Raw genomic sequence first — 264,003 nt, 5'->3', positions numbered from 1 at the left:
AGAGATGGACTTGCACATCTGCCAAGTGGAGTCGGAGCGAGAGATAACAGCCAGCGACAACAATAGTCTTCCTCAGTCCGTCGGCCAAAAAAACTTTTGGCAAAGTGGCTGAGAATAACTTATCGTCAGTGCCCTGAAAGCTCTGAAGTTCTGGAAGCACAGAGTGGTCGTTTGCCAGACAGAGATAACGGGCAGGATGCGACAGCGAGCCAGACGCGTCCTGGAAGTCAGGGCTACACCTGGCAGACGCTGAAAAGGAAAAAGGGATGAAGCAGCCAATTAGCACGTGGTTTCCTGGTTGCCCAGTCCTGGCTGTCAACACAAGCGAATGTTCTTGAGTTAGCCAAAAGGAGTGAGTTTATTCCTGGATCGTGTCAAGAATGCTTAATGGTTTATGCTGCAGGGAAGAATTTCCATAGGTGTGATTTTTTTTTTTTTTAAAATTAATGCCAGCAACTTATCTTGAAGAGAGAATCTGCTCATTTTCAGTGGCTCTTGTTAAAAAGCACACGGTCGTGTGATGAGCTGAGGGTTTGATTGTCTTATAAATCATCCTCTCAATGGTTGACACATCTTTCCTTCTCAAAGGGTGGCTTTGACAACCTGGAGAGGCAGGGGAAGATGTCTCAGAGATTGGACCTGCTTGTTCTGAGCTGCCTAGGGAGCATCTGAAACTAGTATTAACTGTTCTGCTCCCTAGACTTTTCCACTCTAGTCGGTAGATGCACCAGGTGGCATCACCCTTGATAGTTTCTGTCGTAAATTTGCGATGAAAATTTTCTTCATTGTCTCATAGAACTTTCTAGAGTAGTAACTAAAACAGCAATAAAGGAATGATTGTTTTAGTCATAAATTGAATACTGTACCATAAATCACTTAAACTACACGAGTCCTTTCCAACATGTTAGTGCTAATAACCATTATTAATTTGAGGGCAGTAGAGAGCAAGGAATCTGAGTTCTATTTCATCAGTTTTCAAAGTCACAGAACTTGTTCTTCAGCAGTGACTCAAAGCAGATGTCATGGCCTGCTGAGCTACTGGAGTTTTGATACATAATTGATATTTATGTAGTGATTTGAGATTCCAGCATGAAAGTTCCCACGTCAGTGCTGAGTAATTTAATTACACTGTGTGTAAGTACAGCATATTCTTTCTCCTTACCTAACACCTGCTTCAGTTATAACAGTTGTTATAAACTACTCAGCATCATCTCCAGACGTATCTATCAAGTGCTAGGTCACTTAAAAAAAATCCCTCCAGATTTTATTGCACTTCTTTTTCTTACTATGTGGGTAGGTCTGTTTTTATATGTTGGTCATTTAAACCCCCTGAGGGGAAGGATCTCATCAGAGTGTGAGTCTTATCTCAGTAGAAGCCATGTTTACTGGCTGTCATACTCAGTATTTTCAGTAAGATTTTGGCAAGTGAAGGTGAGGCTTAGCTGTGGCTTGCTTAGACTTGGGTAAGGACCACACACTTCGGTTGAAGCCTCTTTATCATTAGTCTCTTGCTCTATTTAAGATTGTGATTATCGATCTGATCTCAATAATAGCCAATTTCTTACGCTGGGCGGTTCACTAATTTAATATACAGAACTCAAAGAAGTTTCAAGGTGAGAGAGGTGTAAAATTGACTGACTTGTTATGAGGGCATTTTAATGCACAGAGCTCTAAAGATAGAATTCTGAATGTTGTGGATCTGCCCCCCTTGGGCTGGCCATCCGGAGAGCAGGTGGGAAAGGATATAGGGATCCAGAAGCCCAAGGGTTGTCTCCTGAGTCATCTTCTCCATATAGAAGGACAGGACCTCATGGAGGAATAATGCCTGCTCACTCCACAGACGGCCTGCAGTCTATATGTACATATGAAACAAAGCTGGGTGCTTATTATGGAATGAAATAGGCCCTTGTCTCATCTCAGCCACTTAACCCCCAATCTACACATTTTCTTATAAACAGTTATGCTTTGAGACAATAATATTTTAGAATACAAAATTGACTAAGGTAAAAGTGATTACATTGAACACATTTAGGGCAAATCACCTGAAAGTTAAGGAGAAGCAAAAATAATCTTAATTACTACTAGATTACTATATTTTCTCAAATCTAAAATGCACTTTACTATTATTGTTTATTTATTTTCTTTGCTGAGGAAGATTTCCCTGAGCTAACATCTATTGCTAACCTTCCTCTTTTTGTATGTGAGCTGCCGCCACAACATGGCCCCTGACAGACCAGTGAAGGAGATCTGTGCCTGGGAACTGAACCTGGGCCGCCAAAGCAGAGCTTGTGGAAATTAACCAGTAGACCACCAGGGCTGGCCCTATTGTTTTTTTTACATGTTACCATTTCTGAAATGGATAGTGTCTTACAATGGATATCTCTATGCAATGTGGTGGTGTTCCTTTCTTTTCTCACCTCCCCCCAAAAGCCTGTTATTAACTTGTCATCTCAAAAAGCAGTGACTTCTTAAAACTAAGGAAATAAAGAGGCCAAGAATTAAGCAGAGAACAATTTTTCTACATTTCCTCAGAGCCTGTAATTTTACATATTAAAGTTTAAAGATTAAGTTTTTCCCTCTTTGATTAAGTGGTTGTCCTTAAAGCAGTGTCCCATATGAGGATGACCATCCTACTCTGTGTTGCTTGGATAAAATGTAAGCAAAATCATTATCCATTTTGATATTTAGAATTTCTTCATTATTGTCAGTTAATGACTCAGAATGGTGAGAAATGAAATAAAATATAAAATCCAGTAATGTTCCCATTTGGAGCTAGGCCTCTAAAAATTCCTGTATACCTTACCAAGTCTTGTGTAATACGTGTGTGCACACTACAAGCAATGTGTAAATGCTCCGTCTCTGCCCCGGGTGGGTGTCCTGCAACACGATTCTGACACCAGCTGCCTGGCGTTAGCATCACACGCCACAGGTTTAAGGGCTCAGTCTCACAAGGCTGCCCTCACTCCAGACACCAGCCAAAAGTCTCAGGGCCACCCACACTCCTGACAGAATAAATTCAGGCATTCCCGTGACTCCCTTAGGTTCGATAACTCAGTAGAATAACACAGAACTCAGGAAAGTGCTGTATTTACGATTACAGTTTTATTATAATGGATACAAATCGTGACCAGCCACATGGAAGAGACGTCCAGGGCAAGGTCTGGAGAGTCCTGGACACAGCTTCCCTGCCTCTCTTTTGGAATCTGTGTGTGCCACCATCCTGGCACATCTGTGTGTTCACCAACCAGGAAGCTCCACTGAGCCTCAGGGTCCGGATTTTCCTGGGGTTTCATTGAGTAGGCGTGATTGATTAAGCCAATGGCCACATGATTGAACCCCGTCTCCAGTCCGCCTTCCTGGAGGTTGGGCTGGTCAGAATTCCAGCTCTCTAATCGCGTGGTTGGCTCCTGGTGACCAGCCGCCATGCTGAAGCTGTCTAGAGGCCCACCTTGAGTCATCTCATTAGCATAACAAGGGTGCTCCTGTCATTCTGGAAAGTCTAAGGGTTTTTGAAGCTCTGTATTGGGACCTGATGACAAAGACCAGATCTGTATTCTCCATTATACCACAGTGTATAATCCAGATTTTGTATAAGATTCTCCTTTGTGTCTGAAGCTCTTACCTTTCTGCTGCCCAGCTCACAGGCTGCTGCAGTCTCTGTAGGATGTCTTGCTGCCGTCTGAAGTGCAGCAAATTCAAAATTACCCTTAGTTTCATCCCCCTAATTAGCTTGTCCTAAATTCTCCGTAATGGTTAATAGAAGCTACTGTTCTCCTGGACGTGAAAGCTTCAAATTTCAGATTTGCCCTTGACTCACTCCTGTTATTAAGATTTCCCGTAAATCTTGTCCTATCACATTATTCAGGTTACTTTCCAGCCTTTTTGAACGTGGGACCCCAGATAATAAGTGTTAAAAGTCCAAAATCCAGCAAAGCAGTTAGAATCTAGATGGTGTTAAACTCCATACCCTTCTTCACTTTGTCCTTCCTGCCAGAGATTCCAGCACGTCCCCTCCGTCGAGGGCTCCTGGGCTGTGTTATAGTTGAATCATAAATATGGCTTCAGTCATCCTCAGCCCTCTGAATCAAAACTCATCAGTGATATTTCAAGGGAACCTGCTCCCCGTGCCCTCAAGCTCGCCGCTGCCGGCTGTCTCGATGAGGAGCAGGTTAGGAATTTAAGCCTGGGGTGGGGCTGGGTGGCTTGAGAGGGGCCGGGTGGGCTGGCAGACAGGAGGTGATGGCAGGCTGCAAACGAGCTAATCGCTTTCCTTTTCTTTCCTTTTCCTTGATAGTCTATTCTATACGTTCCACAAATCAAAATTCCCTGAGCCACTTCTTCAGTGCGCTCATTCACCCATCTGATGCTTCTCTTACTCACTCATCCAAGACCTCTTTCTTTTCAGCGGCAGTTTGTATTTATGCCTCCTTTCTCAAAGATGCTGTGTACAGTGCAGTTTTTTGTTTTTGGTTTTTTTAGATTGGCCCTGAGCTAACATCTGTTGCCTATCTTCCTCTTTTTTTTTTCCTCCTCAAAGCCCCAGTGCATAGTTGTGTATCCTAGTTGTAAGTCCTTCTAGTTCTTCTGTGTGGGACGCCGCCACAGCATGGCTTGATGAGCAGTGCCATGTTGGCTTCCAGGATCCGAACCAGAAAACCCTGGGCCACCAAAGCGGATAGCACAAACTTAGCCACTACGCCCACAGGCTGGCCCCCATCCAAGAACTCTTGAGCACCTCTTCTAGGCCAGCCAGTATTCTAGCATCAGGAGAGAGCAGTGTTTAACAGAACACAGCCCCCACCCTGTGGGAGAGCCCAGTCTAGGGGCAGGGACAACAGGTAAGAAAATGGATGCACAAGGTCACGAGATTGTGCTTAGTACTGTGAAAACAAGATTAAAATAGGCCAGGATGACAGACAGTGATGAGGATGGTATGTAGCTCAGGTTGGGTCTTCAGAGAAGGCCTTTCTGAGGAGGCAGCATTTGAGCCAAAACCTGAATGATCTGGGTCTTGTCTCTCCTCCCCTGTTTCTCAGAGGCAGCCAGAGGTGTCTCCTCCATCCCCAGGTAAAAGGGAGGGGAAGAGAGAATCCAGGATCACACTGCGTGGAAGCCGGGGCTGTGCGGTAGCCTAGACCATGGGATTTGGAGACATTAGACCTGCCTTAGGACCACAAAGGACTATTTGATTTTCACTCTGAAATTAGAGAAGTTGGACCAGAATTTGTTCAGCTCCAGTTGGCTCTTGTTGCCATCAGGGAAACTCCCTTCTGACACAGCCCAGCCTTCCCTGCTGGCAGTTCAGTGTGATAAGACCACATGGCAGCGCTGCTGTGTCCTCCTGCTCTGCTGCCCTTGTGTCCCCAGAAGGGCCTCCAGGGGTCCGTATTGGTTTCCCGCTAAAGTGAGAGCTGGAGAAGGAACCGCTCAGCTTCTGCTCTTTGAGATTCCGTGGCCGACTTGCTCCCTCTCCCCGCTCCTCTCTCCATAAATAAACCTTCCTTCTGTTTATTGAGGGTGGTGAGTGAGTCTCTATTTTCACGGCACAAGGTCACAGTCAGCCTACGGGCCTCCTCGAGGTAGTCTGCATTCGGGAATCTTGGTGGGAAGCACACCTCCAGGGATTAATAGGCACAGGCTTGGCGGTGACAGTGAAATGTGGAGAATGCTTGGGGGTGGGGAGTGCCGTGGGGGCACGTGGTGCTTTTTCATGGGCAGGCAGCCCCTGGATGGCTGAATGCCTTGTTATTAAGTCATGAAGGGGGAAAAAATCACTTTTGGCCTGAAACCAAATACGGGAAATTTCAACACCAAAGGCAGCTTTCTCAGAATATTTTATAAGGAGCTCTGCTTTAAGGTTCAAGTCAATATAATATCCGGCTTAAAGATACACTTTTGTTCTAGTTCTTAATTGTAACTCATTTGAAATACAGGTACACCCATTTCCAGTCATCTGCTTTCGTTCATCAGGACAAAGCTATGTTTAATCCAAATTAATGCAATAGATTATAAAATATTTTTTGTACATATTTGCATCTATAAGGTCTGGAAATTCATTCTGGCTTCCTGTTCTTTTCCCTCTATCCAGCTCATGCTCACTGTGCTCCCACACCACACCGGGACATCACTCTGTATGGCCTGGTGAGAGTACCTGTCCCTTTTCCCTATCTCGTTCTGTTCTCTGAGAAACAGAAGTGGAAGGAAAGAAATTAAAAGAACTTTCTCACTGGTGTTTCCCAGGCATAAGCTAGGGCTTTTTTCAGGTGTTTCTCCTTCTGGCTCCTGCTAGACTGATGGCTATACCCAGTGTGCATCCACAGAGAAGAGAGGAAGTCAACAGAGGAATTGACTCCAAACCAGAACACTGCCCTAGCTATGCTACAGCCGATTTCGTAGACTTCATTAAATATCAGGACTAGCCTGTTCATGGATAATTAAATAGAAGTTGCCCATAGCATATTACACCCAAGCAAATGAGTAGTGTCAGTGCTAGAAGTAGAAACCAACAAGCCAGCCATTCCCACCACCTCTCTATCAACAGTGCCCCAAGCCTCTGAGAACGCAGAGCCCTCTGGGATTCCGCTCCTGAGGTTCTGTTCCCATCTCGGACGGCTCTGACTGTGAGACAGCTCTTTCTTTTACTGAGGTGAAATTTCTCTCTTCTCACTGGAAATAGCTCTGTGTCTGGTGGGGGGCATACAGAAGAGGCTCAATTTTTCTTTTGGTTGAAAACACCATCCTGTCCTATCTCTAGTTTAAACACATTGATTTAAGTGAATAATTTCCATATGAAGTTTTTTCAAGTCTCCTCAGCACCTTGCTTTTTCTCTTTCTGAATTCCTTCCAACTTGTCTCTGTCGCTCCCATACTGTTGTTCTAAACCTCGTCTTTCAGTGCCCTCTCATTTCTTGCTCTCAATCTCCCTCTTCCCTTCCATCATGAATCCTTTTGGCTCCTTTCCATCTGATGAAACACTGGGATGATGGCCATCTGATGCTACCCCCACCTTTTAAATTTGGTTTTATGGCTCTACTGCTTTATAAAAACGACCACTTATAGTCCTAAAAACATTGTGATGTGTGTGTGAATTTGAATATATATTTTTGGTGCGATTGGTAATTCACATGTGATTCTCTCTGTTTGTGTACCTGGCAAAGGCCAACTATAGGAGAGTCTGTCTTTCCAGACAGAACTCATCCAAAAGTCCTATAATACTAAAAATAGCATCATATATGTACACTGAGTGCTTTTTGATAACAGCCACTGTTCTGAAAGCTTTACATGGATATTCTCAGGTAATCTAACCCTCACCAATGTACAAGGCAGATGAAGCCAAGGCTTAGAAGGGTTACAGAGCTCGCCCAAGGCTCCACAGTGAGCACAGTGGAGCCAGGATTGGAACCCACCTTCACAACCACTGCAGGATCCTGCAGCCACCCCTGTGGTCTTTGTCATGTTGTCTAATATAAATACTTGTTGATTTGCTAATAAGCTTGTTAGTCAAAACCTAACCTGTCTTCCAGTTTTGCCCATTTTGAATGTTCATCTGCGTAGTTTTAAGCAAACGCTCGAAGTGTTTTTGAAGTCAGTTCCCTGGATAAAGATGTGGGGATCTGGCTATATTAGGACATGTGCTTGGTTCTTCATGTTTGTTCTCCTAATGAGGTTGGCGTTGTAATGATCACAAATATATCGAAATTGTGTAAATGCCTTTTCTACTAAATGAACTGTAACAGAGTGACTGCTTTATGTGTTTTTTAAAAATGAACTTTATTGAGGTATAATTTACATACAATAAAATTTGTACACTTAACAGTTTGATGCATATTGATAAATATATAAATCCTTTTGACACCACCCGATCAAGGTACAACGTATTTCCATCAATCCAGAAGGTTACATCGTGCTCCTTTTTGCAACTGGTCTCCTCTTGCCCCACCCAAACAAAGTGTTGATTTGATACATTTATAAATTGCAAAATGATGGCCACCATAGTATTCGCCAACACCTCCATCGTGTCGCATAGTAGCCATTTCTTTTTTGTGATGAGAACATTTAAGATCTACTCTCTTAGCAACATTCAGGTATATGATACAGTGTTATCGGCTATAATCACTATGCTCTCCATTAGATCCCCAAATTTGCTAATCTTCTAACTGGAAGTTTGTACCCTTTGACCAGTATCTTCCCATCCCCACCCCCCAACTCCTGGTAACCACCATTCTACTCTCTGTTTTTTTGAGTTTGTCTTTTTAAAATTCAGCATATAAGTGATATCACACAATATTTGTCTTTCTCTGACATTTCACTTAGATAATCTCTTCACGGTCCATCCAAATTGTCGCACATGGCAGGATTTCATTCTTTCTCATGGCTGAGTAATATTCTATTGTGCACATATATATATACATGTATATATATATACACACACTACATCTTCTTTATCCACTCATCCATTGATAGGCACGTAAGTTGTTTCCATATCTTGGCTATTGTGAGTAATGCTGCAGTGAACGTTGGAGTGCAGATGTCTCTACAAGATCCTGATTTCAACTCCTTTGGATATGTACCCAGAAGTGGGATTCCTGGATCATATGGTAGTTCTGTTTTTAATTTTTTTTTTTTTTTTAAGATTAGCACCTGAGCTAACATCTGTTGTCAATCTTCTTTTTTTCTTCTTCTTCTCCCCAAAGTCCCCCAGTACATAGTTGTATATTCTAGTTATAGGTCCTTCTGGCTCTGCTATGTGGGATGCCGCCTCAGCATGGCTTTATGAGCGGTGCTAGGTCTGCGCCTGGGATCTGAACCAGCAAAACCCTGGGCCGCTGAAGTGGAGTGTGCAAACTTAACCACTCTGCCATGGGGCCAGCCCCCTGTTTTTTATTTTTTAAGGAACCTCCATACTGTTTTCTACAGTGGCTGTACCAATTTGCATTCCCACCAACAGTGCATTAGGATTCCTTTTTTCTATATCCTTGCCAACACTTATCTGTTTTTTGGTGATAGCAATTCTAATAAACGTGAATTGACATCTCATTGTGATTTTGATTTGCATTTCTCTGATGATTAGTGATGTTGAGCACCTTTTTATGTACCTGTTGTTCATTTCTATCTTTTCTTTGAAATCTCTATTCAGTTCCTCTGCCCATTTTTCAATTGAATTGTTAGGCTTTTTTTTTGCTGTTTTTGTTGTATGAGTTCTTTTTATATTTTAGATATTAACCCCTTATCAGATATATGATTTGCAAATATTTTTTCCCATTCCATAGGTTGCCTTTTCATTTTCTTGACTGTTTCTTTGGCCGTGCGGAAGATTTTTGGTGTGGTGTAGTCCCACTTACTTATCTTTGTTGCTTGTGTTTTTGCTGTCATAGCCAGGAAGTTGCTGTCAAGACCAATGTCAAGGGGCTTTTTCCCTATGTTTTCTTCTAGATCCACTTTGTGTATCTATTTCTGGACTCTCTGTTTTTTCCACTGATCTATTGGTCTGTTGTTATAGCAATACTACAGTGTCTTAATTATTGTAGCTTTATAGAAAGTCTTGAATTCAGACAGTGTAAGGTCTTCAACTTTTTCAAAATTATTTTAGCTCTACTTTGTTCTTCCATTTCTGTATAAATTTTAGAATTAGCTCATCAATTTCTGTAAAAAAAAGTCTGCTGGAATTTTGTTTAGGATTGCATTGACTCTATAGATCAATTTGGGGAGGATTGACATCTTAACAATGTTCTATGAGCATAGTACATCGCTTTTATATAAACCTTCTCATTTATTTAAACCTTTTATTTCTCCAAATAGTGTTTTGTGGATTTCAGTGCAGAGGTCTTACATATCTTTTGTTAAACTTATTCCTAGCTATTTTTATAGTTCGTGATCCTATTTTAAATTGTGTTGTTAAAACTTCATTTCTAGCTGTTGCTAGTGTATGGAAAGATAATTCATTTTTGTATATTGACTTTGTATCCTATGACCATGCTAAATTTACTTATTAATCCTAATAATTTTTTTTCAGATTTTTTAGGATTTTAAAAATTTCATCATCTGCAAATACAGATAATTTTACTTCTTCCTTTCCCATCTGTATGCTTTTTATTTCTTTCTTTTTTTTTTTTTTTTTTTGCATTATCCCACTGGTGAGGACTTCCTATACAATACTGAAAAGAAGTGGTGAAAGTGGGCATCCTGGCTTAGTTCCTGCTCTTTGGAGAAAAATATTCAATATTTCATCATTAAATAAGATGTTTGCTATAGATTTTTATCAATGCCCTTTATAAAAATGAGGAATTTTCTTAAAATCCTCATTTGCTTGGAGTTTGTGTGTGTTGTTGTAATTATTAATGGATGTTGATTTTTGTAAATGCTTGTTTGCATACTTTGAGATCATATGATTCTTCCCCTTTATTCCGTAATGTGTTTAATTGCAGTGATTGATTTTTGAATGTAAAATCTTGTATCCCTGGGAAAACCTTCACTTACTCAGGAAGCATTACCTTTTTTTACGTATTTCTGGATTTGATTTGGTAACGTTTTGTTAAGAATTTTTGCTTCTATGTTTGTGAGAGCTATCGTGTTCTATAACCCTTTTGTTTTGGATTCTCTTTGTATCAGTTAGGAAACTTCCTTCCTCTTATATTTTCTGAAAGAGTTTGTTCAAGAGTATTATTATTTCTCCCTTAAATGTTTGCCAGGATCCACCAGTGAAACACCTAGGCCTGGAGTTGTCTTTATGGGCAGGTGATGATGATAATGAAATTTCTTTAATTGATAAAGGACTATTTAGAAGTTCTATTTCTCCTTGAGTCAGTTGAGTCCTTGGTAAGCTGTGTTGTTCACTCATATGACAGCTCTTCTCTTGGTGAGTCTTGTGTAGCATGACCCTGTACACCTGTAGCCCAGCCCTTGGCAGAGGATCTGCAGGGAACTCACACACAGATTTTTGCCCCCATACCTCCCCTCACCCTGGAGCAACTCCTCTTCTCTTGTGCCCTTCCCCCATAGATTCCAGCAACTTTAACAGGTCTCAACTCTGACCTCCACCTCCTCAGCTCAGGGGCATTGCCATGCACTGTTTGGGCTGCAGCTGCCTGCACCACAATCAGGAAATTGTCCCTGGAAAACAGCCAGAGCAATCAAAGGACACACCCCATGAATTTCCCTTCCTTCAGGGATCACAGTCTTGTACTACCTTGTGTCCGGTGCCAGAAAACCTTTGCTTCATATATACTGTCCAGTTTTACTATTGTTCACAGTGGGAAGGCGAGTCTGATACCAGGTACTCTGTTATGGCCACAAGTAGAAATCACTTTTTGTGTTTATAAGACAAAAATTATTAGTGAAGATGTCCAAACTTCTATACAAAGAGTAGTGGCCCGTCATGACCCAGGTCTGTCTACCCCGTCTCCCCCTCCACTCTTATCTGTTGCCACTCGGCCAAGCGCTTTATGTTTCAGACAAACTACACTGCTTAGTGTTACTCTCTTTGCCGCACACACCCATAAATGAGGCTGGTTTGCCTGCTCCTCTTGGGTTCTTGGGTGTTTGGTAAATGTTGTCTTTTTGCCTCAAATGTTCCCTTTCTCTCCTAGCTAACTCCTGTTTTTCTTTCAGAATTTATCCTGAGTCCGATGGCTGCTCATATGGCCTTCTTTTTTTCCTTCTCTTTGCTTACTCCTGTCATAGCACTCAGCATAGCAAATTAGACTTGTCCCTTCATTCTTTTTCTGCCTCTTACACTCATGGACAGCAACTATTTCTTATTTGTCTCTAAATGAATAAACACCTAGAAGGTCCATAGTAAATATTTGCAGAATGATTAATGTAATACCATTAATGGGTACTTTCACTTAAGGCACATTATTTAGTGTTTCACTGTTAAAAAGAATTAGCTTTATTAATCTTAGTGTACCAGACTATAGAAATAAACTGCAGTGCTTCAATTCCAGCTGCTGCCCTTCAACCTCAGTGGCGCAGCATCTTTAGGGAGCAGGGGAGCGGAGGTAATGGTGTCATCCCATAAGCCGGACTCTATAGCAGCCTGGAGTGAGACAGTTCACGACTTTTATGTTCTTGGTCCATTTGGTATCTTGGGGCTGGTTTCTCTGTGCTCTGACAGGCCACCTGAGAATCTGGCCACAGTGATACCTCTGCAGGACTCCTGCTGCCCCAGCTTCCAAGGCAGCCCCACACTGCATCCTCCATTGCTCTAAGCATTCTGCAATGGCTGGTTTCCCTTGCTAGAGAAGAGACATCTGACATCTGAACATTAGATTTTCACTTTATGGGGACTCCTTCTGTTTGCATTCCATTTTGGTGTGCCCTAACTTTTCCTTGCTCTTCCATCTGAAAGGAGATGATTTCTTTCTTGGGTGAATTGCTTTCTTGTTTACATGAGCATTCTATAAAGGATTGGAATATCCTATGTCTTAGAATTGCTCTAAATGTGACATTCTGAAATATAGACTCTGATACTGAGACTAAAACTTTCTTGAGATTGGGACTTCTCCCTAGGAAGAATGACTTATTGGTCAAAGCTATTGCTTACTGAGAGATTTTTAAGTCTGTAGAGCCCCAAAGTTGGGTCTTTCCTACTTTTAGCAACTTTAACTGGCTGCTGCCCTTCTTCTAAGGATCGCGATGCCTTCTGTTGTAGCTTAAAACCGCCAGCATTTGTATGGGTGAACACAACCATCTGGGAAAGAACCCACGACTTAAACTAATGCTCAGGACTAAACATCATGGAAATTGAAGTTAATTCCATTAGCAATAGACAGATCAGTCTGTTTCTTTCCTACCTATTTTTCAATAATAATAATAATTTTGCATTTGCTTTATAGCCATGAATAAATACTTTTCTATCTTCTATATTCAGGAGCACTTTCTATACTATAGAATTTTTTAAAAATGAGTTGGATGAAACTCACCAGTAGAACTTTCTGAGCCCATTGAGAGGATTCTTTGACGACTTTCTACATTTCTCTCTTGATATTTAGTCTATTCAAAATTTCATCGATTTTGATCACCTTTTTTCCCAGAAATGTTTCCTACTTCAACATGTTTATTGAACATGTAAGCGTGCAGTTATATAGAGACTTCTCTTATAACTTTAGTGAATTTTCTCATTATCGAGGAAAGATCACAGGGTTGATTTTTATGATTTTTTAATATGTTATTTGGCCAGGAAACCCAGAAATCTCCAAGTCTGGCCATGGCCCAGCCAGTCCCCTTTTCTGAAGGGACTCCAAGGGAAATATGAGAACAGAGAACAATAGCAAAGTAAAACAAAGGAAAGCGCAGTTTAGTGTCAGCTGGGACTCACCTGGCACCGCAGGGTTGAGTGGCAGGAGCTGAGCTGAGCTGGATCACACAGCTGGCTTCTGGGTAATTGAGAATGGGTAGGACCAGAGCAAGTATCTCGTCATCCCAGTCTGATGATCCAGAGGAAAAGGAGGTAGAAGGCAGAGGGCATTTGCCCCAGTGACTAGTAGCGAGCTGGCCTAGGTCGTCTGCCCCAGGACATTTCCACAGGCCAGCGGTTTCCTGCCCAAATGCCACGTTGGAGAAAAGATAGAAGAGAAAAGAAAGAGATGACTAGTGCCTCCTGACACAGCCACAGCAAGTAGGGACCTGTGTACAGGGGTGGGGCAGCGGTGTATATCTGAACAGGTAATAAATTGGGGAAAATAAGAGTCCCTGAATTGTATATTTTATTTTAGTGTTTTCAGTTAGTACACTTTATTGTTATACATTTTAGTGCTGACGAGTTTTAATGTCGACATTATAGTGGAAGCGCAATCGCTTCTCAGCCCCGGCAGCTGCTGGTTTGCTCCTGAGTCACTGCAATGCGTATTTGCCGTACGGAAGGGATGCTCACTTTCAAAGGCGACCAGGGAAGGGACAGAGACTTGGGGTACGTCATGTTGCTCTAACGCTTTTTTCTTCATTTCTTATATTCTTTATTATGTCTGGTTCAAATATGACTTATCACGGATGTTATTGTACATGATGTAGGTGTCTTTCCTCCTTGTGCAGTTCTGAGGTGGCAAAGGGGACATTCTGCTTTTAATCATCTTCACAAGATGTGAAGAATTGCCAAATAAGATTTTATCTTGATTGCGGCCTAAATGGAATTTAAAATGAATAAATAAATAAACAAATATATATATTTTTTAAATATTATAAATGCTAGTACAAGAAACAATTCTACAAAAAATAGGCTTATGATCTAATCTCCATTGTTCTGCCTTTATATTCTTACTGAAAATTTTATAAAATGGATTGGCTAAAAAAGAATTAATGTTTTTCCCAAAGTTATCTAACTGATATACTCTCTGACACAATTGTTTCAATTGTGGGTCTCGTTCTCTATGTATTTAACTATTTGAGACTTCTTTTCTCCTCGTACCTAAATTAATAGTTTTCACAGACATCATAATTACAGCATTTTACTCTTGCAGGACAAATATACATTTATATTTTAACTGACTGATAGAATTTCAACCTATAAAGTAATAGAATTGCATCTAAGTCTCATTAAGTGAGTATTCAGGTGCAGTCTTGAGCTGCATAATGACATTTGGGTCAAAGATGTATCACATTTATGACGGTGGGCCCCTTGGATTGGTCCCATACAGCCTGGGTGTGCAGTAGGCTATACCAGCTAGGTTTGTGTAAGTGCGCTTTAAGATGTTTGCACAACAGCAAAATCACCTAACAATGCATTTCTTAGGACATATCCCCGTTGTGGAGCAAAGCATGACTGTATTAATAGTAAATTGGACTGGCATAGCTTTCTGTAAATCAGTGTCATGCTAATTAGAAATTTTGGTCACATGCCCATTGGTCATTCTCAAGCTAAGGGAGACTAAAAATGAAACAGAATTCAGTTATTTGGGCTTTTATATGCCCAAGGCCAAAGCTGAGGCAGAATAGCAGACTTCTGCCACATTGAAAGGTGCAGCTGAAAATTGGTGCATCTTAATATTTACTTACATTTTCTAAATAATTATAATTATGGTGTTATATTCCGTTTTGACCATTTATTGTTTGGGAGAATGTCTTCTGGAATTTCTAAATAGTTCTTTTTTAACTAAAATTTTCTTATTACTTTTTATTATATTATGATCAAATAATGTATACTTTTAAATATATGATTCATTTTTATATTTTATGTATTTCTCACATACTTGATCTGTTTTTCTTTTATAAATTGAGCTGTCAAGGCTAATAGAGGTATGTTAAAATGTCTTACGATGATTGGTTTTGTCAAATTTTTTGTATATTTTTTAAAGCCAGCTTTCTTATGTGTATTTTGGTCCTGTGTTATTCATGTAGAGAAAGTTCATTCCACTGTTTCTGTCTGTGACTGCAGCAAGGTGCGTGAATTCTCTCAACTTCAGTTCCCTCTACTTTTCTGTACTATGTATTGGAGGAGTAAATGAAGTAATTTGTGTAAAGGGGAGAGTGCCCCTTTAATAATAGTTGTCATATCGTCTTTGTGTATTATACATTTCATCAATGGCATTTTTTGTTCTGTTTGATGCATTTTGAATTCTGCCTTGGTGTCAAATTACTATTGTTGTCCCTACTTTCTTTTGGTTTTAGTATGCCTGAAACATCATTCCCCATTGTTTTATTTTTTTGTTGTGGCAAGATATACATAATATGAAATTTGCTATTTTAACCATTGTTAAATGTGCAAGTCATTGGTATTGAGTACATTCACGTTGGACGTGATGGTGTTGTACAACCATCACCACCATCCATCTCCAGAACGTTTTTGTCTTCCCAAACAGAAACTCTGTACCCGTTAATCACTAACTCCCCATTCTCCTCTCCCCGCAGTCCCTGGCATCCTCTACTCGATTTTATGTCTCTATGAATTTGCCTTTTCTAGTTCTAGACCTCATATAAGTGGAAGTGTACAGTATTTGTCCTTTTGTGTCTATCTCACTTAGCATAAGGGCTTCAGGGGTTATCCTTGACGTAGTGTACATCAAAATTCCATTTCTTTTTATGGATGACTAATAGTCCATTGTATGTATTTTTATATTTTGTTTTTCCATTCATCTGTCAATGGACACGTGGGTTGTTCCCACCTTTTGACTATAGTAAATAATACTGCTATGAACATGGGTGTACAGGTGTCTGTTTGAGTCCTGCTTTCAATTTGGGGGGTATATACCTAGAAGTGGAATTGCTGGATCATGTGAAACATATAGAGTTCTATGCTTAACTTTTCGAGGAACTGCCAAACTGTTTTCCACAGCGACTGCTCCATCCTTTTATTTTTAGTGATTCTGTGTGGATCTGTTTTAGTTCTATCTCTTGTAAGCAGTGCATAGTTGGCTTTTTCTCCTTGACCAAAACTTTCTTCGATTTTAACTATACCAGTAGTTTGGCAGGTATATACTCTTTTTATTTTATTAGGGCTTGCCTTTAAATGTTTTTCAAAAAATACTCCAATCTCTATTTTTTGACACTAAAGTTAAAAAATTAAAAAGATGCTTTTTGACCTACCCTTCTGCCTCCAACTCTTATATAAGATCTGAAATTTAAATTATTTTTGCGTCTTTGTTATTACCCTATGTACTTTCACCTCAAATCTTGACTTTCTTTAATATAATCAGACGTTTGAAATTGAGGTTGATGTTATTATTTTATATTTTTATAGGTATTGCATGTTAATTTTCAAGTGTTATTTTTCACATTTCCCTTGAGTCTAGCAACCACATTTCCAGCAGTGTTTCCTTCACCTCTACCTGTAAGTGCCTTTAGTGCTCACAGCTAATGCTTTGAGTCTCTACTTTTTAAGCTTTTTTAGTTTGTTTCATCTTTTAGTCAATTAAATAGACAATACTTTCAAGTGACCTTTTCAAGAGGGAGTGAATGCAGTGTGTGTTCAGATTCGAGGTGGCTTTGCCAGGTTGCTCATGAAGTTTAAGCTTCGGGTCCTCTCCCTTGTAGTGTCCCTGTCAATGCCCCATCCTAAAATTGCATTCATAATGCTGCATATTTTTAAAGAAGTTCTCCAAATTTTGTTAGTTTTAGAATCTACAAAGCCTGGATCTGCGCCTGCTTCTTATTTGTTATTCTCTGAGTATATGCATCTGTGGCTTTCATGTGGGAAAGACTTCCAGAGCTAAAATCAAAAACCAATCAGATTCTTTAGTCTTTCTAGGAAATATATTTTTCATATCTGGAGTTCCTGTGAGGTATTTTTTTATTCTTGTGATTCAGAAATTTGCTAGATGATGTCACCCCCACTCTCCGTCGATTCCTGTCCTGGCTTTATGCTTCCAGTTCTCATTGTCTCTGAATGATTGCAGAAAGTGCTGTGGGGTGAGGATGGGGGACCCTATTCTGGCTATCTGAAGGAGAGTAACCGAAGAGCAGATGGACAGTTTTGAGAGTCCAGGTTTCTATCCCAGGTTTCAGATGGTGGAGTGGGGATGACATTTGGCCTATCTTCTTCCAAATATGGTAGAGCTGCCATAATTTCAAAGACGCATGGTTATTTTTCTCAGTCCAGATCCACTAGCCTTATAATTTGTGGCAAGATCAGCCAGGCTATTTTTTTAAGTAACAGTTTTATTCACATATAATTTACATACCATATGACTTACCCTTTTTAAGTGTACAACTCAATTGTTTTTGGTATGTTCAGAGATATTTGCCACCATCACCACAATCAATTTTGAAACATTTCATCCCCTCAAAAAGAAAACCCATACCCCTTGGCTATCACCCTTTTCATTCATTCATCCACCATCCCTAAGCAAGTACTAATCTACTTTCTGTATCTATAGATTTGCCTGTTTCCGACATTTTACGTAAGTGGTGTCATATTCAACCTTTTGTGACTGACCTCTTTCCTTTAGCATAATGGTTTCAAACGTTATCCATGTTGTAGCTTATATCAGTACTTCATCCTTTTTTTAGCCAAATAACCTTGCATTGCATGGATATTAGCACATTTTGTTTATCCACTCGTCAGTTGATAGACATTGGGGTTGTTTCCACCTTTTGGCTATTGTGACTAGTGCTGGTATATGCATTTGTAAAAGTTTCTGTGGATATAGGTTTTCATCTCTCTTGGATAGCTACCTGGGAGTGGGGACTTCTGAGTTATAGGATAGCTCTATGTTTAACCATTTGAGGAATTACTGTGCTGCTTTCCAAAGTAGCTGCATCATTTGACGTTTGCACCAGCAGTTTAGGTTTTTGATTTCTCCACATCCTCTTCAACACTTGTTGTTATCTGACTTTTTGTTTATGGCAATTCATGTAGATGTGAAGTGCTATCTCATTGTGGTTTTGATTTGCATTTCCCTGATGACTAATGACGTTCAGCATCGTTTCATGTGTTTATTGGCCATTTATATGTCTTCCATGGAGAGATGTCTATTCAGATACTTCGCCCATTTGTAAACTGGATTATTTGTCTTTTTGTTATTGAGTTGTAAGAGCTCTTTATATATTCTTGATACTAGTCCCTTATTAAATATGTAATTTGCAAATATTTTCTCCCATTCTTTGCATCAGCTGTTCACCTTCTTGATATTATCCTCTGGAGTTCTTTATTTTGATAAAGCCCTACTTACCCATTTTTTCTTTGGTTGCTTGTGATCTTGATGTCATATCTAAGAACCTTTGCCCAATTCAAGGCCTCATTTTTTTGCATGTGGAAATCCAGCTATGCCAGTCCCATTTGTTGAAAAAAAATTATTCTTTTCCTGAATTGTCTTGGAACCCTTGCCAAAAATCAATTGACCTTAAATGTAAGAGTCAACTCTGGACTCTCTGTTCTGTTCCATTGATCTATATGTCTGACCTTATGGTAGTACCACACAGTATTGATTTCTGTAGCTTTGTAATAAGTTTTGAAATCAGGCAGTGTTAGTCTTCCAACTTTATTCTATTTTTTCAAGATTGTTCTGGCTATTTGAGGTCCCTTGTGATTCCATATGAATTTTAGGACCAGCTTGTTTATTTCTGGAGAAAAGCCAGCTGCAATTTTAATAGGGATTGCATTCAATCTGTAGATAATTTGAGGACTATCACCATTTTGCTGATATTAAGTTTTCCAATCCATGAACCCAGATGTCTTTCCATGCATTTACCTCTTTTTAAATTTCTTTCAGCAATGTTTTGTAGTTTTCAGTGTACGTTTTTTGTTAAATTTATTCTTAAGTGTTTTATTCTTTTTTATGCTATTGTAAATGTAATCATTTTAAATTTTATTTTCACTGCTAGTGTTTATAAATACAATTGATTTTTGTACATTGATCATGTATTCTGCAACCTTGCTGAATTCGTTTATTAGTTCTAATAGTTTTGTAAAGCTTTTTAAGGACTTTTTGTATGCAAGATCATATCATCTGCAAATAGAGTTAGCTTTACTTCTTCCTTTCTATCTGGATGCTTATTATTTCTTTTTTTTGCCTAACTGCCCTGGATAGAACCTCCAGTTCAATATTGAATACAAGTGGTGAAAGCAGACATCTTTGCCTTGTTCCTGATCTTAGGGGGAAGTTTTCAGTATTTCACCATTGAGAATGATGTTTGCTGTGGGGTTTTCACAGATGCCCCTTATTGGATCTCAGAAGTTCCCGTCTATTCTTTGTTGAGGGTTGTTATCATGAATAGGTGTTGGAATTTGTCAAATGCTTTTTCTGGATCAATTGAGATGCACATGTGGTTTTGTTCTTTATTCTATTGTTATGGTATACTACATTGATTGATTTTCATATGGCAAATCAATCCTTCATCCTGGGATAAATCCCTCTTTGTCATGGTGTATGATCTGATTTATATGTTGCTGGATTTGGTGTGCTGCATTTTCTTGAGTATTTTTGCATACATATTCCTAAGAGATATTGGTCTGTAGTTTTCTTTTCTTGTGATATGTTTTCCTGATTTTACTATCAGGGTAATCTGATCTCATAGAGTGAATTGAGGAGTGTTCTCTCATCTTCTGTTTTTTGGAAATGTTTGTGAAAGATTGGTGTTCATTCTTTTTTAAACATTTGGCAGAATTCACCTGTGAAGACTTCTCATACTGAGTGTTTCTTTGTGGGTAGTTTTTGATTACTAATTCAATATCTTTACCTGTTATAAGTCTATTCAGATTTTCTTTTTCTTCTTGAGTCAGTTTGAGTAGTTTGTGTCTTTCTAGCAGTCTGTGAAGTTCATCTAGGCGAACAAATGTTTTTAGTATTCCCTTATAATCCTTTTTTATTTCTGTAAGTTCTGCAGTAATGTCTGTTCTTTCACTTCTGATTTAATAATTTGAATCTTCTCACTTTTTTTTCTTGGTCAGACTTTCTAAAGGTTTCTTGATTTTATCGATCTTTTCAAAGAACCAGCTTTTGGTTTTAAAAGTTTTCTCAGGGTCCTAGTGGTTAAGTTTGGCACGGTCTGCTTCAGCAGCCCAGGTTCGGTTCCAAGGCACAGACCTACACCACTTGTCAGTGGCCATGCTGTGGCGGCAACCCACATACGAAATAGAGGAAGACTGAAACAAATGTTAGCGCAGGGCAAATCTTCCTCAAGCTAAAACAGGAAGATTAGCAATGGATGTTAGCTCGGGGTGAATCTTCCTCACCCAAAAGAAAAAAAAGTTGTCTCTGTTGTTTTTCTATTCTCTATTTCATTAATTTCTTCTCTCATTTTTATTATTTCCTTCCTTCTACTTGCCTTAGATTTTAGTTTGCTCTTCTTTTTCCGGTAGCTTAAGGTGGAAGCTTAGGTTATTGATTTGAGATATTTCTTCTTTCTTAATACAGGCATTTACAGCTGTCAGTTTTTCCCTCTAAGCATGGGGTTAGCTGTATCCCATAAATTTTGATATCTCTTTATTTTCATTTATATCAAAGTATTTCCTAGTTTCTTTTGCAATTTCTTCTTTGACCTACTGGTTATTTAGTAGTGTGGTGTTTAATTTTCAGATATTTTTGAGTTTCCCAAATTTTCTCCTGTTATTGATTTCTAATTTTATTTTATTATGATCAGAGAACATACTTTGATTTCAGTCCTTTAAAATTTATTGAGACGTGTTTTATGACCTAATATATTATTTATCCTGCATAATATCCCATGTGCCCTTGAGAAGAATATGTATTCTGCTGTTATTAGGTGGAGTGTTCCATAGATATCTCTTAGGTCTAGTTGGTTTATAATGTTATTCAAGTCTTTTATTTCTCTGCTGATATTTTATCTTATTGTTTTATTTATTATTTAAAGTGGGGTATTGAAGTCTCCAACTATTAATTCTTAGAATATCTATTTCTTTCTTCTATTCTGTCAGTTTTTGCTTCATGTATTTTGGGTCTCTGTTACTAGGTACATACATGTTTATAATTATTGTATCTTCTTGGTACCTGGAGCCTTTTATCTTTATTAAATGTTCTTCTTTGTCTCTGGTGTTAACATCTATTTTGTGTGATAGTGGGATAGCCACTCCAGTTGTTTTGTGTTTACTATTTGCATAACATATCTTTTTCCACCCTTTTGCTTTCAACTTATTTGTATCTTTGAATATAAAGGGTGTCTCTTGTAGACAGAATATAGTTGAGTCATTTTTTAAAAGAATTTCTTATCTGTTCTGTCAGCCTCTGCATTTCGATTGACCTGTTCAATCTATTTACATTTAATGTATTTACCAATAAAGTAAAATGTAGGTATGACATTTTCCATTTGTTTTCTGTATGTCTTATGTCTTTTTTGTTCCTCTGTTCCTGCATTACTGCCTCCTTTTGTGTTTAATAGATATTTTCTGATGTACCATTTCACCTTTCTTTCTTGTCTTTTACCATATATATTTTAGTCATTTCCTTAGTGGTTGCTCTGGTAATTACAATTAACATCTTGACTTGTAACAATCTTGTTCAAATTAATACCAACTGAATTTCAATAGTGTACAAAACTTTGCTCCTCTATAACTCTATTCCCTCCCCCTCCCTTGTGCAATTATTTTCATATAAATTACATCTTATACATTGTATACCTATCCACACAGATATATACTTATTGTTTTATTCAGTTGTCTTTTAAATCAGATAGGAGAAAAAAAGAGTTACAAAAAGTAGATTTATTTTTCTTTTGAGCAGGGGGCGGGGGGAGATTAGCCCTGAGCTAAAATCTGCTGCCAATCCTCTTTTTGCTGAGGAAGACTGGCCCTGAGCTAGCACCTGTGCCCATCTTCCTCTACTTTATATGTGGGACGCCTGCCACAGCATGGCTTGCCAAGGGGTGCCATGTCCACACCTGGGATCTGAACCGGCAAACCCCAGGTCACCAAAGCAGAACATGCACACTTAACTGCTGCACCACCAGGCCAGCCCTACACTGTCTTTTATATTTACCTTTACTGATGCTCTATTTCTTAATGTGGATTCGAGTTACTGTCTATAGTCCTTTCATTTCAACCTGCAAACCTCTTAATTTCTATTGTATTTCTTATAGAGCAGTTCTACTAGTGACAATTCTTTCCTTTTGTTTATCTAGGACTGTCTAAAATTTCATTTGAAATGACTGTTTTTCAGGATATAGAATTCTTTATTGACAATCTTTTTCTGTTAGTGCTTTGGGTACGGCATCCCACTGCCTCTGGCCTCCATGGTTTCTGATGAGAAATCAGCTTTTAATCTTATTGGGGATCACTTGTACTTGATGAGTCATTTCTTTCTTGGTACTTTCAAAGGTCTCTCTTTGGCTTTGATTTCAACAGTTTGATTATGGTGTGCCTAGGTAGTTATCCTACTTGATGTTTGTTAAACTTCTTGGATGTGTGTATTGATGTTTTTCATCAAATTTGGGGCCATTATTTTTTCAGTTATTCTTTCTGCCCCTTTGCCTCTCTCCTTTCCTTCTGGGATTCCCATTACACATATGTTGATGTACTTGATGGTGTCATAGAGGTCTCTGAGGTTCTGATCATTTTTCTTCAGTCTTTTCTCTTTGGTTCTTCACACTGGGTAATCTCAATTGACCTAACTTCAAGTTCACTAACTCTTTCTTCTGCTGCAAATCTCCTGTTGAACCCTCTAGACATTTTAAAATTTCAGTTACTATAACTTTTAGCTTCCGAATTTCTGTTTGGTTCTTTGTATAATTTCTCTCTCTTTATTGCTTGTCTCTATTGGGTGAGACAGTGAAACATCGTTCTTATACTTTTCTTTAGTTCTTAGCTCTTTAGTTTTCCGTTCTTTTCTTCTCTGAACATATTTAAAATAACTGGTAAGTCCTTGTCTGGTAAGTCCAACATCTAGGCTTCCTCAGGGACAGTTCTATTGATTGCTTTTTTCTCCCTTTCTCTGGGCCAATTTCTTGTTCCTTTTTTTTTTTTTTTTCCTTTTTTATTGTCCCTTTTTTATTTTTAGGAAGATTAGCCCTGAACTAATCTGTCGCCAATCCTCCTCTTTTTGCTGAGGAAAACTGACCCTGAGCCAACATCCATGCCCATCTTCCTCTATTTTATGTGGGATGCCTGCCACAGCATGGCTTGACAAGTGGTGCATAGGTCTGCACCTGGGATCTGAGCTGGCAAACCCAAGGCCACCAAAGCAGAATGTGCAAACTTAGCTGCTGCACCACTGGGCTGGCCCTCTTGTTCCTTTCTATGACATAATTTTTGTTGAAAATGGGGTATTTTAAATAAAATAATATTGCAACTCTGGAAAGCAAAGTCTCTTCCCTCCCAGGGCTTATTGTTTTTGATGTTTGTTGTCTTTTGTTTAGTGACTTTTCTGAGCTAATTCTGAAACTCTATATCATTTGTTGTGTGTGGTCACTGAAGTCTCTTTTCAGTTAGTTTAGTGGTCAACTAATGATTGGACAGATATTTCCTTAAACACCTGAAACCAATAAATCTCTCAGTCTTTGCCAAGAGTCTCTGTGTGCGTGTTGGGTGTGCCTTCAACAGGCGGTTGTCAACAGGCAGTTGACAACTCTGTCTTAGCCTCCGCTTCTTTCTTGCACAGAGCCTCAAGGTCAGCCAGAGGTGAGAGCTTAGGGCTTCCTCAGGTCTTTCCTGAGCATGCACACAGTCTTCTAGAGTTTCAGAAATTTATTGGAGATTTTCAAAACCCACTATGAACATCTCATTCCCGACCTTGTCCTTCTTAAGTGTATTTGTCAGCCTGTTGTTTGCCCAAACTGTTATCACCACCTCAGGCAGCTATGACATTGAGCAATAGCTGCTGATTTTTTTCAACAAATGCCCTTGGGGAAAAAGCTCTTCCTCCTTGGTGAGATCAAGTGAAGACAAGTTCTCTGAGTGAGATTTTCCAAAGAACCTGCAGGGACGTCAATTAATGACCATTCTCTAGGAACGAGGCTTTGGAGGGGCTCCAACCCCATCTGCCCCCTCCAGCGGCTGCCAGGCTTCTGATTTTCACTGTGACTGTGGGGCCGTTGGTTTACAAGTCTACCACAGAGGCTGGTAGGGAGGGATGAGTATGCAGCAAGTTCAAACACCCCAAGTTTGCTCTTGTAACTGAAACTCGGGCTTTAAAAAAAAAAAAAAATGCTCCCCAGATTGTTTCAAGCCTTTAGTTAATTTCCAGAGTTTGGAAAAAGTTGATTTGGACAAATTTTGAGTGTTTTCATTGGTTTTATGGAGGGAGATGATTTTCAGAGGTTTTTTTCTCCTCCATTCCCACTCATGTCACCCCTTTTAAAATCTTTAATCAGATTATATCACAACCTCCTTAAAGTCTTCCAGAGTCTTCTCTTTCAGTTCAAATCCCAATCCCTCAGCAGGGCCTCTTAGGTCCTGCAGAATTTTGCCCCTGCTGCCCCCCTCATTGTGGCATGTCGCTCTCACTCTTCTCACCTTTAGAGCCACTCTCTGCTTCCTTCCATTCCTTGAATACATCAGGCTGGTTCGTTCTGGTCATTCATGACTCAGCTCATTGCCACCTCCTCATAGAGATTATGCTTCCCCACCCCACCCTCACTCTCTTTATCACATTACCCAGGTTTATTTTAGCCTGAAAAGATCTTGTAATTTCTTTTTTATTTTTGAGGAAGATTAGCCCTGAGCTAACATCTGCTGCCGATCCTCCTCTTTTTGCTGAGGAAGACTGGCTCTGAGCTAACATCCATGCCCATCTTCCTCTACTTTATATGTGGGACGCCTGCCACAGCATGGCTTGCCAAGCAGTGCCATGTCCGCACCCAGGATCCAAACCGGTGAACCCCAGGCCGTCGAAGCAGAACGTGCGCACTTAACCGCTATGCCACTGGGCTGGCCCCAGATCTTGTACCTTCTTTATTGTATATTAGCTCTCTCCTTCACTAGACTGTCAACCCCATGAGAGGAAGGCCTTGTCTGTCTTCTCCTCTGCTACATCCTCACTGCTTAGAACACTTTTTGGCATATAGTTAGGTATTCATTGTTCAATGAATTAAAAGCTATGTTCACAGTTTATAAGCAACAAAAAGAGACTCACTCCAGTTCTTAAAGGGGATTAGAACTTTGTTTTTCTTCCATAAAATTTCTCAAATCTTTATTCTGGCTGTTAAAATAAAGTTAATACACTTTCTCTTGAAAGAGAGTTTTTATAATTGTTTCGGTCTACATCATAGTTATAGTCTACATTCGTTAGGCCCAATGTACATTCTTAATCCCCTTTCTCTCCTGGTCTTATATCTTAAGACCCCTGTTTATTTTAGAATTCATCTTTGTATGTTGTGTAACCCCAAAGATCATTTTCCTTCCCCTAGCACCAGAAAAAACTCACAGGAAATTCTGAGGAGTTTCAGTCTCTAAAATGGGACACCATAAGAACTGAAAGGAAATTGAACTATAATAAGCTGTAGAAAGTAAGACCTGTGTAAGTTTTGGTTGTAAATTAGGCTCTTCGGCATACAAATCTCTTCTTCATGCTATCACTTAAGGTACTTAGTGCTAAATTATTCCCACAAGGTAACCAAACCAAATCTGTATTTAGTATGAGAAAAGTTTTCAACTTTCCCCCGCCAGTCTTAGGTTTAAGAACCATTTTTCCTCTTATGGCATTCCTTGCAGAGATGAAATCTGTGACATTATTGTGGGTCCTTTATTAGTGTCATGGTGGTGAGTACGCTGAGGTGTGGCCTGTTGAGTCATTCTGTGTAACTAACTCCGCTCTATCCAGGAACTGAGCCGTATCCATAAATGTAAGAGATCCAACACCAGATGTCAAAAAGTCAATGTTTATTTAGGAAAGGAAATAAGTCATTGAGTGATTAACTCCTAGAAGCAATAGCTAAACTTTTGAATCATCTGAATTTACTTTAAAGGGCCAACATTTATTCTTTACTTTGCAGTTGGGATTATTTACTAGACACTTGGGTTTCAATGAGAAAACAACATGTGCACCTGTCAATGTCAAGAGTTTCCTTTTTATGGTTAGTCTGTAAAATTAGCCTGGTAAATTCAGCGGTTAATAATTTCCTGCTCTGAGAGGAGATTTTAAAGCTTACCAGGATCGTACCTGTGTAGATTCCACTCACGTGTATACTCCGGGAGGTAGGGAGTAGCCTGTACACAGAGAGAAGGCTGCTGGAAGCCGGAAACACATGGCAGTGAATGGCATAGGCTGGTTTTGAGAAGGGTTTTCTTCAAGAAACATGTGTCCCTCCAAATCTTTATCATTTAAAAAGGAGAGCAAAAGGTGTCCCTGTCCTTCCATTGTAGACGAGTCGTGGGATAGCTCATTGACTTGGCACACACCGTGCTGAGAGGTACTGGCAAGCTTGCTTGGCTGGTTACAGCATGATGCTAACAGAGCCCAAGGATGCCCTGTGTGATTCATCTCAGGCCGGTTCATTTGGTTCAGGGGAAGAGAGTCCAACCCAAGGCCACAAGCATTACTCTTGGCCATTCACCTAAACCCAAACCATTTAAAATTCTGTCACCCAGTTATTTTCCGTAGAGGGAGACAATGGTAAACAGCCTGTAGAAGTCACTTTCCAAATGCTATTCTCTTGGTTTGTCCAAGTTCCAAGTTCATTTCTAGATAGAAATGTTCCTTAATGTGGTTTAATGTATTTTAATAGCCACTTAATGGGAGAATTGTACAGATTGTATAAAATATATTTAAACATTTGTTAGCCTATTCATTTAACCAATATAGAATATGTGTTTGGGACCAGGTTCCAAGAATACAAAAGCCAGTAAGAAATAATTCCTGCCATCAAAAAGCTTACAATGTAATTAATATCCAGTGTTAGTTATTTCTAATATACAGACGTTTTGGGAGGAAAACAGTAATATGAGGTCAAATGAAATTCAAATAATCTCACACAGTTCTGTTGGTAAGCTTTTTTTTTTTAAGATTGGCACCTGAGCTAACAACTGTTCCCAATATTTTTTTTTCTGCTTTTTCTCCCCAAATCCCCCCATTACATAGTTGTATGTTTTAGTTGTGAGTCCTTCTAGTTGTAGCATGTGGGATGCCACCTCAATGTGGCCTGATGAGCAGCGCCATGTCCACACCCAGGATCTGAACCAGAGAAACCCTGGACCGCTGAAGTGGAGCATGTGAACTTAACCACTCGGCCACGGGACTGGCCCCTATGGGTAAGCTTTTTATTTTTTTCTTCAAATTAAAAATATCAAACCTGTTTCTCTTGATGTTGCAAAATAAATAGTAAATATCTATTCTAAAAATTTTGTTTCTGATAAGCATAATATATATAGATAATAACATATATAAATTAGTTCCAGGAATTTTTTAAAAGGAATCTAAATTGAGTATCTAATTTGAGAGTATAGTTCTGGGGAGTAGTAATTTTTATGAGTTTCTCATTCTTTCATATTCATTTTAGAAAATTTAGAATACACAAACCAAAAAGAAGAAAATAAAATTTGCCATAATTCTATCACTCAGATGAAACCAGATACTCAGGTATATGTTTCAGAATATGCCTTCCAACCCTTTATTACAGACATAATTAAATTTATTGTATATGTAAAAATAACTAACATCTTAGCATGCTGCTAAGCCCATCACATGCGGCATCTCCTTTAATGAATGGGCTCAGGCTCTGTGCGTGTGGCTGTTTTTGATGTAATATACTGTGTGATGCTTCCTTCTCACCAAATATTCTAAGGCTCATTGTAAGTGGCTGCATAGTGTTTTAACCATAGATGTAGTTAATCAAATTTTTAAATTTTTTTAAACTTATTTTTGCTATTGTAATAAATGCTAGTAATGAGCATGGTTGTTTTTAGTAGCAAACAAAACAAAACCCAACAAGCAAGAAAATATTTTGTAACCTCCGAGGTTCTTTCTTTGGGATACAGTCTTAGAAGTAGTTCTGAAAACAAGCCCTTGAACAATTTTAAGGCTTTTAATAGATATTGCCAAGAAAATATTCTTTTTGCATTCAATGTCTGTATTTCCAGAACACAATGGACTTAATGATGGTCTTATATTTTTCCGTAATGTAAACAATCTATTCTGTTAGGACACAGAGTGCACTCTGTCACTCCTCTTGGGCCGTCCCTTCAGCGGCCACAGCTTTTGAGGTGCCAGGAACTCACCCAAGTGGCAGAACCATGGGACACTGTATTGGGCTCATGGTACCTACATATAACACTGGAGGAGGCCAGGCAGTTGCCTTTCTTTCAGCTCAGAGAAATGAATTCTAATGCATTTGTATAAATTTAAATACATAATGAAGGTTTTTATAGGTTAAAACCTACACTGCAACTTTTTTTTCCATAGCCCACTCCTATCACCATAACATCCAAGTTCTGAGACATGTGGCTGAGGAATTATCGAGAAAGGTTAGAAAGGGGTACGTGTAGTCCGGTGGTGTGGGGACATTTGAACTTGGAGGTCACATCTGAGGATCTTATGCCCTTCTGGGCTCTGGGCATCTTGAGACAAACAGTATCCACCTTCAGCCCTGGAAACATCTCCAGAAGATTCTGGATGCTCTCAACATTGGCCCCAAGGAGATTGCTTAGATCCTCTGTATGACCTTGCCAGGGTCAAGCAGCAATAGATAAAATAAATATGAAGATCATATATAATGTGCATGTCAAACAGGGGGACGTTAAGAGGTCAATTCTAATATACTCTTAACACAAAAGGAGATTCTATTCATCTTTTAAGACTGAAGAAAATGCAAATCTTGGTTAAGTATTGGAGAACTGTAAAGATTCATCTAGGGAGACAGAAAGAATAATAGTGGTCAGGACACTTTGACCTTGTCCTCTCCCCCTCTCATGTGCTTTCCAGTTCCTCATTGGTGTGGGTTTCATTCTGAAACTTTCTCTCTGGTATTATTTGGTACTATATCTGTGACTTTGTTTTGCCCCTTAGATGAAATGGTATAGTGTAATTGGGAACTTTTAAAAAATATTTTCTCAGAAAAATACCAGGCACGTAAGTTAAAGAACAAAACAAAACAAAACACTAATTATTTGAGTCTCTTATCACCCTACTCCCCCACAAATAAACAACAGGACTCATGTGTGAGTTCTTCAGAAAAGGAATTAACTGATAAAAGACTGGTAATAGTAGTTCCTTCTTCTTTGCGGAATCAAACTATTAAAAATAGTTAAAAAGCACCTGCACGCTGGTGGGCTTATCAGTACTTTGAAACATGCAATCATGTTTCCTGTGTTAGTTTAGAAGGTGGGGAAGTAGTTGTGTATTGACTTTGGTCTGCGAGGGTGCTAGTTAAGAGTTCTTTTGTTCCACGCTATGTTACTTACGAATCACTTATGATGGGCTTCCCGAGTTCATATTCTACCTACACATTTCAGCGAAGCACTTCGAATCAGGCCTGAATCGTTTCTTAGGTAACAGTATTTTTAAGGCTAAAAAAACTTCTTGTACCATCAATGGTACATTCAATAAATGTCCTTTGATAAGCTTGTGGTTTAAAAAATGAATTTTTTGCCTTAAGGTAGAAATAAAATCATGAATTTAATTTCAAGTAGGACACTTTTCTGGCTTCTGTAGATTTAGGTAGGCCCAAGGGAATGAAATTCCTGGGATAATATTTTCAGTCTCAATATTGTATATTGAGTTATAAATATAAATGTTGCTTATCAAACAGATTTTCCATTAAAAGTATGACTTTTTCAAATTTGTGTATGCCTTCAATGATTTTTATTGCTCCAACTGTATAGTATATTGGAATATACCTTCAATTTTATAAGGAAAGTTAATAATGATAAAATAAGCATAAACCTATTTTCTCACCAGCTTTCAAAAAAGACCTCTGTTCCATAAAGTGAGATATGACCTGACTGGTGTGAAACCTATCAAAATGTGATGTAGATTAAGTGGTTATATTTAGTATTTAGCAAGATCTTTTACTGTGTTTGCTAATCTTAAATTTATTATTACTGTTGTTTATGACATAAATATAAAATATGTATGTATATGTGTGTAGATATATATACACATATATGTATATATCTACATGTATAAAATTCTTCTTAAAATTGAGAACAATGTTTTTAAAAATCATGGTTCTTACATATTCAACAAGAACATTTATTAATCTTGTATCAAACACTTATTATTATATGCCAAATCCTTACAAATATTTTTTTTCTGTTTGAGATGATAGTAACTGTGAGAAGTCTTCATTGTGGCCTCTCCAAGGGCAATTAAGAATTCAACTTTAAAATGGCACGTTTACCTGCTTTAGTTGTTACCGATGCTTTCATTTTTAAAGACATCTTTACTAATGGTTTTCACAATACACGGAAATGCTCTCTATAGGATTTCCAAATTCCTAACAATGCCCTCTTACCATTACTTTGGCTCTGTGTGTGTGTGGCTTGCCTTTCCTTCAGCCGCTTCATTTTCCCCCCAAGTTCCCATTGTGTGGCTGGATAGTGAGAAATTATATGCCTCTGAATATACCCAGCGGTGTTGCAAAATTCCCCTTCCTGACACTTCCACCTTCTCTGGTGGATTTTCTCTCCTTAAAAGATGTCTGTACTTGACTATATTAAAACTAGGACTTCCAAGAAACATTGTGTAATTGAAAGAATATAGAACTTAAAAATGGAGGCAGAGGTGGCCAGCTTCCTGGAAGCTGGCTCTCCCTTGGGCACACCTCTCGTTTGCAGCACTTGTACGTGAAGGCTGCTTATTCTCCCATGCAACGTTCCTCGGGCGTCAGAGACGGCGAGGGCGTCCTGCTTGCTCCTCACTGCTGCTCTCCACAAGGCAAAGTAGTACACTGGAAGCAGCTTTTCCACCCTCAAGCAAGAGCCCTTTGCACCTTTGAAATGGAAGAAATGCCACCTTTGTCATTAATTCATAAATCTTTATTGAGGGTGCCAGAATTGTATTAGGCCTTCGGGAAACAAAAATGAAAAAAACACAACCTGTGACATCTCTGAGCTTCTAGTCTAGGGAGAGAGAGAGAGACAATCAACAGATAACAATGGGGTGAACATTCTCTGAGAGGTGTGAAGAGGTGGAATCGGAGAAGAGAGAAGTGTCTGCTTGACTGGGGAGGTCAGACAGTCAGGGAATGTTCCTAGACGGTGTCAATGCCTAAGTCTCACTGGAGGAGCTGGCCATACAAGAAGGGGGATTGTAGACACAGCGCGAAGCCTGGGCAAAGAACTAGACAGGAGAGAGAACCCATCCATCCTCAGGGAAGGAAGAGCGCTCAGTCTCTTGGGAGTGAGGGTGTGAGGCTGGGAGTGGTAAGGGATGAACGAAGCAGAGGTTGGAGATGAGGAATTTGGATTTTATCCTGGTGCAGTGGGAAGCTTCCATCAGTTTTTAGCAAGACTGTGCTGCAATACAATTTGCATTTGAATTTAAAGGATTGGCAGTGGGCAAGACTGAAAGGGTAGGAGATTGGTGAGGGGAAGCATGTACCCAGCAAAATCAGGCCAAAGAGGCTGAAGGGCCCAACTCAGTAATGGGTCAAGAGGCTGGAGAAAAGGGGAAGAAGGCTGAGAACTAGCAGGAGGTTGGATGGGTGGGCTCGGAGCTGTCCCAGCGTGTGGAATACTGGTGACTGTCCCCAAGTCAGAGAGCCCTCTCCCTCTCCGGTCCACAGCTGCGGCCTCACAGACAACTTCCCTTCCCTCTTGTCCCTTTCTCCCTTCTCTCTCTTTCCCATCTCCCAGAGTAAAGCCAAGCTATTCTTTCAGTGCGTCTTCCAGTCTGGACTTCAGGATCCTGCCTAGCTCCTCCCTCTCCCTCAACCCCCACTCCCTCCTGGTCGCCCAGTTTTTTGATGCTACTGAGAGTTTCCCCAATCTGTCTCTTTTCTCTCAAGCCCCTGCCGCTGCTCTAACTCAGGCCTTAATCTCCCTCTTCATTTCTCCCTTCTTCCTCCTCTCTGCCTTTGAAATCTTTGTTGGCACTCATTTGCACTAACATTGATCAGAGATGGGAGGAAGTAAAACTCATCCCACCTAGCTCTTTTCACTTCTTTGAAGATGAGATTTAAGCAAAGAACGAATGACATTTGGGGAGTTTTTTTAAAAAAACAATTTAACCTGCCTTTTTCAGTTTAATAAGGGTTGATCGAATAACAGAATTTCAACAACTTCTAGAACACACTGAATTAAACAGCAGCTCTTCCTCTAAAATTACCAATGAAGAAACTGCCTGTCCCTTCCTGTCTCCCTTTTCCCTGAGAAAAAGCTAATGTATTTCAATGAGGAACAAAGAATTTTTTTTTAATTCACCCATATTGTATAGGAAAGTGATTCTACATTCTGGAAAAAAATGACTGCAAGGGATTAGTCTTGATTACGGCAAATATCTAATTCAAATGTTCTGTACCGTTTCATTTATTCTAAAATACAGATGATTAAAATGAGAAACAATTCCCTAAGAACAGTGTGGCTAACGCTACTCTTGCGCTGTTTTTGTGGAGGTAGGACAAGTTCCCCTAGAGCTTTTGCCAAATAATGTGTCCTGGTTCGAGCAGCCACTAATACCAGATCTAGGTAGTGGCTCTGATCTCTTTTTAATAGACGGCATTTGATACCGGATTAGTAAAAGAGACTCTCCTCTCTCATCATGGCCCTTTGTACCCGAGAACTTTCTCTACTTGCCTTAAGGATATGTTTGAAGACTTTTATGCTTCAGAACATGTCTAGAAAACTTTGGCTTGAAGGGGAAAGGATTTATATATTGCTGAACGGGTGTGTCTCTGGAACAGAAAGGCGCAGACTAGAAGCCATAGAAGCCATCGGGAGAAGAGGAAAAAGAAAGCCTATTCCTTCTTAGAATTCGGTTTAAACAGACAATACATGAAGTTATTTGTACTCTTTGTTGAAAGTCATGATACAGACATGATCGCAAGAATGGTGATTTTAGAGGCCCAAAATTGGTGAATTGCACACATTTGTAAGAATACAATAGTAATTTTAGAGCAAATGAAATTGCCAGTTAAGGAGCTGCTTTGGAGATAGGATGGGACATTATTGAAATCTGACAAATTTCTGTTTGTGAAGTACCTCAGAACTTCCACAAATTTGTGAAGCTCCCAGGCTAAACCCGGGCAGGGGCAGGGGGAGTAGGGGACTACCCAGCAACCTAGAAGACTTGGCCTACCCTGATCCAAGGATGACACCCTTTTAGCTGAAAGCACGTCTATGCACAATGACCCTTGGCCCTAGACATGGTAGTAGGAATCCTCATGATGGCACAATCTGTGTTGTGATGGCAGAAAACACAAAGGACATCAAGAGCGAGAACATTTAGGATCTAGTCCCATCTGTTCCACTTGTTGGCTCTGTATCACACACAGCAAAATCTTAACGTCCTTAACTCTCATTTTTCTCATCTCTAAACACGCAGCATGATACACTTTTCCTTATGGACCACCAAGGATGTGGTAAGGAAGGGTCACGGGAGAAGACGGAGGTGAGAGAAACTTGCAAGAGGACTTCAGAAAGACAAGGTGTTGCTCTGTTGCCTGGGGTGTGCCTGTGGATCTTCCAGGAGGCCAGGGAGTCCTGCGAAAGGAAAGGGGGTCATGAGGAGGACTTTTGCTTTATCTCTATTGTTGGAATTTTAAGTAATGAGCATGTACTAATAGACTATTTGTAGAAATTTTAAAACTGAAAGAGTACAGAAATAGAACTGCTTTTTAAGGAATATTTTATCAGTTATAGAAATTTAATGTAAAGGAAGTAACTCATTTGTTTTGCTCTTTAAATATAGCTCCACGATCCTTCATTATTCTGAGATCCAAAAAGCTTTGAAAACAAAGAGTTTTTAAAATAGATTTGTAGCAGCAAACTTATTTGATGGTAAAACATAACCTGAACTAACATTGTTAGTCTTTCTTTATTCCTTTACTTATGCTTTTTGTAAATGGACACATTGATAATGTGCTATATAATACCTAATATACTAACCATTTTAACTTTCGAAGAAAAAAATTCTGATATAGCTTGACCCCAAAGGTTTTATATAAGGTGCCTGAATATGCATATTAAATTCTGCATAAGACAGATACTCTAGTGGCTCTTTCTAGATTTAGTCAGGATAAACCCAAGGACCTCAGATCTAGTAATTTTTCTGAGGGCATAATTCAATATAACAAACACCTACTGTATTGTGACTTTGAGGAAAAGATCAAGATTAACAACAGGTAATTGCCGTCTCCAAGGAATTCACATTAGAGTGAGGCATGCACTTCCACTTAAAGTTAATACAAATTGCATTGAAATCAATGCTGTAACAGGACTGCAATCAGAGAGCAAAGGTGAGTGAGAGCCCAGGACCCCTGGGGTAGAAGGAGGGGCCCAGACTGGAGGATGGTGAAAGAGAAGACCGTTTCAAGTCCCGATATTTTAATTCCTTTTTCTTTCCAAGTAATACATTGTGTTGTTGACACCCTTTCTGTAAGACCTAGGAAGCCCTATGGAATCAGGATCCCCAGAACGTTCCCCAGGTTATGAGACACTGAAAGTGCAGACACCAGGGGTGGTGACCCAGTCATTCGGAATTATGGCGGGCAGTAGTCAAAGGTCTTCCTAACCAGGGGTGGTGCTGTTGCAGAGGGGCCGTTTCATCCAGACGTGGGGTTCAGGGTTACAGTTGTCCCTGAAAAGGCAATGGTAAAGCCTCGCTTTTTTGATGGTTGATATTGAAACACATCCCTTGTAAAGCCACCAAGAGTAGTGGACAGTGAAGAAAGAAACTGGTGATTAAAACTTAATCAAATTGGGGCTGGCCCTGTGGCCGAGTGGTTAAGTTTGTGCGCTCCGCTGCAGGCGGCCCAGTGTTTCGTTGGTTCGAATCCTGGGTGCGGACATGACACTGTTCATCAAACCATGCTGAGGCAGCATCCCACATGCCACAACTAGAAGGACCCACAACGAAGAATACACAACTATGTACTGGGGAGCTTTGGGGAGAAAAAGGAAAAATAAAATCTTTAAAAAAAAAAAGACTTAATTAAATCCTAAATGTGCTAGAGCAAGCTATAGGGATTTTTTTTTCCCAAAGCCTCATTTGTGTCCAGGGTGCCTTATGGTTTTGGTGCCATTTGTTCCTTTGAAATTCTCCTTTTTCTTTTATTTCCACTTTTATGATGACTGGCATATGTAGTTCCATAATACGAATATAATACCATAGCAGAAGGACGGTGACACTAGAGCTGCAGGAGGGGCATCTCCAGGTTATGAAAGAAGGTGTGTGTCCTTTAATAGAAGAGAATTTGAGCATCGAAAAATGTGTCCAGCATTCCATCAAACACGCCAGAACAGCTGCAGAATTAGCAGGCAGGAAACACTCTCGTTCTGACCTCTGACGACTTCAGTATAGATGTGGCACGTATGAGCTCTGGCAGCCTAACTGGAAAGCCCCAGTGATTAGCATTATGGCAGGGACCCCTGAAGGAGGACTAACACACACTAGCACGTGCACTCGTTTAACTCAGCCTCCAGAGCCCCACGTTGGGGAAGCTCTAATGAGAAGGGCTGTGAAACTCACAGAATTCCACGCAGAGGGAGCTGTTGATCATGGCTCTGGGGGAGGCTAATGGCTTGTTGTCATGATCATAATTTCATTGTAGTGGCGGTTGCCAAACCAAAAGAGAAGCTGGAGAAGAGAATAACTTTTATGAAAATATTTCCTGTCAAACACACAAAACTTGTCAACCTAGTTGGAGTTGTATTCCTTCTAGCATATGCCATCTTCCAGACTGTCAAACTCGTAAGATTTGTGGGTGGTAAGATGATGTCATCTGTATTCAGCAGCTCGTAGTAATTTCCACTCCCAGCCCTGCTAGAGGCTGAGATGATTGCAGTAAATGGGATCTGAGCTTGTGGATGAAAGCCTCACTCTTCTTTTCCGTTGAGATCACAATACTCCTCTCTTCAGCAGGATGACAATTGTGCTGTCACCAGCATTACATCACGCTATCTCCCTTGAAGTGGCCTCATCTAAGCGTGTGAGCACAGCTGTGAAAACAAAACATATTTTACTGTGAGCTTTGTAAATCCTCAAGGCGCACGTTAATTAGTTTGCCTTTTTAAAGTAATATCAGAAATGTAATGTAAGAGGCGTGGCTGCTGCGAGTGAGTCAGGACCCAGATTCAGGCGCTCGGAAGGCACTGAGAGATCAGGCCCGGGCACAGGGGCTGAGCCTGGCTGATGGAGCTCCTGTCGTGGGCCTTGCTGGAGTGTGAAAGCGTGGGTTCTACTGCAAGTTTGGGAAATGTGCTCCTGAACAGCCCAGGAAGAAACCGCCTGCTCGCATGCTAATTCACCCTTGGACCACAAGATGGGGGGCCGCTTATATAAGCAGGCCATCACCAGGTGATAAGCAAAAGGGGGATCAAGTGATTATTTCATATTCTGGAGACACACTTAGCATACTGCTGTCGAGATCTGAAAGGCTGAGTACCTTTTCCAACTTGTGATTCTGAATCTGAAGAAGCGTCCACAAATAAATAGAACAAATGTACAGTGATCAGATGTTGTCACCCAGCAGTGCAAAGCGAAAAATCTTCGTGGTGTTGGAAATAAGCTTCAGCTGACAAGATCTTACCTTGATGGATGGGAGAGGATTTGAAATGACTGACTGTGAATCAAATGTGAACCAAAGGAAAGTTTCCTTCCTTTACTCCACACATGGCAAAACCTGTCCAACTCACAGAAAATGCCTCCTTGGTGGTTACCAGCAGCGACTTCACCCATCCCTTCTGCAGAGAGCGCCCTCCTGAGAACCCCTGGCTCACGCCTGGACAGTCAGGGGTGGGCTTGGGCGTGAGCAATGCGGGTTGCAGGTGTCCGCCTTCACAGAGAGCTGGACTGTGGCGGGAGCTCCCTTAGCCACTTTGCTTGGTGTCTTGCTCATCGATCTTGTCTCTTGCTGTGCTAAAAAGTACAGAGAGGAAAGTAGGAAAAGGAAGTTCACCATGACGTCAGAGAAGAGGTGCATCCTTCAAAGAGCTGTGTATCGACAGGCAGAAGACGTGTAGTCAGCCGTCATTCCCAGGGCTCACAGCTGCTTCCAAAATGGAGCATACCCTGAGGCTCAGTCTCACCAAGCGAAGGGGGAGCTTACGTGGTGTCTTACTTTCCTGGGGCTGCCCTAACAAAGCACCACAGGCTGAGGGCTTAACAACAGAAATTTATATTCTGACAGTTCTGGAGTCTGGAAGTCCAAGATCAAGGTGTCGGTAGGGTTGGTTTCTTCTGAGGCCTCTCTCCTGAGCTTGTAGATGGATGTCTGTCTTCCCGTGTCCTCACCTGGTCTTTCCACTATGTATGTCTGTGTCTTAATCTCCTCAGGGCACGAGTCCTATTACTTTAGGGCCCGCCCACATGACCTCATTTTAATTAATTACCTCTTTAAAGTTCTCATTAACTTAAACACGGTCACATTCTGAGGTACTGGGGGTTAGGACTTCAACATATGAATATGGGATGTGGGGACACAATTCGGTCCACACATAACAGCACTGTGTATCTCCGACCAGCTAAACACAGGCACGCCAACTGGCCTGACTAGACAGGACTGCAGTGGTGTAACCAGGAACAACCACTCAAGCACCTCAAAGATGGGACCCTTTGAATTTGGCTTTAGAGCTCCAGCGTAAAATTCTATCACAAGTCCTTTTTTGCATTTAAAACCAGTTCTTATTGTCTTATACAAGGGACAAAGTTTAGAGCTGCTGTGGAAACATTTTTTTCTCTAGGGAAAGAGTGGATTTCTTCCTGCACTTCTTCCAAGAGAAGTTTCCAGGGTGTAGGACATTTCTTAAAATCCATCTGAGGTCCTCATTATTGTGTCTATTTTGCAGACAAAACACTTTGCCAGGAAGCCTTTGGCAGAGGCAGCCCCATAACTCAGACATTCCAGACTCCTCAAGCCTCGGTGACACAGATGTAAGCGTTACCACCGCCGACACGAGCTGCTTGGCTGCACGTAGCAACACAAAACACCTAGGAATGCCGTGGGCTCTCGCTCTGATAGGAGGGAGAGGATGCTGCGGCAAGGGCTGAGCTTTGGCTGGAACAACAGGAATCACACCGCTAATGTTTATGAAAAATGCAAAGAGAGTTTTAATCGAGCAGAAAAGTTGTAGTTACGTCACTGGGGTTTGCCCATCATTAAATGCATTTGGTTTATTTTATATTATGTCTGACATACGTGTGTGAGGCCGTAGATTCTTCCATGTTTAGTAAAACAGTGAGCAAGAAGGCAAAACTGACCACGTGCTACGTATTCAAGGCCTGAATTTTAATGTTGGGCAGACGGTACATTCCTTCAGAGTCCTCCCTTCCTTGTGAGCGTGAAGACTGACCATCTGACTTTGTTGCCTTAATGCAATCAGTTCTTAAAGTGCCTTAAACTTTGAGCTTCTTCACACACATAGATTAAAAAAGAGACAAAAAGATAAAATAATGACATCTCCACATAAAATTAAATTTGAACTAAAATTCTTTAAAGGAGACTTTTATTTCTACGGAGACATAATTTTACTAAAAATTTCAAAAGAGAAGTAGATGAAAATGTATTTGTATAAGTTTTTTATTAAACATTTTTCAAAGTTTTCCATAAGGGTCTCTGTTTATAAACAGCTTTTAAGTTAATTTCATTGCGTTAGGTGCCAGAAATTCTGACTCCAACAGAGGAAATTTGGATATATGCTCATTAAATGGAAGAGATGTATTGAATGAGGCATCCTTCTTTGGAAGGGGAGAGGAATGGACTGATGTTTCTTCAGACACTTGAGTGTACCAGCACTGAGAAGTTGAGTTTTTTTCCTCAGAGACGGGTGCTAATTCACTCTGAATTGGTATATTTATAATGAGTGTTCCAATATTTCTAAGTCAGCTGTTTATAAAATAAAATACAATAGGGGCTGAGGAGTCTTTCATGGGGGGGGCATTTACTTTCACTTGAACCTCTCGATTCAAAGCAAACAAATTCATAGATCCTCTTTAATCATGAAGGCAATGTCAAATTTACGGTATTAAATTACAATGCAAAAAGAGAACGAAAGTTCTAATTTTTCAAGTTTAGAATGTGCAATTTATGGAAAGCCCATGTTGTTTAAAAGCAAAGGAAGGGGAAGAAAGCACTACTGTAATTACTACACCTAAGAGAACTATGCTCTCATTTAAAAAAAAGTTCTGGGACTGCTGTAGACTGAATGTTCCTGTCCCCCCAGATTTCATTTGTTGAAATGCTCTCTCAATGTGGTGGTGTTAGGATGTGGGGCCTTTGAGAGGTGATTATGTCCTGAGGGTGGTGCCCTCAGGAATGGGATTAGTGCCCTTATAAAAGGGACCCAGAGAGCTCCATTGCCGCTTCCCCCTGTGAGGACATGTCGAGACGACGGCCGTCCATGAATCAGGAAGCAGGCCTGCACCGGATGCTGCATGTGCCAGCACCTTGATTTCGGACCTGCCAGTCTCCAGAACTGGGAGAAAGCAATTTCTGCTCTTTATAAACCACCCAGTCTACGGTATTCTGTCACAGCAGCCTGAATGGACTCAGACAAGGACTTTCAGGTAAAGATGCTTGGTTTTTGGACACAATTTAACTGTAAACACTCATTCCCCACCAATTTTTAAGAAATATAAAATGGGAAAAGCATTCATTTCACACGGAATGCTAAAGAAGTAAATCATCAAAATGGTGCAAATAAACCCCTCTCCAAAGGCATGGCAGGCCTCCTGGAAGGAAATAGATACAGTCTGGCCCTCATGGAGTCTCTGGGCTTGGGGGGCTGAGTTCTGGAGAAAAGGGTGGACTGTGAGTCCAACCTGGAAAGCGCCCTGTGAGGTCTGGCTAGGTGTGTGGACGGCTGGGATCCCCTGTTAACAGTGTCAGAGAGCCAGGCTGCTCTAACTAGTGTGAACTGCGGTTCTGTAGCTCTGGAGAGGAGGTTCTCAAAGTGTAAAAGTGATTATAATTGTGATAAGCAGCCTGGGGAAATTGGGCTGGAGACCCGGGAGTGGGAACCACTTTGCTGAACAAGAGGCCTCTGGTAGTGGTGGGAGCAGCGTGCCTGGATGGTGGCCGGCCATTGTTGATGCAATAACAGCCTTATAGAAAAGTTGGACTGAAGAGGCAGATATTCATGTGCTAGATAGGAGACCTAGCTAGATAGGTGCCAGGCAGAGGGGCTTCACTATCGAGAGGGGAGAAATTACAAAGACCACACTTCCTAGTCAGCATGGCCTGTGGCTCAAATGCTGTCTTTGCTAGCCTCAGCCTGGATCCCTGGATTAGCAACAATCAGGAAGCAGGAAGAAAACTAATATGGTGTCTATGAAAAGGTTCTTATCGTGAAATGCTACCAGTAGGATTCAGAGAAAATGTGTGTTTTTGAAAAATATTTGTAGCGAAGAAACAATGAATTTCAGACAACATCTGCTCTTTACTCTCAATAACGTTTAAGAAAATATACTCTCCACAAGATTAGATGAGCTGTAAAATGATGTGGCAACAGAAGATTACACTGAGATGGAAGCAGAACCATAGAGAGAAATAAATCAGGTGTTGAAGAAATGTTTTAGAGTTAATCAGATATAAGAGTTTCAAAATGTATTAGAAGCAGTAAAGAGCAGAATCAACCCCACCAAAAATTATTCCAGTAAAACAGAAGGCAAGCTAGAAAAGTATATATTTACCATAACGCAAAAAAAAAAAGGGAAAAAATATGAGGCATTTCATGGTCGTACAATGGAGAGCCAATATGTGGATGACTGGTATTTCTGAAGAAGACACCAGAAAAGCAATATTCAAACACTTATAAAACTTCCCAAAGACCTAAATCTCCTAACTAAAATAGCCCTCTAGGTACTAGGCAAAATGAAGAGCTTCAAACATTTGAGATACCTGGGGAAAGTTCTGAAATTTATATAAAAATAAAGAACTCTATTAATGCCCTGAAAAAGGTTACATACCAAAAAAAAAAAAAAAAAAAGAAATGCAAACTCGTCACAGAATTCCTTTTTTAAGTAATATAGATACTGAAATCAATGATGCAATAAACGTCTATAGAGTTTTGAGGGAGAAACTTTGTGACCCCAAATTCCTTATGTAGCCAAGCTGTCTTTCATGTATCAAGAACTGAAAAACATTTTCAGCGATTCAAGGGTTCATAAATATGCAATTCATGTGCTCTCCATCAGCGGGTGAACACTCAGAGAAGTAGCCCCTTATAGTGTGGCCCACACTCCAGCAGAATCATATCACCTGGGACCTTCTTGGGAATTCAGAATCTCAACTCAGGCCCCTCCACAGACTTACTGAATCAGACTCTTCATTCTAACAAGGTCTCCATGTAATTTATATACACATTAAAGTTTGAGAAGTACTGTTCTAGTAAACCAAGTAATTAACCAAAATGTAACACACCTTGGAAGACATAGTTGAGGACTGCAGTGACCGTTTGAATTAAGTACCATAGAATCAAATCTTAATAAATTTATATTGAAAGTGTACATATACATTTATATAACATAAAATAATAACATAAAAATAAATGTCTAAAATCTAACATGAATAGATAGACAAGAAAAAGGAGTAGGTGATAGGAAATAAAATGAGCCTACTGTGTCATGTGATTCAGAGACATTCAATAGAATCCTTAATTTGGGGGTGTTTTATCCTTGGAATTGGTAGGTAAATATGTATCTATTCATGTACGTTCTTAAAAGTTTTAAAGTCAAATAATACCCAACTTATAAGTTAGCTATATAACAAACTATTTGAGAGGGGAAAAATTCAAAAAACATAAAAGAAGAGAAATTTTAAAAAATGAAGAATGAAGCAGAACAGATTCTTTGTGAAAATAAATATAACTGGGATAAACTCCCCTATTCAAAGAAGTAGGCATATTTTTGTCAGTGAAAATAGTTTTATTGCTTATCTTCAATTCAAATAAAATGGAAAATACAAAGCAGAAACAAAAATTCTCCTCAGCTCTCTTTATACACAAGTAATCAGTATAAATGATCAGATGATCATCTCTTCCAGAAAACAAATCAACTCATTTTTTAAAACTAGGACCATATTATGCATGAAACTTTTAAACCTACCCATTGAATATGATACGTCTAGATGTATTTGTTGTTGTTATTTGTTTGGTATTTTTATGCTTAGGTTTCCTTGGATCTGTGGTTTGACATATTTCACTAACTTTGAAAATTTCACTTCAGATATTTCTTTTTGCACAGTAGTCTGTCTCTTCTCCTTCTGAGATACTAATTACCCATTGTTATTTCATTTGATATTATTCCACAGCTCTTAAATGCTTTGTTATGTTTTATTTTGTACTCTTTTTTTTCCTTTGTGTTTTAGTTTGGATAATTTCTATTAACCTATCTTCAAGTTTATGGATTGTTTTCTCAGCTCTCTCATGTCTACTGAAGAGCCTGTTGAAGGCATTTTTCCTCTAAGTTACCATGGTTTTCTTCCCTCTGGGATTTCCATTTACTTCCTCTTATAGTTCGCATCTCTCTGCTGAAATTTCCCATCTCTTTATGCATGTTGTACACTTTTCCTCTTACAGTATCTAACATAAGAATTATAGTGATTTTAAATTCTTTGATAGCTCCAGTATATGGGTTACTTTGAATCTGGTTGTGTTAATTGCTTTGCCTCTTGACTTTGGTTGCTTTTATCTTGTTTTGTGTGTGTGTTGTAATTTTTGATTGAATGTTGGACATCATGTGTAGATTACATGATGTATAGATTGAATGTTGGACATGATTATTTACATTGAAGTAAATAATATTTATACCTGAAAGTGGGCACACCTCTTCTGTTGGGCTATTAGTGTTGTGATGTGAGTAAATATACTCAGAAGTTGAGGTGGGTTTGAGTTTTGTTGTTGTTATGGTTACCTTCAGAGTACCAGTGGCTTCAATTCCTCTGGCGTCATCTTGTGCTTAGGGTGGGGGCTGGGATTTCATAGGGTTTTTCTCAATGTTCCTGCTCCACCTTCAACTTTCAGTCTCCCCTCTGTGCCTGTGCCAAAGAGGAAGAGATCTCTCTCCATGGTCTTGCCCCCTCCCTAGAAGCAGACTGTTCTTGCTTATTACTTGGTGCTTGTGAGCCTGATGGTGAGAAGGAAGGGGCAGTTCTCTGTTGTCCTGGTCCAGCTTCAGTCTTAGAAAGTCCTGTCTGCCTGCATTTTAGGGGCAGGGCTTTCTCAGGAACCTGGCTCCTCTTCCCTGTGATAGCCAAACTGCCTTATATTTGTGGTGAGTCTTGTACAGGATAGTTTCCTCCCCCTCTGCCAGATGTAAGAGACCTCTATTCATACTGCTCTATGACCCTGGACCTAGAATTTGTTCCTACTCCTTCTCCAGGGATAGAGGATGTTGCTTTTTCTTTTACTTTCCCCCAGCTGCCCCAGCTTACCAGTGTCCCAGCAAGCTAAAACTATTTTTTATAGGAGAGAAAGGTCCAGTCAGGGTTTTGTGTCTTTCCTACAATAACAGCCCCCCTGTTTTCTAGGTCCGCACCACCCTAGTAGGTTCTCTTGGTCTCCTGCTCTGCTCCCAGTCTTTCTTGTGAGCATCCAGTGGCGGTCCACGTAAAAGATTCTGTGTGTGTGCGCAAACTCGCTTTGTGTCTGTGCTCTCAGGAGTTCTGAACTCTCGTGCTAGCCCACACTTGGCCTTTTGCAATTCATTTTAAAATCTAGCTGAATTCTTCTTACCCACTCATGTGGTCCCAGCATCTCTCCCTCCGTGCTCTACTCCCAATGAGTCAGTGCTGGTGTCCCACCTTGCCTTGGAGGGGCTGACTCTCTTTGGAGTTAAGCCTTCTTGTATGCTCTGTGGCCTCAGATCCCTGGTAAATTCATGAAGAGTTACAATGTTGTAGTCTATTTTGCTTGTTTCTCTTGTTAGGGTGAGGAAATACTTTTTCCTGCTTTCTATATCTTAGGTGGAACCAGGAATGGTTTGGAACACTTTACATCTAATAACTCATTGCTTTCTTACAAAAAATCTATAAAGCGGATACTATTATAGTTCCCATTTAACAGAGGAAGAAACTTACGCAGAAAATTTTAATTACCCAAAGTCACATAGCCAGAAGGCCTAGAGCTGAAATTCAAACATAAGCAGTCTGATGCAGAGGCTGCACCATTAACCACTAAAAGGTACTGCCCGGTCTGAATATATACCATGTTTTATTTATGCTGTCCTCGCCTAAGAGACTGGGTTGCTTCCAATGGCTTGCTACTAGAAGCAATGCTGCAATGAGCTTGTGAAGTCCTCATCCTATTGCTGGGTCAGGGGATACACTTATTTAAATTTAAAATCCTATTGCCAAAGTCCAATTAAGAAGTTTTCTTTAAAATTAAACTTTTATCAATTACAAAAGTGATATAAACACATGCTTATTGCAAAAGAGTCAGATGACAAATGCGAGTTGTATATATGTGTGTGTGTATATATGTGTGTGTGTATATATATATATATACATATATACATATAAATATGTACAGGCATACCTTGCAGATATTGTGGGTTCAGTTTCAGACCACCGCAATAAGGCAAATATTGCAATAAAGGAAGTCACACCAATGTTTTGGTTTCCCAGTGAGTATAAAAGTTATGTTTATACTGTAATCTAAGTGTGCAATAGCATTATGTCTTTAAAAAAAAAAAGAATGTATCCTAATTAAAAAATACTTCATTGCTAAAACATTCTAAGCTTCATCTGAGCCTTCAGCGAGTTGCAATCTTTTTGCTGGTGAAGGGTCTTGTAAAAAATGCAATATCTGCAAAGCTCAGTCAAGTGAAGCACAATAAAATGAGGTATGCCCATGCACACACATACCTACGGTCCACCTCAATGCCACCCCTCTCCTTGTACCAACTACTATCACAGTTTAGTATATAAGGCGGGTTGAATGTTGAAAAGCAAGAAAGCATGGCATGAGCAAAGGCAGAGAGTTGAAAACAAATACAACGTCTGGCAGGGGCAGTAAGGAAACCAGCCTGTCTAGAGCAGAGTTACACAATGTAAGAGAAAAATTTGTAAAAGTAGAGGGAGCTTCAAAAGGCAGGCAGAGGATGTGTGATGTGATATAGGAAATATAGAGCTATTCTTTACTGCGGGCAAAACAGTGACGTGATAAACCTGTTGTCTCAAGATGATCTTGGCCAAAATAATTGCACATTGCTTGGATGAGAACACGTGGAACCAGGAGTAATAGCCAAGGCCCTGTGGAGACAAGCCAGGCAGAAAGTGCTGAAGGCCTGAGGTCAACCTTGGTCTAAAAACTAGAGGGGAATGCATGGAATATGACTTTTCAATAAACCAATTGACAGGTGACCCACTTGAAATTAAAATGTCAAAACTGAAATGAACTTGTGTACTATATGTGTACATGGCTGAGTAGTACAACTTAATTGTTTTATTAATTCACCCAGCTTAAATTCCATGGGCAAGTACAATCATCTCTCCCCTCCGTACACGCTCACCTGTTACGTCTCTCTGCCTTTGCTACTTCCTTTGGCTAAATCCCAGCCCTGGCTAAATCCAGCTTCTTGTCTACTCTGTGGCTGGAGCGAGTCCAGGTATGTCACAGTGACTTCAAGCGGGCCCGCAAGCCACCAGGCAATCATACCAAACTGCCCCAGTCCATTCACTCTCCTTCTTTTCTACACTGCTATTTCAGACCTTTTCTTCCTCCCCAAAACTCCAGTACTCCTTCCACCATCTTCAGTTTCAGCTCATGATATTGCCTCCCATTATGGTGACAAAACGGAAGCAACCGGAAGAGGACTGATACAAGCTCCTGCCACCAACCACATCTATCCACCTCTCTGGGTCTGTGCTCATCCACTGTACCTGCCCTTCTCTCTCTCTCTCTCTCTCTCTCTCTTTTTGGTAAGGAAGACTGGACCTGAGCTAATATCTGTTGCTAAACTTCCTCTTTTTTGTTTGAGGAACATTGTCACTAAGCTGACATCTGTGCCAGTCTTCCTCTACTTTGTCTGTGGGACATCACCACAGCACGGCTTGATGAAAGCTGCGTAGGTCCGCACCCGGGATCTGAACCCACGAACCCTGGGCTGTCAAAGTGGAATGTGCAAACTTAACCACTTCACCATCAGGTTGGCCCCCTGCCCTTCTCTGATTACACACAACTGTCCATGTTCCTTGGGACAACCAACCTCTCCTCCTATGAACCTAGTGACATCCCCCCATACTCACGCGAGGAAATCGCCCCAGAAATTCTCTCTTCTCTCAGCTGCAGCATCCATGTTTCCTTCTTTTCTAAATCGTCCTCATGAGCCTAAATGTGCTGATTTTCCTTTCGTATTAAAAAACCAAAACCCTCTTGGCAGTATCCTCCCTTCTAGTTGATGTTGCCTTTCTTTCCTTTTCTTTACTAGAGAAGTTCCTGAATGTGTTGTTTATACTCATCTTCTCTGATTCCTTTCTTCCTGCCACTCTTGAAACCACTCCAATAAGACTTTTGCTGCCCTCTCTCCATAGTCATCATCAAACTACCATGATCAAGGTCACCGGTGACCTCTACGTTGCCAAATCCAGAGGTCAGTATTTGTGCTCATCTCCCTGACCGATCAGTAAGATGACCTGTCAATGTATTGTGCAAACTGGGACACATTTGAGAGTGAATGGGTGCTGGTAATGATTAAACCATGTCCATTAATTTAAACTAGGATTGTCCGAGGCAAACAGAGACATACCACAGATTTGAAACAGCTGCGCACTCCCGCCTCTTGGAAACATTTCTACTCTTGGCCGCCAGGGCAACAGTTACCAGGTTGTCCTCCTGCCTTCCTGGCTGCTCCCGGTCAGTCTCTTTTTTCCCGTCCTCCTCATCTGCTGGCCTTCTAAGCAGTGAGGTGCCGCAGGGCTCAGCCCTTGAACCGCTTCTCTTCTCTACACTCGCTCCCACAGCAATCTCCTCCTGTGTCGTGGCTTTAAATACCATTTACATGACTCTCAACTTTATATCTGGCCCACATCTCTCCCCTGATCTCAAATAGCCAACTGCCTACTCTGTTTCTGCAGACATCTCCAATTTAATATGTTCTATATGGAGACACTGTTTCTCCCCAAACTTGTTTCCCATCAAAGTTAATGACAACTCAGTCCTTCCAGTTGCCCTGGCTAAAAACCTCCAAGTCATCCTTAACTCCTGTCTTTCTCTCCTCATCTGCTCAACCAGCAAACCCTGTTTGGCATTTACAACAAAACAGATCTAGAATCTGACTACTTCTCACCACCCTACTGCCTCCAGCCTGGCGCGAGTCACCAGCATCTCTGGCTGGGATTACTGTCCCAGAGCCCTAACTGGTCACCTTGCCCCCTTCACATTCCTCAGTACAACTCTCAGAGCAATGCTGTTGAACAGGAAGTCAGAGTAGGTGGTGTTCCTGCTGAAAACCCTCCAATGACTTCGCTTCTCATTCATAAAAGCCAGCTTTCTCCCTCTGAACTGCCTCATTCTGTGCCCCTAACCTCTCTGACCGCCTCTCCTAATACTCGCCGCTTCATCCATTGTGCTCTGAGTCCTTTGCAGTTGCTGTTCCCTCAGCTGGGATGCTGTTCCTCCAAATATTCACATCTTTTGCTTCCTCACTTCCCTTACACTTTTACTTAAGAACCATCTCCCCCATGAGCCCTTCTTAAAATTTCAGTCCCATCTGAACCCTGATACTTCATATCCCCCTTCCCTGCCTCATGTTTCTCTTTAGCATTTACCACTTACTGTGTTACTAACAGAGCATAGACCTCCTTTATCTTCTTTGTTGGCTGTTTCTCCAGCTAGAACTGAAGTTTCTTTAGGGCAGGGTTTTTAGTCTATTTCAGTCATTGCTGAATCCCCAGCACCTAGAACTGTGCCTAACACGACTAGACACTGACACATTTTTGTACACAAAAAGGAGGAGATGTTGCATCCACAGCAAGTCAATGAAACCAGGCACTTATCTTTTCATGTGAAATATTACCTAACCTTAGTAAAGCTTTTCACAAAGTGTTCTTCAAAGCATTCATGACACAAGATATACCACAAACAAAAAGGAGTCCATGATCAAATAAGTTTGGGAGACATCGCATATGATACTTTTAGGGATTAGGGTGTATTCTCATATTAAAATCTCTGAGAAATCTTTTGCTAAATAAACATATCTTTTTCTTTCTGACTCCATTCCCACTTCAACCAGTCATTCTTTTAGGCTTCCCAGCTTCTTGAACACCTTCCCTGTGTTTGTGGGGCTTCCCCCCTTGCATCCCCAGGTTGGAACTAGAGCGCAGACCACTCAGCCCTAAGCGGGGAGACTTCTATTGGAAGCTAGTTTTGTGAAGAAGCAGGTGTCATGTAAAATCCATTCCTGAAAGGGTGGTGTCAGGGCGGAGGCTGTAGAGGTCATATTCAGGGTCCTGTACCAGAGGTGGGACAGGCAGAGTTGGCACCCAGACGTGGTGGCAGTGGCGGCTCCATCTGAGCAGTATTGTGGTATAATTTGAGCATTATCCCTGGCTGTTCTGTCTCTGTTGAAACCCAGTGTTCTGCAAACATGTTCAAGTCAGAACTCTTTTCTTAAGAAAACATCTATTAACTTCCAGGGAACACCAGCATTCCTTTGGTGGTCTGCTACACATTTGTGCTCTGAGGGCCCTGCAATACCTCTCTCCAGGGGCAGAGATCCTGACTGTGAGTCATCTAATCCCCACTCCTCGAGCCTGGGAGCCAGGCCAGGGCATCAGTACAGTTTTCAAGACCCAGCTGATTACAATATGCAGCCAGAGTTGAGAACTGCTCAGTTAGGTAAAGCATTTTGCTGGATTCAGAGTTTGGAATAGTGTTCTGCAATTCTGGACGCCATTAAGAGCTGGCCTCTAAGCCCCATGAGAGAAGTATGTCCCCATGCTCATATGGAACATTGCAAACCACAGCCAAGGCCATCGATGCCAGCCAGCATGGCCAAGAGAAGAATGGAACTGCCTAGGGAGTGGACTTCATCCTTGGTGGGAAGACCACCTCTTATTCCCAAACCCAGTGCCGATGGGCAAGCTTCTGCATCAGCCTATTGGCCCTGCACTCAGGGGGTCTGTGGGAGAACCGCAGAAGAGCTTCCATAATAGCATCCAGCAAGTGAGGTGCTGGGAGAATGACAGGAGCAATAAGGAGCAGAAGAACCAGGATGTGCAAGCTCAGAATGAGCCACTGTGGAGAGCTAGAGCCACATACCCAGGGACTGTGACAAACAGCCCCGTTCTTTTAGCTCAGCGGTCATAATCCATTCAGCAGAGGAACTCTTTTGATTTTTTTCCCTGGTGTGGATCTCAAATGGATTTTGAAAGATTCATCTCCCCCAACTGAATCTATCATGTTATAATGTGTTTTCCTGTGCTTATCGTTTACGAGGAGGTGGCCAGTGTTGTCCAAGGAGGTTATGTGGGTAGTGCGTAAATATCAAATTTCCGTTGACTATAAAACACTGAAAATAGCTCTACTTCTCCGGGCAACCCCAGGCTGGGAAACTGCTTTTCAGTCTTTTTCTTCCGACTTTCTCTGCTGAGAGCAATCCCCTAGCTTTGCCCTTTTACTCAGCAATCAGATTTGAACAATCACAAAAGTTCATTGAGAAAAATATGGTTTCTCTTCTTCTTTAGATGCACCGTCTAGAATGTTCTGACCTGTAGTTAGAACAACAGGATATAAACGCTTTCAGAACCTGCCTAAAAGTAGCATTTTAGCCCAATAATAAATCAGGATGCACCTGTTAAAGTGGTTCAAATGGTGGCATTTCAGTTTCTGTATTAACAGAATGTTATGTGGGGTCCTCTTCCCAAAGTGACAACACATTGGGGTTCATCCTGCCCTCAGAGGTGGGAGATGAAAGCTGCACTGCAGGTTTTCTCATTCAGGAGCAATTCCTCCCCCTTCAGTTCTCATTTTTGCTCACTGGGATGAGGACAGCTCTACGAACAAGAGCTTTGCCGTGCACCTCTCGGGCTGCTGTCGACATGAGGGTCCAGCTCTTTGAAGGCTACAGATTTACAATAAGAGGGCAATGTAGCAACACTGTTTGTTAGTTATGATAATCCTGATCTCCATGCTATTGCCTCATTTGCTTGGGACAAGACTGTGATTATGGGGTTCTTTCTCAAGGAAGCCATCATCGGGGGGTAAGCAAATGTGACTTCTCATTCATTTCTTCATGCATTCCCTCAACAAACATATATTAAGCGCCTGCAGGAGACATCATGTTCACACTGCTCACCCCATGGAGTCTAGAGGGGAAGCCTGACGCTAAACAAAAACTCTCACCAACAATTACTGTTCTATTCAGGGCTATGGAGAGAAAGGATAGATATTATGAGAGCGTAGTGGGGGCCAGAAAAGTCTTCCCTGAGAAAGTCAAATTTACTTCATTATTGTAAAAATTCAATTCTCCATTTTGAGGCTTTCTTGAGCCAAGTCAGGTTCCTTGGTGGTGGGAATCTAAGCAGGGGCCCTGCTTATGCAGGTGCTCCCTTCTGAAGTGCCATGTGTGTTCCGTGTGAGGGCTGGGAGTGCAGATGAAGGGCAAGCACAGCCAGCTTGTGATGCCGAGTGGCAGTGCATAGGGGTGTTGGATGGGTCATGCAGGAAAGGCAGAGTTGTGATTGGCTCAGAGAAGGGGAGAGTCATTCCCGGCAAAGGGAGCAGCTTGAAGGATGTTTGGCCAAGAGGAAGTCATTTGGTCTTAGTGGAGCCTGGGAATGAGTTACGGGTAGAAGGATGGTCTCCTTCACCCAGCACTGGTTGAATACCTACTATGTGCCAGGCATTTGGGTTCCAGGGAGAGGGTGGTGAACCTGACAGGTGTACCTGACCTTTGTGGGGCTTACTGATGGACAAGGCCAGTTAACTAACTTAACCCTTTAGTCTGCAACAAAAGGCATCAAATTGTGAAAAGGGCCATGCAGAAACTAAACTGTGCAGTGATGGACAGAGCGTGGTGGCAGAGGCAGGCTGCTGCACAGACATGCTTGGGAAAGGTGTCCCCGAGGAGCTGACGTGGGGCAAGAGACCCCAGGGTACAACAGGCCAGTCACTGGCGAAGATGAGAGAGGGAACAAGCCGGGCACGGCAAATGCAAAGCAGGGGGATGTGTGGAGGTGTTAAGACTCATTCCAAGCTGCAGGGATCCAGGGGGCAGAGGGCTGCATGGCAAAGGGAGAGACTGTGTCTCTCCTGAGGGCCCTTAAAACCCAGGCAAAGAGCTGGGATTTTATCCAAAGAGAAAAGGAAACCACTGAAAGAAGTTGGGTGAAAGAGGGAGATGACTCAAGTCTAGCTGCTGTATGAAGAACAGACTGGAGGGACTCGGGGAGGCAACCTAATAATCTGGAGACTCATGTAGAGACAGGATGAGAAGCGGTATGGCGGCAATGGAAAGGAGTAAATTGACTGGAGATGTTTCAGAAATGGAATGACTGAGCCTGCTGACATGAGGTGGGGGCTAGAGTGGGGAGTGAGATACAATGATAAGGGAAAAGGGGAATGAAGGATGCACCCTGGGTGTCTGTTTGAGCAAACAGCAGGAAAGTGCCATTTATGAAGTTGGGGAAACTGAAAGACAAGCAGGTTGCTGCGGGGACACGCAAGTTTGGTTTTGGCTATGCCTGTAAGATAAACAAGTGGTGATATCAAGCAGATAGGGAGAGCTCAGAGAAAGGTCTCAGCTGTAATATAAATTTTGGAGTCATCAACAGACAGCAGTGTCTAAAGCCCCAGCTATGGAGGAGATGACCTGAGGGAGCGAATGTGGAGAGGGGAAAAGCGGGTTGGAGGTTAAGTGCTGAGAAAGTAACATCTAGAGGGTGGGTGGCACAGCTTGGGGAGGGATGAGTAAGGTAGGAGGCAAATCAGAGAAGCTGCAGCCAGTGTGATTCCAGAAGCGGATCCAGATGTGAGCAGTGTCCATTGTACCCGAAGCCACCAGGAAGTTAGTAAGATGAGGAGAGCAAAGTGTTTCTCTGGCTTGCCAATGCAGACATCTTTGGTGACTTGGGTGTATGGTCGGTGTGGGACCCAGTGGCATTGACAAAAGAACAAATGGAAAGTGAAATGCAGATAATTCTGCATGAAGGAAAACTAAGGAATTTGGATAGTAGCTGGGAGGTCGTGAGGTCAAGGGACTTTTTTTTAAGTTAGGAGATACCAAAGTATGTTTGCACATGGATGGAAATGACCCAACAGAGAGGGATAAGTTGGTAATTAATGCAGGAGAGAGAAGACAGCCAGAAGAGCAGAGTCCTTGAGCAGGTGAGCTGGAGGCGTGTCAGTTTCCTGGGGCTGCTATGACAAACGACTACAACCTTGGGGGCTTCAAACAACATACGTTTATTCTCTTACAGTTCTGGAGGTCAGAAGTCCAAAACCAGGCTCCCTGGACGACAGTCAAACCATCAGTAGGGCCTAAGGTCCCTCTGAGGCTCTGGGGAGAATCTGTTTCCTGGCCTTTTCCAGCTTCTAGAGCTCCATTCCTTGGCTCACTGTCCCTTCCTCCACCTTCAAAGCCAGCAGTGGAGCATCTTGCAATCTCTCATTGTTCTGGTCACATTTTCTACTCATGTGTAGTTGACTCTCCTCTGCCTCGCTCTTATGAGGACACTTGTGATTACATTTAGGGCCAACCCAGACATTCTGGGATAATCTCTCCACCTTAAGATCCTTAATGAATGACCTCTTCAAAGTCTCTTTTGTCCTGTAAGGTAACAGTCAGATGATCCAGAGATTAGGACCTGGAGAGATCTCCAGCGGGGAGGGGGCCCATGCAGGGCTGCGTAGATTTGGTGGTGGAAAGGTGAGGCTTCATGCTTTTGGCTTCAATTTTCCGAAAGAAGTATGAGATCAAGTTGACAGCTGGGAGGGACGGTGACGAGGAGGGTGGAGACAGGACTGCATAGAGTGGGAAAACAAACTACCTTTCAGGTCTTCTGGCGTCACTGCGGGAGAGGGTGGCACAGCGGACAGCGAGTCTAAGGATGAGAATCCGGGGGACCTAATTGGGTCAGGAGGCGCGGGACAACATAGCAGTCTGGTGGACTGTGAGGAGACTGAGAAGACAGTGGGATGGGGAGGTCAGAGGTCATGATGAGGGGATAGCGATCAAGTGAACTGGCAGGATGCCTCTAATTCAGATTTTGGAGACAATGCATTTTCTGGTGATGACAAGTTTTAGGATTTCCCTTTGGAAGGGAGTCACCAAGGGACAGACAGATGATCATCCATTTGGATGCTGAAGATTCCAGGAATGAAGACAGGAAAGGGGTGGCCAGGAAGCAAAGTCTTCAGTGAATGGGGGGAGTGACCTGAAAGAAGTTAGATGATAGAAGTGGGTGGGTGACAGGAACTGGAAGGGCAGTGGATGTCATACCCAACAGCATCAATTGATTGGGAGCTGGGTGTTTTTGCAGGAGGATGCGGGAGCAAGGAAGCCACCTGCTTTTCCTGGCTTAAGAGACTCAAGATGTGAAAGAATAAACTGTTAACAGATGAGAGGGCTCCTATGTTTCTATGTTTGTATTAAGATAAGGAAAGAAGTTGATGCCACGAGTGTGTGCTGAAACGTTGTTAGAATTTTTCAATATCACATATAAGAAAGGGTTTGGGAGGTAGGAAGTTTTGGGGAGCATAGGTATGAGAGACTGGCAATAACAGATTCTTGGAGAGGATCCCTGTTCTTCTAGTGGTGAGCGAGTTTTCACAAGGACACAAAGCGCATGGAACCACATCACGGACGGCTTTGAGTGGCAGACTAAGCAATCTGCGTTTTACCCTGTAGGTGGGGGGCGCGGAGGGAGGTGTTGAGCAGCAAACTATCATGGTCAGAGCCAGGCTTTAGGAAAATTAATTTTCCAGCCACGTGAAAAAAAAGGAACCCTTAGAAAGCTCCTGCAGTAGGCCAGGACTAAGGTCTGATCAGGCTAAGAGTACTGAGAATGGTGGAAAGAAAGGATAGTTGCAAGAAAAGTGTTTGGTTTGAATTATAGGAGATAAGGGAAATGAGGGATTGAGTGAGAGATGTTTCCCATGTTTCAAGCTTAAGTGGTTTGGAGAACAGGTTTTGAAGGGAAATTGATGGTTTTGCTATTTGGCAAACCATGGTCGAAGGTTCAGTAATGGCTGAACCTAAGGCTGGAGCTGTAATGACAGGTGAATCACTGGGCGCTTCCCCTGTTGCCACACCTGAGTAACTGCCTGGGGTTTCCCAGATCGAGGATAATCAAGTAGGGTCCCAGGAAGCAGCCCAGTGATTGTCCCTAATTTAGCTTCAGATCCCCAGGGCAGGGCATGTGTGCAGGTGAGAATTGTGAGGTGCCCAAACTCAGGGACACCTTTCAGCCATTCCACAAGGGAGGATCTAGGCCAGAGGAGGGGTGTCGTCATTCTTCTTCGTAACCGGAATGCACTGTGCGGGGTGAGTTAGGGCACAGTAGGACACCAGCTAGTCTCAACAGGAGGCGCCCTGCAGAACTTGCCTAAAAGAGGCCGCTTTGACCTCTCCTCCTCACCCCCAGGTCAAGGCAGGGCAGGGATAACAGGCAAGGGCTTCCTTTGGAAAGCGGGTTTCATCACACCTCTGAGGTCAGGCCCAGAATCACAGTTGAGGTCTGTCCAAGAATTTGACTCATTCAGGTGCAAACTCCACCCACTTTCGTTCAATTTCCTACATTCTGCTGACCGCAGCCCTTTTCTTGCTTTTGCCTGAAATCGCGGGGTCTTTGCGCGTGCTGAGATTCGGCGAGGCTGAATCCCCTCCGTGTCTTCCCGGCCTGGCCTCTCCGATCCTGCAATAGTCACCCTTGCTCTGGGCAGAGGGGCCCTGCCGGGCTTTGGGGAGGCGCAGGGGCCCCGCGGGATTAACCGGAACCGTCCCGGGAGGCGCTGGAGGTCAGGCACGGAAGGCCGTCCGGGTCAGGACCCGCTCACTCTCCGGGTCCCCGGCCGGGGCTGCGGGCGCGCGCGGACTCAGGCCGGCGGGGAGCGGGCGCGCGCGGCGCGGGGCGGAGCGCGGGCGGGGCCGGGGGCGGGCCAGGGCGGGGCGGCGGCAGCCGGCGCCGCCGAGGGGACCGGCCGCCGGGCGAGAGCGCGCCCAGCCCCGCCGCGATGTCCGCGCGCCCCGGACGCCTCCTCCGGCCGCTGCCCCGGCCGCTGGCCTTAGCCGCGCTGCTGCTGCTGCTGCTGCTGCGGGGCGATGGCGGCGGCGGGCGCGGGGGCGCCTGGGCCCAGGAGCCGGGGGCGGCGGACGGGCCCCCCGCGGCCGACGGCGGGGACGGGCAGGACCCGCACGCCAAGCACCTGTACACGGCCGAAATGTTCACGCACGGGATCCAGAGCGCCGCGCACTTCGTCATGTTCTTCGCGCCCTGGTAACTGGCCGCGCCGCGCTCCCCGGCTCCGGCCCCGGCCCAGCCCCCCGCTCCGCGCGCCGGCGGTGGCCGGAGGGGCCTGGGGCGCGTGCGCGCTCGGGGCCGGCGGGCCGGGAAGGGGCCGGGGCCGGGGCCGCGCGGGCCGGGCGCTCCCGCTGACGTGGCGCGAGGAAGGCCGGGCGGCGCGGGAGGGGGCGGGCCCCGAGGGGAGCGCCGGGAAGGGCCGCCCCTCCGCCCCGGGTCCCTGCGCTGCGGGAGGGGGAGGCGGGCCGGTCGTCCTTGGGGGCTGCTGGGAGCCCCGGAGCCACCTGGGTCCCTGCCCCCCCCCAAACTTCCTGCGCCGGCCCGAGCCGGCGGCCTGCCGGTGCGCCCGGGACCCGGGGGGCCACGCGGCCGCTGGCGACGAGGTCCGGCCACCGATACTTTCCACTCGCCGCAGGGCACAGCCGCTGCACGAGGGTTTCATTGAAAACTAGGGACTCACGAAGGGGTGACTTCCCACTTTGTGTGTTCATGAGGGGGGGAAGAGGTGGGCCGGGCAGAAGGGGGTTCCTGTGCTACCCCGGGAAGGAAAACACTGCGAATTCTTGGGATCCCTCGGAGTGGATGGGGCGCTGTGCTCTGGGTGACAGGAGCCCACGAGCCCTCTCAACTCAAGGCTGTCCTCTGGCACCTCCTCCCCTCCCCTCTCTTGGGCCTGGTCATCTAGAAAGTGAGGTGGGAAAAGTCACCACGTTGAACAGACGGCACGCCCTGCCTTGGTTCTCGAGTGGGGGCTTTGGTGTGGGCCTTGGTGCCAACCCCCGAGACCCCTGCCTCGGACTTGTCCTACAGGAGGACTTCCTGTCATTCTCACAAGCGCAGGTAGTGCTTTCCTTCCAGGGCCTAGATGCCCCATGAAGGGAAGTTCTTACGGGGCAGAGCAGAAAGCCAGTTTTAGGGCGCAAGGCAGATCGCAGAATTTTGCATTCTTCCCCAGAGCAGGCCAGAGGCTCGCTGAGGTGTGGGCAAGGGATGTAGGAAGTAGTAGAGAGAAGATGCCCAAGAAGACCGGCCTGTTCAGAAAATGTGCCTGTCAAAGTGGAGGAAACTTTTTTCTTTTAACCCAGTGTTCAGGCTATTACTGTGTTTCAGTTCATTTGAAGTTAAATCAACTTTTTTGGGCTGGCCTGGCTCATAACTGTCATTCATCAACAATGTATCTGTGGGATACGTTGTGTTTCAAGTTCCCAAGAACCAGCTGACTTGAATTTTTAGAACTACCAGTGGTATAGAAAATACTTTGTAGCATGAAATAGTCCTTCAATATTAATAGTTACTCTGTGAAGGAGTATTCCCAGAGTAACTATTCCAATTAAATACACTACTTAATTGGAGCCTGTTCCAGTGGAATAAATCTGTCCATGGATTGTCGTCTTTATTTTTTTTAAGGAAAAATTGACATGTAGACATAAGTCCATGCATTGCCAATGGAGTTGTAATTTTGGAGTCTCTAATGATCACCAGCCAGTCCTGGCCTGAGTGGGAGAGAAGCCTGGAAACCCTAGGCTCTCGGCATTAAGTAAATTCATTTTCATTGATGTGGCTTATAGACTTTTATACTCCCAGAAAAAAGTAACTTTTAAAGTTTTCGTTTGCTTCTTAATAGTCTACCACAAGATGTTTCAGTAGAGATGTGAAGGTTTCTATGATGGCGTTTAAAAGGTAGACTTTAAGAGCAGATTGGAACTCAGATGGAATATGCTGTGGACTGCCCTCCCGTCTCTTTCCAGTTTCATTCTCTATGGAATGTTGGATTTGGGGACAGGGGCACTGTGTAATGAAAACATTGATCTGTGTGTTTTTGCTCTGACCTTGGCAGATGTAAGCTGTAGATTTCCTGCCACTATCAATCAGGTCACAGATTGTGTATGGCCAGTTTGTGGGTCACACTGAACCTTGTGATAATGAGGTCAAGGTTGGGGCTGCCTCCTTGGGAGGATCAAGTGGCTTTGCTCTCGCACATGGCCACACACTGCCGTCTGAATGCAGCTGCTGTCTCAGAGGTTGGTGCTGTAGCCACAGGGGTCCCAAACCAGAAGTACCGACTCCATGGCACCTATGGATCCATCACTGAGAAATTGCCAGGCACTTGTTATGTGCCAGCCTGTCCTGGGTACTGAGAATACAGTTATAAAAAGGGCAGTGCTTATTTTCTTGACACATGTACCATATATACTTAAATATATCTCTGCTTTTCCTTCACACTTATCTTGCAGAGAAGAGGGAATCATACTATATTTGAGTTTCTTATAAAGCAGGGGTTCTCTTAGCTGGGCAAGAAAGTGCTGCTTAGGGAAGACACATTAGCTTGAAGCAGACTTCTTCAGTGCTACCTTTCGATGCTCATTGTTGAAGTCACCTGTCAGAAAAGAAAAGAGGCAAAGAGATTTAACACTGATTTTATTGAGAGATTATTTTGTAAGAAAGCATTTTAAACACTTTAAAAAGCAGTAGAGCAAGCAGTTACACTGTAGACATCATAAATACACACTTATTAGATGAATGAAAAAAGCCCATGTGCCATAATGCTGTGTAACCATACTTGAAGCTTGGGATAAAGTTTCTGATATTGGCTTATACAGAATTAAAATATGGCACTACGGACAGCTGACAATTAAAGAAGATGATCACCTATATGGCTCAAAAAGTAGATTTAGCGACGGGAAAGTTGCTGTTGCTGTTAAGAAATGTGAAGAGTAGCAAGAAGCAATACTTCTAAGTTAATATTTTAAATGATAGATGATTTTAAGATGTTTATGTATAATTAAATGTATACAATGAGTATTATAAGTATACATGTGATTATATCAAATTTAAAAGTTTGGGTGGCTACAGACTGTTTTTTAAGCTTCTCATTGGAGAAAATGCAGAAGTGATTTAATTTTGAAGTTGCCTGTATTTGCGGATACTTGGTTATGTAGTAGAGGAGACCCGACTAAATGTGAAGGAGCAATTATACCAAGAATTGCTAAGCTGCTGCATAATAGGGAAAACGGGAGTGTTCCAGAAGAGGAGGAGAAGAGAATGGGCACTAAACAGCCTGGGGAGTCAGGGCAGACTTCTTGGAAGAAGTGACACCAAACTAAACTGAAGGGCAAGTGGGAATTAGCCGGTGGCTTTAGGGAGGAAGTGTCAGAGAAACAGTAAATACTGATTCCCAGGGGTGAGCCAAGCTATGGCCCTTTCAGAAAACTGCAGGTGTTGCGGCATGGCTCAGGGGTAGACTGCAAGTGGAGGAGAGAGCTGGTGTTTAGAAGTCAAATGGGAGGTGAGCAGGGGCCAGATCAAGGAGGATCTGGAGCAATACCTTGCTAAGTTTTGATTTCATGCTGAGAATAATGCAGTGACTTTCTGGAGGGTGTTAAGCAGGGGAGCGATGTTCTGTAGTGACTGTGAGCTGTCCGTCTCTACCACAGTGTAAAGAAAGGACCAGACAGTCCCACTGCCCTATGGAGATGGCTGAAGAGGTGGGTCGAGCACCCTCTGACCGGCACTCAGGATGCTACTTATTCTCACCTTGTTGCAGGTGTGGACACTGCCAACGGTTGCAGCCTACTTGGAACGACCTAGGAGACAAGTACAACAGCATGGAAGATGCCAAGGTCTACGTGGCGAAAGTAGACTGCACGGCTGACTCGGACGTGTGCTCGGCCCAGGGGGTGCGAGGATACCCCACGTAAGTGGGAAGGGGGCGCCTTTCTCATATAGTTCCAGGTTTTCCACATCTTTTTGCCAGCTGCATTCAGCCAGAGAAAGTCCAAGTTGAACTTTCAGTAGCTTCCTTTGTAGTTCTGAGGAGTGAGCAGATGCTAAATTTAAGCACGCCGTCCTGTTGTTAGAGAAGGATTATGTTTAACGCTGTCTATATTAGATGCATTTTTGTACCTTGTTTGGAAAAAGCCTTTAATTAATCAGTGTTGGGTTTTCCTATTTATAAGAGAATGGGTTTGTGAGACAAAGATGGTGGTCTCCATGAGGTCCTGTCACGTTTGACATTCACAAGTACATTTAAACAACAAGCACAGACTTTGTCATCAATTTTAGTTTGAATTTTTGGCCATTCTATTAAGCATCCTTCCTAGAGTCATTTCCCATGTGAACAGCACAAGGGCTGTTTCTGTTGGAAAGGAAGGTGACAAACCCTTGGAGTATGGCAGTTCTGACAAGGATTACTACTTACTCCCTTGACAGTTCAGAGTTTTTTGGTTTTAAGAAGCAGAAACTGAAACTGGCTTAATAAACAAAGAGGAGATTAATTAGAAGGCTGTGGGGAAGCTCTGAGACTCAGCTCCAGGAGTCTGGAGGCCTGTTTTTATTGCACCCCCCTTAAGGTGACTTAACTTTCTGGTTCTGCATCTCTCTGTTGCCGTGGTTGACTTGGGCCCACCACTGACTGGCCCAGCTTGGATGGAGTGTTCATTCCAGGAACAGTCTCTGCGGCCAGAGAGGCAGCATCTTATAGGAAGATGGTAGCCCCATTCAGACCACATGGCACGTGTTGGAGGAAAGAGCCATTCTCCAAAAAAAAAGGAAGATGCTGTTTCCAGAAGGATGTGGGGGAAGGGTTGGCCCCTGCATCTCCTGAAATGTCTGTTCAAATTGATGGATGAAGTCAATTCTTTATAAAACCTGAGCCTATCTTCAGACCTGAGAGGCAGCATGGAAAAGTGGAAAGAGCTCTAGGCTTGAACCCGGAAGCCATGGTTTGGATCCCAGTTCTACCATTTACTTATCAGGCAGCTCTGGTCACATTGTTTTAACCTCTGAGTCTAAAGTAGGATGATGATGCCCACCCACCCACCCCACTGCCCCGTGACATTGTTGTATGAAATAACATGTGCAAACACTGATCTGAGCATACCCAATAAATGTATAAGTTCCCCCCAACATTAGGAAATTTGGCCTTTCCCTAAAAGACTCAGGAATTCCTAGTCTTTGGTGATTGCTTGCTAATCTAAGTGCCATAATTCAAGTCTACATCAAATCAGATTAATAGAGAGAAAATTTCCTACTCTGTGTACCTACGTATTGGCATCACCATCCTATGCTTCCTAGCATTGCTTTTAAAGTAAACTCTGCTTGGATGAAGAGCATCCCAAAGGAGCGTCAGTGAGTAGTGGGACCAGGTGAGGAGAAAGATGCTCACCTGTTGCGAGCTTATTACTTTCAAGGTGCAGAGCCGACAGAGAGGGTTGGCCATGGTGTCTACTCTTAGACACCTGGCTGTGTGTGGCCTTGTGGCTGTGTACACCACAAACCATACCACAGGGAAGGTGTAGGACCTGTAATGGGGTTGAGAGGGCACGTGTTCGGGGCCATCTGAGAGGGGAGTAGAGGGTTCCACCTGGAGCTGGTCGTAGGCACTGTCAGGCTGCAACATCAGTTGCTCCACAGGTGCTATTCACAGATTTGAAAAGATCCACGTTGGATCATGTGTCCTGATTTTTATTTAGAAGATATAATCCCCAAGAAAACCATGCTCTGGTTTTGAATTGTTAAAAGGAACTAACATGAGCTTATACCACACTGAACAAGGTTTGGGAAAGAAGCTTCGTGACCATCACAGCACTGCACAGGTGCCGAGGACAGATTTTTTCACAGAATGCGGAGGTGGAGTGTGCTGCATAAAATGTAGTTGCATTGGGGCAGTCCTGGATTTACCCCATGTGCGTTCATTGCCTCTAAAATAGCACCCATTTCATAGGGACGTTGCGAGGCCTGAATCAGATAGTGAATGTAAATGCCTGAGTGCGGGTGTGTTAGTCTGTTAGCTTTTATGTCATTCTTGCCTGGCACCTATACCTGGAAGAAACGATTGGAGAGGGAGGGAGTTCAGGTTCCCAGGCCCTGAGAGGTGGCTGACTGTGCCCAGAAAAATGTTTCGAGATCTTCCTGTTGAGCCAGTAAAGAATCTTTATCCTCTGGGAAAATGTGAGCAGGGGCAGGCTGAAGGGGGTCTCCTTGGGCTGCCGTAACCAAGTACCACAACCTGGTGACTGAATATCGTCTCACGGTGCTGGAGGCCAGAAGCCCGAAATCAAGGCGTCGCAGACCGGTGCTCCCTCTGAAACCTGCCAGGGAGTCCTTCCTTACCTCTTCCTGGCTTCTGGGGGTTTGCTGGCAGTCTCTGGTGCTCCTTGTCTTGTAGATGCATCTCCAGTCTTCCATCTTCACATGGCCTTCTCCCTGTGTACATGTCTCTCTCTGTGTCCAAATTCCCCCTTTTTATAAGGACATGAGTCATATTGCATTAGCGTCCACCCTCATATAACCTTTTAACTTGATTACTTCTATAAAGATCCTATTTCTAAGTAAGGTCACATTCTAGGTTCCGTGGGTTAGGACTTGTTTTGGGGGACACAATTCAACCCATATCACCATCTCATCCATAGTAGTAGAGCTTTCATCACATTGTTTTGCATAGTGACCCATAAATGGGATTTTCTCCCCGGCTGTCTCCTTGAAAGAGACAGATCCCCGGGAAAAATAAACACCCATGTGAAGGTTTGCTAATGTCAGGCAGGTTTGGGGCCGCACCTGTGGCCCACTCTTCACAGCCTCCTTCAGCTCCATCTGCAGCGAGAATTGCAGTCAGGTGCCTGGACAGAGAGAGAGTTCTGCAAAGGAAGCTCTGATTCTGTCCCTAGGCGCCGTGCACTTGAGGAGGAATCTCAGGCTTGGGCAGGTTAGGAAGATTTTCAGTCCAGCAACAAGAAGAGGTTAAAAAAAAGGTTTGTTTTTGTTTTGCTCAATGCACACCAAATCAGAGAAAAATCACAGGTTAGGTCTTACTGTGTTTTAACGTTAGTAAAGAAGTGGGGAATGAGTTTGGTGACGCTGGTCCTTGCTGACTGGAGGATCCCCTGTCTTCCGTCCTGAAGCACTGTGGAGGAGGGAGGCGCTGGGAGGAGAGAGGGGCAGTGGAGAAGTGCAGTAGCCGTCCTCTGTTCTCTGTGGGCAGAACATGCATTTCCAGAGCCTGCTGAGGTCCCAGGGTGGGTGCGTGCATTCAGAATTGCGAGCTCATGCTTTGGAGTTGCTTAAAGTGTTAAACTTCATGAAGTAACGGGCGTACTGGCCAAATCTATTTGGATTTTGGCTTTTTGTTATGGTTATAAAAGTATAAGCTACTGAAGAAGCAGAGCATATATTCGTCACTGGAGGCACATTAGGGATGTCGTGTAAGTCCCTCGCAGTATCGTAGTTTCTGGGAAAGGCCAGTAAGCCCGTTTTAGTTTAAATTAATTTAAATGCCTACTCCAGCCAATGTGTTGGTTTTCTCATATTGCTATGAAACTTCATTTTAAGGCCTTTGAAGAGTAAGCTATTCAAACCCCCAGTTCTGATTTCTGCATATCTTGACGTCTTCCATCTTGAATCTGCACACTGGGTATCTGCTAACAAAATCCACGAACTACGTGCTGTAGCAGTGTCGGGGGCATTTTAGCTGAGTATGCTTGCCAGAGAATGCTGGCCTGTATTTCTTTTGTTTTGTCAATAGTTGTATTTCCACCCCCATCCCCCATTCCTTGACACTTTCAGTTAAGCTTTATCTAGACTATGTTTTCTCGTTACCAGTGGAATGATGCAGAATCTGGACGTGTTCATTTTGGCCTCTGATGATGACTTTTGCTCACCACTGAAGGAAGCACTCCATAGCCTATCTGCAGATGCCCTCAGAGGCTACTATATGTAGCAGGAAGGAAAGATTCCTTCTCTGTGGGGAAGTTAACAGACCAATGTCACAGTTGTTCTTATCGCTGGAAACTTGAATTCTCACCATACCTGGATATTCGAGCTTTGTAAGAGCCGAATAGCTGACAAGGTAGCCTGGAAATGCACTTATTGCAAAACTATGCTATTTCTACTACAGTTCTAATTTTTTAGGAAAACAAATGCAGAACATAAGAACTCCTGGAGGCTGGGAAGGATGACAAGGACTTGGCAGGGTGAGCTTCAGAGCTCTGCAGGCTGAGCGCTGGGAGCCTAGGGTGGAATTCACAGCATTAGGCAGATGTGTTCACCTCAGCTTTACTTTTCTTGAATAAAATAAGAAACTTTTAAAAGTTTAGGACTAAGTGAATATATTCTTTCTTGGAACATTGTTTTTCTTTCTTTTTCCAGTTTTTTCAGAGAGTGGCAGATGCGTGCCTGGCTGCCGCTCACTGACAGCCCATCTTCTGACTGTTCCCCTGAGTGACTCTGCTGCCTGCAAGGACAGTGCTCTCCCCTCAGAGCAGTGGAAGTGCTTTAACAGTCTGCTCCATCTAATCCTTTGATACTCTTTCAGCTTGAAGTTTTTCAAGCCCGGCCAAGAAGCTGTGAAGTACCAGGGTCCTCGGGACTTCCAGACACTGGAAAACTGGATGCTGCAGACACTGAACGAGGAACCTGCCGTGAGTCCACAGAAAGCCTCGCTCCCTCTCTTTCTTCCTACATTCGGGGCAATAAAGAGGCCAGTGCAGCTGGAACATTAAGGCTACCTTTTCTTGTGTGTGAGGAAGCTTGGCCCTGAGCTAACAGCTGTTGCCAGTCTTCCTCTGTTTGGTATGTGGGGCACCACAGCGTGGCTTGATGAGCGGTGTGTAGGTCCCTGCCCAGGATCTGAACCCATGAACCCCAGGCCTCCGAAGTGGAGCACGCGAACTTAACCACTATGCCACCAGGCCAACCCCAAGGCTGCCATTTTAAAGCAACTTTTTACTTTTTTAAAACTTATTGACAACATAAGTAAAGATTAACTTTCCTTCTCAATTTTTTTTTTTATTGTGGTAAAATACACATGATATGAAATTTACTTCTATGCCACTCTCATCTGTAATACAAGTAACAGTAATTTCTTAGCACCAGAACTTGAGCCTTGGCCAGCTGGGGTTGGGGCCAGGCCTAAGCCAGAATATCCAGTCCAGGCCAGCTTTGGCCCCAGCTACCAGCTTGCTCTTACCTCCTGCCAGCTATACCTACAGTGTGAATCTTTCCTTTTCTTCTCAACCCTTAGTCCCCAAGGTCCTAACTGGCTTTGCTGATAACATAATTTAATGCCCTTAATACTGTTAGTGTTTTCATATGCCTCCCTACGCTAAGGGTAATATCAGGAAATTGTGGAAACTGTGATTTCTGAGATATTTTTTAAAGACATAGCTGTTTGAAGAATGTTACTTACTAAGAAAAATTTATAATCCTCCCCGTCTCCAATTAGGTTGGGAGTCTTAATTTTGTTGTAAATCATTCTGGTGGTAAACCATTCATTAAGCATCCTCTCATGTGTGGTGCTTTCTGATTAGTGCTGAATGCTCAGGCTCCGAGGGGCAAAGTGGACTTTGATTGTGGTGTTATGTTGGTGAGGGACTGGAAAGATGGCCAGGGTTTCCATGCTGTACATTGCTGATGAAACATTATGAGCATCTGAAGTTTCTAAATGTAATTTCAGTTTAAAGCATAACTAAGACGGCTTTATTGCATCCGGTCGGCATCCGCTGATTTGAAGGTTGTCTGTGCTCCTGTGCAGTTCCAGGAGCTTTGGGGGCGCTCTGCTGCTATTGGTGACATTTTCCAGGGTGTCTGTGGTCCTCCACCTCTCCCCCACATCTGTGTAGATGTCACAGCTAAGCAGAAACCCAGCTGCTCCCTAAGTGCTACTTTAGCTCACGTGTTAAAAAGTCTCTACTGTGTGGCGGAGAATGCTGGGCTGTGGTGTTGAGTAAGTGCTGAGCAGAGACTCGTCTAATTTTAGGTAATAGGGAAAACCACAAACCTCTCGGAGAGTCAATTTGCATCTTTGTCATGACAAGAAGGCTAGATGAGCAGGTGTAACTTTCATATAGATTTAAACTTCAAATCGCTTCCTTTGTGAAAATGTTCTCTGATGAGAGGAAGCCAATTTTAGAGAGGAATTAATAGTGTCAAAAAAACTTTTCAAATAAACTTTTCACCAAAAAAGCCAGGCTTCTGTGATGACTATTCAAGAAACCAGCAGCCAGTATCAGGATGGCGGAAAGACTTCATCTTGTAGGCAGAGTTCCCTTCGGGGGAGTGGTGGCTGAAAGTGCAGGCCCAGAAGGACTGTGAGGCCACGCCTAGGCTCAGCATGGCCACGTGGCATCCATCTGGCACCACCCCAGAACCAGGTCCTCAGAGCACTAGCGATCGCAGATAGATTCCAGAAACAGTGGCAATGTGCCTTATTATAGAAAAGTTCACATATTCAAACTTTATACTGCAAACCGAAAATTCTCCTCAATTTGAACTTTGCTTTTTATTTATTTTTTTATTATTTTATTGAGGTCATAATAGTTTACAACATTGTGAAATTTCAGTTGTACATTATTGTTTGTCAGTTGCCATATAAATGTGCCCCTTCACCCCTTATGCCCCCTTTCCCTTAGTAACCACTAATCTGTTCTCTTTGTCCATATGTTTGTTTATCTTCCACATATGAGTGAAATCATGTGGTGTTTGTCGTTCTCTGTCTGGCTTGTTTTGCTTAACGTAATACTCTCAAGGTCCACCTGTGTTGCAAATGGGACGCTTTTGTCTTTTTTCTGGCTGAGTAGTATTCCATTGTATATATATACCACTTCTTTATCCATTCATCATTTGATGGGCACTTGGGTTGCTTCCACTTCTTGGCTATTGTGAGTAATGCTGCAGTGAACATAGGGGTGCATAAGTCTCTTTGAATTGTTGACTTCAAGTTCTTTGGATAAATATCCAGTAGTGGGATGGCTGGGTCATATGGTATTTCTGTTTTTAATTTTTTGAGAAATCTCCGTACTGTTTTCCATAGTGGCTGCGCCAGTTTGCATTCCCCCACCAGCAGTGTATGAAATTCAACTTTGCTTTTTCTTTTAAGTGAAAACTTTTTAAAAAAAGTTCTTCATCTGTGTTTGTACCTAAGTAATTTAATATATACATTTTTATGTTTCAACAGGATAAATTTAGATTTTTCACCCTAGTGTTATGGCAATATTAAAGATACTCAAAGAAAAGAAAACCTGTTGTTTGTTACATCCTACCCCAGTTTTTATATTTCCATGTTTGCTTCTGTATTTTTTTCTTAAAACAGTTATAATCATATAAACGTGGTTTATTTCACTAATGATATTTTTAATTATCTTTATATTGATCACATTTTATATTATCATGTGGATTTGCCATAATTCAACTGTTTTCCGTTAATGGATATTTAGGTTATTTAGTTTTTCTGTCATCAGAAATGCTATGAGAAACATGTTTATTTTTGTAAAGACTTTTTTTTCCTAGTTTTGAGTGATGTTTTTAGAATATATTCCCAGACATAAAATTGCAAGACAAAAAAAGAAACCAAGACCATTTTTATGGCTCTTGGTGTATATTGCCAGATTGCTTTCTTAAGAATCTGTAAGCTCACAGCATCACCAGCAGGGTGATAATGTGCCCATTTCTGTGGTATACTGTAGTGTTCCCATGATGGTGGGGACCACTCTGGTGTCTGTCACAGAGCACAGGAAGTGATAGTGCCCCCTAGGTGCCATAAATGAACAGTTTAATACTGAAAGGCCTTTGAACATCTTATAAAGGGTGACATAGAGTGTTTTGTTTCACCTTATGGGAACTCACTGACTGTTTACTTAGCCATCATTCTCTTCAGCATCTTTTTGTGTGGGTACCGAGCACTTTGAAAGTTTTGATAAGCCATCAGCAGAAAGGACAACTTTGTGCCTTGTGATTACAACTCTGCACAGCTGTGCACTATCAGCACTTTTAAAGCTTTTAATGACTTAACTTGGGTATTCTTTTTAATAGACAAATGAACCGCCAGATAAAAATTGAGTAATATACACCCATATGTCTATAGCAAAATGGGGATTCATTGATCTTTTCTTTAGCTCTGGTTGCTTTGGTTGGAGGCCACAGCTGTTCAGGCTTCAAAAATTGAGAAATTTAGAATTGTGTAGTATTGTGGTAACTGTATAGTTGTACACATTGGGGTCTGCTCAGGTACTGGCAGAATCGTCTTTTCAAAAGCTACTCCTTGCCCCTTCATGGTGTTTCTGTCCCCCTTAGTCATGTGAATTATAGTCTGTCTTTCAGTATGGCTCATGTTTGCCCTGTGGTGTTCTCTGTGGCCCTTCACCTACCTGCATGTCCCTTCTCATTGCCTCCTTCTTCCTTTTCTGAGTCCTCCGCAGTTTTACCTTCCTTCACAGGGCTGCTCAGCACTTCTGTGAATAAAGGGTAGCCAGGCCCTCCTCTGTCTCTTAAGTTTCTCATTCTCGGCCTGGTCCGTTTTGCTACTTCCGTGTCTTTGGGTCCCACTTCCTTCTGAGCCAGTCCATGAGGAATTTCTTTTTGTATTTGTGAAGTCTCAGATCACATTTCAAAGAACGGGACCGAGTGCTAGTTTGGGGTGGCCTGTCCTTCAGTTTGTCTGCTGTGTTTGGTTGCGTTTGGGGGCAGCAAAGGACAGGCTGGGGTGGGGACGGCTGTCACCCGGCTGCCCTCAAATGTCAGTCCTGGAGCATTTGTTGAGGGTGAGGCTGGTGAGGGGCTTATTGCTGAAGTGTCAAGAGAACCTAACAAGTCTATTCCTGATTGGCCTCCCTCAACAGAGCAGCATCCCACAGCAGTTCAAGGTGGCCAGGTGAGGGAGGAGATCTGCAGAAGGTTCTAGAAAGAAGCAGGTCACCTCCTCGATGGGTGTCACTGTGTCTTCACAGACTAACAGTGACTGTTGTTTTGTTTCTTCCTATTAGACACCAGCACCAGAAGTAGACCCACCCAGAGCTCCCGAGCTCAAGCAGGGGCTGTATGAGCTCTCCGCCAGCAACTTCGAGCTGCACGTCGCGCAAGGTATGGCAGGCGAATCTTGTGGGCCTTCTCAGGGGGATGCACACCTCTTCGAACCACTGACCATTATTCCTTGATTTGCTGGGCTTTTCCTTCCTGCCACCTGAGGGCTCATGGAGACCAGCCTCTGTGGCACTTATCCAGAGTTTCTCTCTTTAAGACATCATTGTTTAATGCTGCTCCTCTGGAAAGTATTCCCCCTTTTGTCTCTGTCCTTAGAGAAATGCCAGTTTTAATGCTGAGCTAAAGCCTTAGGTGTGGGAAGCTCACAAATCAAGAATGGGCACACTTAATTTGTACACTAGCTGGCAGTGCATCCTTGGATAAGAAAGCGTTTCTTTATATTCATGTTAATCATATGTTTATTGACATGAGGCAGAAACAAAAGTGTCTCTTACCTGTTTAACCCAGAATTTCGTGGGACCATTAAAACATGTGAATCAGAGTAGGTGTTCTTTTACACTTAAAATATTTTTCTGCACCACATCTCATTTTTTGAAAATGATCTCCTAAATATCAAAGTGATCTGTGTACAGTTTCTGATGTCAATAATATGTAAGTCCTTTCTTCACACGTTTCACAAGAGTCGGGCTCGGTAATAAAGGACTTGAAAGCAAGTTCAGCTTCCTTGCTGGCCTCCATTCTCAAATGCTCCCATGGGGAGAAATCCTCCCATAAGACTGGGTTGGAAATGTTGTGAAAAAGGGCTTAACATTTTATCTGGCTATGTAAATTCATGCTTGCTGGGAGTCGAACCCCACCCCACTTACTGTGTAAATAAGTGTTCCCCCAACCACACTAAGATCTAAAATAACTCACTGTGACGCCTTCAGCCGTTTTCCATTTTTGTTAAAGGTGGTTCTTTCGTTGGTATGGGTGCTCTGGTGGTGGAGCTTCAGGGTGTTTTCCCCTGCAGGGGACTGACTTTAATTTGAGACTAGCTTGGGCTCCCTGCAGGATGTACCACCAAAATCCCCTTGTTATAGACCATTTCCTGCAAGCCCAGCCTGGTCCCTCCCTAAGCAAGCCACTGCTAAGGGCTGTAGTCCAGAGCTGCTGCCTTGGGCTGCTCCCAGGAGCATCTTTCCTCAGAAGGCGACAGCAGCCTCCTGCTCTTACAGCTTCCCACTGATACTCCAGGAGGTTCCTGGACATCCTGTTTCCACCTCACAGCACAAGGTTAGCGACGTACCTTTCCAGAGACACATGGCTTCAGCCTTGCAGATCAGTTGCTAATTTTTTGAAGCAAGTTTTTTGCCATTTCAGTCAAATGTGTCCTTGCCGTGACGATGAGGTGCCGCTGTGAGCATTGGCGTGGCAACATCCTGCCCTGAGCCTGAGTCACATTTCAGCGGCCATTTGTTAGTTCTCTCCCTGGCCACAGCCTGATTTCACTTGGTCTCAGCCTGACATCTTTCAGGCCCTAGGCTGGTAAAGGTAGAACAGCTTAGAAAAATACTTCAATGTCATTGTCACTGTCAATGACATTGCGAGGGTCTGATTTTTTTTTTCTCCTAGCTTAGGGAGTGATACTAAGTTTTTTAAACCTTCTATTTTGTGAAATAAAACACAGATACAGAGAACAAATGTAGGGCTTATTGAATTGTTATAAAGCAGTCACCCCGTAACCACTGTCCAGTTCAAGAGATAAAACTGCCAGCCTCCCCATAGCCATCCAAGTTCCAGTCCTCCCTCCCTCAAGGGGGCGCTGTCCTGACTTTTATGGAAACCACTCCTTGCTTTTCTTTATGGTTCATCACCCAAATGTGCATTCCTAAACACTATAGTTTGGTGTTTTTTATTGTATGTCTTTAGAGACATCTTAAGAGACTTGTATGTCTCTTAATCCATGTGCTCTGCCAACATTGCTTTTTCTTCCTTGCATTCTCTTTGCTGAGCACACAGGTTGTTTGACCTGTAGAGTCTCCATAGTCTGGACTTTGCTGATTGTGTCTCCACGGTGTGGTTGAACACATTTCCCTGGTTTCTCTATTTCCTGTGAATTGGTGGTTGGATCTAGGGACATAATCAGTTTCCATTTGGTGTTTTTGGAGGGTACAGGCAAGACTTCGTAGCTAGTGAAGTCTCTTTGTGATGTCAGTAGCCACAACAGTCACTGCCTAGATCCATTGATTCATTAGGGTCATCAAATGCTGATATTCGGAGTAAAATATCCTGTCTTCATTTTTTTCAGCAAGAGAAACTTGCCCTCATTTATCTCTTGGTTTTCTAGTGGTGCAGTTCATATAGGAAAGATAGGATGAATGCCTGATTGTTTCCCATTATTGCCAATTTTCCAAATAATGAGTTGGTTCCCTATTGTCCTCCAAAGATAACAAACTAGGTTTTGTTTGGAGGATTGTTACAAACTCATGGATATAGACATATTTTATGGAGAATCACTTTTTACCAGTTAAAGGGTTCATACTGCCCTGAGCTTTGCAAGAGGACAAAGATCACGTGCTTCCATTCAATCTCTAGTTAGGTCTGATGTAAATTACACTCCCTCTTCCCCTTCTCTGCCTTGGCTCTCGAATAAAGGCGACCACTTTATCAAGTTCTTCGCTCCATGGTGTGGTCACTGCAAAGCTCTGGCTCCGACCTGGGAGCAGCTGGCTCTGGGCCTTGAACATTCCGAAACTGTCAAGATTGGCAAGGTAAGTGAAAGCCCTTATTAAACTGGAAATAGACTGCCTTTGGCTGGATTAATTAGCAGAGTAGCCCATTATTCATTCTGTGTGCAAAGTCACAAACTTGATTTATTAATTCCATTTAGTGTGCCACTTGATAATTCATTTCACCTTCACAGATGGCAGCCTGGTTTCGAGTGTGCTGGCTTTTCCACAGCCTAAAGATAAATTATGGTTTTGGCTCCTTTGTTTATTTTGAAGCAATGGCCAATTCTGAATTGGCAGCCCCAGAACCCTTTCTGCAAAGATATGGGGCAGAGCCTTAGAGAATGTTCACTGGACGTACTTGGAGGCCATCCACATTTGATCTCACCCAAGACTCTTTCCTAAAGGACCCTCACTCCGTGCTCGCAAAGGCACGCAGAAGATCTCCCCATGGGGAGCCCCAGCTTGCTCTGTGCCTGGGCGTCTTTCCAACTTTCCCCACTTTACACAGGGAAGCCAGAAATGGTGTCTAACAACTTCTGTGTAAGTGGATTTTCTGGAAATATCCAGAGTGGCTCCAGAATAACTCCTGGGCCATCAAGCATTTTTAATCTCGTCCAGCCTTTGGCACCCACCAGACATCGCTGCATGGATTTCCTTCATAAAAATCTCATTTTCCACTTTGCCAGAGGGCTGATTAATATACAGAAGTAATGCTACATGTCCAGGAACTAGAGTTAATAAGATAATCTGCCCAGCACAGTGAGATGGTCAAAAGCATAAACTTGGCAGTCAGCTAGAGCTGGCTGGCTCACCTTGGGCATCTTCTCCACACGTCAGTCTCCCCCTCTGCGAAACCAAGACAGGACCTAACTGTGTGCTGGTTGTGAGGAGGAAAATAAAATGCTTAGTACAGCGCTTGGCATGCAGCAAATGCCTGGTAAATTGTGGTAGTTATTGTTAGTTAAATGGATTTTTCACTGTTGCCTGTTCAACACTTTCAATAATGTGCTCTATCATGTGTGTTATGATAATGATTTTATATTTATTGAACATTTCATGCAAGTAATCATAAAATAATTTTCTTTTTCTATCTTCCCCATTCCTAGTATCCTTACTTTATTTTATGAACTTTGATGGAAGATTATTTTCAGTGTGTCAGTAGAGGCTTCTAGAAGAAGCAGGCATGAGCAGACACAGTGTAAATATCGGGCTGTGGCCCTTCCTCTCTGGACATCCATGTGGCTGGGTTACATGGACCCTAGAGATGCTCCCGCCCAGACTCTGGGTGGAGGGTCCTGAGCTTCAGTTTAACACGTTCACTGCTCTCTGACTTCAGTCTTATCTGTTAAAGGGATATTTTTATCCTACTTTGTTGACATAGTGGAAAACAACTTAGTCCCGCATAGCTGATTTAAACGCGAGTAGAAAATCCAAAAGAAAGTGACTTAGGATAAAATGTTTAATGAAAATGTTGAACAAGCAGAATCTTTTGAAGATTTAAATGAAATAAAAAATTTGAAGAGCTGTGGTTGTTGGTAAATTGAGCTTATAGAATTAAGGACATATACTCTTAATTTGACATCTTTTCAGTTTTATCTTTATTATATGCCAAATTCTCCTGTTTAAAATTGACTACTTGCTCCTCCTTGGTTTTAAAGCTCTGCAAGTTTGAACATGAGGATGAATTTCTGAGCTGGCACTGTGACAGTGTGGGTCTCTGTCACCGACACCCAGGCCTCCCTGTCCCCAGAGGGCAGGCTGGGCTCCCTTCTCCATCTACAAACTGCTCAAGAGAAAACATGCTTCCTAAACATTGGCTTTTTTAAGTGAGCTAAATCACGTCTCTGAGTAAATCTTGTCAGCCTGCTCCCTTAGCTCCAGTGTATTTTGGGGTAGCTTTTAGGAAAGTCTCTCCAAAAACTGTAGCTTGCTGGCAGAGATGTTACAGATCGGGAATTTTAGAAATTTCCTTCTTTTTAAAGCACCAAGTGCGCAATAGTCCATTTAGCAGGAAGCCTCCTGAGGAAACTGACTGGAAACATGATCGTGCTCTGACTTTATTTTTAGGTTGATTGTACACAGCACTACGAGCTCTGTTCCGGAAACCAGGTTCGTGGCTATCCCACTCTTCTCTGGTTCCGAGATGGTAAAAAGGTACGTCTTCAGGTCTTTGTGTTGAGACAAAATGTTTCTCTTAACAACAGAGGGCTGAGATGTCACGTGGTGTAACAGGTGGATTGTTTGGGCCCTGGTTTAAAGGCATACATATTGTGGAACAAAAATGTCTTTCCCTTAATTGATAAGCTTTGGGTAGTTGAGAAAAACTGTCCATTGTTATACTATTTTGAAACCCTTCAGTGGGCTCAGTTTATCACTGGAATAACCCAGACCTACTGTCTGAGGGTCACCGTGCTCTGATCACGGCCTTTGAGTGGGGTTGAGGCTCGCTCCTGGTGTGGCACCCCCATTCCTGGCTGGTGGGTAGTGTCTCCGAACACCAAGTCAGCGCCCAGACTCTCATGCTCTCATCCTTATTGCTCTGCAGAGGAAGGAGATGGGAAGTTCTCTCACCAAAGCCAAAACATCCCATTTATAATCTGTACTCCCCCATTGAAATCCCAGTGTGCAGACGTCGCACAACTCGCACAGCCATAGCAAAGACATCTGATGGGAGGTCTTATGAGGGCAAGTGGGGTCGGGAGGAGGTTTGAGTGATTCAGAGTGCTTTCTGACTTGGCGGTGCATCTGTGTGGCCCGTGTCTCGGACAGATTGATCAGTACAAGGGAAAGCGGGATTTGGAGTCGCTGAGAGAATACGTGGAGTCGCAGCGCCAGAGCGTGGAGAGGGGCGCCCCCGAGACGGTGGAGCCTTCGGAGGCCCCGGTGCCAGCCACCGAGCCCGTGGCCGCCCAGGTGGGTGTTTGCTGCAGTCCATATGGGCAGAAACAGCCCACAGCCCTCCACCCGCAGAGGGCATTCTCCTCAAATGCTTCGGACAAAGTGACAGTGTGGGAAGAGGACAGAGTAATTCAGATGGTTGGCTACGGCTGGCTTTTCAACAGGGAGCATTTTCTTCAACTACTTTTACATGCTTGTAAGGGGTAAACGTAAACAAAAGCTTCTCTTAAAAACTTGAAATAGATATGAGACAAATCTTGAGAGTGTTCGGTGTCACTGTCTCTAGAACATTCTCCCGTTTGAGTCAGTCATCACTTTACTTGAGGGTGTTTGCTGTGAAAGTTTGACTGCTGCGCCTCGGGCCCCTGTTTCTGTTCATTTCCATAAGTTGCTGCAGTCATTTACTCGCACCCTGTGGTAAAGGACCCTGAAAGGTCTCCAGTGGAAACGACGCACACCCTGGAAGTCGAAGGCACATCTCTGTGGGGTACCGAATCTGTTGCAGCAGTGTCTGACTTAGGGAGTACCGTCTTCAGTCCTTCAGATAGTGTGTGGTTTTAGATTCAGTTGTTCTGCATTTATCAAGCCCTTGCTGTGTTTCAGGCACTGTCCTAGGCCACCAGGAAACAAAAACAAGACCATTTTCCTGCCTGTGAAGGGTGCTGGGTCTCATGGGGCAGACAGATGAGAACACATAGAAGCAGGTGTCATGGGGGCTGAGATGAAGTGTGTGCTGGGTGGTCACAGTCGTTTGAGAGACTGGGGGCACATAGGCAAGAAGGGTCACTGAAGAGCTAGCTGCAAGACAAGCTGGTACTTGCTGGAGACGCGTGGCGGGGAAGGCATGGCTGCTGGAGGAAGGGCGGGCGCAGAGGCACGCTGGTGTGGATCAGCCGGGCACAGTCCGGGCCGGGCCCGCAGTGGGTGGAGGGAATGGGCTGAAGGAGGACAGGGGGTGCAGTGCAGGATGCCAGCGAGGAGAGGACTTGTGGGCCAGCCAAGGATTTTGAGCTTTATCCTGTATTTACAGGGAGCCCATGGAGGGTTTCAAGCAGAGCTGAATTTTAGGATGACTAGCAGCAGCATGTGTGAAAAAGATGGAAAACTAGTGTATTAGGCCATAAAAGATGATAGGACTCCAAACTAAGGCTGTGACAGTGGGGATGGAGAGAAGGAGAAAGCAGGCATAAGGCGTCCACCTCCACTGAGCGGACTCAGGATGGTGGGGTGAGGTGACCAGCAGATTTCTGGCTTATCTGGTTGCCAGAGGCACCAAGTGTGAGATAAGGACTTGGGGGAAGAAAGCAATGAGTTCAGTTTTCAAGATGTTGCTTTTCAGGGCAGTGGGGATATTAAGGTCGAGATGTCCAATGGACAGTTCAGTACGAGTCTGGAGCTAACTCAGGCTATCTACGCTAGATGAGTAGGTTTATGTGTCTTCAGCTTTAGGTAGAAGCCGATGCTGATGCCATGGATGAAAATGAGATTATTCAAGGGGAGTCAAAATAATGTTTTCCCAGGAAAACAATGCTTGGATTTCCTAGCTAAGAACCGTAAGGCCTGTTTGTCAACGTACTTCCAATGCAGAATACTTATATTGCTGCTTCAGTTTACGTGGCTACACTTCATGGCATGCCACGTTCTTACCTGGGACAGTGGGACACTAGGGACAAAGGAAGGGGCAGTGTGCCCTTGTTCCTCAGGTGAGGGCAGCAAGCCAGGTGTGTGTGAACGCCTCCTCAGTACCTCTCGACCCCTCAGCATTTACCTAGGATCATGACTCGCTGGAGCCATCACTCCCTGAGCACCAGTTGTTTGGAATCAGAAAAACCAACAGAACCACTGACCCCATCCTCCCATGGTGGGGGTAGTAATGCGCCTTCTCGCCCCCATGGCCCATCCTCAGTTAGACTCCTGTAGGTTGGGGACTGCCTGGGTGTTAAAGTTTTGGTTTAAGAAGTAAACAAATGATTTTGTAGTTGTTATGACCACATGTGTTAGAGGAGTGTGTGTGTCATGGTGGTTATAAAGGTCATCCCAAATTGAGTATAATTATATACTATGGATGTTTTCATCAAACACAGAGCGGTTTCTATTTATAACAAAGTTTTCCACCATTAAGTGGGTCTTTCAGTGAGCGTGGCGTCCAGTTTCTGGCCATAAAGAAGGATGGTAGTGTTCCACAATGGCCTCCTTGGCGCTTCGCCGCCAAGTGCCTGACACACGGTGCTGGAGGCCAGACTCAAGCGGGGCAGCCCTGGTACAGGCAGCCACGTGATAAATCATCCATGTTCTTGCTCTCGTGAGAGAGTTGCAGGTCCATTTTTGGAGAAACACATAGACATAATTCTGCAAAGAACTGTCAAGATAGAATCCCTGTAGAGCCGCCTGCCTTGTGGCCCCGTTCCCTGAATTCTCCAGCCAGAGCTTAGATGAACAGTTTTCACATTCACTTTAAATTTCAAATAGAAGCCTCTTACATGTAAGACATGTATCTTGGCCTGTGCTTTTGTAACTAAGTCTTTCTGTTACACAGAGAAGGTAATTTTACGAATCCATGTGATGGGAGAGTGGTGGAGTCAGTGAGAAAGGCAGCGTTCCTAAGTGCACACTTCACGTGGGCCAAGAAGTGGGTGTGTGGACTCTGGGCAGTATTGGAGGCTCCGAGCCGGGGAGGTGTAGACTCAAGCTCAGGCCCCCCAGAGCTGACTGGTCCACACCACAGCGCCTGGGATGACAGCAGCTGCACCTGAAGCCACCTGGGCTGGCTGGGGGCAGAACACACGACTGTGTCCTGCCACCTCCCGGCTGCAGGTCCTGGACCCTGGACACTGGAATGAATCTCTGCCCTTCAGAGGCTGCTGCCCTACCCTCTTGTGTAACTCGTGAAATGCAAGCTGTGTAGGTATTTTTGTGTGACCTTGGAGCATGCATAACAGCATGTAAAAAGATTATTGACATATTTCTGCAATCCCAATGCGTGGCCCTGCCCTATTCTAAGTGATGTATTTGAACTGTAGCTTTTCCCTCCCCTGAAGGGCACTGTGTTGGCACTCACAGAAAATAACTTCGATGACACCATTGCAGAAGGAATAACCTTCATCAAGTTCTATGCTCCATGGTAAGTGGCTATTAATTAGAAACTATTTTGTCCTAATGCACCTAAGTCCCATCATATTTTCCAACTCAACAGCCAACCCTCCCGGCTCAGTATTGGGCAGATATTACATTTACACATAGGTTATGTTGTAGGAAATAAGGGAATGTTATAGTTATGTTCCTATATTTAGACATGTTAAAGTTTGATGGTATCATAAACGGTTACTTATGGAGATTGAGGTTAATTTATTTTAAGGTTCAGTCTGCTTTCAAGAAAACATAAAAATAGAGGAGAATTATGATGGCCATACAAAACTTAACTTTTGTGGTAGCTGTGTACTTTTCCAAATAGGCTGCTTTTTTGGTTGAATGAACCATGAACATCATGATGTAGCTCCGTAGTCTCTTTTTGGTGTCAAAGAGAAATACATTAGAGCTCAGCTTTCTGTTAGAGCCATTCAGTGTCTTACCCAGTTATTGGAACCTTCCTGCCACGTGGTCCTTGGGGCCCAGAGCAGAGATGGACCCACAGAGTTTGAGACCAAGTGATGCAAAGACTAGGTTTCGAGACTTACCGTGAACTACCGTAACTCTGGGTGTCCTTTAACTCCTGGGGACCTGCGTTTCCTCAGCTGTGAAATGGGAAGGACGCTTTGTCTCCATGAATAAAACAATCCATTTGGAAAAGCTGAGTGTTAGTTCTGTTTCTAAACGTGAACCAGTGAGGTCCCCACATGTCAGTTTTGCTCTTCAGTGTGTTTCATTCCAAGTCTTCGTGAGAACCCATGAGAGCAGAGGTGAAAGTTAATGAGCACACGAGTCCTGAGTTGTGTAGTTTTTATCCTTAAAGAATAAAAACACTAGTAAATGATGCCTTTAAAACTATTACTTTCTATTTTTTAAAAAACCTAAAGCTGTATAGATCAAGTATGAGGACAGAAGATCCCTTTTTATTGAAGGGGAGCAGTTCATATAGTGGGGTGGGGGGTGGTCAGGAAAGGGACACAGTAACAGGTGGACGGGAGGTGTGAACAAACTCGGTAGAAGCCGCAGTGCTCGCACCAAATCACTGAAGCTTCAGGGAAGCTTGGAAGGTGTTTTGAAATTTTGAGACCATAAGCAATCAAATCTGAAACGTTTTTGGGGGGCTGGCCCAGTGGCACAGCTGTTAAGTTCGCACATTCCGCTTTGGTGGCCCGGGGTTCACTGGTTCAGATCCCAGGTGCGGACATGGCACCACTTGGCAAGCCATGCTGTGGTAGGTGTCCCACGTATAAAGTAGAGGAAGATGGGCATGGATGTTAGCTCAGGGCCAGTCTTCCTCAGCAAAAAGAGGAGGATTGGCGGCAGATGTTAGCTCAGGGCTAATCTTCCTCCAAAAAGAAAGAAAGAAATAAAATAAAATGTTTTTGGCATTCAAGTGATTTTTGAAAACAACTGTTTGGAGGCTGTTTTGTTTCTTCTTCATCTCCTTCTGCTCAGGGTGCATTCATACGCCAGTTAGCCCAGTTTACCATATTGTGGAAATGGTGTCAAATCTAAACTTGATTTTAGACCAGCTTGTTTCTCTCAGCTTATCTGAAAGTCTACTTTGGATTGACTTTAAACTCCTTTTTGGGTCTGGTGGAGGAAGAGGAGGAGATGCAGGAGGAGGAAAAGTTAGCTGGCCCAATGGGAGAATTTGATGTTTTATAAATTTCTAGGCAATTGTTGACTGCTGCATAAAGAAGAAACGAGGCTTGGCTTGGCAGCTAAATGTAGGTGAGTGAGCTCAACCCAAGACTTCAACAAAGCTGTCCTTGTGTCCCTAGGTGTGGTCATTGTAAGAATCTGGCTCCTACTTGGGAGGAACTCTCTAAAAAGGAATTCCCTGGTTTGGCAGGAGTCAAGATCGCCGAGGTGGACTGCACTGCTGAGCGGAGTGTTTGCAGCAAGTACTCGGTGGGTACACGTGGAGGAGAACGCCGATGGGGGCTCTGAGTCCTGGGGCGGACCGCAGGCGGGATTGTGATGGCACTGTGCACTCAGCCAGCATAACGCACGCTGCCCTCACCCCTCAACAAAGCATTTTTTGTGTCCTTTTGCGTTTTTTTTTTTTTTTTCCCTTTTGAAAAGCAAGAGAGATGTTCTCAGAGGAAGGGCTCTCTTCTATTATACACATTTCGGGGGGGTTAGGTCTTGCCATCTGGGTGTAAGGCTGGGCATAACTGAGACTCAAACCTTGAAAGTGGGGTCCCACCCTCACAGCCATTCCAGTTGGCTGAACAATCAGCTGGCCTGCTGATGGTCATAAACACCCGAGCGGCTTTTCTTTCAGACATAAGCCTGTGTTCTGAAGGAGAATGGCTGAGCGAAGGAACATTCAAACATAGCCTTCCTCCTGAAAGGGCCATACCAACAAGTTGGTCTTTGCTCGGGTTGTTTCTTTAACTGCGGCCGCCTTTCTGAGCTGTTAGCACAATCTAATAGTCTAGAAGATTTGTAATTAATATTTTTCCTTCTGTGTTGTTTTCTTAAAACACTTTGGAGGCCTCTGGAGTTTATTACCTCATTAGATTGAGAATACATGTAGCACAGACATCGTTTACTTATCACTAGAAGATGCCATTTGTCTTTTGTGCTTACAATTCTTAAAAAGGAGGTGAGTTGCAGCTGAAAAATCTACATCCTTGAGTATCCTGGTGCTACTCAGTGTGGTCCACAGAGCGGCCTGGGTGTCACCAGGGAGCGTCTCAGAAACGCAGAGTCTCAGGCCCCACCCCAGACCTGCTAGCTTAGAATGTGCGTTTTCTCCAGATCCCCAGGGGATGGTGTGCAGGGGAAAGACTGGGAAGCGCCCCTGTAGGGTAGAGGCACTCCTTTGACACTGATCTTGTAGTCTGAGACTGGAAGGTACATAAATGGCCCTAACGCCTGCTTTCTGCACTATCAGGTACTCTTCAAATGGTCTATACGTTTTTAAACCATGGGCTTTCCTGGTCACAACTGTAGGAGTTTTTCAGGTTTTATTTAAGAAGTGATTTGTGTGTGATTTAAACCACTTGTTTTCAAAGTTTTATTTATTTTTTGTTAAGGTACGAGGCTATCCCACATTGTTGCTTTTCCGCGGAGGAAAGAAAGTCAGTGAGCACAGTGGGGGTAGAGACCTCGAATCCTTGCACCAGTTTGTTCTGCGCCAGGTGAAAGACGAACTGTAGAAACCCAGATGGAAGTCGCCTCTGCTGCCTGGCCTCCTGTACTCTGTGTATTGGAGCTAAATCATGTGGATGTCACTGAGTTTCAAATGGTGGTTATTCAGAAAGCTGAATGTACTAAACTTGTGGTATCTTCTTTGTGTGTGTGTTTTTTAAGCCAACAGACTCTTTATTAAGTTTCTCTAAGTAAACATGTAACTCATGATCCCTTTGCAAACTAAATATTTTCAGTGGCGATCTGTCGTCCCCTTTAACCTTCTCTTGATGAAATCTAAATGGTTTCCTTTGAGACTAAAATAGAGTTGAGGAAAATCAAATTGCTGGACTGTTTTTGGCTCCTGAGTGATTCTGGTGAAAGCATCATCCAAAGCATAGTTTTTGAACCGCCCACGAGTTCTGGAAAGGTGGCCTGTGGCAGTATTGACGTTCCTCTGATCTGAAGGCCACCAGTTGACTTATTAATAATGTGGTTGATCCATAGTTCGTGGCAGATTCAAAACAAAAACCCCACACACCTCTGGAAGATACCTTCACAGCCACTCCTGGATTTTCTGTTTCTGTGAATACCTCTCATCACAAGAGGTTAGCCATAATGAGAGCAATGGTACTTTTGACACGTGCCTAAGTAAGATAATACTGATGCCATAATCGTGTGTGTGTGTCGATACTCGTCAATCAGTTATTACTGTTCAAAGGATACTTCTGTTTGTTTCTCATGGGTGAAAGATTTCATTAGTTATGTTAACATGAAGCCAGAGTCCATGTCAACTTTAAGATTTGATGTCTCCCATGGAAAATGTGGGCATGGAAAGTTCCACAAGGCTTGTCCTGACTATTAACTCATAGAAAGATTGTGGTTGTATTTGCTATTGGGGGCAAGAGGGCTAGATGAGCTTTCAGGTGTGAGTATCAGGGACCAGGGAGACCCTTGCAGCCCCGCTGCAGGACCCTAACTGGCAGCAGTTTCAGATTCTGTCCTAAGTAGGCCTTCTGGAGGCTCAGTGCACTTCGTCTGCTCGGAGGAGGCTGACCTGCTGTATGAAGAGTGGGATTAACTTGACCTCAAGTCCAAAGACTGAAGTAGGCAGGGCAGAAGTAGGCCATGTTTACCGTCGATGCTGGCGTCTTGATAATTCGCGCCATCCTGGTTATTAAGTATTTTTATCATCACCCTTGGACATAAGCAACCATCAGACTAGGCTCCCTTAACATATGCACCTGTATGTTCTTTGCCATCAAGGGACTTTTCGTGATAACCCCTCTGTATCCAGCGCTCTTCTCCCCACCTCCTATGCGCAGGGATGTGGTCAGTTGGCACAAAGTAACTGGTGGTAAGCATCTTAGAAACAAGACCACTTGTGCTGTCTGTGGCAGATGACAACAGAGCAGGATCTCGACCAGCCTCTGCCTTAAAGGAAATCTTTATTAATCATGTTTGGTTCACAGATGTTCTTTTAAAAACACCCAATTTTCTAGAGAAGCACAATCCTCATGAGTGGCTTCAGCTTTGCATCATGAGTCTTGTATTAAAAGAAAAAGTGGTACAATTTGTTTACACTATGATACTTTCTAAATAAACTCTTTTTTTAAAAAAAGTCTGGTCTTTCCTTAAATGTTACAGCAAAACAGATATAAAATAGACAATAAATTATAGTTTATATTTACAAAAAAGCTGTAAGTGCAAACAGTTATAGATCATAAATGTATTATTTAATCAGTTTAGTATGAAATTGGTTTCCTAGTACATGATTGTGAAAAAGACATTTTAAAAATATTCTAAGATTTAATCTGAGTCTTACTTTCTACAAGAGAAAACTGGTTTCAGTTCAGAAACAGCATGCTCATCCACACCCTTTCCTAAGGGCTGGGTGCCCCTGCCTCAGTTTACTTCCGTTGTCGGTTCTCACCCTGCGACACAGTATGCTGTAGAGTGAAAGGCAAGGAACCGTTCCACTGAAACAGATGAGCTATTCGAGCCGACGCTCCTGAAGTCACTGTGCTTTTCAAAGAGCCATTCCCAAGAAGAGGTGCAGATTGCTTTCACATGTTCCATGGTTACATTGATGGCTATGAAAAATGCTGCTCACCCTGCGCAGCCTCACCGCAGGGCATGATGGCTCTGCTTTTGGTACTAGCAAAGAAAACAGCAAAGGGGGGAGGACAGAGCTGTGGGAACGATATGGGTTCTTCTGACTGAAATAAGTATATTTTCACACCAACAAAACTGCAGCACAAACACTTAACAGCATTGACCGAGGCAAAAGGCACTTCCCCATAGCCCTGGTTAGGGCCCGGGCTGTGATTCTGTATGAAATTGACCTCCTGCGAATGAAATTTATGAACAGAGGCATTTTCCCCCAATTTCTGCTATCTGTAAAGTCTACCATTGAGAAACACTACTGAACCGACTGATACTTTAGCCAAGAAGACGTTTACTCCTTTAAGATTATTTTCCCTATTGACTCACTAACACCACAAATAGCTTGATCTAAAGCTAAAACTAATTTTCTTGGGCTTTTCTGGGGAGGGAGAGGGGAGCCTTTCAAAGTTATGTTCCTGCAGTTACCAGACTTCATACTACAGACATTCAAACTCAGACCAATAACTACTCACATTATTTACCATGTGAGCAAATTATTCATAAGGTCCTTTAAATCTTCCTTGGGCAGTAAGGCACCGACCAGCACGAGGGGGTTTCAGAGTCTTAGCCTCCCACTTTCACCATGCTTCAGTATGTTTTAAGGCAGATGTAATCTAGAATCCAAGGCAGTTTTTGTGCCCCCAGCAACTAGTGTCAAGTTAGTGGCATCCACAAGCTCTTACAACCATGTTCCTATACTTTTTCAAGATGACATTGGAGTTGTCGTCAAAGTAAAGAACCGAGATGGCATTAAGTTTAGTTGGCGCACAGCACGGTTTGGGGACATACTCAGGATTCATAAGGTGAACCTGTTTCAAAACAGAAGGAGGAAAAGGAACCATTAGAAACCACGCCTGGTCTTGGCTCCCTCCTCCCTATACAGTGGAAGTGTCTCCGGGCTTACCAGGGTCTGTACGATGGCGTGGTTCGTGGCGTTCATGTGTGCGTTGAGTGGGAAGGAGCATTCTCCATCACAGTAATTGGCAGCATAGCCCTTGGGTGCAATGATCCAGTCCTTAATTTAAAGCAAAAGGAAGCAACAAAAAAAGAGATTAATATACACTCCTCACATCGTCTGTGCTCTCAGTAACCCTATGAGAAGGTATTACATTGGACAGGTAAGGATACAAATATAGGAGGTCAAGTTCATATTCAAGTGGCACAGCTAGGGTATGAACCTGGTCAGTCTGACTCTGGAGCTCTTGCTCCTTCCACAGGCCCGTGAGACCTTTCTTTAGCTGCTACCCACCTGCTAGGCCTGGAAGCAAGGAGGTGGCTGGCTTTATGTACTGGGCCCCAAAGGAGCCTCTCCAGGAGCCCAGGTCACTCCCTTGTCATCATAATGCCACCTGTGTATGGAAACTATCTCCTGTCACTTACCACCTACAATTTGCTTCTTATAAACTACTGGTGGCTCTCAGGTGTGGGGCACAACATTTGTGCTCTTCTAGATAGTGTGAGTCCGCCAATTTATAGCCATTAATTAACTATTGGAGAATTTAACAATTAGATCAGTTTTTCCAATCCTTTCTCAGAACACAATAAAACTTGTTCAAATGCCCAAATAAATAGATGCCCTGTGGACTTGGAAATAATGAGGGAAGAGTATTGGGAAATGTGGCTATTGATTTTTACGTAAACAGAACTTGGGAATCTGGGGCTCCCTGGAGGAGGCCAATGGGGTCTTGGTATACAAGTAGGCTGGGCCTTCCCCACTTTACACCAGGAGCCTGGGCATTTGGAAGGGCCCCTGAAAACCTTCATGGGAGGAACGATCTCAGTCCTAAAGCTCAAGGTCTTTGATGATGGCTACTGCCATTAAGATGAGAAGAGACTGAGAAAGGACCTTTGTCCCCCTTGTTGTCCAGAGAACTCACCTGCCATCCCAGGTCTTGGAAGCTCACATAAAGCTCATGCTTCCTGCAGGCTGTTTTTAACTCACTGCTGTTGTAATCTGTTGGAGGAGATCAAAAGATGCACCCATTAACTCATTCATTCCTTCACTTAAAAATTTACATGGAGAGTTTGCCATGGGCCAGGCACTGTACTAGGCTTGGGAGAGCACTGAACAAGGCCCCTGCTAGACACAAATTTGGTCATCAACAGCTCCATCAGGTTCCCAATCATTTAGGTGTTTCACACGCTCGGTCTTGTTCACTCCGGGGTTAGTGCTGGGCGTGCTGCCAAACCGTACGTAATTTTGGACTTGAATGGACTCCTTTAAGCAACATGTTTGTTATGAGCCCCTGTTGTGTGCAGGGCCCATGGAAAAGGTGTGCCAAGATGCCCAAAACACCCCTGGGATCCTGACTTGGAAGACATCATATTCACATTAAAGATGACTATACCAGGCAGGATCCACTATATTTCAGAGAGGAACAGTCTTAAAGCTGACCAGGATGCCCAGGAGTCGGGGAGAAAGGGAAGCCCTGCAGCAGGGACCACTCTCTCCAGCACTGTCATCCAGCCTCACTGCCAGGGTTGAGCCCTTTGCCCTGCGGTAAAACAATGACTCCCAGGCCATTAGTGCCCTGTGAGAATCTGCTGAAGTGTATACACCTGCTCTGTGCGACTCAGGAGCCATTAGCCTGGCTTAACCTAATCACTGGCAAGAGGAATGCAAGGGTCCTGACTCACGGAGTCCAATTGGAGCAGCTCTTATGTGGCATGTCCTCTGTGAGGCACAACGGGAAATAGGAAGATAAGTCAGACCAGGCTTCCAACCTCCAGGAACTGAGAGAATCAAAGGGGTGGTGTGAGATGTGCACACAAATAACTCAAATACAAAACAGACCACGAATGCTATGGGCAAAGGCCAAAGAAAAATCCCACTGGGAGTTCAGAGAAGGGACAGATCAGGGTGGGAATGAACAAAGAGAGTAGTTCTGATGGAATAAATTTAAGGATGTGTAAAGAGGAGTCAGGTCAGATAAAGTTGGAGAAATGATTGACCTAGAATGCCAACCAAAGTGATTTAGACTTTCTACCAGGGGCATTACATAAGACTATGAAGGTTTTTGAGCCAGGGAGTGACATGTTCAGAGCTGTGATTCTAAAGGATTGATCTGGCAGTGGTGTTTGTGTTTGAGAATTCTGGAGAGGAGAGAAGATGAGAGGTAAGGAGAAGACTTGGGAGAAAGGTTCTTAATCTGAAATGGACTTTGATGGATATAAGAGTCTGACATCATTTGCATGCTACCTCTGCTCTTTTTAACCACATGAGCCAATAAGTTACCTAATTGTTTAAAACCTATTTTTTTCTCTCCAGTACAGAGTTGTGTATCCTAGTAATAAGTCATTCTAGTTCTTCTATGTGGGATGCTGCCACAGCATGGCTTGATGAGCAATGCGTAGGTCCACACCCAGGACCTGAACCAGTGATCACCGGGCCATTGAAGTGGAGAGCGTGAACTTAACCACTTGGCCACAGGGCTGTCCCAAAACCTATTTGACTTGTATTTTCTGTTTCTTGCCCTTCTGGACCTCATGGATCTGAAGCAGGACAGAACACATACATTTCATGATTTGGTAAGGAAAGAGACAATGGTACAAGCTCAGCCCAGTGACCTAGCTTGGGAGGAGAGACAGATTACCTTGCTGAGGTGGTTTGCTAATTCTAAATTTTTTCATTCTCCCTACCTGCCTTCCTCACCTCACAGAACCACCCTACCTGTAACTGCAAGTACCCAGAAGAAGTGAATGCAAAACCACACTGGAGGGAAGTTTTCACAATGCAGGGCACTTGAGGACTCTCTCAGTTAAAACAAAAGTAAATAAACAAAAAACCACCAACCATCACCAAAATACAAGACAAAACCTCCTGCTGAAAATAACCCGTCAACAAAAAGGGAATCAACCACGCAAAAAAAGAAACTATCCAGAGAGGAGAGTTGGAACGCAAGAGAGAAAACACAGGACCCCAGGGACTACAGGCAAGAGCAGTCTCTGAGTGAGGTTACAAAAAAGAAGATCTAAAATAATAGAATAGATAAAATAAGGACTAGAAACCCCAGAGCAAGAGCATTATGGAAAAAGAACCAAATAAAACTTTATAAAAACCATAATCATTGAAAATAAAAATGAAATGGATCAGTTAAACACCAGATTAGACATAACTGAAAAGAGAATTTAAAAAAAGAAGAAAATTTTGAAGAAACGTCCCCAAATATAGCCCAGAGTCAAATGGCCAGAAAATATGACTCTCTCTCTATAAAGGGATATGGAAGATAGAATGACAAGTCCAACATATTTCTGATAGGAATTTCTGGAGAGTAAAGTGGGGAAAGTAATGTTCGAAGACATAAACGTCTGGGGATTATCTAGAACTGAAGAAAGGCAAACATCTTTATATTGAAAAAGCACAAGTCCTAAGCAGAGTGAATAAATTCCTATCTAGCCATATGTGGTGAAACTACAGTATATCAAACACATAGAGAAGTTCTTATAAGCAACCCAGAGACAAAAAGAAAATTACCTACAAAGGAACACAGAGTAGATTGATAGCAAACTTAACAACGAAAATGCACAACATAAAAAATTAAATAATATCATAAAAACAATGGCATCAACCTGGAATTTCATACCCAGCTGTAGTGGACATTTACTGTTTTGGCTACCCAGCTTCCAGGAACACTCCTCATCTGGAAGAATTCCTAGATAGACGGGAATCAAAGCCCCATTTCCCATGACATGTAGCTCCTCTCTATGTCCCCTGGCAGCTAGAGGACAGGCTCATGACTCTATTAAAGCCAGCTGGATACCCTTGAGAGAATGACTCAACGGGGGAACTAGGAATGGTGGCATGGCAGCAAGTACCGACGGTGATGGCATCCAAACCACACTGTCCCTGTGACCAGGTCTGAGCTGGGCCCTGATTCCCTGAGTTGCATTCTCCTTCTTGTTGACTGGGTGAGTTCCCTGATACCCTTTAACTATTTTTCACTTAAATTAAGAATCTGCTCTATTCCATGTAATCAAGAGCCCTGACTAGCTAAATTATCATTTGGTTGTTATGGGGCAGAGTGTGAGTGGGGTCGCTCTCTCATGTAGGGTTGGTGAGCCCATCTTTCTGTTGAGGTACCGTCTAAGCAGAGACTGAAGGAACTTTGGGAACGAGGCATGAGGTCATCTGGGGGAAGAATAAACCATACAGTGGGAATGACAAATGTGAAGGCCCTGAGGAGGCAGCCTGCTTCACATATTCCAGGAACAGTCTGGAGCAGGCTGCTATGTGTTCATTGGAAACCATATCCTCTCTACCTCCTGGGTGCACAGCTATTTGACATTCCTCACTGTGGTTAAGTGTGGCCATGTGCCTGAGTTCTGCCCAAGAATGTGGGGGAGAAGGGAGGTATGCCACCCCTGGGCCCGGGCCTCCTAAACACACCTGCAGCCCTCCACTCACTCACTTTCCTCTCCCACCAGCTGCATGCAAGGGTCTATCTTCTGAGGACTCCGAGGTCCTGATCCCCTTGCACTTATTCCATGTGCTGTTCTTCATCTGCATCCTTTATAATAAAACTGTAATCGTAAGTACTGGATAGCACTTCCCTGAGTTGTGAGTTGTTCTAGAGAATTATCAAACCTGGGGGGTGGGGGGTCTGGTTGTGAGAACCCCCGAATTTGCAGCCAAGTCAGACAGAAGTGCAGGTGGTGTGAGAACCCCACTTGGAGGTGGCATCTGAAATAAAGGCGTTGTGTTGGGGACTGTGCCCTTGAACTTGTGGGGTCTGTGGTTGCTCCAGGTGGTTAGTGTGAGGACTGAATTGAATTGTAGGACACCGGGTTGGTGTCAGAACACAGACAGGCACAACTTCTGTGTGTCTGGATTCCCAGTGTCTCTTTCTGCTGGATGGAACCCAGATGATGCAGTGAAGGACGTCACCTCTACCTTCACCAACAGCGCTAGTTTCTGTGACCCTCCTGCAAATCTGACTCTCCCCGTGCTCAACCAAGAGAACATTCTCCATAAGGACAGCTCTTTGTTTTAAGGCTAGACACTGGCATTTTTGTTGTTAGGTAAAGACTGGGGCCAGAGAGAGGAGAGGGAGGAAGTCAATTCTCCTGATTTCCTTACTACAGACACTTTCGGGTCATGCTTAAATTTCCTTATAACTTCATATTAAGTGCTGGCAAAGAATGTATAAATATTTGTGAAGGTCAATGTTGCTCAAAATACTTGTGTCTGCTGCTCAGGGGTTTGTACCCTGGGTTCAGCAGTGGAATCACGTTGCTATGCATTGTTCTGTTTTGGTTTGTAGCGATTGACAGACTGCAGAAAAACACTGTCGTCCCCTGCCCCTGCTCCCCGCCATGATACTTGTTTAAATGAGTGGTCTGGACAGGGCCAGTGAAAATTTATGCAGTCAAAATTTGACAGGAACATATCTGCTTCAGTGGGATAAAGGGAGGCAACACAGCTTTGTCCAAATAGGTTCACCATCAAGGGCAGGGCAGAGAAAAGAAGTCATAGAGCTGGAGAGATGCAAAACAAACCAACCAGACAACAGACCCATGGCTGATGAAACCATCCCCAAGAGCTGCAGTCCTTGGTCTGACCCATGGGCCCCCTGTGCCCGAATCATGAGAACCATCAGGGAGCGTAAGCACCATCCCTGAGCCGCGAGTCAGAATCACTGGGAGTGGGTCCCCTGTGGCCCATATGAGTCTGCAGACACTAGAACTTGAGACACTGCCCTCCAGACAAGAGGCTCACACACAGGTGACAGCATTACCTCATTCACACACAAAATCTGTCCTCGGACACCAGGGCTCCCTGAGCATCCCTGGGATGCAGCTGCGGTCAAGACCTATCTTAGTTCCAAGAGAAACTTTTTCAAAGTTGAACACAGAAAGTGACATCTTGCCCTCCAATTACTCCATGAGATTCTTTGCCTTAAGAGTAGAGGGCAGGGCAAGTGCCCTACAGCCCTGCTGGGGTTCTGGCCGAGGCAGACCAGGCCCAAGGTGGTCGCCCAGAGTACTCAGGACAAGCAGGGGCTGGACATAGGTGGGTTTGGGCAAAAAACTGTTAGGTGATCAGGTGACAGAATCTAACAATCATAAAAGCCCCCAGGACGAATTTCTTCCATAACCAGAAGAAGGCAGCTCCCTAGTCTACTCAAACAGAGAGCAACAGTCCCCTCACCACGGAATTTCAAGCTTCACATTTATCAGAATATTGGCTGCCTTTAGCAGCATCGCTTCCCATTCCCCACTTTGTAAACTGCTTCAGGAGAGGAACCTTCAATCCTTCCTCTCTTCTCCAAATGAGCATGGCAAACATTTAAACATAGCTTTGAAGCGGGGACTCAAATTGGTCTCGTCTCACAGTGCGGGGCAGGGTGGTCCAGCCAATCATCTACCTTGGAATGAAGCATCAGCTCCACCAATGCTTCTGGCATCACTCTCCCCAGCCTCAGGTGTGTTATTATTTGTCGTTCATCTGGGTTCCCAAGGGGCCAGGAACACCTGGGAGGTATTGGGAGGCCAACGCAAGGTGAGCCTTTGGAGGTACATTTGGAGTCTAGCTGATGGGCAGGAGGGTGTGGTGATCGAGCATCTTGTCCTGGCACTTCAGTGGCAACCTAATTCCCACATCTCAGAGGTTGCTCGGAGGCTGGGGATGGGGGTATCATTCACACCTGGGTGGGCCACCAGGGGCCCATGCTGCAGCTCCCACCACACACAGCTCTTCACTGACCACTTTTCTTCATCCTCATTCCTATCTTCCTGCCCCTCCCAGGCTCCCTCGTCCCACTCCAGTGCCTGTTTCATTTGTACGTTCCATGCAGGCTACGGCTAACCCCTAGAGTTTTCTTAGTCCTGGCTGGGAGATCTTTCTTCACTGGCCATGACCCCGACAGTCAGTTTCATTGGTGACAGCTGCTCCTCCCCAACTTTATGTCCCATTCTCCCTTCTGATGACGGAGGGGCATCCCACCTGTAGAAGAAAACTAATGGGGGGCCTGGCTGGGCCCATGGGACAGTAGGAGCTGCTCCATGAGCCCTAGGCACCCCGAGGCAAGCAGAACACTGCAGAGAAGCATCGCTCTCACACAGTGCAGTGAGGACAGGGTGCTCCTGACCCCGTCAGGAGCAGCCAGCTGGCCAGGCACCTCCTCATGGCATCCTTATCCCCAGGCAGTGACCATGTGCACGGCACACTTGCTCTGCCCCCAACACGGAGGTCACATCCCACAGCCCTAAGGAGGACACCTGGGTTAATCCCGTCCAGCATCCCTTGTATCTGGTCCTCCTGAAAAGCCACATACAGATGCAAAGGAGCCATCTGATAGGAGAGCTTAGGCCCCACTGCTAGTTTAGTTCAGAAGCTGAATCCTATGTGGAGTGAAATGCAGGCCTCCCTTGCACCAAAGGCCGGGCAATTCTGAGGCAAATGAGCCTGGATGAGGAGGGAAAGGCACAGCAGTGATCCTGACTTTCAGGGCAGGCAACACCCAAGAAGGCTGCATGGATGGCTCGAGGGCCACCATCCCCCTGGAGTTGGGGCCACACAGCCTGCCTGGGGACCCCAGGAAGGCAGCCGCACCGGAGTCGCAGCAGCCCAAGCTCAGCCCAGGTCCCAGTGATCCAGGCAGCCCACCCGCTGTCCTTTCCAACCCAAAGAGAGGAGGAGGAGAGAGAAACAAAGGGGAAGACATGGAGAGGGGAAAATGCAGAAACGAGAGAAAGTCAGGGCAACTGGAAAGTTCAGGTGAGAGAGAAGAGGAGCGGCTCCTTGGGCTGTGGTGGGCTCAGCAGGCCAGGAAAATATCGGTGCGGCAGAAGCTGGGCACACAGGGGCTCCACGCTGTATTTCTCAGCTTTTCTGAGCTCAGGCTGCAGTCTTCCCAGAGAAAACTTGTTTTTTAAAGGGAAGAATTCACGACTCTTATTTCCCTTCTCTCCTAGAATGACGAGGGCAGGGACAAAGAGCAGCTGTTAAAATGGCACCTCTGTCTTCACTCGCCTGGCCCCTCTTTCCATATCTCAGGGCCTTATCAGCCCGTCTTATCCGAGACAGGGAGTCTCTGGCTCCCACTGACCCCACAGAATCAACAGGGCCATTGAGAACACGCTGGAGGCAGCCCAGCTCCTTGTGCCACTGACACTATGGGACGCAAGGGGACCCATTGTGATTCCTGGGGTTGTGATTTCTGGTGTCAATAATCTCATAAAGTGTTGTGGGTGGGGGGCAGCTTGATTTTCAGAGTCTAGATTTTGTTTACAACCTGGATGGTGAGCATGAGAGGCAACGGGGCAGTTGTCCTTTGTCTCTCCAGGATTTCAAATCTCATGAGGCTCCATTTAATCTGGGGGGGACTTCGGTCCTTCTCAGCCTAGAAGAATATGGAGCTAAGTATCTTGAAAACAGACAAAGGCTCCCCTCAAAGACTGTGCTCTAAGGTACGACTGGCTGTGCTCCAAGTGCCTCTGCTCTGTTACTCCCCGGCTGAGTCCCCACCGGCCCTCTCAGGGGCTGGTAGTAGTTGGTGAATTATCAGGCATTTTGTAGCACATGTTTATGCCTCTCTGTCATTGCCTTTTAGCACTGCTGGCCCTTAGCACATTCACAAGGGGTGAACCCAAGGATGGGGAAGAAGGTCACCTTCCCGTCTGTTTCACTCCTTGATAACTTTTATCCTAATGGGGCCTAATGGCAAATGAGAGTCAAGTATTATAAATATGGAGTTTGAAGCAATTCTAACTTTCGAATCACTAATGCCATGCCTGTCCTCCACAGCTGTGGAGAATTAAGATTTGATTTCATTTAGAAGCCCTGAACAAACCTCAGCTTCTTGACTGAGACATCTGGAAGCCAAGCTTCAAGCCCTAAAATTTTAATTTAAGATTAAAATGACAAATTAAAATTCCCAACTTCTTTGAAGAACTGGAAACAACTAAATCACAGCCCTGACCCGTGTGCGCTCTTCCCCAGTTTTGAATGTCCGCGGTGGGTCAGCCCACTCAGTTTGCACACCAAACCAAAGAAGCACATGCTGAACTATGGGGACACCTACCAGGAACTAAAAGGCCAAATTAAAAGTGATGTGTAAAAATGAGACCCCCTAGTCTGTGGACTGAAGTTCCCTAATTCTATAGCGAAAGATTTCATAGTCATAATAAAGTACCCAAACCATTGTTTTCCAAGCAATGAATTCTGGTTATCTTTCTTAAGCTGGAAGCATATTGAACGGTCCCAACTGGGAAGTTCAAGGGATAATAAGATACAAACTATCAAGAAGAAGGTCAATAGTACATCTAAAGGCACATTTTTTCCCAGGATCCTTAAAGAGACGTGTTTGGGTGGGTCGGAAAAAGATGGAAGGAGAAGTAACTCTAAGAAACGCTAGCAGGAAGCACTGGAAGCAATGAAGGACTCACTGCAAAGGTCAGACAGGGTCTTGAGGAGTTGCTGGTCCATAGACAGTTGGCAGAGCTGGGTGATGGCAACACAAACATCAAAGACGAAAGAGGCCTAAGGGTCACCTAATCCAATTTTACATGAATTGCTAAAAGTGGCAGGAAATGTTTCCAAACTATCATCTGCCAAAACAAAGAGCAATTCTAAGTCACAGAGTTGGCAGCCAGATGGTTGACATGGCCAAAAACTCAGACTCACCAGCTGATTTGAAATTGCATTAACTACCCCTTCTCCAAAGACGTCTTGGAAAGATCCTGAAAATTAGCTAGATTTGCATCTAGAATCACAACATGGAACCATCCTCAAAGGCCATTTGTTCACAGCCCTCATAACGGATTGGTCAGGTGGTGTCACAGTCCCACAGAAGACAAAATAATGAACCCCAAGGGAATGATGCTACAAAAGACGGTGAATGGCAGTAAGCAGAAGGAGACTACCAAATGGGAGCTGAGAACTCGAGGGCAGGGCGTCACAGAGCAGTGGGCTGACAGAAATGGAGGCTGGAAAAGAATCGCCAGATTCACTAGAATCCCCAGTGAGCCGCACAGCACGGCTTGAAGCAGCACTAGTAAAACATGTGTAAAAACGATAAACGATACTGTCTAGATGCTATCCAAGCCCACGGGAGAAGTGCAACGCGGCCAGCCTCCATCACTCACTCGGAGCAGACAGCTGCAGAGAAGCAAGGGCAAGTGAAAACCATCCAGGCAGCCTTCGATCCAAACCCACTGTTCGGTGCATGTGTTTGGAAAGTCCAGCCTGAAGGCCAAGTACAGATGTTAGAGCAAATTGTGGTGGGCGGTGGGGAGGAGGTGCGCGGGGCTCCTGGCCTCCTCCTTGTTGTGGCCTGGTCCGGCTGTCTCGGGCCTCTGCAGCTCAGCTCCAAAAATAGCCACATCTTTCCCTGCCGTGTTTCACCCTGATGACAGGCAATTTGATGAACGATGTTCACTTCTTCACCCAGATGCAGGACACTTTCTGGTGGGCTTCTTCTGGGGGCGGTTATTTCAGGGGAGAGATATTAATTCCCTGGGAGCACCGTGTGGAAGAAGGGCGGCAGCAGAGGCAAAGGAATCTCTTCCCCGAAAGATTTACAAGGGGAGAGCGCTGCCTGCAGTCACGACAGGGACCCCGGCTTTTCATCTCAGCAGCATCCACCCGGCTCACGGAGGCCCAGCAACATCTGGCCCCACAGTGGCTGAAAAGAAAGAACCAACTGGACAGCCCATTTCTCTGGGTAGCAGGTCATCTTTCTGGAAATCTCTTCTGCGAGAGCAATCTCTCTTCTGAAGGTCCACTCCCATGAAGGACACGGATAAATAAAGAAGAAAGAGCCAAATACATAAAACCAGCACTTCAGTCGGCCTAGCATGAGCAAATTCCTGGATCAGCTTGAGAGGGTCTTTGAAGATAGTGAGAGGGAAGGGGGAATCTTTTTGGTAATCCTTTCCTGGGGGTCTGGGCCTTTCAACAGGTGAGGTCAGAGGTACCTGTTACAGGCTCTTTAGTCTTAGAACTGCCAGAAGGAGCAAGGCAAATTTGAAAGTACTGGGTTGGGAGGTGGGACGTGGGAAGACCAAGAAAAAGCAGTTATATTTGCATCTTATTACAAATTAGATCAACTTTAAAATTCATATTTAATTTAAACTCATCAAATTGAAAAAAAAGTTGAAAGGAAGGGACTTGGGAAAGAATAATGGGGTGACAACATCAGAGACAACATGTTTTCTCAATTTGAAAACACTGCTGTGTGTTTTGGGAGGCGGGGGAGGGGATGTTGAATAAATCAAGTGAAATTTTAATTTTAAAAAGCAATCAACATTTCAAGAGCTGCCTTCCTGTCTGAGGTTCCAGTACCAAGCTGACCACAGTTCATTAATGAGTTGAGGCCCTCCACCGGCCGACTCCATCACCACGCCCGGAAGGCAAACACGGGGATTATTAAGTCTATTCGGCAGACTTCCTCTGAAGCGAATAAAGCAAAGCAATCATTTCTTCTTCTTCTTCTTTTTTTTTTAAACCCCAACCCTGACTGTTCCTCGTGGTAAACACAGGAACACCCATGCTGTGCAATGCTTCCAAGAAACACCAGGATGACAAGAAGCAAAATGTCACATCACACTGGGTGGTGGACCCTCAAGTTCCACATCCAAGTGACGGGGAAAAGAAATGGCTTATTAAGTCAGAACCTAAAAAGAAGACGTCTTTTCCCAAAGAAAAATTGGGTACTTTGGGGAGTTGCATCAAGTCTTTTTTTTAAACAATCGCCTGGAAGAATTAATGCATCTTCCAGAAGCGTCTTACATCCTTTCCAAGGATCCTAACACACACCCTGAGAACCTGCTCCCTACAGTTGGATGCAACTAATCTTTGAGCGCTATTATGAGCCAGATCAAATGCTGCCCATTTAATCCCAGCAAATTTACCAAGTATTCCTCATCCCCACTTCACAGATGAGTAAAGTGAAGCTGAAATGGATGAGGTTTGTCCAAAGTCACAGAGTAGTAACAAGGGAAGCAAGACCTCTGATGGCAGATCTCACAGCAAACCTTCAGCTGCATGCTGATTCCCGGGCTATTTAAACAGCCAAAGGAAACCTAGAACTTTCCAGGACTGGCTTAGAGTAAGATGCGTCTTGGGTTGAATTCAATACTTACTAGCCGTGTGAGCTGGACGTCAGGAGGGAGCAGCTGTTGCCCCCTCCTTCGTGTTTTGATGAATGAACTTCCACGCCACTTCCTGAAAAGCCACAGCATGGGAGGGAACGTAGCTGAAGGACCACGGAATTGACACTCAGCAGTGGGAGCGTTTCCTCTTTCTTGCCCTTTGAGCCTGCCTGTTTAGGGCAAAATGGGGCGGACCCCATTCCCTAGTTCCAGGATGAGCACATGGCCCCAGCCTGGCTTTCTACTGGAGCTACCGTGAAAGAGATGCTCTCTTTCTGAAGTTGAGGTTGCCAAGGGTGATAAAATCCTGTAACTACTGGTTGCCTTCCTTGCCACCATGTAGAGATAGTCTTTCTGAGAATGCCACCAACAAAGGGAAACAGAAAAAGAGAGAGAGATTCCTAATCTCATCTGAGGCCCTGGCTCTAGCCATGCCCAAAGCTAGAACTCCTGAACCTCCCAGTTAAATGAACCAGTGAAATTTGTCACAGAGGGTTGTTTGAGCTGGCTTTCCATGACTTCCAGCCAAGAACACCAACAAATATAAGTCCATCTCATACAAATGTACAAAGCTTATTTGTACATCAGAACCTCCAGGTGTATCGCAACTAGAAGAAAATCCAGGGGCTCTCAGGATCTTCATGTGAATGAAAAAAAGGGGTGGAGAAATCTTACCAAACAGGATGCTTTTCTGGAAAAACAGATACTCAGGACGTCTGCAGCCTGCAGACTCAATCTTTGGGTAACAAGCCCTCCCTCCTGATCACCCTAGGAACCCATCTAAATAACCAGTGATGGTGATGAGGCACCTGCAGGCCATTGTACTTGCTGTGCAGAAGCTGTGTGACATCTGAAACATTCAGCACGTCCTTTCTTCTCACTGAGGCCTGAAAACCAACAAGGCTTCCTGGAAAAACATGCTTCACCAGCACCTACCTGACGCACTGGAGACCCGCGACACGTCCTGGGACTGGGTGGAGCGATTGCGACTCTGCTGTCTGCGCCGGCCAGTGGCTGACCTCGTGGTGCGCACGTGGACCTCACTCACTTTGAAGAAGGCCACCATGAAAGGCTGCTTGTCATAAGGGCCATCTCTGCCCACCAGGCCTGCGGCTCGGGGGTTGATGCTGAGTCCTTGAATGCAAACCAAAGCAAGCCTTTCTTTATTCCACGGAAATGGATTCATGCAGCTACATCACTGGGTCTACCCTGCCTCCCAAGGGCTGATCATCAAGAACGAGCACAAGGGAAAAGTATCGTACATTCTCAGACCTCCGATGGCTCCCTCTGCACAGGCCAAACCAAAACACCCCTTCCAAAGTTCCGTGAATCAAAGCAAGGAGTGTGCGAACCCCAAGGCTCTCCCATTTCTGCTAGTCTTTCCCCTTCATATTCATTCTTTCTTTCTGATCACATACCTCCCAATCAGCGAGGCACCTTCACAGGCAGTGTGTGCCCAGACTGAGGGCCTGTGAGGGGACCCTGAACTGCTGAGCTTTGATGCTGCAGGAGGAGGGGGTTCTGGAGAGTTCCTCGCAAACCTACTCAACAGAATTTTGACTATGCTCCCATCTTTCTCTTTATCGCAACATCCTCCGCCTGCCTCTGCCTATGACAGCTGTCTTCCCATTGTTACTTTTGGAACCTTGACCACCTAACCGTCTCCAAGGCCTTTCCAGGAGACCTCAGGGAAAGGTTTTGCTTTTCAACAGCAGTTATGAGGGAACAGTTAATGCAGTCATTCTAGAACCGAGGACTCAACTGTGAGCCATGGTTCTACCACAACGGTTGCAAAGGAAGTAAATGAGGACGACCGTTGGCCCGATTTTGGCAAACTTACCATCCCGAGTCACCACGCTTAGCTGAAGCCCCATGTTGTGCTGTGGGGTCACGACCCACAGATTGCTAGTGGCCGTGATGTCAAATTCCAGCCAGCCTTCTTCAGAGGCCCACACCATGCGGGTGTCCAACAAAAATAGGTCTGAGTCTCTGAAAGAAAGGAAAGATGGCATGGTGAATAGCACACCGCCCCCTCAGCTCATTCTCCCTCCATCCTGCCCCAGGGTTAGAATAAAAAATGCCAAAGGCGGATCAGGTCCCCCTGTGCAGCACCTCCACAGGTGCCCTGCCGTAGCTCCAACTGGCATGATGTCACACAGGAGATACGCACGACACAACCTGGAGAGAAATGAATATGCGTTGGGGCCCTTCCCAGAAACCAGCTTTCTCCCCAACACAGCAGGATCCCTCAGCTTCCCTGAAAGCCTTGCTATGGATGCTCGTGCCAAATCTTTCTTGCAATTAGGGTAAATTAGAAATAAATAAATAAATAAAGTCATACCGTTGCTTACTTTATGGCTAATGAACTCTAAAAAGAGAGAAACTTGGGGGGGGGGGGGCAGTGAGGAAAAGGATCTAGAAAATATTAAAATCAGGATCAAGATGAGCATTTACAAAGTTGTGCTTTTTTTTTTTTAAATTAGGATCTGACAGTCTTCATATGTTAGTTCCTGTGAAATAAGGAGAAGCAAGAAGCTACTTCATCTTTCTGAGTAATCATCAGTTCTTTTCTTTTAATTAAGACCTTTGAATGGTCTATGGTGAGTGTGGAGGCCTTTCTCGTGTGGCCTGTGTAACCGTGGGTGTATGCTGAGTGATTTTAAAGTCGACCCAGCACAGCTGTGAGCCACGGCTGGGGTTCTCGGAGGCAAATTCAGAGAGTCCATTCCTTCCATTGTGCTCCACAGGGAATATTTTCATACTTTTTACAGTTTTCAACTAATGTAACCCTAGGGGTTGTGGGAAGATGGAGTGAGGGTTTCTTCCTGCTCACCCACGTGTCGTGACAGAAAAGTGCTAGAGATGGTCACCTGCATGTGTTGCAAGGATGCTCTGAATCTGAGTTGACGTCCCAGGGTAACTGGCATGAAGTGGCCTGGAATTTCCATGATGGAAAGGGGGCTATTTTGGCCCTGGAAAGATTCAAATCTCCTGGCGCTGGAAATATTTTGCTGCAATATCTTACAGGATAGAAAAATTACTAGACTTAAATACTAAATTTAAGACTGAGCATCACTTTACTAACACTGTACATTTAAACTGGTTATAAAGAGCTTTTATATGCTTTCCTTTCTCGGTCCTTACAACAGGCCTGAAAGCTCACTAGACCATCAGTATCCCCATTTTACAGCCAGCGAAAGGAACACTGGGACACGATGTTACAGATACGTGGCCAAGATCAAAAGCTAGTAAGTGAAAGAACTAGCTAGTGAAAAGAAAGTAAGTGGAGTCAGGGTTTTCCATAATGACAAACTGCCTTTTGAGATTATTACAAAAGACAATCTGAGACAAATGAACAAAATTTATCTCATTTGCAAGGCCAGTGAAACATCCGAGTTAAAAATTTTAGATTTCTCCGAGAGAACCAACTGTTCCTGTTTACACGGCTTAGAGTTAGAAGGAAATTCTATTGTCATCTTTTCCAAGCTTGAAACAGTAGGTGCAGCTCACAGGAGTTTACTCAGCTGCCGAACAGAATCCGTGGGGCTGCACTCAGGTCTGCCATCTTTAATGCGTCTCCGACGTGCATGTGTCACACCCCCTGTTGACAAATTACCCCCCACGACTGAGGTAACTGTGAGTGGGCAGACAGGAGGTGTTCATGGAAAACAGCAAGAGGGGATTTGCAAGGCCAAAGCTTTGAAGTTCAGATGCAAAAAGACATAAACTCTGTTCTGGAAGGTCGGAAAAGACCCTTATCCAGAAATAACACAGACACTATGAACAGCACTGTGGGAAAAGCAGCCCTGGTCCCAAAGATAGCGCAAGACATAGTCATGTCAGAGCAGCATCCGCTTGAAAGAAGTGCCTTGAGAATCCCAGGACGTGAGGCTGCCCTTGAGGAGAGGATCGGTGAATGGACCTACTGCCAATAGTCACTTGTCGCTATTTACAGAGCTTCCATGATGCCAGTGGCACATAATTTTAGGGACTTGTAATAAGGACACCAAAAATATAGTCCAGAATATGAGTGCAGCATAGCTGATAGAATGAGCTTTCATTTTTAAAAAGTAGGGATTATGTTAAAAGAAATGGGAGTCTATTACAAGAGAAACTGGGGGATATGACAGAAGACCATCTTCCAAAAATAGGAGAGAGAAAAGGAGAAAAGAGGGGAAGGAGCTGACTGCAAGAAGGAAAACATGAATCAAAAGCTGAACGTGGGGCTCAGGGGGAAGAGCGTTGATAAGAAGGAGTAACAACCACGACATGGAAGAACTGAGATCTACAGGGTGAGTGGGGATTAGTGGACCCGGGGAGCCAAGCTTCTAGCCTGACGCCGCTCCTGAGTCACAGTGGGGGACCCAGGAATTCGTGGTGTTTGTCCGCCACACTTGCTGACTGCACGATGAGGATGCCGCTGGTCCTTGCTGCCTAGAGACCTGGGGGTCTACCAGATGAGCTGGGAAGGATGGAAACTGTGGCTCACTGACAGTGAGACAGTCTCAGATTTAGATGTTTAGGTCTAGGATGCTCGGGTCGCTTGGAAGGGAGGCGAGGTAGTGCACGGACTTAAAATAAGTGGAGTAAATGGACAAAGTAACAATGCATATTTACTGCGTACTTTCAATATGTAGGCATGTGCCCAGAGCCCCTCCTCTATTCCCCAGGAAGCCCAAAGAAACAGGGCTGATTACTGCATCTCTTCTACAGCTGAGGACATGGAGCCTAGAGAGGGTAAGGCATTAAGTGGGATGACCAGAACTTAAATCAGAGCCCAGGCTCTTAGCCACCTCATATCTAAAAAGCAGAGTCAAAACAAGTACAGGGCACAGGTTGAAAATACTGAGCAAGGGCTGTGAATAAGGGAAGGGATCAAAATCTACTGCACATAAACGCCAACGTCAGCTGGATACAGAAAACACACTAAGATACTCAGGGCTGGCACAGGATCAGAAACTACAAAGGGGTTCTCATATCAGGGTCAGGGTAGGAAGGGGTGAAAGGTGTGCACAGGAAGGGACACGGGATGTCTGATGCCTGCTGGTGGAACTCCAGTGGCCTTCCCAGTCTCACCCTACGCCTCCTGATAAGCAGAATGCTCTCTGTCTACACTGAGAACACCACTGACACACTGACACAGCCAGGTTGAGGAACTTTTAAAAAAAGAATTACAGCTTTAAGGAACAACTTTGCTGGCTCACCCTCAACACTTTCAATAACTCAGGTATTTGAAAGACACTATTCATGGCAAGTCATTCAAACGTGCTGGTCTGAGCCACATCTATTTACTTTTCTTCAATGACACAGCCTTCTTAGTCTGTGTCAAGAAAGAGACAGAATTTTGAATGAATTCATTGCCTATTTGGTTCTCAACCAACTCACAGATCCCCACGTTTCATGATGAATATGCATTCCACCTTCCAGGATGCAGTAATGTTGTCCCACCCCAGGGCATGCATTTCCTCATATTGTGATCACCAGGGCAAATGAAGTTCTTAACAAGTAATAAACCTAACAAGAGATTTCTAGAAATTTTCAAAAATTCACCCTCAGGTTAGAGTTGACTGACAGCAAGCCATTCACAAGACTGGCAGTACTGGTGCTTGTGGGAGAGGTCAGCCCCGTGACCTCGGAGGCACAGCCTCCAAGGCACCTGCCCATGTTGATGATACTCCATCAGGCAAACAGAATGGATCTTTCTGTTCTTCACCTTGGAGGAGGGCAGGAGGCGTCTGAGCTCCTGGTGGCCTGGCTTTGACCTTTCCTGACAAATGGCACCCATTAGGGTCACAGTGCCCCAGATGAAGTGCACCTCTGCTCACTGCTAGTCATTTTACTAGAAAACTGTTCTTGATAAAGTGGAATTTCTAAGTCTGAAGCAAGCAGATGTATGAAATATTTGAAAGGTGAGTCTGTGGTCTGGTTTCTTTATTTCTTCATAACATATTCCTTTGCCATTTGTGTGTCTGGACTAAATGGTAAACTGAGATACAAAACAACATTCTTACACTGACCAACTCTACACAAGGAAAATTCAATTTTCAAATAGAATGAAAGTCAAAAATCAATCATTTTAGAATATTAGTAAAGAAAGACTTTTGACTTTTTTCTTATGTAATGCATCATATATAGAGGATTATGTCCAAACTTTTACCACTAAAAAGACAGAAAAGGAATAGCAAAATAGAGCTCTACAAATCAGAGTAAACTGCTACATACAAGCACAGATTTGAGTAACAAGAGTGAACGAACATCTGTATTATATAATTGGCTAAGCTCTTATCGATTCTATGCCACTTGATATTAGCCAATTTTCACCTCAAGGGCTAGCATGGTATAAGGAGACGGTTCAAATATCCAAGGTCCCTTAGCTCTGAAAGAGACATTCATCTTCAATAAGCCAGTACAAATCACTTTGCTGTCCGAATATTAACACAGCAAGCCCTTCCGTGGTGTTTACTGCTAACTGCTTGTACATATGTGAACTCCTCACAGCTACCATGAGAGGCAAATACTATGAACACCATCACAGGTTTACAGATGAGGAAACTGAGGCACAAAGCTTGCTCACAGTCATACAGCCAGTAAGTACAGAGCTGGGATTTGAACCCAGGCAACATGGCTCAAGTATTGCATATGCTCTTAACCATCACAGCGGTGGTTCTCATGTTCACCCTGCATTGGAAGCCCCTGGGGGGCTTGTTGACACACAGGCTGCTGGGCCTACCCCCAGATTTCTGGGGTGGAGCCTGAGAATTTGCATTTCTAACAGGTTCCCAGGTGATGCTGATGCTGCCGGTCCGGGGACCACACTTCAAGAGCGATTGACCTACAGCATACTCCCTCTCTCTTAAATATGAGTAGCATGCCCTTCACCTGCTTTTCAGACTTAAGGTTCAAAGCTATTTGCCATAAAGATTTCTTGCTCCTCTCCTTAAAAGAGTGCAAAGCAAATGTAGGCTGCTCCACAAGGAAATGTTTGAGTGTCCTATGGATTGATCTTACCCCTGGGGAGGTATCAAGTTAGACTCATACTCAAAATCACAGATAAGATCAAGTTCAAAGTAACAGAATTATTAGAAGACTTGCTTCTATGTGTCCAACACACGGAGACAGGGGGAAGGAGGAAGATTACTTAAATTCATGGCTACCTAACCTGTCCTCTTTGACCACATGAACAAAATAATGTCCCCATCCCCTGGGGTATACTCCAACGTCCCTAGTGATCAAGCACAGGCTGAATGAGGAGTTCTGCCACCCTTCAAACATGTTACATGCAAATCTTATATGTTTTAGTTCTCATTACCAATTTGAGATTTCCATACCCTTGTCCAACAGGGGGAAATAAAACAGTAAAAATACTGTTAACTTGTGATTCAAAAAAGAAAGATGTTCCATAAAAATAATCTTAACCACTACCATGGCCTATCTCCCACAAAGCTGGACAGCCTGGTAAGGAGATGCATGCAACCAAAGCAATCTGTTTCTGGGAATGAATAATACAGAAGGCATACTTTCCAGAAATAAAACCTGTTTTCTTTTCTCTTCCATGTTTACCAAGTGGATAAAGAGTTCCCAAACAACAATTTCTCCTGCCCACCACACCCGGACTTCCTCTATCCTCCAAATTCAGCATTCTTTTGGGTGTATACAATTCTTTATGATAATTTTTAACTCCTCTCTGTAACATTCTCTTCTACACCGTGCCTTTGCAAAGAACAGAACATAGACAGGCTGAGGAATAAGTCTTGGTAGCTTCTTGAATCTTTTATTTTTTTAAATTTCAGGTAGATCATTCTAGGTATGAGGAGTATGCATTTGACTAGGAAGATGAAACTAACTAGTTACATAACCTGAGCTGTGGGTCAGTTGTATTATCCCTTTGTCAGAGGCAAAGGAACAAATACTGGAAAGGTCACTGCTTGCCTGGGGCCCACACTGAGTGTGCCAGAGATTGTCAAGCCAGCAGTAAGATTTCAGGAGTCTCTGAGGATCATACCTATGAAAACCAGATACAGAAAGAGAAGCAGGTGTGGCTGGGCCTGGTGATAAAAGGCTTTGATTTTCCTCTGCCCAAACTACAATAGAGTTCTCCCATCCCGGCTTTCTCAAATTTGCCCTTCTCTTCAAAAAATAAAACAGTCTCAGGTATCTCACACTTATCTCACTGAAGATAAAGGTTCCCGTCACTTCACTTCAGCAGGCAGCACTGAAAATCCAACAGAATTCATAGAACAGTTTCTAAGACATGCTTTTCTAAGGAAACTGCCCTCTGAGATCCTGGAACTGAATCAACCACTGGGTTAAGGTCATGTTTCCAGAACTACACCATTTGGTTAACGAGACGAACATCAACATTTGTGGGGATTTGCTATAAAGATTTCTAAATAAGAATAATAAAAATACCATCCTTCACAGATGTATGTTTCTTGCTCTGATGTATCAAAGTAACACTTCCACAAGGAACAAGTTAAAAAACAAAACTATTTGAAGTCATCTGAGAGCAACCAATACAGACAACACTTGATGGGTCAAGATCTCAGAGGGAAGGAAAAGGCGTTGAGGTGAGCCCTGTATTTGTTGTTGCCTTTTCATCTGAGGGCATTTGTCAACTCCTGGCATGAGGGACAGATGCCAAACAGGAGGAGCAGCCTAGAGCCTGGAGCAGTATCACTGGCTGGGGATGACTGGAGTTTAAGGCAGCTGGGAATTAAAGGGCTAAGGTCCCAGAGGAAAGGGGCTGCATAGAAGTGAGCTCATAAAAGTGATCTCATAGAAGTTTGGGTTCACTTCCTTTAGGACCTTGGCTCTCAAAGTCGTGGCTGCCTTGAACTCCAATACTTCCATTTGAGATATTCGCCAAATATTAAGCTGGGTATGCATGAAGTAAGAAGCTGAGAAAACAAGCAGAAAAAACTGCTTAGAAGATAAAAACCAAAGTGGAGTTTTTGGCAGTCTCACATTGCTGGGGAGTTGAAATTAGAGTTCAGAGCCCACCAAGGAAGACAGGTTCTGGTAAACATCCTAGACCTTCAGCTGAGATTTCTAAAGGGCTAAAATCTAGGAGAAAGTGAAAACCAAAAACAGACAAACCTTAACTCATCCTGAAACCCAGCCTCAATTAGAACAAAAAGAACAAGGTGATCTGCCTGCATTTTATCTGTTTTCCAAAGAAAATAAGATCTAGTCTGGGAGGAGATAATATCTGGAATTGTTTTTCATAATGTCCAGTATTTAATTAAAAAAAATTATCAGACATGCCAGGAAATAAAACCAAATGAGGGAAGATCAAGAGAACAAACAGATAATGGAAACAGAACCATAGATGATTCAGATAATAAAGTTATTAGACAGGATCTTTGAATCTAGCCTTATATAAAAAAGGATAATAAATCACAAGTTGGGCATGTTCCAGGGATGTGAAGTTGGTTTAACATTAGAAAATGAGTTAATGTAGTATATTGCATTAATAGCACTATAAAGGAGAAAAATCATATAATCATGCCCCCAAATCGGAAAAAAATTGATAAAATTCCACACCAATTTCTAATTTTCAAAACTCAGTAAACTAGGAATAGAGGAGAATTTCCTTAATCTAATAAAGAGTATCTACAAAAACACTTATAGCAAACATCATATTTAATAGTGAAATATTAAATCTTTCCCTCCTTCAATTAGTAATCTGACAGAGATTTCCAATTTGAGGTTAGAAATCTGAATGGAATTCACCATTGTACTGGATGTCCAGCCAGCACAAGAAAACAAGAAGAGATTGGTGTCAAGATGGTGCCATAGGTGGACTCTGAACTCACCTCCTCCCATGAACACAACCAAGTTATAACTACTCTTGGAACAATTACCCCTGAGAGAGAACTTAAAACTGGATAAAAAGAACCCCTACAACAAGGGACAGTCCTGATTGAGGTGGAAGAGGCATAAATTCCTTCTGGAGAGAAAAAAGCCATCTTTGCGAGCTGCAGAGTTCCACAGCTGGCTGGGAGAAATCGCAAGGTATGCAGCCTTCCCTGGAGGAGTAGGGGATCTGAGCAGGGGAGCCTTACCACTATAAGCATCCTTCAGACTCAGTACAACTGAGACGAGTGTCATAATATCTGGCTTTGCTGGCTATTAACTTCAACATAGCATAACCCTAGAAAAGCTATTGGATATAAGTGATAAAAAGCCAGTTCTTAAAGGGCCCATGCACAAATTCACCCATTTCAGAAAGCAACCTAAAATCACCAGAAAGAAAGGTGCACAGTCCTTTGGTGAAAAGAGACTCACCTGATAGGCTCTGGGTGCATCTCAGTAAGAGGTGACTCTCCAGGGACAGAGACACTGGCAGCAGCCATTATTGTGACTGAGTACAGGCATGCTGGCAGACACCACTGGAGTTCTTCCCCTGGCCTGTTGGCCCAGAGGCTGCTCTGCCCACTAGAGCACTGATTTAATCCAGCTCAGCCAGGGGAGGCAGCCCACCCTAGGGACTGGTCCCACTTGACAGCAAGCCCTCAGGCAACTTGTCAGCCTGCATAGACTGGGTGTCTTGATCCTCTACAGGCAGGCAGATGAGTCCACCTCTGTCTGGGGGGGGGGGGCATGAGTGAGAAGCAGGTGGAGCATGTGGGGACCTCTGTAGTGGGGTGACTGGGTCTGATTCAGGGGGTTAGGATGTGTGCACGGGCCAGGACTGTGTTGATGGTGTGTGTGGACCTGCTTATCAGTGGCAGAAGATCTGCGCTTCTCAAACAGCCACATACAGGATTGGCCCTGCCTTCCAAAGCCTGAAACAATTGGGTGCTCCTGTGCCTGGGGCTAGCCCCACTCAGCTGCAATCCTGAGAGCTGACCTTCAGCAATTGTAAGCCCAAACCTAGCAACAAGGCACGCTGGAGGCCTACTCACTTTACAGAAAAACAGCAACAGGAATGTGCTATTAGACCTTGCTGCCAACTGTGCTGGGGCTCTCCAAACCCAATAAAGTGACTAAAGGGTCCAAGGCAGCCACACACAGCTGAGCTTTACAACCAGCCAGCCAGGGAGATGGCCTAAACTCCCTGGGCACCTGCAGCAAGAGCAACCCTGCCACAACACAAGGACACATGTAACCCACACAGGGGACATTCCTGGAACATTTGGAACTGGTGACAAGAGGGAAGCACACTGCCCGGCCTCATAAGGCATCTCTTACATAAGGCTACTTCTCTAAGATCAGGAGACATAGCTGACCTACCTAATACACAGATATAAGCACAGAGAAAGAGACAAAATGAGGAGGAGGCAAAGGAATACGTTCCAAGCAAGGGAACAGGACAAAACCCCAGAAAAAGAACTAAATGAAACAGAAATAAACAATCTACCTGAAAAAGAGTTCAAAAAAAATTCTTAAGGATGCTCACTGATCTTGGGAGAAGAATGGATGAATACAGTGAGAACATCAACAAAGAATTAGAAAATATAAAAAAGAACCAATCAGAAATGAAGAATATAATATTGGAAATGAAAAATTCACTAGAAGGACTCAATAGCAGAGTACATAATACAGAAGAATGGACCAGCGAGCTAGATAAAATACTAGAGGAAGTCACCCAAGCAGAACAGATAAAAGAAAAAAGAATTAAAAAGAATGAGAACAGTCTAAGGGAACTCTGGGACAACCACCAAGTACACTAACATTCATATTATAGGTGTCCCAGATGGAGAAGAGAGAGACAAAGGGGCAGAGAATCTATTTGAAGAAATAATAGCTGAAAACTTTCCTAACCTAAGAAAGGAAACAGACATCCAGGTACAGGAAGCATAGAGAACACCAAACAAGATAAACCCAAAGAGGCCCACACCAAGATACATTGTAATTAAAATGTCCAAAATTAAAGACAAAGAGAGAATCCTAAAAGCTGCAAGAGAAAGGCAACAAGTGACATACAAAGGAAACCCCATAAGGCTATCAGCTGACTTCTTGGCAGAAAGCTTACAGACTAGAAGGGAATGCCATGATATATTTAAAGTGCTGAAAGGAAAAAACCTACAGCCAAGAATACTCTACTCTACCCAGCAAGGTTATCATTCAGAATGGAAGGAGAAAGAAAGAGTTTCCCAGATAAGCAAAAACTAAAGGAGTTTATCACCAAGAAACCAGTTTTACAAGAAATCTAAAGGGACGTATTTAAGTGGGAAAGAGAAGACAAATAGGAATAAGAAAATTATCACCAAAAAAAGGCAATAAAATCACTGGTAAAGGCAAAAATACAGTAAAGGTAGCAGATCAACCACCTATGAAGATAACATGAAGGTCAAAAGACAAAAGCACTAAAATTACTTATTTCAATGATAAGAGGGTAATGGATACACACACACAAAATAAAAGGTTAGATATGATTTCAAAAACATAAAATGTGGGAAAGGGGGAGTAAAAGAGTAGAGCTTTAGGAAGAGGTCAAACTAAAGAGACCATCAACTCAATATAGATTGCTATACATGTAGGTTACTATATATGAACCTCATGGTAATCACAAACCAGAAATCAATAATAAATACACAAATAATTAAGAGAAAGGAACCCAAACATAATACTAAAGAAAGACATCAAACCACAAGGGAAGAGAGCAAGAGAAGAAGAAAGGAACAGAGAATAACTACTAAAACACTCAGAAAAAAGTAAGAAAATGGCAATAAGTACATATTTATCAATAGCTACTTTAAATGTCGATGGACTAAATGCTCCAATCAAAAGACATAGGGTGGCTGAGTGGATAAAAAAACAAGACCCATATATATGCTGCACACAAGAGACACACTTCAGACCTAAAGACACTCACAAACTGATAGTGAAGGGATGGAAAAAGATACTCCATGCAAATGGCAAAGAAAAGAAAGCTGGGGTGGCAATACTTATATCAGACAAAATAGATTTTAAAACAAAAACTGTAACAAGACACAAAGAAGAGCAATACATAATGATAAAGGGAACAATCCAACAAGAGGATATAACACTTGTAAATATCTATGCATTCAACATAGGAGCACCTAAATATATAAAGCAATTATTAACAGACATAAAAGGATAAATATAGTAGGGGACTTTAATACTCCACTTACACCAATGGATAGATCATCCAAACAGAAGATCAACAAGGAAACACTGGCCTGAAATGACACATTAGATGAGATGGACTCAGTATATATATACAGAACATTCCACCTAAAAACTACAGAATATACATTATTTTCAAATGCACACGGAACATTCTTCAGGACTGATCACATATTAGGCCACAAGACAAGTCTCAATAAATTTAAGAAGACTGAAATAATATGAAGCATCTTTTCTGACCACAAAGATATGAAACTAGAAATCAACTACAGGAAGAAAATCAGAAAAGCCACAGATATGTGGAGATTAAACAAAATGCTACTGAACAACAATTGTGTCAATGAATAGATCTAAGAAGAAGTAAAAAAATACCTGGAGACAAATGAAAATGAAAATACAACATGCCAAAATCCATGGGACACAGCAAAAGTGGTTCTAAGAGGGAAGTTTATAGCAATACAAGCCTACCTCAACAAACAAGAAAAATCTCAAACAATCTAACAGTGCACCTAAAGGAAGTGGAAAAGAAGAACAAAGCCCAAAATCAGTAGAAGGAGGGAAATAATAAAAACCAGAACAGAAATGAATGAAATAGAGATTAAAAAAACAATACAACAAATCAATGAAATGAAGAGCTGGCTCTTTGAAAGGCTAAAACAAAATGGACAAACCTTTTGCTAGACTCACCAAGAAAAAAGGAGAGAAGGCTCAAATAAATAAAATCAGAAATGAAAGAGGAAAAATTACAATGGACACCTCAGAAATACAAAAGACAATAAGAGAATATTACAAAAAGCTATATACCAACAAATTGGATAATCTAGAAGAAATGGATAAATTCTTAGAAACATACAACCTTCCAAAACTAGACCAGGAAGAAGAAGAAAATTTGAATAGACCGATCACCACTAAGGAGATCGAAACAGCAATCAAAAACCTCCCAAAAGATAAAAGTCCAGGACCAGATGGCTTCCCTGGTGATTTCTACCAAACATTCAAAGAAGACTTAATACCTATCCTTCTCAAAGTCTTCCAAAAAATTGAAGCGGAGGAGAAGGTTCCTAACTCCTTCTACGAACCAACAATACCCTAATACCAAAACCAGACAAGGACAACACAAAAAAAGAAAATTACAGGCCAATATCACTGATGAACTTTGATGCAAAAATCCTCAACGAAATACTAGTAAATCAAATACAACAATACATTAAAAAGGTGGTACACCGTGATCAAGTGGGATTTATTCCAGGGATGCAGGCATGGTTCAACATCCACAAATCAATCAACATGATATACCACATTAACAAAATGAGAATAAAAATCACATCATCATCTCAACAGATCAGAGAAAGCATTTGACAAGATACAGCATCCATTTATGATAAAAACTCTGAATAAAATGGGTACAGAAGGAAAGAACATCAACATAATAAAGGCCTTATATGACAAACCCACAGCTAATACCATTCTTGATAGAGAAAAACTGAAAGCTATCCCTCTAAGAACAGGAACCAGACAAGGATGCCCACTTTTACCACTCTTATTTAACATAACATTGGAAGTCTTAGCCAGAGCAATCAGGCAAGAAAAAGAAATAAAAGGGATCCAAATTGGAAAAAGAAGTGAAACTGTCACTATTTACAGATGACATGAGTTTATACATATAAAACATTAAAGAATCCACTAAAAATTTTCTAGAAATGATAAATGAATACAGTCAGGTAGCAAGATACAAAATCAACATACAAAAATCATTTGCATTTCTATACACTAACAACAAAGTAGCAGAAAGAGAAATTAAGAATACAATCCCATTTATAACTGCAACAAACTGAAAACTATAAAACATTATTGAAAGGAATTGAAGACACAAAGAAATGGAAAGATATTCTGTGCTCTTGGATAGGAAGAACTAAACATAGTTAAAATGTCCATACTTCCTAAAGCAATCTATAGATTCTACGCAATCCCTATCAAAGTTCCAACAACATTTTTCACAGAAATAGAAGAAAGAATCCTAAAATTTATATGTAATAAGAAAAGACCCCAAATAACCAAAGGAATCCTGAGAAAAAAGAACAAAGCTGGAGCTATCACACTCCCTGATTTCAAAATATACTACAAAGCTATAGTAACCAAAACAGCATGGTACTGGCACAAAAACAGACACACAGATCAATGGAACAGAATCAAGAGCTAGAAACAAACCCACACATTTATGGACAGCTAATAGTCGACAAGGGAGCCAAGAACATACAATGGAGAAACGAAAGTCTCTTCAATAAACGGTGTTGGGAAAACTGGACAGCCACATGCAAAAGAATGAAAGTAGACCATTCCCTCACACCATGCACAAAAATCAACTCAAAATGGATTAAAGACTTGAATGTAAGACCCGAAACCATGAAACTTCTAGAAGAAAACATAGGCAGTACACTCCTTGACACGGCATATAATAGCAGCATATTTTCAAGTACCATGTCCGACTGGGCAAAGGAAACAACAGAAAAAAATAAACAAATGGGACTACATCAAACTAAAAAGCTCTGCACAGCAAAGAAAACCATCAACAAAATGAAACGACAACCTAAGAATTGGGAAAGGATATTTGCAAACCACATATCTGATAAGGGGTTAATATCCAAAATATACAAAGAACTCATACATCTCAACAACAAAAAAACTAACAGCCCAATTAAAAAATGAGCAGAAGATCTGAACAGAGATTTCTCCAAAGAAGATATACGGATGGCCTACAGGCATATGAAAAGATGCTCAACATCATTAGCTAGCACGGAAATGCAAATCAAAAGTACAATGAGGTATCACTTCACTCTGGTCAGAATGGCTATAATTAACAAGACAGGAAACAACAAATGTTGGTGAGGATGTGGAGAGAAGGGAACCCTTGTACACTGCTGGTGGGAGTGCAAACTGGTGCAGCCACTATGGAAAACAGTATGGAGAGTCCTCAAAAATTAAGAATATATCTACCATATGATCCGGATATTCCACCGTTGGGTATTTATCCAAAGAACTTAAAAACACAAATGCATAGAGATACATGCACCCCTATGTTCATTGCAGCATTATTCACAATAGCCAAGACTTGGAAGCAACCGAGGTGTCCATCAAGGGACAATTGGATAAAGAAGATGTGGTATGTATACACAATGGAATATTTCTCAGTCATAAGAAATGATGAAACCTGGCCATTTGTAACAACGTGGATGGACCCTAAAGGTATTATGCTGAGTGAAATAAGTCAGAGGAAGAAAGTCAAATACCATATGATCTCACTCATAAGTAGAAGATAAAAATGACATACAAACACATAAAAACAGAGATTGGATTGGTGATTACCAGAGGGGAAGTGGGAGGAGGAGGGTGAAAGAGGTGACTAGGCACATGTATGTGTGATGGATTGTAATTGGTCTTTGCATGGTGAACGTGATGTAATCTACACAGAAATCGAAATATAACAACGTACACCTGAAATTTATATAATGTTATAAACCAATGTTACTGCAATTAAAAAAAGAAAAAAATAAGGAAAAAGAAACAAAAAACATAAGGATTACAAAGGAAGAAATGACTGATATTTATAGATGACATGATTATATTTATAGAAATTCCAAGACACTGCACAAAATAATTATCAGAATATGTGAATTTGCAAGATTCCTGGATAAAAGATCAACATAGACAAATCAATTGTATTTCTATATGTAGGCAAAAAACAACTAGACACTGAGATTTTTTAAAGCTAACAATACCATTTACAATAGCATCAAAAATTTCAATGCTAGGAATAATTCTAATAAAAATATTCAAGACATACAAAACTACGAGATAATATTGAGAGAAATTAAAGAAAGCCTAGATAAATATCATATTCCTGGATTGGAACACTCAATATTGGTAAGAGTCAATTCTTCCCAAATTGATTTCTAGATTTAATGCAATTCCAATCAGAAGCCCGGCAAATTTCTTTCATGGACATTGAAACGCCAATTTTACAATTTATATGGGAATTCAAAGGGGCCATAAATAGCCAAGAAAGTCTCAAAGAACAAATTTGGAGAACTTATATTCTGGATATCAAGACTTCTTATAAAACTAAAAGAATTAAGAGTATAGAATTGGTGGAAGAAGAGAAAAATTAACCAATGAAACAGAATAAAGACCTCAGAAACAGACCCACACATATATGATGACCTGACTTATGACAAATATCCCAATAAACGGCATTGAAAAAGGAGAGTATTTTCAATAAACGGTACTGGATCAATTAGGTTTTTCTCTTCTTACACAGCTGGGCTATCTCATCTACTTCAGCTCACAGATGATCTCAAATACCTAGTACTGTAGTGTAGCTCGTTCTGCTGAGCTCAACTCCTCCCTGTCCTGCAGCCTCTTGGGCACCCCTTCCACGACTCAAACGTGTTGAACCTGAACTCATCGCCATTCTCCTTCCCCGACTTATTCCTGTGTTCCTATCTCTGTGAATGGTTCAGAGAGGAATATCAGACCAAAAATTCTGGGAAAACATGTTTTTACCCTTTGACAGTTATTTTCTCTCCTGGGACAATTATATTCTACTCGTAAAGTAGGTCAGAATTGATGAATTTTGTCAAAAATTTAGTTTAAGCGATAACTCAGTCTGGGATTGTTCCTGGGGACTCCACTGGCATGGCTTCTGGGCTGGCCTGAGGAAATCTTTCTCAGTTTTGAAAACCAACTCTAAAACAGCATTGCCTTGTTTCCTTGATTCAAAGGTGCATTTCTCCACAACCCAAGGAGTCTGGAGTCAGGATGAAACATATGAACCCAACTTAAAAAAAACACAAATAAAAAATTCTTTACCTGTTTGCCAACAGAGGAGTTGTGATACTGCTCATACCAGGAAGAAGTGAATTTTAAATCTGGTAATTAATTCTCACTTTAAATGTTTTGCAAAAGATTGCACCATGATAGAACACGGAAAAGCGAAGTTATCATATACACAGAAGATCGACTATCACCGAGCAAGGCAGTTGCCAAAACATACAAAGGAGAACAGGGAATTTCAAAACTAGTGGAGGCAAGAGTGGCCAATTCATGTACAAACGGGACCACCTTGCAGACACTGAACATGTCTGTTAAAATTTCTGGCTGGCTTTCAAGAGATGACTTCCACATATACAAAATTCAATTAAGACCAGAAAAAGTATGTCTTCAACCAAACAAGAAATGTAGATGAACATGATATTCTTTAAAGCCCAAAACTGAACTATTAATCTAACAGTCCTTTAGAAATAAAGATCCTGTGTACAAGTTGTGAAAAGCAACACGCTACCATCACACTACTATCCACGAACACGAAAGGTCGGAAGTTTTTCAGAGCATCCTTTCCACTCCAAGTACAAAGACAGCTTAGTGTATATGACATGCAGAAGAAAACGGTAAAGTAAATGGACAAACGTATAATTCTGTGAATAAGTACAAATACATTTGTATAAATTTATTCTAGTTTTTCTTCCCCTTCACACCTTTCCTTTAGAATATCTGCTAACAGATCGATGGTTGATGAATTATAGATCAACAAAGGTTTGCAAAGTTTTTCTGCAAGAAGGCCTTGACAGTCAAAGTACCAGGGCCTGAATTCTAACTGACAATTTTCACCCCCAGCAGAGCTGTTTCATTTGCCATCCAAACAGAAGCATCCTGGGGATGCTGGCATCAAGGCCCAGGAGATGGAGATGTGGGCAGGCCAGAAGGAGACTGCTTACCTCTCTCTGGCACTTCACCTTTATCTCGGGACTGCCTCCATGTTATTGGGGTGACTTTTGGGAAAATGCAGAAGTCAACAGTTTAGGCATAATTTGGACTTGGCAAAATTCCCAAGTGCCACGTTTCATTCTCTAAAAGATAACATGCCTGTCCTGCTTATCTGATGTGGTCATGGTTGAATCCTAACGAGGGGATATCTGAGAAGGTCTTTTCCAAACTCTAGTACCATATAAATGTCAGTTTTTACTAGTGTCATCATAAAAACATAATGATTTATAATACCAGATATTAACACCAAACTCATCGTAAAATGTAAACTCCGCAGCATACCATAAAGTAAATCTAAAAACAAGCGCAGAGGGCGTCCTGGCTGCTCTGCGTTAACTGTGCACGCTGTCGCGTTGCCGGTCCCGTTCTGCTCTGTGGGCTGCTCCAGGTCCTCTCAGGACTTGGGTTCTATCTCAGGGCTTATTCTCAGGTTTTGAATAAAGTATCAAAAGTTTCCCTGTTCTTACTCAAAGCACTGTCTACTCAAGCAGTCACTTTTTTGAACTTACCTGGTCCAATAATCCCTTATTAGTCAGAGGAATATGTTTCTGCAGCGTTCCCAGCATGGCCTATCTCCCAGGAATCTTTTCTGACCCTCCCTGGATCAGGCTTCCTAGCTGCCTTTTACATCAGGAGGCCCAAAACATAACTTCTTCTGCCTCAGCTGAGAGTATGACTCAGCATTGAAAAACCTGCCTTTTTTTTTTTTTTTTTCTTTTTCAAGGAGGCCAACTATTTTGCAACACAAACATTTGTTAAATTAAGTTAATCCATCAAATACTACAAATTTCACTTAAACACAGATTAGACAAATAAGTTTCTTCACAAGCCTGGAGAATCGTTTTCAGCCAAGAAACCCCAAGACGGTACAGATGGGGAGATCAAACCTTTCCCAGAAGGAGTCCTGCAGTTAAATCTGGAGGCCTCTGGAAGAACACGAGGAGACAGCAGGAGGCCTGGGCTCCGGGCCCACCGATAAGAAAAGAAAATCTCCTCTTCGCCAACCTGGAACCTTCAAAAGCATGAAATTCTCCCAGTTTTCCCAGTATGTCCCTTTTCCTACGCACAAAATTAAACACATCCAATCGCCAAATATTCCCATCCTAGAAGGCAGAGAAATTACAACTCTGCTTTGACAGAGAGTCATCAAAGGCTGGGACCGTTTGGGATTTTGTTTTCCAAACACACTGCTGGCCTCGAGGAAGTATGACACCACCATCTTAAGCACAAGGCAGCTGTTTGTTTTTGGCTAGAGTTCAATATAAACCTTACAAATGGTCTGCTAGCTCTCTCTCTTTTTAAAATAATAATAATTTTAAAAAATTCCATAGTCATAAAACCCCCAATCTAATGTTTTCGCTATAAAGCTTTTCCTGCAGGACAGTGAAAACTATGTATTCCAAACAAAGTTCTGAGCCAAAAAGGCACCAGTAGGGTATTTCTGCCAGAGAAATATAATGGAACAATTAGGCAGATTGAAAATCAATGGCTAAAGCAGTTCCAAAGAACTAGTGAATACCAATTCTCTCTGAAGTACTGAAAGACGAAAATCTAACAATGAATAATTTATTTTTCAAAAGAGGCCCTCAACAGTTAGGTCATTGAACATACTTTTATTTAGGAGTGAAAATCAGACATCAGAAAACTTCCTGTTCATTCTAAAATTTTGGTCCATTATAAAGACACCACAATGACTATGTTTTACTTACTATTTAACTATTCCAGTTAAGAATTCACATACAACCATCAGTGTGTATGTTCAACACCATGACATGTCCCCAAAGCCTGGCAGGTGTCCTTTCTTTATTTCCCTCATTATAGACTTGAATATGCACAAGGGCCAAATGTTGGCAATGTTCTCAAAACTAAAATAAACCTTTTATGGGGCAAGTTAATGTCCATTATTACTTTAGTGTGCATATTTGTGACAGACCCACACACAGATCCATAACCTCATAATAAACCAAAGTCATTCCTAGACCTTTGGACATTCTCGGGAAGTCAACAGACTTCCAAGACCAAAAGCAAGAATTTGGGCTTGATTTATAAAACCAAAGCTGGCAAATCCCTTACAGAGTCTGTAAATGTGGGGTTCCCTCCCCCTCTGCATTCTCTTCCTTTAATTTTTATCTCCACCTCTACCATATAATGGCCAGGCTGTCAGATCACATGCTGCGTGTCCACCTCATGCACACTGAGAACTAGGCAGCAATGCTAATCTCCTGTGCATCAGGCACTGCTTTCTCACTAAGCTGACCCCTAAATACTAAGCAAAAGTCAAGGTCATTGGCTTGTTTTTCTGTGCACTATAGGTTTGAACTAACTGCTGTAATAGCTTCAGCCCTTAGCCTTTCCCATCCTCCAAAAGTCATTCCATGGAAGTTTTTCTTTATTTCTAGGCAGCCCCCCAAATATCCTTCATTGCAGTTCATTGAGGCCAAAGAGTCTGGCCTCATTTCGGAAACAAGAATAATACAGACATGGAAAAAAATCTATTGCTCCCTTGTATCCAAATGATAAACAATATATTTGAGACACACTCACTTACTCATAATATATCATATACATATGTATATATTATACGCACAAATACGTAACCTTCTATTTACTTGAATTGGCATCATTTGTAAGCATCCTTATATAATTTTCACATGTGAATTTATTTTAGCCACCTTCACTCATCATTCAAAGTAGGGACTAAATGAAAGTGGGCAACATTTTATCCCCAATAAGTCACATGTTCTCTGATCACAAAGGATGCTTAGTAAACACCGTTCACTGGTTTGCTTAGGAGAAGAAAACTATTTGGAAAATCTTCAACTTAATAGCAAGAAATCTTCCTGCCAGCTAACCACTACCATTCAGAACACACCCCTCACAATGCTCATGGGCTGCCCCTGACCTCCAAGTCACCTTCCACAGACACAGTCGGGGTTACATGATGACAGGGTGAGAAATGGGGGCCAGCCCCCCCTTTGGGGTTCCTTGAGCCTTCATACCTGTGCTGATGCTCCTGTAAGACTTGATAAATGCTGATAAGAAAAGTTTGGTTTTTAAAACTCCCCACAACACAGTCCTTGTAGATTCGGAATTCTGCAGCCGTCACCGCCTCACCCTCAGGAATCTGGGATAAGTTGAACTTGAACTCTTTGTGGTGTCGCTGGCGAGGGGAGAACTCCTTGTCGTACTCCACTACAAGATTAAACAAGAGAGAGTGACAACTATTGTTACTTGACTAAGTGCCACAGGCTCACCTCAAGAAAGTTTCCCCGTTTTCATTCATATGTGGATTACCAGTTACCGATGGCTTATGAGAGGGATCAGGAGGTGGAAAGAACATTGGCTGGGCTGTTAGACAGGCTGGAATTAAAATCCCTCATTTTACCCAAGGATTAAACGAAATTCTTAGATTTTATTTGGTTTAAATACTTTAAATACTTGGTTTAACTAAGTTGCATGAAAGCAAGTTATTTAAACTCTGGGCTTCAGGGGTTTCCTCATCGGCAAACACGGGAATAATACGACTTCCCAGGGAAGTTGTGAGAATTAAGGAAATCATGAATAAGAACATGTCTGGTGACTGGCCCCCCTCATGCCCTCCCAGCCCCCTTTCCCTCCTGCTGCTGTGCCCCCTCAGGCTGGTTCATCTCTCACCATCAAGCAGTTGACATGATCAAGGGTAGCCCTGAGCTGACCGTTGGTAGGGGTTGTGGTGGTAGGGGAGGGAGCAAGCAGTGCATTTTGCCTGGGCCTAAAGCTCAAAGGGTCCTCATACTTTGCCTGCGGTTCAGTGGAAATTTTTATTGAGGGGTTTAGAGTAAATCTTCTAGAAAATGTTGCTCTCACTAAAGTCTATTACCTCCCTCAACTGGTGGAAACCAAGGAAAGGAAGGGCCCTTGTGCACTGTGAAGCTGCCTGTAGAACCCACGCATGACAATAGAGATGTGGAAGCAAATCACCAATGGTACAACTTGCTATTTTCCAATGCTTTTTTAAAAAATTGGGAAAGGATTGAGTCTAAAAGTTTTTTTTTTTTAATGGAATATTTTCCCTGCATGAAGACAAATTATGGAAACTACAACTGCTAATTATCATTTTTCAGAGTCAGCTTTCAGACAGCTATATAAAGTCCTGTGTGAGAGAAATGATACCAACCTCAGATGCTTAACTCAGAATTGTTGTAAAAGAGAAAAAGGAGAGCTCTGCTTCCTACCATAAATCCTTAACTCTTTTCCCCAGAGTTTGGAAACGCTTCTCTCCTGCTGTTCCTGTTAGTTTTTTCTTAATGGCAACCGCAGTGAAATCTCATGAGCAAATTAATCCTCTATGCCAGAGTTTTCCCAGAGCTTGTGGGTAGAAAAAAAAAAGTCAAATTATTTGCCACCTCCAACTGCCCACTTTCTCTCACATGTGTTGTTCTCCATAATCACCAGAGAAAAGCTTTGGAGATTTAGCTTCTTTAAAAAAAAAAAAAAAGCCAGTAACTCTTTGCAAGAACCTAAGACTTCAATGGCATTTGCAGAATCTCGGGAAAGGGAAGCCATCTATAGGCACAAGGTTTTCAATACAGAATTTCTCAAACTGCCATGTGCCTCTGCAACACATCTTTTAGATTCAAGTTCTCTCTTTTTTGTGGGAGGGGGATGATTAAAAAAGAATACCTTTGGCTTGTACGAGTTTGAATAAAAGTAAAAAAAGGTCCAACCAGAAAGTAAACCATGGTTCAGTCCCAACAGGAGAACAGGTTTTTTAATTAGTGGCTAGGCATGAAAAGCAATATTGTTGGAGAGTTCACCCAAGGACACCCACACATGACGGTGTATCACTTTTCCCTAAAACTGATCTGCCTTTTAAGTCTGATACGTTATCATCAGTGGTTAGAAAGTGAATCAAATCTGATTTCCCAAGGAAATTTTCTCAAAAACAGTCATACAGTTTTCCTATAGGGCCTTTGGGTTGCTTAAATTTTAATATCAATAAATGCAAATATATTCTTAAGATTCATTTGAGAGAATACATAAGAATGCTTCAAAGAAGTCTTTCAATGGCTCTTAACATAAACAATTAGGAAAAAAATGGATGTGAAGCAAGATATACAACAGTAACAAGATATTTCACTTATAAGGAACACAGAAAGGGACAGAAATTTCAATAAATGAGAAACATGTTCGCTAGTTCTTTGGAGAGGTGCGCCACCCCCAATAAATCACACTTCCCTGTATTCACACCCTTGACTGGTCCCCCTCCCCTGGGGTGGCTCTGGGCTGGCTCTGTGACCATCTATGGACCAATAAAATGCAGCAACAGTGGTGCTGAGTGACTTCTGGGGCTAGATCATAAGCTTCGAACTTCCTTCCACTTAGGTTTCTTGGAATGTTTGTCTGGGGAAATATGGCTACCACGTAAGTCCAACTACTCTGAAACTTCCATGCTGTGAGGAAACCCAAGCTAACCATGTAGAGCAGCTGTATGGTGCACAGAGAGATGGAGGGAGGGAGAGAGGAAGGGAGGGAAGGAAGAGTCTATCAGTCTCCAACCATCTGAGGCACCAGACATGTTACGAGGACGCCCGCCATCTTGGACATCCAACCCAGTGGAGACTTTAGATGACTCCAACCCCAACCACCACCTGACTGCAATTGGATGAGAGACCTTGAGCAAGAACTGCTCGGTTCAACCTCATCATTTCTCAAAACTGTGAGAGATAATAGTACATTGTTGTTTTAAGCCACGATGTTTTGGTTGATTTGTTACACAGTAATAGGCAACTAACATGAGAAGAGAAGGGAGGACAGGAGAGAATGAGAGAGGAAGAAAGAAGGGAAGTCTGACCTTGCTAGGAAGGGGAGAAATTGCATGCGATTCTTAAGGATAAGGATTTTGAAATCCTAGAAGGCAATATGTATGACTAAGGAAGAATTCTGGCAAATGCTCACAAATAGATGTGAAGAGAGATAAAGAATCTAAAAATGAGAAAATAGAAGCATAGTTCACAGTCTTCATTTTCTTGCAGTGTGAACTAGAACTCATTGCCTTATATGTGCATTTTCCCATTTCTCTTCTACTAAGATAACGTTATCCTGAAGCACTGTGAACTTCCCTCTGCTTTTCCTTTATCCTTCTCTGAGGAGATTCACGGTCCCCTCAGCCCCATGAGTCTCTGATTACTATGGACCTCCTTTTAAGCTCTCTCACCCAAACTTTTCACTCTATTGTCTTCTCAACCTCTCCTTATGCCTCTTAGCTTGGAGCTGTACCACCTTCCCCATTCTCCCCACGATACCTCAGCCACCAGTCACTGGAGTTTGCTGGAACTCCCCCTTTCTCCCTCAATCTTCTGCCTATGATTGAATTTACACAGTGCATTTGCTAATGTCTCAGAAGGGTATAAGAAATGAGCACAATTAGGTCACTGCCTGCAATAGCATTTGAAGACCACAATGGTAAAACAGCAATGTTTCCAACAAGCTTAGCATTCCCCCTTTAAGCTCTATGATTCTGGACTCCTTAAATATCAGACAGTTCAAGAAATGAGAGGTAACGAAAGGGAGAGGGCTGAGTTCTGAATTTAGTGCTCAGTACCTACTCTGTAGCCCATAACACTTGGCTTTTAAATGGAAGTGCCATATGTGGTACACAATTAAGCAGTAGCTAAGAGTGTTGATGAAGTGTCAAACTGCCAAACTGTTAATTCCAGCTCCCCTTTTTCTTACTTATGGATACTGAGCAACATATTAGTGAAAGTTTCAGTTGTCAGTTAAACGGGAAAAAGAACATTTCGGAAAATTAAGTGAGACAACCTATACAAAATAGTCAATGGGAGAGTAAATGCTCAATAAATGTTAGTCGTGACTATCATAGGCTGATATTTGAGAATCCAACTCCTCTGAGCTTAGAGTATGTCTTTGCTGAGTAATTAAAATTTACTCATGAGTCTTTAGATAGGGCCAATTAACGCTTCCTCTAAATTAGCTCTTTAAATTAGAGAGATGCTTTCTGTGAAAAGGGCAGTATGTGAAATCACTATATTGAGTATCATCAGCCTTGGTGTTTGGCTACTGAACACAGTGCTGTGTTCTCTGGGGCAATAATTCCTAGAATTTTTTATTTCAAGGACCAGTGAAAACATCTTTTTGATGGTAGTGACCTTATACAAGGTCATCCATTTTTTCTGTTTGCCATTTTTACTGAGAGTAGAAGAAACAAGACAACAGACTGCATCCTTTTAACTCTATGATTTCATCTTGAATAAATTTAGCTTTATAAAACTCACTCTATTCTCTATTTTTGCCTCAGACTACAGCAGTGGAAATTTCAGACCAGAACCAGACCTTTGGCCAACATGTAGGAACCACAGCCCTAAGGAATAAAAGTTATTGGTTTAAGATTTAAAACGTAAAGTATGTAATATTATACACACAAAAGGACACAAGTAATTAACAGAGGTAATGAGACGTAATAATAAAGCACCAAGGAAATCAGCACCCAGCTTAAAACTGGAACATGACCAACACTGTGCTATTTCTCCCTGATGCCATCCCCACCTCTGCCCAAAAGGTCCCTACCATCACAAATAGAGCCCAGCATTCCCTTGCCTTTTAAAAATGAACAGTTTTACTACACATGTGTGGATCCCTAAATCACAGAGTGTTTAGTTTCTCTTTTTTCCCTGAAAGTCTTTCTTTTCAGAGTCATGATAGAAGTTTTACAGGCACACATGGTAAATACAGGCACCATCAAGCTAAGAGTGAAGGGAGCCTGGGCAGACGGCCACACTGCCCGTCAGCTGGTAGGAGCTGAAGTTCTATGGGTGGGGCATGGCTGCTCTGCAGGGAATGGGTGATGAGAAACTCTTCTCCTTCCTCAGCCTTACCTTGCATAGATCTACTAAAAACATGGGCATTTTCTACCAAGTGTTGACAAGGATGCGAAGAAAGTAGAACCCTTGTGCATTGCTAATGGGAACGTAAAATGGCACAGCCATTGAGAAAAACATGGAATTACTATACAATCCAGCAATTCCACTTTTGGGTACGTATGAGTATCCAAAAGAACTGAAAGCAAGGACTTGAACAGAGATTTGTACACTCATGTTCACAGCAGCATTATTCGGAAAGCCAAAAGGCAGAAACAACCCAAGTGTCTGTTGACGGATGAATGGATAAACAAAATGTGGTAAATACATACAAAAGAATATTAAGTAGCCTAAAAAGGAAGGAAATTTCTGATACATGCTACATCATGGACTAACCTTGAGGACGTTATGCTAAGCGAAATAAGCCAGTCACAAAAGGACAAATACTGTATGATTCCACTGATATGAAGTATCCAGAGCAGTCAAATTCATAGAGACAGAAAGCAGGATGGAGGTTGCCAGGGGCTGGAGGAAGGAATGAGGAGCGGCTGTTTAGTGGGTATCCAGTTTCAGTCTGGGAAGATGAAAAAGTTCTGGAGGCGGACGGTGGCGATGGTTGCACAACAATGTGAATGTGCTTAATGCCACAGAACTTGTACACTTTAAAATGGCAAAAGTCGTAAATTTTATGTTATGTATATTTAATCGCAATTTAAAAAACTAATAAAAAGTGCATTTTTCTTATACAGTCACAATGCACGATCACACCTAAGTTAAAACAATTCTTCACTGTCCTCTAATACCCAATCCATAAGTGAATTTTCTCAAATACCTCAAAAACTGTCTTTTTCTACATTTAGTTTTTTGGAATCAGGAGCCAAAGTCCACTCACTCCCCTTGGCTGTTCTGTCTCTTAAGTCTCTTCTAAACTGGGAATAGAAAGAACTCCGTTAACCTGACAATGAGTCTACATAAAAAATCTCAGCTAACAACATTCTCAATGGTAATACCTTTGAACCACTTCCTTTAAAATCAGGAAGAAGGCAAGGATGCTCATTTTTAGTCTTATACAGGAGTCTAGTTCAGGAGTGCTGAGATTAAATAACAGAAGAGGAAGAGACACATTACAAATCATCGCACCTAATAAGAAAGCTTAGCAGACGGGCTTCCTTGACTGCTTCAGCGAGTTCAGGCTGCTATAACAAAAATATCACAGACTGGGGGGCTCAAACAACAAACATTAACTTCTCACAGTTCTGGAGGCTGGAAGTCCAAGAAAAGGGTGCCAGCAGGGCCAGGTGCTGGTGAGAGCTCTCTTCCTGCTTATGTCCTTGTATAGCCTTCCTTGGTGCATGCACACACGGGGTCACTCTCTCTTCTTATAAGGACACTAATCCTATTGTGGGGGCTCCACCCTCATGACGTCATCTAGACCTAAGCACTTCCCAAAGGCCCCATCTCCTAATACCATTTCATTAGGGATTAGAGTTTCAACAATATGGATTTTGGGGGACACAAACACACAGTCCGTAACACTGACCAAAGTGTCTGCTTAAAGGTGTCCACTACCTTTGCAATTTATGGTTTGGAATTTTTGCGTTTGTGTTTATAACCGACACTGGTGATGGTCTCATCTCATACAGTGTTGTTTGGTTTCAAGTCATGCTTGCTCTTGGAATAAGTTGGAGAATGTTCCCTTTTTTTCTTTCAAGAAATGATCTCTTCCTTGAAAGGTTGGCAAACTTACCTGTAAAATCATCTGATCCTGGTGTTTTTCTTCGGGGAAAATTTTTAATTACTCATTCATTTTCCTTTAAACATATAGAAATATTCAAGCTATCTATTTCTTTTTAAGTCATTTAGCATTTTCTAGAGGTTTGTCAATTTGGGTTTAATTTTTCAAATTTATTGCCATAAAATTTTCAGAGTATTCTCTTCTTATTTAATCTCTGCTCTATCTACAGTTTTTTTTTCATTCTAAAATTGGTTATTTGTGGATTCCCTTTTCCTTGATTTGTCTTAGTGAAGATCATTTTCTTTTTCTTCACTGTTACTTAGTTTTATTGTAATAAAGATTTTAATATAGGTATTTTCTGAATAGCATCCCACTAAGTCTGAATTATTTCAATTAAAGTTGTCTAGAGAAAAAGACACAACCTCATTCAACTGCAAATATAAAAGAGAAAAGAAAGAAGGGAGACAGGGAGGGAGAAGACCAGAACAATCTCTCGATTTAATGCATTGAAGAGTACACGCATAGTCATTATTTTCTTATGAAGTGGACTCACTCAACAGTTAATTCACTAAAGCTTAGTTCAGGCAATTACATTCATTCCACAATAAATTCTGGATTTCCCAAATGCTTCATGCTTCATGCTTCCACTTAATAGTTATAAACCAAACTTGAAAAACCTGAAACACTTTTTTAAAAATTGCCATTCCATTGACTATGGTAAACAATTTTTCATGCTATGGCAAAAGTTTATTTAATTTTAGGCAACAAGGCCAGTTCTGGCTAGTCTTTCAAGGGTTGTAACAACAGCCACTTTTTGACTTTATGTTGCAAGTATACAACCTTAAATAGTAACACAGACACTGAGTTGCCCTCTCCAGTTCTTTTTTTTTTTTTTTTTGAGGAAGATTAGCCCTGAGCTAACTGCTGCCAATTCTCCTCTTTTTGCTGAGGAAGACTGGCCCTGAGCTAACATCCGTGCTCATCCTCCTCCACTTTATATATGGGACGCCTACCACAGCATGGCTTGCCAAGCGGTGCCATGTCCGCACCCGGGATCCGAGCCAGTGAACCTGGGGCCATCGAAGCAGAACGTGCGCACTTAACCACTGCACCACCGGGCCAGCCCCTCCAGCTCACCTTTTAACCACAACGAGATGACAGAGTTCACCCTCCAGGGTTCACCAAATATTTCTAAATATTTGTATTAATGTTCTATAAGATTCACAAATAACAAGAAGAATCCATTTTCCTGGCTGTCATGCTCCAAGTGGCTTTTTTCCTAAATTTTACTTTTAATTTTAAATAATTACAGACCTACGAGTAGTGGCAAAAATAGTAGAATGGATCAAAACAATAGTAGAGGATCCCATGTAACATCATACGTAACTGAAGAACAATATAGCAAAACCAGGAAACTGACACCGGCATAATTCCTTAATAGACTACAGACCCTAATAGGATTGCACCAATCTTTACATCATTTTTTTGGTATGTATGGATATAATTCTATGACATTTTATCACATGTATAGATTCCTATAACCACAATCCAGATACAGAACTGTTCTGTCATCACAAAGGAACTGCCTCGGCTGCCTTTTGATTCTAAATGACTTTTTAAGACTAGACCCAGTACATAGAAAGAGCTTTACGACCAGCAATAAGTGCCTATATATCATGGTTAGTAGTAAGGGTTAACCAAGTCATTTTTTATTTTTAAAAACTCATTTTAGAATTATTTTCATACCCAAATACAGATGTTAACTTCACTTTAGCTTGGGAAGAAGTTCAACAGCTACAACTATACATTTCTTGCAACAGAAATAAGTTGTAGACCTCAGCTAACATGTGAGAATACTTGTCCAGCCTTTAAACCAATAAATTTGTGTCATGAGAAAAGAAACTGAATAACTGCAGCCTTGATAGAGCTCCAATAATATCAAATTAACTACATTTTTGCCCACTATATAAAGCTTGTTATAAAGAAGCAATTAGATGGCAACCAGACTTTCTGGTGGCGAACATAATGCAATCTACATAGAAGTCAAATACATCGCTGTAAACCTGAAATCTATATAATATTATAAACCAATGGGACTTCAATAAAAAAAGCAATCAGACTACATTTAGTAAAAATCAATATACACAACATGCATTTTTTTCACAATTAAGAAAAAGTTTAACAACTTCAGTCAAAATACATAAATGAGACAGCCTAAAGAGAAAAATAACCATTCTCTCACACTTCTCATTTCAACTGTGCAGCAATAACAGGCAGAAGGTCCTCACTGTGACTGAGAGAAGAAATTGAAGTCTGTTTCATTGTTTTTAGATCATCCTGTTTCTCTGGTTGCTTTCATAACGTCACTGTCTTTGGCATGCTGCAGCTTCACTAAAATATGCCTAGCTGTGTATTTCCTTTTGTTTACTCTGCTCAGATTACGTTGTACTTCACGAATCTGTGGATTCCTATCTTTCATCAGTTGTGAAAAATTCTTAGCCATTTGCTCATCGATGATGGCCTCTCCTCCATTCTCTTTAGTGTCTCCTTCAAGAATAACAATTAGATTTATACCAGACCTTCTCATTCTAATCTCCATGTCTCTTAACTGCTCTTTTATATAATTTATCTCCTCGTCCCTTGGCTGGACAATTTCTTCAGGTCTATCGACAAGTTCACCAATTCTCTCTTCAGCTGTGTTTAATGTATAGTTTAAGCCATCTATTAGTTTGCCATTTTAATGACTTCTTAAAAATTTCTAATAGCTCTATTTGTTGTCATTTTTGTTTGGTGTTCTGCTCAGCCATTTTCAATTGTCAATTGTCCTAGATTACTACAATGTATTATACTATTCTTTATTCTGCGTATTTCCTATATAGTTGTCTTACACTTTCTCTCTAACTTGTCTGTTTTCTAACATGTGAAGTCCTTGGGAAACCTAATCTGCATTGTCCTCCCATCCCTCTGATGACTTCCATTTTGATGGTTTATTCCTTTGCGCTTTAGGCAATTCTTGATCAAAATTCAACCTGAATGTTTAAATTGGTGTTGTTTTTCTTCAAAAATAAAAAGATGTACATTTACTTTTGGGATGAACACTACCAACCTGGAATCACTTCTCTCTCTTTGAGGGCCCTGGCTTAATCTGGAAACCCCAGGACAGCTCTGCACCTTGGCCCAGACCCCGTGCTGGTCTCGTGATCTGCAGGAGTGTTGGTATTTGCACTCACACAAACCCGGCTTTGATGTTTGCTCACAGTAACACACTCAGGAGAGTCCTCAAAGATGTCCTGAGCCCCTGACATTTATGCTGGAGACATATTTGCTTTTGTTTATCCTAGATCTAGTCATATTTTAGCAGGAGGGCCTTTCAGATTATCTGGTCTGCAACATTTCCCAAATTTAAAGTCTTCATTTTATCTTTAGTGTTTGGAAAATAACATTTGGGACACATTCCTCTCAACACCTAATGATATTATCAAACCCACCTAATGTTTGAAGAGTTTACAAGCATTTTCACACACATTATGTCATCTGTTTTTCAGAAGACTCCCAGAAGGTAGACAGAGCAAATATTATCACCATCAATAGGAATCTGAAGGCAAAGGCAGTTAAGGGGCTTCCCTATGCCACTCACTTTTATGATTTCAAATATTATTTTATGCTGATGCCTCCCACATTTCCATCTCTAGCCCACTGCTCTCCCTTAAGGAATGTGTTTATCTTACTGCCAGGTACACTTCTTCACCCAGATGCCCCTTGTGCACTTGAAGCCAACGTGCACAGAAGGAAACTCATCATCTCACCACTAACCCGCCCTGTAGCTTTACCTCTGTCCACCCTGTCACTCCAAAATGGCCAATTAATCACTGCTGATTACTGTCTAAAACTCCTGATTTTACCGTCCAGAACTGCACTGTCCAATACAGTAACCATTAGCCATGTGCCGCTATTTAAATGTAAGCTGACTAAAAATGAAAATTTAGTTCTTCAGTCACACTAGACAATTTTGAAGTGTTCAAGGGCCATGTGTGGCTGGTGGAGACATCAGTGTAAAAGTCCACCATTGCCAAAAGTTCTATTGGCCAGCACTGTTCCAGAAGTTTCTCTAACCCCCCTGTCCTGCTCCCTCCAGGACCACTGCCCTTAGACAGATCCTAGTCTCACTGCCTCTAGTTTCACCCCTGGTCCATCCATTCTCCACACTGCAGCTAGTACCACAGTCACCAGTTTCACCTTGTAACTTGCCTGCTTAGAGCCTACCGTCTATTCCCCGACCACCAGCCAGCCTCATCCCTCACCTTTCCCCACCTCAGACTCTACTCTAAGGCGACATGCAGCTGCTCTGTTTTTCTGATCACACTCCCCAGGACCTCGAGCCTTTGTCTTACACAATCTCCTCGCCCTTTCAAAGATCTCTCCCTCCTTCACTTCCATGATGAAAACTTCTACAGGCCCCAAATGTTAAAAATGCTGTGATGCTTCTATGCAATTCTGAATAAAAACAATTTATTAAAGCCATAACACAAGGGTAGGTACATCAAAGTTCGTATTTTCCCCATAATTATTCATGCTTTGGTGAAAAATATCAAACTGAAACTCTTTTTAAAATATATGTTTCCACTTAGTTTTAAGTGTTCCTCTTTTGCTAAAACTCTAACCATTACTTGCAGTCCTTAATGGATGATGCAGTGATATTTTAATCTTCCTTTAAGAATGAATTCCAGGAAGCCTTCCTTAACTGCCTTCCTCCACCCGACCCGACACAGCTGGTTTGAGACCCTCACCTCTGGGTTCCCATAATGTCCCATGGAAATCTTCAGGACTGTGCTCTGACCTTATACCAAGATGATCAGTTGTTAGTGTGGCTACCTCGCCTACTAGACGATAAGCCCCACAAAGGCAGGGTCTATGTCATGTTCACCTTCATACTCCCAATAGAGGGTTCAAGAACATTTGTTGAATGCATGCGTGAGCCAGGACTGAGGTCTGCTCCACACTTTTTCCTGGGCGCCATGATATCCCTAACACGCCAAAGGAGCCAGAACGGAACTCGGACTTTGGACTCCAGCCTCAGGGATCTGTCTTCAAGACCCAGGGGCATTCTCCAGAACACAAACAGCTAAACCAGGGGACCAACTCAACACATCTGTCTGGGTTTTTTTTTTGAAGCAGCAGCACGAAAACCCAGAATACCAATTTGCATATTGCTCTGCACTCTGAGTTCAGGACACAAATTCCAAGCACGCTAAATTTTAAAAAGCAAAGGAAAGAAATTAATCCACTCAGATTACTTCAATTATACTCAAGCCATATCACAAGGTCACCACGCACAAGAAAGATGGAATGAATTTTTTTTTCTGCTTTATCTCCCCAAACCACCCCCTGTATACGGTTGTATATCTTAGTTGCAGGTCCTTCTAGTTGTGGGATGTGGGACGCCGCCTCAACGTGGCCTGACGAACGGTGCCATGTCCGCGCCCAGGATCCGAACCCTGGGCCGCCGCAGCGGAGCGCGCGAACTCAACCACTCGGCCACGGAGCCGGCCCCCAGAATGAATTTTTAAATCACACCCTTAATTCAGAGAAACAGATCTCTGACACTCCTCTCTCTCTTTCTCTTTCATTCCTTTTTAAAAAAAAATTGAAGTGAAATTTACATAACATAAAATTAACTATTTCAAGGTGAACAATTCAGTGGCATTTATTACATTCATAATCTTGTACGATCACCACCTCTATCTGGTTCCAAAACATTTTAATCACCACAAAGGAAAACCCCATACTTATTAAGCAACAGTTCCCCACTCCCCTTTTACCCTAGACCCTGGCAACTACCAATCTATGTTCTGTCTCTGTGGATTTGTATATTACGGATATTTCATATGAATGGAATCACACAACCCTTTGTGACTGGTTTCTTTCACTTAGCATAACATTTTCATGGTTCATCAATAGGGTTATCATGTATCAGTGCTTGGTTCCTTTTCCTGGCTGTATAATATCCCATTGTATGGATATACATTTTGTTTATCCATTCATCCACTAATGGACATTTGGACCGTTTCCACCTTTTGGCAATCATGAACAGTGCTTCTATGAACATGCATGTACATGTATTTTAGTGCCTGTTTTCAATTCTTTTGTGAATATACCTCTTTCACTTTCTTTTGCTGTTCCTTGTCATCTTTCCTTCTTAGCCACTGATTCCTCAGAGTTAATGTGGGAGGGGCTGATGATTATCCATCAGAGTTTAATCATAGCCTCCTCTCAAACACAAGGGCAATTAGCTAAGCACCCTCCCCAGGGCCAAGCTACGCAGGACATCTGAGCAGAAAGAGGCTGGAGAATCAACGAGTGTTGAGTGAACATGCCCACCACAGTCTCTGGCACATAATAGGTTTGCAACAAACGTTTGCTGAGTCTGACTATAAACAAGGTTAATCCAGGGGGGTTACAGAAGAAATTAAGAGAAGAAGAAAAAGACAGATGTTGTAGAACAATAGTCAAAAGGAAAAAAGGATATGTCAAAAGTCAACATAGTAGGGTGACAAGAGAGCCCGAAAATTGAGCACTGGGGAGAGAGAGTTTCTTGCCAGACATAACCCTGGGAAAGTTGAAAAAAAGGAGAGGCCTAATCAAATGGCTACTGTGCCTTTTTTGAAAGTCAGGGTCTAGCATGCAAGAAAGAACATGGGACCAACAGGCTGAAGAGGTGAGGTCAAGATGCAGCAATATCTCCTTTTAGTTGTCAAGTTACTTAACTGCCTTCAGTCTCTTGCAGCATCTACAGAGTGGTCATAAAATCTAGAAACAAAGGTAATATTATTTTACCATGTATTAGAATGTAAGATCAACAACTGATTTCCTACAGATTTGCCTGTGTTTACCGATTTGGGGACCACCCTCTATGCATGAGGTAGAACATCTATCCACGAGGTAGTGTGAGAGGCAATGAGGCTCTGTGCACCACAGTGCTCTGCAAACACCTGATGGGGCTGAAGCACTGGACAACACGGCCTTTTTATTACAAGCACTACTTATCAAGATCACTACCCTCAGGATTTTTCTTCTTGTACACCCTCACCTGGCCAATAAACTCTACTGCTTCCACCAAAACTTCTGCAGAGAGAGGGAAAGAGAGAGCAAGAGCATGAAAAATCCACAAAATGGAAAATCAGTCCTTAAATAATTGAGAACTGAACCATGTTGGGCAACAGTTTCTCTCATTGGGTGGCAGCTTAAATAAACACTAAATCCTGCCTTTCTCCACAGTGGACTTTTGACCATGACAATGGAGCTATTTGGCTTAATGAAACGTTCAAGTTTTAAAAGTTAAAAGTAACTGACAAGCCAATTCCTTGCTTCAGTTCCCAGGGTTACCGGGGTTTCATATTCCTATCAGGTTACACCGCATCAGATGACCTGTTATTATTCGTGGCACTGCATCGAGCATGCCAAACATGGGGATGTGGGGAGAGTCCTTTCTCATGATCCCTTCCAACCTCTCCTCCCCGTGATTGGTCCAGGGTGGCCAGACTACTGGGGAGTCGGGGCCGGCACACATCCCTCCTCGGGGACACCTGCACATGGCCCTCCCTCTTGACCTCAACAACATTCAAACCAGCGGCTGCAGAAAAAGAAAATGCAGGCGTGTCACTGCTGAGGGCTAGGACTCCCCTCAGATGTCCACCCCACAAGGACAGGGAATTGGGTTTTGCTCCCTTATGTGTCCCAGGTGCTTAAAACAGTACCCGGCACACAGTAGACAGCTGGTACGCATTTGTTGAATGAGTGAGTGACTCGTCCAGTGCTGATGGAGCCATGCTTCTCAAGCATTGGCCGGCCTGGCGTGGCCGCAGCAAGGGACAAACCCTTGAACCTTTCGCAGTCAAACTAAGACCTGTGGTTCTAAACCAAGACGTGATCACAGCTGCCGAGCCGGGGGTGGGACATGAGCTTGTGCCGGGGGATTCTAAACAAGAGAATGGAAAAAATACCCCCATGGGGTGCAAGATTGTCTCCGTGGTACAGCCGTGCGATGTGAACACACCAACACAGAAAGGGGCCATTCCTTTCCTTTAACAGATAAAACCTGGATCCCTACATCCTTGCAAAAACACAACAAAATGCTTCTCCCAGGACCGTTCTTGGAGAATATCTTTCCTTTTCTGGGACAACAAGCCCTCCTGGTCCCGTTTGAGCAATAGCTGTGCTGGTGTGGTCAGTCCTATGTGCTCCAAGGATTGACGGGCCATACTTCCTAAGTGAAACGACAACAACAAAAACCTCACTGAGATTAAGCATTTGAACATACGGTTTGGGGAAAAAAAAGAATAAACACACAGTAAACACTTGCAAGAGGCTTAAAAGAGTAGGAGAAGGGATTCAGGAGTACTTTATCACCCCATCTTCCCGTTCCTAAAAGGAAAGCACGTAACTTCTGAGTTAACGGAATAATCCTTGCCTAAACAATGTCATTTCGTAAGCAGTTTTTAAGACTAAAATCGACTCCAATCCATCGAGGTACTTTCGGGTTTTTACTCACGGATGACGATGACACTGGACAGCATAAAGTCAGAAGACAGAAATAGCTGGGAAACATTTAAGCGTGACAGATTCGCGGTATGCACTTATTTGTATTTTTCATTTGGTTCTGATTTACTAATTAACAAACGGGGCAAGAAAAACATATCTGGTTGAGTTGGAAGCTGATGTTCTCACCGCTCCTCATCTCTGCTTCCTGGAGCCTTCAGTGAAATAATTGTCTTGGATTTGTTGCTCTGCAGTAATTTCCATGTCTAACGAGGCCTTGTCATTTCACTGCAGGATCGAGTTCAGGAAAATCAGGCTGGGGAAGAAAATTCTTATCCAAGCATATATCTGAGGGAAGGAAGGGGGAGGCCAGGGGAACAACAAAGTACCCAGCCAAAGGTTTCTGTTTCTCTCTCCCTCTCTGATTCAAAACATTATCCTTTATTATTGGTGCAGCACCAGGGAGCAGTGTCTTCACTCCGCTGATTCACTTCATTCTCCTGAGAACACAACGGAGAGAGTATCTCAGTGTAAAGTTACTGATTTGCCCCCAGATTAAGTGCAAGCTAAACTGCTCACTTACTTAACATTCTGTTTTCCCTGAAGCACAGCAGGTCCACACGGTGGGCGAGTCCACATGGTGGGCGAGTCCACACGGTGGGCGGTTCGCCCTGCCAAGTCACAAGATCTTGGTTCTTTCAGGATCTCAAATACAGATCGATGAGACCAGTGAACAGCTTTGGCAAAAATGGGCTTGGGAAAGAAGTGAGGAGAGCTATAAAGATGAGAGGACATCACCAAGGACATCTGCCCTTGGTTTTCAGACTTAGGGCTGTGATTTATGTGGACAAATATTCCAACTTCATTAGGGCACTGAAATTAACAAAAGTCATGGTTCATAGGGAGAGAAAAGACAGGTGAGAGGAAATGAGGGGAAAGGAGGCTGACTGGGATCCCTGGAGCATCCCACATAAATCAGGAAGCACAGTATTAAAAGAGGATCGACCACGCAGCCGTGGAGAGACAAGTCCAGCCCCCATGTAATGGGTGATTGGCCTAGCTCCCACTGTCCTCACCACACAGGTGGCTGTGTGGCCCATGCACATCTGGTACAATCATGTGTGACATCTTGGTTGACCTACATCAGGCTTTCCCTTGACTTTTCTCTTCCTGTCTGGTATTGGCAATAATCAGATAAACCAAGTCAAAAGAGTAGGAATGAGAAAAAGTCAAGTACAATTATTCAAACTACCTCTGATCATTAGTGTCTTTCCCCTGAAACCTTCTACCAGAGCAATTAGTCATCAGTGCAATTGAGGGTCTGATTTTTAATCTTTCTCTTTTCATAGCCTTCAAATGCCCAGAAGTTGGCAGTAAGGAGCCCAGTGCAAAAGAAACCATGAATGAAATAACTAGTCCTCAAGTAATTCAAACTCAAGCTGACAAAAGGCAATTCCATAGGCCCCTCCAGGCATGGGATCATACCAGCCCCCTGAACTCTGCTGCATCCCGATGACTAGAAGGCCACCTAGGAGACCAACACATCACAGACCTATGTCACGTGGGAGAGTAGGAACAAGAGAAAGTGAATGTGAAACCTACAATAGAGAGGATCTGACTTGGCTGGAAGCGACCTGTCGAGTAAGAGAAACGGATGCTGTTACCTTAGAGCCCTTTGGAACCAGGAAGGAACTCCACTCAACCAGGCTTGAAAATAGAGAGGCACCGATGTGTAACATGGCATAGCCACTACCAGCCGGCCCCAGGCCTCCTGAGTAGATGGGAAGGATCTGAGGCCTCCGTGATGTGGTGCTAACTCACAGGTCACCAGGAGTCACTCCATCTCTGGGATGTCCTCAGTCCTGCTCCCCGCTGGAGAACCTCATGAGTGGGACAAGGCAGGACCAAGATGGGAAAGGGAAATACAGACCATAACTGAGGGATGGGAGTGCTACAGAAGAGTTGGGAATGACTTTTCTTTTTTGTGGCCCTGCCTCAAACAAAATGCTGATAGGGAAGACTAAGAAGACTGGGGAATGTTCTCTTGGACAGGTTGCCACTGGACTACAGCAGATGGAGTGCAACATCCATGCAGTTGGAAGAAGTAGCATGTACTTCAAACTGCAACCAGGGAAAACACTTTGTCTCTTAAAACCATTAAAGTTTTAAAAGTTACCAGATATGGCCAGATTTTATCTTGACCAGACAACATCAGCAAAAGAAGAATCTAGAAGGTGAGTGTGGCTTGAAAGTTTGCATATTTTCAATGGTGCCACAGGGATGTGAATCCTGAGAGCAAATGCCTGGGCTTCAGCCAGATGATTCTCCTGAGTGTTCCCAGCTCTGTGATGAGGAGCTAACGGTGTCATCTAGGTAAGCACCTCCATCTGTCACCTCTGCCATCTCAGTTTCCTCACTGGCAAAGTATGGAAACATCAACTCTAATCCCAGCTGAAAGGGAGGTGTGACTCTAATCACCAACTGGAAAGAGAACTGAAACATGCATGTTTCAGAAAAAGCCAACACGCAATGTTCAACTAAAAAAAAAAATCACTAAATTCAACTAAACATTTACTAAACATCTCTTATCTCCAGCGCATGCTCAGAAGCCTTTGGGATGATCAGATCCTCCTCCACACAGTCCACATTTGCACATGGATAATTTTAAAGGTCATTAATGGGCTTTTAAAGATATCACAAATGCACTAAATGGTATCTTGCTGTTTAACCGGATATTCAGTTAAGCCTCTCCTGACCCCCTTCACGTCCTTGAAGTAAATTAAAAGATTACACAACAGGGGCTGGCCCCGTGGCCAAGTGGTTAAGTTCGCACGCTCTGCTGCAGGCGGCCCAATGTTTCGTTGGTTCGAATCCTGGGCGCGGACATGGCACTGCTCATCAAACCACGCTGAGGCAGCGTCCCACATGCCACAACTAGAAGGACCCACAACGAAGAATATACAACTATGCACCGGTTGGCTTTGGGGAGAAAAAGGAAAAAATAAAATCTTTAAAAAAAAAAAAAAAAGATTACACAGCAATAACTTACCAACTTCCTCCCCCTATTGTTGACAGTCAGAAAGGATCCATAAATGTCTACAGTCAAAAGTGGGAGATAAAGGGGGAAAGCAGACTACTTGCAGCAGCTGCCTCACTTCTAAAAGACTCACCGTGGCCACAGGAAGAAGGTGCCGAGCCAGAGGAAGACCCGCACTCCTCACTAACACTTGCTCAGACACTGGCCTCCAAGACACCAGCAAATCCTGCCTGCTTTACCTTCAAAATCCATCAGAATCCACCTGCTCACAACCACCGCAGATACTGTCTGTTACCAGAACCACTGCAGTAGCCACTGAACATGTCTTTCGGATTCTACTTTGCCCCTACAGCCTGTTCTCTACACTGCAGCCACAGTGATTCTTTTAAAACATAAATCAGGTGATGTCACCCCCAGTATATAACTCTGCAACACCGTCCTCTCTTGGAGCAAAAACGTTTTCAGAATATAATTCAAATCCACAAAGCCCAGCCTGATTTAGGCCTGGCTTGCTCTCTGACCTCACTTCACACCACTGAAGAAGTTTTTCAATAGGATGATGCCATGAACACACCAAGCACCTGCCTGCCTCAGGCCCTTTGCACTTGCTACTTCCTCAGCAGGGATGCCCTGACTCTGATAGCCATAGAGCTTACTCTTACCTCTCATATGTGTCTGCTCAAATACCGTCACCATGGACAGGCCTTCCTTGATCATCTATCTGATACCATATCTGCTTCCTCTCTGTCCCGTTAAAATGCCTGTTTTATCGATCTCTACTCCATTTGTCACCACCTGGCATTATGCTGAGTTTATTAATTTACTTCCTGTCTCCTTCACCACAATGTATGTCCCACGAGTACAAGAAGTCTGTACTGTGCATTTTTGTATCCCATGTGCCTAGAGCTGGGCACAGCACATGGTTAACAGCCTATAATCCTTTTGAATGAATGAGTAATCTCCTCGATTTTATTTTCTTCATTGGCTAAAGGGAGGTAATAACTCATCTGCCTCATAGAGCTGTTCAGTACTTAAATGAGATAACATGTGGGGAAGCGTTTTGCAAAGTATGTGCAAAGCTCCATGAGTGAAAGGTGTTTTCATCTCTTCCTGCCCACTGGCCTTGGAGCAAAGCAGAGTCAATAACTCAAAACCAGCATCACCTTCCACGAGGGAGCTGCGCAGATATTCAGGGAAACAGTCTGCACACCTCACGGTAGGAACCGCATTCCCTCCACTGAAGATTGTTTCTGTGGAAAAAGGAAATCGGGGAGAGTAGAAGATAGAAAAACTGCTAAGAGTACTGAACGCTGCAGAGAACGTTGAGCAGGACTGCGGTAGTACGTAAATTCCACATCCACAAACTTTAACATGAATCAAGGCCGAAACACAGGAGGCAGCGCATCCGCCGGAACAGACTCGCAGAGCGGGAGTCGCATCCGCAGTGGCGCGGCGGGCCCGCTGTGGTTTCGCGAACCAGACGGCCCGGGACTAGTTGCGACGGCTGGAGATTCCAGCGCATCAGAAGCGTTCGGGGTGCTGGCCCTGATGACTTCTCCAACTCGGGCTTCTGAAAGTCCCACCGCTCTTTGGGTAGTTTGCCCCATTTTGCTTCGTTTTATTCTGCTGCTCCCAGGGGAGTGCTAACAATTAGGAGGGAGAATCTAAAAGGCGGTGAGAAAAGGAGAGCGCGGGGACTGACAGCGTGGGAAGAAGAGGAAGAGCTCCCACCCGGAGCCCTCAGAATGGGGTGGGCCCGAGGGATGGCAGGCGCCCTCCCAGGAGGAAAATCAACTACAGAACTAGGTGAGCGAGGCGGCGCGGCTTCAGGTGTGAGCCGGGGCGAGAGGAGGCGGCGAGAACCGGGCCCAGGCGCGGGTGGTAATGGGGGCGAGAAGGAAAGCTCCGGGACCGACGGCACACACCCAGGAAGCCGTGCACAGAGCAGAGGGGGGCGCCACCTGCTTCCGCAGACCGCCCAGTCCACGGCGGGGCCCTACAGAGCCGGCCACGGCCACAGCCACGGCCACGGCGGGACCACGCAGGGCCGAGCAGCCCACACGCACAGCCGCCAGCCCTAGGCCAGCCTCCATCCTCAGCAACTCTTGCTCCTCAGATTCAAACAGCCAAGTCCCTTCATAGCTCCCTTTTCAACGTAGCTAGTGTCGAATATTCTTACCAAGTAGAGAATGTCTTGCTTAAATAAGAATATATTCAATATTGACTGTGCGCCAGATAGTTTGCAAAGTGATGCACTGTCTTACTGCATCTTCATCACACCCGCACGCGGTGGTCACCGTCGCTACACACACTGCACCTCTGGGGAAAATGGGCTCTCAGAGAAGGAAGGAACCTGCTCACGGTCACGTGATTGCTGAGGGCAGAAACCCCAAAACCCAGGCAGTAATCATCCCAGCACCTCGCCCCCAGGCAGCTCCGGGGGAGAGTCTGAGAGCACAGAGCGCAGGACGGTCCGCCCAAGGCTTGCTCAGCAGTCCCGAGGGGCACCATGCGAGAACCCTAGGAGCACCCTCGAGCTCTCACGGTCAGAAAGTCAGAGCATAGGGCCCAAACCTCACAGATCTCGGCTCCAACAGCCAGAGCTGGGGGAAGAGCAAGGCGGAGAGTCCACACAGCCTGAGTGTCCTGTTCAGCTCAGGAAGGCCGAGGTTCCCCCAGAAGAGAGAACCCCTGCAGCAACAGCCACAACAGGGAGAACTACATTCAGTAGGACAGAGGTGCCTGGGGAAACGTAAAAGATGAAGAAAGAGTAATTGAATGACTAGGGAAGCGGGCTTGGCCTTCCCCCTCACAAGCTTAGCTGCCTCAGGGGATGAGTGGACAGGTCAGGTTCTGGCGGACTGTCCTCGCCCTTCCTCCCCTCAGGAATGCAGGGACTAAAGATGCTATGGTGACCAGGCCACAAAGCAACTGCAGAGATAGGAAAGGTCCTAGATTTGGCCTTTTTGGGTGGGGAAAGGAGAAGGGGCCACATGAAGCAACAAGAATCAAGTGTACGGCGATCGGCAAGTCCTGATACCCAAAAGACTCTTCTGAGAGCTGCTGGGCTTCCCAAGCCCCTACAAACCCACCTGGGCTTGAATTTATCATCTAGAGGTAAGAGCTTCAGTCCTGTATTAGCAAACGCTGCAACACTCAAAGCAAGCTTGATAACAGAAACGAACAAACCTGTATTGCATATTTGAGAGTTGCTAAGAGAGTAACTCTTAAAAGTTCTCATTCCAAGAAAACAAATTCTGTAACTATGTGTGGGGATGGATGTTAACTAGACTTATCGTGGTGATCCTTTTGCAATGCACACAAATATCGAATCTATGTTATATACCTGAAACTAATATGTTGTACGTCAATTATCTCTCAAAAATTTTTTTTAAAAAACTTTAAAAAGCATCTGTTTATAAAGCTGTATGTATGGGATGATACCTTTGGTATGCACACACATATATTAAAATGTACATACATACACTTTTTCAAAGACTGGAAGGACATATAACAAAATTCTAGTTCGCTGGGATTATCAAAGGATTGTAATAATTTTGATTTACTTATTTTTGGTTATTTCTATTTTATAAATTATTCAAAATAAATAATTCTATTTATAATAAAAATACATTATTTAAAATAAAAAATTTAAAAGTATATCACTTAAGTGGAACATGAATGCCTCATTTCACCAACTCTTAAATTTATTTCTCAAAGAAGTTGTTAAATACTCTCAGATGACTAGAAACATGGTTGGAATGCCTCTTTCCGTCTGATAAAAAGATTACTCACTGTAGTCCAATTTATGGTAACTCTGCTAACAAAAAAAAGAAAGAAAGAAAAATGCAGCTTCTGTTTCTGATTGAAAATCACAGTATTACCTCAACTCCAGCTGGAAGATGGAAAAACAACATTTAGGATTGAAAGCCCATCTTCATTCACATGCTAAGTTTTGGAAGAATATTGTAATCGGAAAAAAAATTAAATACAACTGAAAAGAATTTACAGCACAGATTCTTGGTTCCCATGGTTGGGCTTATTTTGGGCTGGTGACATTGCTGAGACCTCAGTAGGGCCTGGGGACCTACGTCCCCTTCCCCAGTCCTTCCTTTTCTTCCTCTCTCACATCTACTTTCTCTTTTTCACTTCTCTCTCTGCCTATTTATTTAAGTTTGCCAAAGTCAAACTTATACAATGCTAGAACTCTAGATCTGATGGTAAAAAATACTGTTGTCAGGCACGCAATCCTAAAACATTAGCACCTTGACCTGGATGAACTCCAGCCAGTTAACTGTGAGCAACAAGACAGACATTGATACAGGTATGCAATTGTACCACGTTTGAATTTCATCTGGATCATTTTCACCAGCTGGATCTTAAGGATGAACCTGTAAATAAGATGTACAGTGACCAACCATGCTGGTTTGCCAAAGACTGAGGGATTTCCCAGGACATAGGCCTTTTAGTGCTAAAACCAGGACAGTCCCAGGCAAACAAGGATGAGCTGGTCATCCTACTGCCATGGAACACCTAGCTCAATAAAACCTCAGACTCTAGAAGATACTCAGATTAGTGATCACATGTTACACAAATGCATACACACACACACAGTCACACATAGTCACAAATGTACTCACACATACACACACGCCTACACGTGTGCATGGTCACAGCCGGTCCCTCTCTTTCCCTCATTTTCTTCTCCAGCCAATTCTCACGATTCATCTTGTTATTATAAACGATGTTTCCCCCTCTAATTACTCACATCTTTCCCCAGTTGGACAAGGGATATCCCTCTCTGAAATCAGAAAACATCATCTTGCTAATTTCATGTGCTTATGTTTTTATAAAATGCAATCATCACCTCGTTAAAAGGACCTCTTTTCTGCAGATTGTGATGGCCTTTTCCTTTTTCTGATATTATCAATGTGTCTACAAATGACCTCTGACCCAGGTGGGCCCTGACAGTTGTATGTGACATAGTCCTGAAGACGATGAACAGCTGCACCGGATATGGAGCAGGGCTCCAGGACCCCGAGCCCTAGACGAGGCACCCCCGTTTGAGGAGAGGAGAGTCAGTGCTGGCTCTGCGCGATGGACCAAGCCAGCCAGAAACACTTCCCTTTCAGGGCTGGTTTGTGATTAGTGTTTAATCATAGACAGTGTTTGTCTACAAGAAAGGAAACCTCTAAAAGCACCAGGCCACAAGAAAGGGCTTGCTCCAGTTGTGTGTGTTGACAATAAGTGACTTACATAAAGATGTCAGTTATTGCCTACAGCTGCTAGCAAGTTTGTGGGAAAAAACTTGTCAAATCAGAATCAGAAGTGCTAAAATATTCCACAAGTGGTGGTAACGAGTTAAATAATATGATCCTACAGGGAGTATTAAAGATTTCAAAATCTCTTCTATTTTTTTCCCAAATCCCCTCCAGCAGAATATAAAATGCCCCAAAAGTTTACAAACATGATATTGCCACTCTTGTCTCCAGAAAGAAAGAAATGTCTAGGAACGCTTCTTATACTCCTATGGCAGTGAGAGGAGGAAATCTAGAAAACTTCCCTGGCTCTAATTTGTATTTGCTTATTTTTGATCTACTGCAATTCTTCGTATTTTGTAAATCCTGAGAAAAATCAACAGAACAAAACAGTCTAAGCCATGGATTTGGTCTATTTTATGCTTTTTAAAAAAATTTCAAGGAAACAGTCCAATTATAAATGTGTTAAAAAAATGTGTGGGCATGGAGACATGATCTAAATTTATTCACCTGTTGGGCCCATAATGTGATTACCCATAACAGATGGGGGACTAGCTGGCTGAGCAACGTTGGGCAAACGGCTTGACATTCTGGACCTCCATTTCCGCACTTCGCAATGTGAGGCGGTTGTACGAGACGATTCCCAAAGTTCATTCATTCCAACACATTTCTATCATTACAGGAAGTGTTTCGGATAATCTAATATTCTAGTCAGCGGAAGGTTAACTAAAATTATAAAAAACACTTTCAATTCAGCTTTAAAACACGAGGCAGTTTTCTGCTTTAATAAATATATAGTACATCATTCTTTAATGATTGAGGCTCCTACAGGAGTGTCAACATTAGTGCCCAATGAGAAAGGAAGGCAGGGAGGAAAGAGCGTTGTCTAGTTGAAAGAACCCCGAAGACCAGAAGACCTGAGCATGATAGCATATGCCTATCTCCCTCCCTCACCAAAAAAAAAAGTAAAAATCAAATGAGCTCACGAACACATGTAAAAGCACTTTGCAAATTGTAAAGTTCAAAAGTAAGGCCTTATTTTTAAATTAGATGAACACTCGCTTGGTCAAGGACCTACCTAAAAGTTGGTTTCTCCAGAGTGAAAATGCTGAAGGGGAGGTGGGAGCCTAAATCTTGGCTTGCCTTTGTTTCAAGTTTGTCCCTTTCTTCTCTAAGTAGAGTTCAGAATAATAGACAACCCTGGTTAACTGAAGGATCTGATTGTAATCATTGAAGTATTTCCATAATAAAAAGACCAACCAGGGGCTGGCCCCGTGGCTGAGTGGTTAAGTTCTCGCGCTCCGCGCAGGCGGCCCAGTGTTTCGTTGGTTCGAATCCTGGGCGCGGACATGCACTGCTCATCAAACCACACTGAGGCAGCGTCCCACATGCCACAACTAGAAGGACCCACAATGAAGAATATATGCAACTATGTACCGGGGGGCTTTGGGGAGAAAAAGGAAAAAATAAAATCTTTAAAAAGACCAACCAGTTAATAACCAGTATTAGACACAGTAGCACAATAGTTTTCTGCTTATATAGCATTCTGTAGTATTTCCTCCTAGCGTCATAGTGGGCTTTTTTTTTTAACCTAATATATAACCCTTTGAAGGAAACCCGACATTAAAGGAAAAAAGTAAAACCAAAAACAAGAACCAAAACAAACTCTACTCTGATGTGCTAACTCACTTTAACCCAGCTGTACTAGTCCTCACAGTTTAGTTAGTGTGAAATACGGGTCAGCGTGGACAGAACACATAATTATGGATGGGGCTGGGAGGGCTTCTCTAACATGCTCTAACCTCATCCCCTCCTCCCCAGACACCAGGGCTGAACATACTGGCCCTTTTCTGATTATGAATTTGGGCCAGAATCTGAAGTCATACCAACAGGAAATTCATGGGTGTTATGGTCAGACAGATCTAGGTTTAAATTCCAGCTCTACCACTTATCAATTCGTGTGACCTTTAAGAGTTATTTGACCTCTGAACTGCTTACTTACCTTTAAAATGGGGGGTATCTTGTGTGAATACCGTGTGAACTATTGAAAGGATTAGACACAAAAGGACCTCCATGTTACACAATCATAAACACCACTCTCCTCCTCTGCCTCTTCTACTTAGTTTTCTCTTTTTCCATTCTTTCCTCTTCCTTTCTTAATATATTTGGCAGAAAAACATATACACATGCTAAGGATGGTTTTTACCTTCCCAGCAATCACTGAAAACAAGGACACATGGCCAGTTCCACAATTAGAGAACAGTTGTTCGGAAAAAGCCTAGAGCTGAGAGAGTCCTCATGTGGGTCCTTACGAACAGGATGCCATGCCATATTGTGGAGGAGGAGTTGTTGAAAACACACCATAGACATTTATATTTCTTTCTCAATGTTTTTTCAATTTGTATTCAATTTGTATTTGTATTGAAAAAACATTGAGAAATATTTTTAATTCATAATTTTTATTCAGTTTTAGCATTTTTCTTCTTGATTTGTATGTGTTTGTTATACAAAAAGAACAGCTTTTTATTATATTTGCAACAAATATACCAGAAGGTTAATATCATGAATGTATTTGTTTAATTTTGTTTATGTTTTGACATAAGTGAGTTTAAAGTTTTTTTACAGCCTAATATATAGATATTTCCTTACATATATGTGTAAGGGAATGTATACGTATGTACACATATATTATACAAGCTCCTATTACTTTACATTTACATTTATCCATCTAGAAACCAATTAAATAATCACTTTTATTTTGTTCCAGTTTGTAATGGCTTAATTTTTTTTAAAGGTTTTATTTTTTCCTTTTTCTCCCCAAAGCCCCCCAGTACATAGTTGTATATTCTTCGTTGTGGGTCCTTCTAGTTGTGGCATGTGGGACGCTGCCTCAGCGTGGTTTGATGAGCAGTGCCATGTCCGCGCCCAGGATTCGAACCAATGAAATGCTGGGCCGCCTGCAGCGGAGCGTGCAAACTTAACCACTCGGCCACGGTGCCAGCCCTGTGTAATGGCTTAATTTTGCAAATTTCTCTGTTGCCTAAAGACTACTGAATTTCAAAATGCATCTGAGGTTCAGGTCAATGTTCATAAGTACTGGAATGGATAGTGTTCTTCAAGCAAATAAAAGGAAACTTCTTCTAAGATTGAAAGTTTAAAATAGATACTTCTTATCTGGAATTAATTCATTATCAGTCCTGAGAACAAGCAAACACGTTCACTGATTTCCTCTCCCTAAAGTCCTTCCATTTTCTCAATCCACTTACAGCACAGCTCTATCAAAGTACATAAAATGTACCAAGCCTTGACCTAACTCAACCTTAACCCCAAACAACTAAATCCACGTCAGAAGTGGACTCCCAGTCCTTGGTCTGCGACCCCGGCCCTGTTTTCTCCATTGGAACCCCTGCCTGTGTTGACAGGAAGCTCTGAGCAGACAGGCGCACTACCCTGTTCTCTTAGAACTAATGCAGAGCAGTAATCTGCATACATACATTTTTTTTCATTTAGTTAAGAATCCCAACTTAAAAACAAAAACCTAAGTATTTTCATCACCAGAGGCTTTTCCTGCCCAAAGAGAAAATTAGGTGCTTCCATTACAGAAGTTATCTGTACAGAGTTCTCACTTCTGCAAGAGTTTAACTGGAAAGTTTAACCCAGGGAAAAGGAAATCCATGTGAATTTAATAAAGTGGGGGGAAGATGTTACAGAGACAATGACGAGGCCTGGAATCAATTAGGTCAAATTATACCCTGTGTTACATGTGCAGAACTCCTCCTGTTACAGTGAAACGGAACAGCAGAAAAGAATACTACCCTGAACTTAGACCCCACTTCAGAACACAGAGTGCTTTATAAATAAGGCCTCCTGAATCAAGTTGTTTCAGTTAGAGAGAGGGTCGGAAACTGCCAGCGAAAGCGCCTCTCTCTAGGGGATACACATTCGCCCGGACAGGGGGCCTATCCCCATGGCAACTAGTTACCAGGCCAGCAGTCATCCCTCCAAATCAGACTTTCTTCCCAAATGTTCTTTTCCCGTTTCCTCTTCCACCACTGACTTCTTCCTCCTTCATTTTATCCCTCAAGCATTTCCCCCTCCACCACCTGCCAGATATGTTGAATCCTGGCCTCCATGGGCCTCCACACCCGTGTGACTCTTGCTCCTGGAACCCGACCCTCGGGCTCCCCCAGTTCATGCCCCCAGAGGAGCCGGGAATGCCAAGCATCTAGAAGAGGATGTCCTGATTCCCGGGGACAGGAGCAAGTTGGGGGAGGGGGGTTGGTCTGTTCACTCAGAAATCATTGCTACAATAACTGAGGATGGTGGCCTGGGAAGGTGTCAAGAGTTGGCGATACAATGACATGTGGGTGCCCTCTCAAGAACATAGCAGCCATGTTTACATACTGACCTTTGACACCATTTAGCATGAGCTTCGTAATATGCTAAACAGGACTCTTTAGTCACAGAGTGTGAGCTGTACTGAGGTGACAGCACACTTTTCAGGCCCTCAACTTGGCATTTTCCAATCAAGAGACAGGATACATCAGGGGACTCTGTTTCAGACCCCAGGCTTCACAGTATGGCTGTGGCTGCGTTAGAATTCCAGTCCCAGCAGTTGGACTCCATCCTGTTGTGATCCCCATGGGAACACAGAGCACGCACATTTCATCTGAAATACCCCTGGCCCCAAGAATCAGTGTTGGCCTAGAGAGCAGAGAAGCAAAGTGAGAGTTCCATCTCTCATATACTTTGAGATTTCTTGTCTCTCAAGAATAAATTTATTTTAATGTTTCACTAACACTTTTAGTAAAATATGAGTGCAACTATTAAGTATAATGAGTCCTTCAAAAAAGAATCTTCCTAACCGATCCTCTGGTTAATTTTCATACTTCCTAAGCTCCCACTTTGTGACATTCGAAAAACAAAGATCTAAGACAAATATAAATACTGTGAGCTACTCAAGGATGGAGACTTTCAATTTCTTTTATTTCTTGTTGTAGGCATTGATCCAGCACAGTGGCTGGAACCAAGTCAGTGCCTCGAGAAGAGTTTGGTGTGTGTGGCGCATCTCCCCCAAGAGGGGCACCATGGCTATTCCACCAGCTGCCTCTGGAGCCTCAGGACAGCCACTTGAGCTAAGCTCAGTATGCTCATCTGTAAATTTAGGACATTGAAGTGGATGTTCTCAAATATCTCTTGGAGCTAGGTAGCTATTTTCTTAAACTTTGGGGGCACACAACTTAAGTGGCATCATTTTGCTATTTATGGGTAAGATGAACAACTTGGCATGGAGAAAATGTTTAATTCTCATACTTCAGTGAGCCAAATAAATGTATGTTTCTATATTTCTTTTCTATTAATACATACAATTAACCAAGAAAGTTAGATCCAACTTTGGGAATCTATAGAACAAGAAATGTAATTGGGGGCCGGCCCCGTGGCCGAGTGGTTAAGTTCGCGTGCTGCGCTGCGGCAGCCCAGGGTTTCGCTGGTTCAGATCCTGGGCGCGGACATGGCACCACTCATCAGGCCACGTTGAGGCGGCATCCCACATGCCACAACTAGAAGGACCCACAACTAGAATATACAACTATCTACTGGGGGAATTTGGGGAAAAAAAGCAGAAAGAAAAAAAAATAGATTGGCAACAGTTGTTAGCTCAGGTGCCAATCTTTAGGAAAACAAAAAAGAAGATTGGTAACCGTTGTTAGCTCGGGACCAATCTTTAAAAAATAAATAAATAAATAAATGTATTTACATACTTTTTAAAATAGCTTAAAAACTTTAGGCTGACAATTTCTAGCTTTGTGCATAATATGTAGCCAACAAATATTTGCTCAGTGAACAAATGTATGAATGCGTGATCTCACAGTGTAAGAGATTTTGGAGAAGTAATGCAATATATTTTCACGATCAGATTCAGTTTGCTGTCTTTGATAAGGTTTTATTCCCTAGACGACTTCCTATGTTTTAAACCAATTAGGCTAGATTTTACATAGTCTTTTTCTCAAGCTAAGTGTAGTATAAATTCAAACACAATCATACACAGTTCACCCATTGGGCTGTAAACCCTAAAAAAACAACAAACAGCATTTGCAGTAATAACCGTGTCAGTCTATCTTTCGGAGTCTGAAGATTTCCACTGAATGGTGGTGGGTGGAATGCGGTCAATGGTCGGGAGTATCTCCTGGATTAAATGTTTTCTGGCATTTCTCAGAGGAGGAGAGCAGTTAGTCTGCATTTAATTTTTAAACCGCATTTCATCCCTTTCCGCTTCTACATAGCCACACACAGGAAAAAAAATCCTGTTGCTCATGCTACGCATTCTTCTTCCAATTCTTCTGGGCTGTTCTTCCATTTCTGTTTAGAACAGCTAATCTTCCACAAACCTGGATTGAGTACAAGAGGCACATCTTGCACATCCCTAATCACACAACATAAATATGGCTTGGATGCCATTAACCCCTTGAACAACAGCTTTTTCCCGGCCACAGACCTAAGGAGGGTTCAGGAAACATATGATATCTATTTCCCACTCACTCCCATGAGTTTATTACAGGTTGCAAAAAAGCTACCAGAGAGTTCCATTTAAATAAACTCAAGCCAAAAGTTTTTAAAGGATGGATGTTTATGGACATCACTTTTAAATCTTTATCAACATAGACATTAACAAAGGGTATACTTCTGTACTCTACACCCATTAGAACAACAGGGCCCTTGCCAAAGCCTTGTATTTTAAAAAATTAGCTCTGAATTTTCCTTATGGTCACAAGTGCTCGGGAGTCTCAAGGCGCAGAGGTGCTAATGGGAAGCGGATGTGTCTGATCACAGTAGCTGAACATTTGCCTGGTTTGCTCTTTCAAGGTAAATAAAGTCTGACAAGTTTGATGCCTGTTGGAATGGAAGAGGGAAGGGTTTCAGGGCCCATCCAAATCTTCTTTAGACCTCCCATGTCCTAAGAATACATGCTAAGTTTAAAGTTGACAATTCAGAACTTGTAGTCTTGAGAAGTTAACTGCAGCTCAGAAATTCCAGGCAACTGGTTTTGGTAAGTTTGCAATGGTCCCCCTCTCCCGGATGAGGCACTAAGCAGTTTCCAGTCAAAGAAATGTACGTGGTTAATAGGTCTGTTTCCGAAATGCTTCTCCATCCATCTATCAGTAAATATTCAGATTTTACAGAAGTTTGTTTTCTACCAACCAATAGCATGAGCTGACTTTAATTATATGCGCAATCCTTTATATGCATACTTGTTTTCTTCTGTTTTAACATTTAACTACTTTAGGTTAGTCACACAGAAAAGAACCAGGATCGTTCCCAGGCATCGGGGTACAGGAAGGCTGCATTCCATGGTTGTCTTCAAGATGCACTTGAAGTGCAACGGAGGGTGAAAGCAGTCTGCTCTTCTCAGGGTGGTTTGAGTTGTCTTCTCCACTTTACAACTGCCTCTCCCCACCTTCCTGTGTAGCAAGGGTTCTCACACTTAGCATGCATCCGAATTACGGGGAGGATCAGTTAAAACACAAATCCAGGCTCCACCCCTAGAGTTTAGTAGGTCCAGGGTGGGGCCCAAAATTTGATGTTTAACAAGTTCCCAGGAGAGGCTGATGCTGCTGATTTGAGGACCACACTTTGAGAACCACTGCTATATGAGTATCGAAATGGTGGAGATAGGAGATATAAGGTTCTCATGGGGCGCTATTCTCTCCCCGCAACTACAGTCATAAGGAGAGTGTTACATAAGAGAATGAGCCACTGTTTTCCATTTGTAAGTGTAAATGGTGAATTGACAAAGTGAAACAAGAGATAGACAGATGAGATGTTTAGAGAGTGGTTAAGTGGAATCTTCTTGTCAAGAAGTGATTAAAGACTAGGGGCAACTTTTAATTCAATGGTATGATTTAAACTGAAGACAGGAGTGTTAACCAACCCATTCCAATCCTATGATAGGTGAAGTGTTTCCTTTCCTACTTGCCTAGCTACACTAGATTAATCAGGCTTATTTTCCCTTAAAGACTGGCACCTGAGCTAACAACTGTTCCCAATCTTTTTTTTTCTCTGCTGTTTTTTCTCCCCAAATCTCCCCCGTATATAGTTGTATATTTTAGCTGTGGGTCCTTCCAGTTGTGGCACGTAGGACGCTGCCTCAACGTGGCCTGACGAGTGGAGTCATGTCCGCACCCAGGATCTGAACCGGCGAAACCCTGGGCCGCCGAAGCCAGAGGGCAAGACTTAACCACTCGGCCACGGGGCCGGCCCCCTAATCAGGCTCTTGATAAAGCTTGAAACTTTAATTCTAAGCTACATTTTTCTTTTAAAATTTTTTTAGTAATCCAATCACAGTTTAAGAAGATGGACTATTAACTGGGAAATATTAATTTCATTAAGATGTAAAATATTTAGAGTTGTCCAACCCAAAGAAAGAAAGAGATAACTAAGGAAAGGCCACACTAAAGATCCTCTGTAGACTACTTTCATGTACTCCATTTAAATCACTTTCTTTTTTGCTTGTCAGGACCAGTAGAAGTGTGTGTTCTTTAGATTTAGAGAAAATATTAAGAGCCAATGGAATGCATCTGTACAACCACAAAAGCCATACATTTGCAAGTCAAAAACAATGGAATACTACTCAGCCATAAAAAAGGACAAAATCGTCCCATTCACAACAACATGGATGGACCTTGATGGTACTATGTTAAGTGAAATAAGCCAGACAGAGAAAGACGAACTCTGTATGACTCCACTCATAGGTGGTAGTTAACATATAGACAAAGAGAACTGATCGGTGGTTACCAGGGGAAAGGGGGTGTGGGGGGAGGGCACAAAGGGTGAAGGGGTGTACCTACAACATGACTAACAATAATGTACAACTGAAATTTCACAAGGTTGTAAACTATCAATCTTAATAAAAAGAAAAATCTGGGTAGGGAAAGGAAAGAAGTTACAATCTACACATGAGAAAAGCTACAAAAATTTTCACGATGAGAATGCAAAGGATTATAAAGATGTTTGTACACAAGGAAATCAGCTGGTTAGCAATCCTAGAAATGACACATAGGGAATGTAACTTGTAGATTGCCTATTCATGCTAAGAAATGATCACTCTACCAGAAATCTATTCCATCAAGCTGGTTGGATAACAATGTATGTGTCATCCTCATCTCCCCCACGTGAGAGGGAGAGGGGAAAGTCCTCACTCAGGGTGCTGGAAATCCAGAGAGCAGCACTTGCCTCATGTTCCCGGGGCCTCTGGGAGGCTGGCACCAAGTGGTTAACTTGATGTGTTGAGAAGGCTTTGTAGAAAATGTGTGCGATGTTAATCTCCTAAAAAGCCTCCGACCACATTGCTGACCCCACATCTCAGAATGCAGCAATGCTTGAATGTGGAAGACTGCATTCTTTCCAAGTGGACACTTCACACTTCAGCAGTAACAAGAGTCAATGTGACTAGAGTCATGTGTCATTCCAACCGGAGATAAACAGACTCAATGTGCCTTCTGTGATGACCTCGCTGAGTGTGGGAAGCCTCACTGGGACATTTTTCACATTGTGGAGTATTTAAGACTTTAATGGCCTTGTGACTTCTGTGTTAGAATATTTTATGATCTCTACTGACCCTCAAAATGCTCTTTGTGGGGTTTTATTTTGCCTTACATGGTCCTACAAATGCTCTTCTAAAACCGAAAAGCTCTTGAACCAAATATTGACACTGTTTGTTTTCCTCAGTCATAATGAAATACGTGCTCATCGATTCACATTCATTCCTGTTACTTGAAACCTCTACAAAACTCTAATGGGGACAGATCTGGTTTCCTTCCAGAGTATCTGATGCATCTATACAATTAAAATTCCAACCACCCTAAACCATTAAAATGAGACAGCGGGACAGGCTTGGTTCTTGAAATGAACCTAACAGAGAACCACAAAGAATAGTAGCATCTCAGTGTCTTGAATTAAAGACACACAAACTTCATTCTACTTCTTAAGATGACTACAGCCAAGATAATAATCTCGTATGTGTTGAATAGATACAGATTACTTCACATACCTGTATGTCAGTACATAGCTGCGTAATCCAAAAGATAACATTTATGAACTCCACATCATATAAGGTAGTGACAGTGAGCTCAGGGGTTATTCTGGCTCCACTGGAAGGATGACAGATGCGATGACCCACAAAGCTCTTTTACACGGGAAAGACTTAGGTGGGCTCCGGAGCCTCTGTGTCACTCCTTGTCTACTAGATCTAACTGACTGTCTAAACCAGGGATGAAAAATGAAAACAAGCAAAAGAATTGACAGCAGATCGACAACAGTATTATGTAAATAGGGTCAGATTTTGAATAAAACTGCTTCAAAATTAATAATAATTCGCTTTCTAGGAAAGATTTTGTCACTCTGGTGTGACCTGGGAGTGAGTTGATAAGCATCAGATTGGTGGAGAAAGGGGAGAACATTTCTGGGTAACAGCTGTTTTTATACACTAAAAATCACTCATAGAAAAAGACAGAAAATATTGTTAAAATCTCCTGGTCCAGTCCTGGAAATCACCTAATTTCAACCAATCCAGTACAGGTGTTTGTCTATACATGTCGAATAAAAGTCCTAAGTATGCTCTTCCTCTCCCTGACGCTGTATAAACAACCTACCAACCAGCTCTCTCGGTACAGAACACAAGCTGCTTGATGGAAGGAGGACATCTTTGTTTGTGTCTTTTCTGAACCCAGCATAGTAACTGGCATGTAGAAAACACTAGATGTTTGCTGAATGAATGAATGAATGAATTTTCCAATAACAGAGAAAGAGGAGACTTCCAGCATTACCCATGTGTCTTTGGGTTCTAAAATCTGTATCCCCACTGAGGTTTATGTTGAATGCAAAATTAATAATTTAAATAAAGGACTTGGGTAAGTGGTCCCAGTAGTCATAGAGAGGCCTGAAAACTCTGCCCTGACATTCACTATGTATAAGACAAGGACGTCTACTGAATAATAAAGACAAAAAGCAAAGGAAAAGAGTGCTGAAAACCAGTTTAAAGGCAAGATGGCTAGTGGCAAAATGAGTAGGTTTCTAAAAAATCTACAATCATAAAGAAAAAGAAATTTTTCTCTTCTTACTTAAACCTCTGATTTAATTTCCTACCTCACGGGCTGTCTTAGTCCGTTTGGGCTGCTGTAACAAAAATACCATAGACTTGGCTTATGGTTAAGAGAAATTTATTTCTCACAGTTCTGCAGGCTGTGAAATTCAAGGTCAAGACGCTAGCAGATTTGGTGTCTGGTGAGAGCCAGCTTCCTGGTTCATAAAAGGCCATCTTTTCACTATGTCCTCGCACAGCAGAAGGAGGCAGCAAGCTCGCTCTCAACTTTCATAAGGCCACTTATCTCATTCATGAGGCCTCCACTCACACGACTGCATCTAATCCTAATTACCTCCCAAAGCCCCCAACCTCTAATACCATCACATTAGGGGGCAGGGTTTCAACATATGGATTTTGTGGAGACAAGCTTTTGGTCCATAACAGTGACTGTGCATCTAACTTGTAGTCTGAGATAATCCTAAAGAGGAGATGAGAATTGTTTAGCTTGGCATTTGGGCTCTCTACTAAACGAGTCACTCACCCCACTCTAGACATTTCCATCTCTTAAAATGCTCCAATTTAATCCCTCAGATCTAGCTGGAGTAAGTTCCTGATGGTTTCCTGCACATTTTCTCTCGTTTATCATTTTAGATTCATCGCAGAGCACCAACTTTGCATGTCAGAAAGTGTGCTTACCTTGGGATACAAAAAGGGGTACCACGTGGTCCCTGAGCTCAGAACCCTCATTTCAGGATGGGAAAATGCAATTATATTGATTACAGTAGTATACAGTAGACTGATTACCGTATTTCATCCAAACTAAGATGCCCTCTATTGGAAAACACAGCATCCATTTGTACAACTGCGAAGAAAGTTAAAAGCACTGCTGACTACACCATGACACACTCTCAGTTGTTCGGCACAGCCTACCTTCAGAAGTTAAATGTGGAAAAACACATGCATCTTGAAATCAATGACACACAGTGGTGCTTATAATTTACAAAGGGCTGGTGAAGAAGAAAGATTCCATCTGGACAGGGACAACTACAAAAGAAAGGCATCATGAAGGGGATGCCATGGGAACTGAGCCTTGAAGGGTGGTGAGTTTTCTGGAGATGGAGATGATGGCACAGACAGAGGCTCGAGGTAGGAGAGTGTAGGAAGTAGAGGTTGACACTAGGTTGGAGCCTAGTTTGAATGAAGGGAAGAAATGAAAGACAAGACAAGCTGAAGGACACTGATGCCACTGGAAGGCAGTGGGGTGTCCCAAGGATTTCTGCGTAGTGTAGTAACCCACAGAGACCATTAATCTGGGAGTCTTTCTTCAAATGCTTCAGTGAATTCTAGATAGAACAAATCCAAACTCTTTTTCAAGAAATCCAAAGCCCTGAATGATCTGGCCACTGCCCCTCTCTGCAGCCTAACCCCTCTCTGCCCCTCGACCAATGATCCAGCCACGCTTGAACCAGCCAAGGTCTGCCTGCCTTGGGGCATCTGTACCTGATGCTCCCTCTGCCTATGATGTTCTTCCTCAGCTCCTCACAAAGCAGGTCCTTCCCATCCTTCAGTTCTCTACTCACGTCCTCAGATGAAGGGACCTGTCCTGGCCAACACCATCCAGTCTGTTATTTTCCTATTCTATCATTTAAATGCTTCTTTCCTAGCACTCATCACAGCTTGAGGTGACTTTATTTATATTCCATTTACTTGTTTTCAGTTTGGCACTCTCCTTAGAATGAAAGGTTCATCAGTGTAGGGACTATGTCTCTCTCATCTTCTGTTGTATCCCCGCACCTACCAGCATCTAGCATGAAGCAGGAACTCACTGAGCATCTGTGGAATGAATAAGTGAAGGCCTGACCCACTCCTCCCCTACAACATATGCACTCTGAGCCAGAATGCTTGCTGAGCCCCAGGTCCACTCAGTCTCACCATCTGGAAAGAAAGCATTGCCTAAGAATGTCTCTCTGGGGTGAAGAAACCATAATGACATTTCATTGTCAGATCACAATCCAAAGGGGAACTCTCAGTCCATTCAAGGGCACTGCCACCTCCCTCTCCTTTTAGCAACCTGCTCAGAGGAAGCACACGTTGTTGATGGCTGCACCTCCTTTGCTGGTCAAGTGACTGCCCTGTCCTCCCCGCTCCCCCGCCCAGCCCCGATGGGATTTCTAACTCAAGCTTATCAAACAGTGTTCTTCTAACTCAGGCATGCCACAAATCCAGGATCAGGCTGAACACTGTGCCTCTTCCATTAACTCTGGCTACCATAGAAAAAGCCCCTTATCTGTGAATATCACAACCCCTGGAAACCAGGGTTCAAGAAAGATTAATTATCTGGGCTATCCTTAGTCTCAGAATGGCACTCCATCATATGAATCAACATACTGCAGGAGGACAGGGACATATCTGTTTAATTCACCACTGTATAGCTAGTGCCAGGAACACGAGGTACACAATTAATATTTATTGATGGAGTGAATGAAAACTTCCAATAAGACACTTTTCCCATTGGGCTTAATCAATCACAATTTTCTTTTAAATCCAAAATATCTGTAAAAAAGAGAGCTTTTTCTTTAATGACTGATGATGATAAAAGATGAGCTGAATTAGGTAGTAAATTAACTGGCTCACATAAGGTTCTCATTCAAGCTGCAGATCTCTTGAGCATTCCACCAAATGCCTTCTAAATGGCCTGTTGGCAAGTTCTCTATGTTCAGGAAGCTGACTTGGAATTTACCCTCTGGATCTCTGTCTGCTGAAGGGAACTCCATATCTTCCTGACAGAGAGGGCCTTCTACAGATTTTTGGGCTGCACATATGTCTCCCTAACCTACATCAACCTGACCTTATTCATCAATTCTACTATAGAACCATCTGCACCCGGTCTTGCTAGATGCCAGTCAGGCTGTTGCTTCTGCTAACCAGAACTACATCTGCTATGTCTGGTGTGGCTCCAGAGCCCACTAACTCATGAGAGGCACCCCCATGTTTAAGTTCTCCATAAGCCTCCCAGAGATACAGAAGGCATCTGTATTCATGCTGCATTCTGCAAGCCACTTGAGCTCCCCACCCACCCTAGTTTGGCACACATCTCCCAAACTTGGAGGGAAAATATTTCCTCTGACACTACTCTATTATCTGGACAAACCTCTTCAGTCCCTGAGCTATTACGTGAAACCTCCTGAGATCATGGGAGATGCCAAGCCTGTGGGCAAAGCATGACTTGGCAGCATCCAATTGTCCTGGGCCTCAGCATTTGATCACTGTGGATCTCAGAGCTCAGTGTTGACCAGAAGGAAATGATTTCCTGTTCACCTGGGTTTGCTCTTAAGGATGTATTCAGATCCAGCCTGGCAGAGGCCAGCCCGAGCGTCAGTCACTGCAGGTGCTTCTCTATCAAGTTTCTCAGTGCGTCACTGCTCAGCGATGAAGAGCTGGATTGAAGTCCAATGTTATCAGGCAATGCCAAAAATAAGAGGACTGGTCTTCAAGAAAACAATAAACAAAGCAGTTTGGAAATTCTGCAAGAAAGTTTTTCAGAGGATACGAGGTGAGCTAATAAATGCTCTATTAAAAAATTAATGCTAAGCCCCCAGAATGAAGGAATACCATTCATTTGTACAAGAGGGATTATCAATTTCGAAATATTTTGCTTCATCATTTTGCCTTCATTACTACATTCCAGAACGGAGACATACTTCTTCTCCCGAATGAGAACAGTCTCAATTGTGAAAAGCTTATGTGCAGCTCCCTCCAACCTGAGGCCAGCTGACCCTTTTCCCTGCAACTGAAATAAACACGGTTGGACTGACTAGCTCAACTGACTGGAGCCAAGGCAAAGGTCAGAGATTTGTGGCCCACCCTTGCTTTGCTTTATTTCACGGCCACAACCTGAATACCTAACCCTGACCAGTTCAGGTAAAGAATCACTGGCACTAGAAAATGTGGGTTGAATTCTTTAAGTTAATAAATTAATTGAATCAATTTATTCAGTTAGTTTGTAAAATAAAGTCTTTCCAATAAAGACTTTTACTATGCTCCTGAACTTGGAAATAAAATGGAACAATAACAGGAACCCTAGAATAATTAAATAAAGTAAATATGTAAATCCCAAGTCCTAAAACAAAAAATGAACTTCTTTACTTAGTAGAGGGAGCTACCACTGCCATCCAGGTACGGTTTAAGAGCTGGCCTCCCAGAGCTGTGGGGCAAAGGAAAGGGGCAGAGGAATAGCTTTTTCAGAATATGAATGTTAATAGAGATTTTGTGAGACATTTGGGCCATGAAGGCAAAGGCCAATAGGTGGGGAAATGTGAGATCAAATGTAATATTTTATGGATATTATTTATCATCTACAAAGTTTTCCACTGGAATTATTTGACTTTAGGAGACAATATTTTTAAGTCTGTATTTAAAAGCTCTCTCCTTTAGAGTTCAAAGAATGTTCACATTTATTATCTCATTTGTCTCTACTACCTACTACTGTGAGATAAGGAAGATAAGGATTATCTCATTTTATAGCCTCTGAGACAAAGGGTAGCAGTCAATATGACAATGTTTGGAGGTGGTCATGTGAGGAGGGAGGAAATCATATGGTAAGGTGGCCACTTTAAGATACAACACACACACATGCACACGCACACAGCTTCCTTTACTGTGATAACATTTGTCTCTTTTGGATAGGAGAAGAGATACTGATAAAGATAATATAAACAACAGAAAAACTCAAAGAGCACCATGCTCTAGAACCTCATCCATTCAGGACTTCATTAATTTGGAATGTCTCCTTTCTTGATGGCACCTGACCCTCCATCATTTGCACTTATCAGTAAGCAATGGGTTCCTCAAGCAAATGGAAATGACACCTGTGAAGGGAAGAAGCTCAACTGTTCATGAGGGTGGGGATTAAAATTGAAACTCCTTTCAAGTTTTAAAGATTCTAAGATTATATGCTTTTAGGCCCTGTAGACATTATGTGTTTTTTCACAAACACTACAATATAAGTCAGGGAAAGTTGGTTTTGGCTGGTGCTGCTGTCAACTATAAATCACGACTGTCTCTTTATTAAAGTAAGCTGATTGGTTGGCATGTTGACTAGCCCATTACCAGTTACTGCTGGTATTTTAAAATATCATGGTCCTATGCCTATAAGGGTGTTAGCACTGGAAGAGACCTTAAAATTCATTTTGATCTATCCTCCTTATTGACAAGGAAAATTTGAAGCCCAGAAGAATTAAGTAACTTGCACAATGACATTCAGCCAGAATCAAATAGCCTTTCTTGGAAAAAAAAAAAAAATCATTACTTTAATCTCTTCAATAATTTCAACAGGTCTTCCCTGAATTAATCCAAGTTATTGGCAATTTTCTGAATTCTACTTTATATACAATTACTAATTTAGCGTCTGATCCTGACCCCCTGCTTTCATTGGCTGAGACTTGGTGACCATTGAAAATCCACAACGTAAATAACCCTTGAAATGGATAATTGAGAACTGAGTGTAGTAATTTTAACAAATTAGCTTGGCACTCAGGTCTCAAAATGAGGTTATTCTGTTGAATAAGCTGCTCTCTCCTCTCTGCCTCCTTTGGAGTCCTTGCCAGATTTTACCATCCAAAACCTTGGAATTTGCAGTAGCCAAAGTTTTCATGCTCTATGTTGGAAAGTTTGAGTAAGCTTGTTACTCTTAGGCTACCGACCAATTAAAATCAGTACATGATGTGGTGAGAGAAAGTGAGTGAGTGAGGTCAAGAGGTAATAATTAAAAATGATGTAATGAGATGATCCAATCTCCCTCAGCCTGCCAGAAGGCCCATTGGTGACCATGTTCCTGGTTTCCCTGTATCACTCTGGCGTCTAGCCATGGAATCTGTGAAATAAAGCCACCTCTAATTCCAGCAGGGGCTTCTCTGGTTTCCGAGCTGAAGCTAGTCATTGTAAAGTCTGAATCTAAGGGAATTACTTTATAGATTATCTTCCTTAGGCTACATACGGTACGGGGATCAAGGCGTATCTAGAAATGTTTCATATTTACAGGTGGACAATTTGTCCCTGCACTCATACCCTTAGCCCAATGTGTGGCACACAGCAGTCCTCAGTGCACGAGTGTAGAAGCAATGTCTGAATCCTCACCTTCAAAATGAATGGGACTGACGAAATGTCACTGTCTTTGGGAGTAGGAAAACATAGACAGTTGAGAACACGGGAACATGTGGAACATGAACATGAAACTGATGGTTTTCCTTGCTTCCAACAATGATATGGGATATTTGCTGAGATATCTGTGCACACTGTACCACGAAAGAACTGGACTGGAAGGTGGTCATCCCGTACCAGCTCTGAGAGCCTGTGTGACTGTGAACAGGGACTTGACCTCCTTGGGTCTCAGGTCCTCATCTATAAGGTGAAGAAAATGACCTAGATCATCTCTGCTATAGACTGTTTGTGTACTCCAAAAATTCATATGTTGAAATCCTAATCCCCAGTGTAATGGTATTAGGAGGTGGGCCTTTGGGAGGTGCTTAGGTCATGAGGGTGGAGCCCTCTTGACTGTGATCAGTGCCCTTATAAAAGAGACCCAGAGAGCTCCCTCATTCCTTCTACCACATGAGAGCACAATGAAAAGATAGTTGTCTAAGCCTGGTTGGGAAGCAGACTCTTACCAGACACCAAATCTGCTAGCACCATTATCTTGGACTTCGCAGCCCCCAGTACTGTGAGAAACAAATGTCTGTTGTTTCTAAGTCATCCTGTCTATGGTGTTGTTACAGCTATCCTAACGGACTAAGACAATCTCTGTGGTTCCTGTTGAGCCCAGAGTCCTGAGCCCTCTGGTCTCTTATCCAGTTCTTGTATCCAGACTCATGGCAAGGACTTGGCTGACTTGGCCTAAAAGTGTAGCCTGTGGCCTTAAAATATAAGAAGGCTAATGGACTCTACACGGATAAATGTACTCTGAAATATGTGAAGTATAGGGTGATTTTTGTCATTATTAAATCCAAGACTTGGTCTCATTAGTACTTCACGCAACCAAACAAGTCATCTAAATAAGAGACTAAGATTAGACTAGTAGAGGGTTTCTGGAGGCAGATTTAGCTTAAGGGAAAGAATGATCGAGAAGTGCAGGATCCACAGTATAATGACCAGCAGAAGTCGCCCTATCCCAGGAGAAGGATGGACCAATTGACACGTCTGAACTTTTCAACCGCTGGTTTCTACATTTCTCAAACCATCATGATGGAACAAATCATTATAAAGAAGTTCATCTAGCAAAAAAGAAATACACGTAAAACAAAAAAGTAGAGTCTAAAAGAATTTTTTTTCACTTTGGGGCTCTCTAAAGCTTGCATCAATCCACTTTTTGTTGCTGTTATTAATAAAGCTGAAGTCAAAGAGATGACCCAAGCAATCTCCTGGCACATGGAGCTTACTACTCATGGAATTTGTACTCCAAGAAAGAGATTTACAGACCCAGTGAGAAAAATAAATCAAAGGTACGCTGTGAATAATGTCCAGTGAGAACAGTGGTGTGATGACATGTTGCCATTTGAAGTTTGATGGTTTATTACTCCCTCTCAACACCCACTCTTGTTTCTCACCTAAAACACAATTTCACATTGAAATAATTTATAAGCATCAATTTGCCAAGGTCAATTGCTAACCTTAACTTTTCACTCAATGAATTCTTAGGTGCTTATTAGGATTAAAATACACCACCTCTTAGAATATTAGTTCCTTAGCTTTATATTCCAAGAGAAAGTTGAAGCAACTATACACTTCATTGCTTGGGATTTGTAACAGCCCATGTTTTGTATGGTGGATGAAAGAGGGGTGCTGCCTGTGTTAAATTTATTTTGGAGACTAAGAACTTAGGGGCACAGTAAATAGAGCATACATTTAAAAATAAGCACCACCTGAAATTTCCAGTGTGTCATCTCCACAAAGAGTATGATGATGTATATTTGTTGTAGTTACTGCAAAGTTTCCTATTGCTTTACCAAACTCACCTCATTATTGGATTGGTTAGTTTACATTGAAGCAGATTCTGAATAGGTAGTACCTAATAAAGCATTCTTTTAAGAAGACACTCTAAAGGTCCAGAATTTTATAACTTAAATTGATAAATAATAAAGATAAACCCCAACTCACATAACAAAAAAAAATGACTTACAGTTCTGTTTATAAGCCTAAGACTGTGCTGATATCTGGAAAACATAACCAATTATCCATAAAGATTTGAATAGCTATGAATTGAGAAGGAGATTATTTCAATAAATTATTTCACTAATTTACAAAATCTAAAAGATTCGATTCAATTGTGAATCCAGCAACTTTCTTTTTTTTTTAAAAAAAAGTCTGCTATTAATTTGCTTACAGAGTAAACATTGTATGAAATGGAACTAAAATTCCATTATGCATTGATTATACTAAAAGCAAAGCAATAAAAGAGGAAACAACATTATTTTGTAAGTATTACATTTCCTGGCAAAATAGAAACGTCTTCACTATGAATTCTAGGCCTCATAAGAGTTAAGACATTTGACATATACAGATAATTTTTTTCCCTCTAAACAGAATGTCCACAATATAACTGACAAGAATTTAGGAAAAACTAGCTAAGATATTCTGGCATCAAGACAAAGCCCAGAACTAATACTCCTACCTATGTAGATGGGAGAAATACTATTTAACATGCTTTAATGCAACAAGGTGGGGATCAGGGTGAAAATAACATATTATTTTTCCACCAAGCACAGAAAGAACTTTCCCGAAGCAGGACCAAGGCCTTCACAGCCACGATGGCTGCAGTTTGGCTTCATCCTCCATCTGCCAAAACATTCCTCTCTCCAGCCACTGATGAGCTCCCCAGAGGAACGCAGCTGGCACTCTTCTGTCTTCTTTCAAGACCTCTCTGCAGAGCTCGACATGATTGATCCCACCGGTCCTCCTTCCGGAATGCTCCCCTCCTTTGCTTTCGGGATCCCACGCATTTCTGAGTCTGTTCTGCCTCCTTCCCAGGATCCTCTTCTTCCACGTGCGTCTTAGTCTATGCCAGGAACGATTTTATCCTCATCCTACATACTGTCCCTGGGCAATCACATCCATTCTATGGTGTTAATTATTACTCCGTGATGTAGACTCCAACTCCTTCATCTCTGGTCTTGCCCTTTCTTACAAATTACAGACTTGATGCCAACTGCCTATCTGACGTCCCTCCAGGGTACCTCAAACGCAACATATTTCGAACTGAACTCATACTCTTTCCCCTAAACCCACCGTTCCTCCTCATGGGGGTTAACCTTTATGGGTCCGCTGGACTGGTCATGGGATGCTCCGATTAAGCATTGTTTTGGGGTGTGTCTGTGAGGGTTTTTCTGGATAAGACTGGCATTTGAATTGGTGGACTCCACAAAGCCGACTGCCCTCCCCAAGGCAGGTGGGCATCATCCAAGCTTTCGAGGGCCTGAAGAGAACAAAAGGTGGAGGGAGGAGGCATTCACCCCTTTTTGCCTGCCTCATGGCTTGAGCTGGGATATCTCATCTTCTTCTAATCTCAAACGGGGGTCGACACCATCAGTTCCCTGGTTCTCAGGACTTTGGTCTTGGCTGAATTACACTAACAGCTCTCCTGGGTCTCCAGCTTGCAGATCATGGGACTTCACAGTCTTTCTAACTGTGTGAGCCAATTCTTCATCATAAATCTCCTTTTATTTATATGTATTATAAAATATAAATTTATATTTATAAAATTTTCATTTATATGATATAGTTTAATATATATAAACATATAATATATGAATTTATAAAAAGATAGAAACCCAGGATATTCATATATCCTATTGGTTCTGTTTCTCTGGAGAACCCTGACTAATGGGTCCTCGTTCTCTACCTCAGTTAGAGGTATCCCCCTCACCCACGCACCCAAGGGAGGTATCTGGGAGTCATCTTCAACATCTCCCTCCCTCCCATCCCCTCCTCTTTCCAGTCAGTGCTAAGTCCCACCAACTTGACTTCCCTGGTGTCCTTTGAATTTGTCTCTGTTCTCCATCTGCACTGTCACTACCTCAGCACAGGCCCTCCTCTCTCTGCTTGACAATAGGATAGCTTCCCATCTTCAAGTCCTATCCCATCTCCCCTCCCCACTGCCACCCAGCAGTACACAGGAAAACACAAGTCTGATCGTGTCACTCCTGATTAAATTCCTTCAATGCCTTGTCACCACCTACAGGGTTGAATCTAAGCAGCTTCATGGCAAACCGACCCTTTGTGACCAGGACCTTGCCTTCCTGTCCAGCCACATCGCTCTGTGTTGGAGCTCCCTGAAATAACAGACTGTTTCACAACTCTATAACCTTGTTCCTCCATCTTCTCATCCTGGAACCTGACCTCCCTTCACCGGCCACTAGTCACATTCTCCAGATCATCTTCCTGGGCCAACTCCTCCTTCCTTTGGACTTAACTCCATCCTTGGGGAACTGTACCCACCACGTCAGCCTGGGCCAGGGGCCTTCCTGCTGCTGGGCTTCTGCTACCCCTTGTGCAAACCTCTTTCAAAAGCCCATATTGCTTATAAATGAAAATTTCCTCCCTCTATGTTTTTCCCCATGAAAGGTTCTGGACACAGACTATGCCTCATTCCCATTGTGTCCACCAACCCCAGCACACAGTAGGTGCTTTACCTCTAGTGTCTAGCAAAGAGATGTTCAATATGCTTTTTTTCTTTAACTGGGCAGCTATTATGCTATTTCATAGTTTAATAAACAATGAGAAAACATAGCTGTTTCCTGAAAAAGACTCTGCATTTCCCTGTACAGTATTGGGATTCTGAGGTGTAGAAACTTTTCCCTATGAGTAGGGAGAGCCTACCACAAGTGGTTCTTTTCACCGTGTCACATGTCCTTTGGAAAATGATGGTTCCTCCATGGTCTCTTCCTATGAACAGCAGAGCACAGAAGTGAGACCAATTTGCATCCAATCCCTTGCCCTACCACTTACAAACTTGGACAAACAACAGCTCCTCAAACTCTCTGCATCTCATTTCCTCATCTTTAACCTGAAGGTGAGAATACCGCCTCCTGGGGTTGTTGTCAATGTGGCAGAATTTATTGGGAGGTTTCAACTCGTATATTATTTTCCCACGCCCTTTCTGATTCTTCGACCTTTCCCCTTTGGGAAATGAGATATTGGTTGACATAGGCCAACCCGTTGTTTCACAGAGAAATCATTACAGCAGAACAAGAGAACAAAACAGCCTAACTTTTGGCTTTTCATTTTCAAAAGTCAAGATCCTTCCATAAACAATAGTTTTGACAGAACACATGCTGAACTGGGTATACATCCCTCCACTCTTTCCTAGAGCCCTGAAAGCAAATCTCCAGGTCACAGGACAGTAAAGAGCTAGAGAGAAGAGCAAAAGGACAGATACTGACGTGAGACTCTGAGGAGAGGCCTCACCCTTAGGCAGAGCTTGGGGATGAGAATGACAGAACCTCCAGATGAGTCCGGAGATGCAGACCTCTGTTTCCACCTGGAGCCCTGGGAGGCAACAACCCCCATGGAGTCCCCACAGCACCAGGGAGTGGAGGCAGCAGACTAGAGGGGGCTGCACGGGTAACTGGAGAGTCACAGAATATGTCCCGGAGATCCCAGAGGGAGTGGGAGAATGGCGATACTTTCCCCCATGTGCTTGAGAATGGAATTAGCTGAGATGTAGCTGGCAGCTCTGAAAAGGTAGCAGATGCTGGCCTGGGCTAGACGGCTGGGGCTCAGGTCAATCACAGACCTATCAGCAGACATCAAGGTGGAGGGAGGGCAGGGCTGGGGACGAGATGAGAAAACCTACATCTTGGCGGATTCCCTGGAAAGATGGCAACTAAGGACAGATGTCCACCTCTCACTTCTTTGAAACCATATGAACACCCCACAAATGAGATGCAACCCCACAGAGGAGGATTACTAAGATTTAACTAAGATTACTACGAAAACTTTGAATTGACTGAGTTTTCCTGGCATTAACTCTTTTAAGTTTCTGCCATCAGGTATTAAGCGGTGAAGGGGAAACAAACTAATTTATAGAAAAATAAAGAAACAATACTTCTTGAAACTCCAAAGTGAGTGACCTGAAAGTGCGTAATCATTACATAATGAAAAGTCATGTAGCCATTTTTGAGCACTTGATATGGTAGATAATAATCAGCAGTTATCGTTATTAGTCTCTGGAGGATGAAATATTTAGCTGCAAGTGACCCATCTTTTCTTTGTTTCTCTCTTGTAGTTTGTCTGCTACCATTGGATCCAGGCCTAGGCTACAGTAAACCTTGAAATGTTGCTGGTATGGCATATTGAAATGCTGCTCATTTCCTGGCAACCGTCCACTGCCATTAAATGTCATTTGTCACTTGTTCTACACTGTTGAGATGTTGCTTCCAAGAGATCATCCACGAAAACACAGAGACTTAAAAAACATTCATTCATTCACTCCTACATATGCATGTAGGAATGTGCATGTGTGTGTGAGTGTATGTCTGTGTGAGTGTTATTTTATGCAGGCATTAGGTGAACAACACACAATCCCTGCCCGCAGTCCAGTGAAGGACACAGCTGAGTAGACAGCCCATTTCAACATAGTGGAATACATGTTAGGAGATGTGTGGTATGGGAACATCCACCCGGAAGGAGAACTGTGATGGTTAGTTTTATGTGTCAACTCAGCTAGGCTACAGTACCCATTTATTCAATCAAACAGTAATGTAGACGTTGCTATGAAGGTATACTGTAGACATGGTTAACATCAACAATCAGCTGACTTTAAGTAAAGGAGATTACCCTCAATAATGTGTATGGGGCTTATCTAATCAGTGGAAGGCCTCAAGAGCAAAAACAGAAGGTTTCCAGGTAAGAAGAAATTCTGCCTCAAGACGGCAGCATCAACTCCCAACTGAGTTTGCAGCCTGCTGGCCTGCTCTACAGATTGGGAACTGTCAGCTCCCATGACCGTGTGAGACAATTCCTTAAAATAAACCTCTATCCATCTATTCATCTATCCATACTATCGGTTCTGCTTCTTTCACTGATACAAGAACCTAACCTGTTCTCGTGAGGTCAAGAAAGTCTTGTAGGGTATTGACTTTTAAGTTAAGAGGTGAAGGGTGGGGAAGGATAAAAATAAGCAGACACATTAAAAGTAAGTAATACATTAAGGGGGTGGAATTGATACAATTTTGCAATTGGAACAGGTAGGTAGGGGACAAGAGAAAGGAAGGAATCCAAGATAATGCTCTTTTTGCTGGCTTAGGAAGCTGATTATACGGTGATGCCATTCACTGGGCAGGGAACACAGAAAGAGTGGCAGATTTGGGGGACATGATGAAATAAGCTCCCTACCTGCTGAATTTGAAGGGTCCCCTGGAACTTTCAAGTAGTGATGTTCAGAGGGCAGTTAGAGAGGAGGGCGTGAAGCTAGAGAGAGAGGGAGTTCTGGGTTAGAAACACAGATCTAACAGATGTCGGCTCATTGACAGATTGAAGCCCTGGGAGAAAGTGAGGTTGCCATGAAGGGCAAGAAGCAAAGAGGGCCAAGGGCAGGGCCCAAGAATCCTCACATTTAAGTGGTCTGTAAAGATGACAGAGGGAGGCGGGGAGCCAGAAAGAGCAGAGGAAACCCCAAGAGTGGGACGGCATAGAAGCCAGGGGAAGACGATGCTTCACAAAGGAGAAGGCACGCGGCAAAAAGGACATCGTGGAGCAGTCACTGAAGTGACAGGAATGAACATAACCACACGGGGGATAATGTGTCTACTGGAACTTCAGAATTGTCCACAGTAGTTGAAATCAGTTAAGTAAACTGTGGAACAAGACGTGATTCTATTGTGCTGGGATACTGTAAAAATCACAAAATTTTAATAATGAGATAAAACTGTGCCACACTCTCATGTAAATAACCACTCCCCTTCCATCCTCTGATGGGGAAAGCCAGGACGCAATGGCAGCAGAGGGCAAGGGGTTGGCGGGGGAAGAAAGTGTGAGCACAGACAGCCCTCTCAGGAATTTTGCCTGGGCAGGGGAGGGGTGAGACAAAGTATGTGCTTAAAGAGGGGGCAGTCGAGGGAAGTTCCCTGTGAAACAGAGACAGATGTAAGCATGTTTAAATGCTCATGGGAGGGAGCCTGCAGGAAGGGCGAATTTGAACCTGTGAAGGGGAAGGAAGATCAGTGGATCTGAAAAGGCTGGAAGAGCTGGAACTGGCGCATAGAAGGAGTCAGAGCTCTTCCTTCCTTGTGACAAGAGGAAAGGAGGAAATGAGAATCCTGTAGAGAAGCTTAAAAGCGTGGTGGTGGGAAGACCTACAGAAAGAAGGATTTGGAAATGCAGTGACATCTTACGCACGTTGAGAGAGGCGCTTGGTGATGGTTGTTTTATTCTGTTTCGTTTTTACTACAAAGGCCTTAAGAACCATGATGAGCAATGACAAACTCTGCCAACGCTGTCGACTTACACTCTCTGCCAGATGCTAGAAAAATTCTCACAAAGTCGGAGGGGCAAGAGGAAGGGGACCGTGTGAAGAAAATACTTGAAAACAAACTTGAACACACACACACACACACACACACACACCCATAAGAACAGCTGTGTGTGTGTGCACTCCTGAGCCAGCATCAAAACAAGTGGCACAGGTTCAGACACCTGGCTGTGGCAACTGGTAAAACACGAGGCTTCTGGAACACAGGGTATCGCTCAGAAGAGCTGACAGAGGGAATGGCCCCAAGCAAAAACTCGACAAACACTGAGTGATGCCGACCAGCACTGGCAACCTCGAGAAAGGAAGAGACGCGGGCCAGCAATTCAGGATGCAGGATGTGGGCCAGCGCAGCAGCCCCACCGCAGGAGCAGTCAGACTGTGAAAAGCAGCAGCCCCCAGGTCCAGCGAGGCCCACTGCAGACTGGCCAGGGTCACTAGAGGCTGTAAACAATCTTCTTAATCTTGAAAAGATATGAGGGTCATTTTAAAAAGGCCAGCCAGGGAGAGTCTCCGAAGAAATCCTATAAGCTGGGAAATGATTACCAGCCCAGAGGACTTCCAGAAAGGAAGTTGTCAAGACACTTTGGAACCAGCCACCTACGAGCAAGTTACCCATTCTCCGTGAGACTGGTGGAGGTTTGGCCAGTCTGTCTGTCTGTCTCCCCTCTAACGTTATCTACACATTTGGAATTCAAGTATGCGTGCAGACTGCAGTCTCATGGGTCTTGTTTCTCTTTTCATTTTTCTACCTATTTTTTAAACTTCCATGTACTCTTGAGTTAATTTAGTTTTATTTCTCACAGTGTCTATGGAGACACTTTTCCTTGACTTTCCCCCTACATGGATGCCTGCTAAGAGTCATGTGCTCTAAATTGGTAATCTCTCCACTGGGACCCACAAACTTCTGGGGGTGACAACGTTCTTCTGGAGGAGGCATGAGCATGGATGGTTTTTAAAAGGAGATTTCATTTCCAGATCCTCAGTTTCCATAGGAATTTTCCTAAAACTGGTTAGCCTGAGATGATGCTCGTTCTACCTCTCCTTACTTCTCTCCCCTTCTGAGTCTTAAAGCACACTGACAGGGGGAGAAAAGCCTCTGGGGTGTCAAATAAAAGGGGTAACTCAAGAATGCATTCCCGAGGGAGAGCCCTGGAGAGCAAAGCACAGAAAACTTATCTTCAAAACAGACAGAGGTATGATATAATAAGGGGAGGAGGGTCTTACTTCCAGCAGGTGACAAATTCTTTGCAAGGACCTTGCCTTTCTGTTCTATATATTTTAGAGTTTAAATTCACAAGTTGGATGGTTATTTGGAGATACATGTTAACACGTTTATTTAAATTGAAAAAAACACAGTGACCACTTCTAATTTGCTTGATTTGTTTTATAGTGAGGACTAGCTTTGCCATCAATTGTTTTATAATGGCGGACGTTTTCCAAATATGAAAACCCATAACTTCAACATTTTGATGAAAATCTATTTGAAGCATATATACAGTCTTACAATTCATAGACAGATGTACCTTTAAGACTATTCAAATTTATAAAAAATCTTTAATTGTTAACTTAAAAATGTGTGACGGGGCCCACAGTTGTTTAGCGTATACCTGGAACACAATATTTGGAACACGTGACTAATCATATCCCCATTGTGTACCAGTAAACAATAGTATAAACTCGTGTTTCTTCTTTGAAGTCGAAGTGACTCATATTATATATAGACTCGAGCTGGAGAGACTGATGTATGACCCCCAGTTCTCTCCATATTGGATGCAAATGATGACTCTTCTTTCTCTAGTCACCTCAGCTAATTGCTACCAAGCCTCTGCCCAAGAGTACTTGGAGGTCTAAATTCAATTGATTGAGCTCTGGCACAATGTTTCCAAGGACTCCATCTTACTCCACTGATTCAAGAAATACACTCCAGACTTGTACGAAGACCCCACATACATGAGGGGCTGAACCACCCTTGTAACTAAAAGTTGATCGTCAGTTTCTACTATTTCTAACAAGTCACAATTATCATTTGTGGTGTGAGGCTCTACCTGAAGCAAGCACCCAAGCCTGATGTAATTTGATCAAAATGACTTTTGATTTTAAAAAATCAATCTACCAGAGTCAGCAATCCAGAAAGTGGATGAATCATGCCAAAAATAAGTAAAGGAAGAAGAGCTCTAGAAGGTAAATGCCAAGATCAAGTGATTTATGGGATCCTGGGTAAGAAATCTCATTATTACCATAATAAAAGTAATAAACATTCCATAGGAGTTAAGAAATACGAATTCCAGAAAAGTTCTACCAGTGTCTAATATTTACTAAATTGAGAATCTTCATTCCAACCTAACACACAAATATGCCAGAGTCGAATGTGGCCTTGACCTTTTCAGACAGAGCAGCCTCGGCTGAGAAGTGGCCCGGCGGCATACCACGCAAAGCTAACGGCCCCTTGGTTTGCTAACAGGGTTGCAAGCAAATTGATGCCTGCTCTGAGTGAGGAGGCTGACAGATTCCTCTCAGAGCTTTTTCATAGCCTGCAACAATTCATCTGTCAAAAAAGTGCATGAATGGGAAAAATCCATCGTCCGAGCCAAGGCCTGTGTTGCAAGGGTCTGAGGTTTCTGAGAGCTAGCCAAACACGCCTTCATGGATTGTTTTCACTCTCATGGCTTTGCAGCATCTCATCCCTAAATACTTGATAACTGTTTTAGAGGTGTAACTCCATTTCAGACACTGACTCACTCAGGCTCTTCCAGAGAAATCCACGCACACTTTTCAGCACAGATGGTGTATTTGCATATGTATGACTGGCCACAGGACAAATAAACACATTCTCCTTTTACTGAGAGCTGACCCACACTTCACTCTTCTAGGAGTGATTTCCCAAACTCCTTACTTCTGTTTCCTCCTTGGTTCTGCCCCTTTCCACTGGACTTCCACTTCACCCCAATATCTTTATCAGAGGATTAGTGGAAAGGAAACAAAAGGAGACTGAACTCAAACTAGGCCATTTAGCTCCATATGGCAGCTCTGGGGAAAAGGATCATGGGAGAAGGATGTGAAAACCATCACCAAGATTTGGGGATTATCTGTAGATCTTAATTATTCCTGTTCTTCCTACTCGGAAGGTCAGGGATGATTAACAGCTGGCTGCCGGTGAAGTCTGAAGTGGGAGAGACTGCCAAATTGGTGGACCCTCAAGGAAATCCCTCCCTTTGACCCCTGAACTGAGTCCCCTGCATAGGACTTTTCTACCTGATGCTCTGAGAGAGCACCGTCAACTATAAATCACTGCTTTCCCTCCTCCTTTCTGAGTTGTCTCATGAAATACTAGGCAGGGCTTGCTTATCACTGGAGGCCGTCTGCTCTAGGCTGATTGAATCTGCAGAGTTTTGACACATACACAAAATTACTTCTAACTCGCAGAACAGCAACCTGCTAAATCGATGGCCTGCCTCTAGTAACAGGTGCTGTTTGGGAGCATGTCATGGCATGGAATGTGAGGGCTTTTACTAAGGAAGCATTGCCAAGGATGTGAGCTGAAAGGTTTCCGGAGGGAATTAAAAAAAAAAAAAAAGGAAAAACAGACTAAAGAAGGGAAAAGCAGCTGTTTGGAAATAAACTGTAAAACATCTGTAGCACACGAGCAGAATTCTCTGAGCATGAGCATGAAGTTTTAAAGGGCCCTCATCTTTCGGAAACAACACTCCAGCTACGTAGCATACACCAAAAGCAATAGATCCTTTGAAGTGTTCCTAGCAGGAAAGAGAAAAGGGGTGCCCAGATGTGCTCTCACGGGGGAAGTTCAGTTTTCCTGGCAGCCGTTGAGCACCACTGTCCTCCACCACACCAAGCCACAAAGAAGGGACACTTCAGAGGAAACTTAGCCATCGGGCAACATTGTCTTCTTGTGGCTGGAGTTTAAAGAACCAAACACACGTGGACCTGCTCTCCCTCTACTGGGAAGCCCGGGCTTCTGCTTCATGCATTTTCAGGACTCTTTGGGGTACATCAGTTAATAAAAGGGCAAAGAAACTTTCTGCATAGTTTCTTTGGCTTCATTTGCATCACTGCAATAGAATGCAGAGATCTTTTTTTTAAATCAAGGTTCAAGGGTCTAAGTAGCTCCATTTATTTTTCAGTAACTAAGTTACCAGAAACTTGTAGCGTGGCTGTATTTATTTTCTGAAGGAGGCTCCAAGTTGGCAAAAGGGTCCTTGGAAGGACATATTTCTTCACGTTCTCTTGATCTCAGTGTGTGGAGATTCGCTTAACAGCTGTTTTATGTACAAGTGTTTTTTCAGCCACGTCCTCCCCCTCCATAAACAGACTTTTTTCAGGCAAAAGAAGTCTGCAAGACACAACAAAATGCTAGGCTGCTCCTCACACTTCTGCCAGCAGCAGACACAGTAAGAGTTTAAGAAGATCATCATGTTGCATGCCTCCATTTATTCCTTTAATAGCTTAAGATGAAATTGGAGTTGAAAACAAAAGATGCTCCTTCTCCTACTGTGTCAGCTAAGGAGGCCTCTCCCAGTTTACTGCCACTCAAAAGACAATCGACGTAAAATGATGAGAAACACTCCAACTTTACTAAGTGTTTAACAACTCTGAATTTCAAACATGAAAGAACCCTCTTTTCATTTAGCAAGGAAGCTAATCACAAGGAGTCAAAGTAGTGACACATGAAAAGAAATGAAGAGAAACAAGCAAATTAACCATCACTCTTTAAGCTAAATATATTTATTAATTACAGCAATAATTCCTTGCATTTTTTAACATCATTTATTTGAAGATTGCCAAACTCAGTAAACCTGTTATCTTCGTTCCCTCTGTAGCATTGGTGGGTAGGAGACAAGCGCTGTTTTTATAAATACTGACAGTGGATCATCACGAAAAGCGATCTGGTAGAACATCACACTCTCAAACCCCAACAGTCCTCCTCTAGCTGCCTGGAACAGGTGTCTAGGGGGAATCTGTTTTCTCCAGAATTCATCTAAACTTGCTTGTCTCCATGACTACTCTTCTTGGTTTGCCAATAAAGTATTACTTATTCTTTGCTAAGTAGGTGGCAGATGGCTCTCGGGACTTTCCCTTCCTGGACTGAAAAGTCCACCTCAGACCGTAATAAACACAAAACCCTCCTTCACTTCCTCAGCACACTCTGGAGTCCCGGGAAGGAGGAAGAGGCTGTGTAACTGGCAATCCCAAGGTGGGAGGCAGCCGATCTCTGTGGGGACACTGGTTCCTCCATCGCTCAGCTGCTCCTACAAGCTCAGGGTTAGCATCCTACTGAGAAGTAAGATAATTTCTCACACTTCTTCCAAGATCAACTTGCTACACTGCCTTCTCTTTTGTGTTTGATCTTCCCCCACGCTCATATCAGATACTACCATACAAAGTTCAAAGGATTTTGTAAGAAAAAGTAAATTTTGCCAAATATGTTAATTAAAAAAGAGGAAATCTAGGAAAAATATGAATTGACGCATGAATTTTAAAAAATTTATCCTGACACAGAATAGCTTTATTTTTCGATACTTGTGCTAACACTCTGAACACTTTCACTATCACATGATTTGAACACACACACACAGACCCATCGAACTATACTTGAAGGTAGTCAATTGAAAAGAAATTGGCACTAAAGATTACTTTCATATTTCTTACTTTCATTTCTTCAAAAAAAAAATAAGATGAATTTAGATAGGCGGAGGGAGGTGCAAGAAGATGAGCCATACATTTAGTGATGAAATGCGAAAAATGGCAACAATCACAAAAGAAAACTGGGAAGAAGGAAAGAACATTCTAGGTCTCTATGTGCTTTACAGAGTAGGAAGGTTAGAAATAAAGGCATCTTAAATTTTTAAATAATGTACAAGATGATTTACCAAATTGTTAAAGATGTTTATATCTACTTACCAGACAGTTAAAAATACTGAATTAAAAAAAAGATTAGAAAGAATGAAGTTGAAAGAAACCATTTTTCTATGTCAAGGAAATAAGTGGCAAAGAGGAACTGAATAAAAATTAAGACTTTTCAGACCAGAAAGATGGAACCTTAGAAAGAATCCAATAAAAATATACAACAGCACAAAGGGTGGGAACATCAACTGTTTTGAGAACTTTACATGTTATCTCATTTAATTTCATAATAATCTTATGAGACAGATATTTCTATTTGATATTCTCAATCATCTACTCTTTCTCTTGACGATTCAACCACTCCCTCACAACTTCATCTTCTCAGGGACAATTTAAACACACTCAAATCTCTCCCTAGCATAACCACACAAACTCCCCTTTGCCTTCTAACCTCTCTGGTGCATACCGTGCTCTCTCCTCCCCTTCACAGCTAGATTTCATGAAAGTTGTCTAGACTCTGTGTCTGCTTTTCCTTACTTCTTATTCTTACCCTCATCAAACCCATCTCAGTTTGACTTTTGCCTAGATCTCTCCATCAAATGGATCTCAGTAACCGGTGACCTGCATGTTGCAAAATTCAACAGACAATTTTAAGTTTTCAAACTTCAGAAGTTCTCATGTTACTGGTCTCTCAGCAGTATTTGAAACTGTTCTTCACTCCCTCTTCTCAATGCTGTTGGTTTTTCTCCTACCCTCCTGGCTGCTCCTTCTCAGTTTCCTTTGCATGCTCCATCCTAGGGCTTCTTCTCTCTCATTCTACACTTTCTGCCCGGGCAAGTTCATCTATGACCGTTGCTTCAGTTACCTTGCACACGCTGATAGCATCAAGTTCTATCCCTACCCCACTTCTCTCCTTCAGACTCCAGAACTCTATAAACCAATGCATATTCAGCAATTTCCCCTGGATGGGAAAGACATCTCAAAATCAACATGATCATTACCAAAACATAATCTATCCCCCACCAACCTAGTGTGGGGGGCTTCCAGAGTTCCCTATCTCAATGAATGACACTCCCTCCATCTAGGTCTACAAGCTAGAAATCTGCACATCACCCTCCACAGCTCCCTCTCACTGGCACCTTCACGTCTTATCCATCACCAGGTCCTGGTGGTTTACCTCCTAAATCTCTCTCAAATTCATCCACTTCTCTCCATCTCCTCTGCCCTTCAAGCCACCAACTCTCCATCCAGCTATTACAATAGATTCCAAAACGGGCCCTCCATCCACTCCACCTGCTCCATTCTGTCTGTTCTGCACACCAAACCACAGTGATCTTTTTTCAAACGCATATTTGATCAAATCAGGCCCCACCACCAGTCACTGAAAGCCTTTTAATGACTTCCCATTGCTCTTGGGATAAAGGTTAGAAATCCCAAACACAGCCTGCAAGACCTTGCACTTACCAGCCCCTCTTTCAGTTCTTCCAAAGTTCCACACTCCCTGCTGACATGGCCTTTGACCAAGCACCATATCTATTCCAGGGTATCTTCCCAGGACTCCCAGTCTTGGTTAATAGCTTTTGTTCCTTCAGAGCACTTACCTCAGTCTGTCATTATATTCAGTACTAAAATTACTTGGTTGACAGCCTTGTCTGTTTTTTATTTAATTGCATCTCCATGCACAGTTCCTAGCACTTGACAGGCATTCAATAAACATTTGTTAAATGAACAAATGAATGAATGAGAGATTCAGTTAAATAACGTGCTAAGTCATTGCATAACAGACTTAGGATTCAGAGCCAGGCCTATCAAACGCTAAAGATCATGCTCTTTCCAAGATACCATACTGTCTTCCACAGCAAATGCTCGCTGTGTCCTTGTTGAGTCTGAATCTGTACAAACACAGTAAAAATAGACTAGCTCACAGAGTCTTGATCCACACTATCAAGGAGCATGCCTTGAAGCTGGCAGAGATGGCAGAGATGGCAGCGTGGCATGAACGAAGGAACATGGGTTTTGCTACTTCCTGGCTAACTGAACTTCGGCATGTTACCTAACTCATCTGTAAAATGGTCATGAGAGTAACAATACTACTTACGTTTTAGAAATTTGGTGAGGATTAAATAGAAAGCAAATAGTCTCTTGACTACTGAATACTAAGCATTCAGTGAGAAGAGGCTAGAAGAAGCAGCGGAAGCCACTTCAACAATAGTTAGTGTACTAACAATAGTGTTAGGATACACAATGCATTATAACGTTTGGATTAGAAAGGTGCTAAGAAGTACAGGTTAAAATGACATTTGTCTCACATTTAATGAACATTTATTGACTGCTTACTAAGTAGAAGCTGTTTGGGACATCAAAGAAGGATCTAGATTGATTTAAAGATTAAGGAAAACTAAGAGTTTGAAAGGTCTCCTCTACTTTAAAGAATTAAAAATGCTATTATGCTGGGTGCACAGTCTGGTACCAGCCACAGACACTAGGACGTGGAGAATTAAATTGGTCACAGAAACCCAACACGAGGGCAAGAAAATCTTCATTCCCCAGAGTAAGTCATGAGAAATTACCGCTACAGTTAAGGAGAAGCAGCACAGAAATCAATTACTGGGTGTGTGTGCTATCTAGATTGGACTTAATTCAAACATACTCAACCACATACGGCCTAGGAAGGAAGGCAGAACGAGGTGAAGTGGAGCTGCAAACTGGTTCCCAAAGGCAGCCTGTGGTTTCAGGGAGGAAAGACCGTACGCACCCACTCACTCACCAGACACCACAAAAAGACACAGTGAGCACCAAGGAGCTACCAGTAAAAGGCTGTTTCTCATCAGCCCTTCTTGACCTCAGATGGCATCTCTTTGCTGTTTAAGCATCCTCCCCACTTTGGCGTCCTCATCTCTAAAATGGGAATAATGGCCTCAAGACAACACATTGCAGGTGAAGTGAAATAGTGCACCTGAGAACACTTTGGAAAACATGGCGCTGTATGTGAGAGTAATAATATTTGTATTATCATTCTTAATAAGTACACTACTTGTAAATTAAAGGCTCATTAGAAGTTAAATCCAGCCAGGTATGAAGTGGAGGTAATAACTCGAGCATCCCCCAGAGGGCACCATGGTAACTTGACACTTTGGACACCACACTGAATGAAGTATCTGGTTCCTTGGGCGCCCAACACATCACCTACCGGGCTGTAACCTGGGTCAGAGGGCAAGCACTCGGGTCCTCTTGCTCAGTTCCTTAGGGAGACCCACAGGGATCCAGAAACTGCCAAGATGACCCACGCACCAGCACCAGAGTCAGGAAATACTACTCGCCAAGAAGCACAGTTGTATGGCATGCCTAATGTTACAATAAAATCACAAATGTTTGAATACCTACATATTTGAGGCGCTGGACTGTGAGACTGGTGAAAAACAGAGAATTTGGACAGCACCTGCCCTCAGAATGTCTATAATCTTGTTGGAGAAATGTGTCATAAATAGAGAAGAAGATAATCAGTGAGGCAAGAAGATGACTACGTAAATACCAAATGAACGATAGAGATAATAGAAACAATAGATAGTGCCCTCCTCAAGTGGACAGAATTAAGGACAAGTGGCATAAGGGGGAAGAGCCTGGCATTTCAGACTCAAGACAAGCTCTGCCCTGACTGGTTCAGCGAATCTGGGAAACCACTTCTTAGAACCAGACTCCAGTAAAACAGTGAAGGACTAAAACAGCATCATCTCAACCTCTTTTCCAGGTCCAAATCCTAAGAATAATATCAGCTGTAACTTCTCTACTTCTCTTCAGTTTTACCTGTCCCTCATTTTAAGAAACTTACAAATGTACAACCACAAAAACAATGTCTAGGAAACAGCTCCGTGTTTGCTTATCTATAGAGAAGCAGAATCCTCTAGTGGTAAAGGGACGCGATCTGGAGTCAGACACACCCGGACTCGCTTCTGGACTCTGCTGTTGCTGGCCGTGTGACCGTGAGCACGGCACTGATCTTCTTGAAAACCTCAGTCTCCTTATGTCTAAAATGGGGATAACATCAACTCCCTCAAGGGTTGTCGTGGAAACTAAATCAGACAGTACTTTTAAAGAACGGAGTGCAGTGTTTGGTGCATTGTAATCAACACACGTGCTTTGTGTGTTTTAAAGTTACACACTTCTATTTCCCTATAACGTGCACTTATCTTCTGTGTACTCCCACTACTTTGAGAGGACGGTACCGAAACGATACTTCATGTCCTCTGCCACATACCCCTCCCCACAAAGTGTCATACTGTGCTCTGAAGGTCAGCTGACAGTCAGTAAACATTTATTTAAAATAATTTCCAAATGGCACAGTCGCCCACTCTGAGGAGATGCACCTCGGAATAGGGATGTGTGACCAGACTTCTGAACTAACAGGTACTGTTCCTTATATAAAGTTATTAGCACGCATTTTGGGAAAGGATGGCAACACTGTTTAACGTTCTGTCAGCCAAAGACAACACGAATGTATACAGCCACGTCTCGGGCAGGAGGCTGGAAGCCACTGCTGCCCGACCAGGCGACCTCCGAGAGAGGTCACTCCAGAGTGCTTCCAGCTCTAAATATAAAGGTATGTTTGCAGAGAGTACTAATTTGGTAGTTCTGATGTGTTTACTAGGGTTTTATGCTTTACTTTCAGCTTTTTCTCCTCTGTTTATTAAAAGAAAAAGTGATGCCAGAAAGATACAGGTCTTCATTAGGATTCTGTTTTTTTGTTTTATTTTAATATTGGTCTAAGTCCCTCCCTCTCTTCCCAGCTTCTCCCTCCTGCCTCCCTGCCCAAACCTGCAAATGCCAGGAGTCTTCTAAGAAACAAGGCACTTCCTATTTATGCCACTGGCCTCGAGGGAGCTCACTTTACTCTGTATCTTCCATTTTCCAGGACGGGTACTGAAGCGAGAGGGGGGGCATTCCAACAGACGCAGAGGCACTCAGGGGAGCTTCAGAACGCTTTCAAGAACATGCCCTTTAGAAAGCAAGTATTCATCTATTACTTGCATAATTTTTTAAAACCACTGTGTAAAAACGTCTCTAGCCTACTCTCTCTCAACCCGATGGCTGCCTATTGAAGTGTGTGTGTGTGTGCGCGCGCGTGCCTGTGCAGTGCACACACAGGATAAGTGCTCATGGTCAGACAGCTGAGGTGCACTTGGGGGCCATCTGCCAGCACCCAGGGCTGACGTGGCCAGCTTGGCCAGAGCCTCTGCCCTCCTTCACCTCACCGTGTCCCCTGACACAGAAGCTGCCTGCCAGTTCCGAGGGCAACCTTCTCAGGTGGGAGATATCCTGCCTCGATCCGGCACACAGGAAATGCTCCAGGTCCCTGCTGGAAACCTCAAGGTGAGGCTGTCATTTAGAAAGCTAAGGAGCCATTCCAAGCTCTACAGCACCAACAGTTTCTGATTATGACCTTCCCATATTGTGGTCATATCATGGCTTGATCTTCTAAGAAAAATTCTGGGACTGGATATTCCAGTTGTGACCCGATTATATCCCTAAGGACTAGATTCTCACCCACTATATGTCTTTTTAAAAATCTTCTCCACTTCTCTTCATTCCTCCTGTCATAAGGTAAACTAGGGTACAGTCCTGAGCAGCTTCCCATATCAATAAAAATGGTAACGTAAAATACATTATCTAAGTATATTGTACTTAATACTCTTTTAATTTGACAGAAACCAATAGTAAAGTTGGAGAATGAAATATAGGAGAAAATCTGGGGAGCAGACCACTCTGAGGAAACAGCCCTAGTGACTAAATGTTTGACTGACTCTGTGACCTCCTTCCTCCTGAAAGGCTGGAAATGGGCAGGGGACCCACTGACTAAATAGGAAGGAGAGGTTCCCTGGGGACCCAGGAAAGCAAGCTGTATATATAAAGCAGAGAACCTAGCTTCATGTTACTGTCTCTGTTAATTTATCTTTTATTTTATCAGTCTCTATAAAAGTCTCTTTTAAATGTTCCAGTCCAGTCCCAGCTCGTTAGAGCTCTTGGGCCAAAGTGAAAAAATGGAGGGCAGTGTGAGGTCTGTCAACGCCTTCACGTATAACTTAGGCAACTATCTCAATAACCAAATTCCTTAATTCAGCTCTGAATTCTGCTTAATCAACTTGGGTAAACACCCCTCAGAAGTAAAACATTTCATTTCCAAGCACTGTGAAACTTACCTTTTGTCCTCCTTTGATTATATAACAATTAGGGGCACTGTCTAATGCTTTAATTAATATCTTTTTAAATTAAAGAAAAATATAGAAAGTCTTATATTTGAAGCACTGTTTCATCCTAATGTGAGGAGAAGGAGTGGAAAGTAAGTTACTAAAAATGAATAATTTCTTCTTAAGAGATCACGGAGAATGATGCCTTCTTTGCTACCCCAAATGTTTATTTTAGTTTTAGAATCAAGGAAAAGAGATTATAAATACTGAAGTAAGTCACTGAAATTGATGAAGAACATGAGCAAATTCAACTCCAATAATCAAGAATAGCTAATCTGACCTGGAAAGCCAAACACAGAAAGTCACCTTTGATTTGGGAAGCAAGGTAAGTGGGAGGGTGACAGAATCGGAGAGCTGACCTTGCAGTATTCTTCCAGTTGGGGGACATAAGCCCCGGGTCCCTTGACTCTGCCAACAAGTGGGCAGGTTCATAGGCTGAGGGGACACCTTCTTCCTAGGGAGCCCATTTTACTCACTAGGAGATAATTCAAAACATTATTTTACATTAAAAATAAACAAAGTGTATTATGGACATAAAGCAAAATTTGCCTATGTTTTTGAGAGAATGTAAGAAATTTGAAAAAAAAATCATAGGCTCTTGGTGGTAGCTGTGGGTGTTCTAGACCGTTCCAGAATACAAATCGGGTCTCCACAGCCACTGAGGCTGCTGCAGCAGGCCTGTGGTTCTCAAAATTTCCCACCAAGGTCGTCCTTGGAGCAGAGGAGAGAGAGGTTTTATAAGCCAGATATCTCCAGCTTAGCTAAGGGTCCACAATTTCTTTAACAGTTCATGCCTCATCTTGAAAATTCACATGAATTTCCAACATGTTCCACAATATATCCATGTTTGTCTTAATAAATAAGTGATGTCTAAAGGTCTTTATCACTGAGGAAAACTGAGGGTCCATGAAGACATGCTGTGTTGATCCCTTATACCTTAGAAACCCTCCAAGGATATGTTTTTCTGTAGAAGCAGCACATGGAAAGAACCCTAGATGGGAAGCTGGAAGATCTAGGCTCTATTCCAGTTCCTGACACTAGGCAGCCTTGGGACCTTAGGCCAGTCACCACCTCTTTGAACTAGACAAGCTCTGTGGTGGTTAATGTGATGTGTCAACATGGGATGCCCAGATATTTTGTCAAACGTTATTCTGGGTGTTTCTGTGAGGGTATTTTTGGATGAGATTAACGTTTAAATCAGATGGCATTTTGGGATGAGATTAACATTTAAATTAAAACATTTAACATTTAAATGAGTTAGTAGATTGTCCTCCCTAACGTAGGTGGGCCTCATCCAACTAGTTGAAGGCCTAAATAGAACAAAAGGCTGATATCTCCCTCAAGTGAGGCAGAATTCTTCTGCCTGATGTCTTCCTGCCTGATGAACTGAGACATTGGCTCCTCCTGGCTCTACAGCAGCTTCCAGCCTTTGGACTTGAATTGGGACACTGTTTCTGCAGATTTTGTACTTGTTAGCCTCCATAATCGCATAAGCCAATTCCCTATAATAAATCTATTTTTACACACACACACACACACACACCCTATTGGTTCTGTTTCTTTGGAGAACTCTGACTAATACAAGCTCTAAATCGCCACCCCTTCAAAGTATTAAACTGGAATTACATGTTGAATGCTTTTCACTGCCCCTCTCCCCACCCCAAATTCTAAAAGTAACTGACACTTAATTACTGGACACACTTTGTTCCTTCCTCTGGTTTTTATAGCCCTAGAGCCAGTATTACCAGAGGGGGCAGGGGAGGGCCTTCTTGATTTATTTTTTGTTTTTAAGGAATATACATCATCTCTTAGAATTTCACAATGCAGTTTAATGTGAAAAGACTTTAAGTATCACAGCAAATAAGTCTTTTAAACTGTTTGAAATCATTTTTTAAAAAAGAAAATATAATGTCTGTTAACACCACTACAATAATTCAGCATACATTTTGGAAAATGGCAGATTGGAATAACTGTTCAGGTCCTGTCCAGTGGCATCTGTCTCCCCACCTGCCACCCTAGTAACGCAGATACCAGGTAACTAAGTTGTGATTCACCCAGGTGGCTATAAAGAGGGCTCGATTCCTACTGAGAAGAGTGTGATCAACGTCCCATTTTATTGTTATCCCTGGCACTTCTCTCTCTCCGTTACCGAGGCAGTGACAGAGGTGAAATTACTCCTCCTCACTTCCATGGGTCCAGCCCCTCTGAATGAGCTACCTGGAAACCCTCCAGCTGCCCTTGGTCTTCAGTTGAATCTAAATTCACCTGTAAGATCCAGGATCGTTAATCCTTGACCTACACCCCATTAGGATGTACCTGCTGGCCAGGGCTGGTCTTTATCCTCTATCTTGTCCTCCGGCCTAGGGACCCAGAGCTGTGTCCATCCTGTATCCCTTAGCATAGTGCCTGGCACACAAAAAGCACCCAAAAATATCTGTAGAATATATAAATGAATGAATAAAAGTACAAAGCAGCACTTGAAATACTGGAACTTTCCATTGTGTGAACTTAATTCTGAGGGCCTTCTGGCAACTACGGTGAGAAGCCATTATAGAGCACTTCTCTCCACGGATCTCAAACTCTTGGTTCATGACAATAACGAGGAATAAATAGCCTTCTAGGATCTGGGGAACGCACGAAGGATACACTGTACAGCATACCGCGAGGACAACACAGTGGGTCTGGACCAACTTCAACTCTTGTCAACGACAGCTCAAACTCAGTGAGGACTCTTCTTGTCATCTGAGTGGGGGTGGGGAGAGGTGTGTCAGAACAATCTGAACTCAGCAGACACCGGGGACATCCCACCTATCGTGTGCAACAGATCAGCCCCTCAGCTGCCCGAGAATAAACCAGGCAACCAACGCTATGAGGGTAGCAGCCATGGGGGCCAGAAATAAATTACAGACTGAGACATTTAAAGCCAGAAAGGATGCCAGAATGATCCATTCAACCCCCATCATTCTACAAATGAGAAAACCAAGGCCAGGATTTATTCAATAAGTCACCTAAAGATTAAGATTTCAGATCTAGGACTTAAACCCATCTCTTCTGGTTCCAGGTCCAGCATGTTTTCCGACGACAGTGCCCTGCTTGGGCCCTGCTCCTGCCTTAAACCTGCTGCTGAAGCTTTTTAACACAAATGTTTTGCAATTGTTTTAAGAAATTTTTGGAAACATCTGCTTACATTCTTTCAAGTTGTCAGAGTATCCAGAACAGAACAACAGCAGAACCCATGTGCAATCCGCCTGACCACAACGCACGGGGTTACTGATTTTCCACGTCCCGCTGCAATTACTCATCTCCACCAGGACAGCAGATCCACTGTTGCTAAATGAGAACATCAGCACCTATCTCGCCTCGGTCTGCACATGGAGTGCTTACAAAAATGTGTTGTTACTAAGAGCAGTTTCCCAAATGGGGTCTGGGAGAGGCAAGGTGGCAGGAATGCAATCAGAGGAGCGCTTGGTGCTGCCTTACCAGACGCTCATCACACAGCATACGCAGAAGCTAAGCAAGACACCCACCCGGCGTTCCGGGGATGGATTCTCTTTCTTTTCCCGATACTTTAGAAATACTTTTTTTCTGTTGGGAGAGATGGAAAGGAAGATACAGGTTCCAGGCTTTGCTGCTGCAAAACATGCATATTGTTATAAATTCTTTCTTCCAATCAGTTCAAACCTTTTAACAGAGATGACTTCATAGTTTTTCTAAAAGTCTAAACTTATTTCAAAATAAAGGTTAAAAAATAATATAAAAGAATGAAAGAAGGCAGGAAGAAAGGAGGGGAGAAAAGGAGGAGGGATGGTGGAAACAGCCATGTGAGCGCAAGGCCTTGCTTGTTTGCAGTCCCAGCAGGAGGGTATCTGGGTACCACCACGTAGTGACTTGTCCGTATAGTCAGGGTGCAGTTGCCTATAACAAAAACCAACTGAGCAACTTGAAGCAGAAAGGAGCTTAATTCAAGCAATTAGGAGCTTATAAAATTGGTAGAAGAGCTGGAGGCACAGAATCTGGGCTGGGCCTCTAAGAATGAGGCTCAGAACAACACTCCAGAACTGGCCTGCCAGAGGAGTTGTCAGCAGTACAGTCAGGAAGCCACTGCCCATGCTGGCCCCAAGCACATCTCAGCTACCCCCAGGCACCAAGGAAGCTGCGGCTGGACATGTTGGCTCCAGAGGCACACTGGCTTCCAGAGATCTGCACCAACCAGCAAATGGATGCTGGGACAGGCACCTGTCCCCTCCTCTTCCAGCTGCTTCCTTCCACAAGTATATCTGACAGGGGAATGTCAGTCACATCAAGAACTGGGACTGGCTGGCACTGGGTCTGGGAAATGGCACACTGGGTAAAACCACAAGGTACACTAGGAGAAGGGTGGGGCAGCTGCTGACCAAGCCAACATAGTGTCCACCCTACATCCAGCAGCCAGGGCAAGCCTACTCGACGGAGCACATGCTGCAGCAGGGAGGGGAGCCAGAGTTCATCCTCGCTCTGACCTCCTCTTTCCAGAGGATCCCAGCTCAAGTCCAAGCCCTCTTCTGAGTTAGCCAAACCTCCACAAAAGGAAAAGGCTCCAAAGAAGACATCCAAATGGCCAACAGGTACGTGAAAATGTGCTCAACATCACTAATCATCAGGCAACCGTAAACCAAAACCACAGTGAGCTGTCACCTCACACCTGTTAGAAGGACAATTAAGCAAAACCCACAAGAAGTAATAAGTTTTGGCAAGGATGTGGAGAAAAGAGAATCCTTGTGGACTGTAGGTGGGAATGTAAATTGGTGCAGCCACTATGGAAAACAGTATACAGGTTCCCCCCAAAATTAAAAATAGGGGGCCAGCCCGGTGGGGTAGTGGTTAAGTTCAGGTGCTCCTCTTCATGATCTCACTTATATGCAGAATCTAAAAAAAACAACCAAACTCATAGAAAGAGAAAACAAGATTGGCGGTTGCCAGAGGCAGGCAGGGGTTGGGGGGAAATGAGTGAAGGTGGTCAAAAGGTACAAAGTTCCAGTTACAAGATAAGTCCTGGGTGTAATGTACAGCATGGTGACTAAAAACAAAACAGAAACAAAAATCCAATAGGTTCACGGCAGCCTTGGAGGAGTCGGCTGGAGACCAAATCCTGGAGTGCCCATCCAGCCCAGCTCAGCCACTTGCTGCCCGGGACAAGCCTGAGGACCAGCGCCAGCCACTGCCCTCGGTCGGGCCCTCTGTCCGCACCCAGCTCTCCCTGGACACCGAGGCCTCCCTGACACCACTTTTGAGACTGGGATGCTGCTCCACTTCCCGCCTCCAGAATCCCTGGAAACTACTGTTCTTCCCTCACCTCATTGACTTTACCTGCATTCCTGCCACCAGGTAAGCGGGCAGCTCTGATGTGATGGGAAGACCAAAAGAAACGGCTTTAAATCCTGGCTCTGTCACTGACAGCCGAGTGAACCTACACGAGGTACTGCCACACACTGAGCTTTACTTTCCTAATATGTAAAATGACAAGTCTAGGACCACCGGGGATGTTAAAGGCTGAAAGGAGACAGGATATCCAAATGTGCCTGGGGGGCCAGGTCCACGGTAAGCACTCAGATCATCCTTCATTTTTTGATTGGGTTTTGCTCACTGCCTGTTGCTTTCTCCCCACCTTTCTTGGCCTTGTGTTCTTGGGGGCCACCAGTGCCCACCTGACATCAACTGCCCACCTCTCTGGTCTTCCTCTGGCTGCCTACTGCCGAGCCATGTCCTGGTCTGCAGCCCCGTCCGCTGCCTCTTTTGAGCCTGATGGTTTTCACCCACAGTGAGTCATAACCAGATGTAATAAAATAGTGGAGTCTGCAAAAGATTCATATTTTGTATAAATTAGATGAATTCAAGGCTATCCGCAGTCTCGCTCACCTATTTGCATTTGGATATGCTTTCTTGGGTAGAAAAGAGAGCTGGAATGAGGCCAGCAAGCCGAGAATTATCTCTGCCACAGACCTGAAGGAGCCACCCAAATCCTGGAGTGGATTGTGCACCGTGTGTATCTCCTCATTAAAAAACTATTTCTTTGAGGGAAGCTTATTCTAGTCCATAGGACCAATTTGGTGAAACCCAGCTTCCAGCACTCCCCAGCTTAGCTTGGGACTAGCCCTCCCTTGGGCCAGCAAGGCTGGAATGACATAGGGCCCTCTGGAAATAATAGAGGTGACGGTCAAAGCCAGTCAGGGCTTCTGGACCTTTCACATATTCCTAAGAAATCATTACAAACTGGTTAATACACCAGTACCCAAAATTCCAGATAGGCTTAAGAAAAGAGTCTCTCCCAGGAGAAAGAGAAATGGAGGGAAAGAATCTGTCCCATTAACTGTAGCCCCAATATGAAGACCAAAAGTAAGCCGGCAAACATGTGGAAATTCCAAATAATCCGCTCAGCTGCTTGGAAAGGTCACCTGCACGTGGATTAACAAAACTAGAAGGCTCACTTTAGAACTACCTAGATTTAAATTAAGTCCTCTGCTTAAGTTTACTCGCTGTTCACATTTCTCTTTATCCCTATTCCTTTTAAAACCCTTGGCTTCAGGATGCTCTTTTGAAAGTCTGCAAACGCACATACATAGTAATGGAAATAGAACCATGGTACACATTCTACATTCATTTGAATAAGTTGCATATTCGTTATGACTCTATGATTATGCATGGTGTAGGTCTGTGGCAAAGTCTGGCTTACCTATCTTTTCCCTGTTCCTGATCTGGTCTGTAGCACCCTCTCCACAGTGACCTCTGCTTTCCTGTGACTCCCTACAACCCTAACCAACCACACTCACTAGGAAAATGCTCTGTGATGAATGAACATGATTAATAGCAGATGCTCTCTGTTCTCCTGTTCCTTAATTCCCTTTGGAATATGAGATCTCATCTGGCTTTGCCAAAAATGCCATCATCACAGTAAAACTGGGTCTACTGGGCTGTTTGCAAGCGTGTAAATGAAGGGCAGTGGGAATGCTACCCCAGGGTTTTATGGGCACCACTTGAGAGCATGTGCAGCTGGAAACTACAGGAACAGCGCTGGTCATTAGCTGGGCAAAATTTTGTGAAGAGAGAGACTCTACGTTCTTTTAAGTATCTTTATTCTGCCATTTTCCAGACTGTGAACAGGATAGAGAGGCTAGAGTGAGGAATCCCCTCCAACAATCCAGACATATGAGAAAATTGCCCTCAGAAAATGATTTTTTTTTTTTTTTTGCTGAAGAAGCAATCTTCCTCTTTTTGCTCAAGGAAAATTTGCCCTGTGCGAACATCCTTCCTCTTTTTTCGCTGATGAAGATTTGCCCCAAGCTAACTTCTGTGCCAATCTTCCTCTATTTTGTATATAGTTCGCAGCCACTGCATGGCCACTGATGAGTGGTGTAGGTCTGTGCCCAGGAACCAAACCTGGGCCGATGAAGCAGAGCATACCAAACTTAACCTCTAGGCCACAATGCCAGCCCCCAGAAAATGAAATTTTAAAATCAACCCATAATGACTCCAATTAAGACAAGTTGAGCCACCATAAAGAGAAAGATTGGTTCCCAGGCTTGGAAAGCATGAGAGTCAGATCAAATGTTCTATAAAATATCTAAAGAAAGAATAAGGAATGTGCTAATCAGTGGTGGGTATTGCAGGTGCTGTCACTTCTTGGCCTTTGGACCTTAGAAAACAAGTGTCCAGAGATTAAGATGACAGTTCTACCCAAATGCTGTCCAGAGTCATGGGAGTCTTAGCCTCAGGGATTTGGAGCAGAATCCAGGTTTTAGAAGTCCAATTAACTGTGCCTAACTACCTCTTGGCTCTCATTTACCTCCATGGCATTAGCCTTCCAGGAGAGAACGTCCCAGCAGGAGGATTCAGTGCCCAGTCCCATCGACAGTTATCATTCTCACTATACATCAATGAACTGGCATCGTGTTTGGAATCCAGCTTGCTACAGGGAGAGAGTGTTCCTCTGTTTGACTACATCTGTCCAGTCCCCTCAGTAGTTATAATCTCACTGTAAATCAATAAATTCATTACTCACAGAATGGGCTGTGCGCCTTTAAGGCTATGGGACAGGCTCTACATACACCAAAGAAAAGAATCCCCAACAGGTGTGATTCTGCACACGAGAGAGTGAGAAAAATGACACACAGGAAGATACCTTCACTATGAACAAGGATGACAAAATGAAGGACTCTGTTAACTGGAGGGCCTCTCTGTTGGCTTAGGACCTGGATGAGTTTGGCTGTGAAGAGTGAGAGGGGAAGAGCTCTGTAAAATAGAGGAAGGAGAGTATGGCGCTACCAGGGGTGATCCTGAGAGGGGAGGATGGGGTGGATGGGTAACTAATGCTGGCACTGCCACGGATGCAGACCAAGCAACAAGCCCCTTTTGGTGACAGCTAAAAGGAGTTCTAATAAAAGGAATGACTGATGCGCAGTCTGCTATGGCATCATGCCCTGTGACACCCCTCTCTACCGCCATGCAATGTCTTCAGTAAAATCCACTATTGAAAGGCAAGATTGCATGACTCTAAAAAGCATCAAAACACAGACTATGGGGTTAGGATGCCTGGGCTCAACATCTGGCTCCACCATTTACTTACTACGTGATCTTGGAAAAAGTTATGTAATCTCTCTGCCTCAGTTTCCTCATCTTAAAAATAGGGATAATCGGAGGCACAAATCCACGCCATCAACCAGTATGAAAAAATATATTAAATCTCCAGAACAGAAGGAAAATGATAAGCACCCAGAAAACAATCCCAAAGACAATTAAATCTATAACCTAAATGACAATGATTTCAAAACAGCCATTATTTAAAAACTCAACAAGTTAAAAGAGAGTTCAGATAGCCAACTCAATGAGTTCAGGAGCTAGGTCACAAAAGAGCTTGATACTATAAAGAACCAATTAGAAATACTGGAGATGAAGAACACAGTGGAAGAGATTAAGAAAAATCTGGACTTTCTGAACAGTAGGGTCAATAATATGGAGATATGGAGGAGAGAATTAGCAATTTGGAGGATAGGAATATAGAAATGCTGCAGACAGAGGAGGAGAGAGAACTAAGACTAAAAAGAAACAAAGAAACTCTCCAAGAATTATCCGACTCAATTAGGAGATGCAACATAAGGGTTATAGGTATACCAGAGGGAGAAGAGAAGGAGAAGGAGGCAGAAGGCCTGTTCAAAGAAATAATGGCTGAGAACTTTCCAAACTTGGGAAGAGAGATGGAACTTCATGTGACAGAAGCCAACAGATGTCCAAACTTTATTAATGCAAGAAGACCAACCCCAAGGCATATAGTAGTGAAGCTAGCAAAAGTCAATGACAAAGAGAAAATACTAAGGGCAGTCAGGTAGAAGAAAATAACTTACAAAGGAAACCCCATATGGCTATCAGCAGATTTCTCAGGAGACACCTTACAGGCTAGAAGAGATTGGAATGAAATATTCAGAACTCTGAAGGACAAAAACCTGCAGCCAAGAATACTCTACCCAGCGAAAATATCCTTCAAACACGATGGAGAAATAAAAACTTTCCCAGATAAACAAAAGTTAGGGAGTTGATTGCCACAAAACCTCCTCTTCAAGAAATGCTCAGGAAGAACCTCATATCTGAAAAATCAAAAAAAGGAAAGGGGTTACAAAATCCAGAACAAAGGAGATAAGCAGAAGGACAGTAACAGAAAGTAGCAGCTCTCCATCAGAAGAGGTTAGCAAAAGTTAAATAAAACATTAAAGATAAAGGGAACGGAAACACCAAGAATAAATATAACCTAGTCATTTTAACCACAAACTCACAACACAAAAAAGAAGAGAAAAAAAATCTGACAATAACAACCTAGAAGGGGAAGAGAAAAGGGATGGAACGTTTTAATTTAACGAAATAAGAGGCTATCAGAAAAAGGACTATCTCATCTACGAGATGTGTTATACAAACCACCTGGTCACCACTAAACAAATAACAAGAATAAAGACACAAACTACAACTAAGAGAAAGCCAATTCAGAAATTTACCTACTTGAATTAGGAATCCAGAAATCATGGGACAAGAAACAAAGGAAATGCAAAAGAACTGGAAAACAAGTAATAAAATGGCAGCAGTAGGCCCCCATGTATCAATAATCATTCTAAATGCAAATGGATTGAACTCTCCAATCAAAAGACACAGTGTCAGGATGGATCAAAGATCAAGATCCAACAATATGCTGCCTCCAGGAAACACACCTCAGCCCCAAAGACAAACACAGACTCAGAGTGAAGGGATGGAAGACAATACTCCAAGCTAATAATGAACAAAAAAAAGTAGGTGTTGCCATACTTAGACAAAGTAGACTTCAAAGCAAAACAGATAAAGAAAGACAAAGAGGGGCAGTATATAATTATAAAAGGGACACTCCACCAAGATGACATAACACTTATACATATATATGCACCCAACCCAGGAGCACCAAAGTCTGTAAAGAAACTATTAACAAAGCTAAAAGGAGACATCAACAACAATACAATAATAGTAGGGGACCTCAACACCCCATTAACACCAATGGATAGATCATCCAGACAGAAAATCAACAAGGAAATTATAGAATTAAATGAAAAATTAGACCAGATGGACTTAATAGATATATATAGAACACTTCATCCAAAAACAGCAGGTTACACATTCTTCTCAAACGCGCATGGAACATTCTCAAGGATAGATCATACCTTGGGAAAGGAAGCAAGCATCAATAAGTTCAAGAGGGTTGAATAATATCGAGCATCTTTTCAGATCCTAATGCTATGAAACTAGAAATCAACTACAAGAATAAAGCTGGGAAAGGTGCAAAAATGTGGAGACTAAACAACATGCTACTGAACAAACAATGGATTATTGAAGAAATTAAAGAAGAAATCAAATATTATCTGGAGACAAATGAAAATGAAAACACACCATACCAACTTATTTGGGATGCAGCAAAGGCAGTCCTAAGAGGGAAATTCATTGCAATACAGGCTAACCTCAGTAAGCAAGAAAAATCTTACATAAACAACCTCAAATGACGCCTAACAGAATTAGAAAAAGAAGAACAAACAAAGGCCAAAGTCAGTAGAAGGAGGGAAATAATAAAATCTAGAGCAGAAATAAATGAAATTGAAACAAAAAAGACAGTAGAAAGGATCAATGAAACAAAGAGTTGGTTCTTCGAAAAAATTAACAAAAATGATAAACCCTTAGCCAGACTCACTAAGAAAAAAAAGAGAGAAGTCTCAAATAAATAAAATTAGAAATGAAAGAGGAGAAATCACAACAGATACCGAAGAAATACAAAGGATCATAAGAGAATACTATGAAAAACTATATGCCAACAAATTGAACAACCTAGAAGAAATGGACAAATTCCTAGACTCATACAACCTCCCCAAACTGAATCAGGAAGAAATAGAGAATCTGAATAGACAAATCACAAGTAAAGAAATAGAAACAGTAATCAAAAACCTCCCCAAAAATAAGAGTCCAGGACCAGACGGCTTCTCTGGAGAATTCTACCAAACATTCAAAGAAGATTTAATACCTATCCTTCTCAAACTATTCCAGAAAATAGAGGAAGATGGAGCACTCCCTAATACATTCTATGAAGCCAACATCACCCTGATCCCCAAACCTGACAAGAACAACACAAAGAAGGAAAACTACAGGCCAATATCGCTGACGAACATAGATGCAAAAATCCTCAACAAAATTTTGGCAAACCAAATACAGCAATACATCAAAAAGATTATACTCCATGATCAAGTGGGATTTATACCAGGGGCACAGGGATGGTTCAACATCCACAAGTCAGTCAACGTGATTCACTACATTAACAAAATGAGAAACAAAAACCACATGATCATCTCAATAGATGCAGAGAAAGCATTCAACAAGATCCAACATCCATTTATGATAAAAACCCTCAATAAAATAGATATACAAGGAAAGTACCTCAACATAATAAAGGCCATATGTGACAAACCCACAGCCAACATCATAATCAACGGACAAAAACTGAAACCCATCCCTCTCAGAACAGGAACAAGACACGGGTGCCCACTTTCACCACTCTTATTCAACATAGTACTGGAGGTGTTGGCCAGAGCAATTCAGCAGGAAAAAGAAATAAAAGGAATCCAAACAGGCAACAAAAAGGTAAAACTCTCGCTGTTTGCAGACGACATGATCTTAAATATATAGAAAACCCCAAAGAATCCATAGGAAAACTATTAGAAACAATCAACAGCTACAGCAAAGTTGCAGGGTATAAAATCAACATACATAAATCAGTTGCATTTCTATATGCTAACAATGAACTAACAGAAAAAGATCTCAAGAACTCAATCCCATTCACGATCGCAACAAAAAGAATAAAATACCTTGGGATAAATTTAACCAAGGAAGTGAAAGATCTATACAATGAAAACTACAAGACTTTCTTGAAAGACATCGATGATGACATAAAAAGATGGAAAGACATTCCATGCACATGGATTGGAAGAATAAACATAGTTAAAATGTCCATTCTACCTAAAGCAATCTACAGATTCAACGCTATCCCAATCAGAATCCCAGTGACATTCTTTACAGAAATTGAACAAAGAATCCAAAATTTATATGGGTCAACAAAAGACCCCGAATTGCTACAGCAATCCTGAGAAAGAAGAACAAAGCTGGAGGCATCACAATCCCTGACTTCAAAACATACTACAAAGCTACAGTAATCAAAACAGCATGGTACTGGTACAAAAACAGGTGCACAGATCAATGGAACAGAATTGAAAGCCCAGAGATAAAACCACACATCTATGGACAGCTAATCTTCAACAAAGGAGCTGAGGGCCTACAATGGAGAAAAGAAAGTCTCTTCAACAAGTGGTGCTGGGAAAACTGGACAGCCACATGTAAAAGAATGAAAATCAACCATTCTTTTTCACCATTCACTAAAATAAACTCAAAATGGATCAAAGACCTAAAGATTAGGCCTGAAACAATAAGTCTTCTAGAAGAGAATACAGGCAGTACACTCTTTGACATCAGCTTCAAAAGAATCTTTTCGGACACCATAACCCCTCAGACGAGGGAAACAATAGAAAGAATAAACAAATGGGACTTCATCAGACTAAAGAGCTTCTTCAAGGCAAGGGAAAACAGGATTGAAACAAAAAAACAGCCCACTAATTGGGAAAAAATATTTACAAGTTATTTATCCGACAAAGGGTTAATCTCCATAATATATAAAGAACTCACACAGCTCAACAACAAAAAATCAAACAACCCAATCACAAAATGGGCAGGGGACATGAACAGACATTTCTCCAAAGAAGATATACGGATGGCCAATAGACACATGAAAAGATGCTCATTATCACTAATCATCAGGGAAATGCAAATCAAAACTACACTAAGATATCACCTTACACCTCTTGGAATGGCAAAAATGTCCAAAACCAAGAGTGACAAATGTTGGAGAGGCTGTGGAGAAAAAGGAACCCTCATACACTGTTGGTGGGAATGCAAACTGGTGCAGCCACTATGGAAAACAGTATGGAGATTTCTCAAAAAGTTAAAAATAGAAATACCTTATGACCCAGCCATCCCACTACTGGCTATCTATCCTAAGAACCGGAAATCAGCAATTCCAAAAGTCCCATGCACCCCTATGTTCATCGCAGCATTATTCACAATAGCCAAGACATGGAACCAACCTAAGTGCCCAGCAACTGATGACTGGATAAAGAAGATATGGTACATATATACAATGGAATACTACTCAGCCATAAAAAAGGACAAAGTCCTCCCATTCACAACAACATGGATAGACCTTGCAGGTATTATGTTGAGTGAAATAAGCCAGACAGAGAAAGACGAACTCTGTATGACTCCACTCATAGGTGGTAGTTAACATATAGACAAAGAGAACTGATCGGTGGTTACCAGGGGAAAGGGGGTTGGGGGGAGGGCACTAGGGGTGAAGTGGTGTACCTACAACATGACTAATAATGATGTACAACTGTAATTTCACAAGGTTGTTAACTATCATAATCTTAAAAAAATGGGGATAATGATAGCAACTACCTTACATAAATGCAATATATGTATGGCATTATTATGAGGGCAGGATGATTTCACATCTAGGTCAACTCGGTGCAGAACAAAACTTCTAGGCACAGAAGCAGACACCCAGCAGTTGCGGCCAAGAGAACCACACAAACACCGAGGGAGCAGAAAGCCTGAGGAAGAGCTGGAGTGGAGACTCAGCGCAGTCAGGTCTCGAGCCTAAGGAGCTGGATGAGCCCAGCTGACATCTGGATTCTACCAACAGCGATGAACAGTTCCTGAAATGTGTCAGGTACACATCTATTGCTCTGCAGAGGTTTAAGTTGGTTGACCAGTATGATTTAAGCAGATTTAAATCAAGAAATAAATAAAAATCAGAGCAGAGAAAGGGTCTTGGTCTCATTCCTGTTTTGTAAAGACACGGAATCTACTCAGTTACACCCAGTCTTGATTTTCCGATGAAACAAGGAATCAACAATGATCTCAAGGAATTCCATTCAGCACCCAAGAATGCTGAAGTTCAATGACTCTCAAAGTTAGAACCGTACATTTAGAAAATACTGATGTCTGGGCCTCATCTCCAGCAATGGAGTCACTTGGAGGGTGAGGCATGCCTGGGCATCAGGATTTTTAAACCTCCCCAGTTGATGCTAATATGCAGTCAAGGCTGAGAACCCCCGCTATAATGAACTTATCCTATGTCCACATAGGTTGCTTCCCAAACTTTCCTAATAATAGAGATCACCTGGGATAATTGTTGAAGCTATAGATTCCCCAGGTCCCTTCCCTAGGATTTCTGCATTAGTGTATCTGGGGTGGGGCCTGGGAACCTGCATGTGTACAAGCACCCCAGGTGATGTACATAATCAGGGAGGTTCAGAAAACAGGGTGCACTTTTAGGAACGGGTGTGGGTAATATTGTGAAATCAAAAGGGAAGTAAGTTGAGAATGACGACTCTAATTTACACACTTACATCCATTTATCCAGAATCTCTTCCTCTGGGGTTTTGTTCTGATCCCAATCTATCCTCAGGACTTAGATGACAGACAAAATGTGAAAAAAATTCCCAGTTCTTCAGATGCTCGATCCTTACTCAGAGAGAAGAGAACCAACTGTTACGTGTGGTTTCCGCCGGTCCTTATGGGATCATTTTTTTTCACTATTATTTGAACAAAATCACCAGGACCTAGTATTTAACAATGATGTCAGCTATACACACATCACTGAATAAGCACTTAGATAGCAATTCACTTGAAAGTATGTTCAACCCTTAAAAACAGGAAGTGGCTTATTTTTTTTTAAGTGTTTTATACTGTATTATTTAAACTGTTCTGCCCATTGTTTTTAAAAGGCAGAAAGCTTCCAAGTTCTTTAAGTTCACTCCATAATGATTACATGATTCTGATACCAAAACTGGACAAAGATGAAAAAAAATGGAAATGTATAGCAATCTCATTTGACTGTATCCAAAGATTCTAAAGTAGTAGTCTACTAAAATAATTATATATGATAAGGGTTTATTCCAGGATGCAGGAATCATTCAACATTAGAAAATCTGTTGGGAAGGATGCTCATTGTTGCTACCATTATATATATTATAGAGGTCCTGGGCAATGAAGGACAAGAAAAAGAGACAGTTAAGAATATTGGAAAATACAAATTTATCTTCATTTGCAGATGGCATGATGGTCTACATCAAAAATTTTTTAAAAATCAACGTCTTGGGCCAGCCCATTGGCATAGTGGCTCCACTTCACATGCTCCACTTCAGCAGCCCAGGGTTCGCCAGTTTAGATCCTGGGTGTGGACCTACACACTATTCATCTAGCCATGCTGTGGAGGCATCCCACATAGCAAAACTAGAAGAAGTTACAACTATGCACTGGGGCTTTGGGGAGGAAAACAAAAAAGAGGAAGATTGATAACGGACAGTAGCTCAGGGCCAATCTTCCTCACTAAAAAATAAAAATCAACTTCTTTGCACTGTTTTTGTCTCGTTTTAACTTTCTTAAAGAACTGTAATTATAAATTACAATTTACAAGGTGTAATAATTCTTTTCCAAATACTCTTTTCCCTGACATTCCAAAACTCTTATGGCAACTACCTTACGTGTTTCCCATGTTCAATTTCTGTGCGACTCTACCAGATAAGTCTTTCAGGTTTTAAATTCAAAGGCCAGAAAATGCAGAAAAACAAAACTCCTGCAGAGGTCATGTTAAGAGGGACATGAAGATCACACACACCTGTGCTGAACTTGACCCCAACTCAACAGCTTTGACGCATAAGCCGGTGGCTCTCACGCGCAGCTGCCCCCTGGAATCAGCTGGGATATCTTAAAGAGTCTGAGGCCCAGCTCCCAGCCCCAGACGCTCCAACTGAATCAAGATGGGGTACAACCTGGGCCTCGGGTTTTTCAAAGCTCTCCAGGTGATTTGAATGCAGAACAAAGTTTGGGAACTGCTGGCGTCAGCAATTCTCAAGCTGTTCATCATTTTGGCAGGTCTAGGCTACAAAGAGCTGGTCAGCACAGTTCTGCTTTGTCCTTTCCAACAGCGAGCTCAGTTCCCTTCACCTTTCTAGTTCGGAAATTCCCTGGTGCATCTGAGTACCTTGTTGGCTTTTGGCTGTGTTTTGCCTATCTGCATTACTGTACTAACACATAACAAGCTTACGGAATATGTTTGGTTTTGGGGGGAAAGTGTATCCCTTTAGCAGTGTCCTACCTAGTCTGTATAGTAAAGCTGCTCTATGCTATTTATTGACCGCCGCCGGTGCAGGCGCTGTGGGTAAGCAACGAATAAGGCCCAGCGTCAGGCCCCCTGGCATTCACAGTTTACAACGTGGTAGAAAAGGACACCAAAACCATAACACATGACAGATCATCATGAGCTGTGATGAGTTCAACAAGAAGGACTCCAATAACGTGTTACGGGAGTTCCCAGGAGAGAAAACTATTCCTTTACCCCATAAAATGATGAGACAGGATAAAGAAGCCGATCCCAGAAGGCCACTGAAATGAGAAAGAGGACCCCTCAGGCCACTGAGCGGGACAGAGAGGGTGACAGGTAATGCCAGTGACTACTTTTCAGAGGAGCCACAACAATCAGCCAGAACAAGAAGGAAAAAAACGGGAATGGTGAACACACGTGGTGAGGAAGCCGAGGCGAGGCCTCTTACAAGCCGGAGCCCTGTGCTCAGAAACAGGAGGCCCATACCAGAAGACAGCATCAAGAAGCAGATCCCTCGGTGGAGATCAGGAAAAACCCAGGGGCCTCAGTTCTGATCAAGGCAGGGCACCAAATACAAGTGACACGAGTAATTTTCACTTCCAGTTCCCAGTTCGGCAGGTAAGGAGCTTGGAAGTCACCACTCCACCCTAATGACAAGGAAAAAGCTAAACAAACTGAAAATGAACAACTCTTCTTAGATCTGTCAGAGAACTGAGATCACAGGGTAACCCTCCACCTCAGAAACTGGAGAGAGACAGGCAGACACACAGGCAGAGAATTCAGTTCACCAGAGCAGAAACCTCTAGGGGGACCAGTGTCGACGAGGCAGGAAAACCTGACCTGTAATGGACAAACTACTAGAGGCTCAGCATGGACAAGTCTGAGAGTTAAAAACTCCAAGGGGACCCACTCATAGGGGTCCTCAGACTTTTGTGAGTTTTAGCCTCAGGAGCTCAACCAGGTTCTCACAGGGAAGATCACAGAAAAATCCCCTCGTGCTTCCAACAGGAGGAGGGGAAAAGTAATCATGTTGAAACACGGCAGAGCACTCTGTTCTTCTTAACAAGGCCTGCCCTCATGAAAAATTATTTCACTAGAGCCTAAGCAATCTGGGGGAGAGGAAATACTCAACTCCAGCCCCCCCAGCCATCCTGTTCCACCTAAGGGGCGTGAAACCGAGAAGCCACTGAGGGTCACAGCCCAGGGGCACAGGCTCACCACAGGACTGAGACCTAAGCATGGGACTGTGGACTGCTCCCCCTCCCCCCACACCTCACTACTTTAGCATCACTAAAAGCTTATTTACCAAGGTTCCTTTTACCCAGTACATCCAATCTTGTCTTTCCAAGCGAAAATTACAAGGCATACCAAAAGGCAAAAAAACAAAGTGTGAAGAGACAGAGCAGCATCAGAACCAGACTCAGATATGGCAGGGATGCTGGAATTATGACATCAGGACGTCAAAATAACTATGACTCTGAGGTACAAAAGATTTGCCAGCTGGGACCCAGATAAGAATTGTCTCTGGCTTGAACACATTAACAGTATTAAATTTTCACCTAAGATAACAAATGAGAAAAATGACAGCTTTGTATTTGGGAGACAAACAACTGAGAACTGAGTTTCCTGAGCACCAGCCCCAACCTACTGAATCCAAATCTTCAGGGTGGGTCTCAGAAATTGACACTTTGCAAAGCTCCCCAGGTTCCCTGATGATAAGGCAATTTAGGAATAACTGCTCTGTGCCAAAAGCAGCTCAAAGAAACCAACCCCAAGACATACTTTATAACTCCCCAAACAGAAATGAATGACTTAATTGGAATTATGGTCTTCTATAATAAACACAATAAGCATAAAAACATCTTCAAAATACTATGCTATTTCCATATCCTTTTGGTTTCTTCCTTACTGGAGCATTTCTAATTCTCTGAACGTATTTAATTCTTTTTTGCTCTTGTTCGACTATATGGGGCAGTAAACTCACCGATTGAATAGGGATGGTATCTAAAATATCTTCATACGTACCATGTCATCCTTTAAAGTTTCCTGCATAGAAGATATGCCTTCAAAATACGCACTGATTTTATTTCATTGTGTATGTTATTCTAAAATCAATGAGTCTAGATTTAGGCACAAATAGTCTGCCATTACATACCTTCTAATTGATGATTTCTAATAGTCATGTGTCACTTGACAGGGATACATTCTGAGAAATGGGTCACTGAGCAATTCTGTCCTTGTGGGAACGTCAAAGAGTGTACTTACACAAACCTAGATGGTATAGCCTACTACACACCTGGGCTCTATGGGACTAATCTTCTGGGACCACCATCCTATATGCAGTCCATCATTGACCAAAATGTCATTATGCAGTACATGACTATAATCCACTTTATTTAGCTCATCATTAGAAGTAGATTGCAAAGCCACTCAGAAAATCTGCAGATGAGATATGGTCCTTAAAACTCTTCACAGGATCTTCCTTCCTTCCTTCTGCTTAAAAGACCAACTGGAAGCACACACTAAATGCAGAAAAAGTCTCCCACTTAAAAACTGTAAGTCATTGTAAAGGCATCAAACTTAGTGTGGCAGACAGAACAGTGGCTCCCAAAGATGCCCACATCCTAATCCCTGCAACCAGGGATACGTTACCTTATATGTCCAAGGGATTTTGCAGGTGTGATTAAGTTAAGGAATTTGAGATGGGGAGATAAGCCCAGATTAGCCAGCTAGGCCCAATGTAAACACAAGAGCTCTTCTAAGGGAAAGAGGACCGTAAGAGAGTCAGAGAAGGAAATGTGATGAGTTAAAGAAAGATTTGAAGATACTCCACTGCTGGATGTCAACGTGCAGGACGGGGACACAAGCCAAGGAATGCAGACGGCCTCTAGAAGCTGGAAAAGGCCAGGAAATGGATTCTCCCCTGGAGCCTCCTGAAGAAATGCAGGCCTGCCGACTCCTTGAAGTTAACCCAGTGAGACCCACATCAGACCTCTGGCCTCTAGAACTGTAGGAGAGTAAGTCTGTGTTGTTTTAAGCCACTAATCTTGTACCTTGTTGCAGCAGCAACAGGAAGCACACTTGCCATCTACCAGCGTGTGCTGAAAGGGAATCAGGCCAGCAATCTAACAGGAGACCAGGAATCAGGGTCCCTCACCTTGGGAGGTGCTGACGCTGACAAGGTAAGGCATGTACTTTGGTTAATGTCTGCCTATGATGCACTTACTCATCTTGTTAACATTAGGCAGAGTCACGGGACAGAGTTAACCTCACTGAACCAAGCAAGGACTAACCAACCAAGTTGTTTGTTTTGGGGAGGGAGAAGCATTCATTTCTCTTAACCTGTAATGGTGAGAGTTGACGTGATCATCCCCCGTCCTTCTTGTAGGATTGTAGTCCTGAGAAGCAGGTAAAATAAGGAATATGGTTGAATGAATTGGGGTTTCCCCTCTCTGGGAAACTAGCCTGGCCTTTTTGAGAAATAAACCCACAACCCCAGGCATCCCTGTGCCAACCAACAAACTTAACCAATCAGGAGGGAGAGGCATAAACCAATCCTCGGGAAATCTGAGGCTTTAAAGTCTCAAGACTGGTCCCTTCCAGGAACATTTTATAAGCCACCATTTGTTAGGAGAACATAGTTTCATAATGAAAGGAAGTGAGATACATCCCAGTGAGAATGAAACAGGGCACCGTGTGTGCATATTTGACCAAAACTTCATCATGAAGATGGAGCGGCAGGTGAAAGGACCTCCTAGCCCTTGGAGCACGCAGCACTTCCCTTCCGAGTGGTCCAAATGACCACTGCACCGTGCACTCGACGTAGGTCTCCGAAAACCAGTCATGAAACCCCGAGGGATCAGTCTGAACAACCCCAGGGAACTGTTTAGGAAGGAGGCTGAACTTGCATTCTGGGGGCACTCAAGTTATTCAAGTCAAACACTTTAAAAGTTCAATCTATGATCTCTCTTTAAAACCAAGAGCTGAGGACAATGACTCATTGAAAATGACATTACAAGTAGGGAGAAGGAGAGGACGATGACTGGGGATAAGACAAAATCCAAACTTATCACAAGACTCCCAGCACTGAGTGAAGACTGCTGGAAGTCAACTAATTACCTGCACACAGTAACTTCTTTACAAAGTTTATTAAATAAAGGCATGAATAGAACCCCTCCAGCTGTCAATTGCCAAGGTGACAATATCTCCATGCACAAAACAAATCCCTTCTTGGCGTCACTCTCCTACTCTCCCTTGGGCCTCCCTACTGCCGTGGCCACTGCCAAGGACCCTGCAGTTCCGTCAATAAGAATGTGGTGGGCTGCTACAGCCAGAGTCCACCCTGATGCAGATATCTGACCTCCACATAACACCGTCAGAACAGTCAACGGATGTGCAAAGGGCGGGCCCAGCACGACAGTGTGCTCTCTGTACATTACAGATACCATACCATAAAGCTCCATTTCAGCAGTAAAGAGGAAAGAAACTGGAGTGTGGTCAAGACTTATTCTTAGTGGGAATAGCTATAAATACAGGCTGCGGGGCCCATGAATTTCTAATATCTTTTTCTCAAAGTTGCAGATTATTTTAAAACAAGAATAAGTGGAGAAAGCTAAAGGTTGCCTTCCATCACATCCAGAAAAGAACAGCCAAGGGCTTGTATATTAAACAGAGGTTTAATTTGAGGAAAGCAGACGAAATTTCAGACTCTTTTCCCCCCAAGCCTTCCCACACTAATCATTCTAAATACTTTAACTGCCTCAGCTGAAAATACAGAATCGCCTCTCCTCAGAGCCAGCTTATCCTGGAATACACAGCAGATACCCGGCCCCAGCCCTGCTGAGGACCGCCTGCTCCGCCGAAGCCCTGTCACATAACTTTTCTCCCCTGCTGTGGTCTCTCTGGCAGGGCACCGCTGTTTTTTTTCACCATTTCTGAGGACAGATCCTTCACTCAACAGCTGTGTTTGTTTACAGGACTAGAAACGAACGCAGGACACACACTCTTGATCCAGCAGAGTTTTTCTTTTGGCATCTCCCCCTCCAGACTACACAATATATTCAACCTTGCAGTCTAATTATAATTGGCCATTGGCGTGAGCCAAGAGAGTGGGTAGAGAGAAAGTCGCCATGTAGGGGAACCTTGTATTATTTGCTCCATATTCTATAGGCAGGCAGATTTTTTCCTCTAAGCAGGGCCAAGAAGCCCCACCTGCACGTCCATCTGAACCTGCCATTTCCTTACAACAACGGAGAGACAAGGTCCTCCCTTTCCAGGCACAAGGGGATGGAGGGCCCAGTAAACAGCCCTGGGAGTCCATCCGAGGTCCCACCCAGGCATGACAGAGCCAACTTAGCCATCAGAGACCACAAACCACACATTCATATCTGGCAAATTGTCCCCTGTAGCAAACAGATTTTGTATGAAACCCACCCACCTCCGCCTCATTAAATGGTGTCTTAAAAGGGTGAGGGTAAAAGGCGGGGACATAAGAGAAAATGCGGATGTTTTCTTGAAACTTTTCCCGTTCAGAAAAATACTTTTTGTTTTGATGGTGTTTTTTTGTCCCCATAAGAGTGCCCCCCCACCACCCGCCCAACTTTTTAAAATAAAATCACCTAGAAGAGGATCATTATTCTCTGTAAAAATACAGAACTGTATCATTACTCTTTTTTTGAAACGAATACTTACAGTCCTCTTGTTTCAAATAAAGGGGTGTCTTGTGCTTTCACTTCTTTGAGATCTCTTTTATATTATTCCTCCCCTGGGGTTGGCTGCAGAGTGGAGGCTGAAAACATTGCCGAGCTTTTTCCAAGTTCTAACTTCGCTTCTGAGATGTATGCTTTGTACTTCAAAACACGGGTTTCTAAAAGCCAACTTACTGATCCAAGACTTACAGAACCCACAGGACTATCTGCAGAGCAGGACGGGGGGGCAAACACGGACAGGAGTTTAGAGGTCAAGTGGGGAGCTGGGCCTGTCGTACATGGTCACATTTTATGGGCTGTGGCTACATCTCACAGTTGTTAAAAGGCCTCTCCTCTAGACTCCCAGGACACCATAATTGCAAAACGGACTTCAGCTGGCTGCACATTTGTGTCGCCAGACGGCTTAAACATCAAGCCAACTATCAAGATTCCCTCTATCATCTTACTGCTTATCCAATCAGGAGAAATGCGAGACTATGAATGCACAATCAGTGTTCTGACAGGGCCTTATGGCCACTGGACAACATGGAAAATGGAGTGGACACACACTCAGACATGCACACCAAGTTGTATCTTTTTATTAAATCAGAATATAAGCATTGTTATAGATGCTATAATGTTTAGAGCTAGAAAGAATATTTAGTACACTATGATTTAGATTAAGCATGCATTGCCATAGTATTTGTTAACAGTTTTACTCAGCTAGCACTTAGAACATATGTATGTCATACCTTCTTGTTATATATTTATCTCATCTCCCCCTGATATGTTGTCAACTCCAAGACAGCAAGTACTACTACATAAGGTTTGAATCTATGCACAGCCCTTCAGCAACAGTAGGTGTCCCATAATACTGTGAAAGGTAAACTCATTATTAAAGTAAACCTTAAAGTCCGAACGTCAACCCAGGAAGTCACTGGCTAGCGGAGGACGTGTCCTTTGAAAAATAACACATAATGCTTCATTAACACATGGCTACTCATATCTTAACGAAGACAAAATCTCTTTCCTATAACAAATCCAAGGTGAGTAAGATACTTTCCTTGTCCTCAAGGAAGTTACAGACAAGGAGGGGCAGTGAAAAGTTAACAAAGGACAAGTGAGCGATTAGGAAGTACAAATAAAATGCTATGAAGACTTCAAGGAAAGGGAGTTTGAGTGGACTCAGAAGTCAGCAGAGACGTAAGGAAGGAGCTACCATTTGAGATGGGCCTGGGGGGTTGGCTAAGAGCAAATAAAAGAGAGCCAGCGTCAGCGGGCACCTAGGATGGTGAGAGTTGAGAGACAGGGACAAACAGGCAGTGCTCCGGGCTCACCACTTCAGTGGCTGTGTCTGTGTCTTAGCCCTGGCCCCAATCATTCTTCCGTCCCTGTTGCCTCCACAAACAGCAACCGTGGCTGGGCCTGGTTGCCCCTCAGCTGTACTGGAATTTTCTGTGCTACTAACTGATCACACTGAGTCTATTACAGAACATCATAGGTCCTCCTCCATCTTCCGAAAAGAGAAATGCAGTTGGAATTCTATGTTCAAATAATATACTGTGCTCCTTCTGTCTACTGCCCAATTATATTATGTTGGAACACTCTAGTGGAAAACTCACTATAATGACCAGCCAAGTGCTGAAGGGCATAATGTTTTGATTGTCAAACAGGTTGTACATGATGCAAATATATGACTTAAGAAGTGATTTCACAAACATTTTGGTAACAGTAATCTGACTCATAAGCTCCAACGTAGTCTCATAAAACAGCTGTGTATATAAGTAATCCAAAGATGGTCCTTAAGAAATGTTACAGAGAAAAGTACAAAATACGAGGAGAAAGTGTGAACCTTGAAGAGGATATCTTTTCACATTCTAACTCTAATGTGCAATTTAAGGCAAGGGCCAAACCAACCGTGCAAATAGAACATGCCATTGCTGCTCAGATCCACCGGCATTGCTGATCCAGGGAGAAAGAATATAGTATGGGCTTACATTATTTTACAAAATTGACTTGGGACCTTCCACCCACTAACTACAGCACTAGGCAAAGAAAATTCACTTGGGAGGCCCCATAAGATAGTGCTCATTTCACAGAGAACGTTTGGATCCATTCAAGACTTTCACTTTGATCCTTACATTTTATTTACCAGGCACCTGTTTTCACGTTAAAACACTATAACCCAGGAGAGTCGGTGACTTGCCCAAAGTCACTCCGCGGCAAAGTCAGGGTGGGAAAATGGCGTTCCTCACTCCCTTCTGATTCATTTCACTCAGGAAAAGGGCCAAATAAATTATAATTCTGCATTTCCTGTCTCAATTCCACTAGTATCAGTTTATCGCACCAGCTCAAAAGAATTTGAAATTCTGGTTTCTTAAAAATAAGAATGGAATCAGCAAGTGTTTAAAGTTTACCTCTTCCCTCTTCTACTTCGCCCAAACTTTTAAAGTCTGATTTGTTTCATCCCACAAAACGTGTCCTTTACTTAAAATTCAGGGTGAGTTCAAGGCAAGAGTTTAGACTTAGAAAGGCCTTAAGGAGCATGTGTTTTACTGATAACACAACTGGGACCTAGAAAGGTTAAGTGACTCCAAGGTCACCAGCTAGTTAGTGGCAAAACCAAGACTAGAAACACAGTGTTCTGGATTTTAGCACGCTGAGCGGTGGCTGAGGACCTTGGGTGAAAGCTGAGTTCTAACTGCCCACAGCACACTGTCTGCATTCTTCCCACCCCTACCCTGACAGGTGCCCTCTACTTCGAGCTGCCCAGGCGACCATTTGGCAAAACTCACATCTGGTGGAATTATTCTGCGGCAATGTATGACCTTCCTAGCGACACAAGATCCTGGTAAGACTGAAGATGTTACCAGTGTTGACGATACTTACATGGTCATGAGGGACTTAAAGAACATGTAACTTCAGGGAACACCTCCTGAATCACCGAATGAGTCCCCAAACCAGCAGTGACAATGATATTCTGCAAAAGGCAGGCATTCCTTGTACCATTTAACCATTCAGAAGATAATTCAATGGCCATCATGCGCCAGGCTCTATGCTCGAGGATACACGGGAATAAGACAGTCTCTGCCCTGAGGAGCTCTGTCCAGTGGGAAGCACTGAGAAGTAAATAGACCACTCATGCTGGTCTGACATAAGCACCTCTACTCCACCACTGCCACACGGCCTCTCCTCAAACCACACAGGCACCTGTGGACAAGATGAGCAAACAGAAGGGACCGTTGGCTCTACCTCCTGTTGTGCACGTGAGCACATGGAAGGCAGGCAGAGAGAGGGTGAGGGCGTTTGTGGTTAGGTCAAGAAAAGACTGCACACCAAAACTGCTAAGCACAGCCTGAACCAAAGCCTGCATTTTTCTAATGTGTCAGGTTTGGCAACTGGCCTCCCATGACCAACCCTCTAAAGCATCCTAAAGCTTCACCTCGTAGCCACTACCACCACAGCTATCCAAAAGAAGTCAAAATTAACACACAAAGACCACAAGACACTGTAGGGAAGACGGGGGTTTTGTTGATCTTGTTTTAAATAGGCTTGGTTGCAAACCATAGCTGTTGGTATGGCTATTTTCCAAAACACAAATCACGTAAGGTCCTGCAAGGACCTAATAGAAACCCAGATGAATTTCTTGGTCTTTAAAAAATGCCTGGTGGTGAGTGTTCAGCCAAAATTCACTAAATCTATTCCTGATTCTGCCAGTAATTTCTAGCCTTGAGTGAGAACCTTTGTTTTGTATTCAGTTCCCTGCCTGGAAAGAAGGGATATCACTTGCCTAAGCGTGGTGGCTATTCAGCTTGCATTCACATCCTCAATATGAATTCACAAAAATGCCAGAAGCTGCAGAGATTATCATCTTTCCAGGAAGAAGCTGAGCTGTAACTCTGTAAGGCAATATGTGAAATGTTTGTGAAAAATGTTATATATCTGGTTTGTGTTTTCCCCATGCATGAGCATTCTTCTCTAACCAGAAAGAGTAATTTGCCATGATTCTGTTTCTCATCTGCAGAACTTTGATCTAGAGAGGGAGCCACTTCTAGGGAAATGTGTCACAGACGAAACTCGTAAAGACAATTTGAGGCAGGATTCTAAATATGTGAACTTTCAGAGAGTGGCCATTCTAGCAGGGGAAGGAGTGGTGACCAGCAGTTATGACTGAGGGCTCCGGAAAGAATGAAGAGGAATGCTAGATGGGATTTCCTCCCTGCTCTGCAGTGCAGTGACCAGCAAAGAGAGAGAGTGCGGGAATATCTATGAAGATGAAGCTTTGGGTGCATTGTGTAACTGTAAAAGAACACCAGTGGATCGCTGGGTAGGGTGGGGAGACATAAGGGGACAAGGCTGGAAATGAAGTAGGCAGCATCCCTGAAACTAGTCTATTTCAGCATAAAGAATTTCCTCATCCAGAATAGTAACTGACGTGAGTTCCTTTCTCTCTGCGGAAGAATGAAGGAATTGGAGACATTTCATAGCTTCAAGGGATCAAAAGAACTTTGGGGACTCACAGTTACCACTGTGTTGGGTTGAATACTATCCCCCCCAAATTCATATCCTTCCCAAAACCTCAGAATGTGACTTTATTTGGAAATAAAAGGCCTTGCAGATACAATTAGTTAAGCTGAGCTCATACGGGAGTAGGGAGGGCCCTTAATCCAATATGATTAACGTCCTTATAAGATGTGAAGAGACACAAAAAACAGAGAGAGAGAGAACATCAACAGAGGCAGAGATTGGAGCAACGCTTCTACAAGTCAAGGAACACCAAGGACTGCCAGTAATACCAGAAGCTAAAGGAAAGGCATGGAACCCATCCTCCCCTAGAGCCTTGAGAGAGAGCACAGCCCCGCTGACACCTTGATATCAGACTTTTAGCCTCCAGAACTGTGAGAGAATAAATTTCTGCTATTTAAAGCCACCCAGTTTGTGGCACTTTCCTATGGAAGCCCTAAGAAATTAATATACCATACCATGCATTTTGCGAATGAAATAACTAGGATAGTCTTTAATTTGACTTATTTATACCATACAAGGGGACTGTCCCTTCTGCCCATGAAGGATTAACTGCTATGGAATTGTCCCCACCATAAAACAGTTAGAAAACTACATAAAAGTTATGAAACACTGATGTGAGCCCTTCCATTGCCCCAGATCACCGCCCGGAGAGAGTGTTCAGGAGTGGAGGACCAAATAGAGCCCAATAATCTCACTGAGTTCAGAAGACAGAGACTGGAGTTTGGGGAGGCCAAAGTAGCTAAATTTACAGGGCTGAATACCAGAAAAGAGGGAGCTACACCAAGAGAAAGCTCCAAAGATTTGCAAAGGGGTCTTCTCTAGCCTTTACTGAGTTCTGAACTGCTTATGTATGAGAAAAACCTGCAAAGCAGGCAAAGAACTATGGGAAAGCAGTAGACAAAAACATTACCAAAGCCCACACAAGGGTGGGGAGAGTTTGTGTGCCCAAGAACCAGAATGAAGAGATCTCATAACGTATGGGGTGTTGAGTAGAATCCTCAAAAAGGATATTAGTAGTGGGATAAATTATTCTTTAAATAATTCTTCAAAGTACTAGTAGTGGGATAAATTATTCTTAAAATAAAGGCTGATCTGGATCCACTATAACAAAGCTTAAAAGCAAACCTCAAGGGGCCAGCCTGGTGGCGTAGTGGTCAAGTTCACACACTCTGTTTCAGCAGCTCCAGGGTTCACGGGTTTGGATCCCAGGTGTGGACCTACACACCACACATCAAGCCATGTTGTGGCAGCGTCCCACATACAAAATAGAGGAAGATTGGCACAGATGTTAGCTCAGGGCCAATCTTCCTCACCAAAAGAAAAGCAAACCTCAAAAGGGTCCTCAAACAAATCTGCAAGTTACCTAACTGCATACCAGAATAAAATCTACCCTTTCTTAAAAGAATATAACAAAATCCAGCACATAGCACCAAATCTAAAATTAGGGGGCATGCAAAGATGCAGGAAAATATAACTCACGACCAAAAGAAAAATCAATCAACAGACTCAGAAATGAAAGAAATAATAGAATTAGTAGGCAAGGACCTTAAACAGCTATTAGAAATCTTGAAAATATTTTCAAGGATGCAAAGAAAAAATATCAATATGAAAAGGAAATAAAGATATTAAAATATGCAAATGAAACTTCTAGAAATCAAATGAAAAACACATTGGATGAGATGAACAATAGTCTAGAGACTGAAGAAGAAAATATTAGTGAAGCTGAAGTCATAGCAATAGAAACCATGCCAAATGAGATAGTACAGAGAGAAAAAAAGACTGAAAATAAATAAACAGGGTTCAGTGAACTGTAGGATCATATAAAGTAGTCTAGAATTTCTGCAATTTGAGACCTAGAAGGAGGGAAGGGAAAGGCTGAAAAGTGGATTTGAAGAAGCAATGGCCAAATTTTTCTGAATTTGAAGAAAACTATAAACTCACAGCTCCAAGAAATTCAAAGAACTCCAACTAGAAGAAACACAAAATAACACCAAGGCACATGATAACAAAATTTCTGAAAAACAATAACAAAGTGAAAGTCTTAAAAATTAGCCAGATAAGAGAAGACACATTATGTACAGAGGAACAAAGATTAACACGATAGCAGACTTCTCATCAGGCCATTCAGAGGAGATTTCAATAGAACAATATCTTTAAAGTACAGAAAGAAAAAAAGCACTGCCAACGTAGAATTATAACTTGAAAGAATTTGAAAGTGAAATCTTTCAAAAATGGAGATAGAGACTCTTTCAGACAAATAAAAGCTAAGAGAATTTATCACCAGTAGACCTGTATTATACGAAAGGTTAAAAAAAAGTTCTTCAAGTATAAGGAAGATGATTTTAGATGGAAATTTAGATGTACACAAAGGAATAAAGAGCATGAGAAATGGTAAATATGTACATAAATATAAAATATTTTTCTCATTTTTAATTTAAAACATAATTCACTGCTTAAAACAAAAAAAAAACAGGGTATTAAGAGGTTTGTAACATATGTAGAAGTAAAATGTATGACAACAATAGTACAAAGGACAGGAGAGGGAAATTGAAATACACTTTGTAAAGTTCTTATACCATATATGAAGTGGCAAAACATTATTTAAAGGTAGACAAAGGTGATAAATTCAATGTGTATACTGTAAATCCCTGATTAACTATGAAAAAAGAATAAAATACAAAAATAGAGATCAAATAAAATCATTAAAAAATACACAATCTAAAAGAAGGCAAAGAAAGAAGGGAAAGGAACCAAGAACAGATGAGACAAATAGAAAACAAATAGCAAGACGGTAGGTTTAAACTCAATCACATCAACAATCATATTAAATGTAAATGGTCTAAACACTCCAATTAAAAGGCAGAGATTGTCAGATCATTTAAAAAAAAAACAAACAAGATCTAACTATATGCTATTTACCAAAAAAATCCACTTTATATATAAAGACTAAAGACACAGATATGTTAAAAGTAAAAGGTTGGAACATTATGCCATGCACACACTAACCAACAGAAAGCTGGAGCCAGTAGGCTAATTTCAGATACAAGATGGCTTCAGAACAAAGACTATTACCAGGTATAAAAAGGGACATTTCATAATGCTATAGAGTCCAGTTAATCAATCTTAAATGTGTATTCGCTAATAACAGAGCTTCAAAATGCATGAAGAAAAAGATGACAGAACTGAAAAGAGAAGTAAACAAGCCATAATTATAGTTGGAGACTTCAATATTCAGTAATCAATAGAACAAGCAGACAGAAAGCCAGTAAAGACACAGAAGCCTTGAACAATGACGTCAGCCAACTGACCTAACTGCCATTCACTGAACGCTCCACCCAACAACAGAATGCGTATTCTTTTTAAGTGTGCAGGAAACATTCACCAAAATAGACCATATTGCGGTCCCAAAACAAGACTCAAATTTAAAATGAATGAAATCATATAGAGTGTTCTCTGATTACAGTGGAATTAAACTAGAAATCAGTAAATCTCCAAATATTTCACAATTAAACAGCATACTTCTAAACGATCAACAGGTCAAAGAAGAAATCACAAAGGAAATTTTTTAAATATTTTGAACTGAATGCAAATGAAAACACAACATAAGAAAAAGTTGGTGTTTATTGCGAAATCCATACCATTTAACATTTAGAAAAGAAGTAAGGTCCATATAGCAGTGTTGAGAGTATTTACTTCTAATTTTAGCACTCAGAATAATTTTATTTTGCAGATTTCTGGGCAAATTCTCAATGCCATTGGAAGCATGACTCCTCTCTCCCATCTTATCTCTCAAAAAACAACTCAGGTTCTTTGTAAATATGGGTATCTCTGAAACAAAAATAGGCCTGCGAAGACAGCCCTTCACCTCTGTGAAGAAGGCAGGCTCTGAACCAGCTCAATGCCTCTCAAACTTTAATGTGCCTGTGAATCACCACGGGGTCTTGTAGAAATGCAGATTCTGAATCCAAAGGGCCTGAGATGATGCATTTCTAACAAGCTTGCTAGTAAGGCAGACCACACTGAGGGGCAGGGAATGAGAGCCCTATCTCCCAAACTACACATAAGCCTCATTTTAGCCAGGAACAACTTCTCCCACCAAATCTGATTTTGCACGTCCTCCTATGTCCTCTCCCCTCTCTGGAGAAAAAGGTCAGTGGGTGATTGGGGCAAAGTTGGTTAATATAGGAGAGACAGGGCTTGCCAGCGACCAGTGACCATTTGATGAATTAACTAGCAGGTGCTTGACTGAGGTCGGGACTGGCTTTAATAACCATTACTTGAAATGTTCTGAAAACTTGTTCTAATGCCTAAAATTACTTTGGACTCAAACCAGTATTTTTTTTTTTTAACAACAGCAGTGCTCTTACCATACATAATGTGAAATCTTAAAAAGGAGGCTGGTTCTGCGCTTAATATTACCTGCTTCTGCAGCATGATAGACTCTGACTTCTGGCTGACCCAGTTTTCTTGATCCCCTGAGCCAGGCGTAGGTGTTTATTACGCCCAGCAGATGATAGTCTGGCACTACAATGGCCCTATAGGAAAGGCAACCAGGAAAGAGGAAAACACACGGAGCAAGAGGAAAAGGAAACCACAGAGTGATGCCTCAGGTAGTTATTCTGTGCATCCATCTAAATTATCATCCACAGCTCTGAAAGGATGGTTGTACTCAGAACCATAAAAATATTCTGCACTTTGGGGGCAAGGATTTTTGTTCACCTGCATCTTGCTTATCTCTAAATTGCCAATCCCCGCCAGGCAAGTTCAATGTTGGAACACTGAAAGCACTTTCTCGAAGTTATTGCTTCCTGGCATGAAAAATTATGTAGTGTTTTTTTTTAAAAAGAGAGAAAACTATCCTGAATTCCATAATAATATCATGCACATTTAATTCCAGTTATAAATTCATTTCTATTAGGACTTAAAGACTTTTGTAAGGTTTATTGAATGACTTTAGATAGAGTTTCCTAATTAATTCAACAAGCAGGACAGATGGAGAGTAAGGGCCTCTGTAGGTCAGGGAACCGGCTTGGAATTAAAAATTTGCGACATTCATATTCAGGACCTAGATTATATAGCTCTAGAACAGAAGCCAGAAAACAACAGCCCATGAGCCAGCCACCTAGTCTTGTAACGTCTAACTGGGACACAGCCACTCTCATTTGTTGAAGTATCGCTTTTGCATGACTGCAGCAACATTGAGTAGTTGTGACAAAGACTGTGCCTGCAAGGCCAAAAATATTTACTATCTGGACCTTTAAGAAAAAGTTCCCAACTCCTGCTCTAGAAGAATGAGCAAGGACCAAGTTTTAAGGAGGTAGAAAATTCTTATACTGAGCAGAAAGCCATCAACTCTCAGAGTACAAAATTTAAACGAAGTGTCTTTGTGGAGTAGTGAGCTTCCTGTAACTAGAAGAGTTTACGCAGCTCTTAGATGACCTCCATCTTAGAGCCGTGGTAAAGTGGATGCATGCACCATTCAAAGGGTTTCTTAAGTCACTCCTGAGATTCCGCATCATTTTATATCAATTGCACAGAGGTCCACGTTAGACTTCTTGAAAAGTAGTCTCGCTTGACTCACGAAGAAAAACATCTTACGTTATAGCAAAGAGAATCTAAGGAAACATGAATCTTGAAAAGGAGAGCCCTGGCTATCTTCTGGTGGCCAGTTCACCTATAACTGGCCCACAGAAGTGACTCTGCTGGACAGAAGCCATGTCTAATTCTGTGGCCATTATAGCTCTTAATATAATGTGATTGCTCCACAGAGATCTGTAAATATAATTTAATGATGTCTCTGTATAATCCAGATTGCCAAATCTTTCTGTAATCTTACTCTTGGGCAGAGAATATATGTGCTGCACTCTTAGAATCTTTTAGAACAACAATCAGTATTGTCTTCTAGAAATCCAGATGGGAGGGCTAGTGGAGAAATAAGGTAAGGCTTAAAAAGTCAAAGATTCATCATTGTTTTTCATTTCTTAAACAAACTGCTTTCATAATATAGCAAATTAAGACGGTATTTTTTTAAGTTTCCAATTAAAATGTTTGACGTGTCTACTACATTTTAGTTAGGGGGCCCCACGAGATTGATCTGGGCTCCACTGCTCTGCCAGAGGAACACACTCGCAATTCTCAAGCCAATTCTTTCTTTGACCAATTTGGCAGTGTGACCAGCTGAGCTTGCAGGTAGTAGAGCGAGCACTCTCAGTAAAACGTTCGTTTTTATGGTGTTGGCTTTCACCTCAATATCAGCAGGAGGCAATACCTCTTGGTCAAGTCCGCCTTTAAGCTACATCAAAGGCACTGAGCTTAATGTGGCTGAGTACAGAGTAATCCAACAACATTCGAAGCTTTGGGTTGTAGCCAAGGACAAGTAGGTGGAGAAGTGCAGTTCTGGCTCTAGATGAAGAGTAACTTAAGCAGTATCTTGAGATGGATCCATCCACCATCATGGCTAATACAATTCAAGAAGAGGCACAAGGTGGAGAGAACTAGAGCTCAGACATCGCAGAACTGGGGCAGAAGCGGACTTGAGAGAGAGGTTACCTGACATTTAACCTCGAAGTGTTTGATGACCATGGAAACCAGACTTAAAAAGAATTTAAACAGTAGCCAAGTTATTAAAAATCTTACTATTTATTAAGTCTCTCTTTCAAAAAAGGATGTTCACTTTGTTGTTAAAGAACAGAGAATAAAAATAATCAAAGAGATTTTGATTTTTTTTTTTAAATTTCAAATTCCAGAACCAGCTGGAAAAATCTCAAGATACCTCCAGTGGAGGTCCCTATTATTTATACAGTTCATTTAATTAAGCAGCAAAATGACAGGTAAAACACAAGCAAACCACACAACAAAAATAAAAAGTTATCGTAAAAGTCACTGTGGGAAATCTCAAGCTAACTCACTGCATTATACAATTTCAGAAACTGAAAAGAGGGAAAATATCTGCTCATCTTTCAGTTTCAGAACCCCTCTGCTTCCTCCTGCCACCGTTATCATTCCCTAATTGATATGCCCCAAACAGATTTCTTAGTACCCACTACACTCCTGAAGTCCCGTGGATCCACACACCAGCCTCTCCCTTCTAAACAGCCTGCTGCTGGAAGAACGTGGTCTATGTATTTTAGTATCCTTGGTGCTTGGCAAAGCAGCTGGAACAGAACAGGCATGCCAGTGCTTAAGTAGATGGGTATACAAATGGCACTGACAGCAGAAAAGTGCCCTTACATACGTGGTATCCACCCTTCAGCCTCCCATCTGCCACCCATTCTTGCCCATTATCACAATTTATGCCTTTGCTTCTGCTGGTTCTATCATCAGGAGTGCACTGCCCCTTGCCTCTTTAAATCCTACCCACCCTTTGAGGCAGTACTTCTCAAAGTCTGGTCCAGGAACCACTTGATTAGAAACCATAGGATGCTTCTTAAAATGCAGATCCCTTGGTCCCACAACAGACATAGTGAATCAAAACCTCTGGGAGGGAAACTCAGGACTGTGCATTTTAAACAAGCTCCTCAAATGATTCGGAGGCCCATTATCTATGGATCACACTTTAAGAAAGTTTAATGTCAAGTCAAATCTGCTGTCAGAGTTAATCAACCAAGTGATGTCACATTGTCCCATCTGCACTGGGGACTGTGTATGACACATAACCACTTGGCAAAAGACTCCAGCCCCACAGACATGGTGACACAAGACAGGGTGTAGGCCATTTCTTTAGAGAAGAGTCCCATAGGCACAGCTGCAGAGGTAGGGGTGGACCTACTGGCTCCCACAACAACAGGCAATGGTTTCTTTGACAATTTATTATTGATCTCGAGCAGTAATTGTTTCTCCTCTGCCTCATTCTGAAAATAGATCTGAAACAATTTACAGAAATACAATTTTACAGAATAAACATCAAGCAGATTTGGAAATAGGAACAAAAGGAAAACAGAGCAAGAAAATAAGGCAAGGTTAATGTAGGAAATATAAATACCAAGCAACAAATAGAAGAGGTTCTGAGTGAATGACCAGAGTACGGAAACAAGATCATTTACAATATTCTCAATATTCATAATGTAAAACACACGTAAGTTAGAAAAAAATCCTGTATTTCCCTGATACTAGCAATTTGAGCTAAGCACAGCTTCATATTCTGAAAAGCATATCACTAACATGAATTACCTATCCCCACCCCTCCCCAGTGGAGAGGCAGTGGTTCATCAGGGGTTGCCTTTTGTAAACGAAACACACAGCAGACAATGAATATCTACAGGAAAGTTCTAAGCTCTTCCACTGAAGCATTGAAAACCAGTGATATCGATGTGGGCGTTCAAAATGGTGATACTAGAGATTTTTCCCATTCTACTATGAAACCTGATCTGGTTAAGTGATATAGGGATTTCCAAACTTTTTTCAACAGGTTCATCCTCTATTGATTCCAGGATTAGGACATCATCATACCACAGCAGCACACTTCCAATCCTAGAGACTAGGGCCATCAAGGGATGCAAGAAAATTATAGGACTATGGAAATCATGGGACTATGGAACTCCAAAATTACAGGCCTATGGAATTGGGATGTTGCTGAGTACATGATGAGTATCTGGACATCAACAGTGACTCCTGGATCATCCAGCTTGAGTAGGTTTAACCATGGCAAACAGCTCTATCCGGTCAGAAACTGACCTCGGGCACTGAGCTTGCTCACAGGGTATCTATGGTCCCCACAAATGGCACAGGCCCTGAACATCCTCCTTTATTTTACCTTATGTTGAAAGAGTACTTTAGCTTGTTACATGTAGCATCTCAATTAATCCTCCCACCCACCCTTGGAAATAAAGCAATTATTACTTCCTAGTTTTACAGGTGACAAAACGGGAGCACACAGAGAGGTGACCTAAAGCCACGTAGCTGAGGTTTCGGGAAAGCCCATATTCACACACAGGCTGTCCTCCAGCCCCCGCAGGTCAGCCCCTCCAGAATGCCCCCCTCCAACTGCTCTCATTTAAGGGATTCCAAGGAAACAAGAATGGTGACAAAGCCCTGTATAAATTACACTGTAGTCATTTTTTATTGCTGCCTTAACAAATTACCACAAATTTAGTGGCTTGAAACAACACACATTTATTATCTCACAGTTCTGTAGGTCAGAGGTCCGACACGAGTCTCGCTGGACCCAACTCAAGGTGTCAGCAGAACTGCTTTCCTTTCCGGGCGCTCTGGGGGAGTCTGTTTCTCTACTCACAGGAGTTGTTGGCAGAATCCCACTCCTTGTGGTTGTAGAGCTGGTGTCCCTGTTTCCTTGCTGGCTGTCGCCTGAAGGCCGTGCCCAGCTTCTAGAGGCCACTGTGGTCCTGGGCTTGAGACCCCTTCCTTCCTCCATGTTCGAAGACAGCAACAGCGGGGTGAGTCCCTCTTGCACTTTGAACCTCTCTGCCTCTTCCTCCACCTCATCTCTCCGGCTATTCTGCCTTCCTCTTCTGTCTTTCAGTGCCCAGGTGAATAACCATCCAGGATAATTGAGTACAGCAATCTTAATGCCTTTGAGCCATGGAAGGCAAGATATTCACAACCTAACACCAGGGGGCGAATACCACAGGGGCCAGAATCCTGCCTCCCGCGAACACCAGCACTGAATGTCTACACATCTCGAAACTCTCTCGTACATACAGTTGCTCTGGTTTTTGTATATCAAGGTAATGACGTTTTGTGAGCTGCACACTGAAAACAAACTTTCCTAGGAGTGGGTGTTTACGTGATTAATTAGGGAGGTAGAAAGGAGAAGAGCCTGTCACCTGCTGGAACTGGCACAGGCTAATTCCGCAACCCAGGGGATGACACCTATCTTTCACGCTACCTGTTACAGGTGTGGCTGGCCAACAGAGTAGAGACAAACCAGGTGGAAAATGAAGCGGAATTTCAATCTGGTCAGCTCAGTTGGGCTGAGGAGCCTGTGAATGGGGCTTAGTTCATTGCTGAAGTCTCCTCTGGAGCCAATTAGTTTCAAAAACGGGAACATTCTCTGCACCTTGACCACAATTCTAAGCTCACAAATGGGTGTTTTTAACTGTGAGAAGAAATGAAGGCAAGAATTCCAGGAAGACCAGGGAACGTCTATTTAAACGTCTATTTAAATCACAACCTTTCCGATTTTAGTTACTGGAAGTGGCACTTTTTCCACAGGTTATAACCTCGTAGGGGCTATTCATGAATTTGTCGCCTAATTTCCTCTCTTTATTAAACATTCTAAACTTAATTGAAGGAAAGGAAAAATGCAAAATACTTTTAAAATTTCAAAAAGACCCTCAAAGGCTCCAAATACAGATTAAATGAGGGTTTTACCTGGACAACGGCAAAAATGTCCGAGCTGGTCGCCCCATTTCCAGCCTCCTCTCTTCCTGGCCTCCTCCCCACCGCTCCCAGAAATATCTTCCCAGAGCACACATCAGTCACTCCACAGCCTTCCAAAAAGTTGTAAACAGTTCCTCACGGCCTACAAAATAAAGTCCCAAAGCCTTAGAATCACCTCAATACCCCTCACAATCCGGTCTCAGCCCACCTTTCCAACCTGCTCCCGAGGAGCCCCACAGCGCCGCCAGGGCCCCCTCACCCTCGGATCCAGTACCTCAGGCCTCTTGCCACACCAAAGCCCCATCACCAGCTCCCTCCCCCGTTCCTCAGTCAGGAAAGCCTGCACCTTCCACATCCACCAGCAGGAATCCGACTCTTCTTCCTGCGCTCACCCTGAACGCATGTCCCCCCAGAAATTAATCACAGCTTCCTTGGTGCTCCCATTATCTTCTGTTTTTACCTCTACCATAGGCACCACTATACTCTGCCTGGGGTCAGGGTTAGGCATCCACGCTTCTGCCTCCTTCTCTCCACTCAGCAACTACACCTCTCCCCCTCCCTACTATCGTCAGCGCTTAGCCTGCTGCCTTGAAAGGGCTCCATAAACACTGGACAACCGAATTTAATCTGTCATTTCTAATACTGAAGACATTGTCTGGGTTTAAGGAAGCTTCTTTCTGGGTGTGCCACCCAGTGCCTCAGATTCCATTTGGTTTAGAGCCACCTTGTCACCGTATCTTCCAGGATGTCAAATGACGCAACAATAGAACCTACATATTTTTGTCTTCATGTGCTGTAAGTAATCCTTTCATAAATAGATCTTTTTCACATTCTCTGGGGGGGTAGACAGATAGTCTCTGTAAAATCTTTCCACTTTTCTGTATGTTTAAAAATTGTCACAAAATGTTGGCAAAAATTAAAAGACGAATCGCAACTCAGAATTTGCTTCCTCAAAAAGGTGTGAAAGTAAATCACAATATTTGCAGAAATCAACATGGAGGAAGCCAAGAAGTCATTGTGGAACTGTAAACGAAAAGCACTTAGGTAAGACTTTGGTAAAACATGTTCGCTGCCCAGTAGGAAAAAGCGTGTACCGTAGTTGACCTTAGAGAATCACGGAAATAAATTCCTCATTCCAGTGAAATGTTCTGGTGACACATTTTATTTTTGTAGCATTAACAGGGCTATCCCGGTTGTCTCTGTGGTTTTAGTGATGCAAGGTGGCACCTCAGGAGAAGTTTCAATTCTGATTTCAGCTTCCTACGAGCCAGGCCCCAGGCACCAGAGGGCCGCGAAAATACAACGTCCAACGAAGGAGACAGAGAGAGATCAAGTGTATGAGAATGAGCAAGCACTCCACTGTCCTGAAAAACAAGGCCTCGAGGTGAAAAAGAAGTCAAAGGGATGACCCACGTGCTTCGGGAAGAGTGTCTCCTGTCATCCCACACTCAAAGCAGAGCAGAAGTGCCGGGGTTAGAGGACGTCCTCAGACACAAGATACCTCATGACTCTAACAAGAGCCAACCAATGGAAAAAAAATAATAATAAGGACAAGAGAGATATTACCATAGCCAAGTCACCTTAACCTTGTAAGTTCAGAATAATGCAATGTTTCACACTATTACTTCTTCCTAAATATGGCCAAAAAAACAAAAGACAAAACAGTAAAGTAACCAAGATGTGGAAACAACCTAAGTGTCTGTCAGGGGATGAGAGAATAAAGAAAATGTGGTATGTATCTATATATACGTACACAATGGAATATTATTCAGCCTTAAAAAAAGAAAACCCTGCCATTTGTGACAACATGGATGACCCTGGAGGACATTATGCTAAGTGAAATAAGCCAGACACAGAAAGACGAATACTGCATGATCTCATTTAGAGATCCTAAAACAGTCAAACAGCAGAACCTAAAACAGTCAAACTCATGGAAGCAACAAGTAGAATGATGATTGCCAGGGCTGGGGGGGGAGGAGAAAAGGGAAGACGTTGGTCAACGGGCACGAAGTTTCAGTTACGCAAGACAAATGAGTCCTGGAGATCTGGTGTACAGCAATCTGAATATAATTAACGATACTGTACTGCATACTTGAAATTTGCTAAAAAGGTAGATCTTGTGTTCTCACCACAAAAAATGAAAAGAAAATGGTAACTATGTGAGGTGATGGACATGTTAATTAGCTTGATCGTGGTGATATTTATGACCTACACTTTATATACAATTTCTATTTGTCAATTACATCTCAATAAAGCTGGATAAAACCAACAATAAACTACTTATTTGGGGTTGGGGACTGTAAAGGAAGTATATACTATATAATATACCTTCCTCTATATCTACATATATTTTAAAAGTATAAAATATACAAGATTATCACTTGATGGGACTTACAAACGAGTCTCAAGTTATTTTCATATTTCCCTTGGCTACATCCTTGAAGTTCATCAAATAAAACACGAAAGAGAACTAGATTTGCTACTTCTGTGGACCGTATCAACCCCATCTCTCTCCCTTTCCTCCATGCTCAGGCTAATATATATCCCGGAAATGAAAGTGTTTATGTCTTGCATACTCTGGGCAGGGAGAGCAAAATTTAAGTGGGATAAGGGGGCAAAAAGTTCTCTGTTCCAGGATCTACCTGTCTCATTATACATAATTTAAGTACTGAAGAGTTGTTTAGCTTTAAACAATTTTTATAACAGTCTATAAAAAGAGAAACATCACATCTTGTATGTGCTTACTCTGATTTGACATTTTTTCCAACCTATTTGGACCCACTTGTGCCCACTTAAGCAGTCTCTCTGGATTGGCTGCTCAGAGTTTCATTCTGCCTGATTCATTTCACCAATGGTCTGGAAATACAGCGAGGCAATAATGCACGTCTATTCCGGGCAGCCAACCAACAGACCACCCTCCCCCTGGCCAGACCTCCGCTCCTGGGTAGGGGTATCTCAACCCTGCCCACAGCTTTGATCTGTTTTTGGTTTTTAAATGCTCCCTGTTGCCTAGTGGGGAGCTAAGTGACTTTGCTTCAATAGACATTATGTCACCCCCTCAGCCTTTATGTAAACAGAATGTCTAACACCTTCACGATGTAAGCCAAGCCAGCGAGCAGAAAGTTGAAGCTGACAAGATAAGTATTTTGCGTCGGCACCTGCAAGAGGAGTCATGTCTCCTCGCACGCAAGCTTGCTGCATGGCACCACCAGGAAATTTAAATTTGGACTCAGCAGCACTTCTTTCTGTCTCCCTAGCAATACTTATTAAAGTCATAATGACATCAGATAGAGGGAAAATAATATTTCTTCTTCCTGAGGCCTTTTTTTCTAAACCATCTAGAAACTCACAGAACATAAACCTCTGAAGGAGAAGGCAACGTCTCCTGTTATAACCACTGCTGCTAATGGACGTTAATAAGCAGTCCTCATAGCCGCACGGCACTTCACAGTCTATCATTCTCTCGTTCAAATGTTTGATGTTATTAGTGATGAGAGAAAGAAAGAAGACAGCATGCGCCAATTTTATTTTATAGAAACTGACCTTCATTTGTCCAACGAACATTTATTGAGTATCAAGTAATCTAAGGCACCATGCTAGGTATTGGGGAGGATCAAGATAAATATTGTATGATAAAGAATCAGAGAAGTCAGCGTCAAAGGTGATTTGCCCAAATCCTCACAGCTGCTGAGGGGCAGAGCCAACACTGGAACCCAAGGCTCCAACTCCTTCCTCCGAGCTACACTGAGCTCATCCACAAACACACGCCTGAAATGAGAAAGTCGCTCCAGGGTGTCCCGCACCAGGAGGAGTCTCCTGTCACTAGGCCCCAGATGTTCTTCCCAAGAGTCACGGCATGGGGGTGAGCAAATTTCAGAAAGGGTCCCTTGACAAGATGGCATTTGAGCTCGGGTTTAAAGAACAGAGAGAACTGAGAACATGGAAATGGGCAGTTGTGCAATGTAAATGGGAGAAATCATGAGAAAAGGCCAGAAGGAAATCACAGAGCAGAGTTAGCCAGCTGAATGAAATGATGGTGTATACAATGATGAGTGGAGGAGACGAAACTGAAAGGGGTAGGAGTCAGAACGGCATTGTGGCTTTATTCAGTAGGCCATAAGCACCCAATGACGGTGATGGAGGAAGGATAACAGAGCACATCTGTGCTACAGAAAACTCGAGCAGGTGTTGATGTATGGATGGACTAGCAGTAGAGGAAACCACTACAGAAATCAAGGTCAAGATCATAAAGACCTCACGTAGGGAACTTGGGGAGACAAGAGAGAGAAAAGGTGGGAAGATGGGACTAAAACATTTTGGAAGCAGAAGCAGTAAGTCTGGCAATTGATTGGGTATGGGAGTGAGGGCAGAGGTTAACGCTGAACCTGAGTAACCAGCACCCTGGTTCTCAAACCTTAGCCATCACTCTCAGCTCCAAGTGAGCTTGTTAAATCATAGATTCCCACACCGAATCCCACATCAAAACCCCCGAGCCAGGGCCACATCCAAGAAGCCACACTGGGCGTGTGCTGATCCGCACTCTTTGTGACTGGCCTGCAGCGAGAAAAGTACAGAAATGGAGGCTGTTGAGACAGTTTGACAGCAACCTGACTGATAATTTTGTACCAATGGAATCTCATGGTTAAAAATTGAGGCTTGACTTTGTATTTTGGGTTTTTTCCATTTCACTTTCTAGTAATTCATTTTTAATGAATTTTATAAAAGTATGGGCCCACAAAAATTAAAAATTAAAATTTAAAGAAAAAAACTGGTTCTCATGCAAAGACAATTTGAAAAGCACTGCACTGTATGATTCTGGTACCAGACCACACCTGGACCACACTCTAAACACATGGGTCAGGAGAGGAGAAACACATGAGGAGGTGCTCGGAGCTGAGAGACCTCCCTGCAGCTGACATCTGGCCTTCTGACTACACCAGCTGCTGGGTGCCCCATCACCGTGGCCTACTCTTCCACCAGGCTACCAAGCCTCCACAGTGGGTCACCTGAAAGCCTGGCACCTGCCTGTCATCATGCCTTATGGCTGTATATCATTTCCCAACTCCTATACCTGAGCGCGCTCTCCGCCCCCACAAACCCTTTAGCTATCTCAGCCCCTTGTGTAGGTCTCGCACCACATGCCAGTCCTTCTGAATCTTCTGCTGTTCTTCAGAAACTGTCCCAAAATATGGCAGGAGTCTGCAAGATAGAAAAAGAACCAAGAGGAAGCGAGCAGCATTACAGAAGCTAAGGAGAGAATTTTTTAGAAGGACTGTACAGCAGAGAAAATGGGAATGATAATGACGGTGATAAAGATTTAATAACGAAAAGGCTTGCAGAGAGAAGGATGAAGACTCAAGACCTTCATTGGTTGCCTCTGATAGAAGAATTTCAGCTGAGTGATGGGGACAGAAGGCAAGTGGAGAGGAGAGAGTGGGTGGCAAGGAAAGAGCAGCTTCCCTGAATGGTGGGGAGACAGGGCATGGTCAAGCAACTTCACACAACTGTTCTATTATGTAACCGGTGTTATCTGGAACATTATGTTAATGCTATTCTAAATAATAATTTTCTCCAACAATCTCCAAATTCTCCCCTTACTACCCAGTAATCTTTAGTGTAAATTTGCAGCTATAAAAGTCTCCATTTTTGACTTGTGAGATAATAGGATAGTAAGTGACATCAGTCATTCTTTTTTTTTTGAGGAAGATTAGCCCTGAGCTAACATCTGCCGCCAATCCTTCTCTTTTTTGATGAGGAAGCCTGGCCCTGAGCTAACATCCATGCCCATCTTCCTCTACTTTATATGTGGGACGCCTGCCACAGCATGGCTTGACAAGCAGTGCGTCGGTCCGCACCCAAGATTTGAACCAGCAAACCCCGGGCCGCCAAAGTGGAACGTGCGAACTTAACTGCTCTGGCCTTAACTTAAGGCCAGCCCGGACATCAGTCATTGTTTAAAGCAAAAGGCCATAGAGAAATACAATACTTACATTTTCTTGTAAAAAAAAAAAAAAAAACACAGTTTCTATTTAAGCTCACAGAACATTCAGAGAAGGATGAGCATGGGGGGGAAAGTTGGAGGTAAATTGGAGTCTACTTTCATAAATGTCTTGGACTAGTGCCCTACCTAAATTGCCAGAATTTAAAACAGAAACACAGGAAAGCATCTTTGTGTTATTTTCCAGAAGGATTGAATCTTCTAAACTTGAACATTTAGAAATAAGATGCCAATAGGATCACCAACAACCCGAAAGTGCCCTCAGATGCTTGATCTCAAAATTAGAAAAGAGATCTATCTATTTTTATTATTATTTCCAAAAATAAATATGGGAGGTGAGATATGGGATAAAGGCCGGTCACAGCTGCAAAGAGCAAGCTTGACCCCCAGAAAGACTTGACCCCCTGGTTCTCTGATCCAACAAAACCATTCAAAACATCCTCAGCAAATTCCATTCTGAAGGATGTTCAAAGCCCACAAGATAAAAGCATGGAGAGCAAGGGCATCAATGAAAGACAGGAGTTTTCACCGCACTTCCTGTGTTAGGGTCAGTCATTCATTCCTTGGCATAGGCAACTGTTTAAAAGAATAGCTCAAGCTATGACTTGATTGTGTCTTGACTGTGATGATGATTTAAAGGTACATATATGTGAAAGCTTATCAAATCATATATTTTAAATAAGCAGCTTATTGAATGTCAATTATACCTCAAGAAAGCTGTTTAAAAAAATAAAGACTCACTAACAGAAACACAATAAGGACCACTCCTAGAATTGAGTTCCGAGCATTACCTACTCTGAGGTTTCTCTACTGTGTTCCAGGGAATTGAAAGGTCATAGCAATCAGGGTCCAACCAGGGAAAGAGAAACCCCCGCAAGTGTTTACAACAGAGGGAATTTAATGCAGGGAACTGGTGGCATAGCAGTAGGAGAGCTAAGCAGCCAAGCAGGTCACGGTGAGACAACCCAGGGATTAGCAACAGCAGGAAGCCATTTCCACCCTCAGGGAGGAGGCAGAGAGCCCAAGGCCACCAGCACAACATGGAAGCTCATCCAGAGAGAGCAGCAGCGACCGAGGAGCAGTAGCCTAGCTGCTGGAAATGCAGTGGCCTGGGGTTACACCCCTGCCCTCTAGAGAAGACCAGAGGAAGGGTCAGGAGCGGATCTGGGGGCAGAGAGGCTCAGGTCTGACACAGAGGTGTTTCTGAAAAAGGGGGTTAGAGAGCAAAAATAAATTCAAAGAAAACTCTATTAAAACAAGTTAGCCAACTTCTTTACTGGTGGGCTTGTCATGGCTTTAATATGCTAACAGACGTGTAAATATCAAAGAGAGGAATATCATAGAAAGTGCTTCCACAATCTTCTTTTGCAGAACATTTTGGAAAAGTAGTGTTCCATGAAACACTATTTGGAAAATACTCATCTAGCCCAATATCCACATTTTACAGACAAGGAAAGCCATTTTACAAGAAAAGAGACCCAGAAATTTGGTGAAGCGGCTGGAACAAGAATTATACTTAATTTAGAAGACTTGAGCAAGTATTATCCCTTTAAGACTAGAGGCTGAATTCAAGCTTCCTGAATCTTAATCAAGTGCTCTTTCCTCTACTCTGTACTGAACGGGCCTTAAGTACTTTCTAGCACCATTAAGAAAACCAGCTACTGGGGCTGGTGGTCAAGTTCGCACGCTCCGCTGCAGGCAGCCCAGTGTTTCATTGGTTCAAATCCTGGGCACGGACATAGCACTGCTCATCAAACCACGCTGAGGCAGCGTCCCACATGCCACAACTAGAAGGACCCACAACGAAGAATATACAACTATGTACCAAGGGGCTTTGGGGAGAAAAAGGAAAAAAATAAAATCTTTTAAAAAAAAAAAAGAAAACCATTATAGTGGGCAATGGGCCATCTTGGTGGTAAAGAACTACCAGACTCCATGGAGATGTGTACGAGCTGCTCTCTTAGGTCAACGACAACAAAAGGCACCAACACTATGAGAAAAGAACAGATATAAAAGAGGAAATAAACCCAATGGAGTTGCCAAATTTATTAATGGGGGGGAAAGCAAGAGAGAAAAAGGGAAACTAACCTCCACTGGGTACCTCCTAGATCCCTGCACCTATGTTGGATTCCACAGCTTGTAACGATGACACAGATGTGCATGTGTAACAATAGGGTCAAACAACTTCAGTTAAGTAGATGAAATAACCAAAGTGCCAGATTTGTGGGAGGAGTTCCCACAGCTGGTGTTAGGAGATTCTGCCCTAAACAGACCCCATAAAAATGCTAAGGCCTGTTCCACAGCCCTCTCGGAGAAATGTAACTCTCCAAAAATCTTCAGCCGAAGGCAACTATGTCCTCCTCACTATTACCCACCATAAGTCTTAGCCCTACCCTTTGGTGTCATTTCACTTTTGGCTCAATTAAACTGCTATCCTACTGGACAGAGACGTAGTTAAACCACAGCACATCCCAAGTGAGATGTTATGGACCAAAGCTGAACTTCTCAAGTCCACTGACACTGCCAGGCCCCAAGCACTTCCCTCTTTTTTGAGAAGTTTCATCTCTGCGGAGGGGGTCTGGGGGTGTTTAGCTAGAATTCAGTAAGAAAATACCTGATGATGATGGAGACTTGACATGACAACTATCGAGGAGAATTCATGAAATGTCCCACCTGTACAGTATTTGGAAAGAAATGTTCACAAGTGCCCAGAATATCTCAATGAATTGCTACCTACTGCTCAAGAGCACTCTTTAGAGTTATCATGTTCCTTGTTTACATTATTGCATTTTCTTACTTATTTACCACAATCTGTGGAGCCCTTTCTCATAGAAACAGTTCAAAACAAAGGAGCCTAATCTACACATCACTCACAAAGACTTCTGGACTTATGGAGTCTCTATTAATTGAGTTTTAATCTGATCTAAACAGTCTCTCCTGAGGAAACCTTTTAAAGTCCCCTGGATCCTGCCTCTAGGGCCAGTAAAAGATATTTCTGTGAGTTTCCCAATCCAAAAGTCACACTTAGTTTTAACATAAGTTTTCAGAAAGGAAGGAAAAATATGTAACCCCTCCCCTAACCACCCCCCAAATTTCAATAATTTCCAAGCACAGAATTCCTATAATTCTTGTTCATTCTTCAGGCTCCTTTCTTTTACTCCCCCAAATCCTACAGAGCACGGATCAAACAGGGCACAAGCCAGGGAGAAATTTAATCGTTCATATCTCTGCCTGAGGGATTGTCTAGGTACTATGGTGACAGACACCTCACTGAAAGTATGCAGAGGAAAAAAGATTTTTAACTCCTAGACTTAAAAAAGGGTGGGAGGAAAGAGATTTCGAATGGATTTGGTGTCCACACACAGAAGCACAAAATAAGCTCACATAGTGATCAAAATTACTTATATACCAATGTGGTAAAACCCTACAAATAAAATATCTTTCAACAAAGGCATTTTATTTCCCCCACACACACAAGACCCTGCATATTTTGAATTCTAAGATTTTTATTGATTTTTTTTTCTGGTTAAACATACAGTTTCTCCACAGAGGATTTTTAGGGCAGTGAACTACTCAGTATGAAACTATAATGATGGGTGCACGTCGTTACACATTCATCCAAACCCACAGAATGTATGACACCAAGAGTGAACCCTAACGTAAACTGTGGACTCTGGGAGATGACAACGTGTCAGTGTAGGTTCATCCATTGTAACACATGTAGCACTCACGTGTGGGAGGCTGATAGTGAGAGAGGCTGTCCGTGCAGGGGCAGAGAGTGGATGGAAAATCTCTGTACCTTCCACTCAATTTTGCTGTAGACCTAAAGCGGCTCGAAAAAAAAGAGTATGTTTTTTAAATGCACAGCTTCTCTGTTGTTAACTTATTCTGATATGGAAGTGTTCAGATAAAATCTGGAAAGAACAAAGTCAAGCAAAACTTTTAGTCCTTAATTTTGTAGTTTACAAAGCTCTGTCTTTAGAATACTTAAATGTCATTCATAGATTCAAAAGAGAGAGAAAATAACCAGTGATTATTTCTCAGTCATTAAGCAAGGCCAATGATAAAAATCTTCTGGCCTCATCAGCACATAAAGCAGCTCCTACCAATGAGAGGGTTAGTTCACGCTCTGCTGATACACAAATCAGAAGTTTTTGCCAGCCCATGTTCATGTACAGGAAACCAACAAGACTGTAAACACAGGAACAACAATCAACAAAGGCAGATGTTTAAGGATGGAAGTCACATTCTAGACAAGGTGAAAAGGGTAAGTGGCAGGAGAGTCATAATAAGGATGCGGCAGATATCAAAGTTCAGCGCGGAGAGGGCTCGCAGTCCCCTGCCAGGGCACACTGTTTTCTGCCTGCTGTGAAGCCACTCCACTCCTCCCTCCCCGACCGAGCTCTCCATGATGAGAAAACAATATGAACATAACATCAGCACTATGGAGCAGGGACATTTCAGGCCTAGGACAATCCCAACCTATCTAGCAGGATCAGTAATCAAGGGCGTATGCCCATGAACCTGAAAGTCAGGAAGACTCTCCCACTCGGAACCAGAACCTCATTCTGCAAAAATGTTTGAAAGGGAGTCTTCGACCCAGTCATCTGGGACTTGGATAGAGATAACAAGACCGTAGGGACCCATCAAGGAATTACCTGATGTAATTTAGATATCATCTCTATTATGGACTCAATCTCTTTAATAATGGACATGGGAAGGGCAGGAAGAGAATCTGTGCCTGCGGACATCAGTGGAACAATGCCGCTCAGAGCAACGTGGTTTTCAACTCACTTTCAGAGCAGAAAACAATTCGTTGGGGTCAACAGTCCTTCGACACACCAAACAAGGGGCTATTTATAGATACGCATAGCTTTTTCTTTTCTAAAAGCAGAGTTCTAGGAGAGAACACTATCCACTAAGAGAAAACCCACAAAATTCCAGATTTGGGCCTCCCCACCTCTTGCCCAGGGCTGTGCTCTTGCATGCTTTTGGAATTTCTCCTTAATTATCCACTCACGCCTGACCAACAACCCCACGGCCCTATCCCTCTGATGCATTAGGATCTCTTTGTGGTTCTCTTGGTTGTCCCTTAGCCTTAAGATTTAACAATGGTGAAGAGGAAATGATCCTGAATAAATCTAACCAATTTAACTGCAAACATATGAGACTGGATGATAGCCAAGAACCTTTAAAGCTCTAAATTTTTTGATCTGTGGATGACACAAGTTTACCAATAACTCCAAACTTCCCATTGATGACAGAGAAAACCCGATTTAGAAATGGGCTGTCTGTTGCTGGGCATGCTTCCCCAGAAAAACAATGTCCTGGAAGGTAGCTGATCCCAGCCAGCCAGAGTCGAACTTTATCCATAAGGGTGCTAAAATGCTATATATTTACAGTGGGGGAAAAATGCAGAAAATATTATTTCCAAAACACTAGTAATTGAACAAAAAAATTCCAACCAACTTCAGTGAACTACTTATTTATCTCTAATGCTTGTGGTGGAAGATAAGCAGGTATAATTCTGAGGTTCTGCAAATTTCTGGCACCCTCAACACTTTAGAGCTTGATGGCCCCGGGTCTTTAGCAACTGCAATTTTCATTAAAATAAAAACGGTTTTCCTTCTCCTTGACACAACTGTCACCACTTTCATAGATTCCAGGTAAGACTGGAGCCATCTTCTGGCTCACAAGTTTGCAGAGTTGAAAGAGATGGGGGCAGGGTATTGAAGCAGAGGTGAGGGTATTACGAGAGGAGAAATGTGTTTGAATAGAAGCAACTCAGTTGTTAGGATGAAAACAGAGAAAGGAGGACAACGCAATGCAACAGCTCTTTGTGGGGATCACAAAAGAAGAGAAGCTGCCAGTTACACCCCATACCAGCCTCTGGGTGACAGCCTGTGGCCAGGGCAGCCATGTTGCCCAGCAAGCTGTTGGGTTGTACATGGGAGGGTGGGACAGACAGGTTAACGTGTAACAGCTGTTTACATGCATGGGGATACTGTAAACTGTTCATATCTTAGGGAGTTTATTGATTTCTACTCCTTTTACTCAGATACATATGGAAGCTTCTAGTCAGGAACATAATTATCTGACTAAAATATTGCCTATTTTCCTTCCCACTGTTGGAAATGCCAAATAAGGTGACGTGAGGGAGGAAACTCAGACAAGAGGGAGGAAAAACAGAATAAGGCTCAAAATGGAAAAATTAAGAGAAAACTGTAATGGCTTTCTGTTAAGAAAAAATAAGCATTCCATGGAACAATTCATTTTAAATACGGGATGGGAAGCAGAGAGTGGAGGACTGACTTGTGAAAAAGTTACAGAAAGCTGATTAATTATCCAAGAAATGTTACCCTCTTCATCCTCCTCTTCTAACTCAGCTTCTTCAACAGATGAGGGTGAGGCAGAGAGGACAGCGCTGCTATCTGTGAGAGTCGCCTACGCCACCTCTTAGATCCAGGATTCACCCACCCACCCCCAAACTCAAGTAAAATATTAGTTTGAAATCCAATATTTAAAGTAGCTAAACTCTGAAGACAACACAGTGATGATACAATTACTACATGCTGAATAAAGTGCTGACAGCGATATTTTTTCACTTACGCAGATTTTTCTATCACTAGGAACCCTTCCTCCATGCTAATCAGACGTAAGCTCAAGCAGAGGAACTAAGCATGACTCAGCACATTTAAAAAGGATTTATACCCATTCTTAGAAGGACAACCAGAGGAAACACCATCCGAGGTCTAAACAATGGTATCTGCTTGCCCTTTGATCTGAGTTTAAGAACACTTTGTCCAACTTTTCTGTTGAAATACCACTGAATTTCACATTTACTACTTGAAATCTCTTCAGGAGAACATCCACGGTTTCTCTGAACCACACTCTTGCTACCAGATTCTCCACACTATTTTTGCTGTGAGTAGCTTGCAGGCATGGATTTATTTTCTGCTAACAAAAATCTTCATAAGTACAGGCAGCTTAAATGAAAAATAGTACTACTGATCCGATGTTTATGAGAAAAAGACAGTACAGCGTATCTGGTTACAAACACAAGTAGGGAGTACTCCATTTTTCTTCTAATTTATGTTTCCCAGGAGTAATTCTGCTCAGAAGATTGCCAGTATTTTTAGTACAATAAGTTTCTTGTTTCTGGTGACTTGTCCTAATACATACTGATTCCCTTTTCTGAGCATAATTTGAGTTTTTTATTTCTTTTTATCCTAGCATCTGGAGATCAACACTTCATTAATTCAAGTTAGATAAACGAAGTCTGAAATGCAGAGCTTTAAAGAAACTTTTGCACTACTCTCAAATATGATGCATATTACAAACTCATACACATATGGGTAACTAATACAAAAGAGATATATTAATAAAGCATTATGATATACATCAAATACCATGGACCTCAACGTCCTAAATGTCTTCACTTACTTCAAACATTTTACTTAATGAAAATCAGGTATACCATCTCTAAATGATCAGGCCTTCCAGATTAGTGAAATGTGAATTTTAAATGAGGGATATGTGTGTATTTTCATTAATTCAATCTTTATTCTGAAGCACCTTCTACATGCTCAGCGTTACGTTAGGGATTTAAATTACAACAGCAGATAAGCCTGGTTGCCTTTTGAGGCTGAGGGGTGACAAACAAATGAGTAAGCAAATTTAAAAGGAAAAAAATGCATATACTCCTTGTGATAAGTGTCACAAAGGAAATCAACAGGGTGCTGGGATGGTAAAGAAGAGGGATCGGGTTGGAGGCAGCCCCAATTTCTAGAGAGTGCTTAGAGAAGGCTTCTCTGAGAAGGTGAATTTTAAGCTAAGACCTGAAAGATATTCCAGGCTACTTCTCCAAGGTCACCGAATTGGCAAGCTTGCTTATTAGGCTGCCAAGACATTTTTAGCAGTAGAAAACAAGTAGAAAATGGCACCTATGGCCCTGATTGAATGCAGGTGCATGAGTGCACCCAGCTTGCCCAGGCACTCTGCATGCCAGCCATTCAGCTCGAGGGAGTTTAAACATCCCCAGCCTGTTCACCCAGGGAGAGTCAACACAAACAGCGGTGAGCTGGTCAAATGACCAGCATTCGGGATATGCAAGAGAAATTTATCCTGTTGATTCATACTTCCTGATAGCCACTCTGGCTGACAAGGCTCAGGGTATTTTAAACGTATCTCATGAGTAAAATATTCCCCGTCCCAGGGAAGAAGGATGTTTACAACGATGTAACACTTTCCCTCATCCTTTCAGCTTATAACCTACCTAACTCAGCAGGTGTAAGAGCACTTTAAAGCACAGTGCTGTAACAGGTATCTTTCTATAGGTCCTTTAATGAGGCACTGAACGCAACAGCTAAAAAGCCAGCCACACAGATTAGGAGATCTGTGGCATTCTCCCAACATTCTTAGAGAATCCACATTGCTAAGCAATTACTTTCTTCAAATGAACTGTCCTTTTAATGCTCAGAGCTATGATAATCAGATTTTATCACATTTCAGCCTCTCATTATGAAATCCCCCTTTTCTACTGCTAAATGGATGAAGATTAAGTAGAACCGCTTGACTGGCAGGTGGTGTGGCTTATGACTTGGACTCTACTCACCTGCAAGAGTTTTTCTCCTCTAACTACCCATGTGGAGTCCAGGACTGGACCTAGACAGAGTCATAACTTGCAGTCAGAAAGCCCAGGGGCATGACAGGAGGCGTCTGGGCAGAGGTCGCTCCCCAGGAATCTCCTTCAGTTCCGTATTAGCCTATCCCACACCTGAAATTACACTATTGTTGAGTTCTCTTGGAATTTTTCAGCAGTATTTTTTGGATCTTCAAAAATCCTTTATGAAAAATGAAACTCTGTCTAGGGAGATACTATGTTAAACCATCACCTTGGCAGGCTCAGTTGACAACCAGCTTCAAGCAGTATGACTCAGAAGCAGTATGTACCTGTAAACCAGGAAAGGTCAGAAAAGTAAGGAACGAGGAGAATTTGGAGGTCATTAAACACAGTAAATGGCACCATACTTTACAAACTTGCCTCAAGCCAACTGTCACAATTTCAAATACCATCTAAGCCAGTGGTTCCCAAACAATGGAATCACCTGGGGATCTTTAAAAATACTGATCCCTGGCTTCCACCCCACACATTCTGATTTCATTGGTACGGGTACCATCTGGGCCTGTGGATGTTAAAAGCCCCCAGGTGATTCTAATGCGCAGCAACATTTGGGAGCCACTGACATAAGAAAGCACTGCTTAATTTAATCTCTTGCTGGGATGATTTATTGATTTCTTTCAGACATCAGGATCTCCTGTGCCAGTGCTTCTCGACCATGGCAGCACATTAGAAAAACCCAAAGCACTTAAAAAAAAAAAAAAAAAAAAAAAAGCCAGCACCCACCCTCAAAGATTCCGACTCAATCGCTATTGCTCTGGGGAGCAGCCCCAGCATCCCTTCGCCCTTCAAGTGCCCCCAGGTGATACTAAGGGGCAGCCAAGATTGAGAACCACGGTCCAAGCCCAGCAACAGTTTTCCAGAGACTGTAACGTGATCCTCCGAGAAGAAGCCCTAAGCGCCACTCTTCCTCCACTTTGTCCAGGTTGGGACTATCCCCAAGAGGCAATAAAATATCTCCCCAAGGCTGTCAGGAAGCTTGGGGGAGGGGGCAGGTGAGGGCAAGAGGTGAAATTTATTAAACCAGAAGCAGCAGAGACGTTAGAATAAGGAATAGCGCTGGTCCTCCGCACCCTTCTCCCCGCCTCTCCAAACTTTGTTGACTGGCATGAGAATTTCCTTAGAATGCTTCCTGGAGGTGGCTCAACCTTGGATTTGGTTCCAATAAACTGTGAAAATTCTTGTCCAATCAGAACCCCTGGCATTGCAAGTAGCAAGACTGACAGGCCGTGAGCCTCCACTCCCTGTGAGATTCTGTTGCATGAATTTCCCAGGGGGATTTTTGCACCACTTGGATGCCAATCGTCCTGCTCCACATCCTCCCTCCCATCCCCCCACGGCCCCGACTCCTCCTTTCTTCCCCCAAAGCTCAGCGGAGTTGAGAATCAGCTCACAGATATACTTGTAAAGAACTCGCCGAAACATTTTACACGGGAATCATTCAAGTAAATAATGGCCTTAAGTGACGGGCGGACGTCTTTGACGTGGCTTGGAGACGTGTGTGCTCCTTTGGCAAGTGTCTGCTAACCCACTTTGGGGCCTGGGCAGAGCCACGCGTCTCACACGGGAAAGGAAGTCCGCGGAGACCCACCCCACAAAGCTGCGGCCCCAACTCCGGCCGTGGCTCTGCAACCCATTTCTCCGCCGAGAGCGCGTCCCCTACATGCCTTTGTCCACACTGAGTTAGTTTATGAATGAAGAGTAGCACAAATCCAAGGCATTGATTCTGAAAAAAAGTCTTCCTTACACCGTTCCCATTTACAGATGAGAAAACTCAGGGGGAAGAAAGGCTCTGTGATTCCGTCCGGGTTTGCCACAGAACATTTGTGGCGGAGCCCGATTTAGCCGCCCTTGAATTTCCATTCTGTTGCCTGGCAACCGGTTCAGACCAGCTCAGCGCCCAACGCCGGCCCCTAACCAGCACCCTTTCTCTGCCCGTAAAGTTGGGCAGCAGAGCTCAAAAAGTTGAGCCTTTGGGCGCACTAGCCAAAGGCATGTGAGCAAGGGCAGTAGCTGGGGTACCCCAACTCGTCTCGGGATCCCGCCCAGACTGGCGCACCTTGCTCTACAACCTTCCTCCCCCAATGCCACGGATACCACTTAACACAATCATGTCAAGTTTCCGAAGTTCTCAGCGGCTGTCGGATTCCCCAAAAGTCCCGGTGGGAAAACGCCCTCAGCGCGTTAAGGGTGCAAAAGAAAAGAGTCAGGAGGGAAAAGAATGTTGCAGAGCCTTCTTCTTCCCAGCTGGCCACACTCAGCCGGACTCTTCTACCACAGTCGGGTTAAGGTGGCGCGAGCCGGGCACTGTTGGGAAAAGCACGGAACTGCTCCAGGCGCCCGCAAAGACGCGCCTGCCCGGCGCCGCACTCCGGAGCCCGCGCCCGGCCCCCCGCCGCCCCCCGCGCCGCCGCGCGCAGCCCGGCCCGCGGCGCGGAGGACCGCGCGAGCCGCCCACCGCCGCGCAGGTGGCGGGAGCGCAGCCTGCTGTCCTCGCGTCCCCGCCGCGCCAGGAGCTCCTCCACTCTCACCCCACCCCACCCCCCCGCCCCGGGCCCGGGCAACTGGAAAGGGGGGAATGTTCTCGCCGTTACGCTACCCCAAATCCTTACCCAGGTTCACAAAGCTCATGACCATGTCGGCGTCGTTGAGGAAGGCGCTGTCCTGCGCGCTGGTCAGTGGGGTCGCGGCGCCGCCGCCGCCAGGTCCCGGAGCCAGGAGGCTCTTGCGGTTGAGGGGGTGCGCGGCTCCGGGGGGCGGCTGCCCAGGCTGGGGCGAGCCGGCTCCTCCGCGGGGCGCGGGCGGCCGCCTCTCCTCGTCCGACGGCCCGTCCTCGTCGTCGGCGGCGGCCAGGGCGTTGTAGAGATCCAGCATGAAGAGCGGCGCGGACTTCAGCCGCCCGGGAGGGGGCTCCCCGCGAGGCTGCTGCTGCGGGAGCGCAGGGGGCTGCAGCTGCTGGAGGCCGTGCAGGGGCCGCGGCCGGTGCGGGAGCCCCAGCACCGAGAGGATCTCCTTCTGCATCTCCCGCTTCTCGTGCGTCTTGAGCCGCCGATAGAGGAAGCCGGAGGAGGAGGACTGCGGCGGCGGCGGCGGCTGCTCCGCGTGGCCCGGGCTCCCGCCGTCCCCCAGCAGCGCCCCCCCGCCGGTGGCGGCGGCGGCGGGCAGGGACGGCCGCAGCGGCGGGGGCCCGCAGCAGCTGCACAGCAGCCCCCACCACCAGCACAGCCACTGCGCCCTCCGCGCCAGCCCCGGCATCCCCGCCCGACCGGGCTGGCCCCGCGGGCCCCGGGAGGCGTGGAGCGGCGGAGCGAGGCCGGAGCGCGGCCGCTGTGGCCCTTGGCGTGAACAGCCCCCGCCACCTCTCGGCGGGCTCGCTTCCCGTTCCTGGCCCTCAGTCCTTATCTCTCATGGTCCTCCGGGGCGCCCCCAATTGCCCAGACTGGAGGGGAGGCGAAGAGGGCGATCACCGGGAGAACCCCTTGGAGGGGAGGACGGGGAGCCCCACACTCCCGCGCAGGTCTCTGGAGGCTCAAGGTCCAGGCCAGGTGCGTCCGAGTCGGGGCTGCGCTGCAGCCAGCGCCCTCGCCCCTGAGCGGGTCACGGCGCGGTCACTCTCGGGCCTCCCTGCCTGCGCACGTGCACTGCCCCGCGCCCTCCGGGGCGGCTGAGTGGGACCCGGGACGGCGGGGGAGCAGGGCCGCTCACCAGCTGGGGGGGATGCCGGGCATCATCCCGCGCACGCCCCTCCTTGGCTCGCACCGCCGCCGTTTAGTTTACCCGGCCGTAGGGCCCAGGCTGTGGCGACAAAGCGTTCCGAGATGCCAATCTTCTCCGCGAGGCTTAACTTCCTTCTCGCTCACAAACTCCGCGCCCCTCCGCCCTCGGGCACTGTCGCTCCCCCTCAAAATCTCCGCGCTCCGCTCGACTTCCCAAGCGGAGGCGGCAAGGAGCTTGCTTTCCGTTCAGTGCTCGCCTGGCTGCCCCGCAGACCCCGCTCGCACAGGGGATGGGAGGGAAGGGGACCGGTGCGCGGAGCAGTGGCCCGCGGCGTCGGCGCCGGAATTCGCAGTCTCCCGCCTCTGTACTCTGCGCTCCCCGCAGCGGCCAACGTGGGCTTTCTGGTGCGCGTCTCGCTCAGGTACCGCACTCCAGCCCCCGGGATTCCCCGCCCTCCTGGGCAATGGACAGGCTGGCAGCCAATGGAGAGGCGCAGCTCCCCTGTATTTAAATAGGCCCGCCCCCTTCTTTCACTCTCCCTCTCCCCGGAGGCGTAGCCTCAGCCGCGCGTAGGTTTCAAGTACAGAGAATTCCCGGAGACACCCAAGGAGCCGCGAGGTAGCAAAGGCAAAGGGGTCAGTACTAGTAAGGATAACCAGATCCATACCCCAAAGTGAATCTTTTTTTATAATCACATAAAAGACCTAAATTGATGCTTTAACTAAATAAAGATAAAAATCAGCTATTAAATTAATGCCACCTGAATTAATTGAGGGAGCATAGAAAAATGATAGTTTTCCCATTCCTTCCTCAGTTTCTCTTATTGGTGTAAAATTGCGTTTAGCGGACACGTGGCTTTCAAAGGCAACTGCTGGAAGTTGGGACACACCCTCCGAGGAGCTGCTCGCAAACCAGCCACAGACAAGGCAGAATGTAAGCCAGACCCGGCGTCAAATATTTTGGGGCCAGATGTTTTGACTTCTCTCTTCATTGGGGCTCTGACTGGGCTTCTTAAGATAGGACCCAAAAGAAAGACGGCGTAATCAGATAATATAATAGAAAAGCCACCCACTATCTTCTTCGAAATGTTTCTATGCTCCAGTTTGTCTGTTAATGTTGCATTTTAATGTGTTGAAATACTATAGAGTTTATATGATGCAAAATAAATAAAACTTGAGGAGAGGTGGTATAGATAATTCCAGTAACGGTAGGGGCTTGGCATGTTTCCATTCAGGACAATAGCCAGGGCCCTGAAACTCAGGTGGCTGTGAGCATCAGACGAGATCAAGCATGGAAAACACGTGTTACACTGTCACAGCGGGCAGACTTCTCAAAGCCACTGCCCCCTCTACCCAAACAACACTACCACCATCCGCCATTCAGGGTGCAAATTCATTTGCCCTGACGCTCTCCAAGAATGCCCATCACTCTGTGGATCCTAGGAGCAAATTCACTCGAAACCTTAGGATCTTTTACCTGGTCAAAAGTGGGTGTATTAGAAAAACGTGCAGTTTGCTGACCTGGCAGTCTTAGCTCACAGAGTCCCCGCATCTGTGAGCCGGACTAAACAGTTAGAGACTGTGGGGTTTATGGACTTACGAGTTCATGGGGTTTCTCCTGATCCAAATTTTATAAGCATTTCTATTTTATTTCAAAGAATCTCTTTTGCATGATCGGGGTCTTTACCACCCACCATCCACTGAATTGCTCTTTCTAGTTCTGTCTTGGCCCAGGCAGAGTGGGCATTTAGGGCAGTCTTCAATTCTACAAATGTCCCATAGCCGTTGATCTCAGGCAAAACAACTTCAGCAACACTGAAGGCCAGGGATTCTTTCCATCTGAAAAGAGAATGCATCACTGCTTGGTCTGGGATGCCAGGACCTTTAGAATTCAAAAGCCTCCATCACGTCTTCCTTCTGTATGGGACTTCCTGTGAGCATAAAATCATTGCGGTGCATAAAATCACAGAAGCCAAGAGCTCTGATCACAAGATCTGAAATCTCAGCAAGTATATGTAGGCTTCCCACCAAGGGCCTCCTCCTCTCTCAAACCTAGTCACACCTTCTTCTTAAGACTTCTAGTGAGACACGAGCAGAGTAAAAGCAGCTCCAACCTATAAGGGCAGTAAAGAAAGCTGTGACCCATCTGTTGTTTATGTACCTGTTGTATGTGCATATATGATCTAGTGGAGAACACACACACACCATCTTGCCCTTTTCTTAGATACTTGGTTAGAGGGAAATGGACCTGTATGATATGGATCTAAAATGGTACTTAGTGATTCATCATCCATTAAACATCTGAGTAGCAACCCTGATTCAGGTCTGCAATGGACTGCCCATCCCATCCCCAACCCCAGATGGCCTCTCAGTTCCTGTCGTACGGTGCTAGAGAAAGGAGGTGCTGAGAGTGCCTCCAGATGATGAATACAAGAGCACACAACTCTCTTGAGAACCAGAAGAAAAATATGTGAAATGAAATATGACAGTGATCATAAGGACAGTGACGTTCATCTGAGGGCCACAAAGGGGGGTCTGCTCTCCTCATGTCCCCACCATTACCAACAGGTGCACATGTTTCTGGAAAACATTCAGAAACACCCTTGGATTGGATATTGGAGCCAAGGGTATAAAGAGATGCAGTTCTAAAATTTTTATGGCCTCAAAATTGAGACCACTGCTTTTCCAAGAAAATTGGAACCCCTAACCCTAATCACCCCTTCCCCCACTACCCGCTTCTCTGACCCCTTCCTAAAGCTCCCCAGAAGTCTCAGGACAGGGAGCTGGGCAAAGTCCAGATGTGATTCAGGAGGAACGGAGTGACGGGAGAGAAGCAGATCTGGCCTTGGAGTCTGCTGAGAGGTGTGAACAGACTGGAGGAAACCAGTGGTAACTTCGCCCCCTGCAGGACACCAAAATATTACCGGCTCGTCCTCTGCATGCCTGGGCAACCTTCAAAGTTCTCTGTGCATGTCTCCAAAACATCTGGGTGGAAAGAGGAGGAATTCAGTCAAGAAGCCAGATGTGGGAGCCAATCCATATCAAACGTCTGGTTGCTTGGCTGACATTTCACGCAGATGGCCTTCAGTTTTCTGGAAGTAGGTGGCCTGTCCCACTCCTGCACACCTAGCGAAGGAAGGGGGAACCCTAGGAAGGCACAGGTTTGTCCCATGCCTTTGGTGATACTGGGGCTAGGGTGAGAATCCCACCCCCGAGGGTTCATTAATGCACAGGCTGATTCGCACAACAAACAGCAGCCACCCTGTTCCTTTTCTATTATAAGGATTCCTGTTACATGTTTCTAACACACATGGCCAAATCATTTCTATTTTTAAAAAACGCTATTTATTAATTTACATTAAATATTCTATACTCTACACTTTCCTCTGAGTTATATTAGCATTAAACTGCAAGGGTAGTCTTTGATTTTATACTAAATCATACATTGGCCCCTTTCAACTGACTTTCCTGAAGAGGTAAGTAGCTGCTTTTAGAATTAATTTAACATAAATGTGTCAAAAGCTATGCTGCTCTTGTGTTGAAAAGCCTGAGGTACAGTCGCCTTGAATCCTTGGGAAACTCCTCTTAAAATACTACATTGTTATCTTAAATATGGATGTAAGGATTGGAGTATTTCTTAATATTAATTTCTAAATATAATAATTTACTCAAATTTTGAAAATATCAATTTGTAGTTGAGTGAAAAGGAAATATGCTAAGTAAATGTTTGCAGAGTATGAGAAATGAAAAACTGAGGAGTTAAATAAATATTGCTTCTGAAAGCTACACCTGTAAGACAGCCTTCAAAATACATGTCTCATCCAAAAGTCTGTGGTCACATTACATTCGCTCACACTTTCCCCTCACTGTCAACTATTCAAAAATGCTGGGCATTCACACTTCAAAATATCATTCGAGCCATCATATTTTCCTACTCATGAAGGACATCTGGTGGCAAAGCGAAAAACTAATACATAAATCTGTTTCCAGAGATTTTTTCCACACTGTAACCCAAATGGCAAATCTGTTACTTGTGTATGCCTCCAACTTTTCACACAAGCTCGGGTCTCGATCATCCTAAGATTTAGGCTGTCTTCATAATGTTAAGCAAGGGAGTCTTTAGAAACATCCAGATGATTCGTTTTTGAAATTTTCATTGGAGAATTGACATGAGCAGATTGTCTTAAATTTTTTTTTTTTTTTTTTTGCTGAACAAAACAATGCTTCCCACATTTCTATGGCTACCTCTACTATCCCTGAAGTGTTTTGTTCCGAGAAATCATGGGACACTTGGTTCCACTGGGTACTGGCTGAGGCTCCACAGGCTGTGCTGGCCTCTGGGCTTCACTCCATTCTGTCACCCCCTCTGTATCCCATGTCCTGGATATGTCTCTTGTGTCAACTACTAGCAGAGCTGTAACCAGCAGTCCTTGGGGGCCAGGGAAAACCATGCTGACTGGGTAAAAGCAAGTTAAAATCAAAGTCAAGGCCTTCTTTTAAAGAGGAGAAAGTCGGAGAAAATGTGTACCAGTGGGAAGGCAAAGGTCAATATTAATTACCCAGTCTGCCTTCATTCATTCATTCAACAAATGTTTGAGGGGCTGGCCCGTGGCCGAGTGGTTAAATGTGAGCGCTCTGCTGCAGTGGCCCAGGGTTTCACAGGTTCGAATCCTGGGCGCTGACATGGCACCGCTCATCAGGCCAAGCTGAGGTGACGTCCCACATAGCACAACCAGAGGCACTCACAACTAGAATCTACAACTATGTACTGGGGGGCTTTGGAAAGAAGAATAAAAACTAAAAAAAGATTGGCAACAGTTGTTAGTTCAGGCGCCAATCTTTAAAAAAAAAAAAAAAAAATTTGAATGCCTACTATGTGCCAGGCAGTATTCTTGGTTTTAGGATACCAAAGAGAGATCCCTGCCCTCATGGATTTTAGAAGGGAGACTTGGAAAATAAACAAAATAGCTAAGAAAGTACATTGTGTAGGCAGCATGTTGCCCCCCATGCCCATGACTTTTGCCCCTGGCATTACCCTTGTGAATATGTTCCCTTACATTGAAATGGGAACTTTGCAAATGGAATTAAGGTTGCTAAACAGGTGACCTTAAATGAGAAGTTATCCGAGTGGACCCAACATAATCACACAGGTCCTTAAAAGCAGCAGAAGAAGGCAGAAGGGATGCAGCAGCCTGAGAGAGATTCGCGCTGCCTTTGCCTGCTTTGACGATGAAAGGGCCACAAGCCAGGGAATGCGGGCGGCCTCTGGAAGCTGAGAGCGAACCTCAGCTGACAGCCAGCAAGAAAACAGCGACCTTAGCCTGAATTATGAATTCAGCCAACAACCTGAACGAGGCTGGAAGTGGATTCTCACCCAGACTCTATGTAGGAGCGCCGGGCAGCCGACACCTTGATTTCGGCCTGGTGGGACCAGAGCAGAGAAAGTCTCCAAGCCTCCGGGACTTCTGACCTACACAGTGGGGAGATCATAAGTTTGTGTTGTTGTAAGCCACTAACTCTGTGGTATTTTGTTTCCCAACAACAGGAAAGTAATATGTACACGGTGTGGTGATAAGTGCAGTGAAGAAAAATCAGACTAGGAAGAGGGGTAGGGAGTGTGTGGATGGTCAGGAAGGCAACACTCAGTACAGACCTGACAGAGCAATGAGAGCCAGGCCTGAGGGTATCTGGGGACAGAGCTTCCTAGGTAGTAAAAACAGTGAGTGCAAAGACCCTGAGGCAAAGGAATACTCAGTGAATTTGAGGAGGAGCAAGGAGGCCATTGAGGCTAGAGCAGAGGAGATGAGAGGGGATAGTTACAGGAAATTATATCAGAATGCTAAGGAGGGTGGAAATTGGGGGCCAAGGTGGCATGGGCCCTGGGCATCCTTGTGAACATTTCAGGTTTTAAAAAGCACAAGATGGCACAACAACGTGGATAAATCTCACCAACATAATGTTGAGGCAAGGACGCCAGGCACAAAAGAGCACATACTATAACTCCATTTACATAAAATTCCAAAGCAGACTGATCCAGAAGTCAGGTTAGTGGTTGCCTTTGGAGAGAAGAGCAGAAGTAATGATTGGATGAAACCAAGGGCGGGTTCCCGAGAGTTGGTCCATTCCATCACCTGGGCGGTGGTTACACAGGAGTGTCCATTGTAATAATTCATTGAGTGGTACACATAGGATTAGTACACTTTTCTGCATGTATGTTATATTGCAATAAAAAATTGATTAAGAAACAATTAAGTAAAGGACCACCACCACTAACAACCAAAAGGATGAGATAGGAGGGTCATTGGATGGTTCTGAGCACAGTGACACGAGCTGACAAATTTTAACGGAACCTCTCAGGCCGCTGTGTTGAGAACAGACTCTAGAGTTGCCAGGGCAGAATTAGGGACACGAGTTTAAAAACTCTTGTTAATATGAAGGTGGGAGATGATGATGGCTCATGGGGGACCTCAGATGGAAGCAGCGGAGAAAAGTGGTTGGATTCTGGACACATTTGGAAGGCAAACCCCAATGCCAAGAGGATGTGCTAATTGCACATAAAAACAAGTCATGTCAACAACTTCTCCCTCTGTATAGGCCAGCAAGGCACGGTTTCCATCACTGCACAAAACCTGGGGTGGTACTGTGAATTTGCTGCCAACTGAGAAAAGCTGGGTTTGTGCCCGAGTGATTGGGGGTTAATACAATGATGGTAACTAGGCGTGGCCTGAAGGGATGTAGCCAACCCATAATCTCCATCAGCACCCACACTACAAAAGCAGCTCGAAATAAACAGTGCTCGCCATCCAAGAACAACTTCAAGACAAGTCCCCTGATAGCTTTCTGACAAGATTCCCGGCGTAATAATGTAAGAGCTCTGTGTCTGAATATAAAATCTCTTCCAAGATGTGAATGTTGGCCATTAAGAATTAATTTTTTAAAGATTCCTATAAATGTGGTATCCAGGGTGGAATATTGGAGAGAAAAAAAAAAGGACATTAGGGAAAAGTTAATGGAATCTGAGTAAAGTATGAAGTTTAGTTCATTACAATGTATCCATATTGGTTCATTAGTTGTGAGAAATACACCATAACAGTGTAAGATGTTAACAGTTGGAGACACTGGGTGTGGTATATGCAGGAACTCTGTACAATCTTTGCAACTTTTCTGTAAATTTTAAATTATACTAAAATAAAGTTTCTTTTTAAAAAAGTATTCTTATAGCTTTAATCTTAGGAGGCAATAAAGCTTGGCTATCCCCTTTGCTGTAGAAAGTAATATCTGTCTTTATTCCAATTAGATTTAAAATAGCTAACGGTTCTATTCACTTTTTTTCAGTCTATTTTCCCTGTTTTTCAGATTGGGTGAATTCTATCGTGGTGTCCTCCACTCGATGAGAGCCTGTCCTGTGAATTTTTTAGTTCTGCATTTGTATTCTTTTCGTTCTAATACTTCCATTTGCTTCCTTTTTTATAACTTCTGTTTCTTTGTTGAGATTTTTTCCTTTTTCATTTGCTTCCAAAGAATTTGTAAGTGAGTGTTGAAGCATTTTTATGACAGCTGCTTTTAAATCCTTGATGACTTGGATAATGGGGGATAATTCAACATCTGGTTGATCTCAGTGTTGGTGTCCGTTGATTGTCTTTTCTCTTCAAGTTGGAATTTCCTTGGTTCTTCGCATGACAGGTGATTTTTTTTTTATTGTACCCTGGAAATTTTGTCCATTATGTTAGGACTCTCTGGGTCCTATTTAAATCTTCTATTTTACCAGGCAGTTGCCCTGTTTAGGTTGAGCATGTAGAGCCCGGCCTACTTTTGTGGACAATGCTTCCAATTGCAATCGAATTTTCAGAGCCTTTGTGGAGTTAATTTGGTCTGCCTGGTTTATCTGGTGCTGTTGGGGTTCCATCGCCCTTGCTAGTGCTTCCTAAAGAGACAGAGGGTCCCCCAGGCCAGGCCACCAAGTGGCTCTCAGCAAGAAGGGAAGGCCTTTAGGCCAAGGAGGCTCTCTTGGAGCCAACTTTTAAACACATACATATTGATTATCTACCGTAAAATGTTAGTTCCAGGACGCTTCCTCCAGCGGCTGCATAGTGAGTGTGGCCACTCCTACTCCCTGTTAATGAGTACAAGTGCGTTTTTCCTTTTACCTGATAAGCCAAACCTTCTCCAGTAAGAATCCTATACAATATTCTACAAATAAGTGGAGACTGCTGTTTGGGATTTGTATGGCATTATTTTCCCAAATTTCACATGGAGGCTAGCGAATTTATTTTATTCACGAGTGAACTGGGGTGGTGAGCAGGACAGGTCACAAATAGCTAACTTGTCAGTCACTCCTCTGATATCCAGTCTGATGTGTGCAGGTGAGTGGCTACCACCTCCCCCCAGATGCTGACTGCAGGCTCTGCGGTTCCCGCCAGCACTCAGCACAGTGCCTGGCACACAGCGAGATGCTGAATAAACATTTGTGTAGTGAGAGGATTTCATTGGTTAAGGCCGTGGCTGAGGAAAAAGAACACACAGGACGCCTTCCTGATCACATACTTTCTCTACCCTGGGAAGACCCCAAAACATAGAAAATTATGTGCATTTCTAGTAGTTACACTAAATGGTAGCCAATGCTAATAAATATTAAACTATTCACTAAATATAACCAAAATGTCAGGGCTTGAAAACTATCTTATTCTCTTCCTACACAGACATTAGCATGGGATAACAGAAACTAATTTTAGCAGTCCCCTCTGCGACTTAAATGTGTATAAATCACACTCATAAAAATGAGACTTTCACACAGAAATAAAACTAAAATTTGCCAATACACCTCAGAGTAAAATGTTATTTAAGGATTAGTAAAACATTTATTTTCCTAGCATGTGAATGGGACACTTGTTCTCGTAATTTTCCTTCGCGTCCCTCACCAGAACTGAATCTTCTGGCATCTGGAACAGATTCTTTCAAATGCATACATCCACCTGTGTCAAATTCAGACTCCCAGAATCAGTAAAACAAAGCTCGTCCAGACAACATCAGTAGGATGGGGCTCCTGTCAACTATGCACTTTGCTAAGGAAAGAAAGGGATCTCTCCCCGTCCATAGAAATGAGCTGAAGGAAAACAAAAACGCTGCTTAAGTAGCAAAAGATGCTACTTACTTATATTATACTTATAGTAAATTATACTTAAATTAAATTAATAAAATGATATTGTCACTTACAAGTTTAGGGGAGTGCGTGTTTCATTTTAAGCATTTTACCATAATTATCTTTGCCCTATGCCATTTTCTCTGACTTTTTTGGCAGAGGAACTCAAGAAACAATCTTTTCAAGACTGCTGTGTCCAAGTTATGCAAGACAAGTAAGTTCTAGAGAGCTGCTGTACAGCATGGTGCTGGGAGTTAACCATACTGTTTTGCGCACTTGTTGAGGGTAGATCTCATGTTAAGCATTCTTACCAATTAAAAAAAGAAGGACACGATGAAACTTTTGGGGGTGATGGATATGTCTAACACCTTGATTGTGGTGATGGTTCCATGAGTGTACTCATATGTCCAAACTCACTGAATTCTATGCACTTAAATATGTGCAGCTTTTCGTACATCAATTGTACCTCAATAAAGTAAATTTTTAAAAAAGACTGCTATGTTCTTTCCTTTCCTACTCTATGTTTCACTCAGCAAAATCTCAGGGCCTCAAAAGAGCACTCCCCAGAGAAGCTCAGATTTGGCAATGCTGCAGGTTCTGGGGGAGCAGCTGGCAGAGCAGTCGGGGGCCTGGGTTTTGTCCTTGAGCTAGGAAAAGAGCTTCCTTCTTCTCACCCAAGGGCCAGAGTAGGCTCTTGCCAGAGACCCTCAGCACATCATTTGGCAAACACGCGTCCATCGCCTGCTGGGTGTACCCCAGGCACTGGAAAGAGGGCATTGGGTGTTAGTGAGGAAAAGACGAGGTTCCTGCCCTCAAGGAGCTTATGGTCTTTTGTGAAGACGGATGCGTGAAGAACTTTCAACATGTCACAGCAACTGCTTCAGTGGAGGTATGTGAATTTTAAATGATACATAGGAGAAGGAATCCCAGGGTCAGCCCGAGGGAATCTGGGAAGGCTCCCTGGGCTGAGAAAGTTGTGAGGGAGGTAGCTGGGTTTTTTTTTTAAAGATTTTATTTTTTCCTTTTTCTCCCCAAAGTCCCCCGGTACATAGTTGTATATTCTTCGTTGTGGGTCCTTCTAGTTGTGGCATGTGGGACGCTGTCTCAGCGTGGTTTGATGAGCAGTGCCACGTCCGTGCCCAGGATTCGAACCAACGAAACACTGGGCCGCCTGCAGCGGAGCGCGCGAACTTAACCACTCGGCCACGGGGCCAGCCCCAGGGAGGTAGTTTTTGAGTTGAGACTTGGAGCACGACTGTGAGATTGTTAGTTTACTCAAATATTTATTGAGTACTTAATATTTAAAATACTTAAATATTTACTGAGTACTGAGTGCTGGGTATATGCGTGTAAACAAAGCAGACATGGGGCTTACAGTCTAATGAGATAGGCAATAAATAAACAAATGAATAAATCCATAACTACTAGTTTTGATAAATACATGAGCCAACCATGGGGAAAAAGTGAGGGAAAGCATTTCAAGGTGAAGGACCAGCACATACAAAGGCCTGGAAACAACAAAGAACTCATTGTGCTTAAGAAAGTATGGAAGCCAATGCAGCTGACAGTAAGTGCGGGGTGAATGCAACAAGCTGAGGTTGAACAGATAAGCAGGAGACAGATCATACAGGGTCTCAAAAAATTTAGATTTTCGAAGGATAAAGGGACAATACCAAAGAGGTTTAACCAAGGAACACAGTCTGATACCGTATTTTGCACTATTTAATGGGCTGCTGTGCGGACCATAAAAGCAGGAAGGCCAGTTAGGGACTATTGTAGTAGGCCAGGTGACAGAAGATGGTCGCTTAATTGGAGTGAAGATAGTGGAGGAGAATGGATGGGTTGGCATTTATTTGGAGGTAGAAAAATGGAATGGGGGACTGAGGGAGAAAAGGAATCAAGGATTTACACTTGAGCAGACAAAGTGGCTAGTGGCTCCATTTGTTGAGGTGGGGAACTCTAGAGGGAAACACGTTAGGGATAGGGAAGTCGGAAGACAGAAGTTCTATTATAGATGTTAAGTCTGAGGTCCCTTTGAGATTTTCAAATAGAGTTATCAAGTAAACAGAGAAATCACTCTATAGTTAGAGAAAGCATTGCCTGAATAAATTAATTTCAGGTTCATCTACATATAAGTCATATTTGAAACCTCAGGAATGGATGAAGTCATTTATGGAAAGAGGGAGAGAAGGAAGACACAGAACTGAGCTCCGGGAAATACCAACATTTAGAAGGTGGATAGACGAGAAGTCAACAAAAGAGACTGAAAAAGAATGGCTAGACTGATTGGAAATGTATGTCACTCTGAAAGTGCGGTGCCTTGGAAATCAGGAAAGGAGGCGATGATCAGCTCTGCTGATGTGGTCAAGAATAGAGACATGCTCCTTGGATGCAGCAATATGGGAATCATTGGTAACTCTGACAAAAATAATTGCAGTGAAGTGATAGGATCAGAAACATGATTGGTTAGGGCCGATGAGAGAATGGAAATTGAAGTGTAGAGAGACCATGTAAAGGCAACTTCTTTACAAAAAAAGGTTTTTTGTAAAGGGGAGCAGAGTAATGAGATGGGAGCTTGAGGAAGACAAGAAGCCTAGAGACACTTTTATTTGTGATAATGGAGGGCAGGAAGAAGGACAATTCTTCAGTAGTAACAAGAGGAAAAAAGGAGAAAATGGCTGAAGATGAAGAAGGTGTAAGACTTAGTTGAAAGAAGATAAAAGACAACTTATCATTAATTTTCCCAAAGAATAGGAGGCCAGGACATCAGGTGAGAGTGGGAGTTATGGGGGGCAGACAGTAGAGAGAAGGGTGTGGTGTGAGGAGAGATGATTTTGGAGGAAGCCATTCAGATGGCCCCCAGTGATCCTCACCTCCCATTACTCATGAATTTGTGTGACCTCCTCCCCTTGAGTGTGGACTGGACTTACTAACTCACCTCTAATAAACAGAAAATGGCAGAAGTGATGGGATGTCCCTGACAAGATTAGGTTATGACAAGAATGTGCCTTCCCTCTAGTACACGCTCTCTCATTCACTCTTTCTGAAGGAAGCCAGGTGCCACATTGTGAGCTGCCCTGTGAAGAGGCCAATCTCCCAAGGAACAGAGGGAGGCCCCCGGCCAGCAGCCGGCATGGAGCTGAGGCCCTCAGTCTGACAGTCCATGCGGATCTGCACCCTGCCAACAACCACATGACTGAGCTTGGAAAGGATCTGCCTTCAGGTGACCCTTCAGATTAGACTGCAGCCCAAGCTGGTAGTTCGACTACAGACTTATGAGAGACCTTGAGTCCGAGATTCTCAAGTAAACTGCACCAAATTCTTGACCCACAGAAACTGTGAGGTAATAAATGGTTATTGTTTTAAGCTGCTACATTTTAGGGTGATTTGTTTCACAGCAATAGAAAACTAATTCAGAGAAGAAAACAAGAAACAGAAATCTTGAACAATAAGAAATAAAGTTAACTGGAGAACTATGGTTAGGATTGACAGTGTTGAATAACCGGTTTATTAAGAAGTCTCAACTCAGTGGGGTCAAAATGTAAAACATTTTATATTTTTCTCCAGTCTAATGCATTCACCTGTGCTCTCTCAAATCCCCATTTCCCATTCCTTAACACAGCTGGGGGGGATTTCATAACTTGCCATCACTTCCAGTTGAAAAGCCCAGGCAGTTTAACAGTCCAATGTCTTTGTTAAAATGTCTGACTAGGATTTGAAGGAGCATCCCAAGCCTGTTTTTGGCCCACAGCTTGGATTACCAGTGCTCTAAGCCTGATAGTGTTTCACAAAGTGCATCCTGCAGACCACCATGGCTCCTGGGCATATTCTTCAGAATTCTGCTAAAACAAAACAAAAAACATATGCCATTTTCTTTTTCCCTAGAATTCATTTAAAGTATAAGTTTAAGAAAAATATTTAGCTGCATTATATAGTTGTATGTTTCTTCATTCTTGATAATCTGCTTCTTAAAAATGGTGTGCCCAATCAGAAAATGGGGTCAATTGTTGAGTGTGATTGCTTCATGCATGAAGGCGCAGCTTCAATCTGCTCACCGATGGATATGAATGTTTCTTAATTTATTATTGCCTTGATGCACGTCTTGATTTGATGATCATTGGTTTGTATTAGTTATCTTGTTTAAAATTTCAGCTTCTTTGACATTTTGTTCTTTTTCCTTTAACACCTCTAGTGTTTAAATGGATATGAATATGTTTACAATGATTTCTTAGAGGGACCAATTTATTAATGAGACAATATTTCACTACGGTAGTCCAACTATGCAAAATATCTCATGTATCCTGCTAGTGTTGTGTCAATTTTATAATTTAAATGTGCTCAGTATTTAAGAAAGCCTGGGATAGGCTTACCTGTAGAAACCCTCAAGCAGTGGACTTACTGTTTTTATTTCCAAATATATTTTCTTGACTATTAAAACTGTGTGTGTGTATGTGTGTGTGTGTGTGTTCGCATGTGTGTGCGCATGCATGCACGGTTTAAAGCTATTCTTCTCCCCCAACACCCTCCTATGCCAGCACCTTGAATTGGATAGAAGGGTGTGGTCTGGTTCTTAGACACAGCTTCCCCTTCTCTCTCCTGGGCCTACCTCCACCAGGGATGAGGACCAGGAGAAACAAACAAGAAAGCAGAGGTTATCCTAGGCAACTGATGTCCTACTGGTGGTGGTGACAGGGAGCATCTTTGATCTACTCTGGTTCATCTCATGCTGGTGCCCCCTTCTGATATGGTGGCTTCTATAAGTGGTTTTGGGTGTTGGTGTTTGGGTTCACCCCTGCTTTCTCCATCACTGAGAATTCCTTCAAAAAGGGGCACCATGTGTCTCTTTGGCTCCAATAGTGGTCCAGGCCCTCAATCATCTCCCTAAGTTGGGCATCCCCTTCTTGGTCCAGATGCCTCCTAGAGATCCCTTCTTCCTTCTTCCTGCCTCTCGTCTAACTTCTGTGCTCTTTTATATTGAGCCATGGAAGCCACTGAAGTCCTTTTCTATGTCCCCTGAAGGCCAAAGAGAACTGCAATGAGGCCCCCTATCTTCTTCATCCAAAGCATACTAAATCATAATGCTTACTCACTCTACTGACAAGGGTTAGAAAGCTTCTTGCCTTAGAAATTTCAGGCAGAAGAGGCACCATTTCTCTGGATATGTATGCTCCTAAACTCCAGGGGACACATGTCAAGCTCCCCCACAAATCCCTTCACTGCACTCCCCTCTGCTCCCACAGCAACACGAGGGTGCACCAACAGGTTTCTAGCTTTATGAGCACGAAGTCGAGGAATGAGGCACCCGCCTTCCCTTCTTGTGATTCAGTCATCCCCCAAGTGATTCTCTTGATGTTCCCCACATCCCCACCGGGCTTTGTGGGAAACAGCCCCCCAAGCTCCATGGTGAGGAAGTGAAGAAGCCAAGCATCCCCGCACCAGGCCAATGACTCCTGACTCTGCTGATTCCCCCTCTCTGCTCTCCTTGGAAAAGTGGGAGAAGGACAGGAGTCATGGCTGAGGGTTGTAGGGAAGCTCCTGACGCCTCTTTGATAATCCTTGATGGAGTGTCTGGCCCTAAATGTAAGTAGTTGCTTGTACTTATTGCTTCTCTGTCCTCCATTTTGAACCCCCAGTTACTGAACTAAGAAAGTAGTAAATGTCTCACTTTGTGTGACAAACAGTCATTGGAGGATAGTCCAGGGAAAGGGAACAGCATATGAAAAGGCCAAGAGGCATGAAAGACCACAGTTAGTGGTAAGTAAATCTGTATGCTTGGTTTGCAAGGGCTCTGGGACCTGAGTCAAAAGCTGAGGCTAAAGGCACAAAAAGAGATGCAATTGTGAAGACAGCTTATGCCCTTCTAAGGAGTAAAAATTATATATTATAAGTGATACAGAATCATTGAAGAGTTTTTTGCAAAGGAATGACAAGACTCAATTTTCATGTTAGAAAAATAACTCTGCTGGTAGTGTGGCAGGTAGATTACGTCAACGCGCCTAGAAACAAGAGGAAAGGAAAGAAGAGTGTTACCTTGTTTCAGGTGAGAGGGGAGAAGGGCTTGAACTGGAGCAATGGCAGCTGTGATGTGGGAAGTGAACAGAGGTGAAAGGTATTTAGGATACAGACTGGACAGGACTTTGTGTTTAATTAGCTGTAAGGAAGAGAGAGAAGGAGACATTTACACTGATCCATTGGTTTCTGATTCGAGGAAACTGGCGGATAGCAATGATATTTGCAAAGACGGAGGGGTCAGCAGAAGAAGATGAGGAGTTCTGCTTTAGGCATATTGAGTTTGAGGCCCATAGAGGACATCCACATGGAGCTGCCTACTTAGACATACAGGAATATCTCTCAGATCAGCCTGGTGGAAACATCGATTTGGAAGTTGGAGCCACAAGTGTGAGTGGGGTAAGTATAGAGCAATGAGAGGATTCAGGACAGAGTCCTAGGGACAGCTGACATTGTAGGAGTGGGAAGAGGAAGAGGAAACCACAAAGGAGACAGAATTTACCATTGAGGGAGATGGAAAACGAGGAGAGAATAGTGCCATAGAATTCATTAAGGAGATTCCATCATGAAAACACCGCAGGAGAGGTCAAGTAAGATGGCATTTGAAGAGTTGCCACTGTGTGTAACCACCAGAATGTCATTTGAGACCCTGGGGAGTGAACTGCAGAGGGGTGGAAGCTGGCGTATGAGGCAAGTTAATGGAAAGCGAGGAAGTAGAGAGGGCAGAAGGAGAAGAAGATCCATTGTGAAGGGAAGAAGAGACAACAAAAGCTGGAGGGGCATGCAGCGTCAAGACAGGATGCATGTGTGGGTAAGTGGGTGTGCTGGTGGTTCCGCTTTAATTCAGAGAAGGGACTAGAGGGTCACTTTGAGGACTTACTGAGCTCTGCATGCTGAGATGACCATGAATTCTAGAGATGCACACTTCTAAACTAATCATGGGACTCCCTAAGCTTGATTTACCAGCCTCATGAAGTATGTAATACTCCAGTAGAATTTAGTAGCCAGAAACCAAATTTCCAACTTCTAAATTCCAATTCTTTGCCTGAATCTCTCCTTTTACTTCCAACAAAAGAAATATAGACGCCAGGAATGCTATGTCAGTGCGGCGGAAGACCTGTGAATTCAATCACTCTTGTGGCATAATAGTCACGTCTAGCATTTTGATAGAAACCACAAGCACATTTGAAAGCAGACCAAACTGTAAATTATTAATCATCTGAGTCAACTAATAACTCTTCCAATATTCTCCCAAACCTAGATGAGCTCCAAACACTGCTGGAGAAAAATATCCAGTATGGAGACTGGTATCCAGATCAAACTCACCAGTTTCCCAGGGACACTGCCTAGCGAGCTTTCCCTCCATCTCCGCTCAAGGCCGAGTTCATACCTCCTCAGTCTGCTCCAGTTCTAACTCCCCTTTTGCCCTTCCATATGACCTTGCTTCATGCCTCATAAAGGGGGGAATAAAGAAATGTCTTCATCTTCCCACAACAATCTGTAAACCCATCTTCTCCTCCTTCCCCTCTCGTCACAACAAACGTGTCTCTCCTTCTGTCCCAGGAGCAGTGTCAAACGGTGCAAAATGCTCCACATGCGCTCTGATCACACCCCCTTGTAACTTCCCAGGGACTTTGCTCCTTGGATTAGCCAACAGTGTGTGTCTGTCTGACATTCTCTCTCTCACACACACACATCATCACCATCAATCTCCCCCTCCACAATAGATGACTTCTCTTATTGTGCCCAGATGCTTTAGTATGTTCCACTTTCAAAACCTTCCCTTCAATCCCCACCCAACACGCCTCCTCACCCCCAGCTTCCTTCCCATCTCTCCCCTTCCCTTGACAGCTAAGTCCCTATGAAGTCTGGCCTACATATAGTACCTCCACTTCAGCCCACCCCAATCAGTCTTCCACCCCACCATGCAAGGTCACTACTGGCCTCCAAGAGCTTGTCAAATCCTAGAGCTACTTTGGAAACTTCTCAAAGCAATTAACTCGACCTCTACCTGTTCTCAAAATACTTTCATCTCTTGGCTTTCAGGAAGCCCTGATCTCCTGTCTTTGTCCTATCCCTCCCTTCAATCCATTCTCCTTGTAGCAGCCATGATGGTCCTAAATGTAAACTGTCTCCCTGCTCAAACTCTCCAGCCTCAAAACTGTGCCACTGCCTTCAACACCGAGTGCCCTCCTGTCACACCTGGACTCATCTATTTCATAGAGGGCGCCAGTATCTCCTACCTCAGAGACTTGGCACATTTTGTTCCCTCTGTCTGGAAAACTCCTCTCCCCCACCCAACTCTTCAACCAGCCAAATCCTACTTTAAAGCTTAAGCGTCCCTTCCTCAAAGAGGGCTTCCATGTCTAAATTTAGTTCCCCCGTAATAATCGCTCACAGCATTCCCTAGATTTTCTTTGTAATATTTATCACAGTTTTAGCTATTTATCTGTGGTGTATGGTTGTTTAATGCATGTCTTGCTGACCACTCTATTACCTCCAAGAGGACAGGGTCTGTGTGCATCTTCCTCCCAGAGTCCAGCATTGTTTATGGCTCTCAGGAACTGCTTGACAGATATCTGTTGAACAAAATGAATTATTATTTTGAAATAACTTTGTCCAACTTGAAGATAATAATATTCTCAGTATATTAGTTACATTATATTATATCATTTGCAAAAAATCATTTTTAGAAAAAAAAGTTCCTTCCCTTTCTGGTTACAAGATGGTCTGGTGCAGTGGAAAGGATGGAACCCAGCTGAGGACACAGGGAGACAGCCCTGGCTCTGCCCTCTGAGTCACAGTTTTCTCATTTGTAAACCAGAAGTAACAAACAGACCTAACTAGTTTTAGTAGACTTGTTGTGAAGACTGAGTAAGGAAAAAACCAGGAAAAGTGCTCTGTAAACTGTAAAGTGCTCAATAAACATAGTTATTAATATGATGCTGCTGCTAGGTTTAATTCTTTAGAGAAGGCTTATTTCCTTATTCATTTTCCTTACAAAGAAATGGGCCAATTAATTGTTTAAGTATTGCTAAAATACATAGCCACCACCTAGTTCCAGTTCACATCTATTTTTTCAATTCACCTAGAAGTACACGTCACATATTCTGTTGAAGAGAAATTGTGGAAAGTCTCTACTTAAAAAAAGAAGCTTTTTTTTAATGTGTTGCTTGGATTAGCTTATTGAGACCAACAAGGGGGAATGTGAATTCACCTACAATTTAACTTACGTTGATAACAAAAGCAAGAAACAAGGCCATTGAAAGGTGACTGAGCAAAGATCTTAAAAGGATTCCTGTGTTGTGGCTAAACTGAAAGGATCGCTGGCACACAGCACAGTGTACTCGGGCCTGTGTCTTGAAATCATATACTTCTTGACTTCTGAAAGATGGCGACGTAAATACACATTAGCCTCTCTTGGAGAAGAGCTTATGTCTTCAACTGGTAAAAACCCTAAATAAGTGAATTTTTTAGTTCAGCCACTGACCCCAAGAAAGTTTCTTGAGTAACTTGAGTTAGTCATCCACATCCTTTCTACCCATGATCCCAGCTTCCTTTCCCTTAAATGCCGCTCAGAATATTCTTGCTTCAACCAAAGAGGGGGCATTTGGAAGTCAGACTGCAGATTTCTATTCTCATGTCAACTTTGAAGGGAATCAACTGTTTCTTTTAAAAATTATATTCTCTACACGTTAATACACCTAACCTATTCTTTCCAAAAGGGGCATTTATTTAGATGTGACTTTTCAAAACTAATTACTAATTTAGAAAGATCATGCTTCAACTCCATATATTTAGTCATTTGTGCTAAAAGTGCTTTCATAAAACTGATGAAGTAATTCAATAGACAAGCAAAATGGTTTATTTTTGCTGAATGTTTTTCGGTTTTACAAGACCATGGATATGCAAGCCGTACCAATATCTGCATGTATCACCCTGATGTCTAAAACATGCTCTGTAAATGCCAAATATGTCATAAAACTGTCAAAAGTCTATGGAGGCAGCTGCATACATTTTCAAACAAAAGTCAAAGTTCTATTTATTCTGTGACAGTGAGAGTCGCAAATTTTATAGCATTATGGAAAGTAAAACCCTCACCCCCTTCTGTTTTGTTTTTTTTTAACTCATGTTATGGGGATTTCTTCCAAGCACTAAGCATTTATTAATCTGTTCTGTTCCTAAGATGAAATGCTATACATGCTTTTACATGTTATTGAAGTATAATACACATTCATAAAAGTGCATATGTCATAATGTGCAATTTGATGAGTTCACAAGAAACAATACAATCTGCCCTTCAGACCCCCTTCCAGCAACTAGCCATCCCAAAGATGAGCACAATCCTGATTTCTAACAGTCTACGTAGGTTTGGCCTGTTTCTGTACTTCGTATAAATGGAGCCATGCGGACTGCTGGTTTGTCTCTGGCTTGTTTTGCTCAACACGGTGCTTCATACACCGTATTAATGTGTCTGACATCAAATGCTAAGCTCCACAGCACTGTAATTCTTATCCACTCACTCAAAAAATATTTGTCGAGCCTTTCATGAGCACCGGGAACAAATGAATTTTCCTGTCTTTAGATAACCTTTCGGTGCTCATTTGTTTATCAAGAGTCAGTAAATAAAACTTGCTAACACGTCTTTCAAAGTGAATTGCTTTGCCAAACTGAATTTCAACAACCTAAAAAATAATCTAAAAGTCCTTATACACATAAGGATACAAGCGAGGCTTTATTTTGACTTAAATAGGCACAACTTCCACAGATATTAATATTCTCAATGTTTATTCAATGTTTTCTTTCATGACATTTGTCATCTAAATAATTTGTTCTGTTTTAGGGGATTTATGAATCTGAATTCCTTGGAGCAGTCAATTCTCTGGACCAAGTTGTTCTCTAAAGCAGGTGGTGTGGTTCAGGACATACTGAACCTGGCTGCAAATCCCAGTTTTGCCACAAATTAGATGTGTAATTTCAGTAAGTTCCTTAATGTCTCTGTGCTACTTTCTGCATCTATAAATAAGATGGTAAACGTACAGGATTTCTCCTGGTTCAAAAATTCTACTAATCTCTGTTAAAAATAAGAACATTTTTCCAAATCACTTTAATTTTCCTTGTTTTCAAGAACATGCGGAAGAGCTTGCTAAAAAACAAGAACACCAGGCCAAAGAAAGCGAAGTTCCATCAGTTTAAACTAAAGAGGAGTAGCTGCTCCCATGTAAAGCTGGTTCCGGACCAATCTAAGATGAGAGCCTCACTCCCTAGAGTGTACAGTAAATGCCTGAAGACCGTGCCTGAGGGATTTACACTCGTTGCTTGTAGAGGTGGCCCCTACCACATCTAAAGGGGATCATAGAAATAGCATTTCTTTTAGTCTAACACCCTTGCTATTGGAAGGAAAGCTCCAAAATTGTGTTTCCACATTTTACACTTACATTTAAGCACCCAAATGTAGAGCTGAGTCTGGTCTCAGTGGCAGCAATTGCAATGGGCAGCATTTTCTAAGTGGCAAGTCTAAGCCATGAGCCTAAGTAGACAACACAAAAGCTAGATCTATTTTCCCGAAGAAAAAAATCAGTTGAATGTGTTGCCTTTTTCCTTGGTTCTGTAAAACATTTGATTAACACCCTAATATAGCAAATAACAACACAAAAATAACACCTTAACACTTCAGTCCTTAGAATTCTTAAGTCTACCCACAGAGCTTTAAAAATTGTACTTAGTAGATAAAGGACACGTTTCACCATTTCTTCCGCGTCCCGCCTTCCTATGCATCCTCAAATGGGAGAACTGGGATGTTCTTCAGGTTTACAAAATGAAGCCCAGAGGCTAAAGGATGTTGATAAATATACTAATATATTATCTACCCAAGCAAGCCTGTTTTCCAGTTGATGAACTCTAGGCTCGTATAGGTTATACAGATTGATTATGTATAGACAGATAGATAGATAGATAGATAGATAGCTTGAGGAAAAGGCAAAAACAAAACAGAACCAATTGATATGGGCTTTCTGTCCTCTTCAAATGGGGAATTGCAAATGTTCAAATCAAATCCCAATCCTATTTTTGGTTTATTTAAGGGAAAAATATGTCAACAGAGATTTTTTTTTTAACCTCTGAAAAGTAAGTCACTACTTACGTAAAAGAAACACCCCAGAAAGGAAAGCTTCATCATCCTTAGCCTGCAGTGGGATTTGGGGAAGGATGCTGACGCGACTCAGGATTTCATTTGCCAAACAACAACTGAGCTCATCTGTATGGAGTTGGTAAATTTGAAAAGGTAAACTACAAGAAATGTTGCGTAATGACACCATAAGAAAAAAAAAAAGTCATTTCTGAGTTCACTGTTCTTTAAACTCTTTGAATTCTTGCTTCAGTGGCTCGGTTGAGTCACAGCTGTGATCCATGTTGGCATGAACCAAAAATAACATGGCTAGCTGCAAAGGTTACAGGGTTTGGGCCAGCTTTTTATGGCCACACAGCAGTACCTTTCTGTTGAGTGGAAATGTAACATTTAGCTCGTAAGGGAAATCTTTCTCAAGCAGGTTCTTATTCAAAGTTGTCTTAGGTCTGCCCAGAGTGTTGTTTCTGCTCTGCTGAAAGCTGGAGTGAGCAGACTGCTGAGGTATAAAATTTACAGGACTGAAAGGACACACTTATCTTCAAGGGACTTCCTCTGAACATCCTATGCTGGACGAGACCACTAACGGAGAAAATGAAGCACGTTACTCCAGCAACGTCAAATCAGTTCTACAGCTGACTTTGATTAGAAAACATAAACCCTTTTCAGAATCTTTTCCCCTTCTTCCCTCTCCTCCCCCCAAAATGGCACTACACACTACTTCACTTTTTCCAATCATACAGTGATATTTGGAAAGTTCCATTTGCTTCCATTAAGAAAAATACAGAGAAGGAAAAAATACATAATAGCCATCTATCATTTTGTGTGTGAGGCTTAGTTATGGGATTCTCAAGTAAAAATACCCAACTGTGTTATATGAATAATTTAGGTATGATAGTGATAAGCCCATTTTGCTCTAAAGCAATGACTTGTACATTCAAGTAATACTTTGTTTTGTAATCTCTCAACAAAGCTTTGTTTGGCCCTGATCTTCCTTTCATCCACTTTTGTCATTTATTCAACACATTTATTAAATACCTGTCCCACTCTAGGCATCAAGAGACAGAGGGGAGTGGCATCAGCACTTGTGACGGGGAATCGACAAGATTCATGATTTTGACATGAATCAAAGAATCTTATAATAAGTTTGGGAGAGCAGTTGTGATAAGGCCTCCACAGAACATCATTACTCTTTGATAGAGCATCACGTCAGAGAGTTGAACCTAATCAAAGAGGCAAGGAAAGGCATCTCTAAGTAAGTAAGAGTTGAGCAGAGATCTAAAGGGTGAGACAGAGTCCCCTGGGAGTGAAGAGGAGCACAAAGCAAGCCAGGTGGAGGAGCGCTGCTTCCTGATGCAAAGCACCAGCACGGGAGAGCATGTGGTGCCTCTGCAGAGCCAGACGCAGGTCTGGGGAGCCCAGGGGCAGAGCAGAGCCCCAGAGGGAGTAGAGGGTCTTGGGATGAGGCTGGCAGCTGGGTAGGACAGAGACCACACTGGGACTAGTAGCCACTATGAGGCATTTTAGTCTTTCTCCTGGAACAGCAGGAAGCCATGAAGGTGTAGAGTGAGTAAGCGGTGGGTGACTTAATCAGATTCCAGTTTTATATTTGTCACACAAGCTAATGTTGAGTAAAAAAAACAAACAAACAAAACTCCAGGAGACCCAAAAATGAATTATTGCCTTAATTATTAATTATTGCTAGGAATATCCCTAGCAACACCTATTAGGAATAAACTTGGCACATGCCCGTTTCCTAGCAAGGACAGACAATGATTCTTCTCTTCATGGTCATCGAAAGTTGACCCAAACCCTGGTAACCCTTGCCATTAGTCATGTCAGTTTTGGCCAATCCCAACTCACCTGTTTCCAAAGCACTGTGAGGTGCTGTGGCAAGACAGGCCCAATGCCCTCAACGGGCCAGTGAACCTGAATAGCCTGAGTGCTTGGGCACCTCCAAATAGAACATCTGTCGGAAAGTGCGAAGGCGAGGGGCAACTCCTGGGAGCCCGAGTCGTGCCTGCTTATCAGGATGCTAGAGCATTGGCTGGAGCCATCCTTTCAGAAGGCATTTTGTGTTTGGGTCTGTTTTGTGTGAAAGAGCCTTCAGACTTTCTAAAGCTAGAGAACAGCCCCACTGTGGCTCACCTCTAAGTTCTACCTTCCCAAGTGGGCTTCCTCAGGAGCCTCCACCATCACCCCACTGCAGGTCCCATCGTCCAGTTAAGTCCACACCTTGGTAGTGGCCTCCCCTGCCTTCCTCTCTCTTCCTTGCCTACCTCCTACCAGCTAAGGCCTACCCACATTCACAACCATGGGATAGCCTGCATGGAGAGAAAAAATTTGAAACAAAGTGCTTACAAGGGAAAAACTACTTTTGAGGATTTTAAAAAATATTTTCAAAAATGAAGAAGATAGGATAATAAGATGTAGGCAAGGCCCCCCTCCCTAACCCCCTCACAAGTCAGTCCCTGCAGAATAGCCCAACACAGCTGTGAAAAGTATGTAAACGCATGAAATGGAGCAGGCCCTCAATCGATGATAAACAGAATGCTCTTAGCACAATGCCTAGCACTTGCTGTGGGAGCTACCATCATTATTATAACTATTTTTATTAAAAATAGCTGCCCCTGCGTGTTCCCTTTGGGCTTCCCAAAGACAAAGCCCCTGTTTGACCTGGAATTCGGATTGAAGGGGCACATGTCACAAGTCACATAGCACATAGTGGAAGCAGGTTCAAGACCCAGGCAGGGGCTTTGCCTTAAGATAGATTAATATAATCAGGGCACATTACGACTCTCTTGGGCCCCAGGCAATTTTTGCCTTCCTGATCCCTTCCTCCACAATATGTATATGTATGGTCTTGGTATAAAGATGAATATATTAATATTATATATTAAGACAAATTCATTGACCTAAAAGTTGATTTTCTTCTTCTGACTTTAAATTAAAACATTTCTGTGGCCCCCTGAAAGTCTTGTAGGCCCTCGGCCTGTGTCTAGCGGCTAGGCAGTGCAGTCAGTGTGCCCAGTGACTATAACGACTTTGCCTCGCAGAAGCCCAGTTACGCACATTGATGCTTCTCGTGCTCAGTGCACAGGTGGTCCCGGGCACACAGAACACTCCTCCACACTCCTGTCACAGCACTCACCATAGGGAGTGCATACTCTCCCTTCCCCTCCTGGTTGGTGAGCATTTGAGGGCAAAAACATATTTTGTGCAGGTTTTCTTCCTTATCACTTAGGAAAGTGCCTAGCATGTTAACAGAGACTCCATAAATGTTTTTTAAGTGAGTACATGTGAAGAGCTGGAGTTAGGGCTTGGCTGAGAAGATAAACGCAGCTATACTTGCTATGGTAAGGAGATGGTGAGCCTGGATTTGAGGCCCAGCGACGATCCTGTGTGGACGTCACTTGGCAGACTGCTGAAGGACGTGGGCTCCCGAGTTAGACCCCCTGTGTGGGAACTCAGGCCACAAGAGTTCGTAGCTGTGCAGTGTTGGGCACATTTCCTAGCCTCTCTGAGCCTCAGTTTCTCCACCTCTAAAATGGAGGATCATGGACGTGTGGTAAGAGTCGAAGGTGATAATAGTGTGGGGAACTTAGCGCAGAGCCTGCCCCATAGAGGGACTCAGTACACATTAGATGGCATTGTTATTTAGCCTGAAGCTCTTGATCTGCATAAGAAGAATGAATATATCTGTGTTACAGAGTCACTGTGAAAATAAAGGGAGATTGTAAAGTGCAACGTTCTATATATAAAAAATTGCTGCCCAGCTCTTGTTATTGGTAACAAGCATCCAAACCAATAAACACGGTTGTGGCTTAGCAATGGCAGTCGCCAGCCTCACCTCTTTCCTCCTAACTCTCGGGTTTTCAGTCTTTTCCCCTCCTCTGCTGTCAGACTCCTTGGGTTCTAGCATTGCTTCCTTATGGAGATCTACCTAGGAGTTTATTCATGTTCTTAACCCCTCCCCCTTTGGCTAACCCACGTGTTCCCCTATCTATGTGTGACTAGCCTGAAGGCCCTCAAATGCTCTGCTCCTGTGGGTAGTTTGAACTCCCTCGAGATGAAAGCCCCGTGACAACCATGAGATAATGTAAAAGGCACCAAGCGCTCTACTCACTGCCCTTTCCCCACAGTAGACACACCGGGATTTCCTGCCCGTTTATAAGGCTATTGTTCTGGGTGGCAGAGGAAGTTGTAAAACAGTAAAAAAGAAAAAAGCCATCTGAGAGGTTTCTCTCCAAGGTAAGGTCAAAACGACCCCTTACTGCAATGGACAGCTTTAAGCCCCTCAAAAGAGTCATGTCTGACTTTGCTCTCAGATCTCAGACATTGCTACCCAGCCGGTGACTCACCCTCCCAGAGGAAAGGGTGGGGCTGCCAAAAGTAAACAGAGAGCAGGACACCTAAGTCTGAGAACCTTGGGAAGGTGCTATCTCGGGGAGGCAGCTTCCGGCTCCAGAAGACATCATCAGTATGGAGATTCAGGCTTGAAGGAGATCATTGTGGACCAGCTCTCATGAGCATTGCCAATTTTTAGCTTCAAACACTATAAAAGTTTGCCTGTGATTCAGCAAATATTTCCTTCCAATTTTGTGCCTGCAAAATAGAAGTTCCTCAAATTTCTTTTTTTTTTTTTCCTTTTTCTCCCCAAAGACCCCCCAGTACATAGTTGTATATTCTTTATTGTGGGTCCTTCTAGTTGTGGCATGTGGAACGCTGCCTCAGCGTGGTTTGATGAGCAGTGCCATTCTGCGTCCAGGATTCGAACCAACGAAACACTGGGCCGCCTGCAGCGGAGCGCACGAATTTAACCACTCGGCCACGGGGCCAGCCCCTCGAATTTCTGAAGGTATTTGGAAGCAAGGATTCTCCTTTCTTACCCATGCCATCTGCTTCTCCCTCTCCCAACATCTCTTCCTCCACACTCCAGACCTGAGAATTCTGGAGGGGTAGAATTTCAGCTGGAAAAGAAGTCTCCCTTGTGTAGGCATTTCCCCACTGACTATACCCCACTACCCTGGCACCTTGAAGGAGAACCATTATCCAGAGCTTCAAATCCCTCTTCCAGTGGGGTCTTCAGGGTGCCCTCAGCCTGGTTCTCTAAGAACCACCAGCCCAGCCAGGTGCCCCATCTTGCCCCACACCGCACAGGTGGATCCCAGCAGCCTTATCCGGACTAGTACCTCTGCCTATCTCAGGGTAGGGCCTAATCCGAGCTTGCCAAGGCAGATTCAGCCAGGAATGAGGAATTGGAAGCAGAGACTTGCTAGTCAGTCTCTGTTTGTGACTGAAGGTGGAAGGGCATGAACGTTCAGGAGCCGAGAGATAGCCATCTTCTGCCATCCACACTGAGGCACAAGGTCTGATGGTCTATAGATAAACAATAGAACCCATGATGAGATAAGCCAGAGAGAGAGGAGAGGAGAGGAGAGGAGAGAAGAGGTGAGGAGACAATCGTGGTGTCTGATGGTTCTCTGGTTTTGAACTCTTGCCCCTCCTGCTCGTCCCATGCCCTTTTCTTCCCTGTCTTCAGGTTCCATGAGACATGCGTGTATCTGTGTAATTAATTTCCATCCTTTATTTAACTAGCTCAGGCTGATTTCTGATATGTACAACTATAGTAGACATTGAAGTTGCCTTCTTACACGCATCCCCCCTTTCTTGGCAACTTCCTCGATTATCGCTCTGTTGTCTAAATTTCCTCAGTGTCATACACATGCTTTAGGGGAACGTGATTTCAGAACAATACATGTTACTTAGGCTTAAGTTAATCAACACAACCTGATCCCCTGACTACAGCTGAAGGTTCAGGAAAAGACCCATCAGCCATTGAAGCCAATGAGATGTGAGGAGCAGTTTGATGAGGTCTTCTGGGAACTTCCAGAATGACCCTCTCACTCACTTCTTGGATCCTGATGAAGAAACATGCAGACCATGGAGTTGTTGGCAGCCTTATTATAACCACAAAGAGATGACACCACAGAAAGATAAATGGAAAGATGAGAAAGAAGCCTTGTCTTGAAAGACATCATTGAGTTGCCAAATCAAACCAGTCCCAAAGTCCACTCTGTTAGACTATACATTTACACGGTCCGATAAATCCCTTTAACTAAACATCTTAACTGAAATTCCTGAGACACTACTCCAGTGTACATGTTTCCACTGCAATAATCCCAACCTACCTCAGTATGTTCTGGGAGAATAAAAAGTAAAACAGGAAAAGAGTGCTTGACTGGAAAATCGGAGGCTTCCAAGATACTAGCCCTCCTCTGCCACTAATTACCAATGGAAACTTAGGCAACTCATGTACCTTCTTTGAGCTCAGTAACTCATTTGCAGAATGAAAAGGATAAGACTTCCAACATTAACATTCTATTATTTTAATTGTAGACCCTTAGCTCCAACTTTTATTGAGTCCTACGTGGGTAGTATATAATTACATACGTGAATTGCGCCATTTTCCCAAACTCAGAAACTAACAAGCACAATGACAACAACAGCAAAAACACTTTATTTGCATTAAAATTCTCACTTTGAGGCAAGAAACCCAGGTTTAAAATTCTGTCACAGAGGTGGAGAGAGGAAATAAAGGCATATAATTGAAGTCTTCTGGCTGAGCCCATTTCACCAAGGCCAGTCATTGGAGCATTTTTGAGTTACAATAACCAAAGAACCCACGGTTTGGTGGCCCTGCTGGTCACACCCAACTGGGAGACATCCTTCACTTGAACTGTGTGGTTGTAGTTGACTCCAACAATGGAAGGAGCAGCTGGTCCATCAGGCTTTGTTAGAAGGATCTGAGGGTGTAATATTTAATTTTGGCTTCGAATGAGTTGAACACATCTTGAAAGTTAGTAGTTGTTAGTGATATTATTTTTCAAGACATTTTTTAATTATCAGAGATTGTTTTGTTTTTCCCTTTTGTGGCTTGGTTACTGCTAAGAAAATAAAACCGGCCCCAACCCAGAAACTCGGAACCGATACTCCAGGTTTTCTCACTGGAAAGAATAACAAAAACAGAAACCAGCATAACTGACTTCCAGCACAAAGGCCACATATAAGATTGTGTGTGCACATAAACACACACGCACGCAAATTCATAAAGGATCTTGGACACAATTGTGCAGGAATCAAGCTGGGACCAGACTTGTCATATGGATTTACTTTTACTGGAGGTTTCCAAATATTCGAGTTTAGAACAGACTTCACTATCATATTTTTTTAAGAAGTCTCTTCTCCCCACAGCTTTAACTATAGCTGAGCAAAAGTCAAGCATGATCTCAAAAGAACAAAGCAGGACAAGTTCATAGATCATCATTTGGTGAAGTACCAAGGATGTATCGTATGACAGGATCAGGATATCAGGCCAATTTTCAGTCGGATGCCAACCCATACTAGGGAAATAATACCAGAGAAAAACATAATTCTGGAGCTTGTGAGGAACCAGGATGGTATGCATCTCCCGACTGCTTTTAGATTCGCTTAAAAAAGCAACCATAGTTAGTTTGGTTGGCCAAATACGTATTTCAAACAAAAAGTACTTCACAGTTTTCTCGACTCAGAGACTCCAAATCTGAGACCTAGAAGAAATCATAGTGATTACCCAGTCCAGTCTCCTCGCTGTTACTTGGCTCATCTATACTTAGTTATGTAGAAAACTAGTTTGAAATATAACTAAGTCTACTAAGAGTGCAATATTCAATACTGTACGATTTTATTTACATGAAGTTCAAAAACAGGCAAAACTAATCTATGGTGTTAGAAGTCAGAATATCGGTTCCTTCTGGGAGAGAGGAACAGGATAGAGGAGGGGCCCCTGGTGATGTTCTTTTTCTTGATCTGGGAGGTGCTTAGTTAAATGCGTGATAGCTGTGACATTGATAATCAACTGTATGTTTATAATCTGTGTGCTTTTATATGTATGCTATACATCAACCCAGGATAAGTTTATTTCCAAAAAAGGGCATAGATATCCAAATCTAGGTCAAAAAATAAAATGTCTTTTTGTTTTCAATCCATTGTTTAATTTAGAAACACGTTAGCTTTTCGTTCACTTTTTAAATTTACATACAGTGAAATTCACTGGGTTTTGGGTACGCTTCCATGAGTGAGGCAAATGCATGCAGTCAGACCACCATTATCATGACGCAGAACAGTTCTCTTGCTCCCAAAGATTTCCTC

General features: G+C 43.1%; 2 protein-coding genes across 2 annotated transcripts; one reads left to right on the top strand and one right to left on the bottom strand.

The window, feature by feature from the left end:
* Positions 1 to 55,516: 55,516 nt before the first annotated feature.
* Positions 55,517 to 80,657, top strand: TXNDC5 (thioredoxin domain containing 5). The gene is made up of 10 exons (XM_070584026.1): positions 55,517 to 55,842; positions 59,411 to 59,560; positions 64,175 to 64,280; positions 68,619 to 68,715; positions 71,254 to 71,369; positions 73,398 to 73,484; positions 74,100 to 74,243; positions 77,267 to 77,349; positions 79,139 to 79,268; positions 80,402 to 80,657. Exons 1-10 carry the CDS (start codon positions 55,580 to 55,582, stop codon positions 80,522 to 80,524), a joined length of 1,299 nt encoding a protein of 432 aa, XP_070440127.1. The 5' UTR covers positions 55,517 to 55,579; the 3' UTR covers positions 80,525 to 80,657.
* A 1,269-nt stretch (positions 80,658 to 81,926) lies between these two features.
* On the bottom strand, positions 81,927 to 234,226 carry BMP6 (bone morphogenetic protein 6). The gene is made up of 7 exons (XM_070584024.1): positions 233,438 to 234,226; positions 117,668 to 117,860; positions 97,594 to 97,742; positions 96,690 to 96,887; positions 84,539 to 84,615; positions 83,566 to 83,676; positions 81,927 to 83,470 (listed from the first exon to the last, which is right to left on the bottom strand). Exons 1-7 carry the CDS (start codon positions 234,078 to 234,080, stop codon positions 83,321 to 83,323), a joined length of 1,521 nt encoding a protein of 506 aa, XP_070440125.1. The 5' UTR covers positions 234,081 to 234,226; the 3' UTR covers positions 81,927 to 83,320.
* Positions 234,227 to 264,003: the final 29,777 nt, after the last annotated feature.

Source organism: Equus przewalskii, chromosome 19, assembly GCF_037783145.1.
Source record: "Equus przewalskii isolate Varuska chromosome 19, EquPr2, whole genome shotgun sequence".
Lineage (NCBI taxonomy): Eukaryota > Metazoa > Chordata > Mammalia > Perissodactyla > Equidae > Equus > Equus przewalskii.
This window is presented reverse-complemented; position numbering and strand designations above follow the sequence as displayed.

Excerpts from the sequence above, each read along its gene's own strand:
- TXNDC5 (XM_070584026.1), top strand. The coding sequence starts at position 55,580 with ATGTCCGCGCGCCCCGGACGCCTCCTCCGGCCGCTGCCCCGGCCGCTG. Across the intron at positions 64,281-68,618 it reads CACTGAACGAGGAACCTGCC|ACACCAGCACCAGAAGTAGA; the intron begins GTGAGTCCACAG and ends TCTTCCTATTAG. Across the intron at positions 77,350-79,138 it reads ATCAAGTTCTATGCTCCATG|GTGTGGTCATTGTAAGAATC; the intron begins GTAAGTGGCTAT and ends TTGTGTCCCTAG.
- BMP6 (XM_070584024.1), bottom strand. The coding sequence starts at position 234,080 with ATGCCGGGGCTGGCGCGGAGGGCGCAGTGGCTGTGCTGGTGGTGGGGG. Across the intron at positions 84,616-96,689 it reads GCGGGTCTCCAGTGCGTCAG|ATTACAACAGCAGTGAGTTA; the intron begins GTAGGTGCTGGT and ends CTCCTCCAACAG. Across the intron at positions 83,471-83,565 it reads ACGCCATCGTACAGACCCTG|GTTCACCTTATGAATCCTGA; the intron begins GTAAGCCCGGAG and ends GTTTTGAAACAG.